Source organism: Amphiprion ocellaris, chromosome 6 (assembly GCF_022539595.1).
Source record: "Amphiprion ocellaris isolate individual 3 ecotype Okinawa chromosome 6, ASM2253959v1, whole genome shotgun sequence".
In the NCBI taxonomy this organism is placed as follows: Eukaryota; Metazoa; Chordata; class Actinopteri; family Pomacentridae; genus Amphiprion; species Amphiprion ocellaris.
Window position 1 is genome coordinate 13620920 of NC_072771.1, and position 288358 is coordinate 13909277.

Consider the following 288358-nt stretch of genomic DNA (forward strand, 5'->3'; position numbering starts at 1 on the left):
CACACTCTAATGGTGGGCTTAAACCCACAGTTCAATGACACCAATAGGTAAAGCTGTCAAAATGTGTTTTGTTAATGTGCAAAACTCATTCCTGAAGTTCTAAACTCCAAATCTAAAATAAGAATTCACTATTTGGGGGGCGGGAAATGATAATTCTGGATAAAAATCAGGAAGGACCAGTTTCAGGTGACATCTTCTTCAGGTTAAACTAAATCAGGTTAAACTCAAGGGAAACATGAATGGCTCAACATAATTTATTTTCATTTTATGTTAAAATGTACAGAGTTCTTTGAAAGTACTTGCTAAGAAAGAAAAAAAACAAATAAATGGAAATACATACAGGACAGAGTAGAGAGTTGAGGCGGCTGAGCGCAGATCAACCTTCACTGTGTGCCCGGCTGTCACCCCCTCTTTATTTTGCGCTCTCTCTTAGCATACAACGCAACATGTACAATTACAAAGGATACAAAAAGGGAAGCAATATAAACAGACAGAAATATACTGAGCTCATTTTTACATGCCTCTTAAATGTAAGGAAGTCGTCCTATACACACACAAGAAGTAAAAAAAAAAAGAATGCCGAGTGACCTTTAGATATTTGTAGTCCTTTTGTTTAAAATAGCATTAATATACTACACAAAGATAGAAAAACTCTAGAGATGAGATGGAATGGAGAGGTTAAAGGCATCTTAAAGTCACTAAAAGTGAGTGGTAATTTTTTTAAATTTTGAATTTCTTAGTAATTATTACCCAAGAGGCGAGCTAAAAAATATGTAGTTTTTTTTTGTTGTTTCCTGAAACAGAAGTGAAAAAAATGACAGTACCAATATCAATGTCAGAATTTCCTTTTATATTATAGAAAAACATTTTCTCTACAATAGGTTTCTAAAGTCAAAAAGAGTCAGCTTGTGTCATAAAAGAAAGCTGCCCAGTCTGATAAAATTCAGAAAAGAAATGAAACATAAAGAAAAATAAGTACAGAACGGAACAATACACACAAATAAAGTATGCATGTCAGGTCTGTAAAGAAAACAAAACTCCTCTTTTGACTTTGAATACTGGTACATGGAGCAACAAGGTCAACCGTTTCACTCCTGCCAGCTATAACCAACAGGACCTCGAACACTTACTCGCCTCTGACCCTGCTTTCATAAACGACCCTCTATGCGAGGGCCAAACCATGCACTAGATCGGGCATTTAGGCACACCTTTTACAAAGGCTAACTGTCTGCTGCCATATTTCTAGCCAATGGGAGTGCAGAATTTTGCAGAGAAGGAAGAAAAAAATAACAGTTTTAATAAAATACACCATTCAAAAGCAGACTCCTCGACCTGTTCTGGCCACTAACACTTGAGGAGGTGAGGTCAGCTATAGTTAACCGACTTTCCTTAAAGCAGTTAAATGGAAACTCCACTGTTTGCTCTGCATTCCCTAAACTGCTAAAAAAGGCCGACATTGTACACCGTCTGTCAGTGGAGTGTGGACAAAAAAAGCTGAATGTTGTAGTTTCCTGAGCTAGCTAGCCAGTTGGCGACAGCTAGTCAGTGTGTGTTCGTGTGTGTGTGCTGAATATTGGGAAGTACCAGAATATTTACATCTAAATGTTTCAGAGTGGCGGCAAACTGGAAAATAATGCTACTTGTTTCATTTATGGATATATAATAGACAGTAACACACTAGTCTCTTCTGTGTCTTTGCTGTGTTTTTGGTACAACACTGTCCATCCGGGAAGACAGAGACTCTGGAAACAGCTCAGCACCTCAAACACTCAAGGCCCCACTCGCATGCTTTCCTGGAACTGGGTGAAAAGCTGTCTGACCGGGCAGCCTCAGAGATGTTTGGGTATTTCTGAGAGAGCAAGATGGTGTATCACCATTTCAGAATGCCACAAATATAAAGACCAAAGCATATAAGAGGTCGGACTGCACACGAGTATTTCAAAAAACAATCAACAAAAACAACAACAACAAAAATAAGATTCAACATTATGTTTAACAAAACAAAACAGTCCGCCTACAATGTTTCATTGTCTCTTTTTTCAAGGTAAGGCTTCCTATATCAATTAAAAGATTGTGTGCATGGTTGAATATATTCAGTTAACCACTGTTTTTCATTCGCAGTCTGACAAAGCAAGGTACTCCTGTATTGTTTTTCTCTGTGTTTCCTCGTCATTCTTGTCCTACTCTTCTCTCCTCCAATGCATCGTGAGCAGGAGGTGACCCCTGGTCCTGTGTGAAACCACATTACAGGACTGTGTAGGCCTGGCCTGAGGCAGCATGGCACAGCCGAGGTCCATGTACACACCCCAACCCCGAATCTTACCCAACTGCTCCCATGAACAGCCAGCTGGGAGGGGAGGGGGGAACCAGCCCAAACAAAAAGGGACAAATGACAACATAGAAAAACAGGAAACCTAAAGACCCTCTCTGTCTCCAAACACCTCAACTCCCTGATGCCTGCCGAGGCACAGGAGAGGGTGAGGAGGAGTGATGGACATTTAGAGTACAGTGAGCAAACAGCTCTGGCCCCACATCTCCTGCTTCAGTTTTTGGCTGCTCATCTGCTCATGTAAGGTGACTGTTTTGGGACACCAGCATAACTGTGATGGGAGGGGCCAGTGTACATCATGTTGCCATGGTGATTGGGCTGCATAGGCTGCTGTGGGTAACCCTGCCCTCCCATCATGCCCATCTGCATCTGCATGGGGTACTGAGCTGGCTGATTCATGTAAGCAGGATTGCTGTGGTAACCACTGTTCATCATGGGCTGGGGCATGCGGTAGCCGGCTGACATGGCATTTAGGGGCGTCATGTTCATGGAATTGTATGCCGGTGTGGGCATGAGGTTTGGCATCATACCACGCTGCACGGCCAGGGTGCGCGGCGTGCCCTGCATGGCCACAGCCCCTGAGCTGCGGCTATAGAGCTGCTGCTGGTGTGGGGCGGGGGCCAGCTGCTGAGTAGCTTTGGATCGGATGGAAATGTGGCCTTTGACTGTAGCCATCTGGCCCTGTAGCCGCTGTGTGTGTGGTGGGGGTCCCAAACCGATGTTGGTAGCGGGCATGTTGCATTGCAGCTGCAGGGAGCCCAGGTTCATGGAGCCAGAGCTAAGGTTAGGAGGTGGGGTCATAGTGGGCTGGCCCTGAGGAAGAGGAGTGTGTGGTGAAGGGGCCAGCCCAGGGTTGGAGAGAGAAACACTGGTAGCATAGGAGGTAACAGAGGCTGAGTGAGAGTAGGGCATGGCATGGGGGTCCATGATGGTGTTGGTGAGTTGCTGGAGTTTGGCCAGGCTGAATGTTGCCGAGGGCTGGGGGTAGCCCCCTGTGCCAAAGTCCTGACCCATACGCTCATACAGGGTGCGGCCCCCTCCTCCGCTTCCGCTCTCTGGGATTTCCATGATCATGGGTGTGGAGGCGAAGCCATTGCCCATGCTGCACTGGGACAGGGCCTGCTGTGGGGGTGGTGGTGGGGCTGATGGTGGAGGTTGAGGGTTGGGGGCTTGCTGCTGCTGCTGAGGCACCTTTTTTTGGGACTGCTGCTGCTGTTGCTGGTTGGTGCTGGGCGGCCTCTCAATCACACCACAGCTCTGTGGAGACTTAATGCCACAGCTGGGGGTGTTGGACGGTGGTGGGGGTGGTGGGGGCTGTGGCACGGCACTGCCTACATTACTGGCACCTGGTCCACTATTGGGCCCTGGTCCTGTTTGCTGAATTAGGCTGCAGCTGCCCATCCCCAGCTGAGACGAACCACTTCCTGTGGAAGACGTGAGACTTGGGGCTGGCACGAACGAGCAGCTGTTGGACTGGGAGGAAGATGATGGGGTGGCTGAACTGGAAGAAGAGGACACAGATGATGATGAAGCTGTCGAAGCTCCCGCAACCACAGCAGCTGACATTCCCCCTCCGTTACCACCATTCCCTGTTCCATTGCCCCCTCCACCCATGGTGGAGTCGTAGCTGCTGGGGTTGTCATAGTTCTCTGTAGTGCTTTCTATGCTGCCAAGATCACTGAAGCCACTGTCCACCACTTGCTGCGAGTGGTCCGACACAGACGGCACATCCATCATTGGTGATGTCTCCATGTTCTGCTGGGAGGGGGCAGACAGGGAACTAGGATGCTCTGGAGTGATCTGGGTGTACCCTCCCCCAGCACCTCCACCACTTCCCCCTGCTCCAGTGGGGCCAGGAGTTCCACCCCTCTGCCCTGCTGGTGTCGCATCAACGATGCCAGAGGGCAGCCCCGGACTGTTCACCGAGCGTACAGATTGACTAGGCAGGGGTGGCACTGGAGGATTAGGGAGCGGGCTGCTGTGTTGAGAAGCCCCACACTCCTCCACTAAGGTCAGCGCCTCCTCTTCAGCCTCCCCTGTGTGGCTGTAACTCTGAAGAGTCCGGCAGGCAGCTAGGGTCTCCTCGCAGTCCTGGTAAGCCCCGTGATGCGGCTGGGGTTCAGTCTCTTCGTCCTGGGCTTCCCCCTGTGTCAGAGACTGAACGGCCTGCATAGTTTCCAGGTCCAGCTCATTGGAGTGATGATGGGGGTGATGCGGGTGATGGTGGGCCAGCTCCTCCTTGAAGTCAGAGTGCTGATGAGGGTGGGAGTGTGGATGTGTGTGTTGGGGTTCCATCAACAGCGTGACATCTTTGTCATCAGGGTGCAGAGGCTGGAGCTCCATGGGCTCAGTAGGAACAGACATGGCCGTCACCGTTTCCACTGCTGCAGCAGCTGCAGCAGACTCCTCCTGTTCTCTGCGCCGCCTCTCCTCCTGCTGAGGGTCGGCTGAGGAGGGCTGACACTTGGCCTCCTGCACCTCCTCTTCAGCCTCCTCCTCCTCCTCTTCTCCCTCCTCCTGCTTGCTGACACAGTCCCGGGCCACGCTGTTCTCCATGTCTAAAAAAGCCTCTCCACCTTGAGGTTCTTCTTTGACTGGAGGAGAGTTTGCACGGGAGGCATTGTCTTCCTCCTCATCTTCATCATCATCATCATCTTCAGAGTCCTGACTTTTTCTCTTCTTACTGCTGTTGCTCTTATCTTCCAAGTGCCCATCACCTTCATCATCCGCATCGTGGTCTTCACTGCGTCTGCTTCCTGAACCTGGTGTGGCTGCTGGTCGCCTGTTGATACTTCCACCACCGCTGCCCATGCTGCCACATTCTTCTTCCTCCCTCTCTTCATCATCATCATCTTCTTCTCTGTCACCCATATCTGTGTCCTGAGGCCGGGACTGTGGGGCCCGGGGCCCTGAGGTGGAAGAGGAGGAAGAAGGGGACAGCAAAGGACGGGATGGTGGGCGGCTGGGTTTGTCTTCTTCCCAGGTTCGTTCAGTCTCCTCCTCCTCATCATCTTCCTCTTCTTCTTCTGGCTCAGAGGTTGGCGGTGGTTTGGGGGCCGGCTGAGGTGGCTGGTGGAGGGCACGGTTCTTGGGCGGTCTTCCTCGTCTTTTGGGCACTTTCTGCTCAACAGGTTTAGGGAGATAGTCATCTTCTTCATCAGAGTCTTTTTGCTTGTTGTCTCTGTCAGTGTTGGTTCTGCTGATTCGCTTGCTGTTATGATCATCGGTCTGGAGGAGCTGAGGATCTTTGTCCATCTGTTGTTCCAGCAGTCTTCGCCTTTCCTGCTCCTGCCTCTCTGCCTCCTCTTGGGCCCGCTGCAGGTACCAGCTCCGGGGCTTGCGGCCAGGCTTCATCTTGATTTTGGGGGGTTGAGGATCCCCGCTTTGAACCTGATTCTCTGCAGCTGCTCGCTGGTTGGGCCCACCACTAGGTGGTTTTCCAGGTCCTCGTTTCTTCCAGTGCAGTGGTTTGCGGCTCTTTCCTTTGGGCCAACCTTTCTTCTTCTTGACTGGGACCTCAGGGTTAGTCGCTAGAGTCTCTGATGGAGCTGCTGGCAGAGCAGCTGCAGGCTTCAACACAGGTGTTATGTCTGAGAAAACAAGAATATAACAGGGTTAGATAAAGCTGCAACAATACATACATGTGTATAGAGAATAAATAATCAGAAAATGCTGCAAAGCTTAGCATCTACTGTGGCTATTCACCATCTTCCTCTGAATCTGTGAGGTTGGAGTGCCGGCTCCTCTTGGGTGCTGGGTCAGACAACCTCAGAGCAGATCGGGCTGGGGGGTAGCGGCGCAGTGGGTGGCCCAGTGGCGTCTCCTCTTCCAGTCTGGGCATAGGCCTCTCTGAGTCAGAGTCTACAAAGGGCTCATCCAGCACCTCTGTGGTCTCAGAAATTGTCTCTGTCACCACACTGCTGTGAGGGTGGCTACGCTGGCGAAAGCGACGCTTCCTCAAGGGCTTCTAGGGAGAAACAGTACAGGGGATTAGATGTGATTTTGAAAATGAGCCTAAGATGATGACTCAAGGCTGACTGAGATCAAGAAGATTATATCAAAATAAGTTATTTTCCAATAATATTCAATCAGTCCTAATTCTGAGATTTTAACATCACATGGTAATTTCTTACCTTGCATTTTAGCCCCATGGCTGGCTTGGTGAGGATGGGTGGGGAACATGCCCTCCTCTCTTCATCATCTTCATCCTCGTCATCCTCCTCTTCTTCACTGCTTTCACTGAAGCAGCTCTTCCTGACAGGTGGCGACTCATTCAACCTAGAAATCCCAGGAAGCTGTGTCAGCCCCTCTCCGGGCCCTTCAGTCAGTCTGGGCTTAGGACCTCTCTTTTTCCTTGGGGGTCGCCCTCGTCGTGTGGGGGTTATGGAGGGGTGCCTGGCCATGTCCAGGGAGTGAAAGGCTGTGCAATCTACTTGTCTGTCCAGGGAGAAAAGGGATGGTGGGCTGTTGGCAGAGCCTGTGGTTTTTCCTCCCTCTGCTCTCTCATCATCTTCATCGTCTTCATCCTCCATCGGGCGGATTTTAGATGGCCGTCCCACCCGTGCGCTGTCCTTCACCTTGCCCCAAGGCCAGTTTTTGGGTGGACGTCCCCGGGGCCTACGTTCTCCATTTGTTGGGGGAGGGGGCCGCGGCGGTTCTGTGACAGGTGGTGGACAGCGGATGGGAGGAGACGTTGGAGAGCTTTGGCTAATGGGAAACCCCAGAAATCCCTTTCTTTCCTCTTCTTCCTCCTCCTCATCCCTCACCTTTACTTGCCGCATGTGCCAGGACATCGGTGGGACCTTGTGACTTGGCTTGAGCTATTTAGATAATGTATAATGAAATAAATCATTAACAAACAAGAATCTAAATCAACCTTGAGATGAATTGTTATCTCTATCTATCTCTCAGATACAAATTCAACGTATTTACCTCCTTGCGGTTGTCTTCATCTAGTTCATCATCCTCATCATCATCATCATCATCTCCATCAGCGTCAGAGACCACAGTGTTGGTTACAATGACAGGAGTCCAACGGAGACACTCAGGATCGACCTCCAGTTGCCGTGGCCGGGCCTTGAGACGAGCCATGTGGGTAGTCACCAGCTTATCCCTTCGCACCAGGACAAGTCTGACAAAGTCACAGCAAGCACAAAAGAAGAGCATTATGACTGTGTACATATTTTCCACATGCAAGTGTAACAAATTACATTAACATCACTGCTTATGTCAGTACAGGCAGTCCATGTATTAATGTGTGCAACAGTCATGTGTATGGTTTCTTGTGTGCCTATAGATTACTATGAAAAGACACACAAGACTATGTCTGCATGCAGACACATTAGGAGTGGGTTTAAACCCAATGTTTATAAAGTGACATTTTGTCAGTTTTTCTGACGCTGCCTCTGACTTCGCTGCTCACATCGTTGTGACCAAAAAACCCTGTTTTACATGCCAGTATTGTCAGACAGTGACCGTCCATTAATCACTGGTGTAAACCCAAACATTGCTAATTACACAGCCAACTGCCAATCCATGATTCTTCTTACATTGACATTAGGCAACCTCAGCAAAATATTTTGGCTGCTTAAACTAAACTCCAGCAAAATCAGCACTTCATCGTTAAGAATCTTATTTAGTAAAGTTAGTAGGCAAATGGTTTTGAATTTGACAGAATTGTTAATTCATCTGTGTCAAAAAATGTAGCAAATGATAAATTAAGGAGTCTCTAAATTAAGGCAGCAGCAGGATACCAAAGTTATACTGATAGTCAGGACAGTCAATTTAACTACACACTGCACTCACGTGTTATCGTGATTAAGTGAGCAATAATACTTCTAAAGTCGACTTCAAAGGTTGCCTTTGTTTACATGCAAGGTGTAACCTGGCTACTGGCCATATTTAGTTTCAACTGAGCCTTTAGGACTTTGAGTTCTGTTTGGCAATCAGATCCTCCTCCGGTCTCTCATTGCAATGTATTAAGTTACATAGTATGCTAATGCAGGAAAGACAACAATGAAAATAAAAAACAAGCATAGGTCACTCAAGAGTGTTAACGTTACAATTTAACCGTAACACTATGCGATCTGATAGAAGTGTTAACACAGAACAACAGTATGAACCACTACAATGCATCTTTGAGTCATTTTGCGAGAATACATAATGTTGTTTCTTCCTCAGTGTGTGTTAGTTCCTGTCTCTGACCTGTCTCCTCGCTGCTCCAGCATGGTGAGGCTATGCAGGGTGGTGGTTATGTCCTGTGGGCAGATCCCTGTCAGTTTGCTCAGTTGTCGTATGGTGATCTGCTGGTCACGGACCTCATGGAGACACTCCAGCACCACACTGCGCCAGTAGGCCATGTACGACAGCCGACCTAGGTCCGACAGAGGCTTCTCTGGAGATCCAGGCTGTCCCTCTTGCTTTGAAAGTAAGTAGCCTGCAGGAAGGGAAAGACCAAAGACACAGACATCATAAGCCTCATATTTTAATTCAGTGTCTATCAAAAAAAAAGAAAAAGAAAATGGTTAAAAGATACACGATTTCTGCTAGTTATTAGTCTTCTCAATGTGTTTTGTTTAACATCCTTACTGAAGTCAATGAGAAAGCGTCCATAGCCCTTGCGCTGGTACTGTGGAAGAATCATGATGCATGATACGTTGTATTTCTGTTGACAGTGCTTCTCCTGGAGAAAAGAAAAACACACAGACACATTCAACCATTAGAAAAAAAAAATCATGAAACCACATTATAGAGCAGGCCTGTGTGGGTGTACAGCAGGGTGTTGATGGTACTGTGTCCGCTCACTAACTGCTGTGTTTTGGCAGCGCGGCGGCATGCTAATGGGAGCACCTGCGGCTGCAACCACGAGAGGGACAGCAGAGCTCACAGCATCCAGTGTTTATGTGGGACAACACATGAGCATTTGTATGTTTGTGCGAGTGCAGCAGTGTGGGGTGATACAAATGCATTGCAATTTCATTTAATCTGAATAGATTTTTCACCCCACTCATGTTCTTTTAAGTAAGCTGATGCAGTGTGAATACTGTGCCATGTAAAAATAGCAGGAGACATGAGGTTATCGGAAAGCAGAAAATACTAAATTCAAAATGAATGGAGTTTCACTGAGAGGTTATGGTGACTGAAACCCCACACTACCTTGGAAAAGTAGCCGACGAGATGGCAACCTTTGCTGTCGTTTTGGGTGAGGACGTAGAAAAGGAAAGGTTCCACATCATAGTAGAGGGTCTTGTGGTCCAGGAACAGCTTTGCCAGCAGACACAAGTTCTGACAGTAGATTGTGCTCACATTCCCATCAACCTGTTGACGGATTAGTGAGAAACAGAAATCAGTACAACACGCTGACAGAAAGCGTCTTAAATGGCTACTTTGCAAATTCTGTAACACTACAGTCTACAGAATTACATCTTTAAGCTGCTGTTTGACAGCTGTGGAGCAAAGTGAAGGTGAAAAGAGTCGAAGTTAGTGTGAGGGTATGATCTCTGCTGTGTCTCTAGAGACACTGATAGATAGAGAGGGAGGGGAGAAACAATGAGTGGTAAACAGAAAGAGAAGGAGGGAGGTTCAGGTTGGCAGAGTGCCAGGTATCTCTGTTCTCCTCCGAGTGAGGATGGACTGCAGAGCGGGCTAAGACAGAAGCTGCAGTGGTAGTGGCCTGCAGACAGCAATCCAATGAATTAGCTGGCCACTGTGCTATGGGACCCAGAAGAACTGCTTAACTGTAAATTGGTAATCGTGAATTCTTCTAATAAAAACAGTGACTTTCCCCAGTGACACAAACAAAAGAACACTCCACTATGGTAGGCAGGAATGTCAGTTAATCACTGTTCGGAATTTGTCTGATTAACATACTGTATGTCAGTAAAGTTGGTGGAGAAGTACTACTAGTGCGCCAAGCATATGATTATTCTGACCATGTAGATAATATGAATGTCTTAAACAGCCATTAGTGGGTTGTGGTAAAGTAGAGAAAGCATGGAATAAATTTAAAAGAAGGATTTGTTGGTCTGTACATTAATTATGCTGGACAATTGTATGGAGGTTTGCAATGGAACAGAGACATCGCTGTAACACCACTGCTGTTTAATGATTCTACTGGCAGCAGCATCCTGCATCATTCACTCATTTAATCTCTCTTTTGGCTTTTCAGTTCTTAAATTATCACTATAGCCCACCTCAAACACAGACACATCATCCTTTCTGTAGATCTCGTTGGCAGGAGGGTGGAACCAGCTGCATTTCTTCATGTGCTGGTAAAGGATGCTCCGGCTCTTCATGTAGCGCAGGCAGAACTCGCATAGGTAGAGCTTGGGTAGTCTGGAAAGGGGAAAGGAAGCGCAAAAAAGAATGAGCAGTCAGGAACTGTTTTAAGTAAGTCTGTTACAAATGAAACTCACTGTTGAGTGGCAGATGATTTATCTGTTGATTAATCTGGCAAATGTAGGTGTTTCTGACTGAAAAAAAAAAACAAAAAAAACCTTCTCTGTTTCCAGCTTCTCAGACTGGATTTTTTTAATCTTTAATGAGAGCAAAGGCAAATTGCTGAGAATAACATTTACACACCCATTAACTGCTTGTCAAAGCTCTTGTTTTAAATGGTGCAAATAATTCTGCATTGTCTGAGACGCACATGGAAACAACTTGATTTAAACATTTTTAGGGCCAAAATTAGTAGTTTTGCTTTGAAAAGGATTGCAAGCTTTTAATCTAGGAAACTCTTCTGTTTCTTTTACCATTTTCAAATCCCTAATTGAAGCAAATTTTGTAATAAATAAATAAAACAAAAAAATAGTAGACCTAAGTTCCATTATGCTGGTGGCAATTTTCAAGCAAGCAAGACTGTGAGCTCAGTACATCACGCTATGTTACTTCAATACAGTCTGTCAGCTTACCTGCTGTACTCCTGTGGGTAAGGAGATGAATACCATGTCTGGATTTCAAATTTGCCAAATTCGATGACAGACGGACAGCGCATCTGAGGGTCTGGTGGACCTGTCACCCCGACTTTCTGTTACGGTGAACAACAAAGATAGGAACTTTAACTGTAGGGATTAACACAGCCTGGGCCTGAGATCTCTGGTATGACAGGTAGAGAGAGCACTGCATGTCCATACGCACAAGCAAATATATCAACAGAACAGACAAGTAGCAACAAATTCTCAGAAAGACCAGGCAACTTGCTAACATTACCTTGGAGCTTTAAGTGGATCTGTGAGAATGCACTGCCTCAGAATCTTAACAGACCAGTCTGGTGATCTCTGCCTGCTATTTATGATGCTCATGTACTCCACTGCTACTCAGCTTAGAAAAATCACACTGACTCTTTTTACAGTTCATCAATTCTTACCACTCTGCCAACATAAAACACTTAAACACAAGTATGGATATTCCAGTCCGGATCCAGGGTAGTGTTTTAATACGACTCCCACAACAGTAGCCAAAACCCCACTCTCTGGTCAGTTTACTGCAGCACTTGTGGCTTGAAACAGGGCATTAATGTGGCTAATTTATGTTTCCTCCTTGTAACTACTGGTTAACCTCTCAGGACACTGTAATTAGAGGTGCCCTGCTCAATGTTCCCTCCATCAAACATAAGAACTAACACAAATTTTATAAGCCTTACAGACATGACAGAGGACTCACACAGTTTTAAGTATGTTTACACTAACCAGGCCTGCCCTTCCAATCATGGAGCAGCAGGGTTCACCATCAATCACAAGCAGAATGTCAGATTCAAGCAAATTTCCAGTGACAACACTAAAGAATAATTACAGTGTAGTAAAGTTGTTGTCCTAGAATCACCTCCAGTTATTTGCATCTACTGGTCATTTAAAACCAAACCTCTGATCCTCACTGTATCCCACATTCATCATGCAGCTCTGGCCCATGTGTGCTGCATCTATGGTAATGGATGATTTTAATATCCATGCTGAATCTGGCAGCTGTTCCACGCCAAATTAATTTCTTTTCAGCACTGAAACTCAATGGTCTCTCACAGCTCATTGACTTTTCCACCCACAAACGTGCCTACATTCTGCAGACCTCATCTGAGCCAGCAACATCTCTTACAACCTGCCAGCTGTTGACTCTGCTCTTTCTAACCACATTCTCATCACCATAAAAACTGAGATCCAGGTACAGTGACTCCAGCCTGGCAACCTCAGTCTAGACTCACAGGTCTCCTCCAGTGCTAAGGCTGTCTCATTCTACAATTTTGTCCCATCTCTGCTCATTCATCAAATATTAAAGACATTCAATATTTAATTTCTCAGTCAGTGTACCTGTAGTGCCAACTCCTGGATGTGTCTGAATAGTTCAATGTCTTTTTCCGTTAGGTTCTCATGGCCAGGCAGTTTTTCATCTTCGTCACGCCAGTCGCTGCCTTCCTGATTGTCTGATGATTGAAACAAAAAAGTTGACATCAACACGAACCCAGTGACTAGCTTGCTAAATTACTATATTGACTGCTTTGTTTATAATGAACAGCTGGACTGGAGATTCCCTTTAAACACACAAAAGGCATTAGGTGCTCAAAGAGTTTGTTCCAATTTGTTTGGGTAAATGGCATTTGTGCCACATATGATTTTCCAAAACAGTAAAATAAATTAGTTATATTTTACCGAATATGCACGTTTCATGATAAAATTACTTAAGTGGTCGACATGTCTCTATCTAGACAATTATTATGAAGCAGGTTAATCAATTTACAAAACACAGATAATGGTGCTGCTGGTTACTTAAAAAAAATGCTCCTCATGCGTCTGCTTTGTCACATTTATTCTCTTCGACTTGTCAGTCATGGCTATGTATTTTTGGTCCAAAAAAAAATCAATAGAAATAGAATTGCAGGCGGCTACTTCAAATTGCAAAGCATTATATTTTAACGCAGAAGCAATAATTTTCTCCAGCTGGAAATAACAAATCAATTCCAGACAATTTTTACCCCTGTCCTGTAATTTCCAAATAAGTAACATTAGGAGGGAATCATTTTTTTTCAAAAGAAGGACAAAGAACTTAGAAGCACACTCTGTGCATCACAATAACAGCTGGTAGAGCAGAGCCTGTCAGCAAAGCATTGACAAAGGATGCATGAAGATACAGTATAGTTTTTAATGTTATGATGGCTCATTTAAGTGTAACATGACCAATTTATGTGATTGTATCAGACGGTAAACTTCTCAGCATGTTTGTTCATGTTTTTGCAGACTCTTCAATAACAACTATTACTGTGCAACGGCAAATGAGTTTCATAAATTTTTCCGTAAAAACACTTTATCATCTCTTTATGTACACCACTTTATCTCACATATGCAAAGCTGTCTTTGATTTTCAAATTGATTAACTTAATATAAACTTGATTATTGTCCTCTAACTCAGTGGTTCCCAACCTGGGGTCCGTGCCCCCCCAGAGGGGGCGCCAGAGATCTGAGGGGGGGGCGCAAAGCTTTGTCTACTCTGAGGCTGTGAGGTTATAGAAAATAGATTTTTACATTCTGGATGAAATCAGAGTAACAGACTCACTGTGTCATCACAAGTCTACCTATAAAACATTTTTAAAACACATTTATTTGGTCTTTCTTCAAAAATCCTTTGCCACTTCAATGGCCACACCTCCTTGATCTTTCAACTTCTCTCCACGCTTTCTTCAGGTCGGCTCCTAGTTCATCCCGATTCATTAGTTTGTGTGCAGTTAGAAAATTACTGACGGAAACGGTGTCTGAAAAACGCAAAACGGGTGAAGACTCATCAGTACCTAAAAACTCCGGCTATACCTCGAGAGTTACCTTAAATTTGGTTTTATTAAAGGACAAGACAGAATTATGTTATTTGTGGTGAAATGCTTGCAAATGACAGCATGAAGCCAGCGAATTACGGCGACGTCAGGAAATAAAACACAATTCGGTAAAGTCGGAAAGATATTCACAAATTCGGACTTCCGGCATCAATAACTCATTAAATATACATTGTCTAAACATAAACGATGCCTCTTTCCCATCGTTGTAAGGTCGACAATGTGCTACAAGCCCAGTTTAAGCCAAACAGGTTGCGAACCACGGCTCTAACTCTTGGTCTATGGTGAGATGTGCAGAAAAATAAACCAATCCTTACCCCCTCTGTCGTCTCCTTCTCCTTTGCGATTGGCTTTCTTTCGGATGCGACATTGCTGTGAGTAGTCCACTACTTCCTGCCGTGCCTTACGACCCTCAGGCGACGGTGTGAAGAACTTTGTGAGGGCGTCAATAAGGCCCTTGGTCTTGTTGTTGAAGCGCAAGCTGCTGTGCGACAGATCATCGTCATCCCGCATTGAAAAAAGCAGCCGATCGTCTCCTGGGTAACCCTCACAGGAGGAGCTGGACGATGAGTTGGCTGAGGCTGAGCGCTTCCGTCGACCACGTCCTCCCAGCTTCTTGAATGGCCGTCCCGGCCTGCGGAGAAAATCAGGAGTCTGGTTCAGACTGTGTCAGGTGGTAACTGAACAACCAAGTATTTTGACACTGATTCAAATGGAGTAATTCAAAATTTAGTATCTGTCAATACTGCACAAATAGTATTTTTCTTGATAATGCATACTTTAAGTACTGTAGATTAACTTTAGTACCAAATTATGCCACCAGGTAGAGCGTTCCCTTTTTTTTTTTTTTTTTTTTTTTAGTGCTATAGTAACCAGAGAAGGCACTTACTAGGACTATGGGCAGTTTTTTGTTGGCAAGGAGAGAGAATTGTGGAAGCTTTAGCAAACAATGGGACACTGTAAGGAACTCTTCTGTGATGCTTAAGGACCTTTAACCAGAACACACATTTCATACAAGCAGGGATTTACTAGGACAGAGGTCTGTAAAGTCATTAACATATGGACAACAGAGCTGTGTTGGTGACCATATTGTATGTGTGTTGACTAAAACAGGAATATCAAATAGTAAATATCAAATGACAATGCTGCAGATTAAGAAAATCATTTTAAAAATTGCATTCCTAGCATCTCACCACAAATTGAGCTCTCTGTGGCATAAACAAAGAACCGGGTTTAGATTTGTGCACATACCAGTCCATTGAAAAATGGTTTGATCGGACTTGATCTGGATCTTTCACATTGGCTCTGGATACCCCTAGTCATGAGATGCCAAATTCATTCTGCAGCAAGGCTCAATTACCCATTTGGAGTCATAAAGAATTATCTCTACTTACAAGGAGAACAAGCAACCCTGCAACTGTATGCACCCACCACCCACCCTGTGCATGTTCTCCTACATGTTTGAAACAATGTCCCCGCCTACCCTGAAATACTGAGCACAAGTATTCCTCTGAGAAAATGGCTCTGTCTTAAAAGGAAAAGTGTTCTCATACCAATTATTGATTTGATTTTGCTTTTTTTCTCCACTGATCAATAAACACTACTATTCATGGCATGACTTTTGAAAGCATGCTCACTTGACTTTTAGTGGATAAAACTTTAGAGCAGTGCTGCATATACCTCCTAGCTGACACGCAAACCCTACAATGACAGAAAATATAGCTGTAAGCACATTCTGGAGAGTAAGCATCGTAGCTGTCTTTACTGTGGTGAAGCAATTACAATAGCATCTTGCTGCAGATTTCCACCACGATGAAATTGGAGAAGACACAATTAGCTGAAGGCAGCTCAGTACCTGTTCTTGGGCCGTCCCAGTGGTGCATTGTAGCGCCGTTTGATTTGTGCTGCCTTTTCATGTAAGAGCTTCTTTCCCTTTTTCCTTGGTTGGCAAATTTGACAAATCCACATGCCTAGGAAAGAAAGAGAAAAAGCATGTATGTGCATACACTGAGGTAGAGTTGACAAGACAGGCTTCAGTGCAGTTACCAACATGTTCTGGAAAGCATCTAATACATCAGCACATAATGGTGAGGCATTAGAGTTGGAAGCAACAACTCAGGAGATGGTTTAATCATTTACTGTAGCTATAATGGCCATATTAAATAGTAATGTAGGAACTGGGTGTGCTTTGTCTGAGGCAGAACAGATAAAAGCTGAATACATGGCGGCTGTAAATGGGCAACGAATAGACACATTATGAGTTAGTCCTGTTTATTTACCTTTTGGCATTCGCGTGAGGGGAGGATCACAGCACTCCATGTGGAAGCCCCGGTCACAGGAGTCACAGAACAACATGTTGTCCTATACAGTACGGACAAACACAGTACTGGTGACTATTAAAAGCTTTACGTGTGTTTCAAACAAGATGAGCCTCAATAAAGAGATAGTGTACCGGACAAGCATACATGACATGTACAACAACATATTAGATTAAATTTATTTCTTATTAATTCAATATATGTCTGTCACTGTGATACATGTCCAACACCATGGGTGAGATTTAGTTCAGTGGTAAAACTATGGGATATTGATTAAAGCTCCTGAGCTCAATTTAATGACAAGTTTTGATAAAATTTCCACCTAACCCTGGAAAAAAGTGATTTACTACTATGTCAGTTCTTGCTGTCCTCATAGATGTTATTTTATCATTGTGCATCTTGGCAGCATGTTGTGCATTTTGTCTCACTGTTAAACCTCCAAACAAACATTTGAATAACAATGACTTCACTTGACAAGTAAGAGAAAATCATGTCGAGGCTGACTAAAATAGCTCAATCCCAGGACCACAGATATGTCTATCAGCATCTCTATCTGGCACTTAGCAGAGAGGAGAGCGCTAACAGATAGTGTGTGGCTGCCAGTCCGCCATATTCGTTCATCCACTCACCGCATTCTTTCCTTGATCCTGACAGCTGCTGCAAGTCTTGCATTCAATGCACTGCCACCACAGAGCCTTGACTCTCGCTGTGAGCTCTGGGGAGAACTTGAGACAGGACGGGTGGCCTGCAGGTAGACAGACACACATACACAAACAAGTGCATCAACGTCACACACTTTATTTTGTCATTGCTGACTGACAGCTGTGACCCACTTGCATCATTGTAGAAGGAAAAAAAAGACGCCTTTTGGGATTGAAAGCCCTCACTGAATCAAACCTGGCTGCAAAGAGAGTGTTCAAACATAAATGACAATCTGTCAGAGCTGTGCTTTTGCTGTGTTTGAAAAGTAGCATACAAGACAGCCTTGTCTGGGATAGAAAACACGAAGGGAAGAAGCGGAACATTATCTCTGTTCCGCTTTCAATAAGGAATGTCAGGCCTTAGCAAGAACAACAACTTGCTTCCCAATGCAACAAGATTTTATAAGGACACAATCATATTGCAGATTTTCTAGAAAATATAGGCCAGTACCAATAATATTTCCAATAATATGTGGTTCAGTTTAAGAATGTCATCCTGGGCCTGAAACAGGGACAAACTGCAGAGAAATGTCAAAAATAACAACAGATTGATGATAAGGAATAACTCTACAAAGAAACTGAAAAACATTTCCTAAGAATTTGTGGCTGTTGTGATACCAATAGTGAAAGAAGTTGAAATGGCAGGAAAACACTACATGACTGCTGAATTTAAGTTAAAATCCTGATGATGTTAAAGTACTGAAACAAGCTGGAAATTTTGTGCAAGTTTAAGAACTTGAAATGCATTCTTCTGGTGCTACTCAGACATGTAATCAGTGATGAACCCACAGTGTGACTGGTCAAAGTGTGACAGGTTGAACTGTTAGTGTCAAGTGTAATCACTGAAAGGTAATGAACTTGCACTTAAACATTAAAAGATGAAAAAAGTGAAGCTGTCAATTCAACTGTAAAGACTGAAAGCAGCTCAGAGTGTAAACGTTAGTGCAGATGGAGGGTCAGTTTAAGAGTATAGACCACTTCATCATTTCTCTATCCCTGTAAATAGACAGATACAGACTTAGAAAGCAAGTGCACACTCAGCCCTATTCTTACTACAATAGTTAATCGTTGGTCTGCAGACAATCACATTTCCACTCATTTCCAACATACAAAAACATACAGTGTACCTGTGGATGTTTCTGCAGTCTGGCAGAATATAGCAGTTTCAGACTGGGCTGTAGCACTGTGTCATTGTGATTATTCCTGAGGTGTGTCAAGTCAGCGGGCAGATAGCACAGAATTTCTGAAGAATGTGGAACTTTCCATTGTGTTGACGCACCGTCAACAGAGAGCACGTACAAATTAAAACACCTCCAAAGTCTGGCAGCATCTACTTCACTTAGAATTGTTCTTGTGATGATATAAAAGGATACTAGATAGTCTTCTTGTACAGTCTCCCCTCATAACAAGCATTTGTTTTGAGATTAATTTATTTCCTAGTACATGCGCAGGCAGCACTCTTATATTGTATACAGTCCACACAGTCTCAAATTTTGGGCAGCACACAGATATTTGCAGAGGGGTTTACGCAGACCAGTGTAGAATCGGGTGGGTGATGAACTTTACATGATGTTCACCTTTGAGAACCGCATGAATTGAGTTTCAGAGATGAAAGATGATGCACCAGAGATAGCTGAAGTACATGTAAGTACTTGAAGTGTGCAGCTTCCTAAATTTACACTCTACAATCTTTTTTGGACTGTGGGAGGAAGCCGGAGTACCCGGAGAAAACCCACGCATGCACAGGGAGAACATGCAAACTCCATGCAGAAAGATCCCGGGAAAGCCGGGACGTGAACCAGGGATCTTCTCGCTGCAAGGCGAAAGTGCTAACCACTACGCCACTGTGCAGCCCCACAGCAACTTCCCTTTTTCATAAATAAGAATAAAAATCAAGCACTGCATTTATAAAAACCAATCATGTATGTGTTTTGACAATCGTAATAGCATTTAAAATACAATTAAGTCACAGACTGAACTGGTGCTAAGACATAAATGTTCTAAAGAAGTTCAGGACCTACCAGTCCAGAAGCACTACTCACCACTGTTGCCACAGTCAGCACAAGAGATGAGCTCCTCTGGCTTCTTATCGCGATTCTGCTCCTTGGTCCCCAAACAGAAGCTGCAGATGGGGATGGGCTCTGCCACCGGCTGGCAGAGGGACAGAGCAGAAGGGAAAGGGGGACATGGGATAGAGGGGGGAAAGTTGAGACTGTCAGTTAACTTAACAGCTTCATTGTGCAAATGAAAACAACAAAGTGCCCTTGTGTGTCCTGCCACAGTGAATGACTGTTGCTGTGTGTATTAACAAGCTAACGGCAGACTAAAAACTACAATGACACCACAGAGCATGTGGATCTGTGAACAGAGAGTTTAGGATAATGAAGAGCATGAGAGCTTCTGTGATGAGTGAGCTTGTATAATTTATATGGCATGTCATGTTAGAGGCTGCCATCATGTGTCAATGTCTCTGCCGACTCCTGTGCTGTTTGATCAAAAGCTGGAAGTCAACTCCTTCAGTTGTACTGGCTGAGGAGTTTAGTTCCACTACAACGTGTCCTATTTTGACACTTTTCTGAAACATGTCATGAGACATTCAGTTCTAGGGCTGCATAAATCTTTTAGCGTGTCCTCCGAGTGCTTAAACCATGTCAACAGGTGTGCACTATGACACAAAACAAACACAATTTCTCACATACACACAGGCACAACCCTAAGCCAGGCTTTTGTACAGGAAAACAAAAGGCAGGATAACACTTAACATGTTGTTAGACATCAAATAGGACTTGTGTGTCCAATAAAGCTGAAAAAAAATCACATCCCTCAAGCACTGCAGGTGCACTTCACACAGAGACAAACAAAAAAAAAAAAAGAGAGGAGGGGACATGGGGTGACTCTCCAAAGTTTCTGGAGCCTGGAAGCCCTGAGGGGAAGTGGTGGCTTACTTCTACCTCTGAGTACACCACAAGTCATTTTCAGTAACACGCTGTTTTCAACTGAGCACTATCCAACAGAAAAACTCAGTCAATTCTGAATTAATGTCCCACCTTACCCATAACAATCCTAATAGTTTGCTTTTGTTACTTACAGTTCACATAAATGTCCTGTATACAAATGGATACTGGTAGCAATACATGCCAGGAGAAACTGTATTATGTTTTAAAACTTCTGTTATAACATTGTGAGGTGATCTGAGGTGAATATAAAACCAAATCTTTACAAACTGACTCGAGCACAAGTGTAAAGCACACAATAACAGCCAATTAAGACATATAAAGTGGTAGCTGTTCAAAGTCGCATATAGTGTTAAATGAAAATCATCTATGTGTAGTCAATATATTTATATATTTCAGGTATTTTCTGTTTAAACACATGCTCCACATGTATAACCAATGTCAATAATGGTTTAGTAGGAAAAGATGGCCTGAGGACAAGGAAGATTCCAAACAATTCAAAAGAAACTGTACTGAAAAGTACTAATCAAGAGAAGAGCACCAGAACATTTCCAAGGCACTGAATATGAGCCCAAGTACAGTATGTTCATCAAAAAAAAGGTGTAGCTGTGGCACAGCCTGCCACGGCAAGCTGTCCTCAAAAACTGCTTTTTTCTTACACTTTTTGGTGAGAGAAAAGTACGGGTGATGGACACTCTGGAGTAGCAACAGGACTTGATGGCTAAGACGGGAAACACTGCGCCTACAACATCTGTTACCTGACTGTTTCCATATTCTCAGTTTTTTCTAACAGAACAAGAAAGTGAGAAGCCACTGGTGAAAACTATTCACATGACATCTGGATTGGTGCTTGCCATCAGCTATACTGGAAATGTTTAAAGTGGAACAAGATTTCCCTATGATCTGATGACACCCAGTTGGAGCTTTTTATTATTCTAAACTCTTATGTTTGATGTAATTCACACAATGCATATCAGAGCAAACATCCAAGACTGTGTGGGTGCATCTTCACCAGTGAAAGCAGGGGCCAACAAAGATGCAGGATACACTACACATGGGATAAAATACACAATCAAAGCTTTAAAACAAGAAAATCCTGGAGTACACAAGTCAGATTCCAGGTCTCGGTCCAATTCAAAATCTGAAAGTTGCTATTAAGTTCTGAGCTTGAGCAGTATTATCGCACTTGCAATGCAACTAAAGACTTTGAGAGTAAGCACTTTGCGTTTTATACTTTTGCTTAATTTAGACAAATCTGCAGAGATCTGTTTTCACTTTGACATACTCATTTTGTGCTCAGAGTCAAGCATAACTACCACTCACTTATTATTCAAAGTGGTAACATAACATAAAAGAGGCATGGGGCAGATAAATTCTTTTAAGTGCCTTACATCATGAGGTTCAAATATCTGAGTCAAAGAATGTTTTCAATTGTTTACACTATATAAGATGAGCTTAGAATGTTATGAATCACTGTAACAGACACACAAAGTATGTTAATGAAGGCTACATTTATTTTTCGTTGGGACTGTCAGCCAGCTGTTCATTCAGTTATTCCAACTCAGGAGCCTGTAGTTTGTGGTACCTAACCACTGCTTAGTAACCAGGCTTTTTCCTGCACAGAGGAATTTTTAGCACCCCACAAAGAGGTTTGTTTTAGTCAGTGGCAAAGGAAAATCACCATCATCAAAAGGATAAGAACTGAAAATAAACCAGGTTTTGCAAATTGGCACCTCATTTACGCAAGCATCATTTTGTTTGGTTTATCAAGTGGACAGAAATAACAAAAACCTGCATAGATTTCTGTCAAATAAGGTAACATACTCATTGCATTTACTGTACTTGGAGCAATCATGTTAGCTGGCTCTTCATGGTTAGTCACTCTCCAAAAGGCAAGAGAAACAATGGTAATGCCACTATGTTATTCTCCTGCAAAATCCAGCCATCAGCACATATGGGACATTTTCCCAACTCAACATACTCCGAGACTTACATGGGTTTTGCCACTTTCTATGAATCCACGGGGCAACAGCCTGACATGACTGAAAAATTAAGAGTTTATTCTCGAGCGCATCCCTGGTGACAAGGATGAATACTTAATGTAAATATACTAATCTGTACATTATACACCATTGTATAATTCGTAAATATAAACAACTTTGCAGGAGGCCGTCATACAACCAAGACCATAATATGCTGTCTGTGATGCAAATCCTTAATTCAAAAGGGTAAAAAACAACAACATGACATTCACTGAAGTTGGTGTTATTTTTGTTGTTTCCTACAGCACAACTGTGTAAATGCATGTAGCTGTAGAGGGCTAGGTAGGCAGCATGTCCTGGCAGGGAGGAGACAGGGACAAGAGTTTGATTTATTGGGTTCATTTCCTTCTGACTCAGGCTGCTTCCAACACCCCCCACCCCACTACTCCTTACCCACCTAACACAGCAAAGGGACTGAGACAGAAACAAAAAAACAAAAGGGATAGAGTGAGAGTTAAGAAAAGTAAGCGGTAAAGACAAAGAGAAGGGTTGTAGTGGTGAAGAGAGAGGTAGATTAGTAGATACATGCAGGGTGCAGAGAGGAAAATAGAGGCTTACCAGTGGATGAATGTATAAGTCCTAGCCTTTTATTACAGAAAATATTTTACATTCTCACAGGTGAAAATAAAGGTGATATACTGATTTTTATTGTAAAATTTTAATAGTCATTTGATCTCAGTGCAGAAAAAAATAGCAAATATGAAGCAAAACAGAGAACAGCTATAGTCTACAAAACAAGCCAGCAAAGTCACTGAAGAGAAATGGAAGTCAGCAACAAGAAGAAAGAAAAGAGGAGGAGGAGAGGAGAGTGAAAAAAAACAGAGCGAGGACAAAAATAATCCACAGGGCATGAGAGGGAAGGAAATGGAAAGCGTAAAGAAAGAGAGAAAATCTGCAGCAGCAGTCTTCCGAGCAGCCTGCATGCGACCAACACCTCAATCATTTCTGACGCTTAACCCTTTCCCCGCTGGAGGAGGTCAACTGCTCCAGCACGCTCTGTGAGCGCTTGAGTAAACACGAGACGAGAGCCAGAGAGCGAGCATCACCTTTTGCACAGACACCTTGTATAAAGACCGACGCTACAGTGAGACTTCAGTTACTAGCTGCCACTGTAAATTAATCCCCAACAGATACTAAAAAATGAAAAACTAATCCTCCTTCCATGACAGGGATATTGGAACTGCAAAACACAACCTGAAATTCCTCTAGAGAGCCATTTTTTCTCCCTGTTTCTGCCTCTTTTTTTTTTTCTTACCTCAGCCTGCGCTGGTTACCAGGACCACTCTTGCACCACAGCAGCACTCTAGAAATTTCTCATATCGATGTACTGTTTGACTTAAGTGTCATGGCCGACATTTAACTTGAGGCGTTTGTTTGTGTGTAGAACTATTTTAAGCCCATGTGTTCATGTTTTGACATGTTCTTATCTTTTCCCAAATGTACAAAGGATTTTCAGGAACAAAATGCTGTTCAGAGCCAAAAAGACACACCTCATGGTAACTGTTAGCAACCAACTGCATTGAAACGGTGGCCTTGTAAGGCCATCTTTACTCCATACAAACCCGTCTTTCAAGTAACAGGTTTCTATATAAATACACACCTTAACGCAAACGGACAGATGAAGACACCCTAGTCTGACCCAGCTGACACACCTACCCATGTTTTATGGATCACTTAACCACAGTATTGTTAAACATACTCCTAATCCAGTAGAACTGTGCTACAGTGTTAGCTCGCTCTTTGTTTATGCTTTTAAATGGTCGAAATGAATACTTGAGGCAATGTGTTGCATTGTCTGAGACCTTGTACAGAGACATAATAGGTTATAGAAAACAAGTGGTGGTGGCCCAGTTTACCCTTTATTCGCTGGCTTCTCTTATCCAAAGACAGAGGACATGAGAGCGAGACAGGAAGAAGAGAACAATGGAGGAAGGACGAAAGGAGAAAGAAGAAATGCAGGAGGAGGGAGGGGAGAAAGAATAAAAGGCAATAGCAGAAAAAAGAGAGAAAAGCATTGCTGTTGTCCTTGTCTCGTCTCAAGTCAAGGATCTCATTAACATGGGAGCCCAATCTCAGCTGCCCCCCCCCCCCCACCACACTTCCTTTATGGCCGCCCCCACCTCCAACACAAACACATTGATCACTGTTACAGGGCATGCCGTGCAAGCAGAGACAACACACAAGCACATATGCACTTGTTCCAAAAATCATTAAGATGATCTAAGCACCAGACACACCTTGACACAATAACTTTACATTTTCACGCATCATGCTCTCATGACATCAGCTGACAGGTAAAAGAATAAATACAGCATCTTAAATCTAAAATCCCTGCAGCGTCACTAGCCAGGTAATGACTTGAAAACTTACATTTTAGTGTGACATCAGGAAGACCATGTATTGTGCCAACGTGCCCGCCCCTCATTCAAGCATCACCCTCCATTAAAATCGAGGTTAGCCAGGGAGCACAAAGCTAAATCACAGCATCAAACGGAGTAGGGCTGGCCAGGCTCCAGCCGTAACTTCCACAGCTGCTCAACACATTGGCTCTATTTGTGGGGCGGTGAGGTTAGCCATACGCAAGGCCTCACACAGCTACACTTCCCGTGCCAAATGCCATTCACATCACAGTCACTGGTGTGCTCGAGGTAACTGCTCCCCCTGGGCGCTCTGCCCTGACACCTCTGCTAACGCTGCTTCTATAGACTGGTGGCCAGCTGCATCTGTTCCTGATGGTTCCTTCACTGCTTCTAGGGATATATTGGAAGACATTGACAAAACACTGAAACTGCATAGGCGAAGCGTAGCATGTACTTAACATGCAACAAGCATGATAGGAACTAATAGCCATTTTTTCGACAGAGACAGTCCAAATAAAAGCTACTGACAGCGAGTTCTGTGGCTTATCTTGTGGTAAAAGCACAAAAAATGTTGTTTTTTTTTCCACATGTATTCTTCTTACTTCGTGCACTACAAAATAAAGTTCATTCTGATCCACTCTACTAGACTGGCAGCAGAATTATGAGTGGCAATAACACTTAACATCAAGCATAAAAGTTTGCTATATAAAACAAAAAAACAACACAGTTGGAGACCACTACAGGAGCTGTAAGTGAGACATTGTGTTGTAATATGAATAAGGGTTGCTGCTAGGGCAGAACAATGTGCAAAAAATTGTCACTACTTTGACAGTTTTTGCAGTATGTGTCATGACTTTGGTGGGAATCTTACTTTTTGCATTTCTTTTCCACTGAAAATGATCGTGACTTCTGTTATAGTCTGTACCAAACAGGCATGTTCCCTTACATCTGTAGATAATGATTTGTAGGCCAGGTGATCTCTGTATCACCACAAAACCATGTAAAACAGTATGTTGGGACAGATTTAGCCTTTTTTGTAAAATTGCAACCCCCAATTGCATTTGTTCATGTTGCATTTTTGATAATAGTTCAATTGGTGTTTCAACTACAGTGGCAACTTCTCATTCTCACTATCAACTTAACTGCAGATTATTCCCTCAATTAAATGATTAACTCTTTGATCCTGAGAGTGACAGAAAATCATGCAAAATACCAATCACAGTTTGCCTATGGTGAAGTTATGAAAGGTTCAAAACACAAAGAACTGAAACAAAAAAGCAACAATTGGTCACATCTGAGAAACTGCAACCACAGCATTTGACAAACTAAGACTAAAATAATGCTAAACGCATTGCAAGTATAGTCGGATGTTAATTTTTTTATTATCAAATCACTGATTATTCAAGTCACATCTTTGATATGATTTGTGTGAACTGACTCTTTAAATAAGCAAAAGCTGCACAGCTTTCCCACATCTCTGCTGGTGTGTACCACTCAGTGTCAAACAAGAACTCAGCCATGAACCATGACGTTAAAGCTGGTCCCATCAAAGAGTGGAAAGTGCCTTTTGTAAGTTCAGACACTAATAATGGGTCAACTGAGGCCATGGCTTTGGCAAAATGGAAACAGACAAGAATTTCTACAAGTTTCCCTCCGTGAAAAAAGCATCAGTCCAAACTGAAATTCAAGAAAAGCTGACAACAGAGAGGCCAGTTTATGGCACCAAACTCAGTCATTTTCCCAGCATTCCTGTGGTGTGGTGCTAACCCTGGGAATGGTTCCATCTATCCAGCAAACAGACAAAATCCTCTCCTATGACTACATAACATGATGTAGCAGCAAAGGGGGATGGGAAGTGGAAGAGAAAGAAAAAGACGAAGAGGCATGTTGCAGCCAAGGCATATAATCAGTGTGTAGGGGCATTTAGTAATCATCGTCCTTTGAGTGATAATATGCGATGTCTTCAACTTTTGCAAACACAAGCAGGGGGTAATGTGTGTGACGCTAGAGAAACGGGTTTGGGGTTGGTTCAATTTGGGGAAAAGGGAACAATTACATTGGATAAATCTATCCATTATGGTTCATAATATGCAATGTCTAATGTAGCATCTCCACCACTACTACTAGCAAAGGATCCATTAGCTACAGGATGCTAAGATTAGCCAAACCTGTAAAGTACTCAGTGGGATGTTTTGGAGGGAAATCACCACAACACAGTGTATGAGTAGAACACGTAGCTGTGTGGGTATGTTATTCACACTTTTTTCACACGTCCTCGCCTTGACACTGCACGACGACATCGAGAACTCTGGTTCACCCCGCTCCAGCTGTTGAGGAGAGGGCAACTGCAGGGCAGAAAGATTGCTCTTGCCTATTATGACGGGACAAACATCACACACACACACACACACACACACACACACACACACACACACACACACACACACACACACACACACACACACACACACACACACACACACACACACACACACACACACACACACACACACACACACACACACACAACTATATTCACACACAGATACACACAAAGGCTCAGCATCCAGCCCATCCCACCTAATGGCCGTAGGCTCATACTGCTAACGGGCGCTCAGGGAGGCAATGAGGTTTGCCATCTATATATCCATGACCCTTGGTTGACTTCGCTCCCCCATTCACCTCCCCCTTAATGACCTGGCAATGGCACCCTATTAGGGTGAGAGAGGGGAGACAGAGAGACAGAAATAGGGTCTGGGTTCCCGTTTGAATGGAACGCCCTGACGCAAACATCAGCATGTTGAGTACACAAATCTCCCTGCAAATGGGGTCAAAGCTTGAGCTTAGCCATTTGTTTTGATTTTCCTCCCCCTTCTGCCTTCACTCTCTCTCCCCCTTTCCTTGGGAAATCATAACTGTTAGCAATCATTCAGGGCAATATGGCAATGATGTGCCAGTGGAGAAGTAGTGAACGGAGGAGAGTGATCATACAACACCAGTCCCCGTCTTTTGCGCATACAGCTTTATCTTTTTGACGCATATGCCGCTCGCGCAGGCAGAGACTAACATATACATCAAGAACACACCAACAGCCACCCACAAAACGCAGATGATTGAGCAGCAATAAGGTTGCTTCTCCCAGAGAGATACATCAAGGCACCATCACAAGAAAAAGCAGTGAAGAACAGTAAACAGGACTGTGTGTATGCCAGACACAAATGTCAACTTCCTCACTGCTGCAGCAGCTTCTTCATGCTTTATCTAGCCTGAAGCGTCACAAAGAAACGCCACAACCTCGGCATCCATGCCCACACATTTAATTTATAATCTCCGGCTGATTAGCAATTTCACTGATGCAACCGGGTGGAATTTTCAGCTCAATCAGTACTAAAATTTACTATCCTCACAATATTTACTTTCCATTTACAAGAGAAAAGTTCATTAGAACTTGGCATAACACATGAATCAGCCCATGTAAAAACAATGCATTAACACTAAGGTGTGCATTACTCAGGTTGTGTTTTCATTTAACTTCGAGGATGTGTAGCAGGCTGATCACTGGCTGAGTCACAGAAGAGGAGGAGGTTGAGCTGTGTTCATCTTAAGAGGTGGACCATCTGCAGCCAAGCAGGTCACTGTGTTAGGCAGACCCCATGTGACTGCCGCCTGCTCTCTAGGCTAATCCTACTCTGTGTGTGCACGTACGTGTATGGGCGTCCTTACCAAGAGCCCCTGTGGCTGCACAGACACGTACACACACCCACACAGGGACCACACAAAGCCAGAAGCCAGTCAAAACAGTGGTTAGGACCAGTTTAGTGTCCTCCAAATCAAATGACTGTCTGATATATGTGATCGCATGGAGGGTCATTAGCAGTGTGCGGGTTAAGGTGTATGGTGGTTCTAAGAATGCATATCTGTAATGTCTGCATGTCTCTAAAGAAGAGGATTTATGACATGTGAACTAATGCGTGTGTGATATCATGTCAGATTGTACCTTGTTTGCCACTGTTTCTTTCTTTGCATGTAATAGTACTGGTTCAAGTGTGTGTATGTACATGTCACTGGCCATAAGAACTAGAGGTTAGCAGCCGGCTGCTCTCTCTGATCAGGTTACAAAAGTGGGTGTGTTCCCTCTCTCCTCTGTCGCCTGCATGTCTGCCTCTCCCCCTCTCCAACTCATTCTGTCTCCCTCGCTTTCTTCTTGTGCTATGTCTCTGCCTCTCTCCCTCTTTCTGGTTAGAGGCCTGAAGCTTGCGTCATCCAACCCTCTCCCTCTGGCACCACTACAGACCACCTCTCTGTAGCTTTTCTATGTTCCTCCCCTTCCCTCGTTTCCTTTCTTTCTTCCTCCCATCTCCTGACAGCTCCTGACAGGGAGCAGCTCTGCAGCTGGTCCACACTCTCTGTAGGAGGCTGGGAGTCATGTGACTCTCTCCCCTGACCTACTCCTCCTCTGCTGATGAATACTGGCCCACCAACTGCCCATCCAGCATCACTCCGACAATGCCGCCTGGCCCACATCACACACATCTGAGATTCTGTGACTCCCACTAGAGCACTGGCCAACTAATTACACTTAGTCTGTCGGACATGTATCTCATCTGATATCCCTGCCATCCAAAACACATGATAATAATGTCTTAAACATAAAAACATGCACTCCAGTTTTTGGAAAGATGTGCGTTCCTTAGAAATGTTGCCCTGCCATTCTTAGAAACTTGTAAATTAACTCTGAAATAAGTCAACTGTAAAACACGCTGGATGAAAACTCACAACTGACAGTCATACAGCCAAAGCTTACTATTCTGTAGTAAATTACAGCCCTGTAGGGCATGATCAGTTTGGACAAGCAGACAAAATTCAATGGCAATGTCTTACGTATTTCCCACAGATAGATCTGGACTATTCGGTGAGTGCAGCAGCTACTATGTAAGAAGTATAGCAAAACAATAAAAAGTGTGTTTACTTTCACAGATTATTCTCACATTCTCTCTGTTGCGCCAAAAAGTTAAGTGAGGAGCACTTTAAACTTCTCAATTTCTCACAACTTAAACTACAGTTGTTGTTTCAACAGGATATCCATAATTATATATGAAACATTTGACTAAAACGGAGAATGCTGCTTTATACTCGATAATCTCAGCTTGATCTTGATCTCAGAAACAGCTAAGTGATCAGCAATATCCTGTTTCGTTATGTCAAATAAATACAACATGACACATCCAAATGCTAAATATCACAGCCATGTGACATGTCACCATATGCAAAGCCCATCAAAACTATGATAAGGTCTTTACTTTTTAAACATATTTTGTCGTTGTGTCCAAGTTCGAGGTGCATGCACAGTTTTAGATGTTTTTTGGTGTACACGTGTGCAGACACATTACCTTGTCTTTCTCATGTGGCAGCAACCGGACGGGTGGCAGTGATTCCAGAGACACCGTCCCGGTCCCATCATCCAGGGAGCTGCTACGGCTAATGAGCTGGAACAGTGGACCCTGCTTGGCCACACGTCCATGTGCCACGGCCCTCTTCAGGGCTACCCTCAGTTGCTGGTGGAAGAGGCCTGGCCCCATGGAGCCACTGCCTGACAGGTAGGCCGCCACATCAGCCTGGCACTTTAGAAAGCGCTCAATGTTCTTCAAGCTGGATCCACCAGGCTCATGTAGCCCCTCCAGGGCCCGCTTGATCAGCTTGTTCCAATCGAGTCCTGGTTTCTTCCCCGAATGAGAGTGAGAGCTACCTCCGCCACCGCTGCTGCCACCGCTGCCGCCACCTCCTCCTCCTCCAGAGCTGCCACCACCTTTGGGCTTTGGCAGAGCCAATCGCCCTGGGTTATCTGGGTCCTTGTAGGAATTGAGACCTTTATTGGTAACCTTAAGTATGGTACCATCCTTGACACTAAGGTCTAACTGCTCCAGAACCGTTTTGCGGTCCAAACCATGGGACATGGAGACTGCATTGCAAATGCGCTCCTCTGATGGTCGCTGCTTCTGCTTCTTTACCTTCTTGATGGCCTCTAGGATCCATTGAGTGTACATTGGGTTTGCTAGTTTCACCATGGCTGTGGTCTGGGTGGGTGCAGGGCCCCTGGGGCCTTTCTGCGAGGACCGCACACAAAAAATAGGGACTGTAAGCCAAGGAAACACCTGGCCTGCGCCGTAGCGCCGCCTCCTCCTCTTCCTCTTCGCCTTCTACCTGCTTACTATCCCTTGTCCTGGGGTCGCACAGAGAGTCCCTCAGAAGCTGAGTATGAGCAGCACGGAAAGGAGCAGCTGATCATAGCACAACCGCCCTGAGCCAACCCTCCACCTGGTATAATCTGGTCCACCCACCACCCACTCCCAGCCAGGTGAAGGTCCCTGGCAAGAAGCAGGGGGAGGTGAGGAAGTATCAGGTCTACTGGCGACTTAAACTCCCACAAGATACAATGTAGAACAGAGCAGATCCTAATGATATGAGGGTTTTTCACAAAAATTAGGTGTTTGCTACAAAAACCTACACACAGACAATAAAACCTGCTCCGGCAGTTTCCTGCCACTGGCACACTAGCTGATTGTCAGTGTGAGTTGTGGGAGATGATCATAGTCCCCAGGATATAGCTTTAGTGTTTCAGTGATAAGGGAGAGGGCAACATATCAAATATGTTTCTATAGATTACAACATTCCACAAAATTAAGATTTTTCTCTTCATCCACGTTTCCTTGTCTTCACTTGCTCTCTTTTGTTATCTTTAAGTCTTCCAGCAGTCTGGACTTCTCAGCTGTGGGACGGAACAGATATCTCACCCCAGGGAGCAGCCAGGGCTGATCACCTTCATGCCTACTGCACTTCAGTAGCTGACAAAAACTGTAGAAAAAAAATGAAAAAAGTACACAGACAAAAAGGTTAGAGAAATCTCACAGGAAAAAAAGTGAAACAACTTATGTTGAATATGAATAAAACATTGCAACAACGTATGTCTTTTAAGGATGATTATTTTGTGTGAGACACATATGAGCTTAGAGATGATACAACTTTCTAAACACTGCCATGTTTTCCCTTTGAAACATAACTATGATGTTTTGCTATTCTCTATTATCAAAATTGGAAGAAAAGCAAGCAGTATTCTAATAGATATTACCTCTAATCAGCTTGTTAATCTTTAAATTTCGAGCCATGCATTCTCTTATTTCATCACTGAGAAAACCACAACCAAGCATTGCCGACATAAAAGTATGACCTCAAACATCCAAAATGGCACAAATATCTCACACAGTGATGTATATGGTAAGACACACGAATTGTAAACATCACCATCCTAAAAACTGCACTAGCAAGTTGACAACATGGCTAGTTGCATTGCTAACGTAAACATGATGCAGTCAAAGCACAGACGGCTAGCAAACATTAGCTGAGAGGCTAGCTAAAAATCAAAGCCCGGTTAACTGTCGCACTGGCAAACAGTTTCCTGTCGTACTGTTTACTCTTTCTGATATTATGTCAGGCAGCTCAGTGTCTGACAACAAACGTTCCCGCTTACTACTGTTGTTTAGCCAGCTAACGTTAAAAGCTAACCAACGAGCTAACGTTACGATTATGTTACTAACGTTACTCGCTAACCCGAAACGTAAACAGCATGAAACGAGAGGTTAGCCAGCGCTCTGGCACAAAAACAGAGCATTTCCCTTTCGGCCGATACTACCAACAGATCCAACCAATACACCGCAGCAAACAAAACGAATAATCTCATTCTGAATGTCATTCTGATATTAACGTGAGATTGCGGCCTTGTAAAAGGCACAATGCAACCTGCAGACGGCCATTCGGCTAGCGGGCAAGTGCAAAATTCAAGGTATCTTAGCGGCGGATTCTGCAACATTACATGTTCTGCGGCCTAGTTCTCAGCCTTCGGCATGGGCGAGGAGCCTCTGCCCGCCCAGACGCATCCCTATAAGCGGTCCCCACCTCGCTGACTTCCTCCCTCCACCAGCCGCCCTCCCACGTAACGCTAGAGCCTGCGGTGCGGTGAAGACAAGGCCGCTACAGCGGAGTAGCTAGGCCTCGGCTCCCCCCTCCATAACCCCCACCCACCTCCGCGATCACCATCCCTCCGTACCCCTCTCTCCTTCTACCTCTCGCGGTTCCCCAGAAAGCCCGAGCTGGTCCGGTTCTGGTTTCCGAGGGAAACTCGGGTAAAGCGGACCGTGGAAAAAATCTCCCCCCGTCCGGTTTCCGCTGCTACTCACCGGAATTTCGTGTCGAGCCGCCGAGAAGAAGGTGCCAAAACCGTGCGAAACGAAGACAACAACAAGCCTAAAAATGCAGCCAGAGACCAGAGGCTCTGGAGCCGACGCCATCTTTGAGTGAAACAGGAGCACGGCTGGTGGGGGAGGGGGGAACACTGAACCGTCAGGCAGGGCCAAGGGACCGTCTGCATAGTGCGAGGCGAAGATCCAGGGGAAGAAAAATTCACTGCAAGGCGCGGGGGCGGCGGCGGCGGCGGCGGCGTGCTGTTGCTATGAGAGGGGTGTGGATATTGCTGGAGCGCATGAAATGGAAGAAAGGGACAGATGGTGGTGGTGTTGGAGGAGGAAAAAAATAAAAAGGAAGGATAGGTGTTCACGTATTCTCTGCTGTACTACAGGCACATAGGAGGAGATTCAAGGGAACGTCTGCATTTTGCCTATTAGTTGTAAAAAAAAATAAATAAATAAATAAAATCAAAGCCAATGAGCGTGCCTTAACGTTAGAGGGTATTTAAAGATCAAAGTGAGACACCCCTCCACACTGCAGTCTATTGTAGGAAGCTGTGTGTTTTTCAAACTGAAGATGCAAAGCGAGCCACACAGATTCGGTCCCCAGAGATGATCAGATGTTGCAGTGTGTAGCTATCTGGAGTATTACAGCACATGATAAAGCATGTTATCTGCCTATGCAGAGAAGTCCACTGATACATTGCTCGTCAGACTGTGAAACAGAGAATTATCTCTCCACCGAAGAAAATGATTATGTAAACTCTCTGCAGCTGATCCACTTTGTTACATTTCATTAAATGACATCTGATTTTAACACCTTTCCCATATAATTTATGTGTGGAGAAAGGAGGGGTTTCACAGCTCTCAGTGCAACATCAATTACAGCATCTGGTGACAGATGGAAGCGACATAATGTAAAGGTATCACTCTCAGTGCGTTTGAATATGCACCATGCTTGATTTAAATGCCATTTGCAATGAATATGTGAAAGTTATGGATACTTTCAGCCCTAATATGTTTCACAAAATTAAAAAAAAAACCCGCAAAAGTAAGAGACTATTAATCACGGAAAAGTCACACATATTGCCATGTAATTTATGACTCTGCCACGAGGAAGTCTGAGCAATTTAAGTACAACCTCGTCTTCATTCAAAGGAAATACAATCAGTAGAGGAAAACTGATTTATTCTGCTTCAATTTCATGATCATCATGATACAGGGGCACTTGTGTTGGAAATCTGGCAGCAATCTTCCTTTTCTATTACAGACTAATTCCAAAAGCTCCCTGGGTGGAAATTAAATTATCTGGAGCTTTGTATAAAATGATGTGTACAGGCGTCCTCAGAGATGGATTATAGTGTGTCTTATAGGGAGCAATTAGACCTGATGTTTTCCCATGTTAGAGGTGTCTTGGAAGAGGGTGAACTGCTCTCAGCACAGTGGTGATCAAATAAAACCGGTAAGGTCACACTTTACTCGCTGTTTGTCTTGCACTTCTTTGGGGACAGATAAATCACATTCCAACGATGAGGCACTAATTATAATTAACGGTAGTTCTATTACACAGATAAATAGTGTGAAGCGTTAACACATGAACGGCTATTAGTATGCCTCCTGAGGACTCATATTACATTAGTGTGTACAGTAGGCCAGCTAAACAGATGGACAATACTTAGGAGAAGCTCCGTTCCCAGCCATGAATAAATAATGTTGTGTACCATGATCCATGCCAGAGGCCATGTTCACCAATACACAACAGAAACAAACTAACCAGGTGGCCTGCGAGAGTGGAGGAGTAGGGAGTCCTATCACTCTAACTTTGATAAGATCATATTGATTTTCAGTCAAATGAATGGAGACAGAGGCGTGATGTGAAGAGTTACTTTTTCTGAATGAGTGTTATCATCCTCTGCAGTATCTGGAAGAGTGAGTGGTGCTGGGATGATTTTAATCCTTATCACATATTTTTATTTGAATTTAATCACCTTCAAATGATTCTACAGATACTTGTGGGTTGACTATTACAACATGTGCACAGTATAAAGGTCATGTACACAGCAAAAAAGCATGTTCAAATAATAAAAATTTACTAGAGCTGAGATTATGAGTTGATCAGTTAGTAAAAACAATTGAGAATTTTGGGAAATAGCTGTTCACTCTCTTGCTGACACTGAATAGGTGAGAACACTGATTCCACTCCCATATCTGTCTGTTAAAAGTGAAGCTGATTAGCATAGCTCAAAGATTGCAAGTAGGGGGGAACAACTAGGTAGCAGGTATAAACATGTTACATCCTGTTTTGTTTTTTTTAAAATCCATTCAGGATCAGTAACTTCCTAAAGTGTTTTTTTCTTTTATCACTGTAGAGTTGCCAGGCCACAAGCAGAGACTTGACAAAGTCACTTCTGCCCGCCAAGAAATTGTCTGCACAATAACTGCATTTAATTTTGCATGTTACCACAAAATTAGTGATCTTTAAAAGTATCAGTAGGTGGATTTTATTAACTTTGAACCATGCAAGCAGTTTGGCTGTATTTCCAGTTTGACAAAGGCAGGCTAACAAGCTATCGGCTGTAGTGCATATTGAACAGGTAGTGTAGATGTGCAGAATAAGTAGTATTTATTATTTGTCTAACTATTGACAGCAAAGTGGTGTATTTCCCAAAATTTGGAACTATAACGGACTCAGTTTTTGCTGCAAAAATTGCCATACAATTTCACTTGAAAGAAAAGAAAGAGGCAGAAAGTCTGTGAATCAGCACAGTCAAGAGGAAGCAACAACATTGTCATTACTTTCACTAAAAAAAGCCTTGGAATATGTTTCACAGAGGTGAGTTTTAGGGGTTTAATCAATGACAAAAAAGGGACTTCAATCTACAAAAATATGAATTAATTAAAAAATATATAGTTTATTAGTTATTTGCAACCGTACTATTTGCATTTATGTCAAGTGAATCTTTTTTTTAAATCACTGCTACACTGCATACAGAAAAATCTGACTAATTTCTATTTTAAAACATTGGTTTCCCATACATGAACAGTTTTTGGCCATGTTTCTGGTTTAAAAAGCAAACAACTGGCACCGGATAACAAATTTTGCTGCTTCCACCAGCAAATGGATGTTTTACTATAACACCCTTGGCTTGGTTTCTATCTTTGGTGCAGAAAAGGAGACAAGTAATCCTGAGCTTCCTTTCATCCCCATAATCCCTCCTTTTTTAAATTTCTATTCTCTGAGCATCCACCTGCTAGGGGCCCTGAGCCCCCAGCAAGTCCCACCAGTGTCCACCTGCCCCCTGCAGCCCTCCCCTCTCCTCTGGAACACACACACACACACACACACACACACACACACACACACACACACACACACACATCCGTCCACCTGATGCACAGCAGCACCTCCTGCTCTCCAGGCCTGCTGTTGGCCCTGCTGGCTCTCGCTCTGCTCCACTTCTTCCTGCCTCTGGTTTAAAAGCTGGATCTCTGCCAAACCAAATAAACCTACGACATCCCGTTGATTTAAAAAAAAAATAAAAAATCATGCTACAATTACTGTGCTTGTTTTATTGTTGCTGCTGCTGTTGTTTTGTTACCAGATTTTAAAATTTTGAGTTCAGTCTTTAAATAGATTTTGCTGTTGTTTTTATTCCAACTCCTTCTGTGGCTGCATGTCGGAACCCCTATTGTCAAATGCTCTTAAAATAGGGTCTGATTGATTGCCTGTTTAGGTTCAGTAAATGAGGATGTTTACATATTCAGTCCAGCTGAGGTGACGTTTTCCAAGTAAACAAGACTACATGACACGCGACTAATTTAATATTAACTCACACTGGATCCTTGACAGCTTTGGTAACCGCTGTAAAGTGAAAAGTCAGGTGTGTGTAGAGTGAATTAATGAGACCTGACAGATCAGACATTATCAAATGGAAGTCTGGAAGTGACTCAGCTTAAAAAGGGGAAATGCATCTACACTGTCCTCTCTGTGCTCCTGATTTTATTTTATCATCAATGTGTCGTGCAGCTGTAAGTGTATGCAGCTTTGGTCTGTGCCACCACCCTGCAGACCACATTCACATGTGCCCCTGTTTTTTCAGGGTGACGATTGGAGTGCTCTGCTCAGATAGCCAACCAGTGTCCAGGGCTACTTTTTTTGTCCGTGTGAAACTAGCAAAAGCTTCCTGCTGTGGCTGGCTGGTAGCCAAGTCCCCAGACCCCAATCCAACCATCCCACCCCACTCCAACCCAAACTCCAGCTCCAAACCCCTCCCATCCTGACAAGAACTGAAACACAACGGAAATTTCCAGGGCCTGTACACCCAAGAGCGTGCCCCCACCCATCCAGTGACACCCCCCCCAAACACACACACACACTCCCCCACCCCCACACACTCCCCCACCCCCACGCCCACCCCCGTCCCTCTGGCCCCTGCTCTCTCCTCCTTGAATTCAAAGGGGCAGAGAGCAGCTGGAAGGTGAAGTGCAGCTTGTGAGCACTGAGCTGAAAGTCAAGCCAGACACCTTTTGCGCTCTCTCCAACTCCTCCTGTCTGAAATCTCCCTGAAAACACCAACTCCTTCACTTGAACCCACAAGTGTGCAAGAGTGCCGCAGAGTACACTTGTATTACCAGACATAGGCAGAGGAGAGACGGGGGAAATGTAGAGGACTACTCTGTTTGACAAATCAATTGTCCTGCTGTGGTTAACAGTCATTTTAAGTGTACGTAGATTTGAAGCAGTGGCCTCTGACAAGGCCATTAACATGCACAAATTGCTCTGACTTTAACACTATTAAGCACAGCGGCGGTAATAGATAAAACTGAAACAGCAATACCCCGACACATCTGTTACTTACTTTAGCTTTATGTGACTTTATTTAACTTTATTCTAGCTTTATTCAGCTGAGAAATACTCAACAATGGTGGCTGCATCAAATAAAGGCTTTTGGTCATCAAGAAGTCTAACAACAACACGTCTAAGGCCAGACAACCAACAATGAAGTGACAAATAGGATTAATTAAAACAATACTGCCTTGAAAAAATATTACATAGTAATATTTTTATATCCCCGACTTAAATGAAAAGAATGCTTTGCATTCCATTCCATCTAAATGTTAGATAATACCTGAAGGTAGTAGTGCCTTCGATTGTCTACAAACCTGGAGATTATCTAAAATGAAGCAGATATTAAACAATGTACCATCACTACAAGATTAAAATTAGTGAGGAGATATTATAATTACAAGCTAAATTGGAGTTTTATAGAATATTCCTTCATGTCAAAAGGGAAATCAACCCAACTTTGTTACATTGAGAGCAGTGATGAATACAAAGTATTAAAAGGTCCCTTAGTTCTATATTGTAAGACTAATTTTATGTGTAATTTTTGATTTTGTTTTTTTGTATCAAATGTTGAATATAAATAGTCAAAGATAATGTGCTGTCGAACCAAAATCCTTTGTGTTTGTATCGCCACATAAAGGTGTAATGGCAGTCGAAGACAGAAGCCCCCTTCACACACAGATTGCACTGTGAGGATCTCATTATGGTGCTCTTAGATGTTGCATCTTTTAACCTTAACTAGATTGTCACTCACCAATTCACAATCACACATCAGTGTTGCGCACCAACTTGCCACACTTCTGCACATAAAGGAGCCAGCAATAAAACTGCCATCCTTTAGATTATTGGACAACCTGCTATACCACCTGAGTACAGCCAGCCTGTTGCATGCCTTTGCTCTTTTAGACTGAGCCAAACAAGCCGGTATAATGACACTCCGGTGTGTACTTTCATGTAGCATGCCGGGGTTTCTGGAATCAAACCATGATACATGAAACACAAAGTGTTGGTTTCTAGTGAGATGTTTCCTGCCCATAGACTATGTAAAGATGGATGAACCCTCTGCGTCACCTATAGGTTTCCTATGCATAAGTGGCTGAACTCCCAAAGAATTCACTTCCAGTACAGCTGTCAGGAAAGAAGAAATTAGCTTTAGAGATCAAGTTTATGTATGACTGGGATATCCATGGGGATTGGCTCACCACTGGAGACAGCCTTATATGGTCATTTGTGGCAATGCAGTTTTTTTGGAAACTAGAAAAGGAAAAACTGGGAAGTGTTAAATACAGGTTAAAAATGAGTCCAGACTGAAGTAGATGTAAGTGTACATAAATTTGCATCATCTGCATAAAAACTGACACTGAAATAGTTTTTAAGAAAAATAATGCTTTTCATATGGAATGTAACAAGTATTAAACCTCCTGCAGCACCCTGTTACAGATGGCAAAAAGACATTAGCCTCCAACCAATCATAGTGATACATCACTTGCTCACTCATTAGCCAGGAATCAGATGAGAAAATTGATTCCATTCTGCTCTGTCCAAAAAGTCTTAAAACCAGCAATTGAAAAAAAACATAAACTCATGAGGAAAATGTTTTCTGAGGTAATAAATTAAGTGAGAAGTAGGACCATTTTCTCATAGCCTACTTTACAATCAGACTTATTTTTACAACCAAAGGAGTCACCCCCGATTGACCTCTGCTAAAGTAGTGATTTCTCTTTGTAGATCTAAAAATTACACCCATCTTTTACATAAGGGGAATGGAAGAACACTAACATAAAAGTGACCTATGTTGGAATGGCAGAAGGGTGTCCCCTCATCACTTTGATAAAACCAGCAATGTTACATGTCCCATGTCCCAAAAGGATTTGAGTCCAAAGGAAGTAATATCTGCCTACCACCACCTCTACAGCACACTAATTAAAATGTAAGTTTTTCTTTGTTTAATCTGCAGTCTTCAATTAGGTACATTGTCCATCATTTCATATCTGTACATCCGTGTCTGTATATATTATTTTTAGACTTATTGTACTTTTTCTATTTTTTGTCTTGCTTCCTCTTTGTATCTGTATCAAGCTGCTGTGCTGTGTAAATTTCCTCAGTGAGAGATCAATAAAGTTATCTTATCTTATCTTATCTTATCTTATCTTATCTTATCTTATCTTATCTTATCTTATCTTATCTTATCTTATCTTATCTTATCTTATCTTATCTCATCTTGTAATGTAAAAACATCTTGCAAAGAGTTCTGGTACTATTTAAGCATATGACCTCCTGGAACACCTAAGCTACGTTAGCTGCACCTTTGCTCTAGCTTAATACTTAATACATGAGAGCAATCTTTTCATCTAACTCCCAGCATGGAAAATGTATTCCCACACATGTCAAACTTTTCCTTTCAGTAGCTGAATATGAGCTCTTTTTCCATTTTGAATTGTAGGGTTTCAGGTTCAGTCTGTTTCTTCTCTTCCCATCTCCAATACATCGCCACTTTTTGTTTCATATTTTTTTAACCGTCCTGATCACGTCTGGGGTAACATGATCCATTGCTTTGCTTTATTATTCACCAATGCCCTGCAGGACAGCCTGGCAACTCAAATCTCCTAGTTACTCCAAGGCACTACCAGCAGCAACTTAGGCAGAAAAAACACCCCAACAAACTAGACAAGTCTCAACAGTTGACGCAGAAAGCAGGGAGTGTACGCACAATCAAACTACTGTGTAGGATAAAATGACAGTGGAAACAGAGAGGATAAGAAGGAGGATAATTAAAAGACAGCGATGGCCATGGAGGTCTTGCCTTTTAATTTCTATTTGTTCTGAGTTTGTTAAGTTCAGCCTTGTCAAATAACATCAGACGCCTTTTTTTCTCAGAAGAGAAGTTCATCTATGACTAAACAACAGCACCACAGAGGGTTTCTTCACTTTCACACAACAAACAGCAACAATATCACATGATGCCTTGTTTAGCTGTTTGGTATCCAGACCTCCCACATTACAGGCTCCTTCCCAAGTCCAAGCCTCCGAGTCTTGAGAAGTGTAGCAGCTCTGCAGTGTTTGCAGAGCAGGATGCACCACAGACAACAATGCAGCCTCCAGGACTCTCACACACACACATTCCTGTGGGCCTGGTGGTGGTGGTAGTGGTGAGGAGGGGGGGGGGGGGGGGGGGGAGGCTAACCTCTGGAGCTCAGCAGGCTTTGTCTGCTTCTCCCCCACCTCCATGCTACCCCCACCTTTTTACTTACACAACAGGCCTTTCTCACACTAGAACATGAAGACCTCTTCAATCAGTTCCATTAAGAGTCAGGAACAAGATTTATGTCAAACAGGATATGCTGGTTAATGGGCGGGTGAACGCAAATGATGTGTGATTCCCTGATTTAATCAATGCGATATATATTAAAAGCCATTCACTTCACAGTCATTTATATTAATGATAGCACTTTCAGATTACTGCGAGGTAATGGGAGCAAAAAGTGTACATTCCCGTGAATGATGAGCCCTCAACGGTAGTACTAAATCACATTACAGAGGCAGTAATGATCTGTGTTGTTATTACGTAAACTGTGGTGAATCAGTTATTCATTCAATACAGGCCCTAATTGAATAATTAGATTCTTGTCTGTGTAAAGATATGTTTACCCCCCTATCCTCGAGCCCAGCAAAGAGGCAACAGATGGAGCATGTTATGTAATCCTATTGATGTAAATGAAAAATCACAGAATATCCTGAGAGATGTATAATAAGGTGACATGCTTATACATATCATGGTGAATGTGATAAATACCTTCAGTCCCTCTGAATAACAGTATCTAGTCCAGGTGACAATGACGGAGAGCTTGCTGTGTTTTTCATATGGAGAAAGACAACAGAAGCTGCAGTGAAGAGTGATGATAATATCAGGTCTCATCCATCCAGGTTTTCTACACACATGTTTTCTGCCTGGGATCAGTGTTTGCTCAGAAGGAAGTCATGTGAAACAGGTTTTTAGTCTTTTATATAGAGAGTTCATTGTAACCACCTTTTAGTTTAATAATTTTAGAGGCTGTTTGTTGTCCAGAGCTGTCCTTACAACTGTGACCCATGAAAATTTTATATTATCAAATGAAGACAAATGACACATCCTAGGGTGGATATACCTTTGACTGTATAAAAAGATGGATGAACCCTCCATGACATCCTTATTCATTCCTGCATAGAGGTTTTGAAGCTCAGTGTGGCAGCATTGCCTGACTCTGGCCATTTCCTGGCATGTTCAAAAATTGTCAGAGGTGGAGCATGAGTGAAGCTGAGGCAAGTCAAGGAATGTCAGAGTGGCCACAGCCTTAATTATTCTGAACTTTAAGCTGTAATACAATTTAAACAGGTGAGTTGTGTAAACATTCACCCCATGTACAGTAGTCATGAACAGGGACATTAGAACATAGAGACCAAAATCGTATTTTTGTACTATGCTGTAAACGTGTTTCTTTCTGATATAAAGTTGGTCATTTTAAATATGAACTTATGGGGATAGACTCCCTTTTGGAGCCAGTCTCATGTGGACATCTCAGGAACTGCACTTTTTGATTGTAGTCTGCAGCTGCTATGTACATGTAGACTTCTATGAAGGATATTATTATGTTAGCATTGTGGCCCTACTAATAACATTTTGGAATAGTCAGTCCATCACGTTTGGCCAGACTTAAATTCTGGATGCACAGCCATTACATCTTGTATGGACCTTCATGTTACATGGAGAACGAATCCTCTAGTCTTCCCAGTTTTATTATTCATTTTTCACTAGACGCCAAGACTTTGGTTTATGAGAAATATCTGCAAAACTAATGACATTCCCCATCACCCTCAGCTGTAGTTTGTTTAGAGCTAATTAGCAAATGATATCATGCCAACACACTAAACCATCAATGTGAACTTGGTAATTACGCTAAGCATCAGCTTGTTGGCATTGCCTTCCTGTACTGTTAAAACTGAAGAGATGTGTTCAATACACCAGTTTCAACATTTAAGCCACTGACAGGTGAAGTGAATAACATTGATCATCTCATTACAATGCAATGCTCGGCTAGAAAACTTTGGCTCCTGGCGTTCATGTGGATGTTATTTGGACATGTACCACCCACCTAAACATTGTTCCAGACAAAGCATGAGTCTTAACACTGAAGGGATTTTACTGAAATAACTTTAGTCAGTGACCAGATCAGTGGTTTTTCAAAGTGGAGCTCCACTCAGCTTTGTTACTCAGTATACTGCTCTGTCTCCAAGGCAACAGTGCGAACCACCGAGTCACTGTGCTGTCCCATGTTAGTTCATGGTTTTGTTTTTTGTTTTAACATTACACTGATATGAGAAAGTAAAGCTGGGTGTAAATTTAAGTTCTAACTGTCAGTAACAGGATAAAGTCACAGCAGTCCACACAGAGGCTGCCACAGAACTCCAGGGTCAGTGAACTACCTCTTTGAGGTCATCAGTCTGAGCCACTCAACTTAACCTCTTGGTGGCAGACAGTGCCGCCTGGCCCCCGAGGCTGAGTCCTTCCCTGACCCACAGAATCACAACACAACATCCCCTTTTACTGCAGCGGGGGCCTGGAAGTCATCACTGATACTGGCAACATACAGAGAGCACTGAGGTCATCAGTAATGACTCCATTTACTTAACACCGACCCAAACACCTGCTCATTTATCATGGCTGACTCATGTCAGCCTGACCCATTTCTCACAGAGAAGCCAGCCAGCAGATCTTGATCAGGTCACCTCTGGAGCTCAGAGGGCTTTAGTGAGTAGATTAATACACAGAAAACACATAGAGGAAAGTGCTCATAGCTAAACACTCATGCTTGTGCCATTACTGGCTTCTTATTGCAAAATGGATGGTGTCACACTTTGTGCATGGATGTTAGAAATGTTAACTACCTTGACTGTATTGTTTCTGATAGGAGTTGTATTTTGGCAGACAGGTTGTGCATTGATTATTTTAACATTTCTGGATACTGACCCATAAAAAATCGGCTACAGTATGTGCAAAAGTCTCTTAATAATGGATTTTCCGTTTTTTAAAATCAAATATCCGAGGAGAAAACCAGTGAGCTCTCACACTCCATTAAATACATTCACTGAAGGAAAACCCAAAATAAAGCAGTGAAGAAGTGACCCAGATACAGATGTTTGCCTGCAGGGCATGAGGGCTCTCTGAATGGCTTGATGAGTACGAAAATCATATGAATCCTATCCTTCACAGTCACCAGCACGACCTCTCGGTGGACCCCTAACTAAAAGTCTTTTCCACTCATGTGCAACCGGTCACATGTTCTGCTGCTGTGTTCTCTGTGTGCTTTGGGTTTGAGTTCCTGGAGCTAAATTTCTGCTCAGCTCAAAAGGTGATAATAAAAGCCAGTTCAGGTGCTTTCAAATATGTTGTCATATAACAAGGATGACAACAAAAACAACAACAGAAACCATGTTTTGTTTATAGCATTTAGCTTTAACCCTAACCTTTCCATTATAAGTTGCTCACACAGTTAACTGAGTGCCAGCAGTATGTACAGTATGAGAAGTCTTCATATGGTTAAAGTGTCACACAGATCACACTTGTATTTACTCTGCTGCCACCTCAGTACACTTGAACTGATTGGAATTTCTCATGTGGTTCTCAGAACATTGAAAAGGGTCATTAAACAATTAATAATTCTTACATCCTACTGCAAACAGTTTTCTTAAGAACCATTTCTTGTTGTTTCAATGAAAACTGCTCAGAGATGCTAACAAGACTGAAAGTCTGCCTGCCATGCTCGCTGTGCTGTAATGCCAGCATGTTAATATGGTAATTATGTTAACATTTACACCATCTTAGTTTATGTTTCAGCATTATAACAGACTTATTAGTGTTTAACACATATGGTCCTTTTAAATGAAACTCGTGAACTTGTAATTAAGACATGGGAAGTCATGTTCACATGGAGTTCAAGTGATAATGATGCCTTCAAATGAGATTGTGTTTACCATGTTCACGACAGGGGTCCATATGAATTATCTCATCTTGTGGTATTCACACCCTCATAATTGGAAATTTTATGAAAGATTCATGGTTTCTGAGTGGTGACTGGAATACAGTTTTTCTTCATCATTTTGTAATGACCGAGAAAACTGCATTTGGACTCTGCAATACATTACTTGCTCATTAAGTTGCTAAATGGTTAGCCTTAGCAGCTTCTACACACTGACAGTAATGTCTATGTTGCTGTCGCCTAGCAGTAGCGTTACCACTGGAACACAAAGCTTTTGCTGTATATGACTTCCCATGTCACAAGCTTACATGTTCCAACTCAAAGTAGCACACACTGGCTGTAAGTCTGAGAACATTGCTGCTTGGCAACGACAACATGAATGTTATTCTGGGGGTGTTCATATGGGCTCTTCTTGTGAACACAACTCCATTGGTTTGTGGACTACTCTTTTGAAGCCTCAAATTTGGGATTTGGCCCTTGTCATCTTGCTTTTGAAAGAAGTGAGGGGTGGATTGGACTGAGAACTTGAGGACTGAACATGCGCTTGTATATTGGCAACCTGTCAATCACAAGGTAGTCCCACCTTTATGTTTACCCTGCTTTATCATCTATTATACTTTAAATCGGGCAATAATTTTCAAAATTTACATCATGCTGCCTTGAAGGAGACTTGAAAAAGCGGATACAGACCATGAACTCCTTAAGGAAATATTTATTGAGGTAACAAATTAGCTAAGACGGAGTGTAATTTTCATATAGACTTCTATACACTCTGACTTCTTCTTGCAACCAAAAGGAGTTGCCCCCTGCTGGCTGTTAGGAACAATGCGGGTTTAAGTCACTTGATGTCTTTCTACTTGAACAGTAAATAGACAAGTAAATCAGAGCTGTGACATTGCTTACAAAAAAATCAGAAAACTTTCTAAGTAAAGATGTGGACTGCCTATCCACCTTGAGTTGCAGCTGTCAGACAGAGCTCTTGGTGTGAATGTTAATGAGTGCAACGACTATTCTCAGTGGACTAAATTGTTATCAGTGCAGTGAATGTGTCAAACAGTCCCTTTTCTTCATAACAGAATACCCTGGAAAAAAAAGGAAAGAGAAGGAATGGCACCATTTCACAAATACTGTGAATGGGAGGAGAACTAATGGAGCTGGATCATCTTTCCTACAGAAGGCTGTGTCCATCTTTTATATACAGTCTATGAATTGTAGTGCTGATGGAAGTATCATTAGTTGTGCAGATATTTAAACATTAAACAAAGCATTGAACAAACATTGATGTACTGGTGGTGTTAGAAAGACCGTTTTTTTGCAAACTATATTGTTATGAAGAGACTTTTCATGCAAAGCATAAGAGAGAAACTGTGGCCACTTCAGATTCAGGATTCATCCTCTGAGGACATTGAATGTCCGAGTAAAAGTTTGCAGCAACAGTAATTTAGATATTTACATAAGGACTGTGGATTAACTTCTAGTGTATTCATTCTTGCGCTCTGTCTTTCTGTATAGAAACTCCAAAAAGAAGATAAATGTGGGCTACTTGTTAAGCTGAATCTCTGAGACCAGTTTTCAGAACAAGTGGTAGCTGCCTTCTGTGCTTCAGGCTGGTGCTCTGAGTTGAACCCAAAGTTGAAGATGGAGCTCCTCTCCAGGGACATCTTTGAGAAAAGTTGCCATGGCAGACAGCCTGCTTCTTCCTGAGACGTGATTCTGATGATGTTGCCTCGGCTCTGCTGCTCCAGCACTCCTCTGACTCACATGGATAAGACTGTGATATCATTGTGCATTTATTGTCTCTGTGGTGTTACACTTTGTCTTTTCTTTTTCTGTTCATACATACCTTTTGGTATTAAAGACAGATGCAGAAGAGGGTCTGGTGTATTTCCCAGCATGCAGCAGGCAGAGGGGAAGGAAACACCACCAGTCCATAACAGTGTTACACAGCAAAGAGACAAAAAGGGAGAACTCACATCCTGGCCCAGAGGGACTGCAGGGAACTCGTGAAAGCAGAGAGAATGTGAGATTCAGCAGAATCAAACCCAGCAGGTGATCTGTGATTTGATTCTTCGACATTTTGTGCAGATTCAGAATGTCTCTGTGAATATTAAAATGGGTAATATTTGATTGTTAATTTCAAGTGTTCCTCAATACTCTGGGGACAACCAGAAAATATAACAAGAACACACATCATCACCTCAAATAGAGAGATTGGTTTCATTATACATGCAGCTATATCCAGTACAGCATAAAATCATCTACTTTAAGGCACAATCAAACCTGTTTGATAACTTCCAAATCTCCTGCAATGATGAGATCATGCATTAATTAAGGGGATTACAGTGGATTTTTACAGCATCTATCTTGTACCATTCTGAAAGGTACTACTTTTCTTCATATGAACAACCAGTTTCCCCCTTGTTACAGTCAAGAGCAAATCGAGTTCAAACACGTCCAGACACTGTGGAGGTATGTCACTGGGCAGCTCTCTAGGTCCTCTGTAATAGAAACACTCAGTACTGACAGTGCTGGTCGGCTGTGGCTCAGCTGGGAGAGCAGGCTGTCCCCTAATCACAGGGTCAGTCTCAGTTCCCTCCTGTTTGCATGCTGAAGTGTCCTTGGGCAGGGCTCTGAACCCCAAGTTACTCCCAGTGGCAGGCCGTTGACAATGAGAAACACACTGTAAAGCACTTCAGAACTGCTAAGGTTAAAAATCAAGAGACACAGAAGTCCAGACCATTTCCTACATTGTTTACCTTCAGTTTTTCAAGACACAACTTCTCTCAATGTTTCCTCAAATATATGAGGCACATTTGAACTCTATGTCCCGGCCTTCCCAGGATCTTTCTGCATGGAGTGTGCATGTATAGGTTTTCTCCGGGTTCTCCGGCTTCCTTCCACAGTCTAAAAACATGCTGAGGTTAATTGGTCCTTTTAAATTTTCCGTAGGTGTGAATGTGAGTGTGATTGTTTGTCTGCATATGTATCTCTGTGATAGACTGGTGACCTGTCCAGGGTGTACCCTACCTTCGCCCTAACTGTGATAGGCTCCAGCTCCCCGTGACCTTAATGAGGATTTAGATGATGGATGGACTTTTTTTTTTTTTTTTTTTTTTTAATAATTTTTTTGGCCTTTTGTTGGCTTTATTAGACAGGTTAGTAGAGAGGCAGATAGAAAGTTAGGGGGAAGAATATGGGGAAGACCTGCAGCAAAAGGCCATGAGCTGGAATCAAACCCAGGCTGCTGTGTCGGGGACTATACCCCCTGCTTATGGGTCACCCGCTCAGCCAGGTGACCTATCTTGGTGCCCAGATGGATGGACATTTGAACTCATTTTCCTGTAGTTTTCAGCGTTTTCTTCAATGCATCTAATGACAAATGTCTCTGCTGAAAATGTTCCATGTGAACTGTTTAGCAGTCAGACGTGGAACTAAGTACATTTGCTCAAGAACTGTACTTAAGTAAATTTTTGAGTTTATTTTACCTGATTATTTCTAATTTCGGGTTGCACAGTGGATCGATGCTTAGCACTGTTGCCTTGCAGCTAAGAGATTCCCAGTTTGTGTCCCTGTCCTGGGATCTTTCTGAATGGAGTTTGCATGTTCTCCCTGTGCATGCGTGGGTTTTCTCTGGGTTCTCCAGCTTTCCCCCACAGTCCAAAAGCATGCTGACATTAACTGGTGATTCTAAATTGTCCATAGGTATGAATGTGAGTGTGATTGTTTGTCTCTATATGTATCCCTGTGATAGACTGGTGACCTGTCCAGGGTGTATCAGGGTGTACCCTGCCTTATCCCCAAGTCAGCTGGGATAGACTCCAGCCCCCCACGATCCTAATCAGGAATAAGCAGTGTATAAATAATGGATGGATGGATGACCAATTTCTGCTACTTTATATCTGGGCTCCACTACATTTGAGAGGCAAATATTATACTTTCTATTCCACTTTATTAATGACAACATCACTTACTAATTCAGTGATACAATTACCTATAGAATCAACAAATAAATTATGACAGATTTTTTTTTACATTAATGCATACCTTTTTTAAATATGACATTCTGCATAATACTACTTGTACTTTTACGTTTGCTACTTTGAGTATATTCTGATACTACTACTTTTGTACTAAAGTGTATATTTAAATGTATGCCCTTTACTTGTAACAGAGTATTTCTACATTGTGATATTGGTACCTTTACTGACTGTGAGTACTTCTTCCACCTCTTGTAATAAGTCAGGGTCTAGTTAAGCATGTTGCATTAGGGTACATGCAATTCTAATCTTCTTAATGGATTATGGTTGAGATCACTGGCAATCTCAGTCTTATTTAAGAGAACTTCTTACATTCTTCTCCCATGTCAGATTGTGGGCCTACATTACCCACACTGCAACATGCTGCTAACAGTTTAGGTGGAGGTTTGGTTGTGATATGCTAATAAAGCCTGAAGATGCTTCAGTGCAGCAGAGATGAGCAGCGGGATAAACAGGTCTGAGAAAATCACGTCTTTCAGCTCCACACCTCCACATTCTTTCTATCGTTTTTAAACTTGTAAACTTCACCCCCAGCTGACACTACCTCAAGTGGCATCACCTGAGGCATTTCATCACATTGCAGATGGCTTTTAAACACATCTGCAGCAGCACTCCACAACACCTATAAGCAGACTTTCATGTGTGAAGACATTAGAGTTCCCCTTTAATGTGACACAAATAGAAAGAATTGTAGGTTAAACTGAGGTAACCTGAGGTGACATTCACAGACAGCCAAAATTTTCAGGTTCTACTCCAGATGCAAGAAAATCTCATTCAAATCCCCTTTGGCATTTGTATCTACTTTAAGAACTTAAAGCACATCCTGGAAACTAAGCCGTTCTCTACATTATGCCTTTAGCAGCCGACCAAACACCGTTTTCACTAACTCTAGGCCTTCACGGGCTAAATGTCATGTCAAGAGGTCTCAGTTTGCTCAGATATGTCTGAGAACTGCAGGGCAGAGAGGACTGACAGTACAGATTACAACAAAGAAGTTGAAAACATAACTTAAGAAAAGAGCTTTTTGGATTTGAACCAAGTTATGGTGATCTATGTACCCACACTGCTGCGCCTCGGAGGTAAAGTTTTTTTGTGCACTTAAAATAACAAGAAACTTTACAGTTTCTTACAGCAACTGGACTTGGATGAAAACTAAACTTATGAAAACATGTTGCAGAAGTCAGCGGAAGAGAGGCCACAAAGAACCAATCCTGTCAGCTTGTGGGATGGGACCTTCTGTATCATTATTGTTCTTCAGAGTGAGTTTCTGGTGTGTATGGATGAAGTACTGCAATATTACAACTGAGTCAGTGTTTAGTGTAGAGTAGCTTTACAGTGTTTAAAGAGAGCTGTAGGTGAGCTGGTACGATTGAGCTGCAGCGAGGGGAGAGGGATGGGTGGAGAGAGACAGGAAGTACACTAACCTGCACATTCTAGAGCAGGGGTGTCAAACTCATCTTAGTTCAGGGGCCACATTCAAACCAATTTGATCTTAAGAGGGCCGGACCAGTAAAATCAGAGCGTAATGACCTGTAAATAACCACAACTCCTAATGTTTCCTTTTGTTCTATTGCAAAAAGTGCATTCTGAAAATGTTCACATTTAAGGACTTATCCTTTTACAAAACTTTGTGAACAACCTGAAATTTCTGAAGAAAAATAAAATCCGTTTCAACAATATTATGCCTCAGTTTATCATTTACACATTACAACTAACAGATCACAGAGAGTCTACAAAGGCACAAAACATTTAGTCACAGGTATCTGGAACTGAACAATATAGTACTTTACTTTCAATTCAATTCTATTTATATAGCGCCAATTATAGGTCAAATTTTCTCAAGACGCTTTACAGAACCCATATGCCTGAACCTTCAGAGCAAGCCCTTACTTTATAATCAAAATGACAAAAATCTGACAAAAAAAACAACAAAAACAAGACAAAATATTACAGAAATGAGACACAAAATGACAGAAATGAGACACAAAGCGTCAAAATAATGGATAAACCACAAAAACGAGACAAAAAGTTACACAAATGACACAACACCAAAAATGACAAAAGCAAGAAACAAAACAACAAAAAATAGACAACACAAGCAAGACAAAAAAACACAAAACAACAAATTAAACAAAACACAAAATGACAAAATTAAGACAAAAAACACAAGCGAGACAAAAAGGAAACACAAAACAACAAAAACATGAGACAAACAACAAAAGTGAGACCAAAAAAAGGCAAAAAACAACAAAAACAATCTAGTATTTTACTTTATGATCTAAACAACTTGTCATGATCTAGAAATTAGGATTTACAAATTTACAATCTGCAGATCATATCTTCTCTGCAATTTTTACACTTTACAAAGTTGTCCCATGGGTCGGATTGGACCCTCTGGCGGGCCAGTTTTGGCCCACGGGTTGCATGTTTGACACCCCTGTTCTAAAGGAAGCATCAGTGTAGTTACATCTATAACACTTTTTACTCATGAAGGTATTACTTTCATAGAAAAAAAATTCTAAATATGTAACTTTGATACACAGAGATCAGTCTTTAGGGGTTTAATAAATGACCAGAAAGGGACTTTGAAGGATTTTTAGAAGCAGTTCAAAAAGCATTTATTCAAACCTTAACTGTGTTGAAGTCTCTCTACATATCTGCAAAAATATCCGAAAAGACATCCTCAGAAAGTTTGACGTTTAAATAGAGATTGAAGCTCCAAGACCAAATCTTTGGGACAAAAAACAAAACAAAAAACTGCACACTTTACAGACCACATGTTATTCCCTGCTGTAGTTCTAAGAAGCAAAGTTTAAAAAAGTAGAAGTTGTCTAGTTCAAAATGACTGTTGCCTGGAATGGTTCAAGAACAGCTGTGAAATTATAAACGTGTTCATGTGCCTCTTACACACTACGTAACTGACTGTATGATGGTGTATTCTTAAATGAAACATGGGAAATCTTGTCGTCTGAGGTCTGCGAGCAGAGGCAGCTGTCTGAGGCAGGTTTGAGCCAGTCACAGCTGTAGCATGCAGACACACTGAGACAGCAAACCAAACTGAGTAGCTAGAGGCTCTCTTGTTGTTGTCCTGCCTTTGTTTAGTGGCCCTCCTCCTGCTGTCTTTAGCTCCGTAGGAGAGCTGTGCAGAGCTTAGAGATCGTGCCTCTGAGCATCAATAACAGAAAGCTCACAGCACTCAGCACAGAAAGGGTCGAGGCAGCAGAACAACTTAATACCATTCAGCTACTAATTAACTAATTGAAAGACCAAAGTCTCTAAATCTGGAAGTACAAATAACTGATTATGCCTCTTTGTGTCTGTACAGAAAGTGCTCATCCGTTTTAAAATGAGGCGTAAAATCAAGTGTACAGTGAGTGTGAAATCTCATGGCTCTGCCCCGTATTTGTCAATGAGCTCAATGCTCTCTTATTACTGACAGGAACAAGAGCCCATAAAGACCTGATTTATTGTTGGCCCTAACTCAGCTTTTTTTTCCTGAATTGTAGGTGGTGAACCGAGCCCATAAGGTCAATCACATGAAGCTGTAAAGAGAGATGTAACCCACATTCATAAGGGCCGAGTGTAGAGGAGGACAGGGAGAAGAGGGAAAAGATATAGAGCAGGGGAGCTTCAGTGGAAAGAAATGGACTCCATTTTTGTAAGTCCTCCTCTCCAGCTGTCACTCCGCTCTCTGTCCCATGGGGGGTTGCCACGGTGACAGGAGGCCACATGTCTTGGGGGCGTCGCTTTGGTCAAAGGACCCCATTGTTCTTGTGTTAAGCCGTCTTCACTATGCCCGTCTGCCAGGGACAGGGGCTTTACACCCCTCACACAACACACACACACACACACTCACTCTCCCGCGCTCTCTCCTCCACAGACAACACACCCAACACCCACTTGTATAGAGTGAAGCAGTTTGGCCACATACTCAAACAATAAAACCGCCGATTCACAAAACGCTACAAGTTTTAAAATGGCAAGGGAAGGTGGGTGTGAGGCCTGCAGTAATAACTTCGGCATGATGTTGTAAAAAAAAAAAAAAAAAAATCTACATCAGCCTTAGGCAATTTTTGTTGAGCATCGTTATCAATAAAAAAAAACATTTGACACATCTACTAAATTATTTCCTCTGCTGGAGACAGCCTCAATTCTTGTGACTTCTTTCATCTCTCAGTTCGACGTCAAGTTGACAGATGAGTAACTGGTTACATGCAACTTCTAAAAACCACCAGCAGATGGCAGCGTGGCCTCACTACAGCTACACAGCACATCAGGGTACGACTGTCCATCCGTCTTCCAGTGGGAATTCAGACCTTGGCACACACTATGGAGCCAGAAACCTCTAGTGTCCTTCAGCCAAGTGACTGTGACTTGATGTAAAAGGAGGGAGTCAATTACCCAGTGATGGATAGATTACAGTCATGCATCATTCTGGGAGCCAATTTTCCTATGTGAACTGAATTTGAAACTCAATTTGTTACTACTCTCTCCGTTCATCTCTGACAGATGGATGGAGGCAGTAAAGAGCAGCTGATTTGAATCTATAACTGGTTGAACCTGAGGTTAGAGGTCAATTTACTTTTCAAGCATTTGCCTGTGTTCAAAATGTAGATCAGAATGGTAATTTACACAGCAATCCATTCGGTTATGCCAAAAGGTCCTATTTTATGCAAAAGGAAAGCTGCTGTACTTGAACTGAAGTGACCACACAGCTGGAACATCCCATTTGTGGCGACAATGGCCATTTTATTATTTGGATGACTTCCTTCCAAATGAGTCTAAATCAAATGAACACATTTTGCTGGACTGTGTTGTCTTTACATGAAACCAAAGCATTTTCATCCAAAGCAGAATCTTTCAAGGTAGATTTAAACAGTCACTTACAATACAGTAGCTCAACTGTTTGAATAAAACAAACAAACAAACCCCTGCAGCCCAGCAATCACAAAGAAAGTGAATCATTTGAGCATATTAGTTTGATTTCTGTGTGTAAAGCGTATTCTCTCCCTTCATTACTATTCCATTACTCCAGTCCTGGCTGACATATGGTGAATGCAGTGCAGTCATCTTCATCTATCCACTAGAGTAGATATTGACTTGCAGATGCCTGATCCAGTGACTTTGGAGAGGCTGAAGACGCACTGTGATTACCAGCTGAGTGGTAGAGTATTGATTAGGAGGTGGTCAGCAGAGATGATTGGGCTCTCAGTGTATTGACTGGCTTGGTTAGTAGAAGGAAACCGGATACAAATTACTGGTCAGCTCTGATAATTCACAGACAACAAAAGCATCAATGTTGTAAAACAATCAGCCTATTCTTTTGAAAATCATTTCATTGTATTTTAAGAAAACAGGTTGGGATGTATGAAGGCGTAATGAATGTATTAGTTACCCCATTTCAATCTAAGTTCTTTCAGATAATCAGAGGAGCTCATGGGGTGGTTTGTGCCTCTTCAGGGAGCGAAGGCTGAGCAGGTAGCGCAGCACTGAGCCGTCGGCCTCGGGTCCTCCTGCGGGCCTCTTTATTGGAGTCCGGGGAGGTGCGAGGCAGCCAGGCGAGTCCTGCACTGTCGCCGTGCTTACCCTTGCTCCGATTCCTCAGGCTGCGGCGTACTGAGCGCTGCCCTCTAGTGGGAACAGGCTTGAACACATCATCAAAATTGAATTCAGCCTGCCAGGGGGCGAGCTCTATGCCGTCTACAGCCCCTTCCTCTGGGCTAACAGAGCTTGGCTGAATGGTTCCCTGCTGGCTAGCTGTTTGGTCTCCCTGTCCCTTCTCCTCCCCTTCATGGCTGGTTTGGTGCTCCTTCAGGTGGTTCTGCTGCTCCTGTCGGACTGAGCTGTTGATGGTTTCTCTTTGTGCTGGTTCTGTGTTGTTGGATTCCTCAGCTGAAGTTGAGCAGTCTGAGGTGGGTGCATAACATTCTGATTTCTCATCTGAGTCAATGCAGGGAATATCTGCAGAAATCAGGCCACAAAGTTCTTCAGTGTCAACATCTCCCTGTTCAGGCACAGTGTGTTTTGATGGGCTTCCCATCGATACCTGAAGGCTTGTAGTGGTTCGCTCTTCACAGTGCTGCTCTGTTTTTGCTCCAGTCTGATCCTGAGGCTCCTCACTTATAAGGTCACCATCAGCAACACTGACATTCCTTTTCTTCAGCCCTCCTCTTCTCACCCTCAACCCAGACAGCCTCCTGCCCTTCCCCGTAGCACTTTCTTCATCAGAGTTGGAAGATGTGAAAGAATCTTGGGAAGCAGTTTCCAAGATTTTTGTCATGGGAAGGTCAGCAACGACTTGAATGCCAGTAGCCATCTCAGGGTTTAGACAGGTCTCCTGATTTGGGTCTGTTGGGAGATATGAGGACCAAAGAATCTCAGGAGAATGACTCTGGCTGCTACACTCCAAAGCTTTTAACTTAATCAAACAAATCATGTGACTGGTAGCCACAGAGTTCAACTCATTGTATGTTATGAAAAAAATTATACAATAGAAAGAAAAGCATGAGAGCATTTTTTTCCCCCACCCAACAGCATACAAGTAAAATCAGTAACTGTTTCATTGATTCGTTGTAAGATAAAGTTTTGTAGTGGTTACATATTTTACCTGTGAAGCTCGTAGAGAGCGTCTGCTGTGCTGCTGGAGACTGACTGATGAATGACAGCCTCTCAGTGATGGGACTCAGAGTGGGGTTCTTGGAGGCATAAGCTCGTGAACCATACAGGGAGCGATCCACGTCCCTGTTCCAGCGACGAGCCGCTGTGGAGGTCATCTGTGGAATGATGTTAAAAAAAGTTTCTACTGTCAAATAGAATTTAGTTTGTTAGCTGGCCAGCATCCATTTATGATACAAGATGCAGAGTGATTATTTTTTGTACATCTAAATCAATACTAACACTGATTATATAGGGATGTGATTATACTGAATTGATTGTTGCAGACTTTTTGACTTTCCTCAACAAGTAAATAAACATTTGTTTTAGTGGAGTTTATGTGGCTCTGACAATCAGCGGTAAAAAGAAAAACATACTAAAAGTACAAATTACAAATGAAACATTTTATTATTCAGCTCATAGTGATATTTACATTATAACAAGAGTCACAATGATTCTAAGTTGCACATGTTGTTAGTGTAAATGTATTTTATTTATGAGTGTGTTCATATTTATCATGCATCAAGACAAACCCACTGAGATATACCATTTCATTTTTGAGGGGTACTAAGTCCTGTCATCATGGTATGATACTTCAAGTCCCATTTGAATGACATTTTCCAGAACTGCAGTAGTATCTATAAACCACGGCAAATAAATGCAATCAATTGTGTTTACATTCTGCAGAGTGAAATGGCAGAACTAAAAGTTATTTGGCTATGCTGATCAACAGGAACCCGGTTAGATTGATAGACAGCCCTGTTTTGGGAGCCTTTATGTGTGAAAAAAGAGACTACAATGCTGTTAATAAGGCAGACACTGCAAACTCAGTAGTAGTGTAGTAGTAATGAGAGCAGACAGCAACAAGTGGTGAATTTATTAGAAACTCTACGCCACACTGTAGAATGAGATAAACTTCCACCCAGAATGATGCACAAAGCTGAATGAGAAGCGCAGCTCTTGTGACTCTTTGGCTGTAATTAATTAGAATTATCCCATTTATTAATTAATCTTGTCAAAATAGGATTAAAGGATATGTTTTGTGACAAGTCTGTATTTTTCTTGCTGTCAACAAATCTGCCACAGAAAACAGCTGAAAGCATGTGAGCTATTTTTCCTGTTTGAATACTGTTTGCAAAAATCTGTGTTATGCTTATTCTGACAGTTTGTTTTAAACTTAACTTGTTTTTAACACTTTAAGTGTTCAGTAAGAAGAACTGGGCTTAGGACTGAGTGCTACAGACAGGTGAGGTAAGTTGGAAAGTTGAATGATGGACTAGTACATTGCATTTACAAAGGATTTTTTGACAAAGAAAATATTGAATATTAGCTGCCTTATCCTAGAACATGACTATGTGGGGGTCATGATATGCTACGGGTATAACAGTACACAAAACTTATGGTTGATGCCTCGGTTTTAAGACCATAGTTTAGTGCTTTTTTTTTTTTACTGCAGCAGAGAAACGGAAAGAAATGCATAAAATACCATTTTGCCATATACTTTGAAAAATGGAAACCTTCAACAGTGGCTAATGGTAGGGCTGAGCGATATATCGATTTTATCGATTAATTCGAGTTTGTACTTAATGTCGATTTGTTTTTATGAAAATCGATTTTCTCATCAACATCCGCCACCAACGCCTTCCCGCTGGGATCCCGTAGTTCCTCGTGCGCGCCCCCCTCCCTCCCGCGCTTGATACACAAACAACATGGCGGCGAGCGGCGCAGATCTAAAGGCACGTGTTCACTAGATGCGATTTTCCCGCACGGCAACGCACCGCATCTGAAAATGGCACGGACGGCGGACACGAGCGGACCACAACATGGTCACTTGACAGCGCTGACCAACAGCAGGCCGCTACGTGGTCACGTGACCGAGCTTTCAGCTGGACAGACCGGCAGACAAGTCGGATAAACACAGCGGCTCGGCCGCAAACTTTCCCTTTTATTTAAAAAAAAACACGTCACCGAAAAGTACTTCTGAAAGCATTTGAAGCGAGAAATAATCTGTGCAGCAGCTGAATCTGTCCTGGTTTTATGTCACCGACGCCTAGTTTAGAAGTTTGAGGACAGTTTCACGATGCGTGGAATCTCCGCACGCCGCATCCAATTTGCATAAAGTACGAGTCAGTCTACTTTATGCAAATGAGCTGCAGTCCTCTCCAGGTAAACACACCGGATCGCAGCGGGAAACGCTCCGCAACCGGACCAGCATGCCACATGCAGCGCATTTCCAGCTGCGATCCTGTGTGTTTACCCGGAGAGGGCTGCAGGTCATTTGCATTAAGTAGACTGGACTCAGGCGTGCAGAGATTAGGTAGGGGGTAACAAAAATCGGATAAATCGTGAATCGGGATTTTTTGTGAAAAAATCGGAGATTCTGTTTTTAGGCCATATCACCCAGCCCTTGCTAATGGGCGATAATTCATACTGTAGCAGTTAAGGCACTCAAATGCCAGCATACTTTGAAGAAGGAAAAATAAATAACACAAATGCCAGTAATGATTCAGAGGAGTCTGACCTGTACAGTTTTAAATATAACATGAATAAAACTTAATAATGGCCAATTATGATGTTATTTAGCTTTAGAAATGCACAAAATAATGCAGCCTTTTCTCCTGTTTTCATCGCTGAGGACTCAGCCATCTACATCTGAATAAGCTTTACTGCAATTCAACCAACCACAACCTTTGTGCTCGTGCTCGGCCACCTTGTGTTCAACTCCACATGCTGGCTGGCTGACTGATTAAAATGTGTGGCCTGTGCCAACATATACAAGATTAATAAAAGCTGCAGTGTCTGCCCAGCTTTTAAAGCTAACCCTACTGTCATGGTATAGCAGTTCTGTGTGGAACCTGGTATTATTTCCATTCTGGGAGTGTGATTACACAGACATAAATATACAATTCTGACAGTAATTCTTTGGATCACAGGGCGTACCGATCCGAGGATGTCTAGTTCTGAATAATTTGCGACAAAAAGATGCACTGTAACACCCCTACAACAGAGCAGCAAAGAAACATTTTATTATTTTGCCTTGTCAAACTGGTTTATACCATTATCTGTGACAGCAGTGCAGCCTCTGTAATCAAACACCACGTGGCACAACTGTATGGATTAATTTAAGATTTCATATTTCCTACTATTTATGGTGGTGAGAAATGATTGATCTGTGACGGAAACTCTGAGAAATAAAAAACACATATCTTTTCCTTAACTCAAGCAAAGTAAGTTGTAGCCAGATTGTGTAACTATCAACTCCATGACTGCCTTTCAGAAAAACATGTCTGCAGAGCCCTCAGTGAAGTGATGTACAGAGAAATCAAACGAGCAGACTCAGCCATCTCACCTTCATCTTCCCAGAGGCTGACTTGGCAGCAGACCGTGTCGACCTCTTCACAGGTTCACTCTCCTCTGGCTGCTGGGGGAACAGACAGTTGGCCTGAGGATACATTATATAGATGGTCTCTTTGCCACGCTCTCTCACACATATAAAGTGGAAATCCCCCAACATGATTAAGTTCAGATGCAGTGGAATTAAACAGTAGATTAGATGGGAATATGTTACGACCCCTAAATTATTAAAAAAGACTATCTTGTCTGGTAAATGAAGATTTCTACAAGTGAGATCAAGCTGAGAGCAGTTTGTGGTAATAGCAGACCTTTCTTTTTCTGCTGCTGGAGCGAGTTAAAGCCTCCATAGTAGCTTCCTGTGCTGGTTGTGGCTGCAATTAGAGAAATTCAGATGTTCTTGGTAAATGAAATGGAAATTTCACAATTTCTATAGAGGATAGGGAAAAATACATTTTGCCAGTGTTGTATATTTTACCTGTAAAGCATCTTTTGACCTCACAATGATGTACTCAAGCAAGCAAATTAAAAGAAATTAAAAATTGTTGTAGACCTTTTTTCTTCTGTTGGTGGCTCGGGCTGGAATTGGAGCTTCAGCTTCTGCTTCATGTTGTTTCTCCTCCTCTGGATGGGATGCAGGCTCATCCAGGACATCCATCTGGGAGGTTGTGATGGGTTTGGTGTCAGATTCTGAAGAAAGACCTACAGTGTTACAGCTGAAATGACAACTGTTTGAGACTTCAGCAGAAGGCAATATTAATTTGGATTCTGTGGCTTAGCAAGACAATTGTTACATTAAGAGAGGTTAAAAATATATACTACGGTTCAAAAGTTTGAGGTCACTTAGAAATGTCCTTATTTTTGAAAGAAAAGCATTTTTTTCAATAGAGATAACATTAATCAGAAATACAGTCTAGAGATTGTTAATGTGGTAAATGACTATTTTAGCTGAAAATTGATAATTTTTAATGGAATATCTACATAGGGGTACAGAGACCCACTTCCAGCAACCATCACTCCTGTGTTCTAATGCTACATTGTGTTAGCTAATGGTGTTGAAACGCTAATTGATGATTAGAAAACCTTTACGCAATTATGTTGAATAAAAGTGTAAGTTTTCATGGAAAACATGAAATTGACTGGGTGACCCCAAACATTTGAACGGTAGTGTATGATACACAGAAGCTGATGTAGCTGAATCCAACAAATAATGAACTGTATGTGCAACAGTTCATTCTGACTTCCCTTATTATTTACCAATTTCTACTTTCATAGAGTGGCTTGTCTTTTTAATATAAATTCAAAATGAGAATCCTGACCTCATTGAGCCACAAACAACAAACTTAAATTTCAATTCTGGCAAGCCTTATTGTTTACACACATTCAGTTTTGTCAGGAGACAGCGGAGGGTGCAGCAGTAGAGAGATGAAGTAGTAACAGTAGGTAACAATGAAAAGGGAAAAACTATGACAGCCGTTCACCTCTCACAATCTGAGAAAGAGACTCCTCATGGAAAGCAGCGTTCAAATTCAATGGCTGGGTAACCCACGTACATTCTGAAAGGCAACAAATGGAAAGAGCTGTTATCATAAAGAAGTGAATTCCACTAGAGACAGTAATGTACTCTCTCAGGGTTAATAAAATGTAATAATCAACCTGTATCACTTGTACCTGCAGAGTCAGTCTCCTCCATTGAAGGAAAAACAATCTAAGATCAAAAAATAAGAAAATAACATTGTTCAGTGCTGACTATAATATTTAAAGTCTAGACAAGATAGCGTATCATATCTTGCTATTACAGAGATAGATAGCAGATAACAAACACATTTACATTGCGGCTTAACAATCTGGAGAAAATATCTGATTTTGTAACTGTGATTTGATTTGAGATATAATTCTTTTAACTTTAGCTTCAGTTCAGTATTCACTGTGTGATAGATTTAAAACATGATGGAGCATTACTACAAGACACCATTCAAAGTGTGACTGTCACACAAGGAGGATGACAGGAATTTGTAAAGCCACTGGTAGGACAGTTTAAATCATGGGTCAGACATGATGCAAAAAGTAAATACGTTTAAATAATGACACAAGGTTTATGTTAGTCAAACTACAGTGTTCAGCCTGAACCATGTACTATACACTGAGCAATGGGCAGCGTAAGCAACCCCTGAATGTTTCAGTCCCCTCAAATTAAATAAAATTTGTTACAGCATTAATGTAACTATTAAATAGTCACACTTTGTGTATTCTAAATTGTAGCTATAATAATTTGTTAACCACATTGTTATAAATTGTGATTCTGATTTGAATAATTGTTCAGCCCTAATTAGGGTCTGTCAGCATGTATATAATAACAAAAATCAAAGAGAAAATTTTGGATGTTTGAGTCCAAAATTGTAGGCGACAGTCCTTTGACCATCCAGGTTATATTAATGTAAACCCTTACTGCGGTAACTACAATTACATGACAAACACCGTCTAAACATCATCCTACAATCACACAAATATTGCCGTTAATGAAACAATCCTGGCATTTTGTCTACCTTTCCATCCTTCTCCTCAGTCTCCTCTCCCTCAGAAGACATTCTGCAGTTACGAGGCATTGCAAGCTCAGGGGAGGCACCAAACACAGTGGGGCTGCTGAGGTCTGGCTGAGATTGTGGTGTAATGGATTCATTCCTCTGTGGTGTCTTCAGCACCGAGCGCAGCTGCAAGCTCTCGCCTGGTGTGGGTGCTCGGGCTGGCATGCCCCCTTTCTGTAATGGGGTACTGGGGGGCAGGTCCTTATCAAAGAACTCAGGAGAGAGCGGACCTCCAAAGCGAACCCGCTTCTTCTCCTTCTTCGCCGTGGGCATCCCAGTGGAGTCTTCCTCACCTGTACCATAGTAAATCCTTAAATATGCAAATACAGAATATTTCCTGCTCTTACTACACTATGCCTCAGACAGAAAGAAAATCTACATTGCTCTGCATACACGATTCTTTCTTTTTCTTAAACAATATCAAAAGATATTGTATAGATGTATGGCTTTTAAAAAATCCCATGTCAAATAAAACTGAAAATAGTAAAAGGAAACAGCCAATAATGTATGTCATCTGGATTTAACAAATCAAATTGAGACAGTGTAACTATGTCTTCAATGTTTAAGGATTACCTACTTGCATTTCATGAAGCTTATAATGTTCCAATGAATTTGAAGAGTTGCTGCATTTTCACACAAATACACTTACATACCAATATTAGGACAGCTGAATTTGCCATTCCAAGTACAGTGCTAATGAGTAATGGGTACTCGTCCATTTGTCTGATATCACCCAGCTATTTCAAATTCATGAAACCTGTAGCTCAAACACACATGGCATTCTCCAACACAAAAATACTCAAAAACAGCTGAACATACATTTCTTCTGTGAAAACACAACAATGCAGACTAGTGGACTAAGCTAACCTGAAACAAGCATAACACTGTGCACTCAGCCTCAAAGTCAAGGCTAAACTAAGATGAACGTCCAGATACTGTAGCAAAGCCACAGAGAGCAGCATGTGTTTACCTGTGGGCTTCATCTCAGACAGAGAAGGGAGAAAAGGGATGATGAAGTGGGAGTAACGCTGGGGTGGTGAAGCAGCTGCAGGATTATCAGGCCGTGGTCGGCTGGGGCTTTGGAGTTCAAAGGCACCATCCTGTTTAGTGAGAATAAATGAAATCCTTCATTCTGTTGGACTGTAGTTCGAGGAGCTTTACAGAACATGTTAAGTGAAAGATATTTGCATTTTATCCAACACTACTATACATTTCAATACATAAAATCTTAAAGGGCACTGGAGTGTGAAATGATCTTAATAAATCCAACTAATCAGCTTTGCATTTTCTGACTTGCAATTTTTAAAACTGATCCACGACTGATCAGTAGAGCAGGAAATACTCGGTAAGAATAAACAGTAGTTCAACACAACAAATACTCTCCAAAATGACTATGGAAAAGATGAGAGGCTGAGGCTGTTACATGATAGATGAAAGAACAGCAATGTAGGAGTGGAAAAAAAACACTTCAAACCAGACACCTGACATGGTAACATTTGTAAGTATGAAACACCATTTCTAGTTGCCTGCATGACCACACATGTTGAGGGCTTTAAAGCAAGACAGCACTTGGCTGAGCGAGGAGTCTAACACAAGAGTGGCTCAACTCTAAAACAGGGTACCACTATCACAGGTCTGCCTGGGTGTTACCTGCTGTGTGGCTGCAGCTGAGACACGTTTGATTGCTCCTCTGCATCATGTTGCCACAGAATTATGTTACACTGAGCCAGAGGGCAAGTTTAATTCAGAAAATTGTGTCTTGGTTAGTTAACATTACATTTTGCATCACTTCACTTTGGCAGTTTAAAAAATTCTTACTGAATCTGGTTACAGCAGCTCATTACTGAGTTTGAATCAGAATCAGAAATCATGGTAAAGACAATGTGATGCTCAACTAACATGATCATAGCCGGAGGCCATGACTGTTGTAGCAGGATCAGTCAAAGTCTGCAACACTTTCTCCCAACTTTTGCCATGTTGGCATGTGTGTATTACAGATGAGTCCTAACCTGAAAGTTCTCAGAAGGGGAGCAGGCATTGAGCTTAAAGTTAACATGAAGGGGAGGGGAAATAATCATAGTCTGAGCCTCGTCTGCAGTCTTCAGTGGTTGTTGTGTCACAAGCAGCATCACAGGTTCTTCATCCACCTGTGGACAAGGCTAATGAATTCCCACTGTTTTCATTCTACTGTGATGTATTACAGCAGCGGAAACACCGCTGCAGATGGGTACACACTGTGTCTTTTAGTACTTAAAATAATACAGAAGCCTTGAAACTCGATAATGCATGTTACAGGATACGAAGTAGAAGCTCAGAGTTTACAAACCAAAGACCAAAAACAAATGCAATAACAAATAAATAAAACTTAATAGCCAGCACTTGTACAAACAGCACAAACTTGGGTTTGCTTGTTTTTCTCTTTTCAGAGGCTTGCTTGAAATCCTGTTTAGCACTGAAATCTAGCACTCATAGGAGTAAAAATAATCGGTAGATTCAATGGAAGCCAAGTAGAGAGAGGTTAAAAACCTTTTAGTTAAATTATTTACAGCAGTCAAGTAAGTGAGTGAGTCAGAGTGAGTGTACCTCCTGCTCCTTCAAACTGGAGTGAAGGACAGGAGTGCTGGCCTCTTTAATCTCTACACTGCAGCTGTCGCGGGGGCCCAGACGCCTCCTCTTGCTGGGTGTGGGCATCATCGGTGGGTTGTTCTCCTTCCCTCCATGGCTGGTCCCATCTGAGAGGGGGAAAAAAAAACAGCCATCAAAAAGGCATATTATATAAACATACAAAAACAACTGGGACTTCCTGACATATCAGTTAAATAAAAATAAAATGTCATATATCAAATAAACATATCAGAAAAAACTCAGCTTGGAAAAAAAAATATCAAAGGAGTGGAGATAAAGTCTCATTACAGCAACAAACAGCTCAGAATCTGGCCCATTTAAGGAGATGACCAGGCTCTGAAGAAACAACTGCTGCAAGATGTTGTCACAGTCAGGCTTATACTGTGCAATGCATTAATCCACTGCTTTTGAATGGTGCCTCCAGACATCATAAAGAAATCCTACTGGCATAGATCCTCGCTGAGAAATGAAACTATTAATCCTGTGGCAATGAGGCAGCCTCACCAGACAGATAATCTCTTGTCTTGATGCATCCTCCAGTGTTGCTGTCCTGCGTTGGCATTGGATCACAGGCGTCACTCTCCCCCACATCCATCAGGCTCTGGAAGGAGGCCATCTTTTGCCTCAGAGTGGAGGCAACCCGGGGAAGGAAGGGGCTACTTCTGACAAGCTGAGAGTTGAGACAGCAAAAATAAACATATTTGCTCAGTGATGCAGCTTGACAGGTCATAGACTTCTGAAATTACAAAAGTGGTATTACTGAGAGGCAGCCCATCTATCACATACTCCTTCCACACACAATCCAGGAGTGCTATGGTTTGCTTGGCTGAGCATCATCTAACAGGAAAGTCACAGCAAGCCATATGATTGAGAATAGTCTGTCATTACCATTCACCCTAATAGGATACTTTGCTCTGCTCTGTGTTCTGGTGCAAAGTCTATCCCTTTACTCACCCCATGCTGACTTGAGAGTTGCTCATTTTCAAAGTGGAAAAAAGAACCCAAAGTCTGCAGAAAATTCTTCAACCACTTTGGCAACATATTGCAGCTCTCAACTGTCCATTATCTGCTCACCGAGTTCCAAACATGCATGGTGTTGCCAAAATATGACTAAATGCAGAGTTTTCCTTTGAACCCTTTGCACATTTGAGCTTATGAGCAGACTTGGTCCACAGACTTAGTTTTTTAGCGCACATCTCCTGTCGTCCATGGTAAGAAATGAGAACCATGCTATATCTTCGAGCTGCAGTAGGCAGAAATCTGGAAAAGGCCCCTCCCACCATACGTGCACTTCAGATGCATAAAGATAGTCAAGCTTAAACTCAACATTCATTTATAGCTTCATCAGGGATGCAAATCTCACTTTCCTGAGTAAAAGTCCTCCATGGAAGCCATTGGGCCACTACATTGTAGTTTCACTGCAGACTTATTGCAGTTCATACCATTTCACCAGTTCTGAGTGAAAAGTCCTGCGATGGGCTAAGATTTTTGTCACAGGCTAGATTTTCTAATGCCTGAAAATGGAGCCAAGAGTGGGTACAGAATCTAGTTTCCTCTCAGACCACTTGAAAAGCGTCAATGGATGCTATCGTTCTTTGGAGACTTACAAATTGAGGACAGTGTGACTGACATGCTCTCTCTTAAGATGAAAACCAATAACATTTAACAGAGGACTTTCAGGAATACGTGGTGTAAGTGTTGGATAATAACTATTGAGTGAGCTATCAATTTAATGAGTTCTCTTTTGGTTGTTACTTTATATTATTACAAAAAGCAGTGATATATTGTGTTACATGTTAATGTATTCAACTTGACAGAGGAGAAAAGGATTTAAACATTATTACACTTTCATTTGGTTTGGCCTTTCTCTCTGCATTGATCTTTTAAGACTTGTTTTGTGAAGACAATATAGCCCCTTTCAGGCATACACCCTCCTCCATTAATCAGGCAGCAATTTCACCTTTTGCTCTCAAGTCTGAATAAGCACCTTACTTACTTCTTGCAAAAAAGTAAGAACACGAGTCTTATTAAGGGGTACTTAGTGCTTTTACTTTCAGCATTTAAAAAGTGTCATGAATGCAATCATATTAATGTATGGGCACACATAACATCATGAAGTGCTGATGTAAGATTTGTTCATATTAAGTGTGATTACCAGCACAACAGTGTAGGAAGTGACCCCTGAGGAGCTGTGACCTATGCTTGAATAGATACTTAGGATAACAACACAAATGAAAATACTTTACAAATATGGCTGGAAATTGGTCCAATGCCGAGCGCTCCCTTCATGGTAAATGTGAGAAAACATAAAGCGACGAAGGACGGTTATGTAGAAGTCTGCCATGTCTAAATCCTGTCACTTTTAACAGTGACAAAGAAGCAATGTTATGTCCTCCATGTCTGAAAAGGGCTTATTATTTGGATCATCCTGTGTATTCCCCCATGCTATTATTTGTATTAAAGACAAGCCACAAAGAGCCCAGTTACTCAAAAAGAAATGTACAGTCTTTTCACCATGGAATGCTGCTTAACTGTGTGAATTTAAACATTTCCACTTCCAAAGTGATCATGAAATAAAAACTGAATCTAACCAAAGATATTTCCAATAAGACATGGGCTGCTGACCAATGGAATGGAGTTTAATATAAGACCATGAATGAACTTAGTCACACATGTTTACACACACACACACACACACACACACACACACACACACACACACACACACACACACACACACACACACACACACACACACACACACACACACACACACACACGAGAAAGGCTGAATTAAGGTTTGCATGTAGATTTCAGCTATCTCTTAGTAATAATGAAGATTTAATAGCACAGTATAATTGATCTAAAAAATGTGAAATGTGTTTTTGTAGAGTGTTTCTGCTTCAATCATCCACATGGCAGGCTGTCAAACTTGTCAGTGCCACTGTAAGCCCCTGTACATAATACTGCTTTCTTCAACATCATTTCCCGGAAGTCATTCTGTCATTCAAACTGCATTGTTACAGCGGGAGCTCCATCATTTTTGGTTTTGCTCAGTACATTTGCTGCATTATGCTAATGTTGATGCACAAAGCGACCATTGACGATAATGAATTTGTTTTGATAGCGCTTCACACAGCAGCTCTGTGTTACAGAAAATAGCAGCAATCCTACATAAGCAGCTGCGTGTTACATGTGTTAGACAAGTTGGACATGACAGCTTGTCTTCTGTCTGGTCATATGTTAATTTTATTGACGCCAATGTGAAGTTCCACAATGTGTGCGTACGGAGTGGTTTGTTAGCATAAAGTGGAATTGACATCGAATATGTATTTCAGGCAAAGCTTAACAGTAAATACATTTTATTTAATAATTAAACATATTTCTAAAAATCTAAATATCTCACTGTGTTCCTACGTGAAAATTAAATGTTAATGTGGTGTGAGGTTCATCTGCAGTGTCCTAGTGAGTCTGGATTCATTTTTTTTAATAATAGTGCACTGTACATACAAAAAAAATTCAACCCTACGGTGAGCTCTTATGTTTTTATTTGTATCTCCCACTAAACTGTGTCTGATCTTTAAAGTAACGAATATAAAACAAAAGCAACCTGAGTAAACACTGAATACAAGTTTGATAAATCTGTCCTGAAGCAAAAAGGTTATCCGATAGTAAGTGGGCTTGAGTGAAAAACTACCAAAATACCAAACTGTATTGATAGTGGTTGCTGCTGGATCATACACATCCATAATTACTACCAGCTCTGGTAAATCAGTTCATCCCTGCAATAGACCACTTTCAACAGCAGGAAGCTGGCTAAAAGGTCTCATAAGTAGCTTATTATGCTAAAATCAAAAAGAACTCCAGAAAAGCTGAGAGAAAAAGAGATTGAAGTATTAATCTGGGAAGGGTTACAAACCCGTTTCTAAGATTTTGGGATACCGCAGATCCAGAGTGAGGACATTATCAACAAATGGCTACTACAGTGTTTATTTGAAGATCTGACACAGTTTAGTATGAGATACACACAAAGCAAGAGAAAAAAGCAGGAGGGGGTCAAATACTTTTTCACAGCATGTAGTTGTGGTATGACAGTCCTTGTGTGTGTCTGATGAAGAAAAGCAGAAAGTCTGTTGTACAGTCATGCGCTGTATCTATCAGTTTAGTGAACAGATAGCCAAAGCAATGTGAACTCTGCCTTATTGTCCAATATGATGCAACGTGGGTGTCAGCTGTGCAGCCCGAGAAACATCTTACCTCTGGAGTTTGGGTGGTTGGTGGAGTCTTCATTTTCTGTTGTGCCATGAAACGGATGAGGGAATTGGTCTCTGGAGAGCCACGGGCACCAATGTTGGACCGCCGCCTTGCTTTTATTTGTGCTAGACGAGACTTATCTGGAGCAGATGTAGGAGAACACTGCTTCAATAAGACTTTATTGGTACCATATAGAAAAAATACAAGCTATGTATTGACAAATCCTGTCTCTGACTTTATGCACCAGCGGTGCTTTCTTGAGTCTATCCGGATCGGCATATACTGTATCCAATTTTTCTAATTCGCTCTACCATTGAGCAAGTAAAACCCTCTCTTTGTTGACAGCTATGTAAAAGCAACAGCAACCTGGCACCTAATAAATAACAGTCCTCTCACCTTTGCGATCTGATGATGCTGGGGTAAAACTCTGGATAGAGATGCCAAACTGAGAAGGTGTGAGCCCAGAGAAGTTCAGGGGGGGTAACGATTCATTTAAAATGGAGGGAGCTGCCTCTTCTGAGGAAGACAGCATTTTCTCTTTCTGCTCCCCATTAGGACCTGCAGCGTTCATCTCTACTGTGGCCATCTGCATTGATAATATGAGTAGACGTTGTAAGTCAAGAGCAGGTGAACCACGAGGACGTGTACGGTGATAATACAAGTTACTACGGATGATAAGAGACGGCTAAGCAGTCACATGTATTTCCATAACATAAAAGGGCTTGTGTGTAAGCCACAACAACTTGATTTTAACATTTTGTCTTAACAAAACTTCATTCCAAAGTCCACAAAGCTACCAAAAGCAAGGTTCCCTAACTTTAGCCGTATGCTAACATTTAGCGAAGTACTATTGGTAAACATAAGGAAGCATGCTAACTCTAAGGCTGGCTAACGCACTTCATAACAAATGCGCTTCTTTAATGAATAGCGGACGTAAATAGTACTGGGGAACACTTTATCGTTTCTACCTGCGACGTTTCGTTATTACTGTTGACTAACTCGGAAAAACAAAACTAAGACTAAGTGTTAATGACGCTAGTTTGTAAGGAACCTCTCCCCACATTAGACGTTAGCAACTGTAGTGTTAAAGATAATGGACTGCCAGCAAGTCAAACACCTACCTTGTAAATTTAAGTTAAATAATATGGACGTCTGCCCTTAAAACATATGTAAAAACGTGTGTATAAAAAACGCGACTGGTAAATTAATACACGTCCATATAAAATAAAAAGAGCAGAGAGCGATTCAAATCACCCTCCACACCGAAGCTAGCGGCTGCGTAAGGATTCCTCCGCGAAAAAGTCAACAACACTCATACACAACCTTAAAAACGTGCAGTGTAGTATAAACTCGCATTAAAAACACGTAAAAAGCGAAATTAACCGTCACAGTTGTTAAAAATGTCGATAATAACGGAGGAACTGTATCGATGGAGGGACTAACTTCCGTATTCTAGACTGCTTGAAAAAGACCGGAACTCATTTAATATGAATTGGCCAATAGAAGTGACAGATTGAGTAACACGTGACCACCCAACGTCCAAAACAGAAAGATTTATTGTATTAAATTGAAGTGCATAAAATCAATTCCTTGTTATTTAGATTTATGTAGAGACCAGATGCTTCTTTCAGAGGCATTGATGAAGATGCCAAAACAATCATGGAAAAAAAAATCAAAAGCGTTTTTTTTTTTTGTACAGTTCCCCTGACTATAGGGCCCCATCTGTTGTGACTGTCTGGAAACCAAACAGCTGGAGTTTGACTGCATCCCTCTCTCAGGGTGTTGGTTCAAAGCTCCAGAAACACCAGATCCTGCGTTTCCCATAAAATAAGTAATAACATCTTTTCATCAGTTTCTCTGCCTTGGTAAGTGGCTTCTTTAATTGTTGGAAGTTATGTAGGACGATGTACTGTACTGTACTCACTCCCTTTAACACATACAACAGAGATGTGGGCTTTGGACCACAATAGAATGGGAATATAGCACAGCTTTTCTTCTTGGATTTTATTGGTGAAATTGTGGTAAATAAAAGCTTTGATGTTACATTGGTTGCAGTGCAAACAACTCCCAGCATAAACCAAAATTAATAGCACTGTGGGAACAGCAATTAATAATGCATTTAACCATGAATTACCATATTTTCATGTGGTTTGCAATGGATTCAAAGGAGGCTTAGTGAGCCCAAACAAACGTGTAAGCCCAAACAAGTGGGTGAAGCATGATCTACTGTTGAAAAGCCAAGTAAGCCCTCCCCACACACAAACAATCTCAAACGCATACACACAACTTCGCCTTTTGTGAGGTTTGGGAGTCTGTGGTGCAGCTGAGTACACCGAGATCAGATGCGACTGTGAGCCTCTTTCCACAGCTGGAGCAGCCGACCACATGAAGCATGTGCCTTCTTCTGTTGACACCAGGTGAGGATGTGCAATTTGACGGAAGCTTCGTTGCTGCTGTTGTTGTTGTGCGGCACAGGTTGGGAACATAAAACATCTCTTGACAATCAAAGGTGAAATACCCACGTATATGCATGAGTTCCTGTCCAGAATAAGAATTTTTCAGATTTGAAAAACTGTTAGTCTTGTTTGAAATTCAAATTTTTAACTGCAAAAATTTGCAAGACACATTTTCTTATAATTGACTATTTAAAAACAAAATGGGGTTTGTTAGTTGTGCTGTTTTTTTTTTTTTTGCACTGACCACTTCTTCTTTGTTTACGATGTGTAGTTTTGATTATGCTTCATAGGTTTCAATTTGTCACAGAAAATATGTAGTAGAAGATCTCACAGGATCATTTGCCAACAATGTCAATATTTTAGAGCTAATTAACGAAAGGTGCAAGTTACTTTAAAAGTCTCATAAGATGAAAATACGTTTTCAATGTGTTTTGTATGTTTTATAAACTTGAAAGTGAAAAATAAAAGGTGTGAAAATATGAAGATACTTTTATCTACCATTCTTCTTGCCCACTTTAACTAAATGACCTCCCAGCTCGACAAGTAAAAAAATTATTTGAATCATTTTCTGTGTTTAAAGTAGGTAACAATAGTTGTGGAGTTACATATTTGCATAATCCTGGCCCCTCACTGCTTGAGTCACTCAAAATGAGCAGCTGCCTCACGGTCTGCCAGGTTTATTTACTCACTAGAGCTGCTGCTGCAAACTCTAAAATGTGTCATGAGCCATGAGAACAACACACCAAATGTTGTGCTGCTGTTTGCAAGAGTGAACATGAGTTTTGATGCATTCCCAGCATCTAAGGAACTGAGGACCCAGTGGTTTATTTTAATTCTTCACTGCAATGTTCTCACAGCACTAGGGAACTCCAACACATTGTGGGCCTAATGTGGCTAATGTTACCATTAGCTTTTATGATATGCCCACAGATCAGAACTCTGTGGAAGCTGTAATGCTGTGGTACATTCAGAGACAGCCTAAACTGCAAGAGTGATTTGAAATCAATTGAATTGTGTCGGTAGTTCTGCTTTAGCACAACGTAAACTCAACAGGTGTTTAATTCTATTTGCTTCTTCCTGCTCTCTGTGCTCACATACTGTATTTTAATAGAACCAGATTACCAGTAAAGTTATTTTCATTTATGTATTCTTGTGTTCGTGTTGTCAGACAACTGAAAGAGTATGAAACAGAAACCCATTAAGACTACATGCTAACTGGCAGTCCCTTCAGAGCCGTTTCCAATTTGTGGCTCTGCACTGCTAAACTACTGATGTCATCTGACAAAGTCACAAAGTCCATGAACTGAAAACAACAGCTGTGCTGTCAATTCAAAATGTAAAATGACAACTCAGAGAAAAAGTTAGAAGCAACACAATGTCCTGGTCTAACATATTTATTGACAACTCTGTCAGTAACTGTGTTGTCCAATGTACTGCAGAGAGAGTCTTCTTCCTGAAGAGGACATGGGCAGCAGAAGCTCTGCTGCATTTGCAGCTACAGACACTGAAACAACCTGTTTAAACAAATGCTAAACTAGCGGTTATAGAGTCACAGTAAAATTAACCATCCTTGCAGTGTTTTGAGCTGAACATTCAAAGACCCATTCTGAGGACATGCAAGGCTTAAATTTTGTTAAAAATAAAATGCTTTGCCAGACATTAAGTGCATAAGTACCTACCGTGTTACGAGTACTTCTGTCTGGGGCTTACACTCTGAGGGAGGCTAAAGGCCTATTCCAGCCATATGGTATTCACAAAATACCATATGCTGACTCACAAAAGGAGGGTTGAAGAAAAAATGATCAAAATTGAAGCAACAGAGCCTGAGATATCCTGACTGTTATTCAACAGTATAATGTAAGCTCTAAAAACCAATGTGTTTTCTGATGTTTGCAATGTTAAATTTGATGCTGCTGATATGATCATTTGTTTCATCACAGAGTATAAAACAAAGCATTGCAGATATGTGAATGAGTTTGTTAATTGGTGTCAGGCTTGTTTTTTTCTTTAGATGAATACCAAGAAAACTAAGAAATGATCTCTGATTTCACAGTGAGTGGGAAGACACACTAAGAAGCAGCTATTAACAGTGACTGCACTGAAGTGGTAACTGGATATAAATATCTGGGGGGAAGAAAATGATGATACGCTGGATCTTTTTTATTGCTCATTTGCGGAGAGTATTCAAACTTTCTGCTTTACTGCTTGGTATGTTTCACTGTAGTTAATAAGCACAAACTCAATTTAACTGTTAATCTGTCCGGCAAGAATATGGGCCAACAATTCTTGGTCAATTGTTTCCTTCAGGAGGGAGATGCAGGCAGAGATCCTCCATCCCTCCCTGTATAGTCCTGTGTAAGACCTCTTCTGATGAAAATCAAGTTTTTTGCTCAAAGATATAGATGGAGATGGGGAATTCATAGATTCACACATTCTACAGGAAACAACAGTGAAGACTTACATCTAATTCATTTCATGGCATGAAGAGATTGTTTTCACGGAAAAAGCTTCTAAATGCAGAGAAAGGAGATTTTAGAGGTTTAATCAATGACTGAAGAAAGACTTGAAGCAAACTCAGGTGATATGAGGTGTGTGTCACTTGTATTTTGTTGTCTAGATTGCTGATAATATGTAGAGCAGTTTGTTGTTTAATGTCTGTCTGTAATTGCAAAGTCTTTTCTGTTGTGGTTGAACTGATCTGACTGTTGACAGAAAGAGAATTTCAGAATGCACAATAAACAAAACTAATTGCATTTTCCATTTATTGACCAATTACATATTTTCATCAGATTCTTCCCGCCTTGGTGAATGCCCATTTTTCAAACTCCCTGTCACCAGTTTTTGTGTTTTGTTGGTTTGGCGGGAATTATTCTCTCTCACAAAAATCATACTAGTGAACTGAGCTTTATTTAATAGACTGCATATAAAGATGGACAGAACCTTTATGATGTCACCCATAGGTTTACTAAACTGTGATTTCGAAGCTCAGGTCCAGTCCCCATCTCCACTATTACCTCGAAGCAATAAACCCTCACAGACCTAACTGATGTCACCTGGAAAGTGATTTAGTGTTAGAAGGTATGAGGGCTGGATATAGTATGAATAGGACTGGGACAGTACTTATAACATTAGATGTAAACATTAACATAAACACTTTTTCAATTCATCGTCATGTCATCATAAGACAAATAACCACACAGTTCTAAATGTGGACTTCTTTCCTCTTGCAAAGTGATGTCTACTGTTGCACGAAGAGAGAGTAACGTAATTTTGAATCTTAGTATGTCGTGTACATATTGAAGAATTGACAATAAAGCTGACTTTGACTTGACTTTGACTTGACTTTGAGGGTTGGAGACTCCTTCCGTGCTTGTTTTCCCCTTTTTGAACCCGCATTTAACGACACAACATCATGAACTGTGGGTAGCTGCCTCAGTCAAAGCAAGAAAGAGTGCTCTCTTTCTGCAGACTTTGAGAAAGTCTTTCTGAGGGCCCTAATGCACTTGACAATTTAATAGTGAGACAGCCCGAAGTCCTCATGGGTATAGCGTGAAAGCACTTCAAAGTCTTGAGTGGAAACACTGGAGTTGGGCCACAGTGTGGCGGCTCGGGCCGTTGCCATCTCAACAGTACCTGACTCCTCCTAACTCCTGTCAAATCCAAAGATGAGCAAAGAGGTGAAGTGTAAGTGGAGCCGAGGCGGACTGTGCTAATGTATAAGTGCCATGGACTATATTTAGACTTAGACTTTATTTATCCCCAGAGGGAAATATACTATGATGACATCCAACTGCCATCAAAGCAGCCGCTCCATTAATTATCTTAATTATGCATAACTATCAACCTCAGTACAATCTAAACAATGATTTATATAAAAATGTACCCCCTGTACAGTTGTCATCAACAGGGAAAGTGAAGAGCTGAGTTTTTACTCTTAGACTGAGAGGGACTCTGCAGATTGAACAGAGTTTGGGAACTTGTTCCACCACCAGGGAACCACAGAGGAGAAGAGTCTAGCTATCGACTGACCCCGCTGTGGTGGTTCTATCAGGCTGTTTTCTTTGTAGTTTTGAATGCAAGTGTCAGAGTTTTGAATTTTGTGCAGGCAGCAGCTGGAAGCCAGTGAAGCGAACTGAACAGTGGGGGTACATGTCCTGTTTTTTGGCTGCTTGAAGACTCGACATGCTGCTGCATTCTGGATCATCTGCAGAGGTTTGACCGTACATGCGGGGAGGCCTGCCAGTAAGGAGTTGCAGTAGTCAGTGCATAATATTACGAGAGCCTGTAATACCTTTTGATTTTGTTTGTACCAGGTTGTAAACATGTTTGTTTCTGCAGTAAAGTTGGACATTTTAATGTGAGTCAATGAGATTTGACTCACTTTTGAAGTCAGTATCAAGGAGCTAGTCTAGGAATTGCAGATTGTGACTTAATTTTTCAGAACAAGAGGTTGCCGCTTGCTTTTTAAGTATTTACTATATGTCAATTCCACTTCAGCAATGAGACTCACACACAAGTATATCTCTATTTTTATTTGTGTATATGTACACATATAAAAAATAAGGACATATGTACAATGATAATAAATATCAACATGTTTGTACAAGTGAAATAAGTTACTTAACATACTTTAAAAACAAACAAAATAGACCAGTAACAGACAAGCAAAAATGGGGCAAAGTAAAATTGCAGTGATAATAGAATAATACAAATAATAACGTAAGAAAACAGCAGATATTAAAGCCAGATGTCAGAGAAAATACTATCAGCAAACAAATGCTTAAGAAGTGAAGAAATACACATAAAGAACACTACACATGCATTTTTTTCAAGCTTGAGACCTGTATTCCTTTATCTTTTTAGTTTTTGCAACATGTTGTATTAAATCAAAAGATTAATTGTAAAAAGTAGAAATATTAAGACATAATCAAGTACCAGTGTAAAGAGCTAATGTGTTTTAGCGCTCTGCTTCAGGGGATTTGTTACTTTAACATAGACATGGTTTATCAATCATCCGCAGCTATGCATTTGGTTCTCAGGGGCTCAAACGATTTTGGTAAATTATTTAGCCTTATATGAAGTGAGGGGATAAAGAATTAAGTCCAGCAGTTCACTATTGACATATAAAAAGGAAAAAAACAGGAAGTTCATCAGTCTCAAGCCTTTTTTGCACTTTGCTTCAGGGAAAGTTTAGCTGCAGATAAAATATGCAGAAAGGTTGCAGACATCAGCTCAGTGTGGCAAAGTGGACGGACTACCGAGACTTAAATATCAATCTCTGATCAAATAAAATTAATTTAGGTAATTCAACACGAACAAAAGCAACTGCAGTCTACTTTGGCTTATCCAAATGGTGAAGAGGCACAGAAAAAGTAAACATGTTGAAATGCAGCCATGAATTCCTGTACAACTCTTGAGCCATAAAATCAGACACATTTTTTTCAAAGACAGCATTAGTGTTGCACAATATTAGTGTCTGCAAAAGTCCCAAAATGATCGATCAAAATGATGCACTTGTACAAAGAGATCACATCAAAGATGTACAGTCCACTTGCAGAGGATCATGCAACACTAGGATGGAGTGCTGATGGCTGACCATCTCCTCAACCTTGGGATCGTTTTGATATTCTACATCGCGTTCTGTACACAGTGGGGGAAAGACAAAAGTATCCTTGCCCTCCCCCTTCCTTCTTGCTGTGATCCTCTGGTCCCGACAGACATGTTCCAAAAATACAACCCCTAATGGACAAAGCACAAAAAGAGGACAAAATTATGTAACTTTAGTAACAGTAAACAGCTAAAGAGTTCTGCACAACATGACTTTATCACTTTCATACATAGTGATGGCTGTATTACAAAGTTTTCTTGAAATTAGATCAGAAAGTAGGTTATACTTTTCAGGACATCATTGCATCACGTTGGACCACATCATATTTTGGGCAAACTGACCTGGTAGTGAATTTAATAATTTAGTCTTCTACTTGATTCTAACATCGCTCGATAGATAGAAATAATAAATACGAGAACTTGATGCATCTGTAACGAGGATGTAGTTACATCTGTCAGCTGCAAGCAGGGGATTGGTGTTAAAAGGTTCTGAAACTTGCAAGCCAAACATTATTATTAAACAGGTGTTTCAATCTGACAAAGGTCTTCCTTAGGTCAACCTATTTTGATGCTTGTCAGACTGGAACATTTTCTCTTGAATAAAATCCTTTAACCGCAAGCTTCAGGGCTGTGTGTGGGCCTTTTTCTTATCTTTTGCCAAGAAAGTAGTTTTTCTGAAGCACCTGTCCCTCAAGACTTTCATAAAAGTGTGCACAAAGACAGCTCTGATGAAAAGAAGACTGGTAAATGGTTCAATACATACAGCATGATATAAAGAGACTTAAGAGTGTACAGCTACATGTTAGCAGCTCAGTGGTGGTGCTTTTATCTAAAAGCTAATCTAATTACAATGCTAACATGGCATGCTGATGTTTATCAGATAGGATGTTTAAAATATTCATCATCCTGTGGGTCTTTGAAGCAATTTGGTTGTAAACCAGAGAATTAGACAAATTAGACAATATTGTAGCGCTACAATGCCTCCTCCCATAAATTACCATGAGGTAAATGGTGGTATCTTGATGCAACATTGGCAGAGATAAACTGATTATGATTTGCATTGTCATGGAGATGATATTTTGAGAAATTAGCTTATTTTCTTTCTGGCCTTATAAGATGAAAAGACTGATATATCTCTGTCATGTCTGTACAACAACAACAAAGAAGTTGAAGCCTGGAGATGGTTAGCTGAGCTTAGCATAAAGACTATAAACAGGGGCGAACAGCTAGCCAACCAGAACCTCTGCTCATCCCTGTCTGGTCTTCGAATAAACCCCTAAAACTCATATCTGTGTATCAAAGTTACATATCTACAATTACTTTTCCACAAAACGAATCCCTTTACGCCATGAAGATGTAATTCAACACACTGGATTCCTATAGAATGTGCAGCTCTATGAAGACCAATCACTGCAGCTCGAGCTCACCAGCTCAAATATGACTCTGCTTAAACACTGTCAAACTACTCTTACACAATGGAAAGTTGTAATAGTTGTAACAGTTGATGTCATGGCACTCACTGCTTATTTCATTCATATGTCTACCAGCATACAACAAATACCATATCTACCTGTTAACAAGGTAAATAACTTGATTTTCACTGAAGGGAGTCTTTAAAATGCTACATCTTGTTTGTTTAATCTGCACAACAAACCAAAACGTAAAATGACAAATTGAAGTTTGACATGGGTTTGTGCCAGACAATTTCTTGGCCTACAAATTTGTTTGGATATAACTAACAAAATACAGTGTAATTATGTAATGAGATTTTTAACCTTTGGAGAGAGAAAAGGCAGCTGTTTTCCTCTGCTCTCAGCTTTTCCGCTAAATTAAGCTAAATGTCTCCTGGCTGTAGTTTTGTATTTAACGTACAGATGACACAGTGCTATCAATCTTCTCATCTAAATCTAGACAAATGAATTTCCAAGATGTTATTCCTGCATGTGATATGCTGGGCAAAGTGACTGCCAGAGAAGCCAAATAAATAAACTAAATAATTGGTAACACTATGCTGAGCAGCACTAGAAGCCAAAAAGCTAAATTGGAAATCATTTAAGGTTGGGACTTTGTTTAAATCTGTTTGCATGAATTTAATTAAGTGGAACAATACCTTTCACTGGTTCATGGCTGCTTCCCGCCTGGAGCCAGCAGTTTGTCAGCAATCCGTCTGTCTGTCCATTCTTCCATCAACACTCTGTGTGTGTGTGTTCTTTTTGTGTCGGTGTGTTTTACAGTGCTCTTCCTCTGTATAAGTCCACAGTAGCCCGGGGGTCAGTCTCTGGGCATCGGTAGTGAGGGGGAGTTTCATGGAGTTTAGGGGTCCATCACAAACACACTGTTGTCCAGGATGGTTGGGATTCAGAGGACTGTGAGTGTGTGTGTGGGAGGGGTAGGTTCCTTCTTGGCAGTGCAAGTTACCACCCTCACCAAACACAAAATATAAAGCACTTATTGAGACATCCACAGCGGCCGCACCAGTGAGGGTTAAACTACATTCTTCATGCCTAATGTCTTCATGTCATCTTCAATTTGGAATTAAGTGTGCAATTACTGTTCGGCTGCTAAGAGCTGAATGCAAATAGCCTTTTCTTTTCAAAGGAGATGAACAAACATCTAAAAGGGCTCAACCAAAACACCTATCTGGTACACATGGAGTGCATTTGTAGTATATTGGACTTGAAGGTGCATTTGAAGGTCACCGTGCAGGGCTGAGCGAAGACTAATGTAATGTCAGGCACTTTCCCTCACATTGAAATTCACAGAGGGGAGCCTTTAGTCACTTGATAACCATTGGAACACTGCTTAAGTCCGTAAGACAGAAAAAGAACAACAATAAATGTCTTAATTCAAACCAACCATCACATCAAATTAAAGTGGAAGGGATCGAAGACTTTCTCCGGGGGTAAATACAACGCAAGGGAAAAATAATACAAATTGAGCAGAGAAAGTCTTGAGAGATTGTCCTTCATTCAAAAAACCCCCACTTATGTCTTTCACTCCAATTCACTTCATTTTCCATTTAATTTCCTCTCTCTTTGTCTCTCTCTCTCCTCTCCTTTCTGTCCCACACAGAGCTCCTGCTACAGGGACATGATTGTCGTCTTGCTTGGAGATTAATTAGTCTTTTTTATACCGCTCTCACGCTCTTGGCTCACGAGTACAAAAATGGGAAGGCGCTCTTCCCGTTTTTAAGTGCAGTAAGCTGAAAAAGTCTCAAAGGAACAGAAGGACAGATAATCAGTTCAATATTTCCAGTTAGTTGCCCTTGTTGTTCATCAACTGGTTCCAGCATGAGGGCTAAAAGCCCCACTTGGTCCACTCCATGTGAAAGAAATGTGCCCTTCAGAAAACATGTAACGCCATTTGTTTGATTTCCATGCTTGAGGTGCTCTCCTCTGGCTTCGTCCTTTTTAAATACACAATTTACACAAGTGGCAATTGCACAGTGGAAGCAGAAATAGTCGCAACCATGATGGCATGTTGCCGCAAACACAATAATTATAAGAGTGCATGTTGGTGAACACGGTGTATGAGTATGAATATTTAACATGCTGTGTGCTATAAATGTTTCCAGTGAGCCAAACAGGCATTGGCAGAGCTAGAGAGAGAGAGAGAGAGCATGGGGAACTGACAGCATGTCACCGAAAGAGAGAGAGAGCAGGCATCCTCAGAAAGAGGGAGGTAGGTTGGTTGTTTTGTTTTTCCAACTCAGGGAATGGAGATGGAGGAGGACAGGCCTAGACGGATGACTCCTCTGGGTTTGCGTCCGGCAGCACGCTTCTCTGCTGCAGAGTGCGTCTGAGCTCTTCCTTGAAGGGGCTGGAGTAGTCGTTCCCGCCCATGCCCAGGCCTCCCAGCCCACCGCCCCCAGCACCAGCCCCGCTAGCCCTCTCCTCCCCTGCTGTGCTCAGGTTGAGGCGGATGTAGCCGTTGCTACCGGAGCCTCGTATGTTGGTGAGGCTGAGACGGCTCGGGGAGTGGATGGGCTGGCCGGGAATGGCGCTGGGAGACGCCGTGCTGCTGACGCTGCTGGGCCCCAGGGCGTGACCGGGAACGATCTTCAGCGAGCCGTCTGAGTAATAGTAGTTGGCGCCCGTCTCCCAGAAGCGGTCTTCATCGCTGGGCATCTTGCTGGGGACAAAGGTGGGCGGCTCCTTGGGCAGAGTGATGGGGTAGACCAGGGTGCTCTCCAGAGGCTTCATGTCGGCTCCCTTTCCCAGCGCCAGCTTCAGCCTCCTGCGCAGGTAAAGAGCTGCGACGAGGAGCAGCAGACACGCCGCTCCGAGGGTGATAACCAGCACCCAAAAGAGCCCCATGCTGCTGTCCGGAGCCCGGGCTTCCATGAAGACTGGAGCACTGGCAACTACAGCTACCTGGTAGCGCTCTGTCTGAAACTTGACCCCCTGTTCCTCAGAGTAGCAGATATATCGACCCGCTTGCATCTGACCCGCTTCTGGGATGACGAGAGCTTTGAGGGTCCGGTCGAAGCGTGGTCCTCCGGCTTCGGGGTCACCCAGCTGGAGCTCCCGATCGTTGAGAACCCAGCAAGGCTGAGCCAAGTTGGAAACCAGCTGGCAAGGCAGCACCATGTCAGAGCCCACCACCACTGTTACATTCCTCAGACGAGAGTGCTCTGCAGTAACAGAGTGTCGAGAAGAGAAGACAGGAGCAGGGGTTAAGTGTCATTCATAGTAAATTTATATTCTGCACTAGCTAGCTCTTCTGTTTAATTCAATTTATTCAGCTCAATCCAAATCTATTCACCAACTCCAGCTCAAGTCCATTCTTCTCCCTCCTACTGACTTGTTCCTGCACTGACAGTTTATTCCCACAAGGGGCCTCTAGTGAGGTGTGAACCCCCTACTCACCAGGACTAGGGATGGAGACGGGCTTATCAAACTTGGCTTTTCCCCTGCTGAACCTCTCCAGCATGAGGTCCTGTGAGAGGGAGGAGGTGGATCTGGAGAGGAGAGGGCAGAAAGCAGAGCTCAAGATTAATAACAGAGAAAGAACTGAGAGACATTTCCAGGACAATCAATATAAAACATAAAATTTTTCTTCATCAGATTTTTCTTCACTTTTACATTTTTAGTTTCTACGCTTTAGCTACAAATAATCCAAATATAGATTTAATTAGACAGTATAACAGCTTTTCAGTACAAAACAGATATTATAAATGTCATCTGGCCTTGTATGTCATCTTTTTGTGATGTCACTTGTTTCATAAGCCTGACTGAGGGAATCATAGCCACAGCCACTTTTAAGTATCCAACTAAAACATTAGTACAGTTGTCACTTTGTAACAGAGTTCAAGGGATGCACAATATTTAAACACAGATTCAGGGGCTTGTCTGATATTTTCACATCAGCATTATCAAGTACAGTATGAATGCATGGCAGCACTGAGGTATTTGTCTTACCCTCGGTGGAGGTCGATGCGGACACAGGCCCGACCCTCGCTGTCCCAGGCGCAGTAGGGGTCCCGGGCGAGCAGACAGTCTGGCTGAGACTGATAGCGGCTGCAGTTGGCCAAGGGCAGCTGGAGAACCTCCGAACGAGAGCCGATGTACAAGTACTTCTACAGAGCAACAGAGAAAGAAGAAGACAAAGAACAGGCCCAGCCATCCACCCAGAGACAGAAACCAGAGAGAGATGAAAAAGAAGAAAGATAAACAGAGAGAGGGCGGGAGAGTGAGTCTGTTAGGGTTAGAGGAGATAATAGGATAATCACTCTCAATTACAATAACATTCAACCCCCCGACCCTCTTCCAATCCAATCTGGTTTGCGCTCTTTTCGCAAAAGCTGTTAAACAAAATGTCTGGTCGCGGCTAAGCCAGCATTAATGAGATAAGCAGTGGGCTTCAGGGCTGGGAACGCCCCGTCAAAACCGCATCGATTGGCGGACATGCCGCTTTTTAGAGCCATGGGGACACGTCCGGCGTCAACACACAGGCTCAGTTGACAGGGCAGAGAGACTGGGAAAACAACGGGGGCAGAGGTTCAATTCCCCACTGCAGTGAAAGACTGTAATTACTGTTATTGTGACGAGAGCTTTAGATTCATGAGGCGACACTTGATCTGAAAAAGGGTAGAGTTGATAAAAACATCTGCTTGGTGGCATCAGGCCAATGGCACCGTACTGTCTGCCTGCCTGTTCTCAATGGATCTATGATTGTAAGAGTCTGGCAAAAAGGGGTATTAACAGATCAACAGAAGACAAAGTACCACAGCGATTGCTGAATACTAATGAACAAGTGATATGACAACAAAGAACTCTAAATTACACTCTGAATGAATAGGATCAGATGACATACAGCTACATGCTAGATGTGCTGGCTGGACAGGAGATTCCCAAAACTTTGTAACTTTGTACATTTCCTCCCTGAGAGACCATTAAGGTTTGTTCTCTCAAAAAAATAGAGAACAATATATCAAGGGGTCCGCGGTGATAATATGCATATGATTCACCGAGAGAGCAGCTAGATGCTCAATCTCAAATGATTAAATAAAAAAGTAGAACTACCTTCTTCTCATTAAAATCACTTCTGCCTCAGTTTGTTGTATAGAATCTGGACTATCGTTAAGAAAAGTGTATCCATACAGCGATGAGTTAACTGAAATGCCACAGACTTAATGCATGCCTTCTGCTGTAAATCAGACTCTGCTGAGAACTAAATGGAAGTGAAGTGTTTTAAATGGACATTTAAGGCATCAGTGTGCTCCAACCAAAGTGCTAGGCAGGTGGCAACATCAACTGAACCCCTTTACTTCAGCTTCACCATTCTGACCTTTCTGAAATTAGGATCCTAAATCTAACAGGACCATTAATGCCCACTTCACACAGTGATTGGTTATGTGCTTGGAGCCTTGAACTTCTCTCTCAGCAAACTTCCATAACTTTTCGTGTGCACAACCAAATCCAACACAGTGAATCCCTTCCAGGAGGGACCGTTTTAAAGTGCTAGCAGTTATCCCTGTGTTTAATAATACATTATATGCCATCCACTGTGGTCAGAAGTGCATAGCTTTGCCTTTAGTATTACACTTCCATAACACTGAAGGACTCGTGACATTTTAAGTTTGATCCACAGTGATGCAGCAGAGGCCAAGAAATCGTGTTTAGTTACAAGTTCGGGTCAAGCTCTGAAAATGCCAGGTGGGTAATGTTTCCGTTAGATCTTTCCATTGCAGTAAATGCACACACCTTTAAAACGCCATCCTCACATTTGTAATCAATGTTTCGCTATGATATTGTACAATCCCAACTAAGCTATGCCTGATGGTCTCGGTGATAATATTTTTTAGTTTTTGATACTTTTCTTTGTTATATTTTTTCTCTCTTTCACTTGTCACTTCAAGTAAAAAATGAATGCAGAACTTTATCTGTAAGATTAACACCATGGGTTAAGAAAAAAAGTAACTTTTCTACCGCTGCCAACACTAACCGTCACTTAGCGAAAGGGTGAAAATAAATAAACACAGGCTTTGCATGTAGCCCCCAAATTGCTAAATCCCTGCTGCTCTGACCATTTTGAAATTGAATTTCTGAATGACAGTTCAGATGCTCTGACCATTTTAGCCTGAAATGATAAATATAGCCACAGCTAAACAATCAGCATATTATTGGTTAATTTTAATCATCAATTCATGTTGGCTCAATCATAAATTTTTAATTTAGTTAACTCTCTGTGAAGGCAGTGGGCTACTAACATACCAGGGGCTGCACAGGCTCCAACAGAGTAAACTCTGCTGGAATGGGAAGAGTGAAAAATCATTCAAGTTGGTGGGATAAAATGTGCAAGATAACATTTATGTAGCAATAACAAACATTAATAAACACTAAACCTCTTAGTTTCTCTAACATTGACACCAGAACCAATAATTTAGAAATTATTGAATCATCGCTGTTTAACTTTCACTACCCACCCCTACTTGACGAGACTCCTCAAAAGCCACTGAGATCCTATACAAGAGTTTTGCCATCTTGAATTGATTTAGATGTGCCAAACTGGTGGAGACTGAGCTACATCTTATCGCTGTCTGCTTACCTTAGCATGTGAGATGGTCAGGCTGTCCACTGGTTGGGATGTCTCAAACAGCTGGATCTCCTCGATGACGTGGGCCTCAGAGCCCAGGATCACCACCCTCTGCAGCCAGCCCTCCGCTGCAGCACAGAGAGGAAAAGGAAACGAGGATTGACTTCACTTCATTCCATTCATGTTGAGTCAGATTTTCAATCCAAGTTCATTTCAGTGCAACGGACATTCCTCATCCCTCATGGTATGCATTAATATTTCATACCCATCAAAACATATTTTCAAATGGTTAGCTGTGGTACTCAGCTGGGTCCCGATACAAAATACCCTATAAACACACACCTTTGAAAGCCAAGCAACTCATTTTAATAGAATTGATATGACATTAGGAAACATTTTCAAACACACCTGTAACAGGCCACCAGTTCATTTGTAAAATATGCTATAATATTCTATAATAAATTGACCAATGCACGTGTGACTGCAATTTAGATATTAATGATTAGTACACAAACACCTGTGACTCTACAGTACTTTACTTAAATATTAATGAAACCCTAATATATTCACAAACAGTCGTCTCTGACTGCATAGGAGTTCATTTAAATATTAATGATGAAATATGATAATATGCAAACAGTGCCTTTGATGCCAACAATTTAAATATTAAAGCACAAGCTGAAAAATATCACCTCTGCACAAACAGTTTCTATTACTGCAGTTTGTGAACTATTGATGGCCAAAAATAAACTAACTGTGTTCCTAAATCGCTCTGGATTCATGTTGTGCCTTGCAAAGCCTATCAGCCAGTCTAAAATGAACCTATGGCGACGGCTCTTTTAAGGTTTAATGCTTATTTTTGACTTGTCACAACAGGAAAAAGCGTACGTGAAACTAAACTAATGACATTAATCGTATTTGCTTGCTCCACTGAGTCGTGCCAGTGAGCCAGCATGCAAATAGCAAGGCCCTGGAACTAGAGCAGCCACCCTGAATGCAGCTTTATTTAATGTTATTAATTACACCTGCACAAAAAAGGTAATGTCTGAATTGAAAAAAGATCTATCAGAGACAAAAAGAAAGTGGCAGCAAGTCAGCTTTTGGTCACATAACAACAAATGCACACAGCTAACATTTGATCAAGTTGTCTGCAACTTTAATCAATGTCAATTTGTGAAGCTTTAAAGCCAGCTAGACAAAAATTTCATGCTACTGTGCATCTGAGAAAGACTGAAAAAGGAGAAGAAAACAGCTTCTCATGCAAAAACATCCAGCTACTTCACTGGGCTCCAGCTCAGCAACAAACTATTTAAGGGTGAATTTAAAAGCGCAAAGTAGCTGTTCCTGGCCCTTTAACACCTTGGGTAACAGTAATATTATCAGAGACATTTGAAGACTTTTTCAAGCGGTGGATGGGGAGCTGATGCTGGAGGAGGAGGAAGAGGAGATCCTGGGTTCCTTTCATGTAGGGCATTGTGAACAAGTTTAGATCCCCTGTGATGAAAGGCATTTTGGGCACAGCTGGTGGGGTGACCTTGATGTGAGTGTCTGTGTCTATGGATGGAATAGTGTAACGTGCTGACATGTACTTTCTTGTGTGGTCCTCTCGATTAAGAGACTGTCACGGATAATATGAAAAGCTAACCCGGTAGCCAAAGGGAGGCTTGAGTGAAGGAAATACACACACACACACACACACACACACACACACACACACACACACACACACACACACACACACACACACACACACACACACACACACACACACACACACACACACACACACAGGCATAGCAAGCAGCAGGCATATCATCACAGTCGCCTCTTGCAGCGTCAGGGACCAGTGTCAGCTAATCCCTCAATCCTGCAGCCTGGTTTTTCCTGAAAAACAGTTTCGACAAGCACTCCCTCTCTCTCTTTTCACATCAGCCGTAGCTATGCTGCAGCTAATAGCTAATCAAGCCCGCAGCCCAATTGGCACTATGAGCGCACGTCTGCCAAGGGCCCTGTTGAGTTTGTGCTGTGAAGCACAGCAAGCGGGGATGACTGCACTTGGCTCAGAGAGTGTGAGCCTGCGCATCTATGTGTGTCAGTTCGTAAGCGTGTCACCCATGTGTGTGTGTGTGTTGTCTATGTGCATGTCTAGATTGGCCTCCCTGCTTTCCAGCAGAGAAGCCCTGAGTCCACAGTCAATGTTGCCCCAGTCACTCTGCCTCTGCAGTGATCTGAATGGTAAGTAGTCGAGTCTCTCTCCATTCATGAGATGGGCTGCATTCAAAATCACATTCCCTGGAATCCACTGTCAGATCTGTGTTATTCAGGATTAAGGTTCTGGGAGTTCAGACTGATTTCTGAATCGTGCCAAAACACACACCTGCATGTGGGCCCGATGGTGACTGTCTGAAGATATTAATTAAGTGGCGCATACGTAGACATCGCCTTTGATGCATGAAGATTGATCTCAGCATGCAAATCAAGCCCTTAATTGAAAACCAGCTGAAGCCTGGCCAGATGGCATGTTGTTTTTGTGCCACCGTACTTAATGCCAGTACCTGTCTCAGTCTGCTGCCATGGCCTGTAAGCTCTTATCTCTTCAACAAATACTGTGTGCAGCTTCCCTCAACATCAGACACACACACACTCACCCACAGTCGGGGAGTAGAGGAATATGTAGAAAGACCTTGTACATGTGAGGTACTTCAGGAGGTGAGAAAAAAAATAAAACATCATACAGTGGAATGTTATCTTACACAACAACCATGAAAAAATACTAGCCTTGTCCGTAGCTTGTAAGGCTTAACTGATGTACATAGATACAGGCTTTTAAAGGAGATAATTTAACACTACTGCTTCTTTGTAAAGCTGGAGAGGACAATGCTCTCTTAGAGTGTAAACAAACAAAAACTGTAAACATGCTAAAATATCTTAAAATTGTTCCTATGTGAGGTATTGAATAGGAGTTGCGGTAGAAGCTGAAGCACGTAACTGAGGGTAGGAGCTCAAAATAGTGGTAGTGTATTTGCTGAAAGTTCATTGTCAAATTTGACCCTGTAGGTAGTTATTTCATCAGTGTGTATGGAAATACACATTTCATTTAATTTAAAGAGGGCTGACTGCAGTTAAAAATAAAAGATGAGAACAGTTTGAATATCAGCTGGAAACAGTGAGAGCAGTTATTATTTAATTAAAAGTTGTAATACCAGAAATAACGGGTGTGTGCACTGAAAATAATTAAAATGTCTCTTGGTGTGTGAGCAGTGACAGCAGCTGGGAAGTCGGTTGAAGAGTAAAAATTAGTTAAAGTGTCATTCAATTCACAGAGGCTGAAAGCAGTAGAACTGTTGGTTGAAGTGTAAAAGATAAAAGCAATTACACTGTAGTTTATAGAGTAAGAGATAAAAGCAGTTGAGATGTTGGATAAAAGCTGAAAATCAGTATCAGAGGTAAATGAAGTGTGCACACTGTGTATAGTTGAAGCGTCCACAGCGACTGTAGTTGAAAGTTCATCTGAAGGGTAAGATGGTGAGAAATTAAAGGACCTAAATTAAAGTAGGACGCTTTTGTTGAAGTGCCAGAGATTGTTGAAGCGTGGAAGGAGAATGTATATCATGACTAAATTTTTGATTTGTGAGACTGGGTTAAACGAAACTGCCTTGAATCAGCTGCACTCTGAGGTTGAACATGCCACCTAAGAATCACCAGCATAAACATCTGTTGAAAAGGACCATGAAATGTTCCTGCCTCTTCTCAAAGCTTATACTTTTCAATAAATATGTGTGTCTTTACCAATAACAGAACGCCACATGCAATTTGTACCTGTGCCGATGAAGAGCATGTTGTACGCCCGCTGATCCAGCGCGCTAACCCGGTCCACCGCCAGCCTCGTGAAGTTGATGCCTTTGGTTAGCAGCAGGGGGCGAGCAAGAGCTTTGTCCTCCATCAGCGGGTGCTTCTTGGCAAAGTTGAGCGTAGCGTCAGGCAGCTGCAGAGAGCTGTTGTAGCTGTTCTCCCTGTCTGAGTTCGTTATACACTGCAGTACAGATACAGGACGGAGAGACAGTTGAGGGAAATGGAGCAGGGAAAGGAAACGGTAGAGAGGACGAAGGGAAGAGGGCCAGGAAGGGGAAAGAGGAAGAGGAGGAAACTTCTTAGCTGCAGCTGGCATACGTTGGCATGGTTAACTGGCTTGGAGATGGCTGCCCGGCCTCCCTTCCCTCCTCTCCCTTTCTCCCTTTTTGTTTCATGCTTGCTCTCACCTCCGCATGCCTTTACACCCCTTTCTCTGCCTCCTTTCCCTGCGTCCTGGATCATTATGTCCTTAGCTTTTCAAGTTGTGCCAGCTTTTGCTGCTTTTCACCTCCATGCTCCTCCAAATCACCCATTTCTTCCACCCTTCCTCCCTCATTATTCCACCAGCCCACCTCTGCCCTCTCATCCCTCCTACTGTGATGCAGTTATAGGTAAAATACAAACACTACTTTCTTACTTCCTGGAGTTACATTTATCAAACGTTACATATCACTTGTGCCAGTGCAGAATTTCCAGGTTCTTACCGATCCGGGCCGTGGGCTGGGGACAGCACCGGTGTAGCGTCCCCACCTCTGGGATGCCTCCCTGTACTCCTTATAGGACCCTTCAAACACCTTCTTCACATCACTGATCGGGTACTGGCACACAGCCGACACGTCCACATCACCCCTGAAACATGGCAGCAAGGTGGGGAGTCAGTGATGTGTGGCAGCAATAACAGAGAGATGAATTACCTGTCATCCAAGTATGTGAGATATACTAAACAGGATGGAGTATGTGGAAATACAGCTATAAATAAAAACATCAGTTGCATATCAAATGCATGGGATGTGAGCTAAAACTGAACATGTTTACAACAGACTAACACTGTCAAGGAAAGCTGATGTGCTTTTAAACAATGCTCTCAATAATCAGAATGCAGTAGATATGTACTAGCTCTACAGAGTGAACTGTTTTATTGCACATGGGGCAATGATTAGATATGCAGCCCCTCTTTCTGTGGCGAAGCAAACTGATGTGCAAATTGATGCACATGTAATACTCTTCATTCAAATGCCAGGGAAATCAATCGGTGCTGCGACTAGGAAATGCATTTCATTTAATGGAGAAGTTGGGCGTGTGGGAGCTCTTAATTTTTTTTTTTTAACCACAATTTCAGATCCCAAGTGGGAGTAAAATTGGGTATAGACCTAGACAGATTAAATTATACTTTTGTTTGTTATCTCACAAATATATCTGATTTCTATGCCCATTCACTGGAATAGAAGCATGTTGGTTTGTTTTTTTCTCTCAAACTGAGTCACTCACATGTTGACGCATAAGGCAAACTTTGTACTTCAGTAGTCAGGATGTAGTTCCAATTTACAGGTATTGATGTTGTGCTCAGTGAGATGCACGGCTGCAAAGATAGCTACAAATAGATTCCACACAGCTGGTGTGAAATGTCCTTTTTTTCATTTTAAGATGCAATCTTTGAAAGCTGTAAACAGGAAAGAAAAGGCTGTGTTCATAAATTCATCTCGTGATTTGTCCTATGAGGGAAGTACTTCTTCAGCCTGGGACAGTCATGTGCAGCAGGGCCACAGGTTTAATGGTGAACATCAACTAAAGGACAGCACGGATGTCTTAGCAAGTTAAAAAGCTAGTCTGTTCAGTCACATTATGGCTTGAACTCCGAGTCATCATTTACATAATGTCCAATTATCGAAATGTTATCTCTATCTAAGCCAGGGGGCTTGAAGGAATCCCCAGCGAGTCACACACAGAAAGGGGATTAGGCCTTTATTTCAGCAGCAGCAGGAACTTTGAATGAAGAAGCAAAGCTTGAAGTTCAAAGCTGGTTCAGTTTGTGATATGATATCTTATTGAAGAACACAAAAGATTCACATCAAAGGGCGCTGCCTGGAGACAGAGAATGTCTCTAACGTTCCTTCCGAAGAAAACCTTCTGCCCTCACTCCTATTTCTTTGTCGATAAGCAACTCATTAACACATTACTGTTCTGTAGTGGTCCGGCAAATGCCAATCTTTATGCCACTAATAATACCGAAGTGACTTATCAGAAATAAATTGCTTGTGTCAACACCCTTCGTAGTTTAATTATCACACTCAAAATTAGGTTCCTATGTAGTTACTGCAGATGAAAAATGTCACAAAACTTTATTTTATCTTGCAATGATTTTATCTAAAACCATCCAAGATCAGTGGAGAGTCTGAATCTTGATTCTTGAATCTAAAAACATCCAAGATCAGTACTGAGTTAGTTTTCCCTCATAAATGTTGAAGAGATGTAAGTTAAGTTAGACCTGAATAACCAGGGGTATTATGAATTTCTGCTCCCAGGGAAAATAAAATAGAATAGGATACTCAAATCGCAAAATATAACAAGCAATGAAAAATAGACTCAGTGTCCACAGCTCTGAATGACTAGATTACTGATACATCTAACTGAAAGTTTTTATAAGTTTTTAGTCTTCTTTCTGTAGAGTTTATGTTTTTATTTGAAAGATAATTTTAATCAGTTTGATTTTGTCCTGCAAATGAGTTCACAATAATTTCAACATGCATTAAATCCATGAGACATTCAATTTCTAACAAAAGCGATCAAATATATTCAAGCACACTTGAGTTGTATCCACACAACATAACTCCCATTACTGTTAAAGACCCATTTACACAGGAAATACCTAATCAAACAAAGTACTAATTAATGCCGTCATATCAGAGCGATTGGCTGACCCACAATTTTAATAAAAGAGTCCAGTATCTGAGAGGTTGGCAGTGTGACAGCAGATAGCATATGTAGTAATTAACTCACGGCTGACATTTAAATAGAGCTATTTCAGGAAAAATCAAAATAAAAAGTTCGAAAAAAAAATAAAAAAATAAATAGAGCTATTTCTACCATCTCTTTTGCACGTCTCTGACAGCCCTCGCTCTGACTCACCACTGGGCGTGGAAGATGCCGTAGAAGGTGGTTCCTCGCCAATCCTGCCCCAGCAGAGTGAAGACAGCCCTTAGGTTGTTGAAGGAGACGTGACGCTCTGGGAGGGAGCACTCCAGTCGGGCTTTCTGAAAGGTGGTCCACTTCTTCTGTAGAGTCCTGGTACCACCCAGATCGCCCTGAGAGAGAAGACATCGGATCTTATCAATGGCCAGTGAATATTCTTTTGGATTTGGTAAAGTCTGCCTCCACCCAAAAATGGGACTAATATTATCATAGAACCTTTGTGTTTGGTGAAATATGGTAGCTACACTGAGGTGGAATTTTAAGTAAATGACGGTTGATTCACAAGGGATTAGGATCACAGAGGACCTCCACAATTGTGACAAATTCCTAGAATTCCCCGAGTAATACCAGTCCTGTATGTGATTTTGTGACATTACTGTAGCCTATTACGTGGTATAGGCATTTAATGAGGAAATTTCAAGCCACCATTGCACATACACTGAGATTGGACTTTGCTGGTCAAATCATTTTAATCTTTTCAAAATCACCCCATTACATGTTTTAACGAAGAAAAAAGAACAGTTCCAAATTATTAATCAAAGCACCACATTTTTAAACTTTTAATATCTCAGATTCAATAGACTGAAGCCTGCTTGCCTGATCAGGAAGACATCTTAGAGTCAAAACAACAAAATTGCTGTATTTTAGTTCTTGCCCCTTTCAATTCACAACAATTCAAAATAAACAAACCAATGTTAACAACATCCAGTCACACAGACTGGCAGGCAGCTTACCTGACATCACCGGTTCCCATGTGAGAAAATCAATACTGAAGATGGATAGCAGGTCATTTTACTGCTTTTTCGATTTGCATGTTTTCTGACGGCAAGAGTTTATCAAGAAATAACTGATATTGCCCAGTGTTAGTAGGTTATTACTGTAGACTGACAACTGATCACATGTTGTGAAGGCAAAGGTGGAGACAAAATGAGGCGTCTTTACAGAAATATTCAGGGATGATGGCTGTGGGATTAATTTGTCTTTTTATTGGACTGAATGGATTGATTAAGAGGATGAAAACACAGCAGACCTTTGCTTTTGACTATCTGAGCGCTCACATGCTGAAGACCGTGTTACTATGGTTACCAAGTGATTTACATTGCTCATACAGATAAGATTGCTTTCTGAACAGGTGAAAAACATGAGATGAATTTATTACTTGCGGCCAGAGGTGCTAAAATCACAGATCTACGATCATAAACTAGTGTGTGAAACTTCAGTTTTCCACATGGTATAGAGCTACTCTTTAAGCTTCTCACTTTTTCCTCTACTGCGCTGTTTCTCTTCATGTTGCATTTCCTTAGCCTCACCTTCACCCTATTGATTCCAAATATCATCACTGTAAATACACTGTATATATTTAATAATCTCCTCCACATGGATTCCCTGACTGAAGTGTTATCATGTTGGAAAAAGCTTTTGAGGGGAATTTAGAACCTGAGATGTTCAAGTCTACCGCTGAAGTGCAGTGTAAAGATAGTAATACTATTCAGTTGTACAATAAACATGGCATATATGTATAATCTGATAGTCCCTTAATGTATTATTCTGTAGGCTCAAAAGAGGCATATCTGCCGGCTACTTCTCATTTCTATTATCCTCAGTGATTGCAGAAGCTGTAAAAAAGGACTTAAAAATGCAAATGCTCATATTCCAGCAATGAGACATAGACATTGTGCTGCTGCTGCAATAGCAGTATCAGCAGGATGCGCTGAATTATTCATTGCTGTAGTACACATCATGTGAGAGCATCTGTTTCTAATTTCATTCAAAGAGCTTTATTGTGCATCACTATGCAGACATTAAAGGGCCCTTCCCATAAACCACTGCATATACTGCACACTTAATTACACACATCTCCACTGACTATTAACAATCTGTCTCTAGTTTGCTCAGTGTAAAGGTTACTGACACTGTATGGTTGCACAAGTAAGTGTAACATGACACTAAACTCTTGTTGCGTTAATTGAAAGGTCAGAGAAATCATACTAAATAAAAACAACTGCCATCCCAAGTCTCACCAAGTGACTGTCTTCACAACAAGGAGCATCTCAGACTTGTGGACATAATCACTGTGGTATATCAAACCTAATCAGTTCTCCTAATGAGACCATTAATTAAGCAAATGAATGCATTAATTACCGAATAGATCTATGTCAATTCTCAACATAACGCATTGTTAGTCAAGTGGTCATGGAGTGGAATTCTGTTGCTCTCCTTGCTGTGGGTCAAAATAAAGCACAGACAAGCTATTTTCTTTGTGCAGGCGCTTCTTTTTCCTTTCCTTTCCTTCGTGCATTTTTTTCTAGCTTCTTAATTCTTGTACAACAGAACTTTAAAGGTACATTTTGCTATGACAGATGGACAGAGAAATGCAGGTTAATTTAACTCTCAAGGTCAGTTTGATAGAAGTTTGCCAAAAAAATGCGAACAAATGTGAACAATAGTGAGTCTACAAGTGGGTTGAGTGCTCTCAGTTTTGGCAGTTTGCACCACTTACGTAAGAATGCATAAAATACTATTAAAAGCAGACCAAGCATTGTTTGATCTGTCCTGAAAATAAAGCGCCATTCTATTTAATTAACTTTGTATGTAATGTCAGGCTATTTAGAGTGTGATTCATCAACTGCTGGGAGGCGGCAGCCCCTCGCAACACCACAAAAACTTATCAGAAACTGCTCTAGGAGCACAGCAAAGAACCAAAGGTGCTGATCTGACCTCCAAACTCCCCAGATGCCATCTGACTGAACATCCATTAGATGCACCAGAACAAGCCTGATCTATGGAGACCCCACCTTGTAACAACAGGACCCCCCCAGATGTCCTGTGTCCATGTCCCAAGGTGTCAGACCTGTTTAGCAGCATGAAGGGGATCCACGTAACATTAGGCAGGTGGTTTTAATGCTGTGGTGATCAGTCTACATATACATTTACTCCACATATACACTACCGTTCAAAAGTTTGGGGTCACTTACAAATGTCCTGATTCTTGAAAGAAAAGCAGTTTTTCACTGAAGATAACATGAAATGAATCAGAAATACAGTCTAGACGTTATTAAAGTGGTAAATGACTATTCTAGCTGGAAACGGCTGATTTTTAATGGAATATCTACATAGGGGTACAGAGGAACATTTCCACCAATCCAACCATCACTCCTGTGTTCTAATGCTACATTGTGTTAGCTAATGGTGTTGAAAGGCTAATTGATGATTAGAAAACCCTTGTGCAGTTATGTTAGAACATGAATAAAAGTGTGAGTTCTCATGGAAAACATGAAATTGTCTGGGTGACCCCAAACTTTTGAACGGTAGTATAAATATAAAACAACTCCACCAGTTGCTTCCTTATATGGACATCTTCCTGTTGAAGTCTGAAAGCCCAAAACTGTTGCAGCACGTGCTGCCTCGCATTATTAAATACTCAGAAACAGCTGCCAAAACAGCTGGAGAAAATAAAAACACAGCTGATTTCCAGCCAAGTGTACATGAAACTATGATTCTGCAGTCCAATCTGTCCCCGTGCACCCATAGTCACTCGCAGATTGATTACTGTTTGAATTAGTTTGTGCTTTTCCCATTAATAAACACCCTCTGACAGCGCACAGGGAGTGAGGTTAAGGCAATTCTTGGAAATTCTTAAATGAATCAATTCTGGGATCAGCTCTGACTAGGATAATGTTAAAGATTTTAAGGAAAAATAATTGGCGTCCATTTTCCGTGAGCAACAATGCCGTTTCATCCCTTGTCTTTCTGTGTATGAAGCATCTTTACAGTGTTTTCTCACATCCTTGTTGTCCATGTACAGTGCCTGGTTGATTTGTTCTAGTCTTTTTCTGCATATCAGCTCACAGTCATTATCATATACCATTTGTTTATGAAGTTGTATGATGTCCAAGCACAAAGATGCCTCTTAATGGGTAACCTAAACTTATTAAGAAAAACAAAACCTTTAGTTAAATCCTTCCTGCAAATAAGTTGGGATTTTTTTTGGTCTATTTTTTTAAATAATACTCAAAGTTTGATATTTCGAGTGGTACCTTGCAGACGCGAGCCACTCGGGCCACCGTGAGCTCCGTGTCACAGTCCAACTCCAACGCTCGCTCGCTGAAGAAGAAGTAGATCTTGTCGTCGTCCCCCTCTTTGCTGCCGATGCTCTCTCTCACCAGGGCTGAACCAACAAAGTCCGGCTCTGCAGACACACAGAACTGTAGTATCAGGTGTATTTACACATAATAGTAAAGACATTGGACAAACCGTCTCAGGCAGCAGGACTGAATCAGACACACACACACACACAGACACACACATGAATATATATAGACGCAAAAGACTGACACCTCCATCTCATTCCTGGTCACCCCTTCACATTTTCTGTTTTCTATCGTCACTCTCCTTCGCCTCACCTCTTCTCCAGTCATTTCTTGCTGCGTCTCTCCAGTGCTCCCTATTAGTGATCCATTTTGTGTTTTTCACATCCTCCAGTCACAGCTGTCTTTCTCAGATTCTCTCTATATCCAGTCCTCATTAGGCTGAATGATATGTTTCTTTTTTAAAGGCAGACACAGACATTTTTGGAGACTGCTGGGGGCATTAAATTCAGCCATTTTTAAGCAAAAGTATTCCCTGAAATTACAAGCATAGAGTGTTTCCCCAGATGGACTGATCCTTCCATTATGAAATACTCTGAAGCAGCATTTTAACTCATCATAGTGACAACTCTCCAGTGAAACCCAGACCAATTAAAAGCTTTCAAGTTGGTCAGGAACTGCTCAAATTAAGGTGAGGCCAGTTTCATTGCAGGTCCAGTTTTTAATAACAGCTTTGTATCAACATGAATAATAAGCGGACGTATCAGTCTGAACCTCTGTCTCATCTGTATGTTCCTCCTTCCTCACGCTCCCCTTTCCATTCCCCTCACCTCTCCCTCTGTCTTTTCATCACCAATCCTAATGTCTGTTCTTTCATCACCCATTTTTCCTGCTGTGACTTCATCCTCTTTGCTCCCCTTCATTTCTCTCCAAGCGGCTCACCCCTTTCCCCGCCTCCTCCCCCACAAGATAACGATCCTCTGGTGTAGCTCAGGCCTGCATTTCATTTCCTGCGACTCATTTCTCTTTCGCTTGTTCTTTTGCATATTTCTGCACCATATTTTTCTAATGAAATTTGATTAAATAGAAGCCCGTGCTTTCAACTCATAGTGTGTTTTTACAAAATGCATATTTAATTTGTTAGTGTCTCAGGGATTTAGGGAAGAAAAAAAAATTACACTGAATTTAGTTCACAAGTTTAGTTTTTTTTTTCTGTAAACTTTTTATCTCTTCTAAATATAATTTTAGAAAACATCTTTACAACTGGCAGGTTGCGAAACCCTTCCCCAGCTCAAAAAAACATTGGCTGACTTATATTCAGGGGTTCCAGCTATGTGTTTAGATACAAAGTCAGACTCTGGTGCAGCTTTTGAATGTTCCAAACAAAGAAATACCAAAACTAAGCCACAGTGAATTTCATGAGCATGTTGAATTTGATATTAGACGGTAAGTATTCCTTCTTTAAAGTTAACATAAAGCTGAGTGACTGTCCTAACATGAAATTATGGAAACAATAGCTTAAGCCAGGTAAGAAAAAACAAGATAAACATCAGTAGAATGCTGACAATGACATTCGTTAATCAGATATGTCGCTGTGTGTGTCATTTAGTTTAAAGTGTTGAATCTGTTTCATGCTATAAGATGACATATGTTGTGAATGTGTGCTATCCAAATAAAATTAGACTAAACTGGACGTGAGCATGACGTACAGTAACTGTTAACTTGTGTCTGAATTATAGCTACAAGAAAAAACAGACTTAAAGAAGTTTGAAATAACTGCAATTATTATTTTGACCAGTCAAAAAAAATCATCTTAGAGATATCTTAAATTCTGACTAGTCACAGTGTAATTATGACTAGTCCAAACGATGATTATATCTGTAACTTTAATTCCAGATAGTCAGACTAAGTTATTACAGATTTAAATGGCCTGCCACACTTGTATATCCATAACTAGAACTTACAGTGGTAAGATGCTACTAGTTAAATAGATTAGCTAGTAGTAAAGAGCATACCATTAGTTGCCTGCTACCTGAGAAAACATTACATTTAAAAGAATTCATTGCTTGCATAGTTTGAAAATACAAAGAATGAAGCTGAAAATCTATGTTCTGTGATGTGTATTAAGTTTTAAAATGTGGTAAATGCCCTCAATATGAGTGATGTTACAAAAAAATATCAATTTGAATAACTCTTTATTTGTGATACAACAGCTACATGCATCAACTGGTGTTTAAGCTAACTTTTTTGCTATGCAGCTTTTAGCCTAACTCTTTCAGCATTAAATCGTGTTCGTGGGCATGAAGTGCATATTTTAGACCCTTTGTATGTTTAACATTTTAAAACTAGGCAGCCTAAGAGATTAAAAAGTCAAGAAGGGAGACAGATAGAGAAAGAGTCTTTAGGTTTTGTTTAGTTTAATTAGCTCGGTAGCTACAGCTAAATCTGCTAGCAACAGTTGTTATTTCAGGTACCAAAATCAATAGCTGTTAGCTAGACCTTAAAGTCTGCTGCTATTTACTTCTTTGTGAATACCAGTTGTTTAAATAAGAGATTTTGAGTAGCAAATTATCATTGTCACTGTTAGCTACCCAGAACACACATAAAGTTTGACGGGTGTAGCATTACTAACAAGATGGTAGGGCTTAGTTAACGGTCAACTCTGGAAAGACAAAAAATGTACCTATTTCCTGGATTTATTTGCTCTTTCCATCCCATTCCTTTTTCTTCCCTCCCTGTCTCTCACTTGGCAGGCTCGCCACATCTATCTTCTTCATCCTTCTCATGTCCGCTTTTTCTCTTACCATTGAGCCAGGCAGGCAAGTATTCGCTCTTCATGCTGTAGTGCTGCTGGCCCAGGTTCCTCAGAATGACTGGCTCTGTACCCAGGAAGTTGTTGAGTGTTGCTGAGTACAACTCCTTATCTGCACCAACAAAATGCAAGCTTTAGTTTAATTCATTTTTTTTTCAAAGCCACAATTGTACAGGCTTACAATGAGAGAAGGTCAGTGGTTCAGTGGGGAAACACAAAAAGGACGAAGAATGGGTGCCTGTAGGTTCAGTGAAGCTGTCCACAGTGAAGTGAATGCTGCATACAAAGTTAAATTGGACTTGTGGACTCTCAGTGCAATCGTACGGCTACAAAACAGATGGGAAATTCAGCAGGAGCGGTTTGTGGAGATTTGATGGACATTTTATGCTGCTTTTAGAGCTGTAAAAACGTGGATCTCTTCACTTCGGTATACAAACTGCTGAGGTGGAACAACAGAGGCTGTTGGCGTATTTTTTGTTGTTAATGGATGTCAATAGATGTTCAACTAAAGTCTTGTTTTTCTTTTCATATATGATTTCTGCATATTTAGACTTACCCACTATCAGGCCAGTGTGCCCCTTGGCAGGGTCATATGGGCATTTGCCCTTCCCGTCTTCCAGGGCTCCAGTGTTGAGGGCAAAATAATCTGCGTTCTGCAAGCACACACAGGTTCACTCAATGAGAAACACAGGTGGTTTGTAGTCACCATGTATTATGATGCACATGGCAGGGCTGCAAGCTCTGTCTGTCTGTAACAGGGACCATATCTTCACCTCTCACCCTGTTGTCCGATCGCATCAGTGTCACACACACAAACACACACACGCACGCCTTCACACTTTCAGCTTACCCTGCATGGGATATTCATTTTCCATTGCATTTATTTTTATTTTGTCACACAGTGGTCTTTGCCGCAGGTCAGGTGGCAGCCATCTCAAGTTGACACTGTCAGCACTGGCTTGCTCACCATCCAGGGAACCACACAGGCATGAATACTTACCACGTAGGTGCATTTGGGCTGGAAGGCGTATGTGCCACACGTGTAGAGGTGCGTGTGGTTGTAGCTCTGCAGGAAACGAATGTAGTTGAAACACTCGGTCTGTAAGGGGAGTGAGGAGGAATTATTAGAATGCTGTCCTCCTTCTTTTAAAGGTACAATCAGTGCTATTCTGTCCTCTGTTGAGTCGAAGCGTGTTCCACCATGAAGACTTTGAGTGTGCTCACACATGCTCTGAGATTTAGTTTTCCTCTAACGCTTCGTTGGGAATTCTTTTAAATCCTCAGTCCCCGAGAAAACCTCGGTAACCTTGAAACTGGATCATGTTTGCTGATAATATCTGTTTATCTGAAACATGCAAAATGAGCCTACTTTCATTTTAATGTGTATGACATCAGTCAATTTAATACAAGTGTTCAGTGTCCTATTGAAGACATCACTTCACAGACTATGTAGTGACACATAGTCTGAATAAGCTTTAAACTGAACAATAAAGTGACAGATAGTTTCATTCAAAGGATAAGTATATAATTAACAGTTTAATTTATGCGGTGTTTTATGGCAAGTGCCCTTTAATGTCTGCACTGTGATGAAGAATAGAGCTCTTTGAATGGAAATGGAAACAGATGCTCACACGATGCATACAAGAGGAATGAATAATTCAGTGCATCCAGTCACTGTTGCCATTGAAGTAGCAGCAAAACAATATCTGTATCTCATGGCTATATTATGAGCGATGTGATGTTTTAAAATTCAGTTTTACGGCTCCTGCAATCACTGAGAATAATCAGGATGAGAGGTGTCTGGTAGACAGACCTCTTTCAAGCCCACAACTATATCATATAAAGACTCGTCATTAAATTAACAAAGGGGCATTGTAAACACCATATGCTTATTTTAGCATGGCAAGTACATTTCTGTTTCTGTGCTGTATGTAATCACTGCCAGATACTTTTTTACTGGACCAAAGTAAACATACGGAGTCAATTAGAATAGGCTAGAGGTTTTGTACACATCCATAGTCCACAGTCAATCATATTGCATTTTAAGAATTACACAGAAAAAAGTATCAATGTTCATAAAGTTTGAATATGTATGAACTTTTAATGACTATTTGAAATCACCAGAGCCTTTTTAAAGCTCCAGTTATATATATAATTCTCAACATGTATTATTTTACCTCATTTGGAGCCACTTTTAGTTTAAATAGTGCTGCTACTGCTACTGCATTCCCATGAACTATTTCCCCCCCTGTTTAAAAACCACATCTAAAGTTACTGTTGTGCAACGAGTGAAGTTCTAGGTCTATTTCCAAGAGCTCTGTGTGTTTCTATAAAATATTAAACAAGACTTCTTGCAAATGTACATTATGCAGGCTAGGCAGGGAGAAACTCTTGCTGACAGTAAAATATGGAGCTGCCTGGCGCCAATTCACTTTCTGTGTTTACAAATGTACCATTACAGATGAACTGGAGGATGCTGAATTACAAAGAGTTACTCCTCTGTTAAACTCTGTCATAAAATATTTGGAAAAAGTGGGGCACCCTTATGACACTTGTTACATTTTTTATGTGATTGCGTCTTTGACTGTGCTACATCATTTGTAGACCATTGCAAATGCACAAATGCATATATTAAAGAAATAGCTTCTTGTACAGTCATTTGTTATAGCTACGGGCAACAGCTCGTAGTTTAACTTAATATGAAGCCTGGAAACTTGGGGAAGCAGCTAGCCTGTCATCTCCTCCAAAGCTAATTAACAATAACATGCTGTTTAATCTATACTAAAAAAAAAGAGTAAAAATGCAAAGCTTTAGAGTGTTTATGTTCTGAATTATTCGCAGTGACTAAATGCGGCTCCAAAGTAAAAACAAACAAATTTTTACACTTTGGTGGACAGTGCCAGGCCAGCTGTTTCCCCACACTTCCACTTTTTATGCTAAGCTAATCTAACCAGCTGCTGTTTAACACAGCACTGGTCCAAAAACATTGCTTTCACTTTGCTCTATAATTGCATGTCTGTTACAGATTGAAATGCCGCTATACAATGCTACGAAAATACAACTTTACTGCAGTGAAAAAGAGTTTGTGACATGCCAACGTGACTTACCAATAATGATTGTACAATACTGAACATTACTGAATGCAATGATTAACAGGATCTGAAGTTTAGTTTGTTGTTTTCAGCTGTTTGTATGAGTATTTGCTCTGAGTTTTTTTTAAAATACCTGCAGCATCATGCAACAGCAGGAGCCATCTACAAAGCGTCTACAAAGTGAGAGTTCAAAACCGTGGACCCTAATTAATTACGCTACTTGAATTTATAAATCATCCTTGACATGGAGACAAGACTGGTCAGGGTATACCAGTAAATGACAGTGTACTTTTGTGTAGCATTCAAATACAGAAGTGATGGTTGCTGGAAATGGGCCTCTGTACCCCTGTGTAGATATTCCATTAAAAATCAGCCGTTTCCAGCTAGAAAAGTCATTTACCACATTAGCAATGTCTAGACTGTATTTCTGATTCATTTAATGTTATCTTCACAGAAAGAAACTGCCTTTCTTTACAAAATAAGAACATTTCTAAGTCACCCCAAACTTTTGAATGGTAGTGTATGTCTAAAGAAATATTCTATTGTACTGTACTTTATTGCAGCCAAACTGTTCATCAAATTCCATCTTTTTTAGAGCAATCTTCAATACCTTTTGTTGCTTAGGACAAAATTACAACCTGAATTGAGCCACCTTAAAAGTTGCTGATTTTAACCCTGCTTGGAAGATGCACTTCACTGTGTGCTAATGTAATGACTGGAAGGTTTCCAGTTTGAAACATCAGACTGACTTGACAAACTGTAATTGAGTGAGTAGTGAAGTGAGTAATATTCTTATGCTCTTAGAAATGATTGTCTGAGAAACTGCTACCACGCTGCCCTTGAGTGAGGCAGGTCACCCCAGCAACCGTCACACTCTGTCAGCTGAGATCCCCGTTACCTGGTTGTTCTTTCCTTTGGCAACACACTCTCTCTTCTTATCCTGCGGAGCCGGCCAGTCGATCTGGAGAAGAAACAGAGACAGATGTGATGTCCTGCACCGACAGTTGTTGTCTGCCTGTCGCCCATTAATAATATATCTGTATAACATGCTATATATATATATATATATATATATATATAAATAAAAAATCCAAACTGCAAATAGAAAATGACATCACCTCGTTTATCTCTAATAAATTGCACCCTGAAACACACAGTAAAAAGATCTCACACTTTCCTTGCACCATTTTGCTTAACTCAGCCAAGAGACTGCACTCTTGACGGCTAGCTGCTGCAACTATAGCAACAACCACGCACTCACAGAAACTGTACATTTACACATACAAATATAGTTATAGTTGAGAATGTAAAAACAGATGACCTATAACAGTACTAATGAGAGTGGATGCACATGCTTTCGTCCACCAAACAGGTACAAATAGGTTTCAGAAACATAAGTTACACCAGCCCACCCTGAACTAAACAAACAGATAAAATCGTGGACGGACTGATCTACCCAGGTGGTGAATAGAAAAAGCACCACAGCAGAGACGGGTTCATTCCCTGGCAGCGGTGCTTTGACATCGGCCTCATCAAACAAAGTCTGTGAGTGAAACTGTGAGGTCTTTACTGCAGAAAAACCCTCTGATGATTACACCATTGTTTAACGGATCAAAGGCAAACTGAGAGGAGTGTACTGTAATGCACTTGTAGAACCCCAACTACATGCTTTCATTCTACAAAAGGTACAATTCTGCTGAAAAGTGTAAAATGAAAGGCAATAAAAAAGAGAAGCGCACATTCTTTTTGCACTTTATATACTCTCATACTTTGTTTAACCAATGACCTTTGGTATTTGGTGTTATTTACAGTAGCAGCTTTTTTAAAAGACTCTGTCACACATGGCTGAACTTTGCTCTGTGGTCAGAGGTCCAAACTATGAACTGTATTTACTAAGAGGTTTCCACACCATTAGAAATAATTATACTGGTCATTACAGCCAGAGAGCAGCAGCAAAATTCAAAATTAACTTGACTGGATTTAAACCAAAAACAATCAAACAATGGGCTTATTGCCATATAATATACTGGTAGATAGACTGCAGTATAAAATCTAAACAGACATTATATATTACAACAATAGTAGCTTTAAATGGTATTGAACAGAAATAATGGCGCACCTGGCTGGTTGCCAAAATGACACATATACACATTAATTCAATACGTACTACTCACAGTCTGCTTCTTTCACAGCTACAGATCTATATCCACCAAAAAAGCATAAGAAGCTGTTGTCTTCAGGACTTATCTGTTCCCAGAGCTCGTACTGAATTGGCGAAAAGGCTGTTTAAGTAGCTGCACCCTTTGCCTGGAATCAGTTCCAAAATTGGCTGAATCTTAAAGAGCTGAGCTCACTAAATGAATCCTGAGAAACTTTATGTGACTTGGAGGCAGATGTGTTTGGATGTACAAGTTTGGACTGAATCCCATTGCCCTGCATGATCACTGACTAAACCTTGTTTAAACCCTATTTAAATGTTTAATGTGTATAAAGTGTTCATTTCTGCTGACCAGGACCCTCTTCTAGAAATGACTTTGAATCTCATTGAGCCTTTTTCTTGGTAAACAAAAAATAAAATAAATACAATGAACATACAAGATCAGTCAGAGGACAAGGATGCACCATCTCTCTCCCCACCACCATCCACTGAATATTTAATTTCCAGAGTTCCTGTGTTCACTGAAGACGTGATGGAGCTATCGTGCTACAGAGTTAATAACTGAATTAATCATTAGGATCAGTGGCTGTGAAATATCACCTGTAGGATCTGTGGTTTCAACTAATGCACTTCATGTTTTAAAGAAAGAGCAGCTAAAATTAAGAATAGCTGTATATTGTTACTTCTAATGTGCTCCTGAAGGGTTCTTATTAGTCACCCCAAGAAATTCACTCTTCATTTGCTCCACACATATCAGGTATTCTACTAAATATAACGTCAGGCAGGGGCAGTATCAGTCAACATGGAGAGCAGCTCTCACTGTAGATAACTAATGGGCTATAAAGACACATCTGCCAAAATAAATGTCCTCTACATCACATTAATGCACTGCACTAATAATAAGTAACAGCTCTTAGGGAAATTTTTCAACTCACTTCACATTAGTGTCTTTAGATACATCTTAGAGTCTTTGTGTGACAAATAGGCCACAGGAAAGTAAGTGCAGTTAAAGTGAAAATACAGCAGAAATATTAATTTTGGGACGGATCCCAGCGCTTTTACACGGCCACTTGATTTCAGTATTTTGTATGACACGTGCAAATCTCTGATGTTTTATCTGCAGCTACGTCAGCACAAATTACACAGCCCACGCTTTGCCCATTAGAAAATGTATTAAAAAAAGAACACTGGTAACTCAGAGAGCTGTTTGAACTTGGATACGGCATGTGAGTCATATTTAATATCATTTGAAGCCGCAGTGTGATTAGCTACTCAAATTAAGACAAAAGGAATGATTCTACTCAGTGCGGTTGGTTCTTTTTAAAACGCTGAAACACGGTGAGCTGTTGCATGAATGGTGCGAATTTATAAATGAAAATTTCTAAATGAAATAATGAAAAGCAATCTGCCATCGTCATGGGGAACAAACGCGACTAAATAATGAAGAAGAAAGCACTTCAAACACAAAATGGAACCGCATGTTCCCAGAAAGTCTAAATCTGGAGAGAGAGAGAGAGAGAGAGAAAAAAATCCTTAGAAAATATCCAGGGGAAAAAGGCAGACACAAAAGTAATGAAGAAAGACAGCAAGAAAGACAGCAGCATGGAAATAAAAGGAAAGCAGTTAAAGGAAGGAAAGGGGGGAGGAGGGGTGAGAGAGTGATGGGCAGATGGTGACAGAGGGGGTGGACTATTCCCTCGTCCTTGCTCAGTCATTTTTCTGTGTTGGCTGCTTTCCTCTACATTGCACGCTGGGGGCTGACAACAGGTGGTCTTATCATTACTGTAAGACTCATAACCCTCACTCAAACAGCCAGTGGCGGAGCTGCGTGTGACAGTGTGTGTGCGTGTGTGTGTGCATCTAATAACTGCTCATTACAGCAGTAAATCAGATAGCAATCCCCAAACCGCTGCGGGCTGCTCGCTACACCTCCATCGCATTGCTGTAATTGTATTGATTGCAATATGGACCAATTATTGAGGGAGCAGAGCGAAACCAGACGGAATCTCTGAGGGTTTAAGCATCTCTGTATGAGTAAGTCAAGTCAAGGGTATTTATTGAACACTTTTAAGAAACAGGTTTGCCCCAGAGTGCCTCACAGAAAAGCAAGGTACACAAATTAAAACAAGGACAATAGAAAAAAAAACATGATTGAATAAGTGCATCATAAACTCTGAGAAACAGAGCCAAAGCCAAGTGTGTGTGTTGTGAGTACTCCCACACATTCACAGTGGATATGTTTGTGCTGATAGAAGTGAAACATTGGAGCCAATAGCTGCACACATTATGATCTTAATATCTGGCAGCTTACTCGCACTATTACATATTATATTATATTACTGTTGGAGGATTTTTGCTGTAGATAGCAAGAATACTTTCCAAATCAAGTAATAACTCGACAAAACACCAGAAAATAGCTGTCGAAAAATATAGAAAGGCGGAAATAATATAAATATCTATACATATTCTGATGAACATGGATTAAGTTTTAGTCTGAAGATGTCCTTGTTTTTGAGACAAGTTGGGAGATTTTTATGGCTTAACTTAAGACAGATTAAATTATAGAGCCAAACTAATCCATAAATCATTTGTTCTTTTCATATTCAATTGGCAATTCAAAATCTGAGAGTTAACATTTTGGTATTCATTTATGAATCAGACAACAAAATATAAAAAAAGGGCTGAATCATCAATATTAATGTTTTTTTCCCTAACGGCATTTCACTTTTAAGATATATTCAGTATCAAAGTAATCCAGAGAGGTTTGCCAGTTGCAACCATTGGTGCACAGCAAAACATACCTATTGCTATGCTAATAGAGTGCTTATACAGGATGGACAGAACCTCTGGGTCTGAAAAATGAAGCCAACATGAAAGTGACCTAACGCTGCATTCTTTCTAATAGTCCTCTGGTTGCAAAAAGATGCTAGACTGAATAGAAATCTATGAGAAAACGACTCAACTTCTCACTTGATCTGCTACCTCAGCTAACATTTTCCTAATGACTTTAGTCTCAATCATTAGCATCAAGTCTACTTCAGTGCATCACGATGTTCATTTTGTAAGTTATGGTAGCATTTAGAGTAAAATAAATGATTAAACAGGTTATGTTTTGCGGTGGGCTGGCTTGATGGTTAGCCCTTATGCCTTACAGCTCGAAGATTTCTCGTTCACCTTCTTGGGATCTTTCTGCATGGAGTTTGCATGTTCTCCCTGTGCATACGTGGGTTTTCTACGGGTTCTCCGGCTTCCTCCCACAGTCCAAAAACATGCTGAGGTTAATTGGTGATTCTAAATTGGCAGTAGGTGTGAATGTGAGTGTGATTATTTGTCTTTGTGACCTGTCCAGGGTGTCTCCTGCCTTCACTCTAAGTTGGGTAATGAGGATTAAGCGGTGTTTAGATAATGGATGGATGGATGGATGTTCTAAGGTGGGGCTATCTTCTGATTAATAAGCCATTACTGTATGGGAACATCTATAAGGTAAACTGTGGTAACAATAGTTAATGTGTTTTAGCTGGCAAGTTAGCAATAGCTTGCTACCGTGATCATATCTACATTCCAAAACTCATGTTTAAGTCTTTTGTGTTCATCAACAACTGCAAATAAAATAAGTCAGTTTCTTTCCACACTCATTTTTAATCATTAACATTCATCCTAGTATTGGACCTGAACAACAACGTTTGACATTTTGTCTGTTTAATCATTCCATATGGTTCTCTTTAGGTTGAGTTAAGTATATGGTTTGCTGTTTTCCCTTTCAAAAAATATATTTATTTTGGCCAAAAAACGACATATGGATCAAGACAAAAGCACGGTTGTGTCTGCTTTGGAAATGTTAATGCACTGGAGGCACAGTTACTCTTAGATAACAGCAGTAATTGACACATTTTATTACATTATGAACCCTTAAAGGAGGACACTTAATTAATTTTGAGAAGATATCAATTTGCTCGACAAATTGCACAGTATTGGTGTGTACAAGGACTGCAGAGTTAAGGACAGAAACACAGACAACAAAGAGCCAACAACCACCACGACTTAGTCAACTCTGTTAGTGTGCTATAAGACTCTTTTCATATCTGCCAGAATATTTTTTTGTCTGTGTGTGTTCTCAGATGTCCTTGAGTCCAAAAGATGGAAAAAAATAAGAAGTAATACAAAAAGGTCAGTCAGCCAGTTAATAGGCAGCAAAAATGTGAGGCAGAGGCAGAGATGGTGTTTTATGTTTCCTTTTCTTGCTTATCCAAGCCGAACCTCTGTAATATTTAAAGGCTTTCGATAATAATTCTATCACAATTGATATCATAATTGAATTTTGGGTATTTAAATGAAGTATTTGAAATGTGTGTTTATCTCTGCTGTGCTCATGTGGAGGATGTTTTTTGTTCCTGAACTGTCCATCATGAGGCCTTGTGATATTAAATCTTATGAGTTATCATTCAATTTGTTGCTTTCACAAAAGCCTTTCAGAATGTGTGGGTGTTTGCCGTGACAGTTAGTCAGACAGTAATTATTTTTCTTGAAATCCTTCCTTGTCCAAATTAAACTTTTATATATTTTAATCCCCTTCAGCGACAGAAAAAAGCCTTCAGATGGGGTGTGTGTGTGTGTGTGTGTGTGTGTGTGTGTGTGTGTGTGTGTGTGTGTAGATGTGTGTGTGTTACCTGTGGTCGGAGCTGCCTGCTGATGTCGTTGGGGTCCAGAGCGAACAACGCCTCCCGAGCGCCGATGTACAAAACCCTCTCGTGGTCAGACAGGGTCAGCATGCTGTAGTTGAACACTCCCTGAACGCTGAACCTCGCCATGCTGTCCAACACGTCTAGATGAAGACACACAGATGGATCATTACATTACACTACTGACAACACAGAGCTGTAAAATGTCCTGTCCGTCCTTTTGGCTGGTCTGTGACAGACGACAGAATAAAACCTGAGAAGAACATTTCACACTTTCCTCGTAGAAATTTGATGTCTCATCTTATTCACACCACCGAGCTGCACCCCCTAAAACCACCTATAGCTTAGTGTCATGCACATAAGACATCTCTCCCACATCTCTTCATTAAGACTGTGTTGTATTACACAACTTCCAGATCCGGCTCCACAGACTGACTACCTGCTGCACTGTCTTAATGGACCTTAGCTGTTACAGTTTTCCATCTGCATCCTACCTTCATTAAACCTTCACAGCTGTTCCAATCAATGCTTTATTTTAACGAAACACTGTATGTGAAACTATGTGACACCTGATTTGGTGGTTCTCAGAAATTTTCATGTCTTTCAGCTCATTGTTTTGCAATTACAGCTTGCAACTGAGCTGCTTTTGTTTGCTCTTGAATCTCTCAGTCGTGTTTTGTTGAGATGAGGCCAATCAGCGAAAAAACTCAATGTTCGTAACTAACTGGTGAATATACATCGTTTAAGCAGCTATAGAAACAGATTTCTCCTTCAACACTTAATGAAGAAAAAATGGAGCTATAAAGTGTGAATGTCTAACTTACACTTGTCAGGTGGCAAGAAACACAAGCACAAAGGATTGTTAAGGTTTCTCAGTGTCTAATGTGTAAAAAGGTATGTGCTGGCTAACACATTTGCAATACAAGCTTTGTTTAAGTGATAATTTGGCAGTGTTGTGTTTACAGCGATAAGGCAAAATATTGCTGCAACACCAGCAAAGCGGATCAGTATCACGTTATTAGTGAAAAATACATTGTTATAAGATATTTTCACATTCAACGTATTCATATACACTACCGTTGGAAAGTTTGGGGCCACTTAGAAATGTCCTGTTTTTTGAAAGAAAAGCATTTTTTCAATGAAGATAACATCAAATGAATCAGAGATACAGTCTAGACATTATTAATGTGGTAAATGACTATTCTAGCTGGAAACGGCCGATTTTTAATGGAATATCTACATAAGGGTACAGAGGAACATTTCCAGCAACCATCACTCCTGTGTTCTAATGCTACATTGTGTTAGCTAATGGTGTTGAAAGGCTAATTGATGACTAGAAAACTCTTGTGCAATTATGTTAGCACATGAATAAAAGTGTGAGTTTTCATGGACAACATGGCATGGCCTCGGTGACCCCAAATTTTTTTACAGTAATGCATGTTGTAGTTTAACATATATAGTTATTTATCTTGTTATAAAATGAGCATCTCCTGGTACATACTTGACAACTTATATTGTTATTACGTGAAACTTGTGTTTAAATGAAGGAAACAACATGCAGAGAATGAATAAACAGAGGAATATGGCTTATGTACACAATTTCATGAGGCTTTGCTTCATGCTTAACGTTACTTTATGCAAAAGTATGCATAAACAAAGACAGATTTGAAAATGCATGGGGCTGTACAGAAGGAAGAATGAGTCCTACCCTCTGGTGGTATCACGTGTCAGTGATGAGCTGCAGAGCACAGAAGGCTGCAGGGACATATGACTTACCACAGTACCATCCACTGTGCTCAATAACAGCAGGACATCACCATGTTCAGCCTCAGCATGAAGCAGAACTTCAAGTACAACTTCCTTAAATTATGTAAATGGTGAACTTTCTTCACTTTATCTCTTCTTGTTATTACAATAGAATGTTTGATCTTATGACAAGTTTGTAGTTATTGGCTTTAATGTTTTCCACTAATGGAGATGGTGAACTGCCCTCCTGTTCCATTTAACTATAAGTCAATTTCCCCCATTCACATATCTGCTACGTACTCAGCCACCACAGTGCATTTTAATCCACAATTCATCAATGTCACAATATATCAATGCAAAAAAAAGCAGTATTATTCAAAGTTCTCATGGTTATAACTCAACAGGTCCTAATGAGTTTGCTAAATGTACCCACAATATCCTGCATCAAGATCTGCTCTAAATTACTCCTGCAGGACGAAACGCTGCACGTAAATCTTCCCAAGCTCTGTATTTACTTTAAGAACCTTGAGCAAAAGCCAGTCTTCGGGGGAAGTCTGATAAGTTCCAGATCTGCATGTCAGAAGTGAGATAAGGTGATCGTCTATTTAGAAAGCTGTGCAAATAAACAAGAGGCGATGATGCTCTCTCTCAGACCAGCGCTGGTTTTGATGAAGGGTGCAGCGCTGTGTACCATCACAGTTATCAATCAGCATTGGTCGCCAGATCTGGAGCTTTTAAAGCAGCAGCCTATTGATGAACACAGATAATAACTCCATGATATAAGACTCATATAAAGGCTGAGAGTGCTCAATCTGCAGATTCTTTCAAACAAACCTTCAGCAGCTTCACTTAGCCAGTGCTTTAATGTGAGCAATAAAGTGACTTTATTATCAAGCCAGATGCCAAGATGTTGGTATTCATGCACTTGTTCAAAAAAAAAAAAAAAAATCTATTAAGACTGGTAATTTTTAAATTGAAAAAATAAACTATTCTTGTTTTGGATTACAACTTAAATTGCGTTTTGCTTCAATTTAACAGCTTTTAGACCACAGATTGCTAAAAGGCTAGTAAACTCAGCAGTGCAGCATTAAGAGGAACCATTCTTTAGGAAAAGGAGCGGCTTAATCCTGGCTATGCACAGCACCTATACGCAACAACACAGGGATTTAGAGTTGGACCTAGTAGCATTATTGCAAATGGAAAATGAGATCAAGTGACAACGTGGGCAGAATACAGAGCAGACAAATGCTTATAAATGCACAGTGATAATGGGTGCAAGTCTGCAGTAGTGATGATTGTTCATTATCTGGCCCACACATACAGATGCAGATTGCATTTTAATACAAGGCTTCAATGAGGCCTTTTACTTTGATTAGGCTATCACTCAGAGTATTAATGGAATATCAGCCTCCTTGTCAACCCAGTTATTGATCCTTTGACATCAAAAAGCTGAATTGGTGCGATTTATCCGAGGACAGTCTAATTTGTCTGCCCACATTTTGGGGTTGTTTGTCATTTGTGCTGCTCGCAGGCCGACACAAACATTTACAAAAACATTATGAGAAATCACAAAGTGTTCTCTCTACGCTTCCATATGTGAAAAAAAAACTGAGGCTGACTTTTTTAAATCAAAATTATAAAAAGATGCATCCGCTGTTGTGCCGTTCACACACACACCATTGAAATCCCCTGACTAGCATGCAGACAAACTAGTGGTGCAGAGCAGAGGAGAAAGCAAGACAGAGACAAGAGGAAAGAGAAAAGGATGGTATTTAGTTTTCATTATCCACACTCTTGTTGCTTGTAGTGTCACCTTGTTCTCCTCCTGCTCCCCTCTCTCACTTTTATCTGAGCTGATAGAATGTGTGCAAAAAGCGAGGCGACGGGAGCCCGTGCTGCACATAATGCGGTCTCATAAACTGAATAAGAATATTTCTTTTTTTGTTTTCTATGCCATGAATATTTTCAGATCTTTTGCCGTTTTTTTCTTTCCCCCTCTCAACTGAAAATAGCAGCCGAAATCCAGGGAGGGAACGGCAGGAACGGGTGTGATTTATGGTGTGACTAACTGCACGTGTGATGCTGTGGCCTAGTTGGGACTAAAGAGACTTATATACATGGAGAAGGATGTTCAGGGTGAAGGAGCTCTCCGTGTCTGTGTGAGCAACGAGAAAAGGCAAGGTGACAAAAAGGAGCCACGTTAAGAACTTGATGGTGTAACTATTTAACTCTTCAGACGCCCTCGAGTCACTTGATACTAAATAGTTATTTACTTAAAACCACTTCTTGGAAGATAATGCCTTTGTTGTTTCAAATACAAGGTGATCCCTTTGTATGTTTCATGTAAGGTTTTATTTTTATGAGATCAGCAGTGCTTTGAGCTGAGTTCAATCGCACTGACTGTTTTGCACCAAAGGTGGCACCAAAATCAAGTAAACACGCCTGATCTTTGAGCTGAGCTCCAAAAAATGGAAAGAAAGAACACGTATAGAGTCACGACAACAGTGCAAACTCCATCTGCTGATGAAGTCTGTATGGATGAAAGCTCCACAATAAACAAGTGAGTGGACTGTAAGTGGACAATGTCTGCTGAACTGCCTGTTGAGAATATTTCACAAGGGTACTTAGAATATATTGTTGTCCAACAAATTCAATTTGAATGTCTTTTTTCCTATTTTGATTGTTCTCCAGTCTTTCACTTTAGAGAAAGCAATTAATATTTAAAGCTAGGCTGCAAAATTTTAGTATAAAAAAATGTGAAAAATGTAGACAGAACATCACTTTGTCAATAACGATACATACATTTTTGTTTTATACAGACATTTACTAACCTAAAATGAAGACATTATTTAACCCAAAGCTGTTTCTTGTAAGTAGTTTTTTGTCTTTTTTGTAAAATGAAACCAACATTTCTTTCAACAAAGCATCAATTTTCAACCGAAGGTGGCACTAAAATCTAGAAGTACAATAATTCTGAGCATTATTATTTATCTTCTGCTCCAGGCCTGTGACACATTTACACATTAAATATTTAATGTTGCATATGACCTGCTAATTAATTTGACTTTTCGTCACCATTTTGATTTTCCCCTGGCATTACAATACAATTTTCTGGCAGGGCTGCAAAACTGGAGCATAAACATTTCATATTAAACATCAGTAAGCTGGTAGTATTTTTGATCTCTCATGTAGCCTGGAAGAGTTTTGTCCACTGATCAAAGTCAGCAGCCCAGAGGTACTGTGAGTATGTGACCCTGATTCAAGTCCTCTGCAATGAGGGCAAAGCAGATAATATAATCCCTTAATTAGTGCTTTGAAATTTGACATTTATAATTCAGAAAGTAACCATATAGACCAAATTTTAACTCTAACCAGACTTGTAACAAACATTTAAAACAGCTCTTTGGCCATCCTGGGTCACTGAAACCCTTCAGTGACCCAACCTGAGGACAAGTTCAGGTTAAACAAAAGAAGGCTAAGAGGGGACATGATTTGAGAGCACAGAAGAATGGAAGGAGGGAGATAGATGAGAGGAGGGAATAAGTAACGAAAGGAAGGAAGAGGGATAAGTACTGAAGCCAGCTTATTATCTGAAGAGAAGCGGCGTATAAACATTGGAGGGTATGTGTGGATGAGCGAGCTAGATGAGAGTGAGTGAAGAGAGAGAGACGGCGTCCTCAGGGGAGAGCTGAGCACATCTGCTGTGTTCCACACAGCCAGGCAAAAAAACTCCAGAGCTGACACGCTGTACTACTGAGGCACACACACACACGCACGCACGCACGCACGCACGCACGCACGCACGCACACACACACACACACACACACGCGCACACGCACACACACACACACGTTCACACTCACACTTGTGTCGAGATATGTGGCTACACAATCCAGTGCACATCTGTACACATGTACCCACACTCAATATACAGAGTTTATGTGTAAGCTAAAAGACACGTTGCATTTGCGTGTACACTGTCACACACACACACACACACACACACACACACACACACACACACACACATTGCATGCAGAGTCCTGAATAGCTCTCCAGGGTACCTGCTCACTGACTTTAACATCTCTCCACCAAGAGAGGGAAAGTTTTGCTCTGAGTGGCTTGTTTGAAGTGATCAGCGGCTCTGTCATTAAGAGGCGACACGGGCAGACGCACTTACCATCTGCCACCACACTGTGGCAGCCCTGAGGCTACCTGCTGGCTGTGTGTGTGCGTGTGTGTGTGCGTGTGTGTGTGTGTGTGTGTGTGTGTGTGTGAGGTTGTAACCTTTGTGAGTGTGGGCTTGTCCATATAACAGACACTAGAATGTTCATAGCTGTAGTTCATCAGTGTTTATTTGCAGGTTAACATGTTTGTAGGTTTGCTGAAAGACAGGAGGTGAATTCAAATGTATGAAAACAGAATCTGCAGGTTTCTACAATTTTAATTCAAGGACAAAAAAAAGAAGAAACCGTCCTTTGTTCTGATTACTGATTGAGCAGAAAAGGGAAAGAACAGCAGGAACATGTTAAAATCAGCGGAGCTCAAAACATGAAACACCAACTAAAAAACAGGAATGCAGCACTTGCACTGTATTATGAAAAGAATCAGTCTGATTTTACTGTGGGAGACATCTGAATATTGTTTAAAGCTTTAAACTTGGAGTATTTTAAGATTTTTCCATCATTTCAAGGACCTAGTGAATAAGTGTATGTCCAAGGGCGGTTTGGGTTAAATTAAAGGCCTTTGATGCTTGAATACAACAGTTTGTAGAGAGCAGAAGAAAAGGGAGAACATAAATAAAAGAGTGTGAATACGAGATGGAGGGCAAACATGAGGGGAGGCGTAATGAGTCCAGCACATGAAGGAAGGAATATAAACAAACATAGAGAGGCAGAATGAAAGGGAGAATACAGAACATAGATAACTCAGAGGGTCTGACCGAGGTCAGTGCTGCTGGAAACAGAGATGATCAGAGATCACTGCACTACAAACATCTCCTACGGTTCTGCGGATGTTTTTTCATCTTTAGATGGGGGTGAACTGGGATAAAAATGTAAAAAGAAGGGGAGCAAAGACAAAGAAAGTAAGCTGATACATACACTACCGTTCAAAAGTTTGGGGTCACCCAGACAATTTCATGTTTCCATTAAAATTCTTACTTTTATTCATGTGCTAACATAATTGCTCAAAGGGTTTTCCAATCATGAGTTAGCCTTTCAACACCAATAGCTAACAGTACATAGCATTAGAACACAGGAGTGATGGTTGCTGGAAATGTTCCTCTGTACCTCTATGTAGATATTCCATTAAAAATCATCTGTTTCCAGCTAGAATAGTCATTTACCACATTAACAATGTCTACACTGTATTTGTGATTCATTTGATGTTATCTTCATTGAAAAAAAACTTATTTTCTTTCAAAAATAAACACACTGACCCCAAAGTGACCCCAAACTTTTAATGGTAGTATACACACATCCACAAATAACTATCATCATTTCAGAAGTGATTTTAGATTAAATACATTGAATGCATCCTACTGGCTTGCATCAGACTGCTTAATAAATCATGAATGCACTATACAAGGCCTTTTAAAACTTTTAAAGAGCCGCACTTTTGCTTTTGTTTATTTAAGCCCATTAACTAAACATATAAGTTTTCTATTAATAATAAGTAAATGATTTACGTCCATTAGGGCCTTGGAAACACAATGTCTAAAACAATAGCGTATATATGGCATTTCAGAAAGACTGAAAACCTGTATAGTTACTATTAAACCTCATACTGATATCTATCATCGATAAGGGCTGTGGCTCAGGCATCAGCGTGGGTCATCCTCTAATCACAGGATTGGAGGTTTGATCCACTTCACATGCCAAAGCGTCCTAACACAACCCCAAGTTGCTCCCAATGCCAGGCTAGGACCAGAGTGTGTGTGAATGGGTAAGTAAAAAACAAATGTAAAGCACTCTGTCGAACCACTAAGGTTAAAAGCCGCGATATAAATGCAGACCATTTACTATTACTGGTTCTGGTGAGGAAACACGACATTAATATTTAATAATAAGAAATTCAGAGTAATGCAAACCCAGAAGAAGCTGCTAGATGGCAGCATAAATGACCAGGCAGCACAGGTTAAAAGCAATGCAGCACCGTAAGAAAGTTTTTCTGCAAAACTATCCAACACCTCAGGCCTGTGATGAAATCCCTAAATACTAACAGCTGTTTGTGTGCTCTGATAGTTGCAGTAAATGGAACATTTTCTTCTTGTTTTTGTTTTTTGCAGTTTGTGGCAGAAAATGTGTTTTCTCCAACACGTGTGCACTACAGCTGTCATCATATCAGATTTTCACTACATGATAATTGCACTCAAAACAATTCATGGTAATAACATTATCACGGTATCTATCGAGAATTTAGGGAAAAACTGAATGATAATGAAATTCTTGTGTGTTTGATGTCTCCTTAGGCCATAACTGTGCTATACATTGCTACTATGTTGAATTACATATACAACATAATGGTGCAGGACTGTAATGTAATTGTTTTATGTGCATTATTACCCCATCAAGGAGCCTTACGTTTGTTTGTTTGTCTGTCTGTTCGCAACACTACTCTAAAACGGACTAACAGATTTGGATGAAATTTTCAGGGAAGGTCAGAATTTGCACAAGGACCAGCTGATTAGATTTTGGCAGTGATGCGGCTTATAATCTGTATCCATGGATTTGATAAAGATTTCGGTATCATTGCGAGATAGCAGCACGATGTCACTGTAACTATGACTACAAGTGAACACTACGTCAGCTGCCTGCTGACGATCACGATTGCGATCCTACTACAAATCGACTGCTGCAGACTTATCAAGGCTTATCCGTCGGAAATGATACGAGGAACAATTGATTAAATTGTGCGGGTGTTTCTGAGTCCCATCAATTCCCACCGCCTGGTACATATTCAGGTCTCATGATTCATTATCCGTACATAACGTACACATGCATAACACACGCCTGTGCTCAGTGCAAGGTCATTTTGTTTGTGTGTGCATCTATATTAAATGGCCACATTCTATGTTGCTGTGATTTCTGATCATCAATAACTAATAAATAAATGCTGCATTTCTTAAAAAAAAAAAAAAAAAAAGCTGCATTCCTGACAATGCCATATATGGGAATGAATAGCCTTGGCGGAGTACTGTGCTCTCTGAGTGCTTTTTTTGTTAACATAATATTACTATCCTATTTTTGAAATATCATGATTATAATCAATACCAGTATATAGTCACATCCCTGTATGCATCTCATGATTGCATCTCATCCCATTCCACTAATTTGCCTACTTTTGGTCTACCATTTAAAGTCTAATTTACATTTGCTGGGAACTGAACCAGATTCATCACAGTGATGCTTCTGTTTTGGTCAAATATACAGCATGTAATTATTCCTATTCATTTCCTCTTGGTGCATGACAGGACAGTCTTTTTTTGTGCGTTTAAATTTCTCCTCAGCACACATTAGTACAGTGCTCGACAGACTTTGTTTCGTTTGTGTGCTCTTGAAGGCATCACCAAGGGAGAAATTTTACACACCTTTAGTCAACTGCAGCATCATGAAAAAATAATGCAACATTATCAAGCGGCTCCTGGAGCCGCTATATATGCGGTGAAGTAAACAAAAAGAAAACATAATGTGAAATCATTATACAAATCTGTTCATTTGTTGTCATAAATGGCAGCAGATCAAAAGCCAGTTCCCATTCATTGATAGAGGTTCTCTGAACGCAACAACAAGGACAGAGATGCCCTCTTTGATTGAGTACTGTTGATTTTAGAATAAATGAACTCAAACCAAAGGCTGAAGGTAGGAAATCTAGCTGTTTTACTTGTGATTCTTTCGAAGATATTAAAATATAACTCTACAAATGTGAGCTAAAAAAAGCAACATAAAGTTAACATAAAGCACAGCAATTTATTGTGGAGAGCTGTTTGCCTGATAATGACATCAGGTAATTGGACACCATAGAAACTGTCTAATGATCCTAGTTGTGCATGTATGCATGTGCACACATCATTGCAGGGTATCTCAGGGTCACATCACAGCTTCACTGCCCTTCCCAGCTCAAACCAAACCGAGCCAGACCAAACAGAAGTCCCCTGGAAGTGGAGCAGGGAGAGGAAACCAGAGGGCAGCGCCTGTTGCTTCATGTCCAGCTGAAAAGCTCTCGATCCCGGCCTCGCCTCTGTGATCAGCCTCCCTCTCGCTGTCTGCTATAAATACACCCAGCCTCTTCTTATAGCTCCTAACCGCCGAGCCACTCGCACACCAAACTATGATTAAAGGCCTATTTTGGGCAGAGCTTTGAAGCAGCGACAAACACAGAGCGAGAAGCAGAGACAGACAGACAGACAGACAGACAGACAGTGGAGGGAGAGACACTGTGCAGCACCCCCAAACAAACATGCAGACAGACCCAGTGTGCACACAGAGTGCCGTCACACCTTCATCTGAGCAGGTACCCTCTTTGAAGGAATAAAACAAACGGGCGCGCACAAAGACACACACTCCCACGTGAACGCATGAGCTCCGTCTGTAGAAGAGAAGATGAAGTTCACAGGAAAGTCAGGTGTACGACAGAATGAGAGCATGGAGATAGAGAGACACGAAAGGCAAAGATATACATGCCTTTATGAGCTGGATCTGCAAAAGCACCTATTGTTAGTTGGGGGAATCTAGATTATATGCTAATGTAAATTAAGAATGAATGAGATTAATAGGATTATTCAGGCTGGATTTCATGTACTTAACCCGCTCACGACTGAATCAGCGTGATAGAAAACATAATAAGTACATGTTTTAATCTGAATAATTTCTTGTCTCTGCGTGGCTTATATGTACAAAGCCTTGTCTGCAGCTCATGGAGCGTTTGTATTTACTATGCAGCTTTATTATCACTGCCTTTGATAAACAGTCATGCCAACAGAGAGACTGAATTCAGCAGATTTGGAAGAGAAGCATGATGGAGTGGGAGGAGAGGAAGTGGTAAAATGGATTAACACAACAACGGAACAAGTGAGCCCAGTCGGGGGATGGTTTTTGGGGAGGGGGTGAGGAGGGAAGATGAAAGAGGGAGGGGGGAGGAGGAGGAGAGCAGCCCGGCTCGGTGGGGGGTCGCCATCGCGACCCACAACAAGCAGAACAAATCAGGAGTTGGTTGATGCCACAAGTGAGGGTTTTCCATTCCAGCGTCATGGTTCAGCATGTATGACTGCTAAAGCGGTGGGCACCAGCTGGGGAGAGTTAGGCGTTTTTGTACAATGCTGCGGTGGTGACACACACGAGGAGAGACAGAAGGTTGCCTGTGAAGTCCAATAAAACTGCTGCAGTTTTGGAATTTGACTCACTGAACAATGTACATGCCAATAATGGCATGGATGGTGATTCACAGGAAGGGCAAGACTTACAAAGAGACGAAGGAACGCTACACTGAAACCCACTATAACAATGAACCAATGCCCTGATGCTGTGCACACTGGGGTTAGGTTTCCACTCAAGCCAGTACTACCATTGTATGCCAGTACTTTTTACTATAAGCTGGACAAAACAAAACATATCACACACTTTTTACCATTTTATATTGTTTTATAGACTGAACAAATCATTGATGATTTAAGAAAGTAATCTAAAGTTTAATTGACAATGGAAGTAATCATTAGCAGCAGCTCTAGTTGACATCTAGGATGCTGCACGTGGCCATACTCTAGTGTTGTGTCAATCATAGGGTAGCCACATCCTGAGTTACTGTCTATTTTCCTCTACAAGGGAGCATCATTTATGAAAATGAACACCATGCTGTATTGAACAAGACTTAAAACTAATGATCGAGACTAAAAATTTATTAGGAAAGTGCTTGCTAAGGTAGCAAATCAAAAGAGAGGTAGGTCATTTTTCAATAGACTTCTATATAATTAGACTTCATTTTTTAGGAGCCACCTGCTGGCCATTAGAAAGAAAGCAGTTGCCTCTGGGGTTTCAGACCTGGAGACACCTGCATCTTTTCTATACAGTCGTTGCTTTAGTCCAACCAATGCTTGACAAGCCAGAGACTGAATTTAGAGTAAAAAAAAGTCAGAGCCAGTCAGTAAATCTTCTTGTTAGAGATGCAGGAAACATCAAATTTGCATGTTAAACTGCTTGAAAAAACTGCTTGACTTTTAAAATTATTGTTGATTAGTTCCTGGTCGAACTTACTCTGTAATTTATGCGGTAAACATGTAATCAGATTGCATCCCTGAGGAAAAAAAAACAGGAAACTTATGTTTCACATACTTGACATATGAATTTATCAAGTGAGACATCTTACCCCAATGAAACTTCACTCTGACTTGAAGGACGAGCATGAAGTGATTTTTAATGTAATGTCAGTAGTGGCAAACCAGTGCATCAATTCAACTGTGATACCACTGCGACAAGAAGGTGCTCTGGATAAGAGCAGCCTCAGAGTGGCATTTTCATTTTAATCCACATGCCCACTTGCCCACACATCAGCTCTTACAAAGTCCAAATGACAACAGAGAGCACTCCAGGTCCCGACATCTGGGCCCAGCTCTTAATCTTCACTGACCAATCAGCGCTGGGTCAGGGGATGAGTGACACTCATAGCAGATAAAAAGCAGTGATGAATCTCCTGCTTCTATTCCCCCCAATCTATCCTCCTAGTCACGCACAGCCTCTCTGAGTCTCCTCCTCTGCCCTGCTCTGCTCTCAACCACTCATTACTGTAATTGGAGGGTTTTGGGGAGATACGGCAGAAAGACAGAAAGAGGGAGGGAAAAAGAAAGGTTGACTAAGAGAGGGAGAGAGGTTTCTGGAGGTCAGAGGCCCGGCCCTTTTCCTCTCTCCCTCCGCTCTGGGTTTTTTCTTTCCCCCACCATCTCTCATTCTATCTTTCTTTTTCTAAATCAAGAGGCATCCATTTGCCTTGGCTTGTCTTAAAAGATGCAGGGCTCATTTGCTGCATCAAAGCTGGATAAGTTTTCAAACAAAATATCGTATTTCTGAGGAACCTATTTCTCCTGCTCTCTTCACCGCCCACTTTCTTTCTTTCTTTCTTTCTTTCTTTCTTTGACCACAGCTGCTGTGTTCTGTCATAGTTTCGGCTTACTGGCCTCTGTCATTGCTGTGCTAAGGATTGTATGTGTGGTTGAGTGTGTGTGTGTGTGTGTGTGTGTGTGTGTGTGTGTGTGTGTGTGTGTGTGTGTGTGTGTGTGTATGTGTGTGTGTGTGTATGTGTGTGTGTGTAAACCCTCACAGGAGAAAGCTATAAGCTGAGAATGAAAGATGGTGTTTGAGAAAGCCAGAAATGAGTGAGAAGACAGTGGTGTTATCAGCGAAAGTATTTTCAGCGGTCAATGGAAACGGGCTGGGTTAAGGCCGTGAAAGTAGCTTAAAACAACATAATGGATGCTACAATCATCTGCAGCCAATTCAGTAAGAAGAAATGTTGAAAAAGACAGAGTGGGTCAGTGACAGAGACAGAAAAACAAGTGAGAGAAAAAGTACAAAATGCTCTCCTCTTTAAAGCAGGTGATATTCTGTATTTTTCTTGTCAGTAAATACCATGAAATGCTCCAATGATGACATGATCCTACCAGATGTGTAGATATGAGTGGAATTACTTGGACTCAGGGTCAGAGTCAACCTGACAAAATCATAAAAAGACTTGCAACTCAACTTTAAAAGAAGAAACATCAAATTGGATTCAATACACTACCAGTGGCTTATGTTACCCACAGTAAGTAAATTTTAATAAGATATTGTTATGTTGCTCACAGAAGGCTCAGCAGAATGTATTAGATATTGATGCGTTACTAGAAAATCAACCAAAAATGAAATGAAGAATACACTCACTTCACAGTCTGTATGTGAGACATCAAGGTGGCAGCGTCCAGTGCGTATGATGCAAAAGAGCATTTTTACTTGAAACCAGACCAGTGAAATATACATGAGAGAGAATCATCTTCAGATGATGTTTTCATGTCCCAAATCCAACACCCCGAAAAATGTGATTACTACCAAAATCGTGCGTTGCAGCTTCATAGCACAACACAATCTGCCAATTGGCTTCAATGGACCTGACTTAACTTTCATCACACGTATGTTGACTTTAATTTCCTCATGATCAATGTGGTTTTATACACCAATCAGGAACAACATTATGACCACTGAGAGGTGAAGTGAATAACATCGATAATCTTAATATAATGCAATGTTCTGCTGGGAAACCTTGAGTCCTGACATTCATGTGGATGTTTGACATCTACCACCCATCTAAACATTGCAGTCAAGCAACCCTCCATGGCAACAGCAGTCCTTGATGCAAGTTGCCACCCTCAGCAGGACAATTCACCCCGACACACCGCAAAAACTCCCCAGGAGTGGCCTGGGGAACAAGACTGAGCTAAGGTGTTCACCTGGGTTCCACACTCCCCATATCCAAATCTTATTGAGCATCTGTGGGATGTACCAGGATAGGCCTGATCTAGGAAGGTCCCACCCTGCAACCCACAGGACCCACAGAATTCACTGCCACCATCCCGGTACCACAGGACATCCCCAGAGGTCCTGTGTTCATGCCCCACTGGGTCAGAAGAGTTTTAGCAGCATAAAGGAGACCAACAGACTTTTAGGTAGGCATCATAATGTAATGCCTGATTGGTGTATATGTCCATAAGGAATTTAAATGGAGGCAAATCTGTAGAATTTACTGACAGTCCATATAAGTTGACATGTATATGAGCTGGTTTCTGAATTTTCTATTTGATACTTGTACTACTATTACACATTTTACAATATTAGTTTCCAATAAATTTTAAATGTCATCTTCAGTTACAATAGCTGCTGTTGAACCCAAGTTACCTCACTTGGACTTCAGTCTTTTCACTGGGAAAGACTTTCTGACCCTCTTGACAACAGATCAACCAACAGCAGCCTATCATGGAAACTAAAGTTCAGGTGTACAGTACACAGTTTATTAGGTACAGCCAGCAGAAAGCCAATAAAGTGTAATTACATTAGCTCTGCAATAAATCATAACTTCAGAGGAGTGTTGATTCAACTGTATGGCCATTTTCTAGTCCTGTTTGTGTTGCTGTTGATCTGTACTTCATTATAACATCTGGTGTTTCTGTTACGATGTTCATTTGAATCAATAAGGGTAGGTTAAATAACAGAATCACCTCTCTGTATAATGCAGAAAAGTGTAGAACAACAAATTACATCCTCCAAAGTGACCATAAAGTTGCATCAACACTTATGAGAATCACAACAAAAGCTGCCCTCCATGAAGGGAGGATTTATTGCAGGACTATGGTATTAAAGTGGATTTATGTTTCTGTGTAATTGTCCATGTGCACTGCTCTTTGCATATGTAGACTGAAGGATTCTGGGAATTCAACCAATGCAGAGGCTATGGAGACATGCTTAAGAACAGTCCACCAACAAGCCAACACCACATTGTCCCTCACTTAGCGTAGCTTGAATGGCGATTGGTTGAAAGGTTGGCTCACACCAGAAACAGTAAATGACTGTTTTAGTATGTTGAACAATGCCTGCGTTTATACAGGCTGTGTGTGATGGTCAATAATGATACGCTGTAAATTCTGTGTTTTCCAGGGCAAAGGCAAAAGTCAGTAACAGTTTAAAAGTGAACAAGAGTAGCTTAAATATGTGGTGATCCCCAAATGGCAGTATACAGTAACAACACGTAAATGTGCATCTGCAAACCTCTGTGGATTGTGAACAGCCACACAGTCTTGGTGCTGCAAATAGTCTGAATGTGTGTGAATCCGCCAATGAAAATAGCCCCTGAGAAATGCACTAGTACTACCCTTTGAGCAATGTTTACTCAAAACTACTAATGATTTAGGAAATTCTGGAAAATGTCTACTATGATCTGCAGTTTAGGTCCAGGAACCGGCGGACTTGAGACAGATAAGGTAGGTAATTCAGAAAGTATTGAAAGATAGACTAATCTATTTGTAATTTCGGCCTTTTAGATGGATTTTTCACATTAGGAAACTGCAGAATATCAGTGTGCTTGGCCGAGAAAACTTTCTGCAAAAAAGGACGAATAAGAACCTTGCACAATGTGAACATAACTATGAAATATTACCCACATAAAAGTAAAAAGAAATCAAGATACATGCACTATGTCAGTGATTAGAATGAAAAAATATGAGAGAAAAATGAAAAGTATGTAAATTTACAGCCCTCATTAGCAGCTGTACGAGGGCCATACATAATGTGTGTACATTAAATGTCTCATTAGAAGCCAACAGCGATTTTTTCCCCCTCCATAAATGTGACGAGTGACTGGTGAGGAATAACAACGGCCTGAAATGTAAAATGTCAGCCTGCGACTTACATAAAGTAAGAGAAGAAGAGGTGGGCAGATAGTGGAGGGAATGAGAGACATGGAGAGGAAGTTTGTGTTTCTTCTTCTGCAGCCTTGTGTAAGCCTCATGTAATTGCAGGGTGGGGGTGGCGCTGGTGGGTGGGGGTAAATATTATCTCTTCAACCATCTCTGCCCCACCATAACCCAACCCAACCCAACCACACACCCACACACACACACACACACACACACCCACACACACACACACACACACACACACACACACACACACACACACACACACACACACACACACACACACACACACACACACCCCTCCTATACTGCCCGGAGCTCCAAATCCCTCAGACTGCCATCCTAAGCAGTACACACACTCACACACACATATAAACAAAGGGGGATTAGATAGGCAGATTCACAACTACACACTCTCTCCTTCCCTGTACACACAAACAGGCATAAACACACATGCCCTCTGTGCCCCCATATTTTCTCTCACTCTTGTTTTTCATTGCCTGTCTTCTCGTGTCGGTCTTGGATACTCATGCTGCATGCAAACAGCAACTCACTCACTTACACACACACACACACACACACACACACACACACACACACACACACACACACACACACACACACACACGTTAATATGGATGCTGTGCAGAGATGCTTCAGTGCAAAATGAAGCACAGGGTGAACGGCCTACAGTGTGTGTGTGTGTGTGTGTGTGTGTGTGTGTGTGTGTGTGTGTGTTTTCATCTCTCTATGTCCTTCGTTTCAGCTACTTTCTGTCCTTTTAAGGCAGTTAGTGACTGGCCTCTCTCTCTCCCAGTCTCCCATGATGTCTCTCGGCTGCTCCTTTTTTCTAGTTTTCTTTCCATTATATGTCTCCTCTCTCTCTTTTCATTTCGCTTCTCCACTCCGATCCATCCCTCCCTCTTTCTGCAGCTTTGTTTTTTTTCCATTTCGCCTCGGTGTTATCTCCTCCCCAGCACTGTAGCAAGAACCCATCCATATAAGTCATTTAACCCGGTATTGAGCCCGAAAATCTCCTTTTTCTTTAACCAAGTGGAGAAATCTGTCAGAGGGTACGATAATCCCACTTGTTTCCAATGCAAATCAATTTGCATCAAGAAGCTTTCTGCACTCAAGTGGCACACTCAATTCAAGCATGATAGAAGTGATCTGTCTTCTCCTGTGTTTCCTGACAAAGCTTTTATTTCGGAGACATTCCTGAACAAGAAGTGAAGCTGCAAAAGAAGCAACGGGAGTTTTCTTTCCTTTGTTCTGTCTTTTTTATTCCAGAACAAATACCAAAAATATAATGCTTCTCAGTTTTGGTAGCACATTTGTTTTTACACCATCTATATAAGACGTGTGTGCAGTTGTCCCCATTTCCCCTGTCTGGTGTGTCTTTACCACAAGTGTGTGCTGCATGGCCAAAGCGGAGCAGAGATCTGGGGGGCTCTCTGCCAACACTGGCTTTGCTTTGTCACACTGGTGCATTTCACCGCAAACTATCAACGCCCTGTCGATAGTTTTTTTTTTTTTTTTTTGAGTGTGTGTCCCCATCCTCTGTCCTCACATGGCGCACCACAACAACAGTGGTGACCGTGGCATGGAGGGAAGAGCAGAACGAGGAAGGCTGTAAGGATAAAAAAAGGAGAGAGAGGAAGGAGGGGTGGGTGATAGCGGCATGAGAAAGCTGCTTTTGAAATATCCCCACACCCCACCGCTGCTGCTGCCACCGCCACCACCAAGCACCATTCTCCTCGAGAGCGGCTGAAATCGGAGCTCTTTGTGAAAAAGCCATGAGAGCATTTCAGGTTCATACGATGAGCCGCAGCATACAAAGCAAAAGAGGGGAGGGGAGGGATAAAAGGCAAAAAGAAAGAGCAGGAAGAGACGAGAATGGAGGGATAGATACGGGATGAAAGGTGGGATAGGTGGAACAGAGAAGTGAGAAAATATACCTTTTCTTCCCTATATTTTTTTCTCCTCTTTATAGTATTTCCCTAATCCCCAAGAGAGAGAATGCAGCACTTCCCCTTTGAGGGATTAAAAAAAAGACTATTTCTCAGCTTGCAACAATTGGCATTGTTCAGTGAAGAAAGCCGGGTCTGGCTGCAGAGGAGGGCCAAGATAAAGAGTGCAAATACAGTTGAGCAGCAGGATTAGACTGATGCATTGTTTTACTGACGGTCGATGTCGGCCTCTTTAACAAAAATCAGAAATCATCCACCTCTGACATAATGGAAAAATCCTCCCTGATTACTCTAATGGAATACATTTCTGAAATTATTGGTTTTGTTTCAGATGTCCAACCAGATACATTATTCCAGTGACAGGGTGGAGTTCCTACCAACATCTATCAGTCTGATGAATCTGCTTTAAAGGACTCAGTCACAGCTGCATCTAAAACTGCAAAACTTCCCAGAAAAATCTATCCATTCCATTGGAACTGTTGCAGTCAGTGGACATGCTAGCAGGACTTATTGAAGTTTAACTTTCCCGAACATTTGCAACACTGACCAATAGTAACCTATCATGAAATGTCTTCATAAGCTTTAAATAGCTTTTTTTTGTAGTTCACCAGCTGGTCCTAGGAACAGTTACAACAATTTTCCACTCCAGGAACTTGTAGGCTTTTTTAAGGTGGCCTGAATCTTTGTGCATATTCCAACTGCAAGAGCCACCCCTGTAGAACCTCTTTTAGTTTTGTTTTTGGCTAAGAAAAACGTACCAACTGCAGCGTAGGTACTTCTGAGCAGCTGTAAAAACTGCTGGCTGGTTAAGCTCTGGGAGGACAACAAGTGGCACTTTTTTTCTGCCTTTTCGGTGAGTTACTACTCAAGTTAATGTATGTAAAAGTATATTTATAGCAACATTCTCTACTAGATCCTCCTGTAACTCATCTTGAGTATGTGGTCCATTAGCTGACAGATAGCTACCAGACCAATATTATTTCTGGTGTGTGAAGACATCCGTTCTCAAAAACTCAGCTACCTGGGACCCAAGCTAATGCTCAAATGCAGATTTATCACTGGATTTATTAAGGAGAACTGGATCCCAGACTCGAAGATGGTACTTGAATCAAAGTTGCTCATCTGGCTAAAAATGTTTTCCAGCTTTCAGGGTTGTGTCCACGTTGGTTTTACTGTTCTCTCATGCATCGTTCATCCGTTGTCTCTGCTATCCTGTTCTCTCTCCTCTTTACCCTCACCCTAACCAGTCGAGACAGATGGCAGCCCTCCCTGAGCCTGGTTCTGTTGGAGATTTCTTTCTGCAAAATTGTAGTTTTTTCTCCCCACTGTGGACAGATCTGCTCAAACTGAAATGTTTGAGTCTGTTGGACCTCTTTGTATAATGTAATATTGTGAAGTCCTGACTTTAATGTGTAAAGTTCCCTGATATGACAGATGTTGTGAAGTGGTGCAATATAAATAAAGCTGACTCCCACTCTTCAAAGCACTGCAGAAGTTTTACAAATATGAACTCTCCATGGGGCACAAATTTCAAAAAGAAAGACTAAGAATCAACCTTATTGTGTCAACAGCTATAACTGTGATCTGGCAGAAAACACTTGCTGGAAAAATTCTGTATTTCATTTTACTGTAAGCTGCTACCTGAGGGAATTTCGTGCCCCCTGATGTCTAACTCTTCCATCAGCTGGTATTCTGCTGCTTACTCACCTTGGTATCGAACAGTCTTGCGTGGGATTGGGTTCCAGTTCAGACACAGAGACTTCTCCCATCCAACCAGAAACACCAGGAGCAAGACCTTTGTCCCGCCCATGGCTCCCATATCAGCTCCCATTCGTCAGAACAGCCGTTGAGTGATGGACCGAGGAACAATCAGTTGATCAGGGGAACTCGAGAGCAGCCCAGCTCCTGGCAGCCTGCTGAGAGAGAAAGGAATCCAACACATCAGCTGGAAGCAGCAGGTTCACTTCCTTTATTGGCTTGGTTGTTTATCAGAAACAGTTCAGTCAGAACAGTATTTAAAACGTATATATTTTTTTAAATGCCACAGAAAACAGTTCACACATCCAAGCTGCACTAAAAGATAAGTGTCTCACTTTGAAAACACAGAGAATAAAAGTGAACATGCTCATCAATAATGCAGAACAGGAATAAGTTATGTAAATTGTGAAAACCTACAAGGACTTAGTTGTACTCGGTGTATGTGCCTCTGTGTATGTGCGCGTCTGCCAACGAAAACAAACACTTTAATGACTTTTGGCCGGGGCGGTTATACAGGAAAGTTTTTAGCATCCCTCCCTCACTGAGAGCGATAATCCAGCTATCGTCACTCAGAACGCTCAGAAATAGCTTATCGCCGCACTCTTGTCAAGCCAATTCAGCAGCAGTATATTAAGCTGGGGCTGAGTTATCAAAGTTAATTGGCACTGGCAACGCATCAAACGCCAATGTGTTGGGAAATGAATGTCAAGACAAGGACAATCCAATAGCACTGTGTTGTAAATGAATTGGTTTAGACCTAATGAACATGTCAAGCGCGTGGCTACAACGCAGCATTTCAGTCCAATAAGGGAGCAGGATGATTGACTTGTTACGATGCTGCAGGTGAGATGGATGTACAATAATAAGAGGAATTTCACATTAAAATCACGTACTCCTAACTTTGTTTCTGTATGCTCGTGAGGACATGCCAGCTATTAAACCTTCGCCTTATGCGTCATTTTGGAAAAAAACACATAAAAGTGTCTCGCACCCTCAAAGTCACACTGAAACATTTCACTTTTAACAAATCACTGTGAAATCAGCCAAGGACGGCCTTAAATATTTCCTTGTGATTATTACCTTCTCCATCATTAGTCCCCAAGTGTGAAAATAACTTTACATTATGTTCAACTCCACACTATCATCAGCTATTTTTTTTTGGCAGCAACCAAGAGGGAAATAACAGAGTCAAAAAAATTTGCATGTTCCACTTGAGTGATTTATTGCTTAAGGGGTCAATTAATCAAAATTGCAAATAAATATTTACACACCTACAACTGTATCAAGTCATGCAGGCTGAGGATGTGAGATTTCTGTGTTTTAGGCTTCTGCTGCTAGGTGAATACAGCAGAGGTGGATAAAGTTATTTGTGGCACTCCTGGAAGAGAAATTCAAAATAATAAAAATGTAAATAAATGGCAGAATTTCTTTTTACAGGCTGTTCCCATGACAAAAAGTCTAAAGTTAAAACCTGTTGCCTCGTCCAGGCTGCTCCCTGATCTCTATAACTCTTGCATGTCTTTGCTGTTTTGGCACAAGGAAATACCTCTCAGGCATTCATTTAGTTCACATGGTTATACACATGACAAGTACCTGAAGTAGCCCACTGAAACTTGAAAAAGGGGAAGCTTGCCAGATTATCTGTTTGGTGAATTGATTGTGCCACTAGAAACTAGGCCTGAGAAGCATTTTGAAGCATACTAAGATCTTAAGGAAAATCAATGAAATATTCTGTCTACTGTTTTTCTAAGGACTTACTCTTTAGTAAAAAGTAGAAAACTGTAACTAGAGAAGCCTGTGATTATCTGGGACACTCTCTGGAACAATTTTAAATGTCATTTTTAAGTGCTGTGAGCGCCAAAAGCAAAAGTCAGTTCACTTCTATCGCACTCAAACTGCAGCGGAAATCTCTGAGATGGATATTTCAAAACCCTGGGAGATGAAATCGCTGCAAACGAACCAGCGTGACTACATCTCACTAAGAGTAAGTGCTTTTTTTTGTGTGTGTGTGTGTGTGTGTGTGTGTGTGTGTGTGTGTGTGGGTGGGTGTGTGGGTGTGTGTGTGTGTGTGGGGGGGGTAATTTTGTGAACTTTCCATTTAATTTAAATTTTAAAATGAATCTACATCAGGACCCCTGAAACTCCAACTCACTAAGTTTAATCTAAACCAAGTCCAGCTACTCAAACCTCAACTCTGAACCAGTTACTGGACTTCAATCCAACCAGTGCTGATGGGAGGAACGAATGATCCCTCCGGATGTTTGCATCCACATGAGGACAAAATATCCCCATAAGAAATGAATTATAAATATACACACAGAAGTGCACACACACACCATCTGTAAGCTTCCCCTCCTGCACCTGCTGCTGCCTATCTCTGAGTGAAATGGTGTCTTTGATGATGCGAGCTCATTGGAGAAGGGAACCCATTGACTTTTAAACAGACGCAAAATGCCAAACGTTAACCCACACAAAGACAGAAGCTACCTGAGTAAGTGTAGTGCACATATTACTCCTTCCTCCTCATCTATTCCCACATGCGAATATTAAATTTCAGTGTTGGCAAGCAAACATTTGGTGTACTTGGTGGATTGGCAGGGGAGGTAATTAAGATTTAGAGATGTGTGTGCTCGCGTTTGTGTGCCCACATCCAAACCGATGTGACTGCTATTGATCGCACTTTTGAGAGGGAAAATAAGAAGAGGCTGGAAAAAAAAAAGGAAAAAGAGAAAAAGCAAATCTTTCTCCACCAGCACTAGCTCACCTCCCCCTCTCCCTCCTCCTCCCCCACCTACACCTCCACCCCCTCCAGATCAGATCATGGCGACGCGCTGCTAAATGAGCGTGCTTAAACGCTGGGTTTGGGTGAAAGCTCTCCAAGCCTCGCAGTGGCGGCTACCAGCTTTATTGGATCGATGCTGGAGGCCTTGCCGGGCCAACGCTCGAGTGAGCCGAGAAGAGATTGAGATGGAGGCGGGGTGGGGGATGGGAGGGGAGCCAGAGAGGGAGGCAGGGAGGGCTGAAAGGATGAGAGAGAGAGAGAGAGAGATATGGAGAAATAAGAAAAAAATTCTTCCTCAACATCCACTGTTCCATCTCTGTGCTGAGAGGTAACAAAGTGAAGTGGGCATCCTGAAGGCCGGATTAAGTGGAGAGGCAGCATGTAAACACTACAGGGGGGAGGCAAGGCGGAAGAGGGGGGAGGATGAAGAGCGAGACAGCGATTCAAGGCTTCTGCCAGTCTAAAGAAAATGTTCAAACCTCTGTATACCTTCCTCTCTTTTCCGCTTTCCCGTTTTCTGTCATTGTATTTTTAATCATCTCCTCTGTTTCCTCTTCTCTCCAACAACACATCTGTTTAGCATAAATACTATTGCCAACAAGGAGCAGTTTCTTAGCTTGTCGACTTCTACTGTGAGAGGCCAATCAGTGAAAAAGTCCTTCAAAAATTAGTAAAACTCCTCACACGCTTGATTCCTTCAAAGCAATCAGTTCCAGAAGGATCCCATTTAAGAACGATGATGACGGAAAAGGAAAAAAATTGCCGCAAGCTAACCATTTAACCTCCCTAAAAACAGTCCTTGGAATATTCAAGCATAACATTTAGTTAACTGGGGTTTGAAAACTTGATTAGTAAGGAGGTAAGACCTTCAGTGATTTAAAGGGTGCAATTTCAGAACAGAATTTAGCGAATATATTCACCTCATACTTGATCTTTTCCAGTTTTAGGAAGCAAGCAACATCCTTCACCTATTCGAGGATAGCTGTGGTCAAACTAACTCTGAAATGCTACTGAAGGAAAGATGTAAAAACTAATAAATCTGTTTGGAAGTGAATGGATTCTATAAAATCCAAATGCTGTATTGAAAGTAGAGGTTGCAATTTTCTCAAAATATCAGACAAAATGAGTTCCAAAATGATGCAAAAATTATATAGCAATGAGCTGTGGTGTCGTGTCGACTCCCAAGCAACTCCTGCTCCAATCCTGAGATAATTAACAAAAGTAGGGCTGAACAATGTATAAAAAATTATACTGTGATTATTTTGACAACTATTGCAGCTGTAGCATGAGTTGTAATTTTAGCACTGAAGGTAATTTTACATTTCCTTGAACTTATGTGATTTTTACTGCTGTCTGTCCCAAACCAACACATCTCATTACATCTGGAGAGTACAGTTTATAGGCTGGGGCATATCTGTAGCACCACAGCAATTCATTTATAATGGGACATTGTAACATTTGACCTTTAACAAAACAAATTACAGCTCCTTCCATCTGCATATTGCACTTAAAAATGTGATATTTTTTCAGGTAATTTGTGGCCCTAATCACAAGGTGCGAGTTTAGGTGTTACTTTCCAACTTTTGCATAGAAGTTCTACTGTATCATGAAATATAAGTCTCTCATGCCACCAAAATGTGCAGCCCTAAATACTGCACACATCATTCACTCTACCAAACCTATATACACAATGCATTTCACTGCTCATTATACTATGTATAATTGTGTTTGTGAAAAATAAAGGTCTTGAATCTTGAACAATACTCTTGGTTTTAACCAAATAGACTGTTCCAGTGTCTGTCGCTTTAAATCCCACTGAGCTGTTGCTGTCCACAATCCTTTCAGGAAGAAGACCAAAGGCACAATTCTTAAATTGCATCTACTCTGTTCAGTTGGAGGCAGACAAGAGCTCAGAGGAGGAGGAAGAGGAAGTTGGAGGCGGAGCTTATCCTGTTGTGACATCATATTTTGAAATGCTCACTCGGAGACACACTTTGTGATGTATGAAGTAAGAGAAGAAACGAGGGAAGGGTTTTTTTTCTCATATTTTGTGTCTATAGACACACCTGGGACACTTAATGCTGTTTAAAAACAATGCAAAACTGGATTTTGCATAATACAAACCCTTTAGCATAGTAAAAGTGTACTAATACAGTAATCGAGCCTTCATCCCACCACTGTGTGTAATATCAAATTTATACAAAAGCTTGTGCGGTGAACATGCTAGTAGGCTTTGAGAACATGCAACTCAACAAACCATTGTCAAAGCAGCAAAGGCATATTGATTCAACTGCACTAATAGCACATACTGCAGTGCCAATAGACAAAACGGAGCCATTCCTGATTAAAAACAGATTAGTTACCTTCAGTAATGTTTTCTATTCAGCATTGTTGGCTACATTTCTTAACTTGACACCACTATGCTGCTAAAATTGCACACTGAATCTTCAAGGCACATCTGCAGGGAACTTTACGAGCAGCGAGGGAGACGGCTGAAGTCGGCCTGTGATGTATATTTCTATTTCTTTCCATCAAACCGACTCTTATGATCCCTCGCTGTGTCATAAGAAGCGGGATTCAGTCTGGCTCTCCCCCGATGACCAAATTAACTCACTTGCTCTGTCTCTCACCACGGCCTCTTTAAGGTCCTGCGGTGTCACATAACTCTACAGGCGGTATCAAATCATCTTTTAGCTGCTGGTGTTGTTGTTGAGCCTGGTTTAGCTAATGAGCTGAGACACGGCAGCCTAATAATATCAGTCAGCACTCAACATTGGAGGGCTCATTAAGACATACAGAGAAATAGGCCACATGTTCTGATTAGGTTGCAGAGCTCCTGCATGCGTCCGTCGATTTGTGTCATTACGTGCGTGCTTTTAGTTTGTGCGTGTTCGGTGTGTGTGTGTGTGTGTGTGTGTGTGTTTCACGTCGGAGTGTATCTGGAGGTAAGATGAGTCCCTGTAGGGAAAAGCAAAGCAGGATCATTTCTTCGAAGTGAGCGGATGTTGGGGGGGAGCGAAAAATAAGAGAACATTTTCAACCCCCATCTGTTTGTCCTCTTTTCCTCACCGCTGTATCTCTGTTTTCCGTTGTCCTCTTCCTGCCCTTCATTTTTCCCACCTCTCCTTTTCTGGCAGACTCTTTTCCTACCCTCCCTCACCTCCACCCAACACACACACACACATACACACACACAGTCCCAACTGATTGTTAGTCCTTCCAGGCATTGTTTGACTTTTAACCCTGACCTCTGACCTTTTTGTGAGTTACAGAGAGCCAGGGCTCATCGCCCACCACTCTACACCCAGACGACCACACTGGGACAGACTTAATGTCCATTAACCCATAACTGCCCCCTCAATACACACACACACACACACACACACACACACACACACACACACACACACACACACACACACACACACACACACACACACACACACACACACACACACACACACACGTACAGGCAAAATGGACTACATACAGCCCCCACCCTCCATCTCGCCTCCACGCAAAACAAACACAGAAGCTACCATCAGCTCTCTTCCTTCCTTCCTTCCTTCCTGCCTGCAGCCCTGTACCCTCCCCTCTCCCTCCACCTTTTATTGCTCCGGCAGCATTTAAAAACACACACAAATGAAAACCCTCACATGCACACAAAGGTTGTTTCACCTAAATGGAACAAGCTGGATCAAACGATTTCACACCCCGTGGACAAAAGCCGCTGAGAGCGGCTGAAGGACTTTTATGCTGCGTTCTCCTCACTTTGAAATCATGATATTGAGAAGCTGGAGCAGCACCAGCGCATTAATGGTTGGACACGTATGGGTTTCTGATTTTCAACATTCAAAGACGGGCGTTTCTTGGCAGAGTTATAGTCTTAGCAGGGGAATCTCTGAAAGAGCAAGAGAAGCCTGGAACACTGAAACTCAGAAACAAAGACTAACAAGGCTCTGGAGATCCATTTGCTGTAAAATAAGTAGTGATTAGTCAAAGTTATATTAATACAATAAATTAAACACACAGTATTATAAATAAACAAATCTGCCTCTTTTTGAGTATTTTTAGCCGAAAAAGCAGTGTGTCTCTGTAGATGACATTACTGGTTTGCTGGTTATTCATTTCGTATTTTAGTCCACAATTTGGCTACAGACATTCATAGTCCTCATGGCTTTGGTGACTCCCTGACTTTTTATCTAGAACTACCATCAGGTTTTGGGTGAAATGCCTAAACAACTATTGAAAGAAACCTGAAATTTACAATGACTCTTCAAGGTCCCCATAGATGGCATGCAATTACACTGTCATGTGGTAAAAACTTTAAAGTCCCTTTCCAGTCATTGACTGAACCTCTAAAAGCTAGAAGTTTCATCCATAACTTCTTCACACCTTAAAACAGCTTGACATCTTTGCACTCTGTAGTATCTGCAGATCTCTGAGGTCCCTGCCTCTCTCTACCCACCTCCTTTGAGTCTGCTCAAACACCGTAACACTATTCTGTGTTACACAATGAGAAATTGTAAAACTGGAGTAATTCAGCCAACCTAGAAACTGATACTGACATAGAATAATAGTACAGAGAAGCCTCACCCTGTAAGATGACAGGGTTGGCTTGTTCCATATGAAACCCTGGAGGTCTGATTCCTGATGTTTCTGAGACTGTCACTAGTACGATGGAGTTTTAAGGTGAAAAATGCTCACTGACTTCCTATTGTAATTATATTTGGTCCAGTATTTTACTTTGTGAATAAATAACAGCCAAATATTGACACTCCTGTCAGACTAAGCTGTAGCTTGTGCTAACTGTCAAATGTTACTACCACGCTAAACCAAAAGGATTAACATGGTCAACATTAGCTATGCCTGAAAAAATCTGCATGCTAGCATTGTGCTGTTGACATGTAAACATGCTGGAGTTACATTTAGAGCCACTAACAAGGATTGAAACTAGAACATTTGGCTGGTGCAGAAGGATAAATTTAACATTGTTCAAACACAAGTCAACTTGTTTGAAGAACTTTCTGGAAAAGAGCAGCAGTGTCTTCAAACCAAACTGAACGAGGAAGCCCATTGCACATACACTTTGTTTGAGATAATGCTTGGAAAAAGTCTATTTCTACTGGAAAAGCATTCAAATAATAACACAAAGCCTTATAGATTTGGTATTCATGACCTGTGACATAGGACGAAATCTTCAGCTCCATCCTGCAGGCAGTGGATGTCACAGAAATAAAACAGCGGCTCCTACAAGAAGACCAGTATAATTTATGGCAGAGTTCAGCTTTTTGAACTTTATGTTCAGACAGAGCTTCAAAAGACAAGTTGTTAAAAACACGATCTTTTTCCACACAGAAAGATTCATTGCCAAATGTTAATTTGTGACCCGAGTTCACCAAATCTCATTTTTGTGATTCAAATGTATTCTGAAAGGTTCAAAGTATTATGTGAGAGTCTGTGAACCCACCAGAGAGCCCTGGGAGAAGATATAACGTATGATAATTTGACCAATTTCGAGGAATTTTTACAGCTGAAAAGTTTTGATAAGAGATCAGCCCTTAAAAACACGACAGTCCTTCAAAATCGGTTTTGATGATTTGAATCCGAGCTCACATGCCGTAAGAAGGCTGTAAGAAAGCTTTAGCTAAATGCCTGGACTATAAATGTAAAAATATACAGTGAGTGCAATTGTGGCGATACTTCAAAGAGGAGATTTCAAGGTTCCGAGTTCAAGTCCGGAGCAAAACTGCTCTGGAATCAGACTGAAAAATATCACGTTACAGCTTTCCCTGCAAAATGCATGACTTGTGGGATGTGAAGTGAGAGAAGTCAACATGGACTTCAGCATTTTCTTGCTATTTCTTCTCACTTATTCATACAGTGCTCCAGAGCCTTGCGTGCAACAGGGCTGACAAAGAAAACACCTTTCTACAGTAGTCCAGTGAGAAGCTTTTTTCTGTACACTGACAAGAAGGATGGAGGCAACAGAGCTGATGCAGTGCTTTTATTCTGAGTGTGGACCTAATGGAGCAGACATGGACACGCCATTGACAGGGAAACAAGTGCACTTCCACGCCGTGCACACTCAGCGTCTACCAGTCTACAAAGACACAGGTGGACACTTAAAGCACATAGTGTGTGTGTGTGTGTGTGTGTGTGTGCGCGTATGTGTGTGTGTGTGTAGAGTCTTTGTGATTTGAGCATATGGCTTAAAACAATATCAGGCATCAGTGAGTCTGCATCTAAGTGATAGCTTTAACTAGCATATCTGTGAATACAGGTGTAAGCAAATGTGTGCGTGGAGTGTTTATGCTGACCAGCTCACATTAAAGAGCTGTGTTTATGGCAGTGCCTGTGCTGCGTGCTGCCAGATTGTTTGTGTTGAGCCGGCGCAGATGAAAGACTGATAATCAAAGAGGGATTTGATCAGCTGCACACAGCGAGTTTATGTGCGTGTGTATGAATGCAGAAGATAAATGCCAAAGAGTGTGTGATCATGTTTGGTCCATCTGATACATCCGATACCTTGTTAACGTCTTCTAAAAAACTATTTGAAATCCCCCTTTAAAGTCGCAATCATCAATATGTGAGCCACTCATCAATTTTCATGCACCTGAGCACATGATTTCCCATATTTGCATACAACTAATGATTTGCTAACCGGCGTCGGGGCATCAAGCAATTCAAATGCATCAAGTTAATGTCATTGACTTTCTTTTCACACCGTGATTGGAATTCACTACCCATCCTAATTACCTCAATTCAAAGCGGAACTGAGCACCGCATTTGACTTTAAACAACCTATTTCCACTTGATGGAAACGTCAAAAAAAAAAGAAAAAAAATCCCATGAGAGACTGCAGTGTAACATCTTAGCCTCCCTCACTGCTGCCTCCCCCCAGCACCCTGCTCTTTCATGTCTCTCCCCTGGGAGATTCTGCAAGCCTTCAAATCTCCATCTCCTCTCCTTTCATCCCTACTGTAGCTCTTGCTCGCTCGCCCCCTCTCCCCGCCTCGCCGCCTTGTCCGTGTCATGGTCTGCTGGTCAGGCGTGGTCGACTTATAATTCTTTGATTGGCGCTCTGATCTCTTCCATCAGTGCCAGGGGCTGCAGCTGATTACAGATGAAATGGATCTGATTTGGACTCTGACTGCAGGCCAAACACCTGCTCAGACCTGAGGAACTGATAGAAGAGGAGATGAGGGGGAGATGAAACCAGACAGACTGATGTCCAGCTAATCAGACGGCAGGACCATCTGTGGTGTGGGTCTGTGGCGGTGTAAGATGGAAGCATATTGTACACAAAACATTTGTGGGTGTATAGATTTCAGAACCTTTGAACTCTCAGTAGAAAGATTCAGCAATACGTGAGCCGTGGTTTGACTCATGCATTTGATCTATACTTGCAGATATCAAAAGCAGTTTATTACAGGAAAAGATTTCAAAGACTCAGTGAACCCAAGAATTCAACAAGTTGGTCAAGCTTCAATCTAGATATTAAACTTGCACCAATACATATGTTATATCAATGAAAGATGATATTTTCCCCAAATTGTTCAAGCCCTCTTGGCGACTGGGGCTGTATCTGAATCAGAATATTATTTGTTAAATTGAATTCAGCCACTTACTACAATGGTTTGAATATTTGTTTGTTTTTTTGTTGTTGATGTTAACATATGCTGCATTATGATTTAGCATAATTATTAGGCAACATGCATTTCTATTAAAATCATGTTCTTTAAGTCTATTTTTAAAGGCTAAGTAAATATATACAAATTAAATCACTTAAAGTAAATTCAAGGCATTGCCATTGTCCAGACAAACTCTACAATGATTAGGGAGAAGTACCTTATTTATTATTTATTTATTTATTATTGCATGAACAACGCCTTTATTTCCTTTCTTTTAGGGCAGTGAACATGATACATAACACTTAAATAACTGTTACATTTGAACTTAGACGCTTTATGGCTACCTACAGTCACTTAGGGTGCATTCCAACGCCCATATTACCATCTTATATCATATGCCAGAAAAAGATATGCATGTTGAAAGCAGTATGCCAAAAATACCAGGATGTCCCACTACATTGCGTCTAATTTTGCAGTATGTAAACCAGCGTGCTTTTTTGGTCACTCTGACCAGAAGATATATCGTGGAGCACCAGTATAAACAAGCTTGAGTCACAGACAGTGCACAGACATATGACAGCACTGTAGCTTCTAACACACTAGAACCCTTCATTTTCCACAACACTGGACCTACATTACATAAAGTTACCTATAGCAATGTTCTAACTCAGCTGGTATCAAGAGTGTAACTCCAACTCTGGTTCCAACTTATTACTCCGCCAAGGAACATAATTATGTAATGGAATTATGTGACGATTTGCATTGGTCTGTCTGTCTGTCTGTCTGTGTGAAACATTACTCAAAAATGGAATAACAGATTTGGATGAAATATTCAGGGAAGGTCAGAAATGATACAAGGACCAAGTGATTAGATTTTGGCAGTGATGCAGCTTATAGTCTGGATCCACAGATTTGTGAAAGATTTCTGTATCTTTGCGAGATAACATCACAGCGTCACTGTAACTATGACAACAGGTGAGCGCTACGTCAGCTGACGATCACATGATTGCGATCCTACTACAAATCGATTGCTGCAGACTCATCGGGACTTATCCTTTGGAAATGACAAACGGAACAATTGATTAAATTGTGTGGATGTTTCCAAGTCCAATCAATTCCCTCCGCCTGATACGTATTTAGGTCACGCGATTCGGTGTCCGTACGAACGTTGATTTTCTAGTTTCATCAGTTAATGATGGGAAAAGAGCATGTATTTATGTGGATAAACAAATGTTCGACACTGAGTTGGATTGATGATTTTCGACTGATACTTCGAAGCATCGACTTTCAGGTGGCAGTCTCGAGGCTGTATACTATACTAGAAAGGGATTACTCATTCAAATGAACTCACAGAGAAGTCTCATGCCTTCAGTTCTAGGAGACATTTTAGCATCTTGTAGCTAGCTGTTTTGCCTGGCAGCTTTATTGTCTTAGTTTACCCCTCCTGACAGTCTTGGTGCTATCCACTGCAGGTAGCTGTTTTAATGAAAAGGCTCCGATAAAGAAAGCATCAAACAGAGAGTTAGAAGTAGCTGGTGAACACAGTGAAAAATTAAATAGATGCAGAGTCCGATATTTCACTCTTGAACATGGAATCTAAACAATAGCTAGAAGCAGAGTGAATATTCAACTTATATTCATCAAGTCATGAATACAACTTCAAATGAATGCTAATGTTGCTCCATGTCTGCAGGATGTGTAAATAGGCAAGTGCAATGAAATAGCCGAATCAACGATATTTCAGAGAAATCTGATTGAATATATGAAATCCCTTTGCAGCAGGAATTATCTGCCTCAAGGAGATGACAGTCACCCAAACAACATCTCAAGTTTGAGTAATAGTGGCAAATTTTCACAGCACATAGAAGACTTTAATCACTGGCTCTAAACCCTGTGCCCTAGAGGTCCATAGTTCTAATTCCAACCAATCGCTAGAGCAGCTAATGTCATCAGTGCATGGGCCTCTGCGGTAAAATCCATAATAAAAGTAAAATGAGCAAACCCTGTCAGGATATTAAAATAAATACTTCACAGCATGACTGGACAGAAATGATTTAAAATCTATATTATGATATAGTGGCACATTCATTCTGACAAATGCAATGATGGAAAAACAACTGAAACAATGAAAGTTTTGTATGTGGGATGAAGAAAAGGTATGTCATCTTCTTGAGCCAGAACAGGAAGGATGGTGATAGAAAAAAAAGCTACCAAAATGTTAATGACAAGCATAAATGAGGCTGAGGCTGTTGTAAATCAACGCTTACGTTAGCACATTTATTAGATCGACAACTGTTAAAGTAACCGTTCCTGCCATCACAGCGTCCTTGGATGTGATGATATAATACAGATATGTCAGTCCGTGCAAAATAACCTGAACTAAAATAGCAGTACAGTGAGATCAATATAAACATGACAATGAACATTCAGTCAAAACACTTAAAGATTATGCACTTTTGGACTGGACTTAAGGCAAATTGATTATTTGGACAGCTGTTTGGATGTCACTGACTATGTGGGACACAAACTATTTCCAACACCAATGAGAATGCATCTCTGTCAGTAAGCAATTTCTGTTAATCCCTTCACCTGATGTCTGAAACCAAGTTTTTCAGTTACTTGACATTTAAGAAATGTGATTACTGCAGAAAGCCAACAATAACTAGGTTACTCATGTGTGAGCAGACACACTGTCTTTCTTTTCCTCTCTCTCAGCATCTCCATCTAGGTCTCTCTCTCTCTCTTTATTCTCTGGTCGACCTTGTGCTGTCAGCCTGGCGTATGTTGCTTGTGATGAGCACACGAGTGCAGTGGGAAATGGTGGAAAACCACGTGCACTCTGCCCTGCCTTGATGTGCCTGACCCATGTGCAGCCCCTGGGGATGCAGGGATGGAGCTTTGACCTGTCATCAATGCACATAAGTAAGCATGTGTGCGCCGGTCCATGATCACAACGTGGTCACAGGTCGATCAGCCTTGCTCAAGGCAACGGACTGGTTCATGAGCAGCAGGCCAACACACACATAGACGCTCACAGCACCTCCACTATTTTTTCTTAACATCTGCATTCTTAATATGTTGTACGTTTCATACATATATGGTGAATTCAAACACATAAATTCACGTGGACCATACACTCCGTACACACAAGCAAAACATTAAAGGAATGCTTTATCACGTGTCCCCAGCGCACTTTTGCAATCACACACACACATACTCACATTTTCTAAATCGCCACTCACATATGTTGCAACCCGCTCCTCACACACCAGCGCACTAATCAAATCACTTCAGCAAATATGCTCTTTTTTCCCCGCCAGCCAGATTCAGACAAACAAAACAGCTGACAAACTTTCTCTGTTGTATTTCATAGCTCATTAAAAAGTATTCACCGTTGTACGATTTAGCGCCGTAATCAGCCCTGAATAATAGAAATGGTCGTATTGACGCCTGTGGGCTCCCGACGTACTGTCTCATTTCGGAACAACAACCGCTGGGCGTGTGAATGCAAAACACTACAACGTGCACAGCACACACGCCCACGCACACACCATCTCCCCCCTCACTTCGCTTTCTCTCGCTGGCAGCCAGTCCCCCAAACAGTCGGTGCATTCTGGCTCGGGGCGACCGCCTACTAAGCTCCTGGGGGGGCTAATTGTCCGGTAGCTCTCTTTCGCTTTCCCTCCCACTCTCTCTGTCCTCTCCCTTCTCCTCAGCTCTGTTCTTTTGGGAAGAGTTCATGCTGAGCCCGGAGCCCTGGATCCCGGTGAGGTGCCACAGGGCAGAAAGGTTACACCTAGCTGGACTCCTATAGAAGCAGCCCACACACCTCTCAGTGGTGGGCAGGTGGGGAGGGAGGCCGGGTCACACTAACAAAGAGATGAATAGATTGACAGTCAATAGAAAAAAAACAAGACTGAAGAGGGGAGACATGGCCAACTGTAGTGTAAATGTTTTTGAGCCAAGGCTTTCATGGTATAATTTCTTATTATGGTTGTTGTTTATTTATGAAGCTATACTGTTTACCTTGCAGTACTTGAGAGTAGTTTTATGGGCATATATGCTGTCTAAACATTTACGGCTAAAACTCTAACACTAGATGGTCCATATAAGCACCCTCTCTGCATGCATCAGTGCTGAGCAGTGCAATGTTGCTGCTACACCACTACCTACTTTCAGCTCATTTAACTCCTTCATCCTCCCCAACTGCCTTCTGTATTAGCATTTAGATTCAACTAAATGTAGAATGTGTCTCTCAGTAAGTGTTCATCAGATGTTGTGTACCTCAGGCCCAGGGACACTCTGTGTTGAGCTTATTCAGATTCATCACGAGTCAACTTAATGTGTTTTACTGCATAAGTGCATGGTTAAAATGTGACCTTAAGTGTTCTCTGATCATCTGTGTGACCTGGAAGGATACATGCAAGCAAGTAAGTATAGATTGGCTTTAATAGGATATTGATATTGAAGAATAATTCCAGTTAAATTCCAGCCCAAAAACTTCATTTTGTAGACCTGGTCATCGTACCTGTGCTGAATAGCAACATTCTTCAGATTAGGTGCTGAGATCTGGGAGTATAGCAACATCGCTAAAAGTAAGTCAGATACTGCAAAAAACATGATGGGAAAAACCACCAGACATGTTGAAAAACAATAGGTAGAGATTAAGGTGAAGATTAAAATTATTACCCAACATCTGATCCTATTATGATTAAAATTCAAACTAGATCGGTTCTTCCAACCTTTTATGCTTGTCTTAAATCAAACCAATGTCTATTTGTGACCCTTTGTTATATGTCTACGACTACGATAGACATCAACTGAACAGAAATTTCTTCAGTTTTGACACCAAAAAGGTGAAATGATCCTGTAGGTTTTCCTTGCAAAACAAGAAAAATGCTAAAATTATAATCTAAAGCATACGTAATGGTGAGAATTTTTTTGTACCAGAAACATGATTTCCAGTTTAAATAGGGGAACATCTATAAAATGTAGGAACATACATGTGTAAATTAGCATGTATGATTTTTCTTGCTGTTGTATCTTGTTAATCAACTTGTTACCCACCAGACTTTTCTTTCAACTCCTTCTAGGAATCCCATCCTTGTTGTTGGGAAGCAATGAATTCGATAGTCTGACTAAAACGTAAGTTTATCTGATCATATAACACAATCAAATGAAAGTGGTAAATGCTGTTTGGCTAAATTATTGTGTAGCATTGAGCTGAAATACTGTCACAGCAGAGGTGGAGGAAAGTCATGAGTCAGTAAACTGCCTGAGTACTATACTATTATTATTATTATTGTTATAGTGTATTATACAAAAGTACTGAAGTTTGCTTACATAGCCAATAATTAGTCATCTTACACTTCTGCTCATATGAGACCAGCAAAAGCTAAAGTAGTAAAGCCTTGTAGTATATTAAATGAAGAAATCTATCCATTTACATTTTGCTTATCCAGAGTGTAGTCATGACGGCAGCAGGCTCCCCAGCAATGCCTTCCAGTTCCTCCTGGAGGACCCTGAGATGTTCTAAGGCCAAATGAGACGTATAATCCCTCCAGCAAGGTCAGCATCTACCTCGGGGTCTCCTCCCAGTTGGACGTGCCCAGAAAACCTCCATGGGAAGGCACCCAGGAGGCATTCTAATCACCTGGCTCCTTTCAACGTGAAGAAGCAGCAACTCTACTCCAAGCTCCTCCACCTCTAGGTCTGAGCCCAGCTACCCTACAGAGGAAGCTCATTTCAGCTTCCTGTATCCATGACCTTATTCTTTCGGTCACTAACCAAAACTCATGACCATAGGTGAGGGTTGGAACAGATCGACTGGTAGGTTTCTCCTTCGGGCTCAGCTCCTTCTTCACCACAACAGTTTGGTGCAACATCTACATAACTGATGATGCTGCATCAGTCTTTCAGTCCATCGCACGCTCTATTTTCCTGTTACTTGGGAACCAGATCCCAGGATACTTAAATCCCTTAGCAGAAAGAGCAATCCAATGGTTTCCTTCAGAGAACCGTGGCCTCAGATCTGGAGGTGGTGACTCTCATCCTAGCCACTTCACACTTGGCTGCAAACCACCTACGCAATGTTGAGCTTTTTAGCTTCTGATTTAAACCCAGGAACAATGTGTTATTTCTTCTCTCAGAGGCGCTTTAGCTGCTAAACTCTTTGCTGGTAAAATTAGCATATGAAGTATTCATACGCAGCTAATTGTGTATTAATTAAGAGATTTTAGAGAGATACTATTGCTATTTCTGTACTTTTATAGCAACTCAGAACACTGCGTCTGGGTTCGTGTTTGAGTGCCACTTTGATTCTTTACTGGCCTGGAAGGCAAGCAACATTGGTAAAGCAAAATAGCAAGAGACATTTATCCTTGAGTCAACCACCACTCACAGTGAAGGTGCCCTTGAGCAAGGCACTTGACCCAGCTAAAGTCAATGTGTTCAGTGGCTGAGAGAAGTCTGGAGATAATAAAAGACTTGAGCTTCTGGTACTGGGCAGTTCCCAGTGGCCAAAATTAGCAACCTGTGGTTCTACTGGGCAGCTCCCAGGAATGAATGTGCATTACAGTAAAAAATGCAAAGCAGGGAATTTCTGAAGAAGCATGTGCATACTCAGCAGAAGCGAGTCTTTCCCCAAATGAATAAATAGAAAAACAAAAAGAAAACCTGCCAAGGAGAGCTGTCGGATCAGTTTGCGAAATCAACAGTCAGCAGCTAAAAATGCACCTGGCAGACATACAGTGCAGACAGATTTTTGTTGACGAGAGGATAAATGAAAGGTGAGAGGAATGAGAAGAGAGTGGTGGGCTTCGATGCTCTAACCCAGGGTCTATTAGAGCCTGACTGGACCCATTAAGAATGAAAGGCGATACGCGAACCACGTACATTGCTCCTCCGGCCCGGCTCAACATTAACCACTCCCTGCTCTCTACTTTGTTGAACACATGGGCTGATTGATAGCAATGAGGAGGAAGGAGAGGAGGGTTGGAGGTGGCGAGGCGAGGCGAGGAGGAGAGAAAAGAGGTCCAGGTTTACGGGAAGATAAGATGGGATCGATACAGACACAGGGACTGCTGCTGCGTGGAGGGAAAGGACGGAGGAATGCCAGATGCGCAGGTTCACATTCGCTCACCTCATCAAACTTGATGGTGGGGAACCTGTGTGTGTGTGTGTGTGTGTGTGTGTGTGTGTAGGTGTGTGTAACAAAGCACTTCCTTGTGTGTAGCATGCCTGTAGCCTTGGTTGACACAAACAAAGGCCCCCTAAAGACTAGGGGAAAAAAATGTTAAAGTGGAAATTGAATTTACTTTAATGCCTCATGTAGTAAATTCAGCAAAATGCACAATTTCATCAGTACAGAAAGACCACACCAAATACTGCTCTCCTTCGCTAAATAATTCACTTTGCTCCTACTTTGCTGTTTTTTTGATCTACCATCTGTTAAACTCAACACTTCTTGTCGACACTTCACACAGCAGAGCAACTAAAATGACTATGCTATTTAAGGTAGCAAAAGAGTTTTAATATGAAACATTGTTGAAGAGAGAATGATCTGGCAAGCATTTCTGTTGAAGGAATAACCACTTCAGTATTTTATACATTACATTAATCAACACAATGCATTGGTTTACAGGGAGTCATGTGCTTGAACTATTTCTTGCTCATGTGTAGTAAAATCCTGGAATAATGTGAAAAAGTGAGCTTTGGAGGTGTTGATAGGTGCCAGAACATCTGTTTCCCCCAGTTTCCTGACTTTCTTCTATGCTAATTGGCTGATGACTTTATTCAGCGTACATATATAAAAATGTACAGGCGAGTGACAAAGGAAAAATCTGAACCCTTGACTCCTACAGTGATTGGATCTGCAGGTTCTGTTGTGCTCTAGGGGGGCATTTTGTAAACATGGTTTGGCTCTACTTGTCCTTTTAGATAGAGGGGTCACTGCAAATGAAAACAAAATTGTTCTGGGTGATCATCCGTATCGTATGATAAAACAACCCTATCTTGATGGGAGTGGTCTTTTCCAGGATGACAATGCCTCATCCAAGGGTCACTGTATGCTCACCCTATCTGAACGCTATCATCCCATGACATGGTCTCTTATCAGCACACATCATTCCCATACATATGGGTCAGTAGACACTTCCTCCACCTTCTACTAGCTTGGTATCACCAGAGTAACGTCAGTGACTTTTTGCTGTCATGTGAATAACAAAATGGGGCTTTGATACTTGGTACCAAGATCCTTTTACAATCCCAGCCAAGTAGTTTTAGTTCCTAAATTTAACCAAACACATACTACAAAACAATGTGAGAGCAGGTGTCAAAACCACAAGAGAGAGTAAGAATATAAGTCTGGTTCAGGATGGTAGTTGACCTTTAGTCTCCTGGATGAAGCTCCCCTGCCTCTTTCATCCCTTCATCAAACGTACTTTTGTTCCTCTTTGGAAGAGCTAAATAGAGGCAACGCTGCCATTAAATAAGGTGATAACAGAGCACCATTAAACAGGGTGATAACGGCCTACTGAGTCTATTAGGAGGTGGAGGATTTCCTGAACTGCAACTATTTATGGGAACTGATGTGCCCTGACAAAGCCTATTGAATGGTATGATAACATCCAGATCAGGTGGGAATTGTTTGTTGAGGACAAAAATGATCTAAGTTATGTCTTCACAGTCACCAGATCTCAACCAGTTGTGTTAGGCACCATCCAGACACCACATGAGGGAATATCTTTTAGAAGAATAATGTTCATCCCCAGTTGTTGGAGATTCAATGCCAAGGCAGCTTACTCTGGTGGTGAATAGTGACCTGACCTCTTACTAAGACATTTTATGTTGGTTTTTCCTTTAATCTGTCACCCGTCTGTAAGTGTATTTCTCAAAATGTCAAATTGTTTTTACTTTAGTTCCACTCCTTGCAGAGACCTTTGACTAAAAGCCAACTAGAAAAAGGATTATGCCTCTTTATATGCTGGAGGGACTTAAATGTGAGACGATGCTGTGGGAAGTTTCACTGAAAAACAGCCTGTAACAGTGATTGAATAAACAGCAAATTGGAAAAAAACTGTGGATCAAACAGTATTTCTGTAAGAAAAGAGAAACGAGCGCGACAAGCCTCTTGTTGTACGGATCGAATTAGTGCAGAGGAAATGTGCATTATGCTGAATTCATCAGTGTAACAGGTAAACATAGAAAAAATGCAGAGTTTGCATTAATAGCAAACAGCTTTAGCAGCAAATTAGGCAGGAGTAGCTGAACACAAGCCTGTTTTCAGAGAAGGCCTGCTTAGTCGCAGTCAATAAAATCCCATTCGCTATTAGAGAATTTATAGCATATGTGGTATTATATGTATTTCTATGTGAAGAGGTGTGTTAGTGTGTATGAAGGTTGCAACTCCTGCTTGGCATTTGAGTGTTTCCATTAAGTGCAGTCCATTTATCTGTGCATTCCTGACACCTGTCATGCTGGCGTGATGTACATAACCTCCGCCTCCATTTTTCTTGCGTTTTCCTTCTCTTCCTGCTGCTATCACTCTTTCAGTGGCTCTCCTCTGTCACCCACCTCCTCCTGACTTCCCCTTCCCTCCCCCTCCCTGTCCCCTCTTCCCACCCCCTGAGCGCTCTGTGTCTGTGATGGCACCCTGTCAGAGAAAAGCTATATATGATCGGCAACCAATATCCTCACACAGATAAACACGCACTGCGAGAGTCGCAGATAGAAAGAGAGAGAGTAAAAGAGAGGGCCGGAATTATTAGAGGGAATGAGGGATAAGCGCATTGTGACAGTGCGAGACAGAAAAACACACGCTTGCAGAGAAAATATGGATTGAGAAATGTTGCCGGAGGCTGTTTTTTCACAGCTCTGTTTATGTGCGCACTGCTTGGCCGTCATTGTTGTGTACGTGTGTGTGTGTGTGTGTGTGTGTGTGTGTGTGTGTGTGTGTGTGTGTGTGTGTGTGTGTGTGTGTGTGTGTGTGTGTGTGTGTGTGTGTGTGTGTTTGAGCACGTCCCTCTTCTGCCGGTGCATCTCTGTATTCTGTTTGTGGAAGTTGGGATACAAATGACTTTTTTCATCGGAGGCAATTTACTAAAGTCTGCCGGAGCTCCCGGTCGCTCGATCAAACAGACAACTGATTGTAAATGAGAGAGCTCTTCATCACATGCTTCCTAGAGGAGGTGGCCACCTACAAACATACACACACACACTCACACACATCGTGACATCCAGAGTTCTACTATGACAACGATGTAGGTTTGGTTTCAGGAGTAAGAGGAGCACAATGCAGTGAAGGCAATAGGCCGTAACTAGTGGTGTAATGGACTGTAAGTGAGCAGTGATCTGCACAGATCCTCATGTGTCGCCAGAGTAAAATACAGTTTCACCTGCTGCTGTCAATTTTATAAAGATTTTTTCTTTTGCTGATCTGAAAAATGATCCAATCTCTGATTCAAAAGTCATTATTCAATCTGAGTAATGAGTCTTCTGATATGTTGTTACTGTAATCCTCAATTCTCTAAGTATAGCAGCAGCCATCTAAGGCCTATGACTTGATTACTAGACTTTCCGCATCTGTGAATATGTAAAGGCCAGCCAAGGGTCCGAGTGACATAAATTTTTGCCATCTGCCGAGAGTCTGCACAAACATCTCTGTGGACATCTGTGTGCAGCTCAAATTCCATGTTTAACCGGCATCTAACACTCCGCTATTTCCCAAAATGTTTTTGTAATGCCCTGCTTCGTTACCAGTCATGCCCACCCAACAGGATGATTCCTGTCCCTGTCATGGCTTATATTTGGATTTGGTTTCTTATAACCGGTTCCTATTCTCAATCCCAGAGGGATTTTCCAGAATAAAACAGCCTCACAGGGAGGTAGAGGGTGAGGAGGTAGTGATGGTAGTAATGGCGCTTTTCCACTAGTACGTACTCGGCTCTACTCGGCTCGACTCTACTCGGTTGGTGAGGTTTTCCATTAGGACGTAGTACCTGGTACCAGGTACTATTTTAGTACCTACTCAGGCGGGGTTCCAAGCGAGTTGAATCGAGCCGATAACGCAATGTCTACAGAGTGCAGGCCACTGATTGGACAGGGAGTGACGACACACGAGAGTGACTTCACAAAAACCAAACCTGCCGCCCTTAGCAGGTATACCATTGCCTCGATGTCCTCCGTTGTTGTGTTGTGTTTGTGTTGCACACAAATTACGTTAAGGGACTTCTGGGCCACCGTGCTATCACGACTCCACCCATGATGAGGTGGTACTCAATTGAAATGGAAAACGACCTAAACCCAGTCGAGTCGAGTAGGTGCTAGTGGAAAAGCGCCTTTAGTCACACAACTTTCATTGAAGAAGAATGAACTGTTATTATGAACCATTATTATGAACCATTATTTTTTCACTTAATTTCAATTTATTTTGGGCTTCACTCTCATTTTCACTTGCTCGAGAACATTTGACTAAAGACCAATAGTGTCAATTTCTGACATTCAGGGAACTTTAGGTCTATTGGACTTCGCTGCATGTTGAAAAAGGAAAAGAAAAAGGGTACCCAGCGAGTTCACATGTGACACTGAGGGATTGTGACAAAGTGTGATGAGTTGTGATGTGTTGAGTTGGGAGTGAGACCTGGCTGGCAGATCTTCCCACCGGGCTGCACACAACTTCAACAACCTCCATCAATCAGATGATTTGGGCAGTAGAAACCCAGGGCCAAAACAAGCCTTTAAAGCTCTCCCTGTTACCTCTAAAGTACATGTTAATAATTAAAGGCAACAGAGAGGAGTGGATCTACATATTCATCAGCTTTCATTAACTTCTTCCATCTATATTTTTGGAGCTTAAATAGTCAGATTTTACTGAGTGTACTCTAAAAGTGTAAATTACAACCTTGTACTTTTTGCTGCATTTAGACTACAACTTAACGTTGTGATGGAAATGATGAAAGTTCATTCACAGTAAAGCTAAACTTTAAATTCTGTGCTCACTCTGTCAGATTCGCGTTACTGGTGGCAGTGCAGCAATCCATACATTTCTCTTCTCTACCTCTCTTTCTTTCTTCTTTGTTTTCCACTTTTCCACTTCAGGTGAAATATGGCCGCCTTTCACTTTCACTCACACAATCAGAAAAGGTCTGAGCACCTCTCATGCACGCACACATTCTCACACCCATAACCTTCAAGCATCTTTCTTAACAAAATGCTCTGAAAATGAAAATCCAATATCCTACCCACTTTCAACTTTTTCTGCCATTTTTTTGTTCCCTCCTTTCTTATCTCCCGGCTCATGCATCGCTCTCCTCTATTCTTTGTCTCGCTCCAGAATAATTTCTTTCTGGGAGTTCCTGAAAATGCCTGTAATTTCCATGTCTTGTTTTGACAACTGCCACCCTTCCCCCTCCTGCATGGTTTCCCTTTTTCCTCCTCGTCTTCACTTTCTTATTTCTTTTGATTCTTCGCTCATCTTACATGCCCCCCCTCCATTCTTCACTTTGTTCTATTCTCTGATTCTGCCAGTCGTGGTGTTTGGTGAGGAAGGTTCCAGAGGAGAGAGAAAAGATGCTGCTGTGTTTTTCTTCCCCACCCTTTGTTCTGTTTCTACTTTCTTACTTGTTTTTCTTCTCCTCCCTCGCGCGTCTGTGTGCTTTCTTCTTAATCTCCCTCTCTCTTGTCTTCTTGTGAATGCTGAATGGAGACACTCAACTCAGACGAAGGTCACATTGGGCTAAAGGAGCAGAAGAAGAGAAGAGTAATGAGTGACGGAGGTGGATGTTAGAGTGTTTGTTTGTGTGTGAGTGTGTGCACATATGCCCATGAGAGATTGGCAAGGCAGCTTTAATCATTTTAATGTGACTGTCAGAGCACTACTCATTCTGCACATACTCTTGAGTACACTTACACACACGTACAAACAGGTAAACACAGACAATAATTCACATATGCTACCAGTAAGTATAATTCCTGCATGCAAACACACATATACAGATAGAAACATTAAATCCTGATCACACAGTCACAGTACCATCCATCTGCAGCTTATGTACAACGTGGTTGTAGAAGCTTTGTGATTAGTGACTACTCTCAGGGCTAGTTGGTGAACAGCTGGAGCTAACACACTAGCCAGCCATGAACATTGCTGTCCCAATCAGTCATAACAAGAACCTGAAGTGATGAAGTGGTAGATTTCAGAGACTTTCCTTCTATTACAAAGCAACTCCATAGGTCATTACTGCAGGCAAGTTATTATAAATAGGTAGATACGATGCAGTTTGACAGCATTACTCCAGTACCTGTAAAAATCATCACAGGATGAAACAAGGAAAGCATACAGAGAGCACAGTACTCCACCAAGGCTGCCCAGTCATTGTGTCATTTCAGACGGCTGAAATCTTGAAAAAAATCGAGGCAGAAATCACTGCATCACAGAATGTGGCCATTTAATATAGATGCACCCACAAACAAAATGACGCTGTGCTGAGCATAGGCATTTGTTATGCATGTGTACGTTATGTACAGATACCGTATCACGTGACTTAATATGTAGCGGGCGGCGGGAATTGATGGGACTTCGAAACACCCCCACAATTTAATCAATTGTTCCTTGTATGATTTTAGACAGATAAGGCCCGATAAATCCACAATAGTCGATTTGTAGTAGGATCGCAATCATGTGATCATCAGCAGGCTGATGACATAGTGTTCACTTGTTGTCATAGTTACAGGGACGCTATGCTGCTATCTCGCAATAATACAGAATTCATTAACAAATCCGTGGTTCCAGACTATAGACCGCATCACTGCCAAATCCGTTTCTGAGTAATGTTGCAAACAGACAAATCGTCATATAACTCCACCGCGTTCCTTGGCAGAGTAACAAGAAGGTGAAGTGATGTTGTACTTATAGAGGCAGTTTGTATAGGGAGGAGGTTGAGGTAGATGGAGGGTCTAATATAACTGGACATTAATCCGGGTCATATTGCAGTAACATAACAACAAGTGCCCTCTATTTTAACCAAAACACAGATCTTTTGCTCTTTGCTAAATAAAGCCTAATTCATGGTTTCCACATCCCCGTGAATGGACTGATATGGAATTTGAAAGCACACAGCAGATGCGCATGCAGCTTAATTTACACCACAGAAGATGCACATAAATCCACTGCAAATGGTCTATTGCCCCTTGTTTTTAACACACAAACGTCACACAGGACTCCCATGAATGTTTCTGAAAGACATAGCACAGGATCTCTGGAGAACTTAAGACTGCACACTGTCTTTGCGCACTATCAATGAAAACAAGCAATGAAACAATGCTCCTTTAAAGTCCAAAAGTGGCTCTTTTAATGATGAATTATAAAGGCAAGGATCTTAGACTATAGACAATAAACTTCAAAACATCATAAACGTTTTCAGACAAACCAGTAAAAGAAATGGAGGAGGAGAGTTTGCACTGAGTTACAGGAGCCAGTGGAACAAAGGCTGGCTCAGACGTGACATCATGACTTTGAGTGAGCAAGTATCGCAAGTGACAGAAAACTGAATTCATGAATTCTTTATAAAACTGTGTTTGCGCCTTTGACTCCTGTTTCATAACTGTCTGGAAATCATTCATCATTTGTGGAGCGCATTATAAACCAACCAAGTGGATGATGCAGTACTGCTAACAAGCTATATGCATTTCAGACTCTCTGCTCTTTCCTCAAAGGCTGTTAGGAAGTGAATATATGCAACAAAGTTCACCAAAGTTCAACTTGATGTAAAAAAAAAAATCATTAATTTTCTCAATTTTGCTGTGAAATTTTGTTGCTTTAATTGCTGTTGGTCTGAAGACAAAAATAGCACACCGATGATGTAAAAAGCCACCTACACACACACCTGAACCCTTGAGGCTCACATTCACTGGATCCCCTGGTTCACACTGCCGATCACATAACTGACTGCAGAGCCCCTGCCAGTGTGTGTGTGTGTGTGTGTGTGTGTGTGCTAATATGTGTGTAGAGGCCGAGCTTCATGTCAACATCAATGGCTCACTAATCACAATGAGAGCGCCGAGGGCTGAGCAGTTAGTGTCACTAACGTATGGGCTGACTAGTGTTACACAGAGAGAGCACACAAAGGCAACACCGAACCCTCTGACACCATCATACTTCATTCACTACTGTCAATAAACTAGACACCGGAAACTCAGCTACACTCTATGCACACTGGGCTACACTATATTGACTGGAAAAGCTGTGATGTTCATCAAATTTTATTGATTCAAACTCACACAGAACAAAAATTCTAAATTACAAAAAATTACAGAACCTTGGCAAAACTCACACAAAAAGGAAGTAGTGAAACTTCGAGAAACTGTTGTAATTCAAAGTTTTTGGTGAAATTATGTGAAGACCCAGATGCCCTTGTGAATGCAAATTCTCAGGTACAAAAAATAGAGCACAAATTACTGCCTCACTGTTGTACGCCTCCACCAACTATTCAAGTTGCAGGATACAGCTATGTCTGGAATCAGATAATATATGTAATGAAAACATGACAGTCAAATTCCTTTCTTGTGTTCACATTTGGCCGGTAGAGCTGATTCTGAACACAAAAAGACATGACTAGTGCTTCAAATTTTCATGTTTCTGCAAAGAAGCAACCGATTCTAATAGACGGATGACTCACACACATCTTCAGTCAGGCAACACAAACGGTCTATACAAGATCTCCACAGTTTGATAGTGGACACCCAAGATTAGTGTCACCAATGAAGTATCCAACCACTGAGTGCAAATAAAAATGGACAAACCCTCTGTGACACTTAGGGTTCTGGATCAGAGGGTTTGAAGTTTAGTGTAGAGGCTTCGGTCATCGCCATCTTGGCAGTGCCTGGATCTTCTCAATTTCCAGCTAATCCAAGACTGAACAAAGAGCTGGGGCAAGAGCGGAGCCATGGACTGTCCTGTGACGGCAACCATATGTCACTCAAAGTGGTATGATCTTAATTATGCACAATTTTAAAACTTATCCAATTTAAATGAGGGAGTTATATAATAATTCACCCTCTAGAGCTGTCAAGAACAAGGAAGTTGGCGGTAGAGATCAAAACTGTTTTTGCAACAGATTGTAAACATGTTTATGTCTGTTTTGAAGTTGGACATTTTAACGTGTGTCTACCAGATTGACTCACTTTTGGAGTCAGCCTCGAGTGGCCAATCAGGGAACTGCAGATTTTTGGTATTTCCACATTAACTACATACTCCAGTCCTGGAGGCTGCTGCTTGTGTCTGATCGAATGAATGGTCACAGTCTGTCCTTTTGTTCCTGAGTTAAAGAGCTGAACAATGACCAGAAAAGTGTTTTTGCAGAACATTATGATGTCACAGTAAAGTTGATCTTTGACCTCTCGGATTTAAAATGTCATCACATCATCAGTTTGTCCTTGTAGACCTTTGAGTTATATGATGCCATAGTTAGCATATAAATTCTTGAGTTATGGGGAAAAAGATGTGTTGTGTAAGGTCAAAGCGATCGTTGATCCTCGAATTATAATTGATTCATTGTTGAGTCCAAGTGAACGTTTGTGCCAAGTTTGGAGAAATTCCCTCAGGGCGTTTCTGAAATATTGTGGTCACGAGAATGGGATGCATGAACATCCTGAAAACATAATGCTTCTAGTCACTGGTGACGCCAGTGTAGAGGCATGAGGTACATGTATCTTCAAAACTCTTCATGATCTAAAACCTTGGTTTAATCTTGGAACAAATTTTTGCATTTTTAAAACAATTCAACTGACTATTAAAACTTCTGTTTATCCTAAAAAGTAGGCCAATCATCTCAATCATTAAAGCTTGATTTAATCCTTCCTGGTTTTCATTGGACATTGAAGATATGAAAGCTGCTATTGAGATGCTTTTGTAAAGGGAGAGAACACCCAAATAGAGGATAAAGTCTCTTCTGATGGCCACAAAAAAATAAAAAGCACTTTATGTAAAAATCTGAAACTCTGTTTGACAGCAGGTCCTTCAAAATCAAGTTAGGTTAATGAAATGTGCTAGAAAGTGAATTTAAACTTAATCAGGAACCTTGCGGCTCTGAGTAACTCACCATATGAGCATGCGTGTGTGTATGTGTGTATTAGCGGCTTCTGGTAGAGCGTTTAACCCTTCGCTGAGTGTCTCCACCTGGGACTGAACTGGCAGCGTGTCTGCTGAAGCCGTAACAGCAGCAGAATAACTTTAAAGGCTGTTAGGGGAAAAAATGTCTCCAAAATGAAATATGCTGCCGCTACTGAGTTCACCGGCTTGGTTACCTATAAGACTGGATGAACTCAAGCACACACACAGACACACACGGCTATGTGACAGCGCAGCAGCATATTGGCCATCTCTGGTGAATTTTTCCTAAATAAGTAAGTCATCCAGACCTCAGCTTTCCACTGGCTTCATCCAAGAGGAAGCAGCAGCCAAATCTCTGCACGGCTCCACACAGACACACACACATAAATATGCATGCACATCTACACATAAACCAAAGCACACACACATCCATGTGAGGCCAAAAAGAAGAAGGGGGGGATGAGGGTTCTGGTTAAAAAGCAGGATTTCAAGAACACCTGCACACACACACACACACACACACACACACACACACACACACACACACACACACACACACACACACACACACACACACACACACACACACACACACACACACACCTCCAGCTGCTGGCCGCCTGTGTGTTTGACAGGCAACACAGTGAGTGGCTGTATGGAAGCCAGCCAGCCGCTTGTGAATCAGCAATGACTAACAGTTTAAATCGGCACTTTCTGAGCTAATCGCCTGCATACTTATTGTAAATATATATGTGTGTGTGTGTGAACGTGGGTGGATGTGTTGCATACCCATGTGTGTGACCATGGCAATGCGTGCACCAGCACCTGTGTTGCCACCGTGCCACCACTACATGAGCCTTCTCTATCAGGAGCTATTATGACAGGCTGGGCCTTTAATTGCTTTGCAGCAAATTTGACATTGTTTAAGCTGACAGCACCCCGATGAGCAGAATGAAAGTGGAGCGACGTTGTACCCGTCACTTCCTCCAATCGGCCTCGACAAGAGCACAACTCTATGCTCCGTTTGATGGCTGCACAAGACAATGCAATGGGATGCTAATCATATGCAAAGGCCGGAGCTTTGAGTATGTGCCAAAGTCTTCCTTGTAAGAGTGCGCGTGCATGTTGTGCGTGCCAGTAATGGCAGCTCTAATCAGTGGCAGGATTGGAAGAGGCATGTGGCAATAAAGCCCAACAAAATGCCTGCCAGTCCCTATTAGAGGCAAGCACTCTCTGAAAACCTGGCTGACCACACACACACACACACACACACACACACACACACACACACACACACACACACACGTACTGTACATCTACACACACACGCTCCATCTTGGTGGACATCTGGCCAAAGTCAGAGTCAGATCTGAGCAGCGAATGCCAACTGCTAACCCCCTTCATCAAAAAAATCTTCGTAAAACAAAGAAAGGCTGAGCTGAAAAGCTTGACTTCACGGCTTTTGTCCTCCAGAGAGAGTCACTCATAAACTCTGACCCCTCTAAGTGCAGCTCCATTAGTCCCCGGTTGTGATTTACAAGCTAAAATTAGTGGTGGTCATCATTTCCTCAGGCCATTATCAGTGCGCCTGCACGACAAAGTCAATTCCTTCTGAGGTCCCTCATGAGAGCTGCCACTCCATACTCAACTGAAGGATTGATTATTCAGTGTACCATAGAGATGACTGATACACAGCAGACAGTGCAGCATTTGTCTTCTTCATGCTTTGTCCTGTCTGTGAAATATTGTGTCTGCTCCGGTACTATTTCTGTTGCAAGGTTTGAGAGATCTGTGGCTTTGAAAACTGATAATGACACATAAACAAAGACGACTAATCTAACCTAACGTCATTCTGTAATGTTTTCAATTGGTTTTGAATTTTGAAAGATGTAGCAGATGGCTTTACAAATCAGTTAGAAGCCATTAATAAGAACAACTTTTTGTTTGCCAAACTATGAAAAATTCAGTTGACTGGATCATGTGGGAACTTCCGAGCCATCTTATTTATCATCTATTAAGATTACCTGTGTGGGGCAACAGCTATAGCTGGTCAACCACCAACCAAGACAATATCGATTTCCTGAATCCAAAAGTGACTATTTTTAGATGACAGGGTGTAGCTAAGGAGCAGTAAAGGGTGGATGTGACTGAGAACTCGAACACATTTCACCTGCTTGGGTCTATTTTACTCCAGAACAGGAACATAATTTATAAAATGGACATCATGCTGCATTGAAGGAAACTTGAAACTAGTGACAGAGGTTACAAACTCATCAGGAAAATGTTAACTCACTTAACAGATCAAGTGAGAAGTTGAGTCATTTTCTCCTAAACTTCTGTACAATCTGACTTACTGTTGGAGTTGCAGGATTTGTCCCCTGCTGGCAGTTAGAAAGAATGCAGTTTTAAGGAACTGATTCATTGGTTTCACGTCTTACTAGGTCCACTTTCTACATAGTCTTTGCTTATAACCCCTCTGGCAAAGATACCTTATTAGAAAGTGGAAATAACTGTTATGGTGAAAAGATAAAATCAAATGTGTGAAGAAAGGATGCTGGGACGCTAAGACAAATATCACAGAAAACTGAAAGTCAAGGGCTGCTTGTTAGTGTTTCAAAGTTTCTCATTTCTCTACAATCTATCTGTCAGATAAAAAAATAAGGAAAACAGCTGACTGCACAGATGCTATCAGAGCCTCTGGCCTTGCAGTGGGTCAGAACGCATTGACCAAATTTCTGCCAGCGTGAACGAGCAGTTTTGAGTGCTATTATCTCTGCACAATGACAAAAAAACCCCTTCGCATTTGTTGGAGTTGACACATCAAGTGATTGTGATTTTGATTTCTCTCAGTGAAGTGGGGCCTTTCCACTATCATCCACTCATTTCCTGTGTGAAGAGCAGAGCCTGCGTCGGTGCTTTTGGCAGCTGATGTCGGTTTGAGCTGAGGAGCTGTGATTATCATTCTCACTGTGCCAGAACCCACAGGAGCCACAGTGGACACAAAATACCGGGCAGCACCTGGTGTGTGAGCTAAACTGAAGGAGAGACACGCAGAGAAAGAAAAATGCGCACAATTGTCTCTAAATTCACCACATACACACAAGTGCTCATATCATGGGCAAATTGAAGTGAAAAGGGCTGAAATCGCCCCATGAGGTTCATTTACTGGAATTAGAAAATGCATTTCAGAGAAAGCCCCTGTAAAATGATTGGGGTGAGTGCACGGGGTGAGAGGTCTTTGTGTGTGTGTGTGTGTGTGTGTGTGTGTGTGTGTGTGTGTTGTATAAGAGGTTTGTTTACATAAGTGGGAGGATGTGATGGTAAAGCACTGGCTTGGGCCTGGGTCTTTTCACAACAAAGGCCCAGAGCGGTGAAGAGATTCATCCCAATATTTGTCTCATAAAGGAGTAAAGCCAAACAAATCCCTCCTGCTGAGGTGCCCTCTGATAAAACCCACAACGTTCTACACACAGCTTTTCACTGGACCACTTTCACTCCTGCATCTCTGTTTTTCTCACTGCACACACTTTATGGGTGTCAGCTCACAAGTCAACTTTTTCATCTCGTGAAATGCCCTATTTGAGAGTGAATGCTGAGAAGGAGCCGAAGCAAAACAAAACCCAGTGAGTAAATAGGTTAATAATAAATAAATAGTGCCTGTTAAAATGCTTATTTGACCATCTGTAGCTTGTCAGGAATATTAAATTAAGGCTGCACCAGTGAATATTTTCATGGTAAAGGTGCCCCTTGCAGTGACTTTGTAGGTTTCCCTGCACTGTTTATGCATCTTTAAGCTCATCACTTTGGCTTGACATGTTTGGCTAGCCTTCAGCAATAAAGGCTCTCATAAATCCAATGTACTCTAACACCATATGGCACGATGCTGTACACTAACAAAGTTAGCAACCAGCTACTAAATACTGTAGCATTTAGCAGCTAAGAGCCAAATATTTTAAATAGTGGAAACCAAAGCAGAGCTAAATGGGAGAGAAAATTGGACTTCTATTTGCCAGGTTGCCAGAAAAACTCCGAACAAGGAGAACGCCTCAGAGAGTGCAGTACTCTGCCAAGGCTGCTCAGTCATTGCATCATTTCCAATGGATAAGTCCCGATAAGTCAGCAGCGTTCGATTTGTAGTAGGATCTTTAACAAATCCGTGGATCCAGATTATAAGCCGCTAAATCTAACCATTTTTGGTCATTGCGTCATTTCTGACCTTCCCTGAAAATTTTATACAAATCTGTTTGTCCATTTTTGAGTAATGTTGCAAACAGACAGACAGACAGACAGCCAGAGAGAAAGACAGACAGACAGACAGACAGACAGACAGACAGACTGACACCAATAGTCACATGACTCCACCGCATTCCTTGGCGGAGTTATAATACTAATGATGCACTTTATCTATTGTATATGTAAATGTGTAAAAAATAAACATTTACTAGTAAACTTGCTCCAAGTACACTAGCCACACAGCCAGAATTTGACTTCCTAAGGTAACATTACATTAAAGTCCCTCTCACGTTATTGGTTAAACCTCTAAAACTAGTTTCTTTTCATCACAGTTCAGCATTTAGAGGTTTTATTCAGGAAAATTATCCCTGTCTGTCTTAAAATTTGTTAGATGTAACTCTACACCATTGCTACCTCTAGAATGTGCAGATCTTTGAAATACCTGCCTCTCTTGAACTCACCATTCTCTGCTCACTGCAACTTTAGCACACCAGCTCACTTAAGTCTGCTCAAACACTGTATAATTAGTTTGTACTGCAGATGATCTTGAAGTCATGGTTTAGGTATACATGTTACAATAACGTTAGAGAATTTCCCATCTTGCAAGTTACCAGTATTGGTTCAAGGTGAAAATACTCAGCTATGGTACTGACTGCTTATTCCAATCATGACATGTCCTCTAGTATATAAAAACACCATATAGACAAGTTAACAAGGTAAAAAAAACTTGATTTTCAGATTTTCACTAGGGTGGTCTTTAACATAAGAATGACTTGGGGCTATTACTTGAACCAAGTATATTTCATTATGAAAAATAATCCAATGAATATATCTTTTTAAAAAATTTTGTACCGAACATGCGTAAATAATATATTTAACTAAAAAGGTGTTTTGTGTATCTTATGTAATTATGGTAAAGTCTGCCATCTAACTGATGAGCCTTTCATAAAGAGAATACAAACAACCTCAGATGAACTCTGCTTAATGCAAAGCAGCTGCAAACATTTTGTAAATAAAGAATAAATACAAATACTAAACAGTTAAAATGTATTCTCAGAAGAGTTATAGATGTTGATGAAATCTGGATGGACTTGTAAGAGATGAACAATAAGACAGACTCTTTTATTGCTCTCACTTTCATCCTTCATTTGCCTTTGATTCTATGTCTCTGCCATCATGAAATCCCTACGTAAACACACAGCTTCCTGGGCTGTGGGTTGAGACACTCATTTATGCAACAAAGTTTCCCAACCTTTCGGGTTGACGTTCAAAGCATCTTTATTTTCAGACATGCATGGGCGAATGAGAAAAAAAGCGTCCATTAAAAGTAATTTTTTTTTCTTGTTGTAATTTCATAGCATTGGTCTTGACATTATATGATAGAATCCTCCAGAGGAGACTAACTGCTGCATCTAAATGTATCCCTGTAGGAGACTCTCACCCATTACGGGGGAGTACGGGGCTTTTCAGGTCTTGCGTGGGCCTTTAAGAACAATGACACCCGCCAGTGAATAAGTAAACTGGATAAACATGCAGCCATTCTCAGCATACTGTGTGATTTTATAGACTCATTCAAGGTCAAGGCGAGTGTGATTTTTCTTTGTCTTCTCCTGTGTGGAATAACCAGAGGCAGGGGTATCCTGTTTCATTAGCTTTCCTCTCACTGCTGCTGCCGTCTGTCCGACAAAATGTGGCCGACTGAGGGTCGGAGCCGCAGCTGAAATAGCAAAGAGACAGAGAACCCTACATGGGTAGAGGAGTACTGACAGAGGGGGAGGTTAAAGAGTAATATATGTGAGCATGGATCAATCCATGCAGCTACCTCTGTGAATGTATGAGTGTGAGTGCTCCTGCATGCATATTCCCACTAGGTGCTTTCTGTTTGTGTAGCTTAATTTGTGCACGTGTGCATATTTACAACTGCTCCTGCACGTGCGTGTGTGTGTGTGTGTGTGTGTGTGTGTGTGTGTGTGTGTGTGTGTGTGTGTGTGTGTGTGTGCAGGTGGCAGTAACAGCGTGAGCTCAGAGCATTATCACTTCGCAGCTCTCCCAGGTTGCTGCAGGAAGACCTTGTTGTCCCTAATGGCCTCTGTGTTCATTGTGGTGGGGCAGACAGAGGGCAAAATGAGCCCAGCCATCTCCCTCCATGGTAACTACCAGGCCCCTGGGGTCCCATTGCTAGCCTGGTTGTCCCATTCAAGCCCCAGCTCCAGCTCTGGGGGACAGATACAGAGGGGAGCACAACAGCTAAACAAATGAGATCACCCTCCACTACTGACAACATCATCCTCACCCTAACCTGACTGTACATTTTACCAACCTTTTCTAACATTTTGCACAAGTCTTAAACAGTTTTTTTTTTTTAGGTCAGCTCACCCCAATAATTACAAACTTACCTTATAACTGAACACAGCACAGTACAGTGTCTTGCAGATCTTTTTAACTTTGATATTACCAAGATTTGCCTCACTTCTTGAGTGCAGCTGTAACTTACCACAGACTCAGTATAAATCCTGTCCACACCACCCAGTCATAGCACATGAACACAGGAAAAACACAAATAATTAGGTGGCTGAGGTGGTCTATACACACAGCTCAGTGGCAGTCCTGAATGTTTCGGCGCTGTGGGTGAATTCTGCCTTGAATTAAAAAGTGCTGTGAAACTCAAAGTTCTTAAAATACAGGCTGTTATACAATGGTTGCAGTGGTCTCTGTTCAAAAATTCTTGTGCACTAGGTAGAGCCAATTAGGTCTTCTGTTTCACTATATGAAACCAATGTGAGATCTGAACCTAGCAGGGACAACATCAAGAAAGCTAAACACAGGGATGGATGCAGGTTTATTTGACAGTTAAAGCTCTGCTTTGCTTTATTCTCCCCCACACACAGAATCCTGTGTTCAACAGAATGAAACAGAAACATCCCGGTCTGGATAATCCACAGAATACACTGCCAACAATTTTCATAGGGACAATCTCTTTGGTAGAAAGTAGTTCCACTGAAATCTGCTCGAATCAAATCGCATCCAAAACAACAAAGACAGATTCTGCTTTTGAACAGAAACACAGCTTTTCCTGTTTTCTCTACATGAAGTGATGCCACCAGGGGAGAGTGAGAAAATCTGACTTTTGGTAATTTGACTGATCTGACCCTATGATAATTAACCAAGTCACACTTGCTTTGGAGTGATGACAGGCAGAAATGCCCTGCACTTTGAGGGAAATTACTCATCTTTCTATTCTTGCAAGGACATCTGTTCTTTCTAACAAACACAGCAGGTGACTGACGTCTGCACACACGCATGCAGAGGACTCAACCTGTTTAGCCCGACATAATGAAGCACATAATCACATCCACGGACGCCGAGACACAAAGGAGTTATATCAAGAAGGATTATCCCCGTTACGCCCACCCACACACAGACTCCCACACACAGATGAGCTCGCATGCAAGCAAAGCTGCATTATGAGTCCACGCAAACAGACTGCAACCGACTCAGACTTCTGCCACAAATTCACAAAGGAGAAAGCAAGAAGACGGGAGCAGGCTTTTGAATTTTATGGATGAATACATAAAAACGGAATCCTTTTTCTCTAAATAATTATTTGGCTTGATCAAGGAGTCACGAAGAGAGAAACAACAAAAAAGAAACAGAGAAAAACACACACACACACACACACACACACACACACACACACACACACACACACACACACACACACCCTGTGTGCAGTGCTGGCTGAGGTCATCTTTATTAATAAACCCTCTGACAACAAACACACTCACATCAAGGCCCTGGCCCTCCCTCCATCCTTACTCCACGATCCCTCCCTTCCTTAGCTCCTTGAGAAATGGCAATTGCCAGACTGACACAGTGGGAGGGTGTCTGTAACCACAAACACACACACACACAGCAGGATGGCCTAGAGACAGTGTGTCAGTGATCTGTCAGAGGGTAACAGTGCGGAGCAGGTGTGTGTGTGTGTGTGTGTGTGTGTGTGTGTGTTTATATGTGTGTGTTTTGGGGGTGGAAGCAACTAGAGAGAGGAAGGCCAGACACTCAGGAAGTTTAGCCCTGCACACACACACTCATAGACACACAGACACACAGTAAGAAACATGCCCCGGCTCATTTGTTCCCACTGACAGGAGAGGAGAGGGATGGTTCTCTACAAGACATGCCTAAGGGAGGAGGACAGGTGTGTGTGTGTGTGTGTGTGTGTGTGTGTGTGTGTGTGTGTGTGTGTGTGTGTGTGTGTGTGTGTGTGAGAGAGAGCGAGAGAGAGGAAGAAGTGAAGGAAGATAAGCAGAGGAAGAGAAGCTAAAATTTGCATAAAAGCCTTAGAATATGTGTTTATGCTTATGTCTCTGCTCATCTCAGTGTTTGTGTGTGATGTTTGCTCTTTGAGAGGGCTGTGCTGTGCAGGGCTTATGATGCAGAATTAGAACCTGAAAAGTCTACAAGTCTGAGGAAGAAAACTGTGGATGACAGCTTCAGAGCAGGTGGACATTCTTTTGTTTGTCAGGAGGTGTTCAGTCCACACTGTTCAAGTCTGTCACTGATCCTCAAATTAACACCTAAAGACTCATCTCTGTGTGTCAAAGTTACATATTTACAAGTTTATCCATGAAAATTATGTAAAATGGCTTAGATGAACCTACATCATTGTTTCCTTTAGGATGTGTGAATCTATGAAGGACCTGCTGCATCTTAAGCACACCAGCTCACCTACAACTCAACTCAAACACTGTCAAACTTCTCTACTCCGCACGGCAAGTTGTAAATTTGCAGCAGTTCAGACACACATAGTCTCACCAGAAACCATTTCTCAAAAAGAATATTGCAGAAAGTCCCACCAAGCTGATAGCACTGGTTACGTAGGTTTGTTACGTACGAAATCCTGGAAGTCTGAATCTGAAACTGTCACTGGTAGTGTTGCCAAGTTTGCTTATTATAAGTGACTTTGGACTTGTTTTTCTGTATAGTCGCTTGCTAATCTCATCGGTCACAGGTTTTTGGGCTTGTTTTCTAAAGCGTAGTTGCTTATTTATTATTGCTTGTGCATAATGTGTGTGTATCTTTAAAAAATTTAAATTATTCAAAGTTTTTATGTTGACTGCAAACTACAAACAAAAATAAATGTATATAATTATACTGGTATCAAGAAGCCTCTCATTTACACAATGTAGCAGTTCAGCTCTTGGACTTTTTTGGGGCTTTTTCCCATACAATTGGACGCTTGTTTCTATTGTGAGATCTGGCAAAATGGTCAATGGTACACTGCAGTTTCAAGGTGAATATGTCGTTGACAGCTTGTTTCACTCATATGGACACGTTAACAAGCAGTGCAAATGCTGTTGTGTCCATATATCTATTTCCACTGCTTATTCTTAAGGTCCAGGTTGAGGTTGTGACAGCAGGCTGAGAACGGTAGCCCAGATGTCTGCAGATAAATCCTCCACTTTTTTCTGTTCAATTCTGATGTGTTCCCCTGCCGCATATATAGATTCCTGTCATCTTGTTCTGGATTTGCTCCATGGTCTCAACATTTAGAGATGCACAGAATAGTCCAGAAGCATTTTAATCAGATTACAAGATACTTCATATATACCCTTTAAATCCACAGAATCAGCTTAAATACTACATGCTTATACAGACAGAACCGAAGCAGGATACCCAGAAGGCAAAAAGTCGACAGGAACACAGATACTAAGGCCACACAGCAAATGTAAAGATGAGATTAAAAGAAGGCGGCAAAACATACAAAAGCACTAAATGCAAAATATCAGTATAATTTAATAAAAATTGTAGCTGAAAATGATTGAGTAATTGATTAGTTGTCAACTATCAAATTAATCGTCAACTATTTTTATTTGTTTAATATATTAAACCATTTAAAAGAAAAAGTCTAAATTCTTTGATTGCAGCTTTTTAAATGTGACTATTTTCTGGTTTATTTCCTTCTCTGTGGCACTAAGCTGAATAACTTTGGTTTGTGGACAAAACTACAAACTTCAATGAGTCGTCGAGCTTTGAGAAACACTGATTGATTTATCACATATATATATATATATATATATATATATATATATATATATATATATATATATATATATATATATATATATGTACACTTGGAACAGAAGGGCCCCATCTGATGATCTAAGGCTGAGAACTGGGTCTTATGGGATCAACATTTCTCTGTAATGTCTTTTAAAAGGATTAGCAAAATCTTAAAATCAATTGTTAAATGAACAGGGAGCCAGTGGAGAGAAGCCAGGAGTGGAGCATGATGTAACCTACATTCTTCTTTTGTTCTTTTTATTTTTCTTCGTCATCTGGCAATGAACCGTCCATTTACAGCCCAGAATCAGTATCTTCTATAAATCATGTCCATGTAAACAGAACTGCATCCCTTTTATTGTGGACAATATCTGGTTCTTACAGTTGATCCCACAAATGAAGGAAACCATCAGTAAACCTTCAACCGTTAAGTTTTAATCTCCTGCTTTCTGGTTCTACAGAGGCTCATGAGCATTTATGAGTTCTGGAACATACGTGCACCTTTTCTTGCTGGAATCCTCTGCAGCCTGGGCCCTCCCAAGCCAAAGCAGTGTTCTCATTTAAATGAACAAGGGAGCTCTGTATGCCACTCTGAATATACACTACTGTTCAAAAGTTTGGGGTTGCTTAGAAATGTCTTTATTTTTGAAAGAAAAGCAGTTTTTTTTTTCAATGAAGATAACATTAAATGAATCAGAAATACAGTCTAGACATTGTTAATGTGCTAAATGACTATTCTAGCTGGAAAAAGCTGATTTTTCATGGAATATCTGCATAGGGGTACAGAGGAACATTTCCAGCAACCATCACTCCTGTGTTCTAATGCTGCATTGTGTTAGATAATGGTGTTGAAAGGCTAATTGATGATTAGAAAACCCTTGTGCAGTTATGTAAGCACATGAATAAAAGTGTGAGTTTTCATGGGAAACATGAAATTGTCTGGGTGACCCCAAACTTTTGAACGATAGTGTAGACTGTACAAGTAGCACAATGTCTGTGGTATCATTTTCAGATGATAGTCACTGAATAGTGATACAGCTCATTCTATATCTCCAAACTTTTGAACGGCAGTGTAGCTCAAGCTCATACTTTTTTGCTTGGATGCGATGTGTTTCTGTAGGTGGCAGTCTCTTCCTTAACGATCCACTGTGGCTGTCACGATCATGCAAAACAAGATGCGTGTTTTATTTTTTTCCCCCAAGTTATTTCAAACAAACTGCTGTTGCTGCTGCCAAATAGAAGACACATTACTTCCCATGTTGCTGCTTGTTCCAGAGGATCTTTCACGGGAATGACTTACATAACACACAGTGTTTACTACAGCAAAGCCCCAGAAAAACAAACAAATAAAAGCTTTATGAACTGGGTATATGTTTTAATCACTGGAGTGTCGTGTGATTTCACAGTGGTGAAAAAAAAAGCAAAGGGTGGGAAATGTTTCCTGTTATAGTAAGTTCATACAGTTCTATGTTACACGATGTACATTCTGTGACAGTATAAATTGTAAGTCATGCTGGATCGTCAGGGGAGCTGGGGAATGGAGCATGTGACACATTTCAAGCTCAGCAGATCGTCTTGCTCTGTAAATGCAGAACAGCTGGTGAATTTCACCATTCGCTCTGGTTAGGCTGCATTTAACATTTGGTTAAAAAGCAATTTCTTTTTCCACCTCGACGAAGCTGTTTTATGGTATTCGTGCTTCTTTTGGATGAAACTGAGTGGAGACATGGCAAAGACAGTGAGGGGACAAACACTAACGCTGCCAGCTGCGTTTGAGCACATTGTTTTGTTGGTATACTGCTCAGCCCTCCGAAGCCCTGAGATTTCCCTGTGTCTACATTGCAGGCCCATTTTCTGGTGTGTCCTCATAGGCTAAACCAGCTGAATGGAGGCAGACAATCTCTACTACTGTACCATACTCATGCATGCATTCCTGCAGGTCTATAGAGATGTAAATCCATTGATTTTCACAGATAAACACCAAGCTTTCACATTTCCTAAATGATAAACAGCTGGCAGCCCAGACACCATGACCAACAAGGATTATATCACCTCGTCATAAGATCACAGCGAGCCTGGAGCCAATTGCTCGATGTGCTTTGAACCATCAGGACCAGGGGGAGATGAAACTCTCCACTCAAACCCTCGGCTCACTTACAGCTTATCCATTTCCAATGTGAGCCTAACTGGAATCAATGGTGCGGTAATGGACAGTGAGAAACCGTGTTAAAGTGTAATGCTACCTGTTAAATGCAGTTGCAGGCCGTTCGATGTGGGCAGAATGCTTTCCTTGTAATACTGTGAGAATAAATCACCTCTTTCAAGTAGGATTAGGGAAGGAAGAGGTTCGGGATGGCAGCCGGAGTTTGGTTTGGTTGATATATTCAGTGTGAAGCTGCAAGCCCTTTTGCTAGGTGATCGGGATTTAGAATTTTGACGGCCAAATTGCACAAGGACAGTTCAGATTCAGTTTATTCTTGTCAGCTGTGAAATCTGCCTTTACACAGTCATGTGACTGCTAGTAAAAAGCATGCAAACTAAATTGTTGAAGGAGGGTTGGTAGCTCCTTAAGGCAAGTTTCACTGCAGAGTTTTACAAGCTGGCAGGCCGGCAGCTGCAGAGAAAAATCATTACTTCACCTACATCACAATCACAGATGGAGACTCAATAAAGTCTGCTTAATATTATTCTAACCGAAACATAAAGATCAGCTTTTGGAACCTGTTATTTATGCATACAAACTGTCATCACACGCAGCTTTGTCACTGGGGAGCTCTTTCAACTTTCCATCATAAATTGCAGACCATTTTGAATAATATCAACATAAACAAACCTGGCAGCGAATAAATGCGAAGCTCGTCGGTAGCTGACACATGCTGTCAGCCCTCGAATCAAAAGCTCAGCAGTCAGTTTGAGATGGAAGAATGTCTTCAGCCTGGTAAATGGAAGCCACATCTGCACACAACCAAAACCAGTGGTGGGCTGACTGTTTAGACAGACTGGCAGCATGCAAACACAAATTGGTACGCTTAAAAAGGATGCGTCAAATTCAAGACACGTCTATCATTCCTCTCTTTCGCCTTATATGAAAATTAAGGCACATGCTAAGACATTCAAAGGAAAGCATGGCTCACTATCCCCTAATTTACAAAAGTAAAAGTCACTGAGGTAAATATTAGCAAAACCGGAACACTTCGATGTACAATTATTTCAAAAATGCGCATTTAAGAATAAACTCAAAGCATGACTCTAGTGAGAGGAAGTGAGAGAATGCTCCATGGTCCTTTCAGGCAAGGTTAGAGAGAAGAACTAGGCCATTTTGTTGCTGCAATGGAAAAACAAAAGCGGCAGGGTGTCTGGGTGGCAAACAGGGAGTGGGGGAAAATGACAGCGGTACAAAGAAATCAAATAAAGACTAGCAATAAATGAAGTGCAGAGGAGGCCTGTGGTCACCGAGCAGAAGTCAGAGAGCTTCTGGCGACAGCAATCACACTCTGCCTCTGCGTTTTTTTAATCTGCTGTATTTCCCGCTTCCCTATTTGTGTCTATCGCACTTTTTTCTGACTGTCTTTCATCATCTCAAACACTTCTCGGCCTCCCATTCTCTTTTTATGAGTTTTCTCCATTCTTTGCTTCATTTCATCCTCCATTGTCTCTTTTTTTCTCACTTTTGTCTGCCGCTCTCTGACTCTGTCTGCCTCCTCACTTCTCCCTGATCCAGCCTATTTAGCTTCCTGACACTGCATCTCTGTCTCTGTTGAGTCACTTCTCTCTGAAGGTATAATTGAACACTTTAGGAAATACACTTGTTTGGTTTCCACTGAGATCAGAAGATTCATGGCACTCTCATGTCTGCACTGTGAATATGAAGCTACAGCCAGACGACAGTTCGGTTAGATACCGTAGAGCATTTTGTTTAAGTAGGTTAAGTAAGTCGTGGCTCATTTCTAAAGTTGTTACCACTTTGGTGACAAGTATATATACTTTCCTCAACAATAACCGGTTACAGGATCAAATCTTGGACTGACTTTATGAAAGGTTCATGAAGTCATCAGGTTACGACTCATTTATTTACAAAAAGAACAGCTTAACGCTCCCATCTACAGGATTATGGCCCTTTTTGTCTCAGGAAATAGATGTGTTGCAATCTGACTTAAGACCTCAACAATAACAGCGTCTAGCATTAATAATGATGCATTCATCAAATAAATAAGGGCTTCCAAAAAGTTGTTTGTCTATTATTATTGTCTTCTTAGCTGCTCCAGCATTTTATCTTCACTAGTTAACTTACAGACTAGATGAAAAAAATAATTTTAGGTCACCCTGGAAGATAATCTACAGCTACAAACAAAGTGTAATTTTTTCTTCTGTATGTTGTTCAGTGCATGAGTTGTAACTTTGAGTCATTAACACACCTTAACTGTTTGAACTACAAAATCCAGGGGCAGTTTTAAATGCTGTTATCTTACTATCTATTCATTTAAAGTGCTGTTTAAGTCTGAAAACTTAACCAAAGCTAAGCTTAAAACCATAATATTTCATTAAAATCACTATATTCCACACGTCTTATTATCAACGTTGGTTTGTCTATCCATCTATTTGTCTGATAGCAACATTACGGTACTTTCCGGACTATAAGCCGCTACTTTTTTCTCACGCTTTGAACCCTGCGGCTTATAAAACAATGCAGCTAATGTATCAATTTTTACGGGCGAGCTTCATGCCATCAATACGTTTAGCTTCGTCACATCAGAATGAAATTACCAAACAGGTCACAGTGGAACAATAAAGCTGTTCGAATTACGGTAGTCAAAAATGAACTAATGGATTTGGATGAAATTTTCAGGGAAGGTCAGAAATGACATAAGGACCAACTGATTAGATTTTTGCAGTGATGCTGCTTATAGTCTGGATCCACGGATTTGGTAAAGATTTCTGTATCATTGCCAGATAGCATCACGGCGTCACTGTAATTATGACTGTAATTAATTAGTGAACACGAGGTCAGCGACCTGCTGACGATCACATGATTACGATCCTACTACAAATCGATCGCTGCAGACATATCAAGATTTATCTTTCAGAAATGATACAAGAAACAACTGATTACATTGTTGGGGTGTTTCCGAGTCCAATCAATTCATGCTGCATGCTACATATTTAGGTCATGTGATTCGGTATCCATACATAATGTACACATGTGTAACACACGCCCGTGCTCAGTGCAAGGTACTTTTCTATTAAAGATTGCATCCATTGGAAATGATACGACTGAGCAGCCTTGGCAGAGAACTGCACTCTCTGAGTGTGTATCTTGTTTTGTATGTTGTTCAGTGCATGAGTTGTAACTGTGAGTCATTAACACACCTTAACTGTTTGAACTACAAAATCCAGGGGCAGTTTTAAATGCTGTTATCTTACTATCTATTCACTTAAAGTGATGTTTAAGTCTGAAAAACTTAACCAAAGCTAAGCTTAAAACCATAATATTTCATAAAAATCACTATATTCCATATGTCTTACTTTAAAATTTGTGAAAAATAAACAGTTTGTCTTAACCAGATTCTGTAAAAAATACAACAACATTTTTAACCCTTGGTACACCCTTGGTGAAGACACCAGTGACCAACAGTCATATGACAAAAATTCAAGAACTGTTTAGCTAAACTGGGATGAACTCCAGGCAGCGTTTACACATTTGGAAAAATGCTGTACATGTTGAGCTCAGTTTTTTCCATTTTTCTAGAATAAGTAATCAATTAATTCAACTTTTGTGCTGTCTTTCTTTCTGATTTACGTCTGTGTCATTCTGCATAAAAGACAGTTCTGACAGCGGAGCAGGACTTTATATTGTTGAGTTCAGTGGGTTAAATGTCAATATGACAACAGTTGTGTTTATTGTCTCTCTTTCTTGACATGTGCTTTAGTGCTGATTGGATTTGCACCCACTTAAAATATGCAGACAAGAATTTCAGCCAAATTATGCAAACTGCAAATATTCTGTTTCCTCACTTGGAGAGAAAAAATGGTGGAATATCTTTCTGAACAAGACACTAAGAAATGTCAAATTATTCCAGGCCAAACTAAGAGTTGTTTAGTGTTTTTGGGAAAATGTGCTCATTTGCTTCCTTTTGTAAAGCAAAACAAAAAGCATAACTTTTTTTGTTTACTGTGAAGCTGCAGACAGAACAAAAAATACACCCACCATTTTATCTTGTTTAATCTGCACATTGACAAAGAAAAAAAAAAGACTATTAGTGATTTCACAAGGAGTTACGAGCTGAACCTATTTCTTGACAGACTAGTTTATACATCCACCCACACAGCAAAGGAGATGTTGGGTTTGTTCTCTGCACAGGCTTGATGGTAAGTTGGCAGTCCAGGACTTGGGGGATTGCACAAGGCTGTTGTTCATCAAGAAATAGCTCTAGCCAGCAGTTCTCTGAAGAAACCACAAGCTGTTGTTTCTATTGTTTTTTGTTCTTTTTTTTTTTTTTTTTTACAAGTTTAAACAAAATAGATACATCATTTTAATTAGTAAGCTTTGGAAGTGATGGTTGGTGTGCTTTTTGACTTTGAATCTTGCTGTTTCCAATGCTTCCCGTTTTTATGCAGAGCTAGGAGAACCATATGCAGACTTCAGCTCTGCACTTATGAGAAGAATGATCTTCCCGTGTCACTTACTTCACTCTGAGAAAGACAAAAAAGGATCTATCTGCTGAATTATGCATTTAACTGTTCCTACTTAACTTTTTCAGGTGGTTTCAGGTCTGAATCTACCTTTGTAGCTCCTCCATTTAAATAAGTGACGAGGAATCGAACAATCCCACATTCTCTCTGCGAGAACCGATAAGTCAATCGACTCGCTCCAACTGCTGCTGCTGCGGCTGCACAATGCAGCAAACACACTCTCACAGTGACAGAGACACACACGGATGTCTTCATAGTTTGGTAACAACAGCCTGGTGGACTTCCCCAGGTGTTGGGAAGTGTTTCTGCATGCATGAGGTATGTCATGCTGAGTGTGACAGCCCAGCCGAGAGGAGACACACAAATAAATCACAGCTAAAAGCTTCTGATGCCTTCGTACTTCTTACAAACTTTCTGTGTGTGTCCTTTGGAGAGTGTCTGAGTGGGAGGTGTGGCAAAGTGTGTATGACAGAACAAGAATACATGAGAACAGAGTGTGTGTGAATGTGTTGGAGTGCTGCAGCATATGTGTCACACACACGCACACACAGACACACACACACACACACACACACACACACACACACACTCATTCTTTTTTCTAAACCCACAGAGACTTTGTGAGTCATTCATGTCAATGTGTGTGTGTTCGTGTAGGCACATCTTAATCTCTGAGCTTAGACAAACCCAGCAGAGATTCTGGTAAATGTTGTTAATAAAGTCTAGCAGGAGCTTTGTCTGTCATGTAGATGTGTTTTACCACATCTACACACAAACACACACACACACACACACACACACACACACACACACACACACACACACACACACACACACACACAGTATGCAGATATATATAATTAATAAGACACAAACACATAAAGACACACACAGGCACGGAAAGAAATGCAACATACACACTCCAGACAATAAGAAAAATAGATGCACACAGGTTAATGCACACTCACATGGATGCAGACACAAAGAAACAGCCACACAGACTTTGAGACACAAAGGCCCACACACAGACACAAAGAAACACACTTAAACGGAGGGGAAAAAAAGAAAACACTCACACACACTGCGACAGACGGCGTGGGCCTGACAGCGCGCAGCAGATCCACCACCAGCGCCGTGACGCACAAAGCAACACCACAATCCTCATGCGCTACAAGCGCAGAGGCACCTCACTGTGACGGTGAATGCAGCTCTGGAGAGGTCGGTTTTGTGCGCTACATAATGCGGGAGGCAACAACGCAGAAGCTCTGCAACAAAGCAAATGTCCCTGCAAATCACACACACACACAGATAATGAACACAGAGAGCACAGTGGAGCGCTCAGGCCTTTACATGGAGACAGGTTGTTAATTAGGGAAAAGTGTGAACTCACAAATGTTGGCTTTTCCAGACTTAACCTCTCACAGGAAAGACACCTCAGGTTTTATAGGACTGAATTTTAGCTAGAATAGTTGGGGGGCCACGCCTCCATCCTTTAAGCACCTTTTCTGAACTCACAAAGGTACAAAGTAATGACATTTTAGTTGAAAGTGTGTTTGATGCTGCTCTCATTTCTGTCTGTTATAAAGAAGTTGTGATTAGCTTAGCTTGGCATAAAGACTGGAAATTGTGGGAACCTGAGAATAACAATATCCACCTGCCCAAACATCTGAAGCTCAGTGATTAGCACATTATCTCATCTATTCCAAAAAACAAAGTGTGAAGAAACTGAAATAAACAGGCCCATAGTGCTTCTAAAACCACAAATTACAATTTTAACACTTTCTGATTTAGATTTCACGACTGCATCTGCTTCCTCAACTTCCCCGAACAGATAAAAATATGGGCATAGACTAAGCAAAACCCACAACCCTACCCCTCAGTTAGCCAGCTAAGCGTCAGGGACACACTCACACACACTCCATTACCTACACAGACACACACACACACACACACACACAGACAAAGCGGCTAACTTCATTTCAAAATCAATTAATTAAAAAGCACAGTCCTCTCCCACAGGGAGTGAAAGACAAATTTGAGGAATTTAATCCTGGTACACAAATCGGAGCTGTTCAGCCGGAGAGATATGAGAGGACAGGATGGATGGAGGGATGGAGAGATGGAGGATGAACGGTCAGTGAATATTAAAAAGGGAAGCCCATCTAACTCTGTCACTTCAATTGGACACGACTGCTCTCACTTTTTCTATTTTGCTGTACCGCCCCACCTATCTATCTATCTATCTATCTATCTATCTATCTATCTATCTATCTATCTATCTATCTATCTATCTATCTATCTATCTATCTATCTATCTATCTATCTATCTATCTATCTGAGAGTAAGCCTGTTGTGAGTGTGTGTTGTTGGGCTTTATTAGCCTCTTTCATTCCTTCTCTGTCTCTTTGGATTAGTGTTCACACCTTTTATGAATGAGACTTTATTGATGTTTTTGATACATAGAATCAGAGGGGGTCTGCGTGTGTGTGTGTGTGTGTGTGTGTGTGTGTGTGTGTGTGTGTGTGTGTGTGTGTGTGTGTGTGTGTGTGTGTGTGTGTGTTAGGAGTGAGTGTGTTCTCTGCGGCTGGTCTAACCTCGGGCAAAAAAAAATCATAATAAAGAGTTTGCCTTTCTCTCCTCCCTGGTGTTCCTAAAAAAAGACTTTGCCTAATAGGTATGGAAAAAAAGACACTGCGAGATAAACTGTTCCATATGCCATGGCTGTGTGTGTGCGCAAGTGTGAGCAACGGAGAAGATCGAGACAATATGTGAAGGCACGAAAGTCTGCGTGCAAATGAATGCATTTGGCAAGCTATATGTGATCGTGTTGGTACAGGTGAGAGTGTGTGAAATAGAGAAATTGCACCTGGCCTTCCACATTTGTCTGATCATTGTTTTGCAAGTGTGTGAAAATGTGAGCAGTGAAAGAAGTATTTGGATCCTTCAAGAATAGCTTTAAAACTCTTTTTTAAATTTGCTTTGTTCTGGCAAATTTCCTATATACGACTGTTAGGATGTGTCCTTATAATGTGCCTCTGCAATAAGAAGGAAAACACAAAATTAAAATGTCCCTCGACTCAAAATCTGAAACCTGTATGGTGCTGCTGACGTGCTAAAGCCTCATATTAGCTTCTGCTACACATCTATGTTTCTCTGCACAGACCTGCTACCACCAATTTTCCTAATTCTTTCAGTAAGTTTATTAAAAAAGATATTTTATCTAAAAACTACCACTGTAACAAAGGTTTGCTCATGACCATTGGACATTTTGGAGAGACATGAAATGTAAAAATACTTAGCTGCAAGTAAAAGTCATTCAAAATGTCAGTTTAGTAACAAAAAAAGCACTCAGAGAGCACAGTACTCTGCCAAGACTCGTCAGTCGTATCATTTCTGATGGCTAGCATCTTGAAAAAATTAGTGTCAGAAATCACAGTACCATAGCATGTGGCCATTAGTATAGATATACCCACAAACAAAATGACCTTGTGCTGAGCACAGACATATGTTATGCATGTGTACGTTATGTATGGATACCGAATAGCATGACCTAAATGTGTAGCGGGCAGCAGGAATTGATGAGATTCAGAAACACACCCAGAATTTAATCAATTGCTCCTTGTATGATTTCGGACAGATAAGCCCAGTAGTTGATTTTTAGTAGGATCACAATCATGCGAGTGTTCACTTGTTGTCATAGTTACAGTGACGCCATGCAGCTATCTCGCAATGATACAGAAATCTTTAACAAATCCGTGGATCCAGACTATAAGCCGCATCGCTGCCAAAATCTAATCCGGTGGTCCTTGTGTCATTTCTGACCTTCCCTGAAAATTTCATCCAAAGCCATTAGTCCGTTTTTGAGTAATGTTGCTAACAAACAGACAGACAGACAGACAAACCAACGCTGATAGTCACATAACTCCACTGCGTTCCTTGGCGGAGTAAAAATATATGAAAAGTGTGTCCAAAGTATACTTAAAGGTATAATTCAGCAATTCCAATCCAGTACACTTTTCACATTCAGCAGCTGTGTTCCCATGTAATTGTCAAGCAACTTTAAAGCAAACTTTTGAAAATATACAAAAAAGACTTGTTTCCATTAATTGCTGTGAAAAAGCTACTTTGTGTCATGTTAAGTGAAGGTAACAGTATAGACTCCATGGCTGTAATAAACACATTAGAAGAAGGAGAAAACAAAAGCAGTTGTTTGCTGCTAAAAAAAAACAAAAAACCTTGAAATACAAGAAGAAGGAAACAAAACTTTGGACATTTACCAGAGAAAAACAGAGCTAAGCCTTCAGGAATTGCTTTGAGTCTCACAGTCCTCTAGAATTGCATCTAAGAGAAAGCATCGAATGTAAAAAAAAAAAAATTTTTCTCTGCAGAAAGGGCTCTCTCATAGGGTTATATTAATACAAATGATATATTATTGCATGTAAGTAGGACTTTAGCTACTTTGCATTCTTCAAATATATCAAGTAAAGTACCTGAAAACTATACATGAGCACACTGCTTGAGCAAATGTTCTTGGGAAGAATGAATTTGTTGTGTGTATGCACATTTCAGAGCAGTGGAGGGTGTATGTCTATGAGCTTGAACTCGGGGAGAGATCTATCATAAAAATACACAAGCAGTTGGGACTAAGAGAATAAGAATGAGCACCATGAAGCAAAAGATGAGAGAGATTGAAAGAGGGGCTGAGAAAAGAAGGTGAGAGCCAGGCTGGAAATTGATGGTGTAATTGTTGACTGCTGGTCGGCTCTTATCTTGGTTTCTCAGGGCTGTTGTCTGCGTGAGCTGGCTTCCTTCTTGCTTTGCAACAATCTCAGTCTCTCTCTGTCTCTAGGAGTGGACCAAATCTGGCAACCTGTTTACGCTCCTCTATTTTTTTTCTACTCCTGCCAGGCCTTGTATTCCTCCCATTCTCTGTCCCTCTCCCCCTTTATCTCCTTTCTGTCATATTATTGTGGCCACATCCCACTGAGCATCTTTCTTTATTTTTTTTTTCTTCTCCTTCCATTCCTTTCTTCAGACTAGTCAGACACCATGCAGAGAGCAGTGGACTGGAAAAGAGCAGCAGGAGATGAAGGGGGTGGGAGCGCAACCAGCCGGGGGTTAAAGGTGAGTCTGCAGCAGGATAGGGGTGGGTGAGAGGGGAAAAACAGAATCAGTCTCCCTCTTTCAGACCCTCCACCACACACCAACACCTCAACAACAGGACCATTATAGCTGCAGCTGCATATACAGCTGCACTCAAAACAGACTCCGGAGCTGGATTCAAGGTGAAGCCAATCAGGTGCTAACCAGAGTTAGCCCTGATTACAAGAGGTGTTCTTTTGTCAGTCCGTGCCTATGTATTCGCACAAAAAAAAAAGAAAGAGCAATGATGAAAAATATCTGCGGTGGAAATGAAATGACTGTTGAAGTACTCTCAATAAAGCGTATCAGAGTGAAGAAAGAAGTGTGGAGAGGCAGACCTGTGAATCAATAAAGCCAGATTTAGAGTTGATGAGGGAGGTTAACAGGGCCCTCGAGGAGATCGAGACTCTGGACTTTTCATCTTTCTTAATGTTGTCTTCACTATCAACCGTCTCCAGGAGGACAGCTCATCATTACTACACTGATATTACAGCACCTGGAACAAACATGTCCATATCAGGATTTCATACACAGCTATCTGTCAGTCCAGCCTCCCCATTTACAATGAATGTGGTACTCCTGCCTGCAGCATCTTTTCATGTCTATCGTGGGCAATATGCAAAGCAGACGAGTAGGTGGGGAGGTGGCATCGTCAACAAAAACAAACAGCGGGTTTGGGATATGCAGACATGCTACACTGCAGCCTGTATTTACTTTTTGTTGAAGGCAGAAAAGGGTTGTGTTTAACAAATCTCTGATACGGTTGCAGTGACAGGCTACCTCTCTGCTGTAGAGTTAGCGGCTGCTTTGAACATCCTACCAGCTCCTTCGTCACTGCAGATGAAGAAACAAAGGTCTGATTCATGTACTCAGATCATGCTGGATTCATCACACTGGGATCCATGAGGAAAAATCTGATTAGTCAGTCTGCAACCAAGGCATCTCACTCCTGTTTATCGCACATTGCTTCAATTTCCACAAATCCTGCTGGCTCTTTGCTGAGACATTCCCAATTAAAGCCAACAAATACACTTCAGTTGTGGAGGTATTTGAAGAGTACAGCACATTGTGCATCATCCTTGTCATCCCTGCCAAAAACGCTCCATGGTACTTAAAAGTACTTGGTTAGTAGCAAAAGCCACACTAGTCTCTCATTGATTTTTCACTAATGGAGAGTAGCACTGACTTCCCACTAAGACTTGATAGGCTGAGTCGCCATTAGCAACACTAAGTTAACTTTGAATTCTCCAATTAAAGCGCTACACTGGGTAAACGTCTATATTTTCATCTAAGAGGGGCTAATGACTAACTTTTATTTTCCTGCAGGCCAAAATACAACTAGACAAACACAGCAGGAAATAAGCAACACAGCTCTCACTCTCATAACAGCTACGAAGGCTAAGCTACTCCCACACACGAGCTCAGTGGAGATCTCAGAGAGCAGCCATGTAGGGCCCTCCTGCTGCTGATAAGCCTGCTCAGGCCCCTCTGCAGTGCCTACCCTGGAGAGAGGCCATTAGCCCGGCTGCAGCTCCTTCCTGGATAAGCTGCAGCTTACCAGCCTGCAAGCCGCAGGGCAACTTTTTTATTGTCCTTTCAAAACTTTATGTGTGAGTGTGGGGCGATGGCTCAGGAGGGGCTATGTGTGCTGGAGTCTGCAACACTGCATATGTGTGTGTGTGCACTAGTTGCGCGCTCCCGGCACTTCCTGCCCACTAACGGCCAGTCCCACGGTAGGGAGGGCGAGCTCTATCGGACCAGAACAATGCCAAAAAAAGGCTCTCATAAAAACAAACCACCATGCTCTGGTTAGCACGGGGAAGAGGAGGGTTGGGGCCTACTTTCCTTTACACACCCCCTACTGCGCTGCATCTGCATCATTACGTACACACATAAATGCACCAAATCTCAGCTGCATAAGCTACTATTTTTACCTGTTATCTACTGCGGCTACCCTGCTCGCATTTACATACACTATACAGGACGAAATGAATGAAAAGAGCAAGTAGCAAGAGCAGAATATGCATAAACTCCATGCAAAGTGCGCGCGCGCACACACACACACACACACACACACACACACACACACACCAAAGCACTGACGGTAAACAATAGGAACCTCGGCATTCAAACTGGGTCCAAACAGCACTGACGTGTCACCAAAACCAGAATAACAAAAAAGAGAACAATTCCGGCAGTCCTCTGTATACAGAGCATAGTGTGGACAACTGAGCCAGAAAACATCTGCTGAGTCGGAACAAACAAAACACCAAGCAGGCGACGAACGGGCGCATCAGGGGCCTCAGAAAACATACTAAATACCTTACATGGTGCCCCCGAAACACAGTTGGCTCCCTGACAAAGTTTTTCTTTTGGCCGAGCATAATATATCTCTTCCCAATTCAGTTTCACCGTTTCAGCTACGGCCAAATTTGGACAGACCTGGGAAGGATAGAGGAGTCCAGTTGCTACTTGAAGATTAAATTACTGAACAAGTAATGAAGATTTTTCTCCCTGGGCGAGTGTTTGACACAGTGAAAAGATCAAAAACCAGACTGGATGGCCAAAGACACTAAACGGATGAATACTACTGTGTGTGTTGAGTGTGAAGATATTATACCATGAAGGGAAGAAAGAAATGATGTTTCTGCAAGGGCAATGATTAAAGGACCAGTTCAACATTTTGCTTAGTTGAATTACTTCAGAGGAAGTGAAGAGAATCACTCCTTATTTACTAAATAGCGCTCTACGGTTGGCCTACCTTCACCCATTCCTTGGCATGTCCAAATTCTGGAACAAAGAAATGCATTTTCTCCTGAGAATCCAAATATTACTGCGTGACTGTACATCTGACATTCATGATGCAAAATAATGATAACTAATAGGTTTCATGAAATCACAACTCAATGTTCCATATTGAATGTCTGTTAAATAGAGAGCATTAAAAGAGCAGAGCTAGCAGCCTGTTAGCTTAGCTTTGAAACAGCTAGCTTGGCTCTGTTTGAAGTTAACTAAAACACCTGCACCTCTAAAGGTGTCTAATTAACATGGTAGGTTAGCCTACTGTAAAGTTCAAAAATAGCTTGCTTTATTCTGTCTAAAGGTCAATATATCTTGTTTGTTTATTCTGTAGAAAAATCTGAATTCAGTTATATTATGGTACAGTAAGCAGAGTTTTTAACCACTTTGCTTCCTCGCTCTGGCTAACCAAATGTTGCTGTAGACTCATATTTAACAGAATGAAAGCAGTACTGATCTAATTTGACCTAGCTCAGCCAGAAAGTAGATGAGAAAATTTCCATAAATGTGGAACTTTAAAAAAAAAAAAAATGTAGAAAAAAGAAACACAAATGAAAGCAAACTGCTTGACTAGCAGCTAGCTGTTTCCACCGACTTTAAATGCTAAGCTGCCCAAACAGTTTTGCAACTCTGATTTCATAACTTCCTATTTCCTCCTTCGAAAACTCCAGGCTACTCATGTCTTTGTGCCTGGTCAGACTACAAGAACTGTTTTTGAAATCTATTTTATAGGTCTTGACACTGACTGGTAAAAGTCAGAGAGGTCAGCGACCACAAATGCCATTTTGTGCTATTTCAATGTCCTCATCAAGCAGTCTTTTCAAATTTTGCCATCTTTGAAATAAAATTCACCATATATGCTAATATAAACCTCCGGTGTTCTATGTGCTGTGAGCTCAAAGTTAAGTCCGGTAACTACTATTTGTTGTTGTTTGGGCACAATGAGGTAATGTCGCAGTCAAAGCTGTCTGATTTTACACCACAATGGAAACAGAAAGGCTGAAAGGGCTGATTATATGACCACTCCTGTAAATGTTTGCACCACCTTGTGCCTGCCCAAGTTTCCACAGCAAATATCAACCTTATAATATTCAAAACAGAAAAGACACACAGCTGCTCACTGCCAAACCAACTGCCTATTAATATTTATCAACATATCTACTTTTTATGACAGTGTTTTATTAAAACCCTGCTCTATCTCAAGTAAGCAAAAAAATCCATTTAACCTTGTAACTCTGATTGTCATGTTTTACATAAAAACTTGGATAGAAATCCAGTTATTGATAAACAGATGCCTACAGCAATATAGAGAGTGATTGAGAGGGAGAGAAATAGTGAGGGTGGCGGGCAGCAGATGGCCAAATAGTGGTCAGCTGGTAACAAACAAGCAGGTCAGGGCTCTCCTCCACCTCCATTCTACCACTCATAAATAATGCAGAGGACCCTAGCCTCCCAGAGCAGCTCCACCGAGCATCTTCTGAAGGCCTCCAGTAACTCTCCAAGCAAGTCGCATAAAGGGAGGCATAGTTTATTGTGCTGAAGAATAGCAGAAACCTTTATGACATAGTGGGGAGCTATGGATTACTCTCCATTTGTTCATGCATTTGTTTCAGACGTCCGTAATTAGATTTGGGTGATGCCTCTCTCCGCTGTATTCTTACATTTTTAAAATTGCATTGATCAGCCCGGGAGGGGGGGAATTAAAGGTCAGAATGAAAGGCTTTGATAAACAAAACTTCCACATTGCAAAAGTGAAAAAGATTTAGTGTATTCAGCTACACTGGCTCTACATATTTGCCTCCAGGAACATCAGTATGCTCCATATTGAATTTTCCACCAGTCTGACTTTCCTGGAAACACTTTTCCTCCCTGAGGGCTTATTTATTTATTGATCGCCCCAAAGGAGAACTGAATCATTCATTGAGGGTGACAAATATTTATTACTGTTCTGTGTTCTGTATTCTGAGAGAAGTGCATCTTTTAGCAATATTGTTCATTTCTGACAATCATGTCAATAGAACTTCATTTAATCTAACTGAATAGATTTTGTGAATAGAGAGGAAGATCCATAATGACAGCTCCCAGGGCATTCAGGGCACTGGCACTACAATTAAAGCCACCAAAAGGATTACACTGCTTTTCTCTATCCTAGCATAGTTTTCACTCACAATAGGCTGAATATGCACTTGTCTGTTCAATTAAAGTTGAGCTATATAAGTGGTAAGTGCTTACACTTTGGCAATGCAAAAATGACCTCATTATCCTACCCGAATTGAGCCGAAAAAAGTGAAGGAGAGGAAGAGCAAAAAAAACAAATGTGTGCATGAGTGGGTGAGAGAGATAGAAGATGAATGAGAGAGAGAAAGAGAGAGAAAGCTCAAAGGGAAGGCTGAAGTTGCAGAAGAGCAAAAGCTTCTCGTCTCGGAACAACTGCAATCACAGCCGCTGCCAAAACCCTCTGGATCCATCGTTGCTGCCTGACGGAAACTTCTCAGTGGGCCTTAAAGCTACTGAGAATGGGCTGGAGGTTGTGCAGTGGTACGTGTCAGTGTGTGGCTTCAGTGTGTGCACAGTTTGTATCCCACATTGCAGGAATAGCACAGTACATAGCATTTCAATGATAAATTACAAACACATCAATTTTAAGAAATTGGAGATTGTGCTGAAACAACCAACATCCTCTCCTGAAAGCTAATAGTGCATTTCTCTGGTCAAATTTTCACATCACACAAATTTTCACATTGGAAGAAATGCAACACGCTGGGAAACACTCACAAATTTCACATTAAATATGCAACATTAAGAGGCACAGGAACACGATCTGCAAGTCAAAAGCTGTGTCCTAGTTTTGTACTGCATACTACTTGTGAGCATGGTTTCATATGTGTTTCACCTCATTTCACTGAAAACAATTTCTTGGAAACATCAACTATAAGATGTATGATAACTGCAAAAATAAGCAAACTGTATTTTGACAATTAGCATATGCATGTATTTCATCCATTATGTAGTATGTAAATGGGGCATAACAACACAGATCAACACAGACATTTTCTGTGGCCATTTCCGTACTGGAGGAGAGGTAAAGAGATAAACATGGCACTTACAGTACTTTTTAGTTTCTCCCTGAAACTTCTAACTCATTCTTTCTGTTTGCACAATATGTTTCTTTATTACGCATACGTGCTATAGAATTGATGAATGCATTTCTTGATTTGTTTGCATATTGTTCATTAGCATGTGTTTTCTTAAGCTGCAGTGCTGTGGCCTCCTCTGGGGTACTGCAGTTTTTCTCCTGCATTGATTTACAGCACAGAGACAGTTGCTTGAGAGCACAAGAGAAGGTTCTGTTCATCTAGAAGAGATAAAACTTTATTTTCTAACTAGCAGATGGTGGAGAAAAGAGAGAATGGCAAAAGAAACAACACAAAAAAGAGCTTTCCTTCATACAGCCATAAGCCACAACATTAAAATCACCACCCAGTGAATGTATAACGTTGATCATCTCATCACATTACAACGTTCTGCTGGGAAACCTTGGTTCCCATCACTCATGTCGATGTTACCAAAGTCCTTGTAAGCAAGTCTCACAACTCAGCAGCCATCTTGTTAAAGCCCACAGGCTAACATTAGATTCATGAAGAGAGAATACTAACTACAATTTCAATAATATCTAGTACATAAAAACTGATAAAATACCAGAAAATTTTGGGAGACTTTGCCCCAAAACAAGGTTTAAAAAAGCATTTTTTTCCCCCACAGGTTATACTTCTACTACACATTTACAGTTTCAAGACATTTCACTTTGTCAGTGCAACATAATTAGCCAAATGGCTTAGTTTCTTGTTAAAAAAACACATAACTGGCTTTTTTTTTTTTGGGGGGGGGGGGGGTGTATATCATAGAATGGCCATATTTGGTGGTACAGAATTGTCCCACAGATTTCTATTCAGGACAAGTGGTGAGTCTGGATTCCCTTACAAAGCCCTTTATGTTACTTTGATATGTACTATCCACCTAAACATTGTTGCAGACCAAGCACACCCCCTCATGTGGCAATTTCCAATTACACGTACAACATGTCCCACCACAAAGCAAAAACAGTTCAAAAAAACATAACAAAGATCCCAAAGTGTTGGGACTCCATCGCACGCAATCTGGTCAAGTGCCCACTGAATGCTCTAGAACTGGTCCACAGAGGTTCCACCCTATATGGACCTGCTGCCAACTTCCCCAGAACCCAAGAAGCCCTAGGTCCATGGCACAAGGCAGTGTTTTTAATTATTCTGGCTGATTTCTCCTTACCATGACAGATGAAGAGAAACACGGACACATCACAGGAAGAGAGACAGGAAGTTCCAAGCATCATGGGTTTTGGTCTGAACTTAGACCAAATGAAATGAAGAAAATTTGATTGCAATTAATTATACAGGCTCAGTTCTCATGATTAATGTGCTAATGAAATGCTAATGTGTGAGGCCAGGTCCAAAGCTTGTGTCCATGTGGCAACTACGCTACAAGGGCAGTAGTGTGTATGTGCAGAATACGCAGATGTGAGTCCTCCCGGGGGACTCCAAAGAAAGACTACAAACTTATAATAATGGCATTCACAGCTGTCCGTGTACACATCCCACAAGGGAGTATAACCAAGGCTTAACACTCCTTCATGTGTGCAACTTCATGTTCTGGTTTTACTGTGAGTTTTAGGAAGCTGTGCACATATCACAGCTACATTCATTATCTTGTCTACACAGATGATGGAGCCCCTGATAAGGATCCGACAGCAATAATAATGCAGACTCATGCAAAGTGAAGGCATAAAAGCATAAGGTTTATATCACTTTGACCCTGAACCGTGCCAGAATCCATTTACCATGATGTTCCCGTAAACAAGCCTCTTCCCCTCCTCTTTCTCTAAACATCAGGCCGTCCAGCCCAGCCCTGCCTCCCGCTGTTCCCCTCCAGCACACACACACACACACGACCCATCTGCCTCAGCTCTCCAGACCTTGCATCTGGCCTTCCATGAACCATATCTCTGTTCAGCTCTCAGACACACACACACACACACACACAGACGAGCATAAAAAGGAAAAAAAAACAGAATCGGCCTGATACTGTTCGTGCAGCATCAGAACACAGAGGGCACAGCTTGCGATGTGAACTCCCTTCAGCTCAGCAGGAAACAGACCAGTTTGAAACAGAAAAAACAAAACCAGATCTGCTTCTAAAAGAGACTTTTTGAAGAAAGGCAGATAGAATTATATCTGTTCTGGGAAGCAAGAAACATGTTTCAAAAAAAAAGTCTCCAGTGGGAAGCTGGCACCATCAACTGTTGCTCAGCAGAGGAGGAAAAAAATGTGTCTCCCACCATCTAAAATACATTATCGTTAGCAGATTCAGATCCATACACTGACACAGCATCAGAGCTGACGTGAATGCCGACTGTATGTGTGTTCCTGTATGCGAAGCTGCAGAGTTACAGAATAAGCAGTGATCCTGTTATCATGGGATTTTACTGTGCATTCAGCTGCGCACCATGTGGGCTGCAGTATCTATTGCATTGACGTGATGCATGTGACACAGAGTTGACAATTAAACACGCAAACACACACACAGGCACAGAGCAGACAGCAGACATCTGGTAGCTATGACGCAGTGTTGACCCTCAGGTGTCAATACACACAGCTTCATCATCATGCATGCGCACACAATGACAGCGAGACACATGCAGTGACACAATTAGTGAACACAGCTGAATACTTGGATTGATAAGTGAACTGGCTATTACAGCTAGATTCACTGTTTGAGTCACTTTTCAAACAAAAACACCAGAAATTTGTTTTTGTTTTCTCCCCCAGCTTCACAAGTGGGAGGGTTTGCAGCTTTCTGACTAGACATTTAACATCTCTGGGTGACAGACTGTAATGCACCGAAAGCAACACATCTGAAGACATTATGTTGTGCTTGCAGAAACTTCAATGTTAGTTCTTCCTTTATTTTCTGACATTTTATAGACTAAAAACATTCAGATTAATATGTTCGTTTGATTGGATCTGCTTTCTGTTAATTTAAACTATTAGCACTGCTGTAGAATGAATGAACTGCTGCAGACTATAATAAAGAGTATGAGTATACGGGAATGTATATTATGATGTTGCTGACAAATATGCATGCAGTTATGAGTCCAATTTTCCCACTGGGACAATAAAGCATCTCTATCTATCTATCTATCTATCTATCTATCTATCTATCTATCTATCTATCTATCTATCTATCTATCTGAGAGTAAGCCTGTTGTGAGTGTGTGTTGTTGGGGTTTATTAGCCTCTTTCACTTCTTCTCTGTCTCTTTGGATTAGTCTTCAGACCTTTTTTGAATATCTATCTATCTATCTATCTATCTATCTATCTATCTATCTATCTATCTATCTATCTATCTATCTATCTATCTATCTATCTATCTATATGGAAAATCGTTGCCACTTTCAGCCTTGTACTGAAGCCGACAGTGACGGGGACAACACATGCACGACACAACAGCCAGAAGGGACACATAAATATACACACATGCTGCAAATAAGAGATAAAAGCTTAGAGAAATTCCGCATCTGTCAAGCTTGTACTCAAACATCACAAGAGAACATATGAAACTGTGAAGCTGCACACGTCTATGCCTAAACCCCTCTGTTGAAGCGTGGCCGTTTACATGCGTGCATTTAGTCTGCGTGACCGTGTGCTTCAGTTGTGTGTGTGTGTGTGTGTGTGTGTGTGTGTGTGTGTGTGTGTGAGAGAAGATGGGAAGGAGGCTGGCTGTCAGGATGTAGAGTCCATTGTCTGTCCGACAATGAAGAGATGGAGTCGGCAGGAGTCCTGTGGCTCCCTCAATGGAGGCATTAACATCTGGGGCCAGAGGGCTGCAGTGTGTGTGTGTGTGTGTGTGTGTGTGTGTGTGTGTGTGTGTGTGTGACAGAGAGAGAGAGAGAGACTGTGTGTGTCTTTGTCGCAACCACCCTGGATAAAACTGGATTTTCAAGGCTTTTTTCCTTCCTGATAGTGAATAATGCAGACGTCAGGAGAAATTCAACAACCAAATTGGTTTCCAGAGATATCTCCTTGTAACATGCTTGACTCCTGCACAATCTACTGGGCGCACTTTTATTGAGGACTACGTGTGTTTTTAAAGGTCCGTGAACTCGATTTCACAAATTAAAAGGTGAGCAAAGAGAATTTGGGCAGGATTATCCTCTCTACGCCGCAAATGTCAACTTTTCCAACGCAGAACTTCTGCTAGTATATTACTTTCATTAATCTTTGCAAATGGCAGAGACACACATGGAGACGTGGCGAGCCGGCCGCCCGCCAACCTTAAAAGAAATCCCATGAAAAACCTCACGAGACAATTACACAAATATCACAGCCGAAAGCAAATCCTTGAGCACCACAATGCTCGTGTAAAGCCTATCTGTTCCATCCCACATGGCAATAACATGCCTCCACTAACTTCTCCCACAACCCTCACCCTGTAACACCCCCTCCTCACTCTCCCTCCTGCACTGCCTGTTAGTTAACAGGCACTGGCACCATACAGCTTGTAAAAAAAAAAAAACCTCCTCCTCTTTCTAAACCACCACCTTTTTACACAAACCCCTGCTCACTGTCCAGTGTGGACGCCTGCCTTCCCCCACGCAGCCCCCTCCGTCCCCCTCCTCCTCCTCAGTAATTACAATAATCACTCAACTGAAGCTAATACTTACTTCATTAAGGCAAGGAAAAAAAATCTGGGGGGGGGGGGGAACGAGGAGTTAAAAAGCACTCCAAAGTAATATCTCAAGTCTGTGGATTATTGTCACCATAAGAGCTTAATTTTTGGAGTGTCAGCTGAGCGAGCGGGGGAATACAGGCAGCACTTGAGGGGACTCTGCTTTTATGGCATTGGAGAAATTAAAAAAGCTCTGCGTGTTTTTCAGTGGCAAATCTAAAATCATTAATCTGCATAAGTGGAGAATACTTTTGAAATTTGCTGGAGTACCTTTATAATCTACTTCCCCTCAGGAGTCACAAAGTAAGTTAGGAAAAGGTTTTTAATATCATAGTGATGCTGCTACAGCTACAAAGCAGAATGGAGGAAGAAAAGGTGCTTAAAAGTTCATTATAAGGCACCAGAATCAATCAGGACTTAGAAATATTAGAAGAAAGCACTATTTTGACTAATCCTGACACACTGCAGCAAAACCACTGATCTGTGCATTCTATACTGTATAGTTACTGTGCTGTGATTTAGTAGCAGCACATACAGTAGATGGACAGACTAGAGTGAGACCCCGGAGTTGATTCCCTTCCAACTGCTCCTGACCGCAGTGCGCTGTGTTTACACTGCGCGGAACGGAGATAAAGTTGCACCACACTGAGCCCCAAACTGGCAACCCCTCAACACCTAAATGATGTGACCAGGCAACGCGTTGTGTCCCAAATCATCCTGTGTGTAAGAAGAGGAAGAAAAAAAACACGGGGGCTTCATGGCAACAGTTGGAGACCCGGACGCTCCGGGTTTGGATGTTTTCTGTCTCTGCGTCCTTCGTCTACTTTTAATCCTCGCAGCGCAGCAGCCTCCATTACAGCCTCCGATAAATAACGAGCACAAACTTACCTTATTATTACGCTGATGGTGCTGATGATCACAGGGTTTCCTCTCCGTCTTTCTCTGACGACAGATCCAGCACTCCTTCCTCCAGCCTCTCTTCTCTTCTCCGTTATCTCGCGTTTGTTTTTTGAATTTGGAGTTATAAATTATTCCACATCCTCATCAATTTCTGATGATTTCGTCCGCCGGTTTTTCTCTCTCTCCCCTCTGTCCTCTGTGATTTTTTAAAATGTTTGGAACGGAAGGCAAATCAAGCCATATGATCCTGTCATTCAGTTTCTACACAGAAGAACTGGCTCTCCGCGTAACTCCCTCCCAAGGCTTTGTAACACGAAACCAAGAGGAGGAGGAGGAGGAGGAGAAAAGGAGCGCAAGGAAAAAAAGGGCAAAGAAAAGAAAAGAAAGCGAGAATTTAATCCGCTATCTGGGACGAGCTAGAAGGATCTATCCGCCTTGTGTGAGTCAGAAGTTTGAACAGTCCGTACCGAGCAGACACATCGGAGTGGATCGTGGCGCTGCGTCTCTGTGCCAATCTCCACTGGAAATGATGCGTGTGTTCGCGGCGCTGCAGCGTGTGTGCGCCCCCAGCCTGCTCCTGCAGTACGCATCACAGCAGGGACCGGGGAGGATTTCAAGAAAAGGCACACAAACAGGTCTCCGCCCATCAGCCCCTCCGAACAAGGGCCCCGACAGAGCTGAGGGGCCCCTGCAGCAGCCATTACACCTCTTGATTAAGACGGTTTCATTGTGTGGGAAGTGGAAGGTCTGTTTGGGCAAAGTGCTGCGCAACCTCGAGTCTGACCTGAGACACTCTGAGGTCCTTTTTAACGAGCCCCGCACAATCAAATGAGCATTTGGTTTGGGGTTTGGGTAGCAGGGTGGCCCTCTGCTTCAAGACACCATTGTTCAGCCTGCTTCCTGCCCTGCTGAGGTGCCACTGAGCAAGGCTCCACATTTACTCTGCAGATGAGTCAGTCTGAAGAAGCAAGAAGAACAGATCAATACAGCATTAATTCAGCATCGTTATTCTTCTAATTATCACTTTTCACTGAAGAATGAAGTGGCGTAAGAAATAAAAAGAACGTGTTGTTGGCAGATGGGGCCTGAACCAATAACTTTTATTCAGCTGTAATCATTTTATTTGTCATGAAGAAATTAATGTTCTGACTTTTAATAAATTGTATGGTTTGTAGTGTTAAGTATCTTCTCTGGGCGTTTTAATGATTGTTCTCCAAACATGAATAGCTGCTTATCTGCTGCTGCTGGTAGGAATGTTTAGCCTCGGCAGAAGAGGCCAAATGAGTGTTGGTGGATGATGCATTGATATCTCTTCTAGTCACACGATGAAAAGACTTCATTAAAATCCCTTCATTCATATTTTATTCTTAAACCCCCCCTACACTCAGAAATGTTTCAATTACTGTTACTTCACTTAGATCCAAGGATGTTGTAGCTGTTTTCACTTTCATCCACTCAGTGGGAAAAGGTTACTAATAGATGGGCTCGCCTTCAAGCTCAAAGCCTGGTTTTGTGACAACACAGCTCGTTTGGAAGCCAGTCAGGATCAAGTGTCCTGCTTCTACAAGAAACTTAAAGCCTCCAGTGCACAGACACTGAAATATCCATCCATCCATTATCTATACACCGCTTAATCCTCACTAGGGTCGCGGGGGGTGCTGGAGTCTATCCCAGCTGACTCAGGCGAAGGCAGGGGACACCCTAGACAGGTCGCCAGTCTGTCGCAGGGCTACATACAAAGACAAACAATCACTCTCACATTCACACCTACGGGCAATTTAGAATGATCAATTAACCTCAGCATATTTTTGGACTGTGGGAGGAAGCCGGAGTACCCGGAGAGAACCCACGCATGCACAGGGAGAACATGCAAACTCCATGCAGAAAGATCCCGGGAAAGCCGGGACGCGAACCAGGGATCTTCTCGCTGCAAGGCGAAAGTGCTAACCACTACACCACTGTGCAGCCCCCGACACTGAAATATGTCTATAATAAAAAAGCGAATTAGGCCTGTTTCTTTTACCTGCTTTGGAGCAAATAAACTGGACTGTGTAGTGTCATGAAAAGGTGGCATGTAGTGTACGTTGCGCAGTAGTGTAATAAATTGAGTAGAAGAAGCTGGAAACAAGACTTCAGCACTGGCATAGTGCTGTGTAGAATGGTCTGACTGCACTTCATTATCATTCTGCTACAGGGAGAAAAAAGCTGTAGAATGTTTGTATTCGTTTAAACCAAACACCATCGCTTCACGTGGTATGAAAAACAATGCTGTGATGATGTTCATGTAAAACTCAGAATTTTGCATTATTACTCCACCAAGGAATGGCAGTTATATGACGGTTGTAGTAAGTTTGTCCATCTGTTTGTCTGTTAGCAACATTACTCAAAAACGGACGGATTTGGATGAGATTTTCAGGGAACCTCAGAAATGACACAAGGACCAAGTGATTAGATTTTGGCAGTGATGCAACTTTTAGTCTGGATCCGTGGATTTGTTAAAGATTTCTGTATCATTGCAAGATAGCAGAATGGTGTCACTGTAACTATGACGACAAGTGAACACTACGTCAGCTGCCTGCTGATGATCACATGATTGCGATTCTACTACAAATTGACCGTTGCAGACTTATCGGGACGTATCTGACAGAAATCATTCAAGGAACAACTGATTAAATTGTGGGGGTGTTTATTTATTTATTTTTTAAATATCCTTTATTAGTCCCACAAGGGGAAATTTGCAGTTTTCAAGTATTCCAATTGGTCTCAGAGCGCAGGGTCAGCCATGGTACAGCGCCCGTTTCCAAGTCTCATTAATTCCCGCCGCCCGCTACATATTTAGGTCACGTGATTCGGTGTCCGTACAAAACGTACACGTGCATAACACAAGCCTGTGCTCGGCGAAAGGTCATTTTGTTTGTGGGTACATCTATATTAAATGGCTACATTCTATAGTCCTGGGATTTCTGCCACCATTTTTTTTCAAGATTTCAGCCATTGGATATGATACAACTGAGCAGCCTTGGCGGAGTACTGCACTCTCTGAGTGCTTTTCTTATTGCATAATGCAAACCTTTGGCAAAAATTTTTAGTGTAGTAGGTTGCTGCTTGGAGGCTATTGTTGGTTCCCATAATGAAGGGGATTTTGAAGCCACTACACTGCCTTATATTTGACTTACAACACTTGCATTTTTATCTTTTATCTTGCTTTAATTTGTTGTACTCGTCAGCGTATTGCCAACTAAATCACCAAATTAAAGTCCTCATATGTGAAAACTTACTTGGCAATAAAAGAAATTGATTCTAAAATGACCAATGGCAAGTTTTTACCTGCAATCTGCAGCCAGTGAGTCAGAGGCTAATAAACCTCTCAGCCATCTATAAGAGGAAAATGTGTAAAGCGCTCCAAGAACTGGAAAATGTATTAATTATTCTTTAATGTCAACTGGTATTGGACTTTTCATTCTGTCTAGAGGCGAAAACAACGAAACAGCAGAAACAGCCCATCAGTCATGTCAGTCAAATGTTTGCTACGTCTGAACTTATAGAATAAGATGTTTCCATCACCCATTATGTGCATGAACTGGCTCGAAAAAGTCAAAACTCACCATTTTTAGGCAAAATTCAGGGCATTTTTCAAGTTTTATCACCTCCAGTAACTTTTTGTAATGTGATTCCTAAAACTGCACAGAAGAATACATTACAGAAACATACCGAGAAAGGACTTTTCAGTGAAAGATATGGTAAGTATCATTAAGATGTGTAAGACCCACATTTTACATTTTCATGGCTTGTGCAGTTACATTATCCCAAATGTTTAAATATGTAGTTTATATATACTACCGTTCAAAAGTTTGGGGTGACCCAGACAATTTCATGTTTTACATGAAAACTTGGCTCTTATTCATGTGCTAACATAATTGCTCAAAGGGTTTTCTAACCATCAATTAGCCTTTCAACACCATTAGCTAACACAATGTAGCATTAGAACACAGGAGTGATGGTTGCTGGAAATGTTCCTCTGTACCCCTATGTAGATATTCCATTAAAAATCAGCTGTTTCCAGCTAGAATAGTCATTTATCACATTAACGGTGTCTACACTGGATTTCTGATTAATTTAATGTCATCTTCGTTGGAAAAAAAACTGCTTTTCTTTCAAAAATAAAGACATTTCTAAGTGACCCCTAATGATATTTTCTGCATGAATCACATTGGAAGAATATGCATGATACTTAAAAACCTTATCAAACCATGTCTTTTGATTAAAGACTTCATAGGAATAGAAATGACACGCTGAGTGTTCACATAAAAACATCTTGTGTCCAGCTATTAAATGTTTGAAAAGGAATGTATGATATTTATTGATTTTGGTGACAGAGAAGGAGCAGATGTAATTTTAACATTTTTAACAAGTAACTTGCTTCTGTGGGAAGCTTGTATTAGACACAAGTAATTTTCAATGTTTCATATGTCATAAAACATGTCTTTAGGGGAATCTATAACTGCAAAAGGTCAGGCATTTCTCAAATGTGACACTTTAGTGCAGGATTGTATTTTCACATGATTGTGTTTTGCAAGCTCCATCTTATTATAGAAGAGCCTTTTTTCCTTTTTTTTTTTTTTTGCCTCTATCGCTGAGGTTAATGTCCAGAGAGTCTGGGCACAAACAAAAGTTTAATGTTTGAGTGGAGATCCAATAACACTGAGTTCTACAGTTCCCATAAAGCAACACAATAACCTTCTATATATCTTTTAAACTCTGCAAATTCAGACTCTGTTTAAAAATGTGGTGCTCTGACTATATATTCATTATGTCTATATCCTCAGAGTGGAACACACATAGAATTCTCTCAGATTGTATTGATCAGGTTCAATTATACTGAATATAGAGAATCAAAGCCATGGGGAAATACTGCTGCAGATACTGCAGCTACTGAGCCTGCTGATGTTTCCTTCTTTTCTTTCATGCTCTCATGTACTTTATTATGATTACTTTGTTTTGGCAAAGGCTCTGGTGTCTTACTATCCTTTTGTTGCGTTCACAGTGCTTTTTCAATTAATGTGATTGAATGCTATGTTGACTGAAATGATTACCATGAAAGTGAAATAACTATCCAATATAAGCTTTGTTGTCACGGTGCCAGCGTTTTCTGGGAAGGAACAGCACTTTAAATGTTTGTTAGCATTTGCAAAGGTGTGTATGTGCACTCACCAAGCACTTTGTCAGGAAAACCTGTGCAATCCACCGCAATCCAACACAACAGCTCTGCTGCCGAGGCGATAATTTAATAATTTACTATTGAGGTTGTAGTGGGTGTTGGTGCACTGGACCACATTATATTGAAAAGTGCTAATATCTGGTCCACCCCATTAACACAGACAGGGGGGGCAAATGACTGTTTTCAGCCGTGCGTCTGCAAACTAACCTCGATGTGTAAAATAAGCAGAGTTCCCCTTTAATAAGTGACTCTGCAACAGCAGAAACAGTGGAGCTGTTATAGAGCACCATGTAAAACACATTAACACCTATAACAATGCATGAACGCATAAAATGAGGCTTCATATCCAGACAGTCTGTTCCCCAGGTGCATGCTGGGAGGCATCCATTCAAGCTTGTTTCCAGATGCTTTAGTATGAACACATATAAACAGCTACTTTTAGGTTGATTTAAATTGCAAGAATAAATAACTTTAGACTGTGCAATTTTTTTTTCCTGTGAATTGCTGCTAATAGTGATGTTGCTGCACCTTCTTAGATTTTGTTCAGAGTTTACTTAGTTGTTAAATTTCAACATGAAGACAATATGAAACATGGAATATGGACTTAAAACTTTGTACATATAATGATGATGAATAGATTTCAATGCACACCAGTTTTTGTTGTCCTAAGAATGAGTCTGCATCACTATTTTTACATGTAACCATAGCAAAAAACAGAACGGTGGCTTCACATACTTGCAACACATTAAATTTTGCTGATATCACAGGCCTCAAAAAGTAATGAAATGTTGACAAAAGACTGTATTTTTAGTAAGTAATGTGAGCACATCCATATATATGCACTTAAAGCAAATTTCTGGGGCCACAACCCTTGTTTGAATATTTTGCATTCTTTTCAATTTCCAAGGACAAGTAATTTAAAATTTGGTCTCTGCTAGGATTCATTTGAATCTGCAGCATACAATTCTATCTGTTATATTTCTGCAGATACTGAGTGTTTAAAATGGTTTCCCAGGAAAAAAGTTCTTTTAGGGTAAAAATGTCAAAACATATGAAATTCTCAAGCTACAGCCAAAACATTTGATAAAACTTAGTTTTTGGCCATAATTTAGAAAGAAAATCTGAGAAAGTGCACCAACATATTTCCTGAATTCTGTCTGAATGTACAGAGACTGACTCTATTGTTGTCTTTATAAAAAGAGTCAAAATATCTAATATCCAAAAAATAATCCAGCGCAGTTAGAACAACAACATGAACTAACAAAAAGATTAAGATTAAACTTGCAGATTAGAAGAAAAGTATTAGAATATAATCTCTGTGGATTAGCACAGAAAATATTGCAAATTATTTTTTTGTCTCAGTGTATATATTGATGTAGCAACAGACGCCATGGGGCCTTTTAACCCCAGCACAAATCAATAAACAGAGACCAGGCTACATCCCAAAGGAAAGGTGAAAAAAAAAAAACCTTTTTATTATTGCAGGAATACATTCAGATATTGCCCTTCTGTCTGCTTCCATGTGTGAGCACACGTCAGCCCTGACTGATGCTAAACTGTCTGCACCTTCTGAATTTACATGATGGGAAACGCTGTGAAGACGTTACCCAAATCCTCGCACAGACAGATTACCAAATAAACAAGGCTGAGTTGCAACGCTCCTAATCTGAAACACACATCAGGTTACAGACGCTCTGGCACAGATTTGTTTGGTTTGAGAGTTAATGAGTTTGGATTTAGGACACTAATTTGGAGTCAGACTCTCATTCGGCAGTGTGTTAAAAACAGCTCAGTGATGAAAAGGAGAAGTAGCACGGCCTCGGGCCACATCAAGACACTCTGTTGAGAAAATGTGGGTTTCTTGCTGGGAAGTTGTTCTTAGTATGGTGAACGTGGCCTTCTAGGAATTTAAATAAAAAGAAGAGGCACTTTTAAACAACCAATCCTGAGTAGATTCTGATCTTCCCTCTATATTGTCAGTGTCTCCACCAATCAATAACACTTAAAAATGAAAAAGACTACGATCAAATCCATTTACACAGGTTTTTTCCACTGAAAGTTGGCTAGGATAGATTCAGATGTATTATGCGAGGAGGCAGTCATGTGTGAAGCTCCATGCCTGACCTCAGGTTCAATCTGTTATTGGTGTTCTCTGCTTGCTCAGAGTTTCAGAATGCTGAACAACTTTATGTGGTGTTTTGACTTGTACTCTTAATCAATTTCCTATATGCTGAGCCAGTTTTATGGCCCCTAGGCCTGCAAAAGACATTCAGATCTTTCTTTAGAAACTCAGGCTGCTGACCTGACAATATTGCAGACTTTCTGCTGTGCTTAAAATCATTAAATGTATCCAAGGAGCAACTCTAGCTTCTGTTTTTTTGATCGCATTTCACCAGTATATTCACTCTTTAGCTGCGTTGCTTTAGTTAGATGGTCAGAGATGTGTGTCAGCTGTCTATCAACACATTCAGAGTCTGTCTGGCTCTCTCTCTTTTTCTCTTCATGCCAAACTGTGCTGGAGTTTAATTCACACCTCCACTCCAGTGGGAGCCTCTTTATTTCCTTTTTTTATTTTTTGTTCGAACACCTGCGGTGGGCGTGAAGGAGCACTCAATTTGTCAGCGTTTCTGTTTATCAGTCAATGTACAGCCGTCAACACAGTGAAAGCGAAAACTTTCTCGCATACGGCAATGCCATTGCTTTGAGCACAAGGCCCTGAGAGTGTGAAAGCATAAATTACAGGCTAATGGCTGACAGCGCGGCAAAGAAAGATAGCGGCTGATAGCGAGTCAGCAGCTCGGATCACTCGCTTACTCTGTTTTTCACAGCATCTGGTAAACAATAACAAGGATGTGCGAGTAATTGCAGCATTGCATGTTTTTTTCCCCCCAGAAATTAATATGAAATGATAATAAGATGCAGATTTGCACTTTCTTTTTGAAGAACTTCAGTGGTTCATTTTAAGATCACAAGGTCTCTAAATAAATCACAGGTTTATTTAGTGGTTGTGCTTGAAACCACAGTGAGTTAAGCCTCTATCAGAATGAAAGAGTTCCTATTGACTTGTAGATACTACAGACTGTAAGGCGACATGAGTGTGTGTCAGAAATGATTATTTGCGGTACAGGGGATCATGCTTGCTTTGTTTCTTCTCATCTTCCACACTTTTAAATGTCAGCTTCAACACAGCAGCTTCCATTTAGAAAAATCTGCTGATGTCATTGCCGCATGCATTATGCATTAGTGCAGAAGCGGGTGAATGCAGGACTTTCTTCAGTGGTGCCTCCAACTCGGTGCAAACAAGAAGGAGCTGCTGGTGGATTCCTGCAGGACCAAAAATCCCCCAGTGAACGCAGAGCTTGTTCAAACATACAAATACCTACTGAAAATGAGGAGATCAAGCGTGCGTGTAGTTAGGATTATTTGGCGTAGACACAAAGGAAAAGGATTGCTTTTGAAATGTGGTGCAAATTTGAAATGGATTTTCAGAAAGTGTGCAAAAGAAAATGTGAATAATACTCACAATTCTATCCAATTACACAATGTAGAAATTAGGATTTGTGTGCGTGGGGATAAACAGCTGGTACCGCTAATTCCTCAGCTGGGTGCCAAAAAACCATTGCAGAAGAAGAAAATGCAACAACATGCTCAAACCTCAAACAAACAAAATGCTAAAGACGTGAAATGTGGTGTTCTCAGAGGACTCAGCCCTGGTTCCCAGCAATTATGTTCCTACACACTAAACTGCATTTTTAATCAAGTTTGATACATTAGTTGCTTTTCGACATATGACAAAAAAAAAAATCACTTTTGAAATTAACAAATTTTTCACACAGCTTTATTTTCACTTATTTTCAGCCAACCAATCATGTATGACATGAGACTATAGGAATCCTAAAAATAGAGACGTTTCAAACATGTTATGAAATTGTCAAACCATGATATTGTCCAGACCTGAACCAAGTAGTTTTGATGTCTAAGCTTAACCAAACACTGAGTGAAAATTGAAAGCAAACAGTGAGTGAAAAAAAAGCTTAATTTGAAGAATAATGATTCTACATTGGACACAAATCTCCAAAAGTCCAGTTGCTAACTTATGCCTCCATTCTCCTAATGGACACTTTGTGTCTCCTTCAAACTTGAAGCCTTTTCTGCTCCATCAGACTCTCTTTTATTTGGAAAAAAACACATTTCTTTTAAAATGTAAATGAGAATGTAGTTCAGCTGTATGAGAATCTCATTTTTGGAAGTCAAGGTTGGAAGAGTAGAAGCATCAGTATACATTTGCATTCTTCATATACATCATGATTTATTCGCTCAGTTTGGTGCCATTGCATTTTGTTGGATTTTGCTTCACTGGAAGATATAATGAGCAATGTTTCACAGTAAAATGTCTATAAATGACTACACCAGTGTTATACATTGTGTGTACTTATGTCCTTATTTCCAGCAATGTTCTAACCCAGAGAAATGTCAGATTTTTGTTCAGTGTAATGGTGTGTTTCATTATGGTTGTGTGCCAGTGGCATCGTTCTCCTTCACCTGCTGCAGCCAGGGAAGCACGGAAAAGACCAGATGACACTGTTGTTTGTACATTTTATCACTTGTATTGCTCATTTGTAATAGATCCCAGTTCTTTTAGTACTATCTTTTAGTACTATTGCTTTGACCACAGATAGCAGCTCTGGGCTGTCTGAGTATCGACTCTTTTAATAGTAAGTCAGAAATTATCATTATGTTAGCTAACATCACATGCAGGTATTTCATTAGAATGAAATGATATAAACATGAACCTAAGTGACTAAACACAACATACATAACCTCATTCATTAGGCATGGATATCCATTGGCAACAATAATGAAGACAACAATTCCCATGATCCCATGCTACTTCACAGCATCATCAAATTGCGCATCTGTGATTGTGTTGGGGCTGCACAGTGGCTTGGTGCTTTCGCCTTGCAGCTAGAAGATCCTCAGGTCCAGTTCCAGCCTTCCTGGGATCTATCTGCATGGAGTTTGCATGTTCTCCCTGTACATGCGTGGGTTCTCTCAGGGTACTCAGGCTTATTATTCCCACAGTCCAGAAACATGCTCAGGTTAAGTGCTAACTCTAAATTGTCCGTAGGTGTGAATATGAGTGTAATTGTTTGTCTCTATATGTAGCCCTGTGATAGACTGATGACCTGTCCAGGGTGTCACCCTGCCTTCATCTCAAGTCAGCTGGGATAGACTCCAGCCCCTCCGCGATCCTAATGAGGATTAAGTGGTGTATAGATAATGGATGGATGGATGTTTTGACCACAAATAACAGCTCTGGGCTTTCTGAGTAGATGACTCTTTTAATTGTAAGCCAGAAATTATCATTATGTTAGCTAACATCATGTGCAGCTATTTCATTAGAACGAAATGATATAAACATGAACCTAAGTGATTAAACACAACATACATAACCTCATTCATTAGTCATGTTACATTGATATTCATTGGCAACAATAATGAAGACAACAATTCCCATGATCCCATACTACTTCACAGCACCATCAAATTGTGCATTTGTGAGTTTTGGTTAAGACCCCCAGTTACAGAAATTACATCTTTTGCACTTAATTCATACATTCATTCATTTTTTGAACATGCAGTGTTTCCATTGCACAAACTGAAAATGAGCAAATAAACATTTATGGCAGTTAAAAACACACTTCTATCATTTCTTTCTGGTCATGCTTACACTGGTTTTTGACATATGAAGCAGGGGGAATGAGCTTGAATTCATTAAAACCGGCAGGACTGGTCCAACCACAGTGACCCATACCAAAACAGACAAACATCCAAGAAATGAGACAGAAAAGAAATTTGTACAAGAGTAGAGTTATTGTATTGCAGCTATTTTTCATTCACTTTTTATTGGAGAACTAATGAAACATGCAAAGTAGGACACGGCTCAGTGCACCTTTGTTTTGACGTTACTTTACACTTGATGTAACAGGGATTGCACTTATCTGTGTCATCATAGTTTACACATTATAAGATCCACTCTTAATAGTTCACAGCCAGAAGATGGATTTAATAGAGGTTTAGCTTCTTAGCTTCACATTTCTGCAATAAAAAATATCTGTCAGGACAAATGGAGGTGCAGTTGTTTGGTCGACACCAGAGTTCAAGTGACAGCTTTCACATCAACCCAATCACACGAAACAGATTAGATGTGAAAGCACCCTAAGGTGATTTGGAATCGACAGGGTGACCCCTGAAACTTTTCTAGGACGCTGTGGTGACATCAGTCCTCTTGTATGCAGTGGTCTGCTATAGCATCTCAGCAGCAGAGAGAGAAAGCACTGCACATCTATTGTCATTGCTGCTGTCACGGTCTTCAATCACTGCAGCAGCTACTGCTAATGATAACCTCTTGCCTGCTGTCTACAAGTATAAGACACAAACTTCATACACTTTGACTTCTGCTTCTACAAAACTACAGTTAAGCTTCACAAACACAATATTTCACCCTGCATCCAATTTCATTCCCTATACCCTCCGTAATTTTTGTATTTAACTTTTTATTGCAGCTTTATTGTCTCATTACGTTTTATAGTGTTTTTAGTTACTTATCATTAAATCTATTCTTTTTCTACTGTGGAGCTTCCTGCTCAATGAAATTGTTTAATTTGGCTACAGAACTGTTTCAAAATAAAGACAGAAAATATCGACAGTGCACACACAGACATCAACCTGATGGAGAATGCAGCTTAATCCGCACCACTAGCTTCCAGGACAGTGTGTATGAGGCTGGCTCAGGAAATCCAGCTCTTCATATAGTAAACGTAGGAGGGATTAACTCTAGTGATTCACAATTCAGGTCAATCTTCCCCGGCAACAACAGAGGGAGAGATTTCGCTGGTATTGATGGATACTAAACCCTAAAGAGCCTCAGCTTCAGGACCGAAAATAAATAAATAAATCAAATAGAAAACAATCCCTCCTTTCATAACATAAACTGGTAAATTCAAAACGCTAAATTGGTTCAGCTCCACTTGGAGAGGCCTTAAGTGTCCCAGAACCGGTAGTACCAAGGTTGTATGAGTGACGAGCAACAACAGGAACATTATTTAGCACATCTGGCAGACGTATAAAAGCAGGCCAGGCAGTGAGAAAGTGGGCTAAAGTCTCATTACGAGGCAGAGCACAGGTTACCTCCCACGAGCCTCTGCTCTCTTTGCATTGCTCCTCTCTGCTTACTCTGTTTGGACTTTTCCATCTCAATGAGATGTTAGGTTTACTTTGGCTGAAACTCACATTTGGAAAACAGTAATTCTGAGCGACTGCCTCATTTACCTCGAGTTACCTTTCAGTGTCAGCTGGAGTTTTTAATAGCACACAGGTATTCACAGCTTTTGAAACATTGCAGATTGATGTTAAAGTCTATTGTCACTTGTGGAAGATGCTTAAGATTCAAGGTATATATTTAGAACCTCTTTATTAAAACTTAAATACTCAGTTTCTCTAATAGATATCTCTACTTGACAGGGATCAGTCCAATTAAAATAGGCATAACGGACCTTACAGCAGAACTAGGACACTAGAATATCAGCTGGATCATATGAGATTGAAATGAAAAGTAATGAATGACTTTAACACCCAGCAGTAGCAGCTTGATTCTAAACAGCAGAGAACCAAAGTTGTCATAATCAATCTAAAGGTCTTTGCGCAACGTTAGCTTTTTGACAGAAAACCGCTTTCAGCCGCTGCTGATCTGTCACATTTCATCTCATTGCAATTTCATGGGTAAACATTTGTGGAATCAAGTGGAGAAATCTCCTGTCTTCATCTGAAATGAATGGCCCAAATGTTTCATTGCCTCTGCAATCGCCTGGTGGTTAATATCTATTGAGATGAGTGTATTAAAGCATGTCCCATATGATGAGCAGCTCTCTCCTTCCCCCTTGACAGAAGAAGGAAATTACAACTCAACAGAACATCATTTCATTCAACTTGTATATTCATTAAAGGCAGATAGGAAGTGACAGCTCAGGTTTTAATCACAGCATTTTGAGGGATGGAAAAAAATTGTGAAAGAATTGCTTTTCATTACCGTTTCACAAACATGTTCCATCTTTTTGATCTGACCTGCAGTGGGGACTGTGGTGTTTGATTAGTAAAGGAAAGAATGGGGCCTACTATCATCAAAGCAAGGTGGTTTAGTTTAGGAGTGTGCTTTTCTTCCTCTAGAAGGGAGCTTAATTTCTTAAAAGTCGGGGTGATAGATCAGCTCCATGACAGAGATAAACCACTGGTTCAGCCGGAGTTTCTTTCACTTAATTTCACAAAGTCACCAAGTCTATAAATCAGTGTTGGATCTCAGCTGAATTCTACATGGACTGCCTCACTGCTGCTCTTTCCATCTTGATGGGACACCAGCATGCTAATTTACCATCTCATGTAAAAGGAAGAATATCAGGAGATTATTAAGGTTCTTCAGTCTCCAACCAAGAGTGTGCTGCATGTCAGCGCAGAGGAAAAAACTGCAAAGCAAGGCAGCGCTGGAGCGCCTAGAACTCTGTATCTCCATCTGCTGCTACGGCTCTGGCCTCGAGCTGGTCTGCTATTGCAAATGAATGTCTTCACTTCCTTTAACTGTGCTTCCATCACTAATTTGCTGGGAAGTCTGCCTTGTGAATCTTTTTAAGCAGCTATGCATAATAAAAAAACTGGCAAACATGAGAGAAGTTTTACATGGGCAGCTTAATTCCTACACTGTTCTGTCCGTCTGCAGGGAGATACATGGGAATAGGCTGTGCCTGCATTTTGATACTCTCATTTGGGATGCCAAAAGTTCGGCCAGGAACTGAATGAAAACAATCCTTGGTTGAACAAAATGGAGCAATTTTTTTTAAAAGGCCATTTTCTGCCTCAGGCTTGTTGGTGGTTCACTATGAATGCACATCAGTTGCGTCCACTTGTTTACTTGGAGAAAGCTGCCACGAATGTTGAATATTTCTACCAACTTCGGTAGTGAGAATGTGTTTCTGTGACGGTGCATTTTACATCCACAGCTGGACTCCAGTCACATCAGTCAGAGTTTAACAAGACTAATGCTGTGTTCCAAAATCTGAGCAGGCTTTTGTTGGAAAAGTGACAAAATGTCATGTACTCAAACCCCCTGATTTCTGAGTGTGCTGGTGGTGTGCAAATATATTTTCTGTGGACCACAAACATCTATTTCAGGTTTTGGCCAAGCCATATAGAATGTCATGACATATTTCATGGAATTTGTGGAAACTTGGTGGTAGCCCCAGATGAAAAGTCAGAGTATTACAAAACTCAGTAGAATTCCTCGTGGCGCCAATTCAAATTCATTGTGCTGCCACAGAAAACGTCTGAGGATGAACAACGTTCTTAGGATCACAACTGTTTCACAGCAACCCACCCAGTCGTTGTAGTGCAGATGAACAATTTGGTGGGCTCACTGACAGACACAGGTATGGAAAAGGCATTTTTAAAAATGTATCTCAATTCAGTTAGTGATTATTTGTAAAAAAATTAACATGTCAGTTACCGGGGCTGTACAGTGGCGTAGTGGTTAGCACTTTCACCTTGTAGCTAGAAGATCCCTGGTTCGCATCCTGGCCTTCCTGGGATCTTTCTGCATGGAGTTTGCATGTTCTCCCTGTGCATGCGTGGGTTTTCTCCAGATGCTCCAGCTTCCTCCCACAGTCCAAAAATATGCTGAGGTTAATTGATTATTTTAAATTGTCCATAGGGGTGAATGTGAGAGTGATTGTTTGTCTCAGTCTGTGGTAGACTGGTGACCTGTCCAGGTGTCCCCTGCCTTCACCCTAAGTCAGCTGGGATAGACACCAGCCCCCCCATGACCCTAATGAGGATTAAGCGGTGTATAGATGATGGATGGATGGATGAATGGATGGATGAATGCTAGTTGCCCAGTCCAGTATCACAATATTAAAGGAATGTAACTTGATTGCTCTCAGTTATTTTTTAAATATATCATCTACTAATTATTCAAATGAAAACAAGAGAAAAAAAAATGCCCAAAAAACTTTTACTCAAGTTTATTTTGTAATCTTTGCACATGTGCAGTGCAGAGAAACTGAAAAGTCTCCATAACAAAGTACTTGACATGACAAGGACTTTAGTAAACGAGTCAAACCTTTCAGCCAAACGATACCCTAACAGTTGTGATGGCGCTCAGGATTCAACTTGACGACAACAGCCTTGTGACAAATGATCGTAGTGAAGATAATAAAATTCTGTGTGTGACGGCTCACCTGTCTGATATGAAGAAAAGTACAAAAATATCATTTATGGTTTTACAGATCATGTAGATCCTGCTGCTAATTGATGTTGTGGGTATTTAATAAAGTCAGAGAAAAGACTCCTGCAAATGAATGGAAGCAACAAACTAAACTTCAGTTCCTGTTAATGTTTTGTCAAAACTCTGACCCAAGTCTCATTATTTTGACCTATTACAGACTCTGTCTTCAATGCAATAAAGTTGAATTTTTCCTGATATTTCAATCTGTCATTTATGTGAAAATAAGGAGCAAATAAGGCAAAGCTCACTCACAATGAAGAAGTTTTGTGTGTTGTGCCTTTGTCGACTATCGTTTACACTCTGTGATGTTTGTAGACTAATGTTGGTTTTTGGTTTAGCATACAGAGACTGAAAGCAAATATCTCATTCTAAAAACAAGATTTTGCAACCTTGATAGCCAAATTTAAAACGTATACACACATATATGAAACTGTAAGCCTGCAGCAGTACTCTGATTATGCCCATTTTTTGTCTGTAACTAACAGAATACGGTTACTTTTTCATTGTTTTCTAATTACATAACACTGTTCCATGTGTTCATTTGCTCTCCAAGCCTGAACAGACACAACACAATAATGTTGCAATTTCCAGAGCCATGCTGCTAGTGTGACTAAAAATACCTAACTATAATGTATGTGGATTAAACAATACATACACATGCACAGAACAAACAGATGGCACTCACTAAGGACAGCGGTGCGTTAAAGGCATCCGTGTGCAAGCAACAGGGCAAAAAGGATTACAATCCTGCCTTGCTGCTCAAATCGAGCTTGTTTTTGTCTGTGTTTTTCCTCCACATTGTCATCTAATGCAATCATCCTTCAAACAGTGTTCAACGGTGAAAATCTAATCACACTGGTTTGAGGTTTCAGAAAGCCATCTGCTTTAATCCAATTCTTGACAAATATCCCTGTCACGGCGCTCCCTCTGCCACCATAACTACCACCCATTTCGGCAGGCTAATTTTACAGGTTCATCTTGTTAGGGATGAGACAGGTGTGAAGGGTTGACAGTATTTGAATTCTGGAGACAGCCGCTTATACCACCCACACCCCTGCCCATCCCACCAAAGGAATAGTGTTGCGACCTCGGGTAGCCCCTCAGATGTCTGGACAATGACAGACAGACACTGAGCTTCCCTCTGTCTGCCAAGGCCCCCTGCTTTGCACCATATCTTGCATTCTCTGGAGCTTGGGCGTCGGAATGCCCTTCCGAGGCATCTTTGCAATCCTAAAGGGCAACTCACTCAACTGTGAAAAACAGTGGAAATACTTACACTTGCCATAAATGCCCATAAGCTAGGCAATCTTTCATGCTTTATAATGTTGTCCTCGGCAACACGGCAAAACTGAAGGTCTCTGATAGGGAAAACAAAAGACAAATGACTGACCGTGCCCTTTTCTAATCTATCAATTTCTTCTAGAGCCTTTTGTCCTTCAAGCCGTATACCTCATGTGGGCCTGGCTGCTCACAGCTGTGATTGTATCACGCTGAAAATGCCTTGGACACCGTCTGAACTTGTGCAGGCACATTTATTCAATGACCTTTTAGCCAAAACCACCTTGACTGAGACGTTTCCAGAGATCATCCTGACATATCTGCTTCCCTGCTACAAATAAGGCCTGTCAAGTTACTGGAAATCTCTACTGGGCACTACGGGACAAGCAAAAATGAGATGTTTACAGGCAGATGTGGCATTTATACGGGGCTCCATAGGATCGCTTAGTGATGTTTAGCATTTCCTGGCACTCTGTAAAACCATTGGAGTGTCTCCATCCTGCTGGGTAAGTGAGTGGACTGGTACCATTAGCAGACAGACTGTGGGCACTGGCTAGAGACTTAAGACCCATTGTTAGAGGAGCAGTTTAAATACCAGCATGTTGTTAATACCCCCACAGGCTGATTCACACGCATACGGAAGCACATGTACACATCAACACTTCTACCTTTGTGCTTTTTTTTCCCCAAGGAATCGCCACTGTGATTTCCAATAGCTCCTCTGTCTCCCAGTGTGTGTATAGAGCAGTCACTACAGTATATAACAGTGTAGTTCTTCTTCTGTAAGAGAGGTGAATTGTGCTGTATAACTACTTAACCCTCACTCCCCCCATGCCACCCTCCCATGGCAATCCCAATAAAACCCGGATTATTTTTATAACAAAACGTACGGCTGCTGACTTTACAAGCTCCCCTCCAGCTCCTGGGTGGGGGGAGTGTGTGGGGTGGAAGAGAGGAAAAAGGAAAGAAAGGCCAGGTCAGACCCACTCTGTGTCTCCAAAAAGGGCAGCATATCCAGAACCATCAATGAAGGCCTTTTCTGCTGGGAGGAAAAATAAACACCCTCACCAATTCTTTTTCTTTTTCTTTCCCTTCAGCCTGCAGCTACAGAAGGCTCTACTTATAGCTACAGTTCCCAACCACACCTGGTGGCTTTACTGTGCTGTCTGCTATCATCAGCTTTATCTTGTGGAAAGGTCAAGTTTAGATGTGTTTATACAGTTTAAGAGCTTCTTCCTGTCTGTTACAAAATTTGTCTTGAATTGTATTGAATCGTGGAGTACTACTTGTCATGAATACCAGTGTTGCTTCGACAGTTATGCTACTTACAACAGAGAAAAACTTAAATTATCCTAAAAACCGTGTCATAACAACTTTTCTGAATCAAATAACTTTTCAGAAACAAATCTCTTCTGTGTTTTAAGTAGTATGGCAGCGTCCACAAAACCTACATTCCCTTAAAGCATTTTAGCTTTTTGTTAAACAGTTGTGGTTACATTTTGGCAAGTCAACACAAATTTGAACCAAGGTCATATTTTCATATGCAAACTAGGCTTGTGCCACACATGTGGTGGACTTCTGGCTATCTCTGTGGATAACATATGGCAAACAGTCTAGTCCTTTAGCTATACTCACTTTATCCTTCACAGGGTTATGTCTTTGAACTGTGGACAGCCGACTAACAGATTCAAACCCAAACCATTTTTGTGAGGCAACAGTGCAGAGCACAGCAGTACAATGTAACTGAGCCAGAAGTCCACCAGAAGTTTTCCACAGATCTAAGCTACATATGAAAATATTAACTTATACAAATTTCTGTCAGTTTTTTTACTGCTTAACTGCAACTGTCTACGGGAGGCCCTTGTTGTTGGAAATGGGATTTGTCGCAAACATTAACTGACATGTTTGAAGCTATTGTCAACGTTATTACCAAGGGTTGCTATAGGTTTATAGCTACTAGCAAACTGTGGTGACCATCAGTGAACATGTTTGCTAGTGGCAAACTTCATCTTATTTTCCTAATGTTGCTTGACGGTTGCCACTGGTGGCCAACATTGGCAAACAGAAAATGAATAAAATTACATGTAAAAATAAATTACCTTCAAAAATAGCTTCTGATGAAAAATCTGTTTGCTCTACTGGTACAGGTCATCTTGCCAAATCTTTATGGTGTAAAGTGCCACCATTAAAATGTTTGATGTTGAATACAGAGACATCTTAAGGGGGTCAATTTACCACTTACAGACAGGAAAGATAGTATATGGAAGGATTCTATAACACCAAAAATTGCAGTTGTATGACAGATGTCCTGCCCCTCCCCCCAAAACCAATTGTCTACTGAAACAGGAAACATCCAGCTAATCGTGTTGTGGGACTGACTCAAGTTTCACTTTGTGAAACTACATGCATATGAAGAAGTACATCCTTTGAGGAAAAATGCTTTTAATTTTTTTTTTTTTAGGCCAAGTCACCAAAATTTTAAAGCAGTTTTTATCAAATTTAACTGATGTTTCCATACATGCCTTTTTAATAACTTAGTTGGCCACTGAAATTTCTCTTCCCATTCATGTAGATAGAGCCAAAGACTTGTATTGGACTTTGCAAATGCTTTTTCTAACAAGTTTTCAATAGATTTGAGCTCATAAAAGTTTATTTCCACTGTGTTTGAAGGACTGCACAAAATGTACTTTTGTAGAAAGGGGTGATCATTAAAGAGGGAAGATACTAAAGTGCAGAATTCTTCTTTATTTTAACTAATTTTTTTATTTCCCCAAGTGTTGTAAGAGTCTTGTAAGACTGATTACACAAAAAGAGATCAGAATCATCATCAGAGTTAGTGTGAGATTTGGTGGTACACAGTAAGACGTCATTTTCAAACTCCCCTTCGCTACTGGAAACAACAGCATTCTTCAAGCAAAATTGTTGAGAATTTAGATCATGCAAACAAACCTGGCCTGCTTGTTTTTTTTTTGGTGAAGTAACCATTTTAATGACAGAGCATGTCTCGCTTCATGTGAATATTTCACCAAAACAGCCAAAAATATTGTGCAGGGGCACGGTTGCTACATCCTGGGTTTAGCTCCAACTAAGACAGACAATTGCTTTAAGGAAACACAAACAAGCCAGAGCTTTTTTGGTGCGACCAGTTAGTATGTCATGACCAAAATGAAACAACACCTTATTGGTGGTGTAATGTTTAGCGGCTCCTGTTTCAAACAGAAATTTTAATTGAAGAAACTGTGAACAGCACTCAAATATTCTCCTTCTGTTGGCAAGAGGTCGTACCAATTAAATATTTCGGTATTATTTTAAGATTGTGCAAAGTTATTCACGTTTCGTTCAGCTAATGACAGGTTCCAAAGAAAATGTTATTAAAGCTGAGGAGGGTCTTGCTTATTTAACAAGTCAAGCATAAGATTCTGTCCCCGCTGATCCTCACACCAATAATTTCCATGCGATGCCTAATTTTAAACATATTGCAGGAACACTGGTTGTCCTCTGTTTAGTTTCCCTGATGACTTCCAGGAGAGGCTGTTAAATTATTGGATAGTTTGACTGTGAAAGAGCAGCAACAGCCAAAGAGGAGGATGATTAATATTCCAGGTACTATAATTCACAAATACTTGGAGTCCTTTCAAAAGTAATACATTAATTTGCTTACTACCCCCTCAGAAACTGATTTTTGCAGCACTATGCTACCTTGCTCTTACAGCTGCAGAATTGTCAGTTGCATCCTCTTATCCTCTAAAATTGGGACTCAACTTAATTTCTCTTCCTATCTCTGCTGCTTTATAAAATCAAAGATGAGAGAATATTTCCTGCAGGCAACTTTTCAGCCATTTCAGCTCGATACACGAGGGGACGATGACTAATGCTATGAAAATTAATCAGGATGACTGGGGAGGTGGGGATGGGTGGGGGAGCATTTCCTGGATAATTCAACTTTTAATCTTACACTTAGAAGTGGTGATAACAAAAGTAACGACTTATTTCTGTGATTGGAAACTGTAATGTAACATTACTTAAATTGAAATCGTAATTTGTTTCACTCCATTGTTGGGCGGCTCGGTGAAAGAGGCTGGGACAGGGGCTGGGGTGGGGTGGAGTTGGGGGGTGGCTTCAGGAGCTGCTGCATCAGCATGTGTGCGGTAATGTGATAGCGAGACCTGGCCACACAGAGAAAACACAACCAGCTCTCTAACAACCCAGTAAGACCCTGAGAGGGGCGCAGAGCGAGGGGCGGCGGGCGGACGGAGGGCGGGCCGGCTGGCCAGCACCGCTTCAGTAATTATGCTGCTTTCAAATACCGGTGGAAATGTTGTAATTCTAAAGCACACGAAGAACATTAAAAGCAGAAGTGTGACCTTGAGGGAGAAATAAAAATACAGAAACTGTGCCAACACCTGCTGGCAAATATGAGGCTTTTATTTTTTTTCACTTTTTAATCTCTTTTAGTGCCATATGTCCCTACTTTTCATTTTATTATAGTTGTGATATTTCCATTTTATTACTTATTATGTATTCTATTATTCATGTATTCTGCCTTCTATGCAGTAGAAGCTCCCAGTATCCGTGTGTCGTTCGTTTTCGAAAATGAAAAAGTTTACATTGGCTCCAATTTTTCCTCAACCAAAGACTTTCTGCTATGCTGTAAGTCATATTTATGACTGGAAGGAAGGGTTTATGTGGAGCACTTGAAGGTAGAACTGCCCTCCTTAAAGTCAGACCTGCTCTACTTTCAACAGAGCTGCATGCATAATTTTGGAAGTAGGAGTTGGTTACTGGGTAGCAAAGAGGTACTGGAGTTTTATGTTGCCTTCTGTATGATAGCCCATGCAGTGCCAGACACTTTACTTGCTGGGGTTAGTAGGAAGCCAAATAATTTATTAGTGAAGGTATGTGATAAATCCATAAATAAACAAGGCAAGGATTTGTTGAAAGTCTGTTTCAAGTATGGTGCACTTAATCCAAACACCTTAGGTACTTAGAAGGTGCCACACAGTAACTGGACTGTTAAGTAGAACCCAGTTGCAGACAAAAACCATGCAGAGTAAAAGTACACAACACTTAGCTAGAAGTTTGGAAACCCACAGGCTGAAGTAAAGGGAAACATTTTCATGCATCGACTAACAAGAACAAAGGCAAAGTTGGCGCTCAGAATGACTTGAAATTGCTTGTGTGACCCACAGTTCTTCATCTAGCTTCATCATCAGTTCATACTTTGGTTCATAAGCAAATACCTGCAAAACTAAAAATAATTTGCAGCTAATGTTTGCATGCTGACATGGTAAAGTAAGATGGTGACCACTGATAACCATCAAACACAGGGTTATTCCTGCTAAGAGGAATTTCTGGAACCCCGCACCAAAGAAACATCACTAGCACCAAAATGCTGAAAACTGAGAATAAAGTCATCAAATCATACTCTCTCTGAATGAATGTATTCATAATTTATCAAACAGCTGTTGAGCAAACAAAGCATAAACTTAAATTTGATCTTTAACTTCCAGCAGTCAGCTCCTCTCTCATCCACAGCTGCTATACAATGTTTACTCATGAGGCTGGCGCTTGATAAACCAGCTAAGCTGCAATGTTTTGACTGGGCCTGGATGCTCTGCTGTGAAGCTAATGGGATCTCAGTTTTACCGTCTAGAGTCAGGTTGTACCCGACTCTGGTGGTAATTAATCACAGTTTTACCATTCAAAGTTAGGCTTTTCAAGTCTTTGGTCTGTTTAGCTGCATTAGCTGCCTCCTTCTCCAGCTTCTTCATGTAGCAGGCAGAACAATAGGTGGTATTCTGCACCTTTTACATTAGTTTGAAGTCCACGAACAAAGGAAAATACATAGATTTCTGTCAAACAAGGTAACACAGACTCATTGGCTTTACTGTAGACAAAATAATCATGATTACTGCCAACCTCTCAACCCCCAGAGGCCCCTTCTAAGCCAAGCAAACCCTAATACCTGTCAAATATGTTAGTGTTGTCACTGTGTGCATCTTAGTATGCTGATATTAGCTTTTAAATAAATACAACCCTGCAGAGCCACTAGCATGACTGTAGACTCTTAGACTTGATAACATGCAACCAAAACACTAAAGTAAACTATCAGTGAGCAGATGGAACTTGTGCAGGTAATTCTAGTAAACAGACTGCAATGGCAAATTTGGGTGTTATTGGGCTACATGAAGCATGGACATGAGAAACAGCAGCAGAACAAAGGTAATAAGACAGGATTTTACATGTCAAACATGTGGTGATTAATTGACAAGTCTACAATGGTGTTATTGTAATTCTTGGCGTGGGTGTAATGACTCCTAGTTTATGCAGAACAGTCAACCACGGAGTTCAAAAATCTTACAGGGTGTTATTCCTTAAGAATTCCAATGATTATGTAATTCTGCAAAAAGTGAGTTTAGCAAAAGCTGTAATATAATGGAAGAATTAACAGCCATAAGTGGCAAAAATGTTTACACATCGTTCAATTGTGATGAATTTTATCTGCAGTAGTTTAATTCTGAAGAGTTTTGTGTAATGTTTAATCATATTTGCCGCTATTTTGAATTTTTCCAGCGCTAAATTCGATTTCATCAAATCAAGTCTTCCTATTTCTGTTTAACTCATCGAATGTGGCACAGACCAGAAGCCCCAGCTGTGAGGATTTGGGGGTGGGGTCGGTGGTCAGGCCAGGACAGATGTGTTTAAGCTGGCAAGGAAAGTAAAATGGAGGGGGAGGGGTGGACAAACTTCCCCCAAGGCCCTGCTGCTTTCATCGAATCACTTCCTGGTTCTGAACTTAAATCCCCCCTCCGGCACTCCCCAGGGTGGTATCCGCTGACTGGGCTCGGTTTCACCACGTGACGGGTGCACATTGTGCTGGTGTTTTAAAAAGCGGGCCGCTATTGTAGCTCAGTGACCGGAGAGCTGGATAACTCGGCACATATGGGATGGATTGGGCCGCGCACTGTGTGACATAACGACTCCATGTGACTTTTTTTCCACTCTCATATACACATTTTCATACTGTGTACACACAAGGACACGTGTTCAGTCAGACACACACACACACACACACACACACACACACACACACACACACACACACACACACACACACACACACACACACACACACGCACGCACACACGCACACACACACACACACACACACACACACACAGGGCTGTGCTGTGTGATGGACTCTGGTGGGATCAGGTGGTGATGAGAACAGAACATGCGACTCTCCACTGGTGACCTGGACATGAACAACACACACACACTGGCTGCTTTGTTGTACAGTTCAAATTCTGTTCAGAATGTGATAAACACACACCGCACAGATGCACACACACATACACACACCTGTGTTGTGTTTGTATTTGGCCTGATCCATTTGGGTAGAAAAAAGGGAAAGAAAAAAAAATCCTTTTGAAAGCTGAAACTCTTGTCCATCAGCAGCCCCTGTGCTTCCCTCCACCAGGCCAGGAGCAGAGCAGCAGCAGCAGCAGGAGAACACGGGCCTCTGTTGTCTCAGCCGGAGCCCTTTGGATACATTTTGAACCTCTTCTCCCAACGGACACAGCAGCATAGAGGCCTTGTTGTACTGAGGAGCATGTGAACGCACTGCTGACTTGAGTGTGGTGAGCAATGTGACTCGTTACAGTAACAAGGTCGGCCTGTGTGTGTGTGTTGGAAAATATTCATACTGCATGTCTCTGCGTGGGCATTCATGGATGTTTCGGAGACTTTATTTGAATATCTGTTTTGTCTGTCTCTTTGATTGCTCTTCATAATAACAGTAAAGAAATTCACTAAATACAGATTCTGGAACAGACTAACAAATGATTCACATACATTATTATTTAAAAGTTACTTTTAAATAATAATGTAACTTACCAGAATGTTTTCACTGAATAGCTCACTGCTATAACGGTCTTTGAAAAGCCTTCTAATACTATAAAAGCATCTCAAAGCGTGGCCTCAACATGAATACAGAGTTGACTGACACAAATTGCAACAAACTAAGCTTCACAAAGGTAGCTTTTGATGTCAAGGTATTCTTTTATTTTACACCTTTTTGTAATGCGTCCCTGTGTGTACAGTCCTTTCAGAAACAAATCCAAAACATTATTTTGCAGTAATTATGTTTCCTTGCAAAATGATGGACAGGTCTTTTGATACCAGGGCCAACGCTTCAAAACAACAAAAGTTTTTTCTTTCTGGTGCAGTTCAAAGTCTTGTTTTTAGATGAGAAACAGGTCTATGTATCATACAGAAACACACAATAAGAGCCGTTTGGTGTACTTACAGCATTGTTTGGGAGTTTTATCAATCTGTCTGTATTTAACTGCTGACTTTGGCACAAATCACAATAGGTCAGCAGTTATTGACTGAAATGAAGTTTAGTGCATATAGGTGGTCCATACAGGTTGAATATTTGTGAAACTGGTGTCTTTCTGTTGTGTGACAGCTATGCTGTCATTCTTCCATTTTTCTGTTCCCTGTTCCATGTGTTTCCACTATTTTCTGCCTTTCACTTTTGTCTCGTGCTTGTCCCCCGTCTGTTCTCTCTGTATCTTTACCTGGATGTGGCCACCTGTTCGTCTTCATGGTCAATCACCTGACACATTTAAGAATCATCTAGTAACCGAATCCACCCACCTGCTGGGGTGTTAAATCCCCAGCTCATCACTCCACTTCTTGCTAGATTGCTATACCTACTCATGCTGTAGAATCGTCATCCCAACCATCCTCGTAGTACTGGCCTCCTCGTACTTGATCCAGTCTAATCTGCAGCATCTCTGTACTTCTGATTCCAGTCTCCTCTGGTCATCTTCTTGCCAGCTCACTCCCACTCTCAAGCTCCAGTCTGCTACTCGCTCTCCCTGACGCCATGTTCACCACCTCCAAATTGGTCAGTCAGCCACCCACTAAGCCACACGCCACACTCAGTCACCAGCCTTCAGGCGTTAAGCAATTCAAGATTCCGACGTCTTCCGTTTACTTGTAACAACCTCCTCACTTCCAGAAATCCCTCTTCTTCACCAAGACTGTTTTGCAATAAACCTTTTGTGCAACTGAGTCTGTGTTCTACATTTGAGTCTAAAAAAGCTGCTAGTGTGTAGAAAAGATGGATGCAGTGGCCGTGGCGTCACCTGTTGTGGTTTTTGAAGATTCCAGTTTGGAGTTTGCCAGTTGTCTCTTTGATATTTTGAAACCAGACTTGATGTGTGACAGAGAAGTTGATGAAACTCTGCATACAATAGCGACTTGTCAATCACAAGGTAGCCCTAAAAGATATTCTTCTTGATCATATATTTTTTCCCTAAATGGGACCATAAATTGCAAAATGAACATCATGCTGTATGAAAGGAGACTAAAAACTAGCGACTGAGACCATAAACTCATTAAGATAATTTTTACTGAGGTAATAAATGTGGTCAGAAATAGGGTTGTTTTCACAAAGATTTCTATACAATGTGACTTCTTTTAGCAACCACAGGAGTCGCCCCCTGCTGGCTGTTAGAAGAAAGCAGGTTTAAGTCTCTTCCAGATTTGCTTCACTTTTTATACCTGAAGAGTACAACTAAAACTAGTTACAAATAAACTAATGAGGTATTCCTGTCAGTCTCATCTCTGCATATAACCCATGTTTGTCTACCTGTGTAGAAATGTTCTTTTCCTGACCCAAGTTTGCCTTGTTGCAGACTGATCTCAGAATGGTTCAGCGATGGTGTCATGTTAATTAACAACTGTTTCTCACAGTCTGACAGACAAATCAGGAGAAAAAGAAGCACCAGAAAAAGAAGGAATACTGACACTGATGCACTTCTACTACAGACTGATGTAAGTTGACATGGAGAAGTAAAACATTTCTAAATGACCTATGCTTTGATCAATGTGAAAAAGTGCCTAGCAACCACAATTACAGCTTCTGAAATGAAACATAAGTCACCATGGACTAGTGAAAGCTAAACAGCATGAGAACAATGGGGTCATTATTCAGTCTAGAAACAAAAATGCTTTTAAAAGTGATCAAGTACAGCTGAACTACTGAAGCTAAGAAACAACACAGGACACTGATAAATTAGACTGGTCAGACAAATGTGAGTTGAGCAAAATCTGACAACAATGTGCTGACATGCCGAGCTGGAATGATCCTACAATAATAAATGGGTTTGATTTAGGTAACAACATGGCTTTTCCTGTGGCATTGACCTCAGACCAAACTTTGTATTTCTCCCAGTATTGTTGACAAACTAAAAATAGTCAAGAGGTCTCTTGATTGCATCCAACAAATTCTTTTATAGCCTGACTGGCCGCTAGCGTTGCTGTAGATCTAACCTTGTGAACTGTACATCCAGCTCCATTCTACATCCATGTGTGAGCTGCACTGTTTACGGTGGGATAATTTAACACGCTGCATTAACTCCCTTGATTATCTGCTTGTGTGTTTCTGTACTGCACGACATGTGTTTACTCCCCATCTGCATGTCTCTGCATCTTTACTACAACATCAATTTGGAAATATTGTCCGTATGCTTTATCCACTATGAGCATTCGTCGTATGTAGCGGTCCTCGGGGGCCCGCTGGAGCTGCAGAGATCTGCTTAATGCGCAGCAGCTACTGGAATCACACTCATCTGCTCTGGAGTGAGCAGGCATAAACAGGGACCCCTGGGAGCTGGTAATATGTTAAACGATCTGATTCCAGTCCTGCTCAACCTTATCCAGCCAAGGAAATAAGAGATATGAGAGTGTGGTGTGTGTGTGCCTATGCATGTCTCTGTGACAAGAGCTCTGTGTATGTGTGGGTATTATGAGGACTGCTTTAAGATGAAAGACACTAAGCCGAGAGAAAGAGAGGGAGAGGGAGAGAGAGAGACTAAGATAAAAAAAAAGAGAGGAGCTGAGAAAAAGGATGCAAATTACCAAGACAGGACTGGATGAAATCGAATGGAATTACTCCTTTGGTAGGGTGGGTGAGGCAGAGCTGCCTTTGTGGGAACAGTTCAAAGGCGGTGGATGTATCTCTCCTGGCTGTAATTTAACCATATATACATAGATAGAGTGCGAGCCACGTACATGCACACAGATAACAGTAAAGGTGTGTTTCAAATAACACAGGATCAGAGAGCATGCGGTGGCTGCTGGTGAGAATGCGTCAGACTGAGACTTATCAGCTTGTCCTCCACCTGTTCTGGTACACCGGAGTGAGCAGAGCGAGATAGAAAGAGCAGAGGAGATACAGAGACAGAGAGAAAGAGAGAATAGAGGATGAAAAGAGTGAGGAGGAGAGAGAACAAAACAGGCACATGGGTAGGGAAGGAGGGAGAAAGGAAAAGTGAGGTCTGGAGAGTGAGATGGAGAGAACAGGAGAGACAGAGAGGGAAAAACCGATAACTGCTGCAGAGAGAGAGAGAGATGGAAAGTGAATGAGAAAGCTATCTTAGGAAATGGAAAGAAGGTTAGAGGAGGAGATAGAGGGAATGAAAGCTCAAGAGGCAGAGAAAGAGAAAAAGGTCAAATGAACAAGAGAGATAGCAACAGTGTGAGAGATAGACGGCGAGAGGAGGGTGGGTGGCAGAGAGACAGAGAAGTGGATGTCTCAGGCCATTTCCTGTGATGATAGCCAGAGGCTTATTTTTCACCTCCCTCAAACCCCCCCACACTCCCGCCTCTGCCACCCACCCTCTCCTCGCCAGTCGACAGCCAACTCGCTCGCACGCTGGCACACAATTTGATTGCGAAGCGTTAACCTCTGTCTGGCTACTGTAAAAGGCATGGCGGCATGGCAATAATGGAGTCCAGGAGCAACACATGTTTCTCAGCCCAATCAGCTTTACTCAACAAGTGACTGCTTGAAAATAATTACATCTCATTTTATTCATTGTCAGTGAATTACCTGCTTGAGTGGTCGCACACAATGGCACCCCGAGATGTGGATACATGGGTGGTGCTGGAGCTGTGGGCTGCAGAGAGCGTGTGTGTGTGTGTGTGTGTGTGTGTGTGTGTGTGTGTGTGTGTGTGTGTGTGTGTGTGTGTGTTAGCATGCTTAAATATATGTTTGTGTGAATGGTTGGATACAGATTTTATGTAACTGATTCAGTCTATTCTCTCCTATGAATATGTTACAATGTGTATAGTTGTGTTCCAAGAATGCTGTTAGCACATTTATATAAACACAGCAAGCTGAACTTTCTGTGTTATGATTAAGGTCCATTGTAATTATTTTTTCATATTTCCACCAAAATGGTCCTGGATTTTCTCAGTGCGTTATTCAACATAGTGGGAAATAACTTACTGAAAGCTAGATGAGAAGATCAGTAGCCTGGCATGCAGTCTAATTTGTCCGTTGAGTGAGAGCAGGAGATGGTTTGCTTATTTTATCATAAAGCCTGGAAACAGTGAACTTGCACGTAATGTGCTGCCTGTTTTCAAGTGCGGCTCCTACAGGTAGTAGAAGTAGTCACAGTAGGTGGGTCATTCCAGAATTGGAGGACTTTTGGGCTTCAAATTTTTGGAAAAATTAACCATCTCTTTTACAATTTCCTGCTCCATATTCATCAATAATAGGTAATAAACTATCAAAGGCTTGATTGGCTCAGCTTACACATCAATGGTACCATCTTATTCCATGTTTTATTTTTTGTTTGAAAAAACCTCCTCTAATCGCAGTAACAGTGTTGCAAATCCATGTTAATGTTAGTTTTTTCTCAGGAGTAGAAGCTAGATATTTGCTAAGGCTGCTGACCAAGAGGACAAACTTACTGATGGAAAACAGTCAAGAAAAAAGTCAGAAGAATTTGTCTTTTCCTGATCATGTGAAGTAGAGTGAGACATTCAATCAAGACTGACAATGTTATGAAAATGTGAAAAATAGAAGAGAGCACATAGCTCTGCTTTACCCATTCTTTTGGAAAACTGTTTGATGATGTCAATTCCAGCTTATCATGTGATTCACTGTTTTCTTCTTCTTCTACCAGCTAACAAGGTTATGCTACCTGGGTTGTTGTGGGACACACGTTTCATGCATGACAATTATTATTTAAAATGTTATGTTGATTCAAAAAATGTTCTCACAATTACGAGACGTCAATGAAAAAAATAATACCAACAAAAGGGCGTTAAGGTTTCATCTTAACTGTTTTATTTGAGATTCAATTTGGTCATCATCGGGGTGGGACAAGAGAAAAACGTAATTTTAGGGGGAACTGCAGACTTATTTGATATTTTAAAAAAATTTTCAAACATTTTTTTCTCCTGTTTTTTTTTTTTAGATTTGGTCTCAGGACAAGTACATTTACACAACAACTGCATGTTTAATATTTTGTACATGGATTATTTGAAATTTGATGGGTGGGACGTAAAATGTCCTCCAATTCTGGAATGACTCGGGTATCTTTCCCACGCAGGGTCTTGGGGCAGGTGTTAGATGGTACGAACATTTACAGGTCAGGGTTCAGAGATTAGATTTACATTTCCATTGTGGCGAGGGATCAGAACTCTGAGGGCACCAAAACAACGAGAAATAATAGTAACTGAACATGAGTGGATGTAAGTTTACACCATTGATTGTGATGTTTGAGATGAAAAGACTGCTTAGTAAAAACATTGAGAGGGCAGAAAAAAATGGTCTTTGGCCTCCTTTCTAAGTTTATGCAATCAGCGTTGAATCCTGCATAGTAGTTTTGAAGGAGTACCTACCTGGAACACCTACTTTTTTATCTCCCCCTGAAATGGCTCTTTGAGAAGTTCTACAGGAGCAGTTCCTGTGGTCAGAACATGCATGAAGGTTTGGGGCCCACAGGTTTCTCCGGTGGAAAATGACTTTATGGTTTTCTCCAGATGTTAGCTTTTTCAGGCCGTCTGTGCTCCCTATGGTGACATTCTGTGACAGTGCTTGTGACGATTCAGTACTGCTCAGTTTCCACTGTAAAGCTGTTATGAGATGCTGTCAACTCCTGTTCACTCGAGAATATATTTTTTATGTGGGAAGTTATGAGAGATCAGAAACTTCTAAAACTTCCTCAACACTTTCAGCACTTTTCAGGGTTGAGTAACTGCAAAAAGTACAACATTAAGAGACTTGAAAGGATCCCTGCAATATTAAAGAAACATCACACTAATGTGTCAGATGTACATTATATGTAATGAATGTGACACAACTGCCACTTTTCAAGAGTAATTTCCAGAAAAAAACTGAAAACAAAACAAAAAATGTTAATTGTCACATATATAAAACCCTGAGAGCAAAATTAAAGTCTCTCTGGCCACTGAGTAATCCCCTAAAACTCATTTCTGTTTATTAAAGCTACGTATTCACAAGTTGTTTCTGAAAAATGAACCCCTTTCTTAGACATAATTGTACACTGTTGCTTGCTCATGAGTATGCAGATCAGATCAGTAATTCAATCATACATGTTTGAACCAGGAACCAATTCTGAAGAACAATAATGATGAAGAAAGAATTGGTTCTGCAGGACGGTTATGTATGAAACCCTGGAAGTCGGAATATATGTTTCCACTGTCAGTACACTGCAGTTTAAGGAAGAAATGCTCAGCCATGTTGTTGACGGCTTATTTCGCCCACGATGTGTCTTGCAGCAAATTTAAAAAAATAGATATGGACATCTTAACAAGATTAAAACTTGATTTTCATCAGAGGAGGGGTAAAAAAGGGGCTAAAGAGTGAGATGCTGCAAACTATCATATTTTCACTTATGTTTTCTTAGAATATCAAATTAAACACCAACATTTTACTGGATTTCTTAAAAGAAAAGCTCTCTTAACTGCATATCTCTTGCTTTGTGTGACTGTGTGCATACGAGTGAACAAGTTGCATTACAAGTTAACCTTTTCTTTGTGTGTATGAAGCATGTGTATGATATTGGCTTGTTTGTCAAGACTATTTGAGGGCAGACGGCTGGGGAGGGAGAGAAGATGTAGCTGTAAATATTTAATGCCGTCCATGCGCTTTTGTTGCCCTGCATTAGACTCGAGGCAGAAATGAACCCCCTGACTGTTATGACCAGCCAGCCAGCAGACAGAGAATGAGAGACAAGAAAATACTGGGGAGAATAAATCTAGAAAATTGGTCTTTCTCTCTCTTTGGATTTATTTTGTTTGTGAGGCATAATGGTTCAATAAAGTGTGCAATAAAGTGTAAGAAAGAGGTTTGAGCAATAAGTTGACTAAAGCTCTGGCAAACTCCCTGATATCTGCCTGCAGAGATTTCTGAGGTTACAGCTGAGCAATGTTTGATGATTGACAGTATTATTGGGTAAATCTGACAATCACTAGACATATGCAGGCTTCCTGTAATCGTATGCTTGTTTCAAATGTTGTGTCCAAAATAATGACTGGGAATTATTATCTGACATTTGTTCTTTAAAGAATTTAAGATGGTGTCCTTAAACATGTTTTGGCAGCTAGGGGGCAGCAAAACAGGTTTTTAAACCAAAATGGGTTAGTATCTCTTTATAAAGACGGCATACTAAACTAGAAAATCACTCAGAGAGTGCAGTACTCCGCCAAGGCTGTTCAGTTGACGTATCATTTCCGACGGATGAAATCTTTAATAAAAATGACCTTGCGCTGAGCACAAGCATGTGTTATGCATGTGCATGTTATGTATGAATACCAAATTGCGTGTAAATTACTCTTATAAAAGTCTGTTGATCAGTTCATCACTTTTGGCAAACCTTTGTTTTGCTACTGTTAAAATAACCGTTCCGTCCATGCTTTTATTTTGAAGACGTATTTTTAATGTTGTGGGCTTTTATTTTGTCGCCATTCCATCAGCACAGGAAGTGATTCTCTAAGAAGTGGTTTCTTGACATGACCAAGATGCTGCCAAAAAGTCAGAAAATTCAAATAAAGATGAAAGACAATGGTTACATGCTGTTGCTGTCTAGCAAAGGATGTCTCTAAACTTAAAGCACTTAGCTGCAATGGGGACAAGCTCTTACGGTGAAGAAATTAGTGAAGGACAAAGGTGAATTTGCGTTCAAAATAAGGCTGACGGCTGAACTTAACGTGTCTGGCTGGGGTTTGCTACATTACGTGATCTAAATATGTAGCGGATGGCAGGAATTGATGGGACTCAGAAACACCCCACAGTTTTATCATTTGTTCCTTGTATGATTTCCAACTTATAAATCACAGTCAATTTGTAGTAGGATCACAGTCATGTGATCGTCAGTGGGTAACTGACACAGTGTTCACATTGTGGTTACAGCGACACCATGCCGTCTGCTATATCTCCCAATAGGAAATCTTTAACAAAGCTGTAGATCCAGACTATAAACCGCATCACTGCCAAAATCTAATCACTTAGTCCTTGTGTCTTTTCTGACGTTCTCTGAAAATGTCATCCAAATCTGTTGCTCCGTTTTTCAGTAATGTTTCACACAGACAGACAGACAGATTCACAGATTCACAGACAAACCTACGCTGATCGTCGCATAACTCCACCCGTTCCTTGGCGGAGTAACTAAGTAAACTTGTTTTAGACAACATTAGCAATCACTTGGAGTTCTGTTGACTTCCCATATTCATTCTTTTTTTTGCTCTGTTTTGGTCACGGGCTGCACAGTGTCGTAGTGGTTGGCACTTTCGCCTTGCAGCAAGAAGGTCCCTGGTTCGCGTCCCGGCTTTCCCGGGATCTTTCTGCATGGAGTTTGCATGTTCTCCCTGTGCATGCGTGGGTTCTCTCCGGGTACTCCGGCTTCCTCCCACAGTCCAAAAATATGCTGAGGTTAATTGATTATTCTAAATTGCCCATAGGTGTGAATGTGAGAGTGCTTGTTTGTCTATGTATGTGGCCCTGCGACAGACTGGTGACCTGTCTAGGGTGTCCCCTGCCTTCGCCCGAGTCAGCTGGGATAGGCTCCAGCCCCCCCCCCCCCCCCCCCCCCCCCGCGACCCTAGTGAGGATTAAGCGGTGTATAGATAATGGATAATGGATGTTTTGGTCACCACCAATTCCTGAGGGAAAACATCAGCATCTTTAGCTCAGACTTTTGTCATTTCACCTACAGATGGTTTGTTAGAATCACTTAGCTGATTAAAGATGACAGATGTGTTTCCATATTATCGATGAGCAAATTGAAGTGAAGAAAAAAACTTTAAAGAAAATACAAACAAGAAAAGCACTCAGAGATCGCCATACTCCGTCGAGGCTGCTCAGTCGTTTGTATGAAATCTTTAAAAAATTCGTGGTCTGCAGCGATCGATTTGTAGTAGGATCACAATCGTGACAATTTCATCCAAATCCGTTAGTCTGTTTTTGAGTAATGCTACTAACGGACAGATAGACAGACAAACCAGTGCCGATCGTCACATATCTCCGCCACGTTCCTTGGTGGAATCATTAACATTGTTTTCATGAACTACTTGTTACGCCCTCCACTTCTGATGGTAGGTAGCAGCAGACTCTCTTCCCCTCCCTTCCTCTCTCCCTATAGGTGGGCATGTTTGTGGTGTGTGGTGGCATGAGACAGGTGCTGTCTATTGGTAATCCTGGACTGATTACTGTCAGATGTTAATGATCTGCAGCAACTATTCATCATACACATAAAAGCCAGATGCAGTCACCACTTGTCGCTGCACTGTTAAAAAGGCAAGTTAGTGTTGATTATAGTTTGCATCCGGCTCCTAGAAAGACTCATGCTCTAACCATGTCTTTTGTGTTTCAGTTCTGGATCCTCACCTGGTCTGCAAAACCTGTTCCTGGAAATCTTTTGTCTGCCCCGTTCCTCATCTGGATCATTCGAGAGACCCATACCACGCTTCCTCCAGCCACAGCATCTGTCTCGTCCCCACCATCACGCCAGCCACCATTCCACCTCTGCCCACCTCACCTTCCCTCATTGCCTTCAGAATTCTCTGTCAGTTAAGTTCCCCACTCAGTCGCCTAGTGTCAAGTTTAGTGTTGTGAGTTTTCCTAGTCGTTCTGTCTTGCCATGTCAGCGTACTGACTAAATAGTGTTATTGTAAGCCTTAGCTTCTGTTGCCACATTCGGCATGCCTTTAGTTTTGGTTTCATATCAGGGTAGGGTGTTTTCCGTTAGTAGATTGTTTTCACTGTTCCGGCGTTCAAATTCTTGTTATCCCCTGTTAGCTCTCCTGCCCTGGTTGTACCAGGTTCGGGTTAGCCCCATTTTGTTAATTTTGTGGTCCAGTTGGTTTACAGTATTCTGTAGCCACTCTTAGTGGTGCTCCCGTTCCTGTTAGCTCTGGTTCATTGTAATTAGTATTCTGAGTTTGCTTTTGTGTTTTGCTGTGAATTATAAATAAAACCCATTAACTGTACTCTGGCTGTCGTGTTCTTGTTGCCCTGCGCAGGAGTCTCTGTACCGGCACTATAACACTGCTTTAGAGTGAATAAAATGAGGCCGTGTAGTGTCGTCAAAAGGTGATGCTAGAGGTTGTGTCAGCTTTAAGAAACAGAGTAGAAGAAGCTGGAAGCAAAACCTGTTGTTTGTCAAATGCCCAAAAAGCCTTTAAGTAGAAGAACCAAGCAAAACTTTTTACTTTACTTTTAGAGTTACGTGACAATCAGCATTGGTTTGTCTATGTCTGTTTGCATCACTCAAAAACGGACTAAACAGATTTGGATGAAATTTTCAAAGAAGGCCAGAAATGACACAAGGACCAAGTGATTAGATTTTGGCAGTGATGTGACTTATAGTCTGGATCCACGGATTTGTTAAAGATTTCTGTATCATTGGGAGATAGCAGCACGGTGTCACTGTAACTATGACAACAAGTGAACACTACGTCAGCTGCCTGCTGACGATCATATGATTGTGATCCTACTACAAATCGACCGTTGCGGACCACGATTTAAAAAAAAAAAAATCATCCGTCTTAAATCCTACAATGACTGAGCAACCTTGGTGGAGTACTGCATTCTCTGAGTGTTTTTCTTGTTTTCAACCGTGAGACAAAATAAAGAAAAGTCTTCAGGAATTGTTTTCAGTTGGGGAAGTTATAATAATTCTTTCATGTCAGCTAGTATGAGATGTTTTTCATGTTGTCCATAATGAAGACAACAAAAGAAGCAGAGACAGCTCATTTGTGATGTAGACGCTCGCTGCATCCTTATTCAAAAAAAGGTGTTTCATTTTCCCATTACATGCATTAACTCTGTTGTGAAAAATTCAACAGCCACCTCAAGCATGCATAGAATGTTACTTTAAATCAGAAGTTTTCTAATGTGATACTTAAGGATGCTAATTGACATACATAATGGAAACATTGCTAATGAGATGAAAAACAGAAACAGCAAAGTTAGGAGATAATTCTCTGTGGGTTTGTCTCTACAGGCACTTAACACATTATCATTTGACAGATTGTTAATATGTGAAAGTGTAGCTTTTCATAGTAGATGTAATTAAAACCTATATATATCTACATACTTGTGTTTTGTGTATGTGTATGTAGGAGTTCATTTCAGTGTGTAACTCTGCTTGTGTGTTGCGTTTTCAGCACATTTGCCAGGAAGCCTTTCTTTCGAAGTCCTGAACTTCAAAGCGTTGCCTGAAAAACAATCATCTTCCAACACAATTGTGCTTATTTTGTAAACTCTGTAGAAGAGATGTAATGACTAAGCTTCAAGCCCATTAAAGCTGCTGTCATTTTTCTTTTTTAATTTTGTGTTGTTGGACAGCATTGGCAAGAACTGGTGTCTGCACAGCTGATTTTGGAACAACTCTCGTCACTTTTTCCTCTCGGGAGAAGCCTGGCTGTGTCATTCTCCATCCCTCCAGACCTCTGCTGCATCGATATGAGCCCTGTTGGCTTTTTCCTTCTTACTGCAGCACAGAGGCATTTGGAAAAGATGTTTCTATACTTGGATTTCGACCAGCATCAAGAGCAATATTATCGCTCCCCCTCCTTTCTTGCCCTGTCTCTAAATTTCCCTTCTTTTCTATTTTTTAGTAAAGTGATATTGCTGATGTGATGTGAATGTCATGAATTTTCAACTTCGCCTTTGGGGTTTCTTGCCTGACCTAGCAGTTTTTTTCCTCTGTGTCCTATATCAGGTTGTCAGCCTTGGCATGCAGGATGCTTGCCTTCACTCACCCATCTGTCTCTGTCTCTCTTATTCTGTTATTCCAGCCTTTGTTTCTTTGTTCTCATCAGTTTTTAACATTCTGGTATCAATGCATTTCTGCGGAAACCTGCTTGCATAATAGATGATTTTAAATCTGATGTTTTTAGGCTTGTTCACTCCTAATTAAAAGCTGTGAAAAGATTTACGAATGCTAATCTTAAGGCCATCAAACATGTTTACCTTCAATTCTGAATTAGTAAAAATATGAACAGCTAGTTTCACTGATGTGGGTTACGCCAGTGTCATCAAAATGAAACTTGTTCATTAAAAAAAATAAAGAAAGATTAGCTTTGTGTTGCTGAACCTGACTGCGTTTAACACTATATTATTAAATAACAGTATAAAACTGTTTCGACCTTCCATTAACAATAGGCTGCAGAATGAAGGTTTTGTAAGATTTTTCAAGTGGCTGACATTTCGTTATTGTGGAGGACTCTTGTGTCCAGCGAGCAGCCAGTAACTCCACACATTGTGTAGCTCACTCCTTCTCCTTTGCTTTTTTCCTCGCTCAATCTCTTATTTTCTTTTCCACCCTTTCTCTCGCCCCCTTTTGCCATAAGTTCAATCACATTATTGACATTTCTGCCAAAGGGCTGCACAAAACGCAGTTTCAAACAACTGCAATCAACAACCCTTCTGTTTTGTCTCTCCCCTTCTTCTCTCTCTTTTTTCCTCCTTCTTTTCCCATTCCAAACAATGGCTGGTGCGGACAGACAATGTACAGCTGTCATCTCACCCCCCCTTCATCCCTCGACTCCACCTCCACTAACATCTGTTGTGTCCAGTCAGGCTTTGGGCAGGGTGGTGAGGGGGTGGATGCTGAGGTCAAACCAATCTCTATGCAGATTGTAATGACTTCCTGTGTCCGTCCTCTCCGCCTTCCTCCGTCTTCTTCTATTGATGGAGTTCCCGGGGTGCTTCTGGGAAGGATGTCTGAGAGCTGAATGAGTCTCTGTTAACCGACAAGCTGTTGTCCAGCCAGATTCCCACCATCATTACCACAGTGACTGAGCATGGGAATAATATGTGTACTTGTGACCTTCCACACACACAACACCACATAGATCAGGTTGATATACAGAATATGGGTGCGTGCATGACTGGGTAGAATTTTTATTGACTCCGTGCTGCTACAAATAGTGAGTCATATGGCCAGGAAAGACAACATGAAGTACGCTATGAAGTACACAGAGTGTCAGTTACAGCCTGATGGTCAAGACACACAATTAAAACCACTTTGAACATGGCTCGGTTATTGGTCCCTAACAGATTGAGTTTCCAGCACTGCAGAAGGCTCCTGGGGTTTTCACAGGATGTTTGCAGCTTGAACATGCCACCAAATCAGAATGATCCCTGTGGAGCATTTCCAGATACATGAAGCAAAGATTTTAAGCTGTTGTAAAGCAAAAAGTGGCGTCAGGAAGTTAAAAAAGGAATAGCATCTGTTGGATGTCAGACGCAGAATTAAGACCTTGAAGACAGCACAGATGTGTGCACACTCAGCAGTGGCCAAACCAGCACTGATGACCTGTTGACATGTTACAGTCTCCATGAAGGTAGGTTTGTGGGTATGAACAGGGGTCATGAGAGGCCCAAGTGGCCACGGACCAGCACACCTCAGGAGACCTGCAACCTAACTTGCATTTTAGATATGTGCTTCTCTGGTGATATGAGTCAAATGGATTTAAGGCAGCTAGTGAATATTCTATTTAAGAAGTTGTTACTGGAGGTTTTCTGGGAAGCCCAACTAGGGGGAGACACTGAGGTAAACCCAGAACTCACTGGACCGGGGGAAAAATTACAAGTATTCGCATTTCACGCTATTGGGTCATAACCATGTTGCAAGTAGAGCTTCAAAATGCAAAAAGAAGAAACAGAAGCAAGAGACAAAAAACAGGGAGTAAGTAATTTATTTAAAATTTCATTTAACCCTCATCAGTACACCTGGGGTCCATGCAGACCCCAGGGGTATATAATTTGTCATATTTTTTTATCTACAAGCTTGATTTTTCAGTCCCTTTAGGTAGTTGTCACCCACATAGTTGCTATTACATACACCAAAGCTTATTTGATTCCAACCAGGTTAGTGGTGTGTATATATATATATATATATATATATATACAAAAAAATATAAAATCATTTGGGGTACATGCGGAACCCAGTCAGACTGTGCATCTTTTATTTATGTATGTTTGTGTTATGTTGCTCTTGTGATGACTGTTTCAGTTGTATTGTGTTTCATTTCAATTCAGGAGTTCTTACACTAATATTGTAAGCAATACACGTTTTTAATCATCAATAGTAATTTCATTGTCTCTTTTATATTTATATCTATAGGCGACACACGTTTTAGGAAAATATACATTGAGAGGATATGGACAAGTACAGAAATGTGAAACAGATGAAATACTACTGGAGTCCAGCTGGACCCCAAGTGTACAGATGAAGTAGGTTTTGCCACGTGTACTGATGAAGGTTAAACTTAAACAGGCTGCTCATCAACTAATCAAAAGCTTAAGACCATAGCAAAAAAAAAACCAAACAAACCCAAAGAGAACTAAAAGTGTCAAAAAGAGACTCAGTATTGATTAGCCCCACCATTCTTGTTGATCACTTCAAAAATTCATTTAGTGTGTTTCCAGGAGGCTGGTATGAATGTTGCTCCATCTGGTAAAGATGACTTCACGAAGGGTTTCCACTGTCTGGACATGATGTCCATTTTTGTGGACTTCCCTTGCCATCCATCCCCAAACCTTCTCAATGGGATTTAGATCAGGGGAACACACAGGATGGTCCAAAAGAGCGACGTTATTCTCCTGGAAGAAGTCTTTCGTCAGATGCCCGTTGTGAACTGCAGCATTGTCCTGTTGAAAGTCCCAGTCATTACCACACAGACGAGGCCCTCAGTCAAGACTGATGTCCACTGCATCATCTCCAAATAGCCAGCTGCCATTTCACGCCCCTGCACAACCTGCAGCGCCATTGTTCCATTGAAGGATAAAGCGTTCCAGATCACGATGAAGCCTCCTCCACTGTGCTGCATAGAAAACATCTGCAGTGGGATCTCCTTGTCATGCCAGTAACACTGGAATCCATCAGGACGGTCAAGGTTAAATTTTTTCTGATCAGAGAATAAAATTTTCTTCCACCTTTCAGTGTCAGATGTTTGATGCTTGGAAGTTTGTGGTGTGGCCCTTTTTGCCCTTGCCATCAGGAGGTCATGACAGTGTGAATACCTGACAGAAAACGACATGAAAGCCAGATTTTTGCGAAGATTCTGCATTTTAAAGGCCATGGTCTTAAACTTTTGATCAGCTGATGAACAGCCTGTTTGAGTTTAAACGCAGTTTCCAATCAATTGCATACTCTCTGTGTTTTGTCTCTTGCTCCTGTTTCTTCTTTTTGCATTTTGAAGCTCTACTTACAACTTGGTTACTATCCACCAGTGCAAAATGCGAATACTAGTAATTTTTTATCCGGTCTTAACATTTTGTTCAGGAGTTTATCCCTCATCTCGTCTGGAAAACCCTTGGGATCCCCCCTGAAAAGCTGGAAAGTATTGATGAGGACAAGGACCCCTAAAATGACCTGCTTGGCCTCCTACCTCTACAACCTGAGCCAGATAAATGGAAGAAAATGAATGAACGAATCAACAATTGTCTTATTGCTATTGAGGAAGCTGATACCTGCCTTAATTGTTTTATCGCCTAGGCTTAGAAACTATTGAATTAAATGAAATTTGAACTATACATTCATGATTCTCAGAAGATGAACCTACATACTTTGGTTATCCCTGTAGTTTTCCTTTGGTGCCAGCATTAGTGTCAGGAACTTGACAAGTATTTAATGGATTCTCTCTTTGGTAAAGGTTTTATTTGGAGCCACCATCAGTCCAAAACATAATTTACACATATTTATGACCAAATGCCTGCAGCAGTAGTGATGCTCCATCAGAGTTAGCAGATCTTTTTGTTTCACAAAATTAACAAATGTTTGCTTGGTGACACGCGAATAAATATCATGGTAAACTTTCCATCTAAACATCTCCAACTGTCAGTGTGAGTGTCTTAGTTTTTTGATGTTGGCATTTAGATCAAAGCACCAACAACATTTGATTCACTTCTTAGTTTTTGCATAACTTTGAAGTATGTGTATGAGAAATATAGGCATTGAGCAAACTGATTTAATTATCTGATGCTAAAATTAAAGAAGAGACAATAATGCTCACTCTTCAACAATACAGACAAGAAAGCAGGATAATTAGAGCAGAGCTCCAAAACAAAAAACAGGAGAAGAGGCAATATATAATACCCTGAAAATCACAGTTCTTTGCTAATGCTTGCAAATATTTCCTGAAATGTTCAAAAATGTAGACAAGCAATGAGAAAGAACACGACATAAAGCTCAAACATTTAAATAAATCCAACTTCTTTTTGCACACACCCACAAGCTATGTTTTATGAATGAAGGCCAACAAACACATACTGTAGTCTGCACATCCAAGATCAGAACCTTCCCAATCTGTTCCCATGGCATTCCCTCATTCAGAGAGAGGCTGTTTTAGTTGAACCTGCCATCTAATTAAGAGAGAAATGAGTGTGCCACAGGGTTCTGGCTCGACTGAACATTATCATCTCTCTTGCAGATACCCTCGGTCGCCTATTTTCCTTTAGGAGCCTCGACTTTGATTGTAGTCATGCCCGGTGCCCCCCCATTTGTCTGTCTGGATAATCAGCCAGGTCATTCACGTGGAGATGGCAGCTATCCACCGAGGCTTCCCAGGAAGGGTAACCCGCTCATTACTGTGACCCCCTCCTAATCAATCCCTTCTTCTCTTACTTTTATTTTACAGCCCTTTACTCTCTTACGCCTTTTTTCTTCAGGTTCTTTCTCTTCATTTTCATTCTTCTTCTGGCTCCATTTCTCTGTCTGGCTGAAAAACCGCGAAGGACCTGCCAGTTCTCGAAGCCATTCGGCTGCGTCTTATGTGTCTGCTTCCAAGTCCCAGCTTGGTGGGGGTGAAGCGCAGGACACCGTGTTACATTTGAGTTAACAGGCAGCGCTGGCGGTACACATCGCCACGGGCCCTTTCTGTCAAGCAGCCGCAATTGCTTAAGCAGAACTTAAACAATGAATGACTGGTGACAACATGGAAATGATAGCGCTGCGGATGCTGGTTAGCCAGCTGTGAGGGCTGCCTCCAAGTGTTGTTACTGTCTCACGTCTGCCACTGCAGCAAGCTGCTATTAACACGTCATACACTGCTGCTGCTGCTGCTGGTGCTGGTGGCCGGGAAACGGCGTACATGTGAATCCTGTTGAGTCAAATGTGGCTTTATATTGCCATGTAGAAATCCAATGAGCCAGAGATCTGAAACATCCCATATGCATATATAGTAATTGTGCTAATGCAGCTTTGTAACCACCCACTGAAGCGCAGCTTTCTGTGTGTGTCTCCCTGGCTTTGTGGCCCTGGCTGAGGGTTAAAGTGGACTGGGCTGTCGGGTGCATGAAGACTGCAGGCTGCCAGTCATCACTGCTGCAGAAAGCCAGTTTGTGTGACACGTCTTCCCATGTGACTAACTGTACAGCACATCCATGTGTAAGTGCACATGTATGACAGTTTACGTGTTTGTTTTTTTTACAAAATTTATGCTTAGTTTCTCCAGGTACAACGGGTGTTTTGTAGAGGTAAAGAGAAAGGGCCTTCACAGCTTTATCTGTGAGAAAGAACACAGCCATAGGTGCCACTCACTGTAGACAAAAGGATTATGATCCTAAGATGTGATGGAGTTTCAGATGTGATGTCTTAGCAGGATATGAGAGTGATCGCTGGTTCACGTCCTTCAGTACACAGCAGCTTCAATTCCACCATCAGCAGCAGACTCTGATACTGCTGCTGTCAAGAAGAATTGGTGCAGATCCGTCAGATTCAGTTCAACAAGAATGTAAACTGTGCACTTCAAGTCTTCTTTCATTGTTTGTCACTTTCTAATGTAGCCAGCTCTCTCCCACCTCTGTCCCTCTTTCTCTCATGCCTCATCATTAAACGTAGTGTTGGTTTAGGCTAGAGGTGAGATCATCTGATCCTTGTGTATTAGTTTTGGTTGTGGCAAGTATCAATAACCCTTCCAGCATTAAATAGCCAAACACATGTTATATCTTCATACACAACTAGTCAAAAGTTTGGACACACCTTCTCATTTAATGGTTTTTCTTTATTTTCATGACACATCTCTACATCAACTGTTCAGGGGAGACTGCACCAATCAGGCCTTTATGGTCAAATAGCTGCTGAGAAACCACCACTAAGGAAAAGCAACAAGCAAAAGAGATTTGTTTGGGCCAACAAACACAATGAATGGACTTTAGACCAGTGGAAATCTGTACTTTGGTCTGATGAGTTCAAATTTGAGATCTTTGGTTCCACCTGCCGTGTCCGTGTCTTTGTGCGATGCAGAAAAGGTGAACAGATGGTCTCTACCTGCATGATTCCCACCGTGAAGTGTGGAAGAGAAGGTGTGATGGTGTGGGGGTGCTTTGCTGGTGACACTGTTGGGGATTTATTCAAAACTGAAAGCACACTGATCCAGCATGGCTACCTCAGCATCCTGGAGTGACATGCATCCAAACTGGTTTGCATTTAGTTGGACCATAATTTATTTTTCATCAGGACAATTGCTGAGGCGGCTGATCGTTGCTGTGGCCGTAAGGTGGTCGGTGCCTGTCGCGGCGGCAATCCCCGAACCCGTTGGTGGACACCGGCGGTAAGGGATGCCGTCAAGCTGAAGAAGGAGTCCTATCGGGCCTTTTTGGCCTGTGGGACTCCGGAGGCAGCTGACAGGTATCGGCTGGCCAAGCGGGCTGCAGCTGCGGCTGTCGCCGAGGCAAAAACTCGGGTATGGGAGGAGTTTGGCGAGGCCATGGAAAACGACTTCCGGACGGCTTCGAAGAGATTCTGGTCCACCATCCGGCGTCTCAGGGGGGGAAAGCGGTGCACTGTCAACACTGTGTATAGTGGGGATGGTGCACTGCTGACCTCAACTCGGGACGTTGTGAATCGGTGGGGGGAGTACTTCGAAGACCTCCTCAATCCCACCGACACGCCTTCTGATTCAGAAGCGGGGCCTGGGGTCTCAGGGGTGGATTCTCCCATCTCTGGGGTCGAAGTCGCCGAGGTAGTTAAAAAGCTCCTTGGTGGCAGGGCCCCGGGGGTGGATGAGATCCGCCCGGAGTTCCTCAAGGCCCTGGATGTTGTGGGGCTGTCCTGGTTGACACGCCTCTGCAACATCGCGTGGACATCGGGGGCAGTGCCTCTGGATTGGCAGACTGGGGTGGTGGTCCCTCTTTTTAAAAAGGGGGACCGGAGGGTGTGTTCCAACTATAGGGGGATCACACTCCTCAGCCTCCCCGGGAAGGTCTATTCAGGGGTACTGGAGAGGAGGATCCGCCGGATAGTCGAACCTCGGATTCAGGAGGAGCAATGTGGTTTTCGTCCCGGCCGTGGAACTGTGGACCAGCTCTACACCCTCAGCAGGGTCCTTGAGGGTGCATGGGAGTTTGCCCAACCAGTCCACATGTGTTTTGTGGATCTGGAGAAGGCTTTCGACCGTGTCCCTCGGGGAACCCTCTGGGGAGTGCTCCGGGAGTACGGGGTAACGGACCACCTAATACAGGCTGTCCGTTCCCTGTATGACCGGTGCCAGAGCTTGGTCCGCATCTCTGGCAATAAGTCGAACTCGTTTCCAGTGAGAGTTGGACTCCGCCAGGGCTGCCCTTTGTCACCGATTCTGTTCATAATTTTTATGGACAGAATATCTAGGCGCAGCCAGGGTGTTGAGGGGGTCCGGTTTGGTGACCTCAGGATTCCGTCACTGCTTTTTGCGGATGATGTGGTCCTGTTGGCTTCATCATGCCAGGACCTCCAACTCTCACTGGATCGGTTCGCAGCCGAGTGTGAAGCGGTTGGGATGAGGATCAGCACCTCCAAATCCGAGTCCATGGTCCTCAGCCGGAAAAGGGTGGAGTGCACTCTCCGGGTCAGGGATGAGGTCCTGCCCCAAGTGGAGGAGTTTAAGTACCTCGGGGTCTTGTTCACGAGTGAGGGAAGGATGGAACGAGAGATCGACCGGCGGATTGCTACGGCCTCCGCAGTAATGCGGGCGCTGTACAGGTCCGTCGTGGTAAAGAGGGAGCTGAGCCGAAAGGCGAAGCTCTCAATTTACCGGTCGATCTACGTTCCTACCCTCACCTATGGTCACGAGCTTTGGGTAGTGACCGAAAGAACAAGATCGCGGGTACAAGCGGCTGAAATGAGTTTCCTCCGCAGGGTGGCTGGGCTCTCCCTTAGAGATAGGGTGAGAAGCTCGGCCATCCGGGAGGATCTCAGAGTAGAGCCGCTGCTCCTCCGCGTAGAGAGGAGCCAGATGAGGTGGCTCGGGCATCTAATTAGGATGCCTCCTGGACGCCTCCCTGGTGAGGTGTTTAGGGCACGTCCCACTGGGAAGAGGCCCCGGGGAAGACCCAGGACACGCTGGAGAGACTATGTCTCCCAGCTGGCCTGGGAACGCCTTGGGGTCCCCCGGGAGGAGCTAGATGATGTGGCCGGGGAGAGGGAGGTCTGGGCTTCCCTCCTAAAGCTGCTGCCCCCGCGACCCGACCCGGATCAGCGGTAGAAGATGGATGGATGGATCAGGACAATGACCCCAAACACACCTCCAGGCTGTGTAAAGGCTATTTGACCAAGAAAGAGTGATGGAGTGCTGCATCAGACGACCTGTTTTGACTTTTTTCACACTTTTTTGTTTATTACATATTCCATATGTGTGCATTCATAGTTTTGATGCCTTCAATGAGAATCTACAATGTAAGTAGTCATGAAAATAAAGAAAAACAATTAAATGAGAAGGTGTGTCCAAAGTTTTGATTGGTACTGTATGTGATAGCAAATTTTATGGCACTGTGACTAATACAATGTAAGCTAGCATTATTATATGTCTGCTCATTGGTTCTCCTCACACCACAAATTAAATTCTCACTGGTGACCTTTATTTTTTCTAATCCCCATCTGTTCTTGAGCCCTGTGACACCCAGCAGGCTCATCATTATAAAGCTGTAGTCCATAATATAAATATATATTTGCAATCTATTCACTGTCAAACTACTGATAGAATCTATGTTTCTTATTGTTAAACAGCCTAACTTGGCTGCTCGGCCGTTGGCGAGGTCATGGCCAAGTTGTGTTTTATGACGTGACTATAAAAGAGTATAACAAAAGCTATTCAAAACCTTATTTTACTGCATAAATAGACCTATTTTGCGAGTGTTGAGTTTCTACTTCAGTTTCCTTCACAATAATTCACTGGGGTCATCAACCTGTACTTTGCTCTTTAAGCAATGCAACTTTTGTCTTCCTCTGTTGATGCTAAAACTCATCAGAGAGGAAAAAAAATTAGTCACATTTTCACAGTAAAGACAAGCAAATGGGATAATTAGAGCAAGGCTGCAATAAAAACATCTGCTGAAAAGGAAACATATTACCCTGAAAATTGCAGTTCTTCACAAATGTGTGCAAATATTCTCTGAAATTATCATTCATTCCCTCCAAACAGTACACTGTGAACCAAAATGTCACACTGTTGGCCACAAAAAATCATGTCATCTTACTTACAGCAGGAAAGCAAAAAACATATGAACTACCAGTAAATGATTCTTATTTTTAAATATATATTTAAAGCTAGATTTCACACTCATATGAAGACTGTGCTCCACACTCAAAAACTGGCTCAGGTTTTGAAAAGAGGCTTTGAGGATACTGATGAAGGTCAGTTTATAAAGAGCCAAAGAGAAGCTGAAATTTACTTTAGTTAAACTCTAAGTAAACCTCAATCAGCACAATGTTTGTTTCTTCATTTTTACTTCATTAGTGGTTTTTTATGGCTATCGGGATACATGTTTTATATGCCCTTGATTTTAATTAATATTTTGGACTACTTTTATACGTGTCGTGTTACGACTGTATTAAATATGCAGTTTAAATTAACGTGACTTCGCTTGACTTTTTTGAGAAAAGATTGGTTATTCTTTGAAGAATCTTGTAATATTGCTCTTCATTCAGTATTTATGTGTTTTTCGCAACCTTCAACAAGCCTAATTTCCCAGGTGTAATAGATGTTCATGGGCCAAATGTCATGGCTCAACAGAAGAGGCCACTGCAAGAGCTGGAGATGGAAAAAAGACTTATGGTTACATTTTTTGTTGATGTGAATGGAACTTTAGACAATTTCAAGGACAGTACTCATGAAAATTGCAGTTATCTTGTGTGCTCAGAAGTCGTTTTTAACTTTGCTAAACTCCCCAAGACTTCAGTTTCTTATGGCAGCGGTAGTATTGTGTCATTTGTGTCAGAATATGGAAAGAACACTTCAGAAACATGCTTCATTTTTCAGAAAGACCGGTGCAATTAATAGGCTACCTCAGATTTCTTTGCTCTACTGTGACTTACTGCTCTCAACTTCGGAAGTACATTATGTTAACAAAATTAACATATTCTCACCCACAACATAAAGATACAAGACAAGACTGGCTGAGTGACAATGCATCACCAACTTCAGCTTTATTGTCATTTAGCAATGTACTTAGTACATAGTTAAATAAAATGACGCTTCTCTCATCCATTTCACAGGGTTGAAATAAAAATGTTGATACTATGTAAAAATATGAATAAATATAAGGTAATTTAAAAAAGACTAAACTAAACAACACAATCATACTCGGTACTGGGTTGAAAATGGGTGAAAATAATTGCGACTGCAGTAACTTGTTATTATCCACAGTATAATGTACACGAGTCCTGATCAGTTATTATGCTAATTATACATTGGTGACAATTGTACATGGTAAAGAATATAATTCTATATAGTGCAGCGTAAGTGGTAGCTATACATGGCATAGAATATAAATTTCTGCGATACAGTGTAAATAATACAGTGCCAGTGGTAATTAACATGGTAGGTACGTAATCACACATAGAACAGTGTAACAAAATTGGTAGTAGTTGTGTACATAATACACTGCCCAGCTAAAAAAAAAACGTCGTACACTCTAATATTGTGTTGGACTACCTTTAGCTTTGAGTTTGGTACTCATTCGCTGTGGCATAGTTTCGATAAGCTTCTGCAATGTCACAGGATTTATTTCTGTCCAAAGATGCATTCATTTTTCACCAAGATCTTATATCGATGATGGGAGAGTCGGACCGCTATGCAAAGTCTTCTGTACCATATCCCAAAGATTCTCAGTGGGGCTGAGGTCTGGACTTTGTGGAGGTCAATCCATGTGTGAAAATGACGTCTCATGCTCCCTGAAACACTGATTCACAATGTGAGCCCCATGAATCCTGGCATCGTCATCTTGGAACATGCCCATGACATCAGGGAAGAAAAACTCCATTGATTCAAAGACCTGGTCATTCAGTATATTCAGGTAGTCAGCTGACCTCATTCTTTGGGAACATAATGCTGCTGAACCTGAACAACCCCAGATCATAACCCTAACCCCTACAGGCTGGTAGGAACTAGCCATGATGAGTGCATCACTTCATCCGTCTCTCTTCTTACCCTGATGCCCCCATCACTCTGGAACAGGGTAAATCTGGACTCATCAGACCACATGACCGACTACATTTCTTCCTCGAAGAAGATGGTTCACCACTATCCTTCAGGCTTTTATGATGCGTTGGGTGGTTCTTAACCTGATTTTAGTAGTTTCATAAATCTCCTTAGTTGTTTTCTTTGATGAAACAGGCCAATAATTTGACCCTTCTGAAACAGATTTACATCCTTCCTACGACCAGAGGTTGTCTTCCAAGATGGTTGTTTCAGAAATGAGAAGCTCCTCACTGCATCAGCTAGGGTTAAATAAGTTGTTGCCAGCTGAAACATATTCATCACTGCAGTAATTATCCAATGGAAGGCTCTTACGTATTTGCTTAGTTAAATCCAGGTAGCGACTTTGTTTTTGGCCAGATAGTGTATCATGTACATATATAATATGCATTGTGTGTATTCTTGAGTTTGGAGGTGATGGGTGTGTGTGTGTGTGTCTACGTGTGTTGTAGCCGTAGGGTGTTCAACAGTCTGACTGTCTGTGGGAAGAAGCTGCTGCAGAACCTTGCTGTGCGGGTTCTGATTCTGTGCAGTCTCTTTTTTGATGGGAGGGAAAGGAACAGTTCATAGGGGTGGGGGGTCCTTCATGATGGAGGTGGCCCTGTGTACGCAGCATTCATGGTAGATGTCCTGGAGATTCGGGAGAGAGGCACCAATGACCTTCTCCGCTGTCTTAACCACATGCTGCTGCAGAGATCTGCGATCCACTTCTGTGCAGTTTCCAAACCATGTGGGGAAACAGCCAGTCAGGACGTTCCACACAGTGGCCCTGTAGAAGGTGGTCAGGATGGGCATTGGAAGGCTGGCTCTCTCCACTCCCCTCAGGAATTGCAGGCGTTGTTGTACTTTCTTCACTGTGGAGTTGGTGTGGAGAGACCAGTTGAGGTCATCTGTGATGTGCACCCCTAGGAATTTAGATGTTACCAGATGTTATTATAAAATCTTGTGGCAGAATGATGCAGTTTAAGTGTGATAAATCCATTATTGTTTATTACATTTGTTGCTTAGCAATAAAATGACTCACAAGTCTCACCCAGTGCCATGCTAATCTTTACCTGTCACTGTTGTCTTGTTCAATATTTGTCAGAAAAAAAACTTCTTTTGCACAACAGAACCAGAATTTACTTCATTATGCAGCCTGCCACGATTCTCACTTCATTCCTGCCTGTGGTATTGCTGCACAGCTTGTTGAAAATTAATCTCAGTCTGTTTTGCATCAGTCATAGCCTTCTCAACATTATTCAAAGCTGAACAAGATTCTAGTAAAGACTCTTTGCTTTTGTAGCCAGTGCACCAAGATTTAGGGTGTTTTGCTCACAGAAACAATGCCAGAGTGGGATTATGGGGGACAAAAAAAATCACATTAGTGGTGCCTCATTTGCTTTTCTGGCTTGAGGATCAACTGTGTTATGATGCACGTCATTCATACCGGCTTTCTCGTGGAAAGCAGTTCAACGTGTGAAGAAACAGGTATGTATATCTACATTCAAGGAAAATGTGTGGACAGGTGTGCTATGTGATTTCTGACAGGTCTTAGCATGTGTTTGTGTGTTAAGCGGCCTGTCAAAGTGGGCAGGCAGATAGCAGCAGCAGAGAGCAGAGTCGAGCAGACTCCCAGTTGTTTACTCCAGAGGAAAAACAGGGACTGAGAAGTGTTGAGGGCGGATAAGCAGCCGTCTTCTTAATTCCTCACTGAGAAAATGTGCTTGCTTTTCTGAAACTTCTTGTCAAAAGCCTCTCTTCGCCGCCCCTCTGGCCAGCCATGACTTTGTGATGTCAGGAGAGGAGAACAAAATGAAGATTAGAAGGAAACTGGGATGGATGAGAGGAGAAAAAAAAAACAAAAAAAAAATGGGAACAGAAGAAAAGAAGTAAAGGGTTTAGACAAAAGGTGAGGTGTGGACATGTCTGTGAGGCCTCAGCTACTGTATCATTACTATTGATATAGGCAGTTGAAGTGTAAACGGGGGATTAGAAAAGGCAGAAAACTAGGTTGGAGGATGACTACTGAATTAGAACAGGACCCCTGAGAAGGAGGAGAGAGAGAGAGAGAGAGAGAGAGAGAGAGAGAGAAGGGGTGGGTGGCGGTGGGGAGGAGGAGAAAAGGGGAGACATGGAGCAGGACAGAAATAGAAGACAGGAAAAGACACCATTTTCAGCCTGGCGGAAGAGGAAAGACAAAAATAGAGAGGGGAGGGAACAGATGGAGGAGGGATGGAGGGGAGGTAAAGAGAGAGAAGCATGACTATAACAAAACAGAGAAAAATCTATAACAGACAGGAATCTGTTCCCCAAGCACGTAAACCATTAAATTTAATGGTAAAAACATGGTTAAAGAGGCAATTTTATTCATGAGGATCAGTTTATTTGTCTCGTGGTGTACTACTTAACCTGTGGAAAAAAGTTGTATATAACACTCTGGAGGAAGCTTTCTACAGTTGCAGCAAATATCTGTGATGATGTTTGAGATTAAAAATTTACAACAGTTTGCCTGCAGGACAGAATTAAAAAGAAAGTTAAAGTCCCTCTATAGTCATTAATTTAACCGCTAAAATTTCATCTTAGTGCATCAAAGTTACATATTTAGAAGTTTTCCATGAAAATGATCCAGTGCTGCCTTAAAATGGCTTAAATTTAGTTCTACACTTTCTTCCTTGAGAATATAGAGATCTCTGAAGTCCACACCTCTCCTTCCACTTACATACACTACCAGTCAAAAGTTTGGACACACCTTCTCATTTAATTGTTTTTCTTTATTTTCATGACTCTTTACATTGTAGATTCTCTCTGCAGGCATCAAAACTATGAATGGACACATATGGAATCATGCAGTAAACAAAAAAAAGTGTGACATGTTTTATATTTTAGATTCTTCAAAATAGCCACCCTTTGCTTCGATTACTGCTTTGTACACTCTTGGCATTCTCTCCATGTGTTTCATGATGTAGTCACCTGAAATGTTCATCTCATCCCAAACCATCTGGTTTGGGTTGAGGTCAGGTGACTGTGGAGGCCAGGTCATCTGACGCAGCACTCCATCACTCTCTTTCTTGGTCAAATAGTCCTTACACAGCCTGGAGGTGTGTTTGGGGTCATTGTCCTGTTGAAAAATTCATGATGGTCCAACTAAATGCAAACCGGATAGGATGGTATGTCTCTGCAGGATGCTGTGGTAGCCATGCTGGTTCACTGTGCCTTCAATTTTGAATAAATCCCCAACAGTGTCACCAGAAAAGCACCTCCACACCATCACACCTCCTCCTCCATGCTTCACGGTGGGAACCATGTATGTAGAGACCATCCATTCACCTTTTGACCAAGACACGGCGGGTGGAACCAAAGATCTCAAATTTGGTATCACCAGACCAAAGCACATATTTCCACTGCTCTAAAGTCCATTCATTGTGTTTGTTGGCCCAAACAAATCTCTTCTGCTTGTTGCTTTTCCTTAGTGGTGGTTTCTTAGCAGCTATTTGACCATAAAGGCCTGATTGGTGCAGTCTCCTCTGAACAGTTGATGTAGACGTGTCAGTTACTAGAACTCTGTGGGGCATTTATCTGGGCTCTAATGAGGCTGGGGACTCTATGCTGGGGTGGTCCTCATGTGAGACAGTTTCGTTGTATCACTTGATAGTTTTTGCGACTGCTCTTGGGGATACATTTGAAATTTTCAAAAATTTTTTGGACTGACTGACCTTCAGTTCTTAAAGTAATGATGGACTGTCATTTCTCTTTACTTAGCTGATTGGTTCTTGCCATAATATGGATTCTTGTTAAATGGGGCTGTCAGCTGTGTACCAACCTGACTTCTGCAACACAACTGATAGTCCCAACCCCATTAAGAAGGCAAGAAATTCCACAAATTCACCTTGACAAAGCACACCTGTGAAGTGAAAATCATTTCAGGTGACTACCTCATGAAGCTCACTGAGACAATGCTAAGAGTGTGCAAAACAGCAATCAAAGCAAAGTGGCTATTTTAATAAAATCTAAAATCTAAAATCTGTTTTTACTTATTTCACACTTTTTGTTTACTACATAATTCCATATGTGTTCATTCATAGTTTTGATGCCTTCAGTAATAATCTACAATGTAAATTATCATGAAAATAAAGAAAAACAATTAAATGAGAAGGTGTACCCAAACTTTTGACTGGTAGTCTATACCTACTGGCTCCAGCTGGAGTACAACAGCTCACCCACAACTCTGCTCAAACACTGGAAAACTACTCTATGCTCCACACTCAAAAGTTCTAATTTTGGAATTATTAAACCAGGTTCAAACCAGAAACCCTTTATGAAGAGGAATGATACAGAAAGTTCCACCCTGCAAGTTGATGAGATCTTTTTCTTACGTCTGTTACATATGAAACCCTGGAAGTCTGAATCTGTGATTTTGAGACTGTCATGGGTACACTAGAGTTTCAAAGTGAAAATGCTCAGTCATGACATTGACTCCTTATTTTTCCCAAGAAAACAACAACAACAAAAATACACTATATAGACATGTTAACAAAGTAACAAACTTTTATTCAGATGGAGTCTTTAATGTATAGAAAAACTGAATTCAGTGATATAATGATATTCAAGTGACTGAGACTCACTGACTGCTGCCATTAACTTATAGACTACAATAGAAAATTACAGATAATTACCATTTTTTAAAAAAAGTAATATTTTTCATATTAACTGTAAAAAAAAAAAACAGGCCAGCCCCGTAAATAATGTCCACATCACTAATCTGTGTTTTTTTATTTTTATCAAATTGTAATATATTCTTTTACAATGTTTGTCTTTAAATTGTGCTACTTATTACTGTATTTCAATCTGCAAAAAATAGGATTGTTTTACAGGTATTCGGTGTTATTTGAAAGAAAAAAATATTGAAAAATGTTAAATCATTTTCCCCTGTATTTTTTTTTACAAATAGTGATTTGTTCTTTTGCAACATGTAACCATAAAAACTTACACTTTTTTATTCTATTTACAGATTTTCAATCTTACAGTATTATGCAATTTCTTTTAACAAACAAGCAATTTAAATGATCGTCAATGGCAAATCAGCAACAGCAATCTTTAAATTTAAAGAGCTTGTACCACTAATTTTCTGCAGCACACTGAGGTGTGAGGATGTTATTGTCTACATGTAAAACAAGTTCTTTAACCAAAACTGAGGTCTATGTGATACAAATACAATATTCAAAATAATTAACAGTTTTTAATCTCAATACACCAGTTAATCAGGTGGGCAGGCAGACTTAGATATGATTAATTCCTGGTCATTCATTCATTGCTTTTTCAGAGACAGACCAGCTGGCTTGATTCCCCAATTTAGCAGAAAGAGGCAGAACTGGGAAACCTTCCAACTTGTAGAATGATTTTCCTTCCCAATGTAGTCGTGCTGCATGAATTGCAGTTACACCTGGGTGAGAACTGATTCCATAGTGAGCCTGATCACCTTCAGATGTGGTCTCCGTCTAATCACATTCCAATTTAATGTGCTCAAATCTTACATTACCATAAAAACTGTATTTTCTAGTAATCTGGATACAGGCTAGTAACTGAATGGTGTAAATTAAGTATTAGCATCTTGCAGAAAACCAGCTGTGATGATCCAACTCTGTCCAGCCAAAAACTAGCAAGACGATATTAAACTCAATTCTGAAACAAACTGGACATGAAGCCAGCGGTAGGAGGTCAATACTGGAATGATGTGATTAAATGTCTTTTTTCCTGAAGACGAGCAGCTGTATTTTGTAACAACTGCAGATGCTGAAAAGATGACCCTAAACCTAAAAAAACAACAACAGAGAGAGCCTTTCTCCAATTAGTCACCACAGAGAAGATGTTTATTCCCCCATTGGTCCGTTTTGATAACACGCCCACTATCAATCACTGAGCATTGGCCAATCAGGTTACAATACCTATGGAATGTTCTGGAATTACGAAAAGAAAAAGGAATGAAAAAAGAGAGAAGAATGATGATGAACAGGGACGTCGGCCAATTAGGCCACCTCACTAGAAAAACAAACAGGAGGTGGGAGGAGCTTCCAAGCCACTTGTGGAACTTATTTTTCTGGAATTTCTGGAATAGTCTAACCAAAGAGGAGTAAAAGCATGAATAACTTTTTGAGGTCTTTGAGAGGAGGATTGGCCTTTACCTTGGCCTAAAGTCTTAGCTGAAAAAAGTGAGTTTTGACACCTGAAGTGATCTGTTTATGAATTTGAAGGAACTGTTGAAAACCACATCAAGGTTTTCTTTTTTTTTTTTTTTTTTTATAAAAGATCTATTGTATGAAGCCAAAGAGTTCAGAAGAACCCTCAGGGTCATACAGAAGGTTTGGTCAATTGAACGTAACAATCTCAGTCTTTTTCCATCAAGTTCCAGAGAGTTTGAATCCATCCAGGTGTCAGTATTTCAGTGAATCCAACAAGGCCTGTGTTGAAGACAATATGGAGCTGCATTATAAAAAGTGTAGGATCCAGTGGTTTTAGAGCTTCAAATTTACAATGAGATTGAAGTAAGTACATCTTTGCCTCAGTCTGTCACCTTTATGGAAGAGGAATACTAAATCTTTGTTATGTTATGGTTAGTTTGAGGCTGTGCTTGAAGTGGACCAGTACCTCCTGGTGAATGCCAGTGCATCTATGTCTGAGGTTTGAAACATAATAATGCCACTATGTAATTGTGTCCCATCTGAGATGAAAGTCAGTGAAGAACATTGTCATGTTTGCATTTTGATGTTTTTGTCTTGCTCACTCGCTTCCAAATAAACTATCAGAGACTTGTATCTTCAACCACTCAGATGTTGCCTTTAGCCTCTATGAGACAAACTTTAGGGACAATACTTTTCTCTGCTGCTACAGGATTTAATTTCAGCATCAGACTGATGTGACCCACTTCCACGTCATACATCTCCACTTTCATAAAACTGTTCTTCCGGATGGTCATAAGCTCCCTTCTTCACTCCTTTCACTACCACAAGTCTCTCTGACATTATCTGGAAGATTCTTCTGCAGCTTATGGTGTGAATATCCCCTTTAAATGATGATAATGTAGTATAATTGCCAAGAATTCCTCGTGTGTGTTTTCATCTGTCTGTTGTACACACTTTATGAAATAACACATCTCTTCAGTTTTAAGTCCTTTCAATTCGTCTCACAATTGATATGGTTTCAGTATATCAAGAAAAATGTGGAAAACTCAGACTGTCACTCACTGTGTTCTGGTCTATATTTGCCACTGCCCACAATAAAATAAAACAAACGCCTATAGCAGACTGTACAAACAATCCTACAAAGCAAGGCTCCGCATTTCACAGACACAAAAATGAACAGTGACACCACACCTGCCAGCAATGCAGCAAAATGACAATAAATTATTGGATGCATCTTCAGCTTCATCAGAGATGTTTCTGAATGCAGCTGCTCCACCTGCTAACTGCAATTCACAACCAGACTGCAGGTGGAACTCAGTCTGTGGTCGAACCTTTCATGGTCACACACTGCTGTATATTCAAAGATCACTTCACAGTAGCCTTCACTGTTGGAACTGAATCCAAAACATAAAGACCTTGGTGTTAGCGACTGCGTTGCCATTGTAATTGCTCTCAGGGTTGTTTTATGACACAGAGGCTTGCCCCTGAAATGACACTGTTGACACATCTCCTAAGCATAGTGCTTACAGTAAGCTTAAGGTCAAAGCTGAGGGTTTGCTATGTAATGTCTACATTGAAGGTTAGGGTACAGTAAGTCTCCAGGGAATGAACAGAAGTCACTGCAGTGCATTCAGAAAGGAAGGTTTATGTGTGGCAGACGGAAAGGAGCAAATAAAGAGAGGAAGAAGGGTATGCAGAGGGATACAGAAGTAGTCGAGCTGAAGTTTATATCTGAAACTAGTGGTGTGTATGTGAGCCCACAAATGCACTTTTTCGTGCACACTGACAGTGAGCAGCCTTCTGCAGCAGAAAGCACAGCGCTCTCTGCTTTTAAAGCCATTAACCATTAGTGGAAGACAAGGTCAAACTGGCAGAGTTTGTTGCAGAAGCATACAATAGAATGAACACTCAGTGAGATTTTAAGTGCAGGAGGAACTTTACTTACCTGCGTCCACTGAGGGAGGAACATTTATCTCTGGTTTCCTGCCATCATCTTACCTTGTGGGGTTAACTTACTCTTACACACATACACAACACCCAAAATAAAACTGGCATTTACAAAGTGGTGATCACGGAATCAGTCGGGGATCCCCAGCAGGATTCAACGACTCTGCATGCTGCTGTTCCAGCTCAGTGTACAAGAAATGATTTAAATCTGAGGAACTCAAAGAAAGCAGCAAATAGTTTGATGAGTATCTGACACTTTTTGCAGCAATTGTCAAACTATAAATATAGCAAAAATGTGACAGCTAATACAGTTCTGCAGCTTTCTGTGGTAGCTAAAATAATCACCATCAATGCCAAGAAGTTGATATATTGAGAAGAGTGATATCACAGAATAGCAAAAATATCTGACCAAAAATAGGATCCTGAAATCTGAGATCACATCGGAAATTATATTTTCATGTATGAGTGTGATCATAAAGTTCTGATTCTGTTCCTGGAGCAGAATTGATTTTGTGCATGCAACAGATGCGATAATAAAAAAAAAAACATCTCCAGGGCTGAAGAAGGTCTGTCAGGTCAGGAGAACACCAAGAGCGTACTCATTGTTTCTTCAACATTCACAGGACTGCGCACCATGAGTCGGTCTCCCAGAGTGTCAGAACAAGTTCTACTCAAGCCTCTGAGGGAGAACATTCAGTGAGTGCAAACGATGTGACCTTTGGTGTGATGGCTATCAGGTGCTCTATCACGACAACAATTGCTGCCCCTCACCCATCCATCACCAGATTAGGCTCACTGCAGCTTCTTCTGCTTCCTGAAGGTAAGTTAAAGGGTCACAATCTTGACACAGTGTAAACCCATGCATCATAGATGGTGCTTGATATCCTTATAGAACGGGCCTTCCAGGGCGAACTCTAAGTGTGGCACGACCAAATTTAAATCAGATACATTTTTTGTTAGGTGTAAGATCAGAAGAACATGTGGACCTTGACAACCATCATGTTAATACTGACAATGGGAACCTTGCTTTTATTTATCATGATCCACATAAGTGGAACAATCTGCAGAATTTTGTGTCAGTTTAAATCCCTTTTGACTGACATAGACCAACATGAATGCGTGTGTTTCCCTTGAACTGATGTGCCTCTTTACGTTCATGCCCTTGGTCTGGTTGTTGTATAATTTGATGATGCATTCAGTGACCTTGAGTGCTTTTATTGTTTTATATGTCTGGTTTAGAGCACCCTTGTAAGAGCTAGCTCCTGATAGCCCTCCCTGTTAAAATAAAGGTTAAAAACTGAATAGATAAATAGCTCACATATACCAATGCGATTATCGTTCTGACATTTTGCCAGCTTGTTTATTGACTTACCAGGAGTTGGATAACAGGTGAGAATCAACTTGGTCTGTGTGCTTTCAGTGTACTGATTGATTTTGTACATTTTTGCTTGGTGGAGGGTAGTGATTTCTCATCAGTGGAGATTTCTGGAGAGCATTTGAGTGTGATAGCTGCTGCTGAAGTAGCTGATCAGTATATCCCTCCAAATTGTCGTTGCTTATATCACAGTCTTAAACAAACTACATGTAAAATGAGGTACCGATGACCAGAGCCATGCTAAAAAACTGAAGAGCTAAAATTTTAAATGCAATGGTGCAGCATACTGTATGTCCATAGAGGATTTGGAGATGTTTGACAGAGTTGGGCTTGCTGATGTAGTGAAAGTACTATTTCAGTGAACAATGTGCAGTGAGAACTTGCACTGCATGGCATACTCTACGTGACCATTTTCCCTTGCATACACCACTGTGGACCATTGGTTTCCTGCTGATGTGTGCCATGAATAATAGTAAGCTACTTATGCTTTATTTATAGATGCCATTTTATGACTGACACGTGCTGTGTAAAATGGTTACTGACTGGGGAAAAAGCACTCACTGTCAGCGGATGCCATTGTCATGTGTATATTTCTGATGTCATCACTATGAGCACAACCTTGGACAAGGTACCATCGTGCATCTTCAGCAACATGCCACTTTTTGAACCATTTTGAACCAAGTAATGTGATTGGACGGGAGCGTTATCTTGAGAAGAGATATAGAGTTTAAATAACATCACATAGACATTTAACTGTACACAAATCACTCTGCTTTACAGGTGTTCTAATAATTTTTTGTCAATAACCATCTTACATTATAGTAAACGTTGCAATGCAAATATGAATACATTTCTGCAGATAACATCTGAGTTAGATTTTAATGATCAACAGAGGATGGTGAAGGGAAGAAAAGAAGCCTGGAGACTTCAGTGTAAACCTCCAGGTGTGCTCACATGACATCAGCCAACCTCAACTAATTACAGACAAGCAAAAAATGAATTTAACAGTGTAAGACAAACAACATGGGCTTTGAACTGCTCTCTGACTCACAGTCTTGAGGCAGTTTTATGGAGGCATCTGGACAAATAAGGGAGGTCTACAGCATCAGCAGCTACCTGATGCTTTGTGCTGGTTTGAATCATTACACGAACAAATCTCCTGTTAGCTATTCATGGAATTTAATGCAGAACTCAGAATTCGTATTAGCAGATAATGTTTTGAAAGGTGTAGCAAAAGAGATTAGAAGGGCAGGGGAAAACAAAAAACACACCACCCCTCTGATTTCACATGAAGACAAGCAGGTTTTTGAAATATTCTGCAACACTAAGGTTTACTGAACAAGGTCTGGCATTTAGTTGCAATTTGGACACAAGACCAAAGAGGGGAAATGGGATGTCAAACCTGGCTCATTCATCCATTCATTCTGTAGCATCTCAGCTTCCTGTCTGCGGCCCAGGAGGGTAACAGCTGCGACAGCCAGCTTCTGGTATACCGACGTTCTCCTGGGAGTAAACCAGCTGTCACAAGTGTTACCAAGGATGTGCATGGAGGCAATGAAATGTCGGTCTGACACCAACCATACAAGAACTGATGCAGAACTTATGGCAGTGAGTGGGCGTAGGTGAGATGCTTTATATAAACATACAGAGAACAGAAAACACGATTTAAATTGCGATGTGCAATGAGCATATAAAATCTAAACAAAAATCTTGGCTGTCCTGCAGGTCTATAAACTTGCTAAAAAGCTACTGGAGACCATGCATGAAGAGCAGGAAATGATGGAGCAACGTGTTGTCTGATCAAGCTGTTAACTCATCAGAATCACACTGAGCTGCTGTTAACAGCCTCTTATTTCTCTGCTTGTACAATAACTGGAAACACACAGATACATGGATAAGATGCAAAGTAGCCGACCTGCCATAATGTGTGAATCTATATGAAGTAGCCAGCAAGCTAGTGTGCAGAACATTTGATGGTTATGTGTTGCTTAGCAACAGTCCAGTCTCAGTCCAGTCAGTAATGATTAGATAAACAAAGTAGCCGTAATCTGTTGTCACATATGATGCATGCAAGTCATGTCCCTTAAGCCTAAACACACTGTGTATCTTTTGCTCTTTTTCTTAAAGGGATCCTGCATTTTTTACTGAAAGCGTAAGGTCACCTAATTTTTTTAACCTAACTGCATGAATCACTATAAGCATTTACATAGAACAAATGAATTCAAGGCAATGCAGTGACATAATAAGGATTTCTATGCACTGCAATTATGACTAGTAATCAATAAATGCCTCTTTTAAAACTATTGCAACCTTTTATCCACACTCTGCTCACAGTCATGTTTAGATTAATTAGACTTCTCTGCACACATCAGACCCACCACAACCACCACACTCACATGGAGACATCCAAGGAGGAGAACCTTTCAGACTTGAGTGTAATGTGCATGCTACAACATTTGCTAATCTGGCATTGATTGGGCAAAATGTGTTCGCCATGCAGGAATCAAGACATTTCCTTGTAAGCATAGCGAGTAGCAACACACTTGGAGATCGATTCTGCCAAAAAGGCCATGGTTTAGCAATCATTTGAGTTCTGCATGTACCGAATGTGCAAGTAAAATGAAACACTAGGAAATGAGTGACTGTATAACCTCTGTGTTGGAAATCACAAGTTAGGTCACAGGTGTGATATTAACAGGTCCAGTTTTAGAGATATCAGTGAGCCAGTTCCACTAATGAGCTTTGCAGGTTTACACAACTGGACCATGCAAATCTCTGATGCAGTCAACAGCACTCCTTTACTTGTGTTACTACTTGTAAATGTTGGTGAAAAGTGGCTGTTTTTAAGCTGCACACAGTGGCAGCATTTCCATATTAGCAGTGGTGGATGTCAGTAAGAAATAGACCCACAACCCAGTAGAACGGCAGCAGCACATAGACAACTATTAGTGATGCAGAAGTCACACTCAACATGCCACTAAAACAAGAGTGACACACCAACAGCCACTTTTCAGTCCCAGCTCTGGAGGTAATGCTGAGCAGTAAATCAGACACACTGATGGTGATGTATTCTCACAGGTTCCTAACATGAGGGGAACCGCCTGCTTTATCAACATCTGCTCAACAAATCAATACGTTTGCAGAGTAGCTGCTCCCTGAAATCTTTATGATGCTGGAAATTACATTTCTTTCTTATTGATCCACACTATGTAGATGCTTATACGCATGATTATGCACTCAACATAAATCTCCTTGGACAAACTCTTATCAAATTAAAGTGTGTAGGTTAATGTGGCTCAGTCTGGGTGGGGGAGTCTGAGGAAGCGGCCCGAGAAGCTCTTTTTCCACAGATAATGGCTGGACTTATATCGCTTGTCTTCCCCACTGCTGTAACTATGCAGACGGAAACCCTCCGGCTCTATTTCTAGTGCATTTGTGGTGGTGAGATAAAAACATATCTTGATGAAAAATCAATAAAAGATTCCTGTATACCCTTGAACCTCTAATGTGCCTGCATCTTCTAATAACCGTGTCCTAGTTTATGGTATTTTTTCCAAGACCACCATTACCACAACAGCATCTTCGAAATGTGATTATTGGGTGTTCTTTTAATAAGGAAATTGGAAATAAAAAGTTTCTAAGGAAAAGATTTCAAGGTGGCACACAAAACCACAGCTGAGTTGGATAATACTGCTGTCTGAAAACTCTAGGAAACCACAGCAAGATAAAGAAACACGGCGACACAAAGGAATCACAAGCCTTTTCTCATTCCAAAATAAACTGGTAACATGACAGCAAAGAGGCAAAAGGAAGTAAATAACGAGAATGCCGCTGGATTTACTTGATGAAATGTCAAAATGTACAATCAGTGCAGCAAAATAACTCCCTGCTACCTACTGACAACTACAGAGGAACAGAAGCCTGTGCTGCAGTTTTTTTTTAAATTTAATTATGCATATTTTATTTATGTACTTTTTTGGATTTCGTTTTTCTACATTGTGTATTGTTTCATCTCTGGTTATTGTCTCCATCCTCTTCCTTGCGTGCTTTTGGAAATCTCAACTGTTTTGTTGAGCGCTCGCCAAATTGATTCTACTAAATGAATCTAATTAAACCAATTATGAAAGTCAAATGAACTGGATTCAATTTAACATGGAAATGGAGGAAGATAGAGAGAAATGTAGGAAAATGTAGAAAAACAGAAATAGAAGCATACGGAGAGAGAGAAAGCTCCATAATGACTATTGGCCAGGGTGTTTGGGGTGCCAGCGCTGTATTTTTGGCTCATGTCGCAGAGTCGAGTCATGGTGTCACTCTGAACAGACAAATTAGTGTGTGAAGTTGACCCTGCCCTGCCATTAGCTCATGAAGACACAACCACTTCTAAGACTTCACCATCCACGATGAGGAAACTATCATAATGCTGATTGATGGTTACACTCGAGGGATTTTCCCAACATTCACAGGGTGTGTATTATATGTGTATAAAGCCATTACTTGCATTGTTTAGCATATCTTACTTAGTTTCTGTTTCATCCAGATGATCTCATTTAATGTATAATGCTGTGAAAATACTGGACTCCTGGATGATTTCTTCTACTTTTATGTGTATCTCATCCTAAACTGCGTCAGATCTTCCAAAAAATCGAACAAACCTTTAATTTTATTTGCTCCGCTGTAGGTGAAATTCCTGTAAAAGCGTAAGCAGGCAGTGGATCAGTGTGTTCTCAGCATAGTTAGTAAGTGAGATGTTGTGCATGTCAGAGGACAGTATTGTTTCCTTGAATCATACAGTTACGTGACACACGACAAAAGTCATGAGTCAGATGAACGTCAGCACTGCAAGTACATGGCCTTTAGTTGACTCGACCTGCTAAACCTGCAGAGGATTCTGTAGTTGTGATGGAAAGTCACATACAGTGGAGGCAGCAGTGTCATGACAATGTCACTCCTCTACACAGTGGAGTATCAAACTTAACTTTTCCTTTCTGTGCTGTTGTTAATTTGAAATTGCTCACTACAAACAGAATACTGCCAGTGCAGTATTCTGTTTGGCACTGATGTCACTTTTATCTGCACTTTGCTTTGATGAATAAACGTGCTTTCATCATTCATTCTTTTATTAATAAAAGCAGCTAAAGCTCAAATGCAAAAAAAACCCCAAAAAAACAACAACATTGATTCACACTGTTGTCACGAATAACTTGTAGAAGAATAGATGAATACCACTCCTGTGTCTGTTTGCTGCAACACCGACTTTCAATAAAAATCAGCCAGACAGGTCATTTTCAAAGCAGCTTGTTAGAACTCATAGTTACGTTTCTTTTGTTCTTAACGGCCTCTAGCAGTTGAGTGAAACGACATTAGCTGCTTTCACAAATGATCCAAAATTATATATGTTTATGTTAAGGTGACAAAGCCCTGCAGTGAGTGTAGTAGGTATGTTTAAATAATGGTATATAGCTACAAAGTCAGTGTAGGGAGGAGGTCGGGGTGGATGGATATGTTGACCAAACGCTGGTCTTTAATACACCAGCTGATTCCTGTGTAAAACCAACATCTTTTTTCAAACCATGCAGGTCCCAAAACCTTAAGTACATGTACATTATCATGAACAGGATGATGAGGGTCGCCGTATCCAAAATGACAAAGGGCCAAAGGGTAGACTGTTGACAGATTACCAGTTCATCCCAAGACGAACACAGAGACAGCCAAACACATTCATACCCACAACTACATCTGATTTAGCATTACCACTTAACTATCATGTAGGACTCTGGCCAACACTTGTAGCCTAATATAGTATCAATATTGAATTTACCACTGTTAATCAAAGCATATTTCTGTTTTCTTCCAGACAATATCATAGGCGCACAATGAATCAGGGAGCTAACGTAGTTGGAGAAGGGTCCGATCAGAAAGCAAACTTGGGTGTCTCTGTCCTTGTTTCTAAAAGTCTCTATTTCTGCCCGTCCAGACAAGAACACAAACTAAACTGACCTAAAACAGGGTCAGCAGTGTTTCCAAGCTCAGTTTAAGGGATCCTAAAACTCTGGAGTAGTGTAGATGCTAGATGTAAAAGTGGCAGATGCTATGCGTTATAAAATTAATGCATAAAAATAAATATTATATTACTATATTTTGCACATTCAACTTTTTATGGAGACAAGGTAACAGCTAGCATGGCTCTGTCCATCAGTACCTTGTTGTTTAATCCTTACAGAAACCAAAATGTAAAAGCCGCACATTATATTTTTGTGGTGGATTGCGTGCAAATCTATATATGAGGTATCGTCTGTTGAGTTTAAAGTTATTGGTAGATTTATACCTGAGACAGAACTGAGGTAGCTGTTTCTCTGCTCCCAGAGTATATCAAGCTAAACTAACCCACCGCTAGTGTTGGCTTACCATTTACTAAACAGTTGATAAATATCAACTAACTCTCTAAAAAAGTGAACTGTGTGTTTCTTGTACAAGGTCAAACTATTGATTTCAATTTCTGTACAAGCTGTAAAATTTCACCCAGAATCTTGCCCACGAAAATGCATTATAAATCTGTCAATGTTTGATTAAAAACATGACTAAGTCTTAAATATATTCAGATATTTGCTACCAACTTTCAATACGGTAGAGTTGGGAATTTATATATTTATATTTATATATGTACATCAATACCCTCCCCTCCAGAAGTAGTGGAACAGTGAGGCTGACTCCTTTATTTTTGCTGTAGACTGGAAAGATTTGGATCTGAAATCAAAAGATGAATATGAGACAAGAGATCAACATTTCAGCTTTTATTTTCAAGTATTTACATCTGGATCTGATACACAACTTAAAAGATAGCATTATTTGTAACAGAACACCAGCTTTTTAGGTGAGCAAAAGTATTGGAACAGATAGACTTAAAATGGATTAAATTGGATAAGACGTGATATTTAGTTACAAATCCTTTGCTTCCAATAACGGCATCAAGCATGTGACCCACTGACATCACCGAACTTTTTACATTCTACATTCTTCTTCTGTGATTCTTTTCCACACTTTCACTGCAGCTGCTTTCAATTGTTGTTTGTTCTGAGGGGTTACTCCCTTCAGTCTCCTCTTTACCAGGTAAAATGCAGCTCTATAGGGTGGAAGTCTGGGGATTGACTTGGCCACTCTAAAACCTTCCACTTTTTGCCCCTGATGAACTCCTTTGTTGTTTTGGGTCATTATCTTGCTGCATGATGAAAGATCTCCAGTAAGTTTGGTTGTGTCTTTAAACTGGCAGACAAAATGTTTCTGTAGTTTTCTGAGTTCATTTTGCTGCTGCCATTACGTCTTACATCATCAATGAATATTAATGAGTCTGTCCCAGAAGAAGCCATGAAGCCCAAGTCATGACATTACCTCCACTGTGTCTCACAGATGAGCTTGTATGTTTGGGACCATGAGCAGATCCTTCCTTTCTACAAACTTTAGCCTTTCCATCACTTTGGTAAAGGTTCATCTTTGTCTTATCAGTCCATAAAACTTTGTCCCAGAATTTATTGGGCTCATCTCTGTACTTTTTGGCAAACTCCAGCCTGGGCTTCCTGTTCTTCTTGCTAGTGAGTAGTTTGCATCTTCTGGTATAGCCTCTGTAGTTTAGTTCATGAAGTCCCTCCTCCTGTCCTCTGGAGGTTGTTACTAACAGTTGCTTTAGGTTCTTTCTTTACAGCTCTCACAATGTCTCTGTCATCAACTGCTGCTGTTTTCCTGGTCAAACAGGATCACCGTCTGTTATTTAGTACATCGCTGGTTTCTTTCTTCAGGACATTCCAAATGGTTGTACTGGCTACGGCCAATGTTTGTGCAATGGTTCTGAATGATATTCCATCTTCTCTCAGCTACACAATTGTTTGTTTTTCACCCATAGACGACTCTCTGGTTTTCATGTTGGTTACACCTCTAACTATAGATGGAGTCTGCACAGGAAAAACCCAAATCTGAAACTGAAGGTAGACAATGAGCGCTATTTATTGTTTGAATAATCGATGTAATAGGACACACCAGGGCAACAAAACACACCTGTCAGTCACATGTTCCAATACTTTTGCTCACATGAAAAATGGGTGGGTTCAAACAAAATGTACTATCTTCTAAGTTGTGTATCAGACCCAGATGTAAATACCTGGAAATAAAAGCTGAAATGTTGATCTCTTGTCTCATATTCATCATTTGACGTTAAACTGAAATATTTTCAGTCTACAGCAAAAATAGAGGAGTTGACGTCACTCTTCCAATACTTTTGGAGGACAGTGTATGTCGACTGTGGTGCATAAAATGGCAAACAGTGGCAAAAAGTCATGAAGAATAAATGCCATCGAGCATGTGGTTGTACTTTATGTTTTGAAACATATCCTTGAGCACAGCACAGGTGAAATGTTTTTCTTTTGCTTTAATGAGTTTATTAATCATTGCCTTGAAGTGAGTGGAGGAGTGGATGGAGCCCCCGCAACTGCTGCCATGGCAGCCAAACATTGACAAATGATAGATGCACTTGATGGGGTGTTAATGTGATGAATGCCTCTGTGAATAACATGAGGAATACATAGACGCACAAAGAACGAATCACAGATACCCAATCACCGGCTGTCAGTTTGATGATTAGCACAGAGAAGTCCTAAGTGGTCCCCGGAGCCTGACTGATCAGAGTTCAGGTGTGCATTTTACTTTTAGTAATCAAGGACCAGATTCAGAGAGGATAAGTTAATCCTGGTTCTGCCTCTCAAAGGGGAGGTTGATTCACTGAAATGTCTGCTTCACTGCTGCATTTCAATTTCTCAGACCAGAAACACTGACTGCCTCTGTATGCATACCAATATCACTTCAGATTTATCCATTTAAGTTCTGGCACATATTAGCAATCTCTTATTTCTAGCCAGTGTGTAGGAAGTGTCAGTGTGTTTGAGTGATACACAGTGAGGCAGAAATCAATAAGTAGTTGATCGATTTGCATTAGGAACAAGTGAAATACTCAAGCTGACAAATTTATTTATTTGATTTGTTTGACATTTCTGCTGTGTGGAGGTTGCTTTTTGACAAGATTACTGTTACATAAGTCTTGCAAATAACATGAACCTTAAGGCAGAAAGTTAAAATGCAACATTATTATTTGATTTTGTCTTTGAATTTATTTACTTATTTTACCAACATATGAATGCAGTAGAACCAGAGGAGGCAAATTTTCAGAATTTCTTGGAAGATTTACTTATTCCCATCAGAAATGATTGCTTAATTAGAGAGTACTCTGGCAATTTTACATATTTTTCCTGGTTTGGGCTTTAGAGTTACCATTTTTAATTTAGAATTCAGCAAGGATTTAGAAAAGCCATTGAGCTGCATTATGGGAATTGTTGGATCTACTGCTTTTGGGGCTCTACTCACACTTGGGACTAAGAGTCATGGCATCTCGCTGTCCCTGCTGCTTCTTATGTTAATCTGTCTCTTGAGTCAAAGTGGACAGCTGCGCAAATTCTGAATTAGTTTGGTTGAATTACACTGTTGCTGGCCTGCATATGCACTCACCAGGGTATAATTTCGAGAAAAGCTGGCATATGCTTATGTGTTTTTGTGCTTATTAATATTTTTTGTACTCTGTTAAGTTCATTTTTGCATAGCATCATGGTCATTAGTAAAAACACATCAGGAGTAAGCCTGTAAATCCAGGTGCTCCGAGGGAATTACATCAAATCAATAGCTCAGTTTCTTTTTCATTTGTTCACAATGATAATAAAGAAATATTGCAACTCATTATGTTAATATCTGGGAACAGTGTAATACAACTACATTTGATTTTCCTGTAATGGGTTTAAATAAAACATGAAACTATCCTGTGTCTGTATATATACATTTCAACATCAGCTGCATGTTTTACTGTCCTACACATCCAACTGTTTCATTGCAGGTTTGAGTTCTGCACAACATTAGGACAAATTACAAAAGGGCAGCCAAACAAGATAAAAGACAAGATGAAAGTGAAATGACCACAAGGAAAACTATGAAAAACAAACAGAACAGTTCACAAAAAATAAAAGAACAAGGACACTTCAGTGTTATAGGTGTTTACAGAATAAATAAAAGAACAGTAGTTCAAGACTTCAGTCAGGGGTTACAGGTATTTTTAAAAATAGCAAAAAGAAGACACTGCCCAGTTTTAATGTTTGCATTAGTACGCACAAGGTTTGTAATGGTACACAACATTCATGATCCAGGATGAACCTTGATTTGGTCACAAACTGTATATAAAGATGGATGTAGCCACCATGATGTTAGCCACTAAGTTCTGGTGTGTCATTTGGTGAGTTTGTTTTTTTTTTTAAAACTAAGCTGGAAAAGGCATGGGTGCATCTGACCAAGAACTCAAGGACACGACACACAGAACCAACTTGTCAATCACAAGTTAGCTCCACCATAAAGCACACTCTGGTCTTTTGTGAACTAAATGGGACCATAATTTACATGCAGCATTGAAAAGAGTCTTGAAACAAGTGATTGGGACCATAAAGTAAATAGAAAAATGTTTACTGAGGAAACAAGCCAAGTGAGAAGTAAAGTCATTTTCTCATATATTTCGATGTAAGTCTTCTGTTTGCCATCAGTTGAGTTGCCCTCTTCTGGCTGTGGTCAGTTGCTCATCGACTTGGTGCTACATGGAGGCTATGTTTTATTTTTTAACAATAAGGCGCTCAATTGTTGTAAACTGTCAGTAAGAAAATAGAAATTATCTTGCTCTATGTATAACTAATTGCCCCCTTAGCTACCAGTCTACCAATTGACCAAATTAATTTGCCAACTTGGTTAAATTTCACCAGCCTCACTCACATTTGATTACTGCCAGGTCTGTTGAATCTAAATCACTAAATAGAACCTGTCTGGCCGTGAAGTAGCTAAAGGGTCTCTAAAGGCAGCACATGATGCCACGTTCTAAAGAGATTCAAGAACAGATGCGAAACAAAGTCATTGACATTTATCAGTCTGGAAAGGGTTACAAAGTCATTGCTAAGGCTCTGGGACTCCCAAGAACCACAGTGAGAGACATTATCCACAAATGGAGTAACATGGAACAGTGGTGAACCTTTCCAGGAGTAGTCCAACTACCAACATTTATCAAAAAGCATCAACATCTAGTGCAGGAGGCCACAAAAGAACCCAGATGAACATCAAAAGATCTGCAGACCTCACTGGCCTCAGTTAAGGTCCATCTACATGATTCCACAATAAGGAAGACACTGACCATAAACAATACCCATGGGAGAGTTGTAATGCGCAAACCACTACTGACCGAGAGAACATAAAGGTTTGTTAAGCATTTGCAAGAAAATATTTGTATTAGATCCAATACTTTTGGGATAACATCCTATGAACTGATGAGTCAAAAGTGGAACTTTTTGGAAGACATGGGTCCATTACATCTGGTGTAAAGCTTATGCTGCATTCCACAAGAAGAACATGATACCAACAGTGAAGCATGGTGCTGGCAGTGTGATGGTTTGGGGCTGCTTTGCTTCCACAGAACCTGGACGACTTGTCATAACTAATGGAGCCATGAATTCTGCTCTCTATCAGAAAATCCTCCTGGAGAATATCCACTATCAGTTCATGACCTAAAGTCAACACAAATGGGTTATGCAGCATGACAATGACCCAAAGCACATAAGCAAGTCCACCTCTGAGTGGCTCAAGAAGAACAAAATTAAGGTTTTGTGGCCAATTCCAAATCCAGACATCAGTCCAATTGAGTTGCTACAGCAAGACCTTCAAAAGACAGTTCATGCTGGAAACCATCTTATATGACCAAATTAAAATTGTTCTGCCAAAATTCCCCCATGGAGATGTAAAAGACTGATCAAAAGCTGTCACAAACTACAGTTGTTGCTGCCGAGGGACAAATCAGTCATTGGGTTCAGGGTTCAATTACTTTTTCACAGGGGTGATATAGGCTTTCAATAAATCATCATTTAAGTCTGAGAAATATGCAAAAATAGAAGATTTCTGTGGGAGGGCACATACATATTCACCACAGTGTATATACTAGGATATCTTATGACAGTTGCTTCAAGAGCAGAAGGAGGCACTCACATTATGGTAAGTCGAGGTCATGGCATATATGAATGAAAGCAGGATAGGTTTGCAAAGAGAATGGTGGTAATTGACCATCTGAAGAAAAACTAAAGAACCAATACACTCCCTTGCAGATCAACAAGATGTTGCTTTGCTTTTACAACTTTCGTATGTGTTTGATAGAAAACAATACGGTGTCTTAGTCAAACTTTTTTTTAAAGTTATTTTTTGCCTCTGTTATAGTTGAAAGTGGAAAGAGAGAGACAGGAACCATGGGGAGAAGAGTAGGGGAAGGACATGCAGCAAATGGCCATGGGTCAGACGTGAATCCTTGTCTGCTGCATCAGGGACTATGGTTTCTGTTTCAACCATTTGAGCTACCGGGTCGCCCGGTCAAACTTCATTTAATAAAAAAGGCTGTAAAATATAAAATAGGAAATCTGAGTAGACTTTTTCTAGGAGTCGGCTCTAAATTTGCAGTGCGTACAGTCTGAACACCACTTCTCTCTGTTTCGTGTTACGCTTGTGTGCCAGTTTTCTGTGCAATTCTTATTCCAGAAAGGACTTTATTTATTCATTTAGCCTTAGGTTTTATACATTCAATCACCCACTCATCTTCTCTACCTGCTTCATCCCGTTGAGAGCATGAGGTGGTTGGATCCTTACCCAGCTTACCTTTAGTGGAGAGAGAAGCACACTGCGGTGTAGCCTCTGTATTTACATGTCACTCACTACTATGAATAACCAGACTGAGGTAACAGTTCAATTAAAACATTCATACTACTGTCAGTTATCCAAAAGGAGACTTCCAGATACAAACTACTGATAAAACATAGATTAGATTTTTGGCATTACCTCCTCTGGGGTTAATGCCTAATTATGGGAATGGGCCCTATAATCCTGCAGCCATGTTCCCCCTTGGCTTGGCCATGATCACTCAGACTCTGAATGGAGGCTTAATGCTGCTGGTGAGTACTCCGGCATCAGAGTTGAGAGCTGCAGGCAGAATGCTACAGGTGCAGCTAATTAGGTTAATAATGAGCCCACTGATTAGTGATTAGCTCCTTAGTGTGTAAGAAAGAAGAGTTTTCGGTTTAGTTGACTGGATTACGTGGACCAGGAGGGAGTCTCCTCTTGAACTTTAAGCTGATGGAATTGAAATGTCTAGGTGTGACTTTCCTTCATCTCAACGCTAATTATCGTCTTAATAGTAATTAGTGTAATGGTGATAATAATAATGCCTTAATCTGATTATAATTGAAACATTGGTGTGCCTTTGAGCACACTGGGTTTTAAATGTGATTCACTAAATGAAGGATGAGAACATCAGACATGTATAACTCATGCTGGTACAGTTTTGAATATAACCTTAAAATAACGACTGCACCTGTGGAGAAAATATAAAAAGTAAGGAAACCAATAAGCACTGGAAATTGCATGACTTTCTATGTTGGTTTTACAGTTCTTTTTTCATTGTATTGGTTTTATTGACTGCTTGCGATGGCTCATGATTACTCCAGTAGGAAAAGTTATGACAGATAACAACAATGAGCTACCCTGCGACTGAATTCACCACAGTGTCAGCTGTATAGATAGCTGTCTCATCTGATGGTAAGCCTACGTGGTTAAAACTAATGTGGATAAAACTTTAATATGATACTTCATCCGTGAGCACAATTTCTGCTTGCATCATGTTAAGATTTCCATCTGTAGAGGTGTTGAAGACAAGTTTCATAATACCATGGTAGTTCACAATATCTTCAAATTATGTATTTTGTTACTGTTTTGATTGTGAGACCCCATTCCTCCCCAGAAATCGCATACTGTGCGTTTAAAGTAATTGCAATATTTCTTAGCAGAACAGTCTGTATTTAAAGTCTGAACACATTTTGTTACTTTGATTCAAACCTTTTATTTTTGTCAGTAATTCATATGTCCAGCTTTGTGTTTTAGGACAGGCTCAGCCCTCCTCAGAATGGACGATATGGGTAATTCCAGAATTGGAGGACATTTGGGTTTCAACATTTAAAAAAAAAAAAAAAACTTCTCTTTTACGATTTTCTGCTAAATATTCATCAACAATGGATAATGAACTATCAAAGGCTTGACTGGCTCAGTTTACACATTAATGATACAATTGTTATTCCATATTTGATTTGCTGTTTGCTAACCCTACTTCAATCACAGTAACAGGGTTGCAAATCAATGTAAATGTCAGCTTTTTCTCAGGAGCAGAAGCTAGATATTTAGCTAGCTGTTACTGCTGACCAGTAGGACAAACTTACTGATGGAAAAAAGTAAAGAAAAAAGTAAAAAGAATTAGTCTTTTCTTGATCATATGATTTAGACTGAGACATTCAATCAAGGCTGATGATGTTCTGAAAATATGAAAAATAGAAGCGAGGACATAGCTTTGCTTTATCTTTTCTTTTTGGCAAACTGTTGTCAATTACAGCACATCATGTGATTCACTGTTTTTCTTCTTCTTCTACCAGCTAAAATAGTTATGTTAACAGGATTGCATGCATGTTGTGGGGCACACGTTGCATGCATACTAATTTTTATTTAAAATGTTATGTTGATTCGGAAAAAAAATTCCCACAATTAAAAGAAGAGATCTAAATTTCATTTTTAAAACTGTTTAATTTGAGATTTAATTTGATAGTCAGGGGGTGAGTTCAGGAGAAAAATGGCATTTTGGGCGGAACTCCAGACTTACTTGGTACTTTTAAAATATTTTCAAACATTCTTTTCTCCTAGCTTTTTAGATTTGGTCTCAGGATAAGTACATTTAGACAATAACTGCATGTTTTAGGATTTTGTACATGGATTATTTGAAATTTGATGGGTGGGATGTAAAATGTCCTCCAATTCTGGAATGACCCATATCATTGTTTCTGGAGAGATGCTCTGTCATCTTTTAGAGACATATTTTCATTTGCTATTTGCTGGAGGGATTGTGTTGCTCTACTTTTCTCTTTAAAATACCCTCAAGGCTGGGGTGCCCGAACAGCTCAATGGGTTAAGCGGGCGGCGCATATATAGGGGCTGGTCCCCGACGCAGCGTCCTGGGTTCGATTCCCGCTCACAACCCTTTGCTGTGTGTCTTCCCCCCACTCTTCTATCCCTCCTTTCCTGTCCATCTCCACTGTACCTATCAAGTACAGCCGTAAAAGGCCAAAAAAATAACTAAAAAAACAAAAATACCCTCAAGGTGTCTATTAGAATCATGTCAGGAGACAAAGTTGGCCAAGTCACAGTTTTGACTTTTTCTTCTTTGGAAACTGTTGTCTGATTCTGGCAGTATGGTTTGGATCGTTATCATGCTGGAATGTGCCTCATATGTCGAGCGTCTGCAGAGTGTATCACAAACATTCATGGTGCCATCTATAAATGTCATCTCCCCAACACCCCATATTGTCACGCTCCCAGCTCTGTGCTTCACTGTCAGGACTACGTATGTACTCTGGCAGTCTTCAACAGGATCAAAACAAACATGCAGGATCCCATTTGAGCTGAACAAATTTATCTTGGGCTCATCTTACCAAAAAATGTGCTCCCGGTTTTCATCAAGCTTCTTTTAATGTTCTTAAAGTTTAAAATATAGTTTAATCAAGTAAAACAGCAAACAAGGATTTTATTTGGGTGCCATTCATAGAGGATGATATTATGCAATGTTTTTGTCACTGTTTGGGCTGTTACAGAAACTCATACTACCACTGATAACCCCAGTGCCAAGCATGAAACACTTGCTGGCCTGTTTTTCAGAGCTACACTAAAGTTCAAAAGTTTGGGGTCACTTAGAAATGTCCTCATTTTTGAAAGAAAGGCAGTTTTTTCAATGAAAATAACATTAAATTAATCAGAAATACAGTCTAGACATTGTTTATGTGGTAAATAACAATTCTAGCTGGAAACAGTTGATTTTTAATGGAATATCTCCATAGGGGTACAGAGGCCCATTACCAACAACCATCACTGCTGTGTTCTAATGCTAAATTGTGTTAGCTAATGGTGTTGAAAGGCTAATTGATGGTTAAAAAACCCTTGTGCCATTATGTTAGCACATGAATAAAAATGTGAGTTTTCATGGGAAACATGAAATTGTCTAGGTGACCCCAAACTTTTGAACGGTAGTGTAGATTGTACAAGTAGCACAATGTCTGTGGTATCATTTTCAGATGATAGTCACTGATTAGTGATGCAGCTCATTCTATATCTCCTGATTATTACAATGGTTGTGTTACACAGATTTTTAGTTGGACATCAATCATTCTGTATCCGAGTCAAGTGGGAGGAATAGTATAGAGAATCTTGCAATACCAGGCTAAATAGAAGGGAATAAAGCAAAAGGATGCCAGAGAATGACATATATTGACAACATCAAGGACTGGACAAATACATCGAAGGCCAACACTGTACTACATGCAACGTATGACAGAGAAAAGTGGAAAGGCATGGTCGTCAACGCGATTAAGCAAGAAACCTAAGAAGAAGAAGAATCCCTGTCAATTTTTGTGAAATTTCAGATTTTTAAAATTACTGGGCAATTCTTCTGATGCCTAATGCAGACCTGCTGATAGACACAGCCCATTGGTCCAACCTTTCTGGGTGACTTATCATCATTTCTAGGACAAAAGTCTTAAGGATCACATATAAAGATTTGTTTGAACTATCAAGCTAACTATCTCATCAGCTACAGTAGTAACTGTAGTTCTGTTCTGGAGCATTTTATTTTGTGTGGTTACAGCTTAGGGTAGAAAGCAAGTTCTACTTACCATAATTCAGCTACTGTGTAGATTTCCCCCACTGTCCTTAGTGCTATCAGGGGTAAGCGGCTATCATGCTGTGTTGGATTTGTTAAAATTCACACTCCCGCAACTCCAGTCAATCTCAGTATTCAAGATAATGTTACGTTAGCCCACGTCCTGAAAACCTTTAGTGTTCAAATGCTAAAATTGAAAAATACAGATAGGAAATACTTGGAAAAACACTTTTCTTTCTGTGCAAGTTCAACAACTAGACAGTTATGTTTCTTTCTTTATCATACTTGCAAATCTGTGACTATAAACTTCTAGCAATCTTCTGTTGATAAGTTTGTCATTAGTGTCAAACAGGTCAGTCGGTTTATGTTTACTGTAGGCTGCATTTCGTAACTGTAGAGCAAACAGCAGCTTATGGAAAACTTATAGCTGTTTCTCAGTAAAGAAAAGAGGAATTTAAAGGTATAACACTACCCACAGTTCTGAGTGCATGAAGCAGAAGTTGCTCACTGACATCCCCACCCCAGACAAAAATTGTAGAGGACCATGGTGGTCCGGAGCAACGTCAATTTGTGCTGTTGGTTCTAGCCTGAAGCTCGAGCTCTCAGAGCTGAGGCAATGCAAGTGCAAGAGAGGATGGGGACAGTCTCTGTGTGGCAAAGCAATATTAGCTACAAGAAGGGTAGAATGAGAGTCTGAAAGGAAATAAAGAAGTATGGTGATGCTTTTACAACCATGAAAACATAAGTCCAAACCATTGCTTATACTTAGACTTTGAAAGATGGAAATTCTGTTGTTACAGTAGCTTGGTATTCAGCAACAAGGGGGTAAACAACAAGACAACACAGAATATTAGGGTCAGGTATAAAGTGAAGGTAACATAAAATAAAATCAAATAAGATACAATAAAATTGATTAAAATAAAATAAAATAGAAAAGAATAACATAAAATATAATATAGAAAGAAAAAATTAACAATATATACAAGAATATACAAGAGTGATACAGAAATGTGCTATTGAACATAATGTGCAAATGAGGATGTGCTTAGATGTGCAATGATATAAATAGGTGCAGATAGTTTACAGATGTCGTGAATAACATTTAGAATGTAAGGTGTACGGTATGTACAGTGGTTTAGTCAGCAGGCAGAGAGTGTGAACTGCCAGATGCAGACAGATTGAAAAGTCTTATTGCTGTGGGGAGGAATGACCTCCTGTAATGCTCCTTGGAGCAGCGGGGTTGTATCACTCTGTTGCTGACGCTGCTCCTCAAATTGTCCACAGTTTTATGGAGGGGCTAGGAGGTGTTGTCCATGATGGCCAGCAGTTTGGTCAGCATCCTCAGCTCCACCACGTCCTTGTGCCATTTGGTACCATTGCGCCAAAATCGAACAATTCTAAACAGAAGATTGGCAACGAGTGGCATAAACTCCTGTAAAGTCTTGATCAGGATGTATTTGAAAAATAGTTTCAGACTCCCACACGAGTGGAGGAGCTGAGGAAGGAAGGCGACCTCTGATAAGAGGGCGGGCACTATTATTTTTTTTATATAAGTTTCATGATGTAGCAAACTTCTAAACGGTTGCCTCTTTGTCAGCATTAGCCTTGCAAGGTTCAGAATATTTTAAAACAGTAAATGGCATGATGAGTAATTTTCAACCCCCGACATGCTGATTTATATAAAATAGGTCAAATGTCATTATCAGCACTAGCACTAATGTGTTCCATTGCAGTAGAGATGCAACGTTTACAGCGACGGATTCTGTGTGCAGTAGTTCTTTAAGACCATCAATGCTGGACATAAAGAAAGTGTGACTCTTATACAGTCTTATTTCAGCTTAATATTTTGAAGGAGGCAGAAATAAACATTAAAACTCCTGGAAGAAGTTGACTAACTTGCAATATAAACTGGTGAATTGTTGTGACCTTACTGAATGACTTTTTAGGGAGGAGATATTTATGCAGTGTGGAGGTTGTTATTGGCAAGACTGGAGTTACATAAATATTACAAATCATACTGACCTTGAAGCAGTGGGTTAAAGTGCAATATTATCAGTTGATAAGCACACATTGAGCCTTTTTTTCTTCCTGTCTGTAGTTATTGCTTAATTAAAGTGTTTCACCACCAAACTGATGCAATGGAGTCAGAGTGAACAGCTGAACAAATTCATAAGTTTTTCAGTCCACTAGAGTGCCCAAGGAGTTTGCAACAGAATCCTTTACTCCCCTCAAAGGAAAGAAGGCAGTGGACTGCTGAGAAGCACTGTGTGCTGAAGAAGGGTATTTACTGATCACAGGATTAGGGCGGCGGCAGGCGAAGAGATAGAAGAGACGACAGCAGGGGTGTCGGAGAATGATTAGACTGCCACTAAGCCAATTGGGGAAATGGGACCATGGCCAAAAAGACATGAAGAAAGGGAGAGAGGGCGGGAGAGAAGACATCGTAAGGGAGATTGGTGAGAAAGTAAGGAATGGGAAAGGTGGAAGCAGGGACACAAGAGAAGGGGAGGTTAAAAAGAGAACCGGGCTAAGCAACAGAAAGAGAGGGATGTCGACAGAGAGAAAACAATAACAAGCTCGGAGGAAAGAGCGGATGAAAGACGACAAAAGAGGCCAATGTGAAAGAGAATAAACAGGAGGGGGAAGGAGACGAAGTGGGGTGTCAAAGTGGAGGAGGAAGAGAGCGGAGGTTCCATTCGTTGTTTTTCCACTCTGTTCTTGCCAAACACCAGGCGCTGCGGTCACCTTTCTGACACACTTTCCTCTCATGCCAATACGTCCTCCAGAAATATAACTGTGGAGGATGAAAAGACTGATTGTAGCCTGGTTTTTAGGGCGTACGAACTCGCCTTTGCTGGCTTTCGGAGGTCAGAAACCCTCTACATCCAATCTGTCATTTTGTCAGCTGAGGGTCAACCATAAGAACAGTTAGTCTGGAGAGGACGGAGAGCTTTGGATGCAAAAATGCAGGTCTGCAATGATTACAGTAACAAATTTACATACTGGTCATTCCATTGTTTAAATGCCAACTTTGTACTTTACCTGTGGCTCCTGGAAGTTTGGCCTAGGTACCTAAAATCCGTTTTGCATACATTTTGCTATTGTTCTACAACTCACACTCCTTTATAGTTGCTTGTAAGTTTGGTATATTAGCTGCTCACGATCTCTTACATTTAAAAAAAAAAAATCAAGATCCAGATGATGCAAGTGCTTTAGCTAAATGAGTACAATTGAATGTATGCTGTAAAAGTTAAGATTGGCTTGTGTTTCAGAAAGCCTGAGGCATAGCTCGTGAAATGGTTTGTCGGGGAATAAAATAAGAGGTTTCCTTCAATTGGAGCCTTCTGGCAACTTAATCAATTCATTGCAAAAACTAAGACATCTTGCATTCACAGCTGGGCTACATGCCATTGCAATAGCACAACAGACTGTGTGCAAAGTCCCACAAGAACTATTAACTGTCATTTGTGTCCAAGTGGAACAAATCTTAAAAACTAATTAAGCTGCACCCCCATGACAAGAATGTGAAGACAAATTTTGCCATCGGGAGTGGGTGAATTGAGAATCGATGGCTGACAATTTCCAAAGTCTTGTCCTGAATTCAAGATGTGGGTGTGTGCAGTAAGATGCAGAATCAATCACAGAAAATTGAGTCCCACATAAACATGGATCGAGTGATTGACCAAAACAGAGTAATTCAGACAGAGGGGAGCCAAGAAAACCTTACTGGCGGCACACTCCATTCTTTTGGAATTCTTGCCAGGCAAACGGACAGCCGGTGCCATTTTCTAAAGGTTAGCGAAGTCTGCGAGGCACTGACACTGAAATTAAACAAGAAATTCCAGAACTGGAGATGTGCACACATACTGCATGAGGTATGGGACAGGGACTGCAGCTGCACATACAGTCCAAACATACTCTCATACTGTGTTTCTGACATGCATTAGGCACAAATAACGGCTTTAATGAGGCATCACTTGCACTATCATACACACAGTGTGAAAGGAAGCCAATTACTAAAAGATGTCTCGTCACATCATGTCTGTTATAATGGCGTCTTCAGGCATTTGAAGAGAAAAATGGAAAACCGAACCACAGTAAAACTCACACAGCAGGTAACAATGGCACCTGTCATTGGTGGTGTGAGTTAATTGTGTTTGTAACATAAATGCATTCATTTTCAGGCAGCATCTGGCACACTGGGTTTCTGTTTGCCGTGACATTTGGATGACAGCATTTCACAAACAGTTGACACACCATTTTAAACAAGTTTCTAAATGCTTATGCCAGTTTGTTTTTTCTTTTTGCAACAATGTCCGTGTTTCAGAGAACAAAGTTTAATTTGATGTTTGCTTCCCAGAATGGGACAAGCTCATTAGCCTTGCTTGATGAACAAGGTATGGCTGCAGTTAGTTTTTGTTGCCCTGAGTCTTGTTGTCTGTCGGTGGGTTGGGCTGATTGGAGCTGAGTTGCCACTTCATCAACAAAACCATGTGGAGGAAAGGGTAAAGGACACACAGGGAAGAGCCGGAAATAATAACAGGCGTTAAAGGGCCTATCATCTGTGACCATCTGTGACCTGTGTGTCTGATAATGGAACTAGAGCTTCAGTTTCTAGGTTTTAAATACTACTTTGGCAGGAAGTGTTTGGCATTGTCAGTCAGCTTTATTTGTGATTATAATGCCTAAATTGGTGAACATAGTGGAAGAGCTGAAATTGAGCCATGAATGTGTGCCTAAGAAGGTCACAGTGGCAAATATCTCATATACATACGTGGACAAAATTGTTGGTACCCCATCAAATTATTTCTGTGACCATTGTGGGTTTTTCTTTCATTAACCGAGGGGTACTAACAATTTTGTCCATGTGTGTATCCTCTATTCCACAGAGAGTTTCTATAAATGAATGTAGAAAGTAGCAAAAACTGCAAATAAGTCCAAACTGTTCATCCAATAGAGCACAAGGGCTGCAGGCTGTAAACTCAGCCATCCTGTGTCATCAAGTTCAGTGTAGTGGAAGATTGCTGCTGAACCAAGGTGATGCCTTAAAGGAATACTTTAGTCCATGATGATCACTTTTATATTCATACTTCACCATTTGTTTCTGACAGTGTGGGCCAAAAATATAAAACACACTCGAAAAACAACCAACATAAAAAAATAAAAACTCTTATCATATTCTTTGCAGGCAGCTGACCTTCTAAATGGAGCATAAGAACCAATTCCCACACCCTAAACTCAACATCACTGATATGAAGTATGAAGTGTTAATTGCATATTCTGGATTAACCTTTTTTTGGTGTAGAATTTGCATTTGAAACAGGAAAAATGATAAAATGTCCTCTCAAAGCTTACTCAAGTACTTACTGTGTATGATCAGAGAATTTGGTATCACAGTCTGTACTTCACAGCAATTACAAAATTATGCTTTTGAAAAAGAAGCATCATTACCAGCAATATGAAATAGTAAAGAAGGGTTCATTGAGCATAGCCAATTATTTTTCTGAACAACCTTATGACTTTTGTGGATACTTTATTCACCACTTGTTACTAGATGCAGTGTCAGGTGGTGTCTGGCTCTGGGACTGTGTGTTACGGTGTGGGGCCTCCATAAATGTGGATCGAGCTGGTACATGCTTGATCTGATTGATCTCTGAGGAGTTTGAAAGCAGAGCCAATGCCTTGGGTACTTTGTCGTGTTCCTCGAGTCTGGGCACGTTGCGGTGCTGGTAGAGTCATGGGGAGGGCTGTTGCCATGGCAGGTGTGCTTGGTCTGGAATGATGTTTAAATGGGCAGTATGTGCTAAAGCAACATCCACATGAATATCACAACTTAGCAGGACATTGTATTATAACTAGATGATCAGTCTTATTCACTTTACGTATAAGTGACTTTAATGTTGTGTCTGATTGATGTATATCAGGGGTGTCAAACATGGGGCTCACAGGCCAAAACTGGCCCACTAGAGGGTCCAATCCGGCCTGTGGGATGAGTTTGTAAAATGTAAAAATTACAGAGAAGACATGTTGTAAATTTGAAAAACTATACATCTAAAATAATTCCTTGACCATGACAAGGTTGTTTTGATCATAAAGTAAAATACTTTTGTCATTTTGTGTCTCATTTTTGTAATATTTTGTCTTGTTTTTGTTGGTTTTTGTCTTTTTTGTTGTTCTGTTCCTCGTTTTTATCACTTTGTGTTTCCTTTCTGTCTCGCTTGTGTTTTTTGTGTCATTTTTGTCATGTTGTGTTTTGCTTTATTCATTGCTTTGTATATTGTTTTTGTTGTTTTGTTTCTCACTTTTCTCATTTTTTGTCTTGTTTGTGTTTGTCCATTTTTTGTCGCTTTGTAACTTTTTTGTCAATTTTTTTGTCTCTTTTTTTTGTTTTGTTTCATGTGGTTCATCTCATTTTTGTGTTTCTTTCGTTTGCAGTTTTGTGTCTCATTTTTGGAATATTTTGTCTCGTTTTTGTGGGGTTTTTTTTGTCTTGTTTAAAGTAAAAAACTATATCATTCAGTTCCAGATACCTGTCACTAAATGCTTTGTGCCTTTAGAGAAACACTGTGATCTGAAATTTGTAATGTGTAAATGATAAACTCAGGCATAATGTTGTTGAAGGTGAATTAATTTATCTCAACAAATTTCAGTTTGTTCATAATGTTTTGTAAAAAGATAGTTTCTTAGATGTGAATGTGTTCAGAATGTAGTAAAACAAAACTGTGAAGTTGTGGCGTTTTATAGGTTATTATGCTCTGATTTTACTAGTCCAACCCACTTGAGATCAAATTGGGCTGAACTTGGCCCCTGAACTAAAATGAGTTTGACACTCCTGGTGTATATTAAAATTCTAAGCAGACCTAATAGAGTTATGCAACAATAAGCTACATCATCACTAGAAAATTCTGCTTTTCCTTCTGTTTATTACATGAGTTACATGAACGTTGCTACTATATGTTTAAGTCCTTCTTCATACTTGACATACAGGTGGAATCTGATGTTGCTAAAGCCCCAGAAAACTTCCAGGTGTTATTCGTGTTAAGCAGTCAAATGTGAACATTCTTCATCCTTATTGAGAGCTTCACCCTCAGAAAGACAAAGTCTGGATCTACAGTGGTGCTTTAAACCACATCCTGGTGTTAACATGCTAACATGCTCACAATGACAATAGCAATATGGCAATGTTTGGTGATATGTTGTTACTATGTTCACCATCTTTCTTTTCTATGTTAGCTTGCTAGCATATGTCAATCTTGACTAAACACAAAGTGCAGCTGAGTTTTAAGGGAATGATTATTGTCTTGCAAGTTTTTACCATAAAGCAAAATTTTGGGCCAATAAAAATTTGATGTAATGATGGTGGTGGATGACAAGTCACCAAAAGTGATCAAAGTTAACATAACCAGGGGGGTTCAGTGTGTGTAAGACATAGAAGTAAAAACATTTTATCCAAAATGGAATGTCAACCTCATTGTGACGCTGAAGGAAAGTCAGAGGAACATCAGAGTTGTAAGTGCTCATCATCTGGGGATCCTAAATGTCTGTGCAAGATGTCAAGACAGTCCATCAAATAGTTGTTTCAATATTTCAGTCCAGACCAGCCGACCAACAGTGCTTCTGCACCACGTCGCTCAGCTAATCTGCTTCTTTCAGGACTGCGTAGTGTGATTTGATCAGATTTGCTTGACAGTAACAGGCAGCCCACAACTGTCATCACATTTAGATTCAAATACTGCAGCACATTTCTCTGCAGAACCCCACCCACCTCCAACTGGAAATAAAAGCAAGGACAAAAACACAAATACACAAATCTCTCAAGTGTGATAAAGAAAAACTAAACTCTTCTAACTTTGGCAGAAAGTTTAGTTTTTAGATAGACACAATTTCTCACAGTAAAACACTGACAGGGAAAAATAGTACCTCAGGGCCTTCAGTGGTTGCGTCGGGTATGTGCATTTTATATCTTTAGCTGGCAACGAACACCGGAATAAAGGATTACAAATCAATTGAAGTTATTTGCAAAATGTTTAAACGTTGATTTCTCTTCTGATTTCTTTTTCAGTCTGTCGTTTCACTGATTGAATACAGATAAGAAGAAGGAGACTCTTGAGAAACTGTTTCACCTTGTAGTTGCTGGTACACAGTTAAAATGTCAACCATCATTGACTTAATGTGAATGTGAAAGTTTTATTTACTGAGAGCATGAAGTTTTACTTTTCTATTTAAAGTGTCACTAAAGTGAGATGTGGAAGAATGAAGCACATCATTCCACTGGCAGGGACCACGGGGCCATTATATTCAGCCACCAGTGGAAAGAGCAGCACTGTTTGCCTGCTGGTGGTGTCGGTCCAGTCAGTACCTCTCTGTGTTCTGCCCCCGTCGCCTCCAGAACAGCACATTGCACTCCGGTGGAGCAGCACAGCTCCTGCCTTTGTGGCCTAATGGACTGCTGATGACTACGACCTTCTGCTCAACCCAACGAGGACATGGAGGGAAGGGACGGGGAGGGAGGTATTTGTGTGTGTGTGTGTGTGTGTGTGTGTGTGTGTGTGTGTGTGTGTGTGTGTGTGTGTGTGTGTGTGTGTGTGTGTGTGTTCAACTTTACTTTTGCAATGGTGGATGGGTGCATAAAGGAGACAGAGGACATCCAACTCATAAAACCAAAATAGTGATGAGAGGGAGAGAGACGCAGGGTGGAGGGGGAATGAGGTGGAGTAGATGGCTTTGAAGAGGAGTTAAGTATGATGGAGGGAAGGTCCCAGGAGAGCAGGAGAGATGGAGAGCGCAAGGAGAGGGGAATAAAAAACAGAGGGGAAGGAAAAGATGTTCTTTCCATCCATAAGAATTAAGATGTCTGTGTTGGTGAGCTAATGTTCCATAAGTCACATCCATTAGCCAACAAGTTGCACAGATTGTGCACAAACGTTCCTCTTTCCCTGCTACCTTTATTGAAAGACGGAGAAAGTTGAGCAGTTTTCAAATGGAGATGGAGATTAAGGGAACTCAGGTAGCTGTTTGAAGCAGAGAGAAATATCTAGACGCTGAATGTTCTCTCCACTCCTTGGCGAGAGAGGCAGCGAGATGAAGCGGTTGGTAACAAACTGAGACAAGCCTCGGTGAGGGGAGATGAATCTGCAAACAAATCTGCTAACAAATATAGCTCTTCAAACCCAGCAGGAGGAGGGAGAACGAGAGAGAGGAGAGAAAGGTGCTGATTTATCTAATGTATTTGCCGTGTGCTCATCGAAGCACATGCCTAAGAGCTCAAAACGGGCTCAGGGATATAGTTAAGCAGCCAGAGACAGTGGAGAGAAAAAAGGAGAGGCAAAATTGAGTCTCCTCTTTATGAACAAGCTGAAATGAAATGAGGGAGGCTACAGATGGGAGATGCTGATTTGAATGAGAGATGACAGGTACAGTGGCGAAGCTGCAACCGCAAACAGGGAGGATGGTTAATGAGCAGGTGAAAAAAAAATCCTCCCTTCGATGAGACGTGATGTGTAAGAAGTGGAAAACTGGTGGGTGGATGATGGCTCTTCACATCCTGTTTGATGATCAGCATGGCCAAAACATGTTAATAGCCACATGATGGTGATCTCTGCTGATGGATTGCATTTGACACCAATTCCTCCTGGCTGTAATGTCACTCATGTACCTTACACGAAGCTAGAACTTCTTTTTTTTCCTTAGTTTTCATTTTGCTCTCCCAACTGCATCCACTTCACTGAGTCCAATTGATGGGCCTTAGTAAAGTCAGAGAATGTCATCTTTGAACTTAGACTTGACGGTAAGTAATAGAGACCGTTTCTCTGCGAGAGTGGCGAATCAACAGAGAGTGAGCCGCTGAAAGGAACGAGACTGAGAGCTAGAGAGAAAGAGAGAGAAAGAGGGGAGAGAGGCTCAGATCAAACAGCCCTCCCCGCCTGGGGATGTGCTGACTGGCAGAAAGCGACCGCCGAGGGAGGAAGGAGGTAGGTAGGGCAGGAGGGAGGGAGGAAGGGCTGTAATGGGAGGGTCGAGACAGGAGGGAGGTGGAAACATAAAGAGAGTCAGCCTATGTGGCAAAAAGTGACATTTGTTCTGTGTCCATGCCACAGCCGTGTTCAGACAGACAAGCAGCGAGAGTCCTGAGTGGAAACACACAGCTCCTCATCCATGTCAATTTCAGGGCTGTGCACTGACGCAGTGGGGGTGCCAAGGCAAAAAAAGAAAAAAAGTTGTGTCATCTATCAAAAGCATTACAATTTTTTGCAGCAGTGCATCCAGCAATGCCCTGCTTTGGCCAGTCGTATACTTTTAATTTAACATGACAGCCGTATTTCTACTCTTTACCTCAGCACTGTTGATTGAAAAATGATTGTCTTCCTCATGATACTGAAAACTGCTGTGCGATAGATTAACATCTGCATGTAGCCTCTTTTTCCCTTAGGCCTGTTTTTGGTAAATGCACAGTAAGCTGGTTTATTTTGAAAAATCGTCTCTGTTTCAACCTCACTAATCTGGCATTTCTGACAGGTGGAAACTGAGCTCTTTGGAAACTGTATCCGAAGTGGATAAATCTGACATGCTTGTGTTTTAATGCAGACTGGGACAACAGAGCTCTGGGAAACCTGAGACGTAATGTCTATACAGCCGAATGAAGGAGTTTGTGTTTGTTTTGTCAGACAACTTAGAGATCAATGCAGCAGCATCGGAGCTGAGAGGTCAGTACGGTTCACAACAGAGGGGCTTAGCAGATCACTGAACAACATCATGAAACATTTTCTAAAGCGCCCTTCTCCCAGCCACTAACAAGTCTGGAACTGTGGGGATCAACACGCAACAACTTTTGTAAGTTTGTGCTGAGAAAGTAGAGATGCTTTAAAGTTATTTTAACCCCACTCACATATATTGTGAATGGAACTCCACAAAACATGCTGAATTGCACTTTTTTGTTTCCCCCGTGAAGTGAAAATGTAGTTGTTTTCTACTTAACCCAAGTACTTGGTCGTATTTCAAGCATAATCACGAATAACGGATTGTTGCAGTCAGTGGCCAACCCACTCAATAACTTTAATGAAACTAGAGATGTCCAATCTTGACATTTTAAAATCCCTCTTTGATTTGACCCTTAAACATTCCTCTCGGTTTATCAAAGCTACGAATTTAGATTTTTTTTCTCACAAAGATAATTATGTGCTGCCTGAAAATGGCCTACATGTAACTCTGCGCTGTTGCTTACTCTGAATGGTGCACATCCATGATGTCCCCACCTCCTTCTTCACCCATGCCTCCCCACCTGCTGCAGGTTGAGCACATCAGCTCACATGTGTTTAAACACTGTAAACTGTAAATAGTCTGCACTTATAGTGTGCTTTTCTGCCTAAGTGGTACTCAAAGCACTTCCACACAAACATTCACATACCAATGGCGACAGAACTGCCAACCTTGCGATTAGTGGACAACGAGCTCTGCCACCTGAGCCACAGCTGCCCAAAGACTATTAGTAACTACTCTATTGGAGTAATTCAGCCATACATGTTCACCCCAGAAACCAATTTTGAAGAAGAATAATGATACAGAAAGTTCCACTCTGCGAGCTGACAGGACTGAGTCCTTACATTTTTCAAGTATAAAATGCTGAAGGTCTGAATCTGTGTTTTTTGAGACTGTCATCAGCACACTGCATGTTCAAGGAGGAAATGCTCAGTGCTTATTTCGCTCCTGATATGTCTTCTGGTGTGTAGAAAATATGACATGGATATCATTTGACAAAGTCTAGAAGGAATGGACATATTTGAATGGACTATCCATCTATCCATCCAATATCTATACACTGCATCATCCTCATCAGGGTCGCGTCGGGGCTGGAGTCTATCCCAGTTGACTTATGGTGAAGGTAGGGGACATCTTGGACAGGTCACCAGTCTATCACAGGGATACACAGAGACAGACAAGTGCACTCACATTCACACCTATGGACAATTTAGAGTTACCAGTCAACATGAACATGTTTTTGGACTGTGGGAGCCCAGAGAAAATCCACTCATGTACAGGGAGAACATGCAAACGCCATGCAGAAAGATCCCAGGAAGCCTGGGACGCAAACCAAGGATCTTCTAGCTACAAGGCAAAAGTGCTAACCACCAAGCCACTGTGCAGCCTTTGAATGAACTATCCATCCATCCATCTATCCATCCATCCATCATCTATACACCACTTAACCCTCATTAGGGTTGCGGGGGCTGGAGTGTATCCCAGCTGACTTAGGGTGAAGGCAGGGGACATCTTGAACAGGCCACCAGTCTATCACAGGGCTACACATAGAAACAAACAATTACATTCACAGTTACGGACAATTTAAAGTTACCAATTAACAGCATATTTTTGGACAGTGAGAGCCTGGAGAAAACCCACACATGCATAGGGAGAACATACAAACTCCAAACAGAAAGATTCCAGGAAGGCCGGGACATGAATCTTCTAGCTGCAAGGCAAAAGTGCTAACCATCAAGCACCTGTCCAGCCTTTGAACGGGCTAGTATCAACTAAAATAAAAATCTCCCGAGTCCTTTGTTACTCTGTACTTCCAGCTTTCCAAGTGTTTCAAAACTACACATTTGGCCTGTGTGAACATTTCACTGTTAACAGGAGGGAAAATGAGTGTGAATGAGAAAAACTGTTTGTCCTCACTAGATTGTCTGACTGAGGTTGGCAAAATTGTGATTCACAACACTAAGATGTTAATTAACACATTTTCTCCCCTCCCCCCCCTTCTCTTTCTATTAGCAAAGATCAGTGTACAAAACTTTCAGGTGGCAGCTTCCCGTTTTGATCCTGACAAATCTTGAGGGCACTGGTGATTTCAGCTGCCAATACTCACTTGCATTTCTGTGAGTAACTTGCTAATAAACAACCAAAAATAAAACTCATCTGTTGTCTGGTTCGTGTGTTCTCTACAGTATCTGTATTTAATTAAAGATCATTTGGAGGAGGTGGGGGGAGTCGACTTCACGTAAACAGACTGATAGCTCTTCTCTCTTGTGGTTTGCGTTATCAAGTCAATGGTAGCTGCAGAAACTCTTATGTATATCACACCTTAATACAAATCATAATAGAAATAACAATATTTTGAGCTGACACACAAGTTTTGGAACAGAACTTCTAGGGTTTGGATTAATGGACTCAGATCTGGACATCCTTGATGGAAACACACAGTCATGAGTCGGTTTTGAGAAACTGCGAGATCTTCATAAAGCAACCTGAAAATTCCACTCTGGGGGAGAAACGTCATTTTTAAATGTAAGAGGACAGCTCTTCTCAGTAGCTTTTGGAAACTTGCCCCTTGTAGCATAAAAGCACCGTGTCATAGAGGCAGGGCCCAGGATAGCAAGGGAGAGGTAGGGGAGGGGAGGAGAAGAAAGAAAAGAAGGGAGAGACAGTGAACGGAACGGCTATTATACATTTTTCATTACGTTTCCAGGCACTAAGCCACATCAAAGCCTCTCAGAGATAGAGGGGGGGGGGAGAAAGAGGGAGAGAGAGAACTAGACACAGGATGTTCTAATTAACTTCACAGTCGCTTGCTCTCCCCATCTCTCTCACACACAGTCATTCTCTGTGTGTATAAGTGTGTCTCAACCCTGCCCATGTGTCTGTATGCGTGGCTTGTAAATTCATTACAACACCCCCCATCTACAAAAAAACCCCAAAAAAACAGAGAAGTTGCAAGCAGGGAATTGCAGCTCATGTAGGGCCGATCAAACGGCAAAAACCCAGGGAGGGCCTTAGGGGGTAGAGGAGGAGGGGGAGACGGAGGGGGGGGGGGCAGGAAAGGATATCAGAGAGAAGGGGAAAAGAAGCCCTGAGGTGTTGATGCTGCCACGCCCGGGGAGGGAGGAAGAGAGGAAGAGGCAAAGACCCGCCCTTTCCACCCTCTGCTGTCTCGTGGTGCATTCAGGCCACACGGGGAAAATCTGACAGAACAAACTCTTCTTCTGCCCTCTAAACTCTGCAGCTGCAACAAGGATGTGCTCGTTATCCAGCTGGGGGATGGCGGAGAGAAGAAGAAAGCAAGGTTGTGAGTTTTTCTTTTGTGGATAAAAATGTTTCTAGTGCCGTACAACATGAAACAGAAATGTTTAGCAATTCTGATCAAGAGCAAGCCAAGTTCACATGAAAACTTTACCTGTCAGTTTTTTCCATCAACTTTTCCCAGCGGCCCTGAAGGCAGCATCACATCACCCCTCTCCTCTTCCCTCCTTTTTGACGTACTTGATGTCGATTCCCGCTTGGTGTGAGTCAACAGGAAGTTGAGTGCACTCTTCACATTGAGCAAATTGTACAGCAGCCTTGTCATCTTAATAACGTCTTTCAGCTGTTAGTCTCCTGCTAGAGAGCTGAAGGAAATGATGCCCATGGAAAAGCGAGTGATTACATGAATCTGTATAGGAGAGCATCTGGCTGCCTGAAAAAAGAGTAAAAAAGAGAAATGAAATTAAAAATCAGAAACTGTAAGAGAGAAATAAACGTAAGTGACTCATTAATTTGAGTAGCGATGGCTGCCTGGTGATTGCATTTTCGATCAACTTTAAATATTTGTCAATAAAACACATCAAGTCGACCGCTAATCTCTAATGTTGTATTGATGGAGACAGTGGCTAACTCCTTGAAACTCTGCAGGCACTGGTAATTGCTGCTGTGATTTCTGCTGCCTTGTGTTTACACAGAATCTGACAGCTTTTTACAGGGCTGCACGCTGTGTCATTATCATTAAAACAATAAAGTTGAGCTCTTTTAGTAAATGTTTTGGCCTCTTGACAGCGTCCACAGGGAGCTCGGAGGACACAAGCAACAGTAACAGCTAGTTTAGAGCAGGTCGTGACTCTGTGCCTTGATTAAAGACAAAGATTTTTGTATGAATCTAAGCTACTAGTTTAATGAGTGGTCAGATAAAGATTCATCCAAAAGCTATAAAACATCCAATTTTGTAAGTTCCAGATGAAAAGTGAAGGCTGTATGTATGTTTTGCTATTGCAGTGTTAACAAACCTTGTAGATGATTGTCAAAGGACTGTTAAATCTTCTCCAATCAATACTTTTATGTTAACCATGGATTGAATGACTTGTGATGTAGTTATAAAGTGAAAGCAGTAGCTCACTGTAATAAGCCCATAGAGAATCACCACCCAACTCTGTAGTTCCTCTCAGCTCTATGGAGTGTTTAAATGTCTTTCAGCTCATTGGTTTGGTTTCATGGCCTTTAACTTTTGATTTGCTCTCATTGCTCTCATCAGCCACATACGTAGAAAAGCAGCAAGCAGCTCATTTCTGCGACACTATAAAAAACTATGGGTAAACACAATGAGGCATTTAGTTGCATTGTTGTCAAATATACTGTCATTTTGTTTGCTTGTATCTGTCATGATCCAACATGAACCAAGAACTAATATAACCTCAGCTAGCATACAATGTCTGTTCCTGAAGGGGTCATTTCAGTTCTTCTCAGTCATTGATTGAACACTAAAAACAAAGAATTTCCAAGAAAATAAACCCTTCCTGCTGTCTTAGATGTAACTCTGCACTGCTGCTTCCTCTAGAATGTGCAGATATGAAATCTCTGCTTCTCTGCACCCACCACTCAGCTTGAGCTGCCAGCTCACTGAAGACTGTTGAAATACTGTAAGACTACTCTATGCTACACATTGGGTCTAATATTGCAGTATTTCAGCTCAAGATGTTTGAACTGGAAACAGATTCTGAAGAAGAAGAGAAGTACAGAAACCCCCATCCTGCAAGTTCACTGGTCGGGTTCCTGAGATTTGTTAGAAAAATCTGATGGATTTTTTGTCGTTTCTTCTCAATTCTTCCACTCTGAATAACTAATACAAGAAAAATATACACTGATGAATATCACTGATCGACCGATAATTCATTCACTGTTTGTCGCTGAGTTTAAGACATTACAAAGAAAGCATATTGGTGTATATTTTCATGTAAAAGTTGACATGTATTTTTGAAAAATCTTCAGGTTCTAAAACATTAGAAAAGTTAAAGTTTAAAAGTGTAAATGCAAGATTTGGGCATCTTTGTATTTAAGTGATTCTTGATTGCAGCTCTTCCTCCAGGCTATAGTAAACTTTAGCAACCTTCTCTTTTATCATTAATAATAATTTAATTGTATATTTTCAAGTGGTGCGCTGTGATTAAAAAAATAATCAAATTAATTAGAGGCATTGTCGCAATAATCACATTTTTGTCAAATAGCAATATTTGACACTATAAATAAAGTCTTTCAGTTCAAATAAACGTTGGTTGACGACTGAATTGATGAATAGAAATATACGTGATGTTAAACAACAAAAATGTGTGTTTCATTTATATTTATCTGTTCATTTTTCATCTGGCTGCTACATTCACAGATTGCTGCAAACTCAAAGTGCAATTAACGTTATATTCAACATTTTAAGACTTTTTGTAAACCCAAGCACTTTCATTGTCTTGATAAGCGGTCTATTGTGGGCTGGCTACACCGTTTGCTGGTACCAGGACTGTCGTAGCTAAGGTGTGTGGCCCCAGAGCTCATTTGCATAAAGTAGTCTCATCTATGCAAATGTGGAGCGGGGAATGGAGGTTCGACGCATCGCAAAGCATTCCTCAAGCGTCTAAACTAGCCATTGTTGAACTAAGACGACGACAGATTCAGCAGCTTATTTCTCGCCTCAGATACTTTCTGAAATTCTTTTTGCTGAATAGTTTTTGTATTAAAAGAGAAAATTTGTGACTGAGCTGCCATGTTGGTCTGATATTTCTGTGCTGACATCACTCAATGAGTTCTGTGCATCTTCTTTGTGGCTGGCAAACAGACTTTAGGTGCATTACTGCCACCTACTGGGCTGGAGTATGCATCAGTGTTACGGGTGTGCCAGAAATTAGGGAACTGAAAAAGGTGTGATTAAATGCATTATTTTTTAACTCAATGTTTTTTCTGTAATTAATTAATTGTAATTAACGTGTTAAAGTCCCAGCCCTAATATTTTCCAGATCATGCTAACATACTTTAACACTGAGCAGTCTTTTCAGGGCAGGACTTCTACACTGTCCATCTGTGTCCATCAAATTTCTACATTTATTTTAAGTATAGTTAAACTGTATAACATATATGAATTAATATAGTCACTATGTTTTTAACTAGTGAGGTTACACACCCACAGTCTGGCTGCACATGGCCTTTAGGGAAGGTGGTGACGAACACTTGTGGGTTTGTTGTGAAGTCCCTCCTGATATGTGGGAGAAGTATCAACATGTTGCTGCAGTTACAGAAAAGTGTTGCTTTAAGGGCAGTCAGGTTACTTTAGTCGGCTGTAATTAGCCCCGAGGAGCACAATAGTTACTGTAAGTCAATGTATGTGTTCATTGTCACAGAAGGGAAATAAAGAGTCCTTGTTCATATAATGTTACTTCTGATACTATTATGTGGTGCTACTTACATTGGATAATTGTTACCAGGCTAAACACAGAGCTAGATAATATAATTGCAACCATCGCTGTAGTGGTTCAGTCCCATCCTTGTAAAACATTTTGTAGCCTTTGCTAAATGAGGGTGATTGTTACAAGACAGTCGGTAAGACAAATGGAGGAGACGCAAAACCTGCAGTCGTTTAACTGGCACGACTAATAGTGACTGATAGCTGTAGATCTACAGTAGGTGTTTGGGCACATTGTTTAGAATGTAAATATAATAAAATTTAGAACTAATAAGCAAAATCATAGTTTTCTTGACAGTTTATTTAGAAGTGGACTTTTGGAACCAGTTCTAAGTTGATTCCTGATGCCCAACCCTAGTAATAGTTTGTTTTTTCCTTCCACATCCTCTGGCTTTCAGTGGTTAGACGGTATCTTTAATCACCAGCCAGTACTTGGCACTTCAGATCTGCATTAACGACAAAGACAAACACAACAGAGATCTCAGTAGCCATCAGTGGACATCTGATTAGCGTAGATAATGAAAGAACACAGGAGATGACATCTTGAAGAGAAGTGGTTCATCTTCCCCACAGGGATCACACTCACAGCTCTGCAAACATTAATTGGCAATGCAACCTTGGGTGCAGTGAGAAAAACAGTTCTAGCTTGTTACCATGATTCATAATTAGATTTTTTGTCATCTTGGAATAAGACTGGGAAGATAATGAATAATTTGAGTTGTCTTGTCACGTAATCCTGATGATCCCTGTTGGCTTGCAAATCCATAACTGGTTTATAAACAACGCCAGCAGTCAGGGAGCACCTAATGAAATTTGCTCTGCTTTGTGATTTGATCAGTGAATTTTTTTTTTGCTTCACAAAATGTCAGGACCTCAGTCATGTGCGCTCGTGGTTGCAGCAGTAGGAAGCTGTCTAAAAATAAATAACCTTTGATCAGACAAAATAGAGGACGAAAATGAGTTTATGAGACGATCAATGCAGAGATTGTTTCATTTTGGAGGCCATAGTAAAAGAAATACATTAGCAAGACACTAAACTAATAAAAAAAAAAAAAAACAACAAGTAAACACATCTGAAACAGCAAGATATTACTGCTTTCAGTGGAAAAAGACCTTGGGGGGTTATTGAACACAAATAGTGCAGTACAAAGCCATGTAGCCCTTCAAAAAAGAAAGCTACTGGGCTTGCAGGTGTTTTGCAGTTTTTTTTTCTCATAATAGTGTCATGAGTTTGGCATAGTTGTAGAACAAATGGCTGTCTCTCCCAGTAGTTTTATTGACAGCTTGGCAGTTACAGATTGTTGTTTACATTCCAAACAAGCCAGATCCTGTCTCTATATTCCTTTTGAATTGCAAACCAAAGACCTGTAGCTTTTATCTTTGTTCTCCAGCAGTTATCATCCTAACAACATACAAAATTTGGATCTGAGGGACAAAAAAAAGCACCATAAAAGTGCAAAATAATTCTGTGAACACTAAAGTTTACTTTTTTTTGTCAGGTCTTTAGATAAGTAAGGCAACATGGAATTGTAAGACTGCAGTGCTGAAACTGTCACATCTCACCTCTAATAAAGCACAACTCTGTGTCTGACTAGTCTGGTGCAGAACTGAAGCGAGCTATGCTGTCAATATGCTTCACAGATGAGCCCATTAGCTCGTTGCTACTGTCAGCACCAGCCTGATAAGCAGAGCTGCCTGCGTTTGGCCTTCAAAGTCCTGCATGGACTTGTACTTTTTATCTGACAGATTTGCCTCTTCCTTTGGAAAAAACGTGTGGATGCTGTTCTCAACACGTCTGCTATCTGCTTGTTTCTGTTTTATCAAAAACAGCTTGCCCCTGGTGTGGATCTCTCCCACAGTACATCAGTGAGAAGCCATTGGCCTACCAGGCAGCAGGAAGGGGGCTAATGAATAGATTGTGTGACTTGCCTGCAGACAGACAAAGAGACAGACAGCTGCACTGAAACCAAAGACAGAGGCGGTACTTAAATCAAAAGTTTGATGTAAGTTTTGTCTCTTGAGCAGCACTTCCAACATAAAACATGGGCATGTATCACCCTGTGGAAGGCTAAGCTACGTATATACACCACAGTAAGTTAGGGGAGTAAAAAAAAAATAAAGCAAGCATAACATACACCACTGTAAGTATATCACAGTATGCTATCACATAGAACACAATAAATCACAGTACAGTATAGTACAGTATAGTATTGCACTGTGACTGCCCTATGCAGTATAATATCTTAATGTAGAGAATAGAATAGTACACTGTATTTGTTAAAGTGTATAGTATAGTATAGTATAGTATAGTATAGTATAGTATAGTATAGTATAGTATAGTATAGTATAGTATAGTATAGTATAGTATAGTATAGTATAGTATAGTAATATGGTATAAAATAGTGTAGTATAGTGTATAGTATAATTTAGTTTAGTTTACTATCTTATAATTTACTGTGGTATGGTTCAGTTTAGTTCTAGTATAGTACAATAAGGTGCACTGAAGTATAGGGAAGTATTATATGACATAGTATAGTATCATATGATACAGTATAGTATCAAATATTATTTTATAGTTAAGTGCAGTGTTATATAGTATAGTAATATAAACTATAATAATAGTATCAAATCATATGGTACATTAAGTACTGTAGTGTAGTATAACATAGTATTATAAAGTGTAGTATATAATATAGTATATTAAGCACAATGCAGTATAGTATAGTATAGTATAGTATAGTATAGTATAGTATAGTATAGTATAGTATAGTATAGTATAGTATAGTATAGTATAGTATAGTATAGTATAGTATAGTATAGTATAGTATAGTATAGTTAATTGCCCCTTAGGGACAAATAAAGTTTTCTGAATCTGAAACAGTATAGCATAGCATAGCATAGCATAGCATAGCATAGCACAGCATAGCATAGCATAGCACAGCATAGCATAGCACAGCATAGCATAGCATAGTATAGTATAGTATAGTATAGTATAGCATAGTATAGTATGGTTTACTATAGTACATTATCATATAATTTAGTTCAGTACAGCCAAGTGTAAGAATTTTTTTCTTATTGTTAAAGAATTTATATGGATATGTCATAATGTTAACTGTATCACTATATTGTTATAACATAAGTGTTAGCTCTTAGTAATTTTACTGTAAATGTCTACTACAGTATGGCTTGTTTAATGGCATTAAACACCATAATGCCTAAGAGTGAGAGAACAGATAAGGCCTCAGCTCTTGAACTCTGAAGTGAAGTTGAAGTCATCTTCCTCTGCAGCTCTCTGCTTTGTCTCAAAGCTTCCTGCTGCCACTCGCCTCATATCTCTCCTGGAGATAGACGGCAGGAACCCAGTCTGCACCTCATACACACCGCTACACACCACGAATGCATACAGAAGAAAAAGCTTCTCTCTAAAGGATGCCTAATTGGTTTTTATTGACTTTAGCGCCAGCAACAGATATTGTGTGATAGTGTAATGACAAAGATTAGCTCCTCATGCGAGGCTGGGTAATAACAGCTGAGGTGGAGAGCAGCTTCACAGAAAGCCATCGCACCAGATAAGCACTGTAAGCAATGTGATTATGTGGATAGTAGTGTAATCTGAGCCCTATTAATATGTTTAATTGTAACCATTTGCAACAGCCCTAAAGCTCCCATCCTTGGCAATCGCAGTGTTGTTTCATAAAGTGTTAAGCTAAATTCTCTGCAGGCAGGCGGCAATTGTAATGCTCTTTTACGTACACTGGCATGCTAATAAAACATACATTGTGCCTGAATTTAAAATTCAATCTGGTTGAGGCTGAGTGGCGCTAAATGTATCCTGGAATATGAATAGCTGTCTCAGTCTCTCTCCTCCTCGGTGCTCTGTAATTTCTTTCAGAAAAACCCTCATCTTCTCACCTCATCTGCCTTTCTCATTCTCTTTCCCCTCAGTCTTTGTTATCGCCTCTTGTTTTTCTGCCGCTCTCCTACTCAATTTCTCATTTTCTCCATTTAATATTTACAACCTTGTTACTCTCTTGTTCCTCAGTCTCCCTGCACACCTCAACACCTCCATCCATTCCTCCCCCATCTACCCCTTCTCTCTGTCATCAGATAGCGGAGCTCAGTGAAGAAAAGCCCGTCTTGACTTCAAACACCTCTCTGTCTATTTGCCTCCACCCTGTCTCAACTGGCAGGGAGGCACAGCCCTAGAAATCAACTTTTTTCCTCCCCCACCTCCATCCCCAACCCTCCTCCTCCTCACCACTGTGTCTGCTTCCTACTTTCTCCTGCTGTTGATCTGCTTTCTTTGTCGCTCCTCCTCCTCCTCTGTTCCTGTTTGCATCTCTTCATCTTCCCATTTTCTTTCCCTTTGTCCTCCCCTCTTGCCCACGCAGCAGAGCATTTAAATGTGATATTTCCTGTAGCTTTGAAACCTGCATCTATTTCTTTCTCTCTCTTTCTCTGCTTATATTACTGTTATCTATTACTCAAAGTAAATTCCATCCTTTGCTCCAATTTGTTCCGATCTCAGCGTGACAGTTCGAATGGAATTTGTATCAAGGTGACGTGCCACAAATACCACACAAAACACAGGCTTCAGTGACTGTGGGTAGGGGGCCTTAGTGGAAAGAGGCGTCAATGGAAGTGTGTAAAAATGACAGCAATTACGGTGCATTTAAAAAGCACCCAAGAGCATCATTAAGAAGGTCTGCTTTTGTTTTGTTCTCACTTGTCTGCGTCTTACAGAGGCATCAACTTGGCAGGCTTTGTATATGTTTACATTTTTTAGGGTCTCTGATACAGTCCAAAGACTGGCAATGATGCAACCACAGGAAATCATTCACAAGGGCAGCACAAGTTCTGCCCGGCCAACTATCCCTGGCATCTATATCTGCAGAAGCTGGAAGTTTTAGCACCACTGACACAGACTATAGCCACACCAAATGCCTGTCTGTGCTGCAAAACGCATTAGTATACAGTATGTATTATGAATGGCTTCATAGGGCAGATGGACTGTGTGTGCAAGGTTAGCAGAGAAACAGATTTTTTTGCCCAAGTAGATTATGTTAAGGACAAAGCACACAGTGAAAGAACTATACCCTGTTTAAAAAAGAGTGCGGATGGGTAAACCTACAATTATCCTCCATTAAATGTGATTCCATCTTTACTCTGTTCAGTTCTTGCTGTTGCAATCCTTTGATAGCGAGTGGACAATTCTCCCATGGATTGTTGTTGTTGTTTTGCAAACATAACAACACGTACATGTTGTGCGTGAATGCAGCTCTGCATGTGCGTGTGAATACAAGTGCACATTTTATAAATGTGTTGGTGAAAGCTCATACCTCTAATTATTTCCTTGTTTACCTAGACAATTAGAACAAAATTAGATGGAGGGGGTGGGGTCCTTCTCTGACAAGTGGCTAGGCATTTCCAACCTGCAGCGTGTTCCCTTTGTATAGAGAGATGGAGGGAAAAGACAGTAATGAAGTAAACGGCTGAACTCGTTTTGTGCAGATACACATCTCTGAGTAAGCAGAACAGAGCAATGCATCTGTCACACACACGTCTCAAATCTTCATTACACACAGACTTCCTGTGTGTCACATGCTCTCTGGTTATCGCTGGAGGCCCTGGATTAGAAGAAGTACTCAGATTCTTCAGGAGAAGCTGCAGTATCACAGTTAAAGTGTTCCATTCCAATGCGCAGAAGTATCTTTAAAATCATACTCCAATGACAATGCTCTTGTTCAAAACCTGCTGCCTACATTACCCACACTGCAAATCAACTGTCAACAGTTAGGTCAGAGAACTGGATGTGTTATGGTAGCAGCAGTCAATGTAGCCTCGAGCCGCTAGCCTCAAGCAGAGATAAAGGAGGTTCGGTGCGCTCACATCTTTGAAACTGCACAACCCTAGATTTTTCTTTGTTTTTAAACTTGTAGTCTTTGGTGAAAATCCTCAGATTTTGCACAGCTCCCCCTAAAGCCACACAAGGCCTTAAAAAACTTTTTTCAGATATGCGGGAGAACTTCCAAGTGGAGCCCTGCATACGACTGTTTTCTTATTCCCACCTGTTCCTGCTGGATTTCTGATCATTTGTGTCCACAGTGTCCACTCCTGTCTGCATCCACTAACACTCTGACCTCACACACTGGAGGTCGATTGACTTCTCCCATTCTATAGTGAAACCATGGTACTTTACTCAGGGGTATTAATAAAGAGATGCATCGCAAAACTACAGTTACAGTCATAAGAAATTGATATTCTAGTGCAGTAAATACACATTTCTTGATAGTATGCTGTTTAATATGTGCAGAAAGAAGGAGAAGGAGAGCTTAACTTTTACCTAGAGAAAAGAGCAGGTAGTCTACTTTGTCTCAGCCAAGAAAGATTTGTTCCCATTACATATCAGCACGTTGCTCATTTGTCATAATGGTTCTATTCTTTTCCATCTTTGTCAGTAATTGACAAATTAGTCCAAATGTCAGACTTGCCTAACTTTGCTTTGGTATTGCAAAAGATTGCTTTAATCTTCTTTTCAACTCTATTTGATGACTCCATCCTTCTGGTTGCAGTAAATCCATGGAGCTCATTTTCTGATGACCCATTCCTGCTCCCAGCGGAGTTTAAACCATCTGATCTCACGAGATTTGCATTTGGTTTTAACTTGGATCCCGATCCCAGAGCCTCTGGTGTCTTCTACTCCCAACCGTATCACACCTTGATGTGGAAATTCAGTGGAATTCACCTTTACATTTACAGTAAAAGATTTCTTGCCCAGAAACAAGTTGCAAACCTATCGCTGACATATTAGCTTTTATGAGGATATGGTCAGATTCTTAGCTAACAGTT

General features: G+C 41.2%; 3 protein-coding genes across 11 annotated transcripts; all 3 read right to left on the bottom strand.

The window, feature by feature from the left end:
• Nucleotides 1-240: 240 nt before the first annotated feature.
• Nucleotides 241-32899, bottom strand: kat6a (K(lysine) acetyltransferase 6A). Of its 2 annotated transcripts, none has more exons than XM_023275857.3 (17): nt 32745-32899; nt 29904-31365; nt 19200-19308; nt 17086-17201; nt 16418-16499; nt 15994-16108; nt 14456-14772; nt 12628-12740; nt 11239-11354; nt 10522-10663; nt 9485-9646; nt 8918-9011; nt 8534-8765; nt 7262-7460; nt 6463-7149; nt 6035-6293; nt 241-5919 (listed from the first exon to the last, which is right to left on the bottom strand). In XM_023275857.3, the coding sequence occupies exons 2-17, from the start codon at nt 30576-30578 to the stop codon at nt 2558-2560; spliced, it is 6780 nt and encodes a 2259-aa protein (XP_023131625.1). In that variant the 5' UTR covers nt 30579-31365; nt 32745-32899; the 3' UTR covers nt 241-2557. The 2 variants fall into 2 exon arrangements, with proteins under 2 accessions (XP_023131625.1, XP_023131624.1); XM_023275856.3 differs by having other exon boundaries at nt 6035-6296.
• A 20470-nt stretch (nt 32900-53369) lies between these two features.
• On the bottom strand, nt 53370-69581 carry cdca2 (cell division cycle associated 2). 6 transcript variants are annotated; one of them, XM_023275866.3, is made up of 14 exons: nt 69237-69581; nt 68512-68701; nt 68119-68255; nt 64366-64531; nt 63820-63968; nt 62207-62336; nt 61198-61529; nt 60323-60359; nt 60133-60207; nt 59205-59341; nt 58963-59025; nt 58650-58742; nt 55254-55419; nt 53370-54994 (listed from the first exon to the last, which is right to left on the bottom strand). In XM_023275866.3, the coding sequence occupies exons 2-14, from the start codon at nt 68699-68701 to the stop codon at nt 54081-54083; spliced, it is 2589 nt and encodes an 862-aa protein (XP_023131634.2). In that variant the 5' UTR covers nt 69237-69581; the 3' UTR covers nt 53370-54080. The 6 variants fall into 6 exon arrangements, with proteins under 6 accessions (XP_023131634.2, XP_023131637.2, XP_023131636.2 ...); XM_023275869.3 differs by having other exon boundaries at nt 58650-58718; nt 60308-60359; XM_023275868.3 differs by having other exon boundaries at nt 58650-58721; nt 60308-60359.
• A 5507-nt stretch (nt 69582-75088) lies between these two features.
• sema4c (sema domain, immunoglobulin domain (Ig), transmembrane domain (TM) and short cytoplasmic domain, (semaphorin) 4C) lies at nt 75089-189232 on the bottom strand. 3 transcript variants are annotated; one of them, XM_055011507.1, is made up of 17 exons: nt 189091-189232; nt 151026-151140; nt 127941-128146; nt 108074-108228; nt 102147-102209; nt 99157-99255; nt 98713-98809; nt 98149-98268; nt 95294-95445; nt 91194-91369; nt 88772-88916; nt 88035-88248; nt 84228-84343; nt 81599-81756; nt 81047-81138; nt 78289-80811; nt 75089-76310 (listed from the first exon to the last, which is right to left on the bottom strand). In XM_055011507.1, exons 3-16 carry the CDS (start codon nt 128062-128064, stop codon nt 79916-79918), a joined length of 2607 nt encoding a protein of 868 aa, XP_054867482.1. In that variant the 5' UTR covers nt 128065-128146; nt 151026-151140; nt 189091-189232; the 3' UTR covers nt 75089-76310; nt 78289-79915. The 3 variants fall into 3 exon arrangements, with proteins under 3 accessions (XP_054867482.1, XP_054867481.1, XP_054867483.1); XM_055011506.1 differs by having other exon boundaries at nt 127941-128149; XM_055011508.1 differs by lacking the exon at nt 151026-151140 and having other exon boundaries at nt 127941-128149; nt 189091-189231.
• Between the last annotated feature and the right edge of the window lie 99126 nt (nt 189233-288358).

What these genes read in the sequence shown, in the direction of transcription:
- kat6a (XM_023275856.3), bottom strand. Translation starts at nt 30,578, where the DNA reads ATGGTGAAACTAGCAAACCCAATGTACACTCAATGGATCCTAGAGGCC. An exon ending in TCCAGGAGTTGGCACTACAG is followed by an intron (nt 11,355 to 12,627) that starts GTACACTGACTG and finishes TCACCGTAACAG; the next exon opens with AAAGTCGGGGTGACAGGTCC. An exon ending in ATGATGTGTCTGTGTTTGAG is followed by an intron (nt 9,647 to 10,521) that starts GTGGGCTATAGT and finishes ATCCGTCAACAG; the next exon opens with GTTGATGGGAATGTGAGCAC.
- cdca2 (XM_023275864.3), bottom strand. Translation starts at nt 68,701, where the DNA reads ATGGCCACAGTAGAGATGAACGCTGCAGGTCCTAATGGGGAGCAGAAA. An exon ending in CAACCACCCAAACTCCAGAG is followed by an intron (nt 64,532 to 68,118) that starts GTAAGATGTTTC and finishes CTCAACTCTCAG; the next exon opens with CTTGTCAGAAGTAGCCCCTT. An exon ending in GACAAGAGATTATCTGTCTG is followed by an intron (nt 63,969 to 64,365) that starts GTGAGGCTGCCT and finishes TCCCCCTCTCAG; the next exon opens with ATGGGACCAGCCATGGAGGG.
- sema4c (XM_055011507.1), bottom strand. Translation starts at nt 128,064, where the DNA reads ATGGGAGCTGATATGGGAGCCATGGGCGGGACAAAGGTCTTGCTCCTG. An exon ending in CTTGCCTGCCTGGCTCAATG is followed by an intron (nt 95,446 to 98,148) that starts GTAAGAGAAAAA and finishes GTGTGTCTGCAG; the next exon opens with AGCCGGACTTTGTTGGTTCA. An exon ending in CGTCTCCATCCCTAGTCCTG is followed by an intron (nt 80,812 to 81,046) that starts GTGAGTAGGGGG and finishes CTGTTACTGCAG; the next exon opens with AGCACTCTCGTCTGAGGAAT.